This window comes from Scleropages formosus, chromosome 24, assembly GCF_900964775.1.
Source record: "Scleropages formosus chromosome 24, fSclFor1.1, whole genome shotgun sequence".
NCBI lineage: Eukaryota > Metazoa > Chordata > Actinopteri > Osteoglossiformes > Osteoglossidae > Scleropages > Scleropages formosus.
Window position 1 is genome coordinate 10,225,094 of NC_041829.1, and position 237,676 is coordinate 10,462,769.

The window sequence follows — 237,676 nt, forward strand, 5'->3', positions numbered from 1 at the left end:
AGTTCCCAAATCTGATTAAATGAGAAACATGAGTCAAGATGCCAAAAACACCCATTTACCTCTTCTCCTTGACTGAGTAAAAACAAACATGACTCTAAGACCTGCATCAGATAATTCATACTTCAAAAAAACAAGCATCATTAAGAATGTGATCCCAGCTTTGCAATAATTTTTAGCAATTACAATAGCACTTTAAAATGGTAAATACTGGCCTATGTACACACACGTCATCTTTTTCGTCTTCCATTTTTAAATTATTTTGGCAATTAACCTTCCATTTGCTGATAGGTGGTACAAAAGAAAGGTATGTAACGATTTCATCACAATCGGAGCCAAAAAATACTTCCATAACTGAACTAACTCTTCTGCTCCTCTTCAAGACAAAGGGCAATCATCATTTTGACATTCTTAAAAAAAGTATCCTAAAATAAGACATTGTGTGTCATAACCTTTGGAAATGCATCCAACATATTCCTAAACCGAGTAATACCTTTTAGAATTAAGTGTAGTTTGCAGGTACTCTATTCAAATACTTTCTCCAAATTAAAGAAAAATAAACGTAAATCAAGACAGTTCTCATTCATTTGCTCACAGACTACGCATGTTCATACCTGACCTGTTCACTTATTCCATCCAAATGATACCACTAATTGCAATTACTGGCGCAAAACTTGTCATAACCTTGGTATATACCTGAAATAAACTTAACTCAGATATCTACAAACCCAGTGCTACATGTCCAAGTAAAACAGACTACAAAGAAATATTCTGTGTTTTATTTGCTTGTTTTGTTACAGACAAAAGCTTTTTTTTTTTTTTTTTTTAACTTTGTTCTTTCTAAAAACAAGCAACTACTCCTCAATTCCTTGTAATGTGTGTCCCGAACATAGGAGACACATATTACAAGAACCAGAGTAAACATAAAGGCATCAACACTGATTTACTTTTTACAAGTATATCTAGATTCCATGATGTACCAGATTCATTGCTCAGTAATGGCTTCTTCTTAGCCTTTCGGCATTTTTCTTTTTTCTTCCTTCAGTCTGGTTTTTTTTTTTAAAGGAGCATTGTTTAACCACCTCCACAGAGATGCACTCAGCTCTGACAACAGTTTACAGAGAAGCATCCTACAGCATCTTTCCCCACCAAGGACATTTAAAATCCATGCAACAGGTTAGGTTCTGGCCCATCTGAGGAAATCCAGTTTTGGAGATACATGTAGGTTCATGTTGTTTCAGAAGAGGCTTTACTCTTCTCTTGATAAAGTGCCACCTTATTAACCAAGATGTCCAAGAACAAATTAAAGGGCGTGCTATACTGTCAGGCTCTTGTCTGCTTGAGGAAGGGAAGAGAGTATCCGGACTGCGCTTTTGGAAATATGAGTTTACCAGAGGCCCATAAGGCCAAGACAATGCACCGCAAGCCCAGTCGTGTCACCATGGTATCTAGAGCAGGGAACAAAGGTGTATCTCAGCTGGGGGTGTAGGTCCGGCAGGGGGAGGGAGAGGAGTCAGGCCGGTAGTCATATTTGTTGAGAGTAGTGGGGTAGTAAGTGGTGGTGTAAACGTTGGTCTGCTGGAGTGGGGAAGGAAAGAAGTTGGTCCTCTCATCTGGAAGCAGGTTGTTCTTATTTAGCGTCTGCAAGGGACAGAAGATGGGATGCACCACGTTATGTTTTGGATCAGAGTGTTGAACTCTGAGGAAGAACATACATGATGGACAATAGTGCGAGGACCGGTAAACACAGAATGTCAACTGCATCGTCATATTCCCATTTGTTACGCAGGTTAGCCAAGGTAATTTTTAAACTTTACATAAATTATGACAAAGGTGCCTACTTCCTAATAAAAAACACAACACCACAGCATCTTGTGTGTTTTTTTTATAGTGTATCAGACATACATTAATCTTGATGCTAAATATATAGTACATTTTAGATTTGGTCACATTTAGTAACCATCTGCATTTCATTCAAGTTTAATGTATTTTAATTGGAAAAAAAATGACTTATTTGTATTACAATAAATCAGCTGTGTTTTGTGGAAAAACTGTTTTAATGAAGATATTTGCAAAATATGTGTACCAGGATAATTCAATTAAAACCACACCAAGTTTTACTCCAACTCAGAGCCCTGGAACTCTGAGACAATAGGACTACCTGCTGCCACTGAGTGAAAAAATGTTCCACTTTATTTGAATTAAGTCTCTCTTGATGTTCTCATTACAGCTGGGCTTCCCTGTGTTCCAATACTTCATGAGATGTGACCATTGGTGAATAATGTTCTTTATAGCATCCTTCAAACAGCCTCATTCTCCCCAAAGACAAGTACATGGATTACTGTTGTTTGGCTACGGTGAGGTTATTTACACCTCAGTGAACTAGAGAACTAGCTGCCCATGTCTCAGAGACTAATTGGCTAGCACTCCATGATGGTCTCTATGAAAGATACAGAGATGAAATAAGAAGGATAGCCTAAAATGGAAGCAACTCAATGTGAGCTAATTGGATGGGTATCACATCAGTCATAAGTAGGTGACAGATTTCTGCAACCTTTCGACATTACAGTATAGGGTCTTGCAGAAATAATATTCAAGCCCCTTGAAAGTTAGCACCATTTTCTGGATTTCAAAAGACACATACAAATATTCTCCCAATCATTAGTTTTACTAAAGTCTACTTCATGCTAACATTCTATTTCTAAGCATGAAATTTGTTGTTTGTTCTCAGATATTAAAAATAAAAGGTAAAACTGAAATGTGCTGCTTGCAAAAGTATTAAAACCCCTGTGCTTCAAAAGCTTGAAATGGCAAATTTTTCTCAAACAAGAAACATTTGCCTCTCTGTTGGACATAAGTGAATTACTAGTTTTTACCAGTGAGCAATTAAAGTAACAGTCATATTTTCTGAATATCAAAATCACTCTGTGTGGCATTCATCAGCAGTACACCCAATGTGAAAATGAAGACTAAACAGCATACCACAGAAGTAAGAGGTTAAGTGATCCAAATACATCAGGAAAAGGGTACAAAAACATCAAAGTGCTTGGATGTCCCAATGAGCACTACTGGATCCATCATCAGGAAGTAGAGGGTGTATCACACCACACAGTTTCTATGTAAAGAAGGCCATCCATTAAAACTTAACACCCAAGCAAGATGTAAACTGGTAATGGAAGTGACCTAGACATCAGCCATCACTTTTAAGGAACAACAGAGGTCAGTTGCTGAAACTTGGGTACATGTGCATGAGTCCACAACATGATCCACAAAACAGGAACTCTCCATGACACTGGGCTATTTGGAAGGGTGCCAAAAAAGAAGTCATTACTTGAGAATATCCATAAAAATGTACATCTGGAGTTTGCTACAATGCATGAGAACCAGCTAGGATGTAGGGAAAAATGCTGTTTTCAGATGAAACCAAGACAGAGCTATTCAACCAAAATTGAAAGTGCTATGTATGGCAAAAGCCTAACACTGTCAATACCTCAAAAAACACCATTCCTGTGGTGAAGTATGGTGGTGGCAGCAAAATGCTGTGGGGATGCTTTTTATTTGCAGGGACTCTGAATCTTATCAAGACTGATGGAAGAATGGATGGAGCTAAACAGAGTGAAAATGAATAATAACCTGTTCCAGTTGGCTCAGAAACTGAGGCTTCAGAGAAGGTTTATCTTTAAGCAAGACAACAAGGCCAAGGCAACACTGGAATGGCTCCATAACAAAAGTGTAGCCCTGATCTCAACCCCACTGAGAATCTGTGGCACTTCCTGAAAATTTCAGTTCAGAAATACCATCCAACCAACCTGAATGATCTGCAGAAAATCTGTCAGGAAGAATGGAATAAAATCACTCCTGAGCAGTGTGCAAAGTGTGGTTCAGACCTATCCCAATATATGTAAGGCTGTTATTGTGGCAAAAGGAGGCTCTACTAATGATTCATGTTTGGGGGTTACTTCTGCAAGCAGCATTTTTCCAGTTTTGATTTTTTAAAAAACTTTTTGACAAACTATTTACTTTGGTTTTGAAAATATACTGTAAGAACACTTTGGTTTACAATAAAAATACATATTGGAAGAAAATATATATCATTTGAAATCCAGACAATAGTGCGAACTTTCAAGGGGCTTGAATACTTTTGCAAGACACTGTAAAGCAGCGTATCATTAAAGAATAAAGAAACTGGGAGGACAAGAGAGTGTAAGCTATTTCAAAACCAGCTAAACAGAAAATAAATTGCCTGGATAAAGAAATGTATTAGGGGACCACATACACACAGTGCTGCAAATTAGGAAACATGGAAAAGCAGCACTTTGCTTGCAAATACACAGTGTACGTTTTGACATTGTTTTCAACTTGTGATGTTTTGACCTGTGACTGTTGCTAAATTAATGATGAGGTACTTTTAACGTGAATATAAATTATTTCCCTTAACCGAAGACCAAGATGCGAGGGGTACCTTGAATTCCATCGGAGTGTACTTCTCATTCTTTGGTGTGGAGTTTCCTTTGTAGGTGAGGTGGTTGGGCGTAGTGGGGTGGATCACAGCAGACTCTTGTGATGGTTTGTGAAACCGCTGGCAGTAGATGTAGAGCAGGAAGCTCAGTAAGCCAGTGCCGAGAAAGCAGGAGACCCCAGTGGCAATCAGATGAGGCAGAGTGAATGCTGCGGAGGGACAAGACAAAGACAGACAGCCCAAAACGGCTGCTCACAGGGCACTCATGCTGGAATAAAGCCTTTCTGTACTCTCTCTGTGAGTCTTGTGGCATTAAAATACCCCTTCATTGTAGTAATGACCCTTAACTGTCACTTAGCATTATAAATGGACAGGTTTGTTAGATAATTGAACAACGCAGGAATGGGCCTTCAGAATAATGCAGAACAAAATAAACCACCCTTGCAGTGCTGCTCCTAGGTTGGTAGGTATAATTATGAGGTAGAGGGATAATGAGTTTAAACTGAGACAGGACTAGAAGAAGTCCACATTGAAGTAAGCGAGGTCAGAGCTGGTCTTAGTGTGCATTGGCGAAGTAGCCAGAGCTTTCATAGGACTGTGGTTATTCCAGGATTTCTAGCTACACTTGGCACAGTGTCATGGCAAGTAGCACTGCTGTCTCACAGCTCTTGGGTGGTGTGAGAGGACGTGGGTTTGCATGTTCTCTCCGTTTCTGCATGGGTTTCCTCCCACAGTCCAAAGACATGCTGGTCAGGTTCACCCAAGTGTGTGCGTGACAGAGAGAGAGTGTGTTCCACTGATGTATGGATGAGTGACCCAGTGTAAGTAATGTATCTAGCAGTGTAAGTTACCTTGGTGAATAAAGTGTGTGGGCTGCTAACATTACATAGTATCCATTGGAAGTCGCTTTGGAGAAAAGAGTCTGCTAAATAAGTAAATGTACACTTCTGGCACTACATTTTACCATAGCTTGAACACTCAATTAAGTTTCAGAACAAGGTAATCACCTGGGCCTCCATTTCGTACAAAAGTGACTGGAACCGCGCAGACCTTGAAGGCTTTCTTCTGCAGATTGTGCCTTAAAGGTTAACCAATGCTATGTGTTTTCAGTCTTCAGCTTGGAGTTGGGAGACACAGGAAAATATACATACCTCCACAGTTGAGGTTCTTGTCAAAACCAGATGCCGGAAGGATGACTGCGAAAGAAAAAGTATGTTACTATCGCGCTCAAGAGCAACACCTTTTTCATTTTTTCTTCAACTGAAGACATAAAAAACAATGACTATAGGCAGAATTATACTGGAAGACTAAGTAAGTCTAAAGTAAAAAGCCCAGTGCAAGCATCAAGTAGAAAGCTCTAATGATTATAGAGCACTTCAGAGGAAAAAAATATATGAAGAACTACAGGTGTTAGTGTCCCGCATATCATAAAGTCGGTATCTCCATAGCGGAATATACTACCCTCAACAACAAGGTAATTAATTTACCTAATTCTTAACTGCGTATCACCTGTGCTTCCTTGTACCAGCTACACAGCTCCACTACGATCCAGATTCCCTCTTCACAAGTGCAAGGTACGGGAAATACTTCAATTAAGCTGTTCTTGACTTTCCTCAGTGACACTTTCTTCACATTACAATCTAAATTACATCTCCAAAACTGAAACAACCTGAATATAATTGAATGTTGAAATGTAACATCCGTATTTAAAAAAAAAAACTAAGGCTCACTTGGTATTCACTGGTTGTGGCACTTACGTTGTAGGAAAACTGCCTTCCTTCTTATACAAGGAGTTAATACTTCTTTGGTCATATAAAAAGAAAAAAAAACTCCATGCATATAGAGCATCAATCCCTTAAATATAGTCTACCATTAAATCAGTTGTATAGTGTTAAAGGTAAGTATATGTTCAACACAAATAGGCTAAATTAAATTTTACAGCAATAATAAAGAATGAAACTTTTGGATTTCTCTACATTTATTTTTATAACTAAGAAAATTTTGCTGTATATATTTTTAGTCTTGAGTTTCTTTCTACAAAATATACAAATAAAATACAAAAAAGCTTTCTTTACATTCTTTAGTGTGGCCTGTTCTTTACCTGTCTTTCAGGGACCTAGAAAAAGGAGTTAAATTTCATCAGCCATAAATAATTGGACTGCATTCTGAATTCCCTTCCCAACTGCATTTGCTTTTTGTATTTCCTAGGAAATTATTTTCTGCAATACAGATGTAAAATGGTACAGTCATCCACCAAAATAAACATATTCAGGTTACAAGAATTGACTTTTTGACTTTTGTTTAAGACCATTACTTCTGTTTACAAGGCATCGTTTGGATTTACGAAGAGCAAATCTGGATTTTACACATCTCCCAACTTTCGACGGCAGAGCAGTGCAAAATCACAGCTATAGTTTGGCTTGTGTTGCATCAAGTTCTCATCCTGCATTATGTCTTGTTTGCAAGTTTCACCTGTTTTAATCTCAGTAATTTATGAAGGGAAACTGCCTTGTTGTGCTAAAATGTGAAAACAAGTGTCAATTTTAAAAGCATTTGTTGACATAAATTTCAGTGCTCAGGAACGCATAAATATTTTTACCATTAAAACTAAATGTAATTTAGTCTGATTTATAACAATTCACTTTACAAAGGGGTTTTTAGGAATGCTCTAAGGTAAGGGAATACTATTTATAAAACTGTATCACTGAAAACATTGCTAATTCCATCTACACTTTGTAGTTTGATAAATTATTATTTCAGGATGAAATAAAAGAGAAAGTAATCGAAACAGTAACTGTCATGGAATTTGTTGTAACATTTTACCAAAGAACACACATAACTAAAATTTTACAACTATTTTCACAAAAATTTCAACCATGAGTCAGTGTTTATGGACAATTTGATGGTTAGATTCACCTGGGACCTCACTGGATAGACAATCCCGACGCTCGGTGCCGTTACCCGGGCAGAAACCGGTGCCAGGGTCCTGGCAGGTACGGCTGCGCAGCTGCAGACCCGTGTCCTCGCAGGGGCCCCAGCCCGACCAGGCTGTCCAGCCTCCTGCAGAAGAAACAGAGGCATAGCATGCATTCCACACAGCTGTTCTCCCTTTTGAGCTAGACTGAGATACTCTTATAAGAACAAAGCTAAGCCTGCTGCATTTTACATCTTGTCCCTCCCTCACTCTCATGATATACCCATGTCTTGTCTTTCTTCTGTCCTCATACAGATGCTCTTTGAAACTATTAAATCTATTCAGTAACTGAGCCATGTTGGGCAAACATATGGACCGATGAGAAGTTGTTAGTAGCCTACACACACTCCAAATGTATTTAAGGAGTGTATTTTGGCATAAACCAGCAAACCAATTTTCTTAAACTTACATATTCCCAAATTGATGATGAAGCTTCTAAAAGCTCAGGGACATGAAACCATATGGAAACAGATGTTTCATATGTAAAACATATATTGTGAGAGTAATCAGGAGGAGGTAATCTGCATGTGAAGCAGCTCGTAAGAAGACTAAGGAGAGAGAATTCAAGAGAGTTCTAAGGGGAACCTTAATTCTTTACCACATTACACCGTGACCCTGGAAGGACTAAGCGCTCAAGAAAAAATATGGATGGATAAAATTGCAGAGATTATTTTGCATTGTGGTTTTGTTTGACAATCACAACCTTTTCAGTTCTGTTCCTTATAGGTTCAAGTTCCAGTTTTCTAGTCCCCTTTTGCTACATAAAACCCTTTTACCTGGAATCAGTACTGGGCTATAGTGCTGTATAACCTTTCTGTCTGATGCTTTCACTAGGTTTTTAGTTAGTTTCTTCCAGTTTGCTAATAGACATTTACTCTTTTAGCTGATGCATTTTTCCAAAGCAAAATTTATGGGGTTAAGCTACCTACAATTAGTTACCGATTTATGCATTTGGGCAATTTTACTGGAGCAATTTATAGTAAGTACTTCGCACAGCAGTACTAGAGCTGGAAGTACAATTCAAAACTGTGACCTTGGGATCCAAAGGCAGCAGCACTAACCACTTTTCTACCAGCTGTCTCAACTGAATAAGCAAACGCAATCATCTCTTCTCCTGCACCAAGAAGAATCAATAATATTTGTCAAAATGTTATTGCTGTAATTTTTATTGTTCTATAAGTTGTAAAATGACTCGAAGTAGTATACAGGTCAATTCCATTTATAGACCTTACACAGTTATTAAAAATGTTAACTCCCTGGAATTTTAGTTTATTAACTGAATATCTATGATATATTTATACATACTGTGTGTGTATATATATATATATCTATAAATATTTATGTGGCAATCTTTTGATGTGCTTTGCTGTCAAAATGGAATTTGGGGCACACAGTGTATACATTTTCTACTTTGTTCCATGCTTTGTGTTATTCTGTGCTATGTAATTATTCATTTATAATATTAAAGCACTTGTGTGCTTATTGACACTATAAAGCAGCTCAGTTAATTGCCGCATAAATTTAAATGTATTATTTAGTGTTCTCCAGTCAATGGAGCAAATTGTTTTCTCAGTAAAAATCTGACCCTGAGGAGCATGTGGTATTGATGGAATTCAACATGCTCCTCTTTATGTGTGCCCTGCAGTTGTCTTCTGGTCCAAGCATTTTGTGCGGCACCCTTCATCAAATGATTCCTGCAGACCTCCAGGACATTGGCCGATTGAGCATTTGCAGTCGGACCGAGGTGAATGATAGACCACAAATCCCTCTAATTACTACGCACCCTACTAGACGACACATTACTAATGTTCCAGCTAGCAATGCCGAAGGCACTGGGAGGCCGAAGGGACCACTGGCCATTAGCGTGGTGCCTAACTGACTGCACTCATAGAAAGAACAGCTAACAAGTGCATCAGAAGTGAAAACGAGGTGGTAGAAGAAAGTCTTAATGTAGTTTTATCACTGTGGCACATTATTGCGAATATTTTAGCTATTTGGTTGCTGGAAAATATATTTCTAAAATGAAAGTATGGGATATGAATAAAATACATTGTTATTTTGTCGGGAAAAATAATTGTATTCAATTCTCTACCTTAAGAAGGTGATGTTTTAACAGAATCTCTAGTATTACCTTGTTATGCATATTGCTTGAAACTTGGTGCAAGTATACAGCCTGGCACACTTTCAATTTAATGCCATGTATAACTGTAAATAATACCGTCATGGCCATCATTTCCTGCTTATGTTCTGATTCTCAGTCTTTGGTCCAAAAAGCAACACATCCTTTAAGCTTCACTCCGAGAATGTGGCTGTGACAAAAGCTCCTTTCTTAATTAAAAAAGCCAAATTAATTGAAGGCTATAAGAAATTCTAACACTAAACTTGCTCAATGGAGCATTGTTAAACTGTTTTTTGTCCTGTTTTAAGAACTTGGGTTGGATTTCCTGCTATACAGTATCAGCCATCTGTGACAAGCAGGTCCAGGAAAGATGGTTAGATGATTAAATGGGTAGTAGGTAGCATAGTGGTTAGACGTGCAGTCCTGCACTCAAAGGACACAGATTTTAATGCCATATCCGCTGTAGTACGTTTTGTCAAGATACTTACCCTCAGTTGCTCAAATGAAAATTACCCTGCTGTAAAAATGGGTAAATCATTGTAAGTACTTTAACACTATAAGTCACTTTGGGGAAAAGCATCAGGTAAATAGGTAAATGTAAATAGCAGAATCTGTATCACTCTGTTCAAACACATTGACACTTCTTCCAAGCAGGTTACATAAAGTTTACAAACTACAGGGTAAAAAGAAATGGCAGGATCACAACTGACACATCTCAGAAGATGTGTGCCTGTAATCCCTCCTCCCAAACTGCCATGGGCATTGTGCTTCAGAAGCAATAATAACATATATTTAGATATTAAAACAGGGAGAAGAATACTTAAATCCAAATAAAACACTTAATGTACATTTATTTTCACTTTATCTTTCTCAATAACAAGACTTAATTAGACCTAATTCATTATTGTAACTCTTGGTCATTCATATTACTGTTTCCTTTCAAAATTCTGATTATGAATTATCATGGTACAGTACATTTAAAAAACATTTTAGAATGTGTATTTTTTGTTCTAATGAGACAAGCCAGATAAATGAATGGATTTGGCAGATTTTTACATTTTCAAGCTTTTCACAGATTACTGGATGGCAATACTTAGCTATAACTCTTAGATGTAACTGCAGGCAAAGTCATAACACTGAAGCACATCTTAAAAAAAGGTCACCACCTCGTGAAACAACTAAAAATTGTTCCTCCACACTCCATCAATGGCCTCACAGTTGACTTAGGGTACTGTAACTAATGAATATTCAACAACATCAACAGCACTGTAGCTTAACCAGACATAAGACCAGGAAATTCATCTAATTCAACCTCCAGTGTTTTATCATTTATTAAGATCTATAATTAGTTCATCTCTGGGGCATGCCCATACTAAAATACACCAGCATGTGGACTGGAGTCCATGCTGTCCCCTGGGCTTACCTTTGCATGGGTTTGTGTTGCACAGAGCCTCCTCCGTGTGAAGGCCGATGCAGATGTCCCCTCCACCAGTCGGAGCAGGATTGGTACAGCTGCGTGTACGCTGATAGTGCCCCCCATCGCAAGTGACCGAGCACTGGGACCAGGAGGACCAACACGACCAGCCACCCTTCACTAAACACACACAGAAATGATGTCTTTCAAAGCTGCAAAATAATGCAGCCCATTACATCCTGCACTACATCCATGTGCAACAAGCTGTCAAGGAGGTCGTAGGTGGCAGAGTGATTAGAGTTCCTCTCTTTCACTCTAAGGACACAGGTTTGAACCCCAACTCCTGTTTTAGTGCCCTTGGTCAAAGTACTTACCCTGAACTGAAAGAGTAAAAATGACCAGGTTGTGTGAATATGAAAATCACTGTAAGCTGCTTAACACTGTAAGTGAATTTGGAGGAAAGTATCCACTAAAGAAATAAAGTTATCGAAAGCTGGCTTTTCAGCAGCCACATGGAGGAAATACACACACACATTTTCAGAACCGCTTGTCCCATACGGGGTCACGGAGCCTACCCAGCAACACAGGGCGTAAGGCCGGAGGGGGAGGGGACACACCCAGGATGGGACGCCAGTCCGTCACAAGGCACCCCAAGCGGGACTTGAACCCCAGACCCACCGGAGAGCAGGACTGCGGTCCAACCTACTGTGCCACTGCACCCCATGGAGGAAATATTCTATTTTAATTTCAAGGCTCCTTTGAGCAGAAGGTCATATTATTCTGGTAACTGATTTTCCAACACAAGACACTTTTTTGTCATGGACAGTTTCATCTCAGCATCTGAGTTCTGGTTCTGCGACACCGCCTAATCTTAACATCACAGCAAAGCATTCGCAGATGGTCATCTCTGGTTGATGGTAGCCAAAGAGAACACAGCAGCAGAACTACACAGTGGCCTCTGGGAGTTTAGCTGCAACCTTTGAGCAGTGGAAGCTGTCGAAGGAAGACTCGGAGGAGCTCTAAGCCAGTGGACATGCAAGGAGGCAGCATTTGATGTCTCTGGTGAATTAAATCCCAACACTGCTCCTGAGGTTGCTATGGAGGTGCAAAGTCTCCATAGTGGCAGGGCTGGATGACATTTGTTCTGAGATGTTAAAAGCACTGGACAGTGTTGAGGTACTGTGGCTCATACAACTCTTTGATGTTGTATGGAAGGTGGGTAAAGTACCTCTGGACTGGAATGATGGTCAATGTATTTAAAAAAGGGGACCAGGGGGTGTATTTCAATTACAGGGGATCACACTGCTCAACCCACACACACACACACACACACTGTCTGAACCACTTGTCCTATTTGGGGTCGCGGGGAGCCGGAGCCTAACCTGGCAACACAGGGCATAAGGCTGGAGGGGGGAGGGGACACACCCAGGACAGGACACCAGTCTGTCGCAAGGCATCCCTAGCGGGACATGAACCCCAGACCCACCGGAGAGCAGGACCCGGTCCAACACACTGCGCCACCGCGCCCCCCTCACTCCTCAACCTCCCATGCAAAATTTATGCCAGGGTACTGCAAAAGAGACTCTGTCCAGTAGTTTCTTCCTGGTCATGAAAGAGCGAACCAGCTCTTATCTTTGTCGCCGTACTCTGAGGACCAGCAACGTGCTTGCCTGTGCTCAAGGAATCCCGTCAATCTAATATGGGATTGAATCATATGATACCAAAGTCTAGTTTTGAAATCAAGGTAGGCATCAGCAGGGGGAAAAAAAACGTGTCTTTGTTTGCAGTAAATGACAACATACTCGAAGGTTACAGGTAATAAATGAAACTGCAAAAAGCAGTGGATTCACCTTTAAAGTTATCTGTCTTATTATAGCTCATGTCAACAAGCCAAATCCCGATGAACAGTGCATTCCCTGTTGAATCATGACACTTTTCTCTATTTGTTCATCACAAATCATCAGAAATCCAGCTGAAAAGGTAGGTGAACCTCCAGTGTAGTACAGTTAATTACCAAGTTTTGTCTCGAGGTTTCAGTTGTTTGATTTTTTTATGTCAGATTTGATGTACCCTGCTTTGTAGTCTTTAGAGGAATAAGTTTGTAAGCAACGACAGTTAAGTGCACATGATCATGGGGGTAACAGGAGCAGGGTGAGGTTTTCATGGTGTTTCTGGGTGTAGGTGTCATTCTGTTGGGGGGCAAGAAAGGTGGTTTTCACAGCTGGGGGTGGGCCGGGGGCACTTACCTGAACAAGCCTGAGGGTTACATTCTTGGTATTCCACAGGAGAGCCACTGCAGGCCACAAGGACAGTCTTGCCCTCGGGGGTGGCACAGGTGCGTTTCCGGGTACGGAAACCCATTGCACATTCTTGTGAGCAGGTGGACCATGTCTCCCATGGCGACCACGTGGCTCCTACTCCTCTCATCATTGGCCGACCAGTTTTCAGCAGGTCTTCCACAAGGCCTACAGCAGGGAACACAGATGAACACAGCTATTACACAAGAGCATAAATAAGAGGGCAGCTGGTAGTATAGCGATCAGCGGTGTTGCCTTTGGATCTGAAGGTCTCAGGTTTGAATGCCACCTCTAGCAGAAGTACCCTTGAGCAAGGTACTTGTATTAAATCGCTCCAGTAAAATTAACCAGCTGTATAAATGGATAAATAGTTGTAAGTAACCAAACATTAAATAACTTCTTTGGAGGAAAGTGTCAGCTAAATGAATAAATGTAAATACCACAACAGCCAAGGAAGCAGATTTGTAACCGCAGCTCTTCTGTTTACGTCTCTGGAGGAGCTGTTGTAAATTTATGTGAGGGACATAAACTGAATTTCTTTGACAGAGTATTTATAAATACACAGTATAGAAATTCTAAGTCAGTGTTGATCAACCTTTTGTTTTCCACTGGTTTCCCTGCCACTGAGGGGCAGTGAGACAGCGCAAAAATTTTGACCTAGGAGACCCAGAACCCACAAAACATACTTTGTCATATTACACACTGCATTCAGAAAGTATTCAGACACATTCACTTTTTTCATATTTTTTATGTTGCAGCTATATTAAAATTGTGTAAATGAATTTTCCTACTACACTCAATACCCCATAATGACAACGTGAAAACAGCATTTTAATTTTTTTTTTCCAAACTGTGCAAAACACAGCATTTTAAAGTAAGTAATTAATAAAAATAAATGAAACACTATGGACAGATACAGTGCCTAAAGTCTTTGGATGTTACTGAATGAAAAATAAGTTACAAATGGGAACAGTTTGCAAATGGGATTAACTACAGGGAAGGAAAATGGGATCTGTTACCGATATGCAAAATACTTTTCGCTTTCACTGAGGGGAAATTCACTGTTATGACTCAATTCATTACAATAGCTCCAGAGGTTTAATTACTTTGACCTTAGAATTTTAATTTCTCCTTACACATTACTTATTACACCACTGTAATAAGAGGAAAAAAACTCTACTACTTATTTATTTTACTACCTTAAAGGTAATGTGAAAATACAGTACATGATTGAACTTGTAGTGCCATTTGGTTGTAAATCTTCTGGGTGACCCATACAGGATAAATGATGAGAAAAAAACCAACCCAAGGCATATGCCACCATTGCTGGTTTTTCAGTGAATACAGTCAATCTCCATGTAATGGTTTCACTATCTGTAACACTACAGAGGCTAGTTGGAGTGTATTCAATCACCACATGACAGGTTATTCCTTCAGCCCCTGGGTGCTGGCCATGCCAGTGTACTTGCTTACTCTGTACACCATTCAATGTACCTCCTTTCACCATAGCATGTCTCCAGAGTGATGTGGTAATGTCTTTGATGGTCTCAGGATTGACGAGTGTGAAAGAGCAGTTGTGGCCATGACAACGCTTACATCTATGCATTTAACTGACACTTTTCTCCAAAGCAACATACAATGTTAAGCTGCTTAGAACTCCATCACTGGAATTTTACTTAAGGGTACTACAGCTGGAGGTGGGATTTGAACCTGCAACCCCTGGGTCCAAAGACAGGAGCACTGGTCACGGCATCATCAGCTTCCCATTGACACACCGGACACGCCAATACATGCCCGTGGAAAAGAAAGAATGTTCCAGCATACCATTCATAAAGGAATCATGAATCCAGCAGTTTAGTCCTTTATAAAGCGCTGTTATTTATGCATTTACATGAATGGCCCATGGGACCTTTAACTCTGCCTGGAAATTTCTTAGAGGTTAAAGATAAATTCTCGCAAATTTCTCAGTGATGAAAATCCTATTAATAGGCATCACACTGTTTACTAGCTGGTTTTGGAATAACGAATATAGTCAGACTTCAAAATAGCTTGAAAATTTCTGTACATTAATGGAACCTTTTTTTCCCCCAAAAAATATCTATTAGCTGTATTTCAGAAGGAGCTCAACCTCACACAGGCTGGGACTTACTGTCAGTTTCACAGGCGGAAGAGCCGTCGTTGGGGCAAAAGCGCGTCTCCACTTTGCGCTTGCCAAATTGCAGCTCGTGGGGGTCGGCCAGCTGGGCACGGCATGTGTAGCGCATCCTCTGCTCCTGACGGGCCCCACCCTGTGTCACATTGACAGGCATCCAGGGGGTCCAGGGCGTGTTGCGTCGCACCTCTGGACACGCTTCCAGGTTGCAGGTCTTGTACTCCTACGAGAAAATGATAGGTGGTGAGTTTTCAGGTGAGGAAAGGGGCATGGGGCATGCTCAGGTTCAGGCTTCACTTCACATATTTTCACTCACACGTCAAATTATTCATGTTATGCAATGACACATAGTACCTATTATATGACTCCTCAGGATATCTTACTTCATTGATCTGTCACTTACAAACATCAGTAGAGTCATAGACAGAAATACATGTATACACCCCTATTTCAAGTCTTTTGAGGACACAAAGAGAGGACAGAGTATTCTGTAAGTGCCAAGAATCATTATTCCTTATTGAATTTGCAACAACAACATGATCACTTATTTTGTAAATGAACACATATACTTTCTTTCTCAGTCATGGGTGATGACCTCGATTTACTCTTCCATTCATTCAACACAGCAACACTTCAACTCAATTCTGTTTCCCCACACTCCTTCAAGGGCTATCCCCACCCCTCTATTCATTTTCAGATACCGTACTTGAATTCTTAACCAGTTTAACGAAATTTTAATCAGTCTTAGCTGTTAAGTGCCAATGATCATGGTGGTATTAAGACAGCGTGCTACGTGCTGCTCAAGGTTGCCAGAGGTCATTGCACTGAAGGAACTAAATGATTGTACTTTTAGAATGCTGCACTTCACTCCTAGTATCATTCACACACACACACACACACACATTTTCAGAACCGCTCATCCCTTACGGGGTCACGGGGAACCGGAGCCTACCCGGCAACACAGGGCGTAAGGCCGGAGGGGGAAGGGGACACACCCAGGACGGGACGCCAGTCCGTCACAAGGCACCCCAAGCAGGACTTGAACCCCAGGCCCACCGGAGAGTAGGACTGCGGTCCAACCCACTGCGCCACCGCACCCCCTAGTATCATTCATTTAAAAAAATTTAAAAAAGAAAGATTTTCAAATTAACAGTGTTTTTGGAATATCAACTATACGGTGAACACACACGTACATGACACTCCTTGTTATTACGTACCGCTTATCTTCTTTTCTGTGTTCTTTTTAATTCACCTGTCATTCCTTGACACTTTAACTGATTCTTCTAATATTGTGTTTACATGAACTTCTCAAGATGTCTTTTTTTCTGTAGATTTGTGCTTTTTAATCATCTGTGCGCTAGGAAAGACGCAAGGAAACATTTGTACTCAGTGCTCCTTAGCACTAATTCTGACAGATGGTGTCTACCTTTACACTGACATCTTTGTGCGACTTCCTTTCCCCAAGCCTCGAAACAAGTGAGCGTCACACAGAACTACCATACACCACATACCACAACTGGAAAGCATGATGACCAGGAGTACGTACCAGTGCACAGCCTGGGCAGCTGTTTCCGTTCTCACAGCTTCTGATGCGTGAGTGAACCCCCCCTCCGCACTCTGAACTGCACTTGGTCCAGGACCCCCATATGGACCACAGGACAGGTAATGGGCAGGACACCTTCTCATTGCATAGCCTGCAGGTACCCAAACGCATATTGCTAAATTATCCATTACTTAATTTATCCCAGTTCATAAGAATGCATTTTCTGTGGGCAACTTACATTTATTCATGCTTTTCTCCAAAGCAACTTGCAATTATTTATCCAGATGGGTAATTTTACTGTTTACTGGCACAATTTAGGGTAAGTACCTTGCTCAAGGGTACTACAGCTGAGATTGGAACTTGCAACCTTTAGAGCCAAAGGTAGCAGCAGCTCTAACTACTATGCTACCAGCTGTTCCCAACTTCTTACCCATCCATCCATCCATCCATCCATCCATCCATCCATCCATCCACACAAGTCAATCACAGGGCAATGACACACACTCATTCCCTCACACATACAGACACTATGAAAAGTAAAGTCCTTAATTTACTTGAAACACATGACTACTGGAGGAAACTCACACAAACACATAAAATACAAACTCCATACAGACTGAGCTGGAAAACCCACTCCTGAACACATAGCCCAGGTAGAGTGCTGTGAATGAAAGTGCCGACAGTGAAGAACATACATAAAGCCTGACTGACTGAAAAGATTTCCCCAATATGCCACTGTAGTACCGAGTAGCTGTAACAGTCAATATAAAATCAGTCATAATACAAGATTTTATAATAAGGGCATAATGTACAATGCCGGTAAAAAGTAATCACACCCCTTGGATTTCACAAGACTCACTATAACTAGACACAGGTGATCTTCATGAAACTTAAGTAACTTCTGAAAACATTTAATTGCACCCCAGTTTATGTAGGTGTTGCATAGCAAGGGGTGAATACTTATAAACTTGGTTATTTTGTGTATTATATTTGTAATTAATTCAAAACTCACTTGTAGAAATATGTTTTCACTTTGACATTAAAAGGAATTTTTTTGTTGGCCAGTGTCAAAAAGGCAAATTAAATCCACTGTGATTCAATGCCATAAAACATTTAAAAGTCCAAGAAGAATGAACGCTTTTCTGAGGCACCATATAGACTCCATGGAGACGACACCTCCTTCCTCTCACCTCTCCTCTCGACTTTGTCCCACACAAACTCGTCCTCCATGCCTGGGTGAGGGGTTATTACAAGAACGCTGGCGAACCTCGAACCCGATCCCACAGCTGGTACTGCACTGAGCCCAGGATGACCAAGGTGTCCAGCCTCCATTCCTAAAGCACACAGTTACACTGTTATAGCCCCTACCTCTGGAGAAGAAGCATTCGTCAAAGGCTTGTTAAATGATGAATGCAACATTCTTCTGCAACTCTACATGCTCATATTATTTTTTCCAGTTTCAGACTGATTACTTAATCATCCTGAGAAATTGCTGGGAAATGCATTTCATTGAAAATATTTATAAAGCCTAATGCAGTTGAACTAATACAAAACAACAAGGCTACACAGCAAGTTCAGTCAAATGTTACCAGATCTTAACATTTTATAGCAAAACTCTTAAAGGTCAATCATAACCTGACTCCACATATAACACATTAAGACACGGACATAATAATTTGGTATTGCAAATTTTAATGGTCTTTTCTTAATGTCCTCCCAAAACTGTTTTTTCTTTCATATTGAAAAATGAAGCAGTAAAATCTTTGTGGGAAAGCTACAGGTACAACGAAAAATTGTTTTAAGTGCTCTGTTATGGCAGAGACCTAAATTTCAGCTCCCACTGTAAGCTGTAATTGTTCATTGTTGGATGAGACATAAAAAGAAAGGGTTTCGGTGAGCTGTATCCGCTGAGCATTCTCAATCTTTATGACTGGGTGAAGTCTAGAAACACATAAGGCAACGTAACACAAAGCCTTTTGGAAACAGACTTTAATGTGGCTTGGCATCTTCATTTATATAAATCTTATTTATCGGATCTCATGAGTAAATACTCTTGATTCCCCTTTTGGTGAGGAGAGAAGTGCTTTTCGGTTATCCCTGGACTACACTGTGTGCAAGGGTTCCTACGTCTCTGATAGTTTTGCTTCTAGAAGTAGCAAATAATATCAGTTTGGCAATTAACTTCAGTTTGTCTTGTATTATTTTCAATACTAAATCTATAGACTTTTGTGTTCTCTTTTCTGAACTGCGAGTACATTCATGTTTTCACTTGCTAGGCATTCTAAATAAAAAGTAACGAACTGAATTAGAAATGAATTATTCTGTAAATTGAGGTATGTTTTTGTAAATAAAACAACTGCTGATAGACACACTGAATCGATAAAAAAAGATGGTGCCTTGTGGCAGCACAGCCTGTTGATGCTGTTGTGCAGCAGATGCAGCAGTCATCGTTAGCGATTACAAATAAAATTGACTCAAAAATTATATAATAAGGTTGATGCAAGGTAAATAAGGTAAATGTGGGTTGTTGTAAGTCACATATGTTATAAATCAAGGACCACCTGTATTACCCTTTAATTTTATTGTACAGGTGGTCCCCGATTTACAATGGTTCGACTTACGATTTTTTCAACTTTACCATGGTAAGCTGGTGATAGACATTTAGTAGAAACCATACTTCAAATTTTGAAATTTGATTTTTTTCCCAGGAAAGCCATATGCGGAGCAATACTCTCTCGCGATGCTGGGCTGTGGCAGCGATCCGCATCTCCCAGTCTGTCACGTAGAGGTGTATGTTAGATGTATTAAATGCATTTTCGACTTATGATGGGTTTTACAGAACATAAACCTATCATAAATCGGGGACCACCTGTAAATACTTTTATCCAAATTACCTTATAGATCAGTGAAAATAAGCACAATACAATGTAGCACCCACAGCAGTGCAACCTGAAACAGGATTTGGAGATGACATTCTGAAAAAGTGATCTTTAATAAGTATATATGTGTCTTTGGCTACATCCTTGATAAAAGTGCAAGAAACAGTACAACAAAACTGGCCCAAATACATGTTCTTCTGCCCTAGGCCTCTCTGAGCCTCAAAATTCCCTGCAATCATTGGGGACCCCTCACTCAGCACAGGCAGTGAAATAGCCAATCCTGGCAAAACACACAGGACTATGTAGACGCATGTACAAACTAACACCAGGTATTTACACTTATTTGCATGAATCCCCCTCAGCACCATTACAATAATATAATAATGGTCAAAATGCTCAGATGTAGTCAATATTCATTTTAGGTTTGGGTGCAGAAATCTCTACAGGTACAGATACAGATAATTTTGGCAGACAGCCTTCTAGATGGTCACAAGTGCATCTGACTACAACATTTCAGTAAGACAAACTGAAGCAGTGGGTTTAGGAAAAAATTTGTGTAGGGCTGAGGAATTGGGGCAGCAAGGTTTCCTCCATACCTGGAGCAGTTAGACACCTGCATGGTGGGGCCTTCGCAGTTTCGGCCCCCACACCGAGGGGTGGGGCTGTTGCACGGTCGCAAGCGACACATGCAGGCACTGGTGCTGTCCCCGTCCTCGTGGTTGCAGGGCTGCCATTGAGCCCAGGGCCCAAAACCACCATCTACGGTCAAATTCCTCAACTGCAGTGATGAAATCACAGTTAACGGGGTGTCAGTGGATTACTGCACATTACAAAGAAATCAGATGCAATGTACCTGAAAACCGCCAGAGTAAAAAAAGGTTCAGGAAAGTGTTACTGTCAGACCCGCTGACTGAAGACCATCCCACTTAATTTTCTAATAACTCCTTTGCAACATGAAATTAAAAAAAAACTGTTGCTTGTTAGAACTACTTATGGGGAAATTTCATGGAGAGAAGGGTTGCAAAGTCATTGGCAAGGGGGTAATTTCCTGGCTCTCACTGGGCACACTGTGATGTTCTGGCTCCACTGGCTCATGTTGGAGCTGTCCTCAATGGTGGTGCAGCGTTTCTGCTTCCGGTCCCACCCACAGTAAGGGTCCCGCGCATCCAGGCAGACCCTTCAAGGCAGCCGAGAGAGAGTGTAAGAGGCAATCGTCAGTACGAACACTGTGCAACGATAGCCGGTGATCCTCCTCCACAGTACAGCCTTTGTACCTTTAGGACAGCAAAGCAGACAGGTGAACAAATCCACACAACCCTACAAAAGCCAAGAAAGCCCCATAGCAATTAGTTGTTTGTATACTGTGCATAAACAAGAGCTAATTGGGGAGTAATTAAATCTGGAAGCCTGTTAACGAAATGAAGCTGTCAGAGCTCAAACCCAGATGTGGGCCTTTCTAGGGCAAGGTGTGTGATAACAAACATGTTCACTCAGGCTTGCCCAAGAAAGAAAGCAAGCTGTTTGAGGCAAAGCACTGTTTAATTAAGCAGGGCTGTTTGCTTTCCACATATTGGAACAGGCACAGAAGAAACAACCTGATGGTGCTGCACACTAAGATAAACCACAATGTAACGGGGCAATTTGCTGCTCTGGGAAGATGAAGCAGAGTGAGGTGCTCAGGTGCTCCAGAACAAACCCCACCTTCTCCAGCACAGCACGTCAGTGAATTGACATCATCCATTAGACAACTTAAGGAAAAAATGAACTTTAAAACTTAAAACAGCTACATAGTCCGACTGGAGTTTCCAGCCATAAAACTCTTAGACAGTCTCCGTTTTCTATGACGACCTGCTTGGTTCTCGGACAAAGATCGGTAAAACGTAAACAACAGCATTAACTAGTAACAGGGTGAGTATCGGTAACCCAAGGGCAACTGGAACTGTTGATTAATATTCATAGGACTGATGATAACAAGGCAAGGTAATTCTTACAATGTGTGTGGAAGATAGACAAGGCCCTGTCCATTTACGGTCATCTCCCTTTGGTTATCGTGTACATTTACAGTGCCTATTAAAAAATATTCTGCATTAGGACTTTTTCATGTGTTACAACATTGAATCACAATGGAATTAGCTTTTTTTACACTGATCAACAGATATACAAACTGTCTGAAGCTACTTGTCCCAGGCGGGGTCACGGCAAACTGGAGCCTAAGCCGGCAACACAGGGCCCAAGGCTGGAGCGGGACGGGACACGCCCAGGACGGGACGCCAGGCCACTGCAAGGCACCCCAAGCGGGGCTCGAACCCCAGACCCACCAGAGAGGGGGACCCAGCCAAGCCCGCTGCGCCACCGTGCCCCCCGATCAACAGATAAATAAGTTAAAATATTCTTTAATGTCAACATAAAAACACATTTTTACAAGTGAGTATTGGATTAGATACTGTAGATACTTTATTGATCCCCTGGGAGAAATTCCGTTGCATACAACAACCAATAGAGAGACGCAGAAACACCATAGAAAGACAGAGAACAAAGACTTGCGACAAAATGCAAAGACAATACAATACAAATAGTTGTAATATTAGTTAAATTACATTTAATTATAAACGCACAAAATAATCAATTGCACAAGTATTACCCCTCTTTACCGGGATACACAAATCATCTATGGCACAACTAAATGTTCTTAGAAGTTCCTTAAATCAAATGGAATATTCATTACAGGCATTTTCATAAGAGTGAAGTGAGCAAGAGTGATGGTGACACACCGCTGGACTAAACAGTGCATCACTACCTTGAACCTTAGAGACCCATCACAGGTGGATGGGCCAATGGTTTCAATCAGCCATCTCCATGTATGCCAATGAAACGGGTCATATATAATGACCTTGAAGACAAATAATGTAAACATAACCATCACAGGGTCCATTTCTTTATATATCTTCAGAAGCTTTTGAGCAAGGAGTTACAAGAGGATATCTGATGAAGTTAAAGTAGCAATGCTACGGGCACGGGGGTAGGATAGGTGACACATGCTGGAGCATGACATTGTGCAGTTACACAGGTCAACTGCTGAGCTTAACTGCTTTGGTAGCAGCAGGCTGCCTGTAGCACAGCAGCACTAGCATCTTAGTACTACATTACAGGTGATTACATCCTACTTGAGGGATTTTCTCCTTACCTAATCTCCTTGCTCTGGGGTTTTCCCTCAGCTCTCATACAGCCTTCATCTCAAGAAATTTAAGTCATAAGTCATAAGAGGGGTGAGCTAGTGAAGTGCTGCTGTTATGACCTTTATAGTTCTGGCCAATGTCAAGGCTTTATTTATGATACTAAATTATGTATTTAGTCAGTTATGTGAAATTTATTGACAGGGAAATTTCTTCTGAAACAGCATTGCAGGACATGAGCAAAATGTTTGTATTTTTTTTCTTGGTCAGTTTTTGCTCATGTCTTGCAGGGGAAGTCACCTGGTCATAAAATTCACAATAACTGACAATACAAAATATAATGATAACGGAAAACAGAAGATAACCGACATAGATAGAGGAAGTTCTGGGTGTAAGCACAAATGATAGTTTTTTTCTCAATACACGTAAAAGGTTATTTAAAGTCATATCAGTACTGCTGATTCAAGGATAAATAAACAATGACATCAACAGAGAATTCTTGGTGTAGGCCAGAAGCTAAACAATTACTCTCTATTTTTCAGAGTAAAAGACTATCGGGGTCTCAGGTTAGTAAGTTCCAGGCTGATCCATTTACCCAGGCATTTGTGTAAAGCCCTTAAGACTATGAGAGGGCAGATGTGACAGAGGGTGGCTTTAGGAAAGGCTGAGTTGACAGTTCACACAGTACATGCGCCACAGATATTGTGTTTCCTGCCAAAGCTGTGTAAACACAATGGCTGCATGTGCTAGCATCAACTTTTTTGTATGCCTTTTAAAATCGCAGAGTTTTCGTGAAGCCATCTGCTACGAGAATGCGTGAACATTTCAGCTCTTCCAGCAGTTTAAACGATGGCAGAAATTTCAGTGAGCGCTGTCTCTGCCCTTAGTCTAAAAGGTTACTGCGGTGCAAACTTGTTTCTAAAATGTTTCTAAAGTGCTTTGACTCTACACTTATTGCTCCACGAGCTTTTAGTGTTGCAGCAGAAAGATCACTGTTTCATAATTTAAACTGAATGCTCAAAGAAGTCAATATCTGGGGCTGAGCATATGAAGTCATCTGTTGGAACTATACGTGAAGTGAATAGGTATCATGTAAGTCACCAGCATCCTAAATTGTAATTGCTATGTCATAGTCAAAGCACCTCCAAGCAGTACAGACAGCAGAAAGAGATTTAGGGAACCATATGCTTAGACAAGACAACCAATGACAAGGGCCACTTTATTTGTACTGACAATAAATGACATTTTAAAATGATTTAAAAGCATCCTTTAAAGGGCTTTAAAGGTGTCCTTCATACAGACCTATAAATTTCAGCATAAAATTAACAAAAAACTTAGTGATTTTCTTTTCACTGTTCATTTGTGATGGAGGGTATGGTGGTGCAGCGGTCTTGGCTGGGCCCTGGTCTCTCGGGGGTCAGGGGTTCAAGTCCTGCTTAGAGTGCCATGCGATGGACTGGCATCCTGTCCTGGGTGTGTCCCCTCCCCCTCCAGCCTAGCGCCCTATGTTACTGGGTTAGGCTCCGGTTGAATTCCACCTCCAGTCATAGCACCCTTGAGCAATGTACTTACACTAAAAATTGCTGCAGTAAATTACGCAGTTGTAAAAATGAGGAAATAGTTGTAAGCATCTTTACTTTGTAAATTGCTTCGAATAAATGTAATAACTCTAATATCACAAGAGTGCTTGAAAATTTCTTTTGTAAGTATATGAATATGTAATCCCAGTGGTTGGAAGGAATACTGCAATGACAATAATTTTTTTCAACTGTTTTTGTTGAACTACAACAATTACCTGCTAGAAATGCTCCTGAAAATGAAAGGGTTTTCAAACTGGAACTATAGACAACCACACTAGTTTAAACATTATAGTAGAAACCTTAAATGACAATAAACAGTTGTACCACATATATTGTATGTAACATCCTGCCTTAACCATTCTATTAGCAAATTTAATGAGTGATAGTTTGGGAGACAGAACAGCTTTACTGTATCTCAGCATATTTTAACACCAGCACTCTACATTAGAATGAACACTGCACTCAGAAGAAAATTCATGGTTAACGAGCTCTACAGCACGGAGACTATTACAAAACACGCCAGCACTCTCAGAGTTCACCTGCAAACCCCCAAAGCTGTTTCATTACAGCGTACAGCCTGGGGATCAGTAATTCCCCCATAACTCCCCACTAAGGTTGCAACACTGAATTACATATGTACAATACAAATCGCCAGCAATGAACCATGGGAGACACACAGCTCCCATATAGCAGCTACATCATACATACATTTTCATTCACTAACTTAGCTCTTTTCTGTAAAGAAACTCACAATGCAACCTACAATTATTTAACCATATACAGCTGGGTAATTTTACTGGAGCAATTTAGGATAAGTAAACAGTAGTACTAAAACAGGTGTAGAGGGGATCCAAATTTGTGACTGTCCACTGTGCCATCAGAGGTCCCTATATATAGAAATTGGATTAAAGTTTGTTCTGTTTTAACACACTGAAGCTGACTAACAAAAAAATTCTAGAGTTTGACCTGTAAGGCAGTAACTGGCATAGCTCCGGCTTACTTTTGTGAGATTCTTGATTCTCAAATTTCAAGATGTTATTTTCATTTATTGGATGTGGGTCACCTTAAAGTATCTGTGCTCAATAAGATCTCAGTAGGAGGGCATGCCTGAAGTTATAGAGTGCCTAAACTCAACCTGCCTGTTATCAGGAATGCCCCGTCTGTCTCAGCCTTTAAATCCAGACTTAAGATGTCCATTTTCACTCTGGCATATTAATGACCAGCGTAATTCCAGTTTGGTGTTTTTTTCCTTCTGTATAAAATTCTATAATTCTCATTAAATCATCTGTTACTAGCTGTTTCACTATTGTTGAGCATTGTTTCCATATGATGAGACCTGAGGAGGCTGGCTGTGATACCAACACCTCATGTTGACTGAAGCTGATGACTGCCTGCCATGGTGGACTTGATGTGCCTACGTGAACTGGGACATCAAGTTATTAGCACTCAGCTACAATGTTGGTGGACAGCCACTGGCACTTGGACCCCCAAAGGTCATTTTCTCCTTTCCCTTCTGGTTGGGAGTTTTTTTGTTCTTTTCGTCTGTGGCCAGTAGGCTTCCTTAGAACTTTATTAGTTTTCTTCATATTATTTTTTTACAGCAATATATAGCCAACTATCCACTTGACTTATGCCTTTGTTCAGCGCTCTGTGTCATTGTGTGAAAAGAACACTCTATAAAAATGAACTGAATTGAATTGAATTGAATTTGTCTTGTAGGGAGCTGCCCACGCCTATTTTTCATTCTCGTTCATAAACTTACCAAAATATACGTTTGGCTTCCCTCAGCATCATGGCTGTAATTGTATATTTACAGCCCTTCTCTCTAACTTCTGATTTATCTTGTGATTAGCCTAAGAGAACTGGATTACATCCAGGCTTGTTTGATTTTCCCTAAGTACCCCTGAGCGATCCTTTACATTTTGACATCCAAATTTCATTCCTACTTCCTTTCCATCCTTTCATTCCTATTTATCTTGAATTTCTGAATTTGAATTTCAGAGATTTGAATTCATAGTTTTTTCCAGTTCGGATTTGGTTGACTCTTATCCATGCAAACACCACAATGAGAATCGATCCCACACCCAATCACACCTCCCAAGCACTGTTAGACACCGCATGTGAATTAAAAGCACAATATTCTGTATCCACTAATAAACATGCTCTTGACCAGATTGTTTCCCTTCCCTCTGGCCCCCTCTGCAGTACAGCAGCACTGGGTCTGGGAGTGTGTTCCTCTAACTGCTGTCTGTGTTAGCACCCATAGATGGGCTGGCAGGATCACTGAGCTGTAAAATGTGTCTGAAAAGCAGGGGGCCTCTGAGCAGTCCTCCGGCAGGGAATAAAGCTCCACCGGCTTTGCCCGTCTTCAAAACCTTGTTTGATCCATTGGACAGATGAAATCACAGGGACTCTGAGTTCAACCAAGAAGAAAGCGGGGCAGCTAGTAGTGTAGTGGTTAGAAGTGCTGCCTATAGATTAAAAGGTTGAGGGTTCCAGTCTCACCTACTGCTGTAGTACCCTTGAGCAATGTATTGACCTTAAATTGCTCCAGTAAAATTACTCAGCTGTATGAATAGTTGTAAGATGCTTTGCAGAAAAGTTTTAGTAAATGAAGTAATGTAAGTTGAGGCCATTGCTCTGATTGGCATTATACTGGAAGCATATGTTCCCCAAAAGTCTCCTGATAAACAAGAGTACAAAGTTACAAGTTTACAAAAAAATGTCAAACTATCATAAGGACAAAGTTTCATATTCAATTCAGCATCTTTGATTTCATGCAATTGTCATGATCCCTGAGAATCAGACTCGGGATAAATGTAGGTGGCATGTCCTCGCAGCCAGCCGGCCACACCAGCACACCTAAACTCAATGAACACTGGATCCATAGTACTATCAAAGGAGACGAGGACGTTGCAGATTCTTGATCAGCTCTTTACCGCTCTTCCCATAGCAATTCTCATTCTGTGTTTATTCATCTGCTTCCAAAGTTCCATTCATAGTGTGTTTGTGTTCTAGTCCAGAGCTCCAGTCCTGTCTGTGTAATTTCTCCATGCTCCTGCCCCAGTCCTGTGTTCCAGCCCTGTCTAAGTCACATTTCTGTACACTAATTTAGTTTAGTTTCCTTTACAAGAACACTCAGCGTTCCTTGTATCAACACGTGACTTCAGTTCTTGCTTTGCATGGTGCACTTATATGTATATTCACTATGTATCTGAGTAAATCACTCTTTTTGTCTGCATTTGGGTGTACAGTAACACATGTTCGTGTCTACGTTACCACGGTACATGACAGCAGTATTTCATTTTGGCAAAATAATCTGAGTAACAGTTTAAATACTAGTCATTACAGTTTTGTCTACAACTGCAGTTCCAACTGCAAAAAAAAACTAGATTGAATGTATTTTCAATGTATTTGCAATTAAAATATGCATTAAATGTGCAAATTTGTAATTATCTTCACAGAAGCTTTACTGCAAATGCAAATAATTGTAAGATCCCGCAGAGAGGGGGCAATTGTCGAGGTGCTTTCTATCAACTTCAAAAAAGTTTTTTAGGAAAGAAACAGTAAAGGATTTCTAGTTTGTACAAGATTATTTTAAGGAATGTATGTGTGTGTGAAGCAGGGCCGTAGCTAGGGAGTTCTGGGCCCCCTGAAAAAATATTGATATGGGCCTCCACTGCTCTCCACCCATCATCCGGTCAGTGTGCGTCAGTACAGTAATGAGAAAATGATGTGACAGTACCGGTAGGGGGGCGCGGGCAAGCAGCAGCTCTTATTAGGCGTTCTATTCCCCCGAAAGTATATCGGGCGGTGAAATGATCAGGGCACAGCATCCCATCACACTGACATCCCTACAGTGCATTAACCTGTCTTGTTAAAGAAGGTCTTGATACACTGGAATCTAGCAGTTCTCCTGGCCTCCCTCTCATTCTTTTCATTACATTTATGGTGCCCAGATTTTATGTTTTTTTCCTTGACATTTTCAATCAGTCAGATCCTTGTTCTTCCACTGTAACTTCACTTCTAACTTCAACTGTTCTCAGAGCAGCATCAACTCTGATTGGTGATGTTCACTGGCTGGGGGGGACTTACCATTTTATTGGGTCCCTCTGCTGTTTGTCATTGACTGAGCTGAAATAATTAATAATCAACGTACTAAACCATTTGTAGGGAGGGGAGAGGAGATATTTGGAAAACTTCTTTCACAAAATTGCATGTTTTTGTAGTTTTCATTAAACTCTCAGGCATACAAGCTGAACCTGCAATATATATCCTAGAATTATTCATAGAGTAGGGGCCTGTATAGCATAACTACTGGATTTAGTGGGGCCCCCTGGGCAGTGGGAGCCCCACTAGTGATGGCCCTGGTTTGAAGACTCCTTGCATTTAATAGCATGATTAAGGAATATTCCAGTTTGCATGGATGTGGAAAAGACACCTTGTACTAAACAGGATGTATAGTACTTCTGTATAGTGACTTGTGTGTGAGAGTATAAATTCCATAGGGGGATGAACAAGGCTGGATTAACTGCTGCACTAATACAGAGCAGGATATGTTATGCATGTATATCTTCTTTTTTAAGTACAATTATTCACACACATTAGTATATGCACAAAGAGGCTGCATGCACAAACCACAGGGTTCCTGGTGTGCTCTATAGCTCGGTGGGCCACCATGCTAAGAATCTGAATTCACAGTAAGATAAAGCAGCATGTTGCTGTTAAATTAAACACAGTGCAGGGCTACACAAAAAAGACAGCTGACAAGGCATACTTTGCTGCCCTCAGCTGAAATGAACTCGACTTTCAAAGACCATCAGTGCAACTTCACGCAGAGAGCTACTGATTAGACGTATTGATGAAGTTTCTTGGGCCTTACAAACAGTTGGAAGCACTGCTCTTGCCATTAGCAAGCCTCACAAATGCATTACTGCACTTGTAGGCAGCGAAAAAGATTTCTGATGGGAACGTTAAAGCAATCAAAAATATGAAATAATAATCCTACTTGAAATCAATGGATGAAAACCAAAAAAAGAAAACACGTTCAAACCTGAAAAGCACTTGTTTGGTAAAGAGAAGTGAGGAGCACTGCTTTGTTGAACAAGATTAAATACTTTGTTCCATAGTTTCTGCATTGTTTTCTTCTGTTAAGTGTAGCCAGGCCTTCCTAAGGGTTTGCATACTCACTGCTCGGTCCTGTAGCTAGAGCATCTCTCCAGGGGGATCTTCAGCACTCTGTTATTCAAGCCAACAAAGAGAGAGCGGTCACTGTGGAGTATCTGCAGGCTCAAGATGGGTTCCCATATATCGGTGGGGAGGAGCTGTATCTCCTCCAGATAGCAGCCTTGCAGGCTCTTATTCGCTGTTGAGAGCGCCTTCAGGATAGTGCCATACTCTGGTTGGAGAAGAAAGGTTATTGGGTCAGTGTCTACTGGGAACTACAACGAGATCTGTGTGCCTTGGCATTGGGGACCTACCCACCTGTGCCAATGTACATGACATGGTAGAGTGTATCACGGCCCTGGACAATGTCCACTACCAATTTGGAGAAGCGCATGTTGTCCTGCATGACCAGGGGGTCGATGGAGACAGGCTGCACCACGTCGTTCATCAGAAAGAGACGCTGAGCATCCTGCAAGCTGCGCTCTGTCAGGTTCACGTTGGGACCGCTGTCATTGACGGTGCCACACTTGGGAGTTAAGACAGGGACAATGCAGAAAGGTGCAGGTTGAAGAATGTGTTTGGGGCATGATCACTTTAAGATAAATACTTGTGACCAGTTTTAACAGCATGGCTACGCTCCCCTTTGTGTAAGATAAGGAAAATAAATTTATTAATGAACATTCTAATATGGTCTTTGAGTGCTCACTACCAGTTGCCTCATCTACTGGTCTTTAAATCACAGAGGGACACACCTGGAAGTTTGGGATAGGGTTAGGCGTTGGTAGCCATGTGGAGCGCGGGTTTTCCTGGGAGCGGAAGGGCCCGTTGAAGGCCTGAGTTATAGCGCTGAGGTTGAAAGCACAAACTGCTGAAGCAGCAATGCTGTTTCTACATCCGGAAAAAAAGAGAAATACATTATTATTGTAAATAAAATAAAATACAATATGTAATGTACAAGTTGTATTTTAAAATACATTATTTATTAATTATCTGTTTAATGGTAAGTCTGTGTTGCATCCCAAAGCAGCTTGTGAGAGCTCACAACAACAGTTTCTTTATTCATTTATACAGCCGGATTTTTACTTAAGTTCATTAAGGGCAGCCTGATTCTTTGGGCTTCCTTGTGCAACCTCTTGAGCACCAGTCCAGTCTTTTAACACACTCATTCCACCCCTTGTTGGCCAACTACAGACAAGCTACAAAGCTGAAAGAAAGATGCCCATAATCCAGCAAAAAGTGGGGGAGGCACTGGCCTACGGCTTCCTGCACACATTGATTTGCTTCGGAACCCGAGGCAGCCACCTTTCCGCGTTGACGTCGTTATTCCAGGGATCAGATGCTCCCTGGCTTTGTAATGCCTTTCAGCACATGCGCCACTACTTCCTCCAACCTAAAGTAAACTATCAGCATATCATAGTAACCAATCCTTTGACAATTCACAATTCATTTCTTTCCCTAATGAAGAGTGAAAAAAAGATCAAGTTAATATTGTTGTAACTGTGCTGATGTTTTATGTGATACCCCTCTTGGTCTGCCTCCCAGAGCTGCATAATTGTTGTGCCATGTGGTGCGGTGCCCATAGTATTAATGACTCAGCTAATTAGAGCTGAAAATGACCGTCCATTGTAAAAGGAGGGTGCACACACACATTCCACTTCTTTACACTGTGCCTTGTCCCTCATTGCCCTGCTGGGTCTTTTTCAGGACTTTTGTAAACATCTGGACATGAACCCATTTGGCATAAGAGGAAACAAAGTTTCTGGGGCAGCAGAGGCCAGGGACAAATGTGGCTCTTTTCCCAGAGTGTTGGACTGTGACCACAGCCTCATTATTTGCCAGGTCCTGAAGGCCCTCCTTGAAGGATTGTCCAGAGAGCAGTGCTCTACACCATAGTTGCCCAGCCAAGGCAAGGCAAAGCAAACCCTCAAAGGTGCTGGGGACAAGACGGGTCTGGAGAAGAAGAGTCATTCCACTGAACTGGTTATACTTTATAAGTAATCTTTTCATAAAACTGCTGGTTGCACCTTCAATAAATATTGCCCTTTAATCTGTGTTCATAGATGTACATGAATCTGTGTGAATGTATGTGGTGAAAATGTTACAGCAAAAAGAAAGCTCATCAAAATGTTTCTGCCATTTGGCTCTAGCACCTAATTTCTTCATCTAGCAAAAATGTACTCTCATAGCAACAACCATGTATCTGACAGCCCACTGCAACCCATCAGAATTTGCATGGCTTCCTGAGAAATGCTTCTTTACTTATCTGCAGAGGCCCAGATTAAGACGATCTCTGCCTTTCAGATCCCCATGAGATCTGGATTCCACTTTTGTAAGACTAGGAGCTTTTCATTGCTGGTCTACATGTGCTCTGTGCTGAGGAGGGTCATGAGGAAGCGGATGCAGTGCCTTTGGCTCACTGCTCAGTCTTGTAGCTGGAGCATCTCTCGATTTGATCCAGCAAGGGAGAAGAGTGATTAGCCACTATGTAGTAGCAGGAAATTTTTCATTTTGCAAGGGACAGGATTTAAAATTCCTGGCAAAGCTCTTCTGTTGGTGTAGAATAGTCTCAATGTTCTGCAGCCCCCCATAGCATTAAATACTATGGCCAAAGTTGAGAGCCTTAAACCTGTGTTTGGATCTGTCTGATATGATCATTTCACTGAGCAGCACAAAACAATGACACACATTTAAATTTTAATTTTTCCCTAGTAAGTCAGCGTTTACATTAATTGAAGTTTTGCTCTGATTGGAAAGCACTAACTGCTTTTTATTCAGAATCCATCCTTAACGGAAATGCCTTCTCATTAAAAGTATTTATTGCAATGAACTGTGAAAAAGCCCTAGTGAAAGAGAGGATTAAGCAAAACTTTTTAATTACGCAACTCATCTTATTAACAAAACACAATGTAGGGTGTTTTGCAGAAATTTTACATTGATCTTCAGACAGGTGGACATGCTGATCTGTAACACTGACATTAAGCACACTGTCATTAGCTGACTGAAGAAATGTACAGGACACCTTCATAATGACAACATTAATAACTTTATAACAGATAACTGACAGTTGTGAAGTTTGTATGTAATTCCAGCTAAAGATCAAAAACCCACAAGACACAGAAGATTTTAAAAAAAAAAAGAGTGTAAATAATACATAAATAAATTCACACACACACACACACACACACACACACACACACACACACACACACACACACACACACACACAGTTTGAAACCGCTTGTCCCAAGCGGGGTCGTGGTGAACCGAAGCCTAACCCAGCAACACAGGGTGCAAGGGTGGAGGGGGAGGGGACGCACCCAGGACGGAATGCCAGTTCGTTGCGGGGGACCCCAAGCGGGAATTGAATCCCAGACACACCGGAGAGCAGGACCCAGTCAAACCCGCTGCGCCACTGCACCCCCCGTAAATAAATTGAACAGTATAAATAATTAGCAAAACAGTTTCACTGATTATACCAAAAATGACTATGCTGCTATTGAATGACTGTAAAAAATAGTCACAGTGTGCAGGAGTGATTTGTGTACCAGTCACAGCATTGTAATTGTTCATTCACATTGTGCGGTTACGCTCATAAAAGCATTATAGGTATGAAGGTGGAGACACCCCTAGACACCCATAGCCCTGCAACCTCCCTGTGAACACAAAAAAGGTGTGATGACAAACAGCAAATACCTAGTTTGTGCCCTTTGCTGGGCTTAAAGAGCACTGGGTTCCAGGGAAGCCCGGCACCATTCCCTCCTCTAGTGAAGGGGAAAACATACAAGCTCCAGCTAAGACCCAAAACACTGAATGATTAGAGCCTGAAATTACTATGTGCCTGCCTGAATACTTAATAAATGCTTTCAAGATTTTTAAAATTACATACACTAAATATTCAGAATTTTTTTTTTCTTTAGATACATAAAAAATGATCAAAGTACAGTTTATAAGTATGTACACTACAGCAGGAACAGAAGATTTGGGAATCCCTTAGAATTACCTAGCTTTCTCCATTAACTACACAGTATAGTGTATGAGTGAGTACTAATCTGTGATAGATTAGTTGTGCCTGACTGGGTGTGAAGGGTGTTATCGACTGAGTGGTCTGGTGTGGATTGATATACATGGCGGGAATAGAAGTGATAAATGTGTGTATCAGCTGAAATGTGGGAGTTCAGTAAAGGTTGAAAAACGTGCACCTGATTTGTTGAGTCACTTTGTTGTGTGAATATGGCCACAAAGACACAACAGCAAGCACTGTCACAGGATGTATGATCTTATCTGTACGCAGATGTTTTTCACACATTCAGAAATAAAGGCTTGACTAACTTTAGTTTCCCAGGAAAAATAAAGATTTAAAGACCCACACTTGACGACAAAAAAAAGCATCTGTAGGCTTAGCATTGTTGCCATTCATTTTGTGAAAGGACTGGTCAAGACAAAATTACTTAAAGGCTGCGCTAGAACCAGCATATATTTAGGTAAGAGAACTTGTCAACTGTGCCAAGATGGGTTCTGCTTTCGTACACTTAAAAAAAAAAAAAAATTCTTTACCAGGGTGAAATAAAAATAAACCACTTATAAATAGGCAATCATCAACATTCTATGCTACACAACTAAATGAATACCAAAAATAGCTGTGGGAGGAAAAGGAGAACACGGCAGTGCAGACTTACACATTGGTGGTGAATATGCCATATATGAGGTCTTGCTCAGGAAGGTAGAAAGTGCTCTGCAGCTCATGGTAGTAAAAGGGGATTTCTCCAGAGCGGGAGCAGTTGAGACGCGCCTTCATGAACGTGGTCCACGTGTCCTCCAGTAGGAAACGGCCACCAACATCATTCTTGCACACTCGGGCTACTCGTGAGTACACTGTCTTGCTGCAGTCGTGCTCCACCGCATTCTCCCGCAGAAAGAAATAGGTGAAAAGGCCCACATCATAGGCCGAGATGAAGTGGGGCTCTGTGTTACAATGGAATGGGAAGTGACAGGGACTGAGCGACAGGAAAATTGTGACATTAATGTTAATGTGACATCCCTGCCTCTCCAAACTATTTTACAAGAGCAAAGTGAACATTTTCACACCTTCCTATATAACTAAAAAGCTGCTAGGTATGTCGCACGTAAATACTGTAATTCTGTGGTGATGATGCAGAGACTACTGTGTGCGAGCAGCATGGGTGCATGTTGCTCCTTCAAGTAAATTCAAGCACGACAAAGTATTTTACAATATGTAAAAGATCTTTAAATGTGTAAAAGATGGTTTGTAGAGAGGAACACAAATATTACAGGCCTGCTAAAAGGCTACACCACGCAGAGCTAAGATGTTAATATACTCAGAATCGTAATGGTCTCTCCATTCAACTTGGTTCTTCCTCCTAAAAGGGTATAATAAAGTGGGAGAACAATACTGCAGAAAGCCATTAAATACAACATTTCGGAAGCTAAACATCTTTAAACATGAGAAACTGCTTAAAAAAAATGGAAAAAAAAGGTTAGTAGTAATACAGGCAAATGTGTGATTTAGTTTTACATCATTATCAAAAAAGCACAATAAATACAATCCACATTAGTCCATAATTTATAAAATCCATATCCAGTCTGAGGGTTTTTTCTAGCTTAATTCAGACAGGCAATTCTACTCTATTCTAAAAAGTCGTGCAGTCTTCTACGGGGGACTTCATTTACACAATGTGGACATAGAGTATATTACAAAAGACTGTGGACAGGACTTTGGTCAATTAAGTCTATAGACAATAGAGGACTAATTTTTGCAGGGGGGATGAAAATACATTTTAAATGACCAAACTAAAGTGTATGCGCACACTGAATTTGCTCATGTAGCCTCAGATATACTGCACAAAGCAGTATAAAAGATGCACTGAATCAAAAATCATTGTGTGAATCAAAAACACATCATTAGGAAAGGCACTCTGATATTCCTGAATCATCATCTATCCTATAACTGGGGTCTGAGGAAACAACGCAGACTGTTTTGCCCACTTGCCTTTGCTTACTGGATCTTCCTGCCCTGTATGATCCTGGCACTTCACTATCACCACCCGCTGGGGCAACATGAGGGCTGATGACAAATTTTCAACCTACCTGTGATACTGTATGAACTAGAATAATTCTGGTCCATTCTGAACCTTTGCTAGGCTAGCACCCTACTACAATACTGGTTTTATCTAATACAAGAAAATCGTCTGACTTGAGTCGCCCACCTCTGGTACAATCCTTGAGACAATAGAGTGGCAAAATAGTATAAGCGTGAATAGTAACATGACTGCACACATATTTACCATACTTTCAGAAGGTATTCAGACCCTCACTTTTTACACACTTTGTGTTGTTGACTTATTTCAGAATGGACTGAATAGATTTTTTTACATCAATTGACACAGTGCATCATCTCCAGCTCTGTTACATTGGATGGGGGGTGTTGGTGAAATGCAGTCTGAGAGTTAAAGCTAGGGTTAGATCTCTACACAGATTTTCTATGAGGTTCAACTCCATTCTTTAGCTGGGCCACTCAAGAACATTCAGAGACTTGTTCTGAAGCCACTCCAGAATAATCTTAGCAGAGTCGTTCTGATTTGTATCCTCCTGATAGGTGATTCTTTGCCCTAGTCCAAGGTTCTGTGCACTCTGGAGCAGGTATTCTTCAAGGACCTCTCTATATTTGGTCAGGGAAGTGACTAAAAACTCAGTGGCCACTGTAACACAGCTTTCAGAATTCTTGTGTACAGATGGGAGAACCTGCCAGAAGGACAGACATCTCTGCACCACTCAATCAGTTAGGTCTCTATTATACAGTGGCCATACCAAAGCCACATGTAACGGTTTGTATGGGGTCTGAAAAGGGCACTTAAAGAACTTACAAAGCATGAGGAGAAGAGATCCTGTGGCCTGATGAGACAAAATATAAACTAGTTTGGCTTGAATACCAAACGCTATGTCTGGTGAAAACCAGGTACTGCTTATCACCTGGCTAACACTATCCCCTACCATAAAGGATGGCAAAGAGACTCCAAAGATTAACAAAGTCAAAGCCCTTACTGCCCAAATACTCAATTGGTTGGATGGCCAAACTCTAAGAGTCTTTATGGCTGTAAACTTCTTCCATTTGACAATAATGGAGGCTACTGTGCTTCTGGGAATCTCTAATGAATTAGCAATTTTGTAATACACTTTTCCAGATCTATGTGTTGACACAGTTCTGTCTTTGAGGTCTGAGAAGAGTTCCATGGACTTCCTGGCTTGTTTTATTACTCTGCCATGCGCTGTGAACTGTGGGACTTTATAAAGACAGATGTGTGCCTTCATACATCCTATCCACTCAAGTAAGTTTGTCACAGGCAGAGTACAATCAGGACAAAAAAGGTCTGAGCATCATTGCCATGAAGCTCAAGTCTGATGTGAGAAAAGCTGCTAAATGGCACTAACTGAGCTGCCACTAACCACTGACAAGGGACAATTTAATCCAAATTCAGTTTTATGTGGAGTGCATTAGTGCCTGAAATTTTATTTTAATCCAAACACAAACTCAAGCCTGTACCTTTGATTTGTACGGATATTCACCTGGGGTGTCTGGGAGATTAGTAAATGCTCAGTTTAAGAAGAGCTTTCATGAATGTCAGGAGCTGCTGAAATCACACAGGTTTAATTTACCCCAGAGGGACAGGAAATGCTCTGTTCAGAGAAGCACTGGAGATTCTTTACACATGCCAAAGATTATCTTGTTAATCATTACTGATATCTACCTGGCATATTTTTATTAATTATTTCTCATGACAGCCTAAAACCTTTCTGTGTAGCTAAGGTCAAACAGATCACCTTGGAAGGGGGTGTCACTTCTTTCACAGCAGGTTAATTTCCATGTGTAGTGTGCCTGCGGGGGGGCACGGTGGCGCAGTGGGTTTGACCGGATCCTGCCCTCTGGTGGGTCTGGGGTTTGTGTCCCACTTGGGGTACCCTGCGATGGACTGGCTTCCTGTCCTGGGTGTGTCCTCTCCCCCTCCAGCCTTACACCCTGTGTTGCCGGGTTAGGCTCTGGCTCCCCGCGACCCCGCATGAGAGAAGCGGTTTCAAATAATGTGCATGTGTGTGCGTGTGTGTCCCTGTGGAGGGTGGGGTGGGATGATGGATTTACATGTCCTGTGATCATGGCAATGAGAATCTCCCCGCCCCAATCTAATGTGCTGGTTACACAAGCAATGTGCCTCTGAAATATTTGCCTTGCCCATGGAATGAAATTATACCCCTTGTTCTTGAATAAGGAGTCTCTCAAACACACCGGGAAAACAATGGACAGAAGCACAATCACAGTTAGTTGTAGAATGGTGTTAGGCAAAGACACTTATAATATACTCCAACTATTCTATACCACCCATTCAGGAATTAGAGCTCGGTCCAAAATCATTTAACTGCAGGAAACTTCTATAAAGTGCAGGCGTGAACAACAAGAATTCTCTACAGTGTGTGTGTGACAGTGTTTGTCGACCACTATAACGTACCATTGAGCCACTTGGAGTTGTACTGCGCTGTGCGCAGTGGCGGCATGTTGCCAAGGCTGCGGTAGATGACAGGGTCCCGTCCTGAAAAGTCAATCACAGTAGCGGCATACAGCTCTCCTTTCTCCGTCATCACGGCTGTAGAGTTGTGGCGTGGATCATATGGGCAGCGCGCCACGCCATTTACCTTGTCCAACACACGACTCATGTTGCCTACCTGGAAGATACAGGGTAAAGAGGAACAGGTCAGTGCCAGCTTTCTTGAGTACTAGGGTCTAGTCCTGATCCTGAAAGACAGCTACAGATTTTTGCTCCTAAACACTGTAAACACCTCACAGATCTCACGGCTCCTATACCATTACCTACCTGTACTCATTGAGCCTCTATGATAAGTTCTAGGCCTGTTAGTGTTAAGCAGCTCTAAAACCTGTACCCAAGACCATGGCTTCACACCCCCGCATGTCACAATCAGGGTAGCACCAACTGCACCGAACCAACCAGCCATTCTAAGAATCTAAATCAAAAAATTGAAAGTGCAAAAAGTTATTAACCCTTGTGCTGTGCTCAAATCAGCTTTCTAGGCAGTCCTTTGTTAAGAAAGCAATAATGAAGCATTGATCCTACGCACCTGCCACCCACCCGCTTGACAGTCAAACCAGTCTCACCTGTCGTGTTGTACAGATGGGCATGAAAGCATTGGTGCCACAGGTGAAGAGCTGCTTGCCGTTGATGAGCAGCACCCTGATGTAGTTCTGGCACTCCACCTGTGGGGGCAGCCGGATAGGCTTTTGGCATTATGATTTACAAGCTAGATTCATGCTGCTCTGTTAAAGAGCAGTAAACGCAGTGGGGGGTACCAGTCATTCCACCAGGAACCATGACACCCATGTGGATGGGGCACATGCCTGAGGTGAAGGAAGGACCGAGGCATAATTATGCAGGTAATAAATAAAAACTGGAGTTAAAGTTCTGATTTCCAAACGGCACTGCGCCGTAAACACACGCAGTAAGCTGTGTGTGACCAGCCAACAGATGTACTTTGACAGTAACACAAAGCTGGATCTGTTTAGAATTTTTTCATATAAATACACATGATTATGTTTCGGCAGATAAGTGAAACCAAAGTGAGATTCACAACACGGAGTTTTTTTTCTTTTTCTCCTATAGACACAGTGGCACAGCTTTCTTTTTACGGTAAAAAGTACAAAATTTTTTTGCTGTGATCACTGTAGTTGGAATCCGCTTCTTTCCCTCAGCCTGGCTGTCGAAGGGGCAACATTAAAGGTTACCTCTGTCTTCCCTTTACTCTGGCAGGACCTCCTGGTGTCTTCGTCTGGGCCCCACTCTGTTGCCTAGGAAACCAAAATAAAGAGACAGAATGCATTCCTGGTTCAGTGCTAGCCTCTGCAGATGATGACCGATGGCATATGCAAATTATGAGCCCAATTCATAGCCGCCATCAAGCTTTCTGTCATAATATTGCACTTTGTGAAGCATAATGAACACACTGCCTTACTGCAGATTGCTTGCTGCAGATGGGCCACTGGATCCAAGACAACAGCAACTAGACAGTAAGGGAACCAAAGGTAATCTGCATATAAATGCAATCTCTTCTTATCATTCAAGTGGAGCAACACAGCAACCCAACACCCCCACCCTTGGCCCTCAGTCACATTCCTTTATAGCATTTAATGTTTAATTTTGAATACAACAACGGGGCTAATACCTTCCTCTCCCACTCAGTGGCTGCTAGTGTGCTAAGAACAGCTCTTCATAAGGCACGTCTCAAGCATTTGACTCTTACACACACACGCTGTCCTTCTTATCGACTTTGCTTGCTGTTTCGGCCTACATCTCTTCCATAGCAGCTCATCTAAGGCTTGATCCACCAGCACTCTGAGTGGAGTGCAACTCTCAAGGATTGTGGGGTAAAGCATCTGGAATTTATCACATAAGCAATGTAAGAGCTGCCATTCCTGATGTCTAGAACAAGGAGGGCACACTGCACTAACCAGCCCGAGGGGTGGACTAGAGGATGGAGTCACTCTGCCTTTTTTAATGTTAATGATAAGCGAGCTACATTCAGCGCTCGGGTGCCACTGGCAGGCTCTTGGACTAGGGGACCCAATTCAATTAACCTCCTGCACTGGAACACAAACACAGAGGGAAAACAAGTTCAGGCAATTATGGCCCATGCAGGAGTCATATTTGCACAGGATCTAATCAGCACACAGACAGGATTTACACTGAATCCAAAGGAAAGGAACTCAACGGAACAGGCAACGGGGAAAAAACTGCCCATTTCCTCCTAACAAGAATAATGGTGCAACAGTGTTATAGTAGTGGACTGGCAGTGACACTGTGTATGATATTACAAACTAAAGATAAATACATACCCTCCATACCACACAGAACCTTTTCAAACAAATTCTTAAACAACCAAGGATGAAAACTATGATGGCTATGCTCTTCCGTCATGTGAGCTCTGGCCCTTGAACAGGGCCACAAAGCAACATTGGAGATGGGACGTTTTTACAGATGTTCCACAATTTACGGCAGGGCTCTTTTCCAACCCTGCTGTAGGTTGACTTTGTTGTCAGTCACAAATCTCCTTTTACTATATTATATGAATCATACTGCCACACCGTATAATAGGGCTTTGTTATATTTTTTTCACTAATTTCACACCTTATTCATGCTAAAAAAAATACTAATGTAGGATAATAATTGTATAAGTACAGTACAGTATTATAATTACTTTTACACATCACACTATTATTTTCACTTTCACTGCAAAACAGTCTTCCGTTTTAATCTCATCTCATTTGCCACCTGCATGGTAGTGTATGTATGATGAGGACAGTGTGGGGAGACACGGAGTTATTCTCTGGAGCATGATCAACTGCCTGACGTTTGTTACAGAGGAGCATTCCTCATGGCTCTCTTACGATGAAATCACAGGACTTGCCCCTTGAGCTTTATGGATTTTCCCAATCACTCATGACACTTAATAATCCAGAAGAAAAGGAGGGGATCAATTTGCATAATTTTACTGTGCTCCATCACAGAACCCGAATAACGTGCAATAGGTCTGCCTCCAAGGGAGAGTTTTTCACTGTGATGTTTTTAAAAGGCCCCTAAGCATCCCACTCCACCCTCTTCCACCCCTTAACAGAGTCCCTCTATTCACACAGCCTGTGATCGATGTGACTAGACTCCCAAAGGGAATTGGCATTGTCTCAGAACTGTGATCCCATTAGAGAAGGGAGAATCCCCCTCCCGATGGCAATGGACTGGCTGAGTTTCAAAAGGAATAATTTTAGCATGGGCCCACCTTCTTTCTCCTGTGCTGCAGAGCTGAATGTCGACATATGACCTCATGCGTGCATTTGAGGGGTCTGTCCCACAGCTGCACTCATCCACACTTACATGAACAGTGAAGGTAAACAAGCAGGGAAACATAGCCCTAAATACATGCATAAACTCAACCTATGCACAAGACAAAGCCACACATCAAACCTAAAAAATACCGAAAAATCCAAAACCTGCAGTCTTGTGCCCCCATGTTAGCTGTTAAGTAAGAGGTGATTCAGTGTTTTCACATTTTAACAAAACACCTGTGTTTGCTGAAAACAACTGACTGAAAGAAAAGTTTGAATGTGAAATAATTATTTTACTCTTGCTGTGTGGAAAAAAACCTGAAAACCTGGAATCTTAGAAGAGCGGGAATCTGTGAAGTGTCTATGTGTCAGGACTCCACCACTCCACAATGGCAATGAGTTGGGCTGACAAGGTCACATGAAACCATCTCACCTCCACATCCTGAAGTACAAAGCTGTCGAAGCAAAGCATGTGAAAATCTGTCAGGGAACACACCCTTCAGGAGCTAAATGTTAAAAAAGGAGGGTTGTGTGGCTGCTGAAAGACCTCAGCCTACAAGTAGACAACAGCAAAGTAGTCAAATGGTTAGCAGTGGAGTAAGCAGGTCACAAAGGCATTTCAGTTTCAAAGGCCCATTCACTCCTGGTCAGTTCCCTTTGAACCATTTACTGCAAAGCACTGACAGTTGGAACAAGTTGCCACTGGAATGACAACGGTTTAAAAAAAAAGGCCTCTGAAAAGATGTGGCAAAGACAGAATAAATCTAACAAAACTATAAACATCCAACAGCTACTTTCAAATTGAACCTGGTTATAAAGAGCAGTTATTTCTGCATGTTTATATTCTTACAGTCCACTAGGAACGGTCCAAGAAATGTGTCTAAACAAGAGCACTGCTACACTTACAGCCACAATGTGCTGGAAATCCTGGAAAGATAGCCCATATCCCTATGGTCACATCTATTGTAGTGCCTGCAAAAACACTGAACATCTAAGAAGATCTATTTGGAACAGTTGTGGAAAGGACTGGTCTGTCTTCCCATTGTGAACTCTCTATCAAACTGGACAATTCACTGATTTTGTCTACCTCCTCGGCTGAGAGTCTAGGAGTGATGATTGACTCAAGTCTTTCTTTCTCTCAGCACATCGAAGCCACAACTTGGACCTGCGGATACATCCTACATAACATCCACAGGATCTATCCTTACCTCGCAATAGACTCTGCGCAACTGCTTGTCCAGGTCATGGTGACATCCTGTCTGGACTACTGCAGCTCCCTACTGTCTGGCCTTCCAGCTCTTGCCATCAAACCTCTTACAGATGATACAGATCGCTGCTGCCTGAGCCGTGTTTGACTGGCCGAAGCGTTTGCGCGTATCTCCTCTACTCGTTTCTGTTCACTGGCTTCCTATAGCTGCCCGGAACTAATCCCGGATGCTGGTTATGGTCTACAAAAGCATCAATGGAACTGCTCCCAGACATCTACAAGACTTGATCATCTGCTACACCCCAACCAGACTGCTACGCTCCTGCGCTCCTTCACGTCTGCCTGCTTGGTGGTCCCAAGCACGAAAGGTAAAGCATGAAGATTCTTGGTTCTGGCTCCGTTGTGGTGGAATAACCTCCCCCTTATGCTCAGAACTGCAGAATCTCTGTCCACATTCAAAAAGGGTCTTAAAACTCACCTCTTCCAGACTCACTTCTCCCATGATCACTTAAGTTCATGTAAGGTGTAAATGTTCATGCACTATTACTTTGAGATCATGCCTGCTAAACAATGGATAAACCTTCATGCAGCTACTCCTGTAATTTAATGTAAATGTTTATACACATATTAAAAAAGGAGAAAAACTATTACTAGGAAGGTGATCAGGAATCGTTGCTATTCGGATAAAGTTTTATGCAGCTACTCGTGAACACTAATTCATACGGTGGAAAGAAACAAAGAGCACTTTAGAATCACTCATCTGCAACTATGTCTCTCTTTCTCCTAATCTAATGTACACATTGTATTTTCTATGAGATGTACGTTGCTTTGGAGAAAAGCGTCTAAATTAATAAATGTAAGCTTAAATGTAAGTTGGATGAACAAGTCCTTTGCAATACAGAGAAGAGCTACACTTTACATGTTAGTAATCTTCACTTCCCTCAGCCAAAAAGAAAAGCAATTCATAACAATGAGAGCCCTTAATAAATTTTGTAGCAGGACAGGAACAAATGGTAGTCCATTTTAAGTTTTCAGTGTGAGCAGAACACTGAGTATCCATGGTCTCTCATGCTTTAAAATTATGGATGAGGATAGCCCCTATACTACAATGAATACACACACACACACACACATTTTCAGAACCGCTTGTCCCATACGGGGTCACGGGGAACCGGAGCCTACCCGGCAACACAGGGCGTAAGGCCGGAGGGGGAAGGGGACACACCCAGGACGGGACGCCAGTCCGCCGCAAGGCACCCCAAGCGGGACTTGAACCCCAGACCCACCGAAGAGCAGGACTGCGGTCCAACCCACTGCGCCACCGCACCCCCTACTACAATGAATATGAACTAAAAAATCAACTGAAAAGTAATATTAAACATAGCTAATTCATGAGTAATTACACACTCAAGAATACTCAAAATTATTTAAGCTGTTAACATTTTTGATCTCTACATTTCAATGACATATGCGCCAACTTCATCTTCATAATTCTGAAGGTAACACCAGCAGGAGAACAAATCCATCTGGCATCTTGACTATCATGGGTATGCTTAAACTAACACCAAAATGCTCCTCACAAAATATTATTTTGTGAGGGGAGAAAGTCATTTTGTTTAGAGTTTCTGGAGAAGTTGATCAGGGAGTCTCCATTAGTCAACAGGTGATATTTAGTGGTTCAAGTGCAGGACTGGTACCCTAAGGCAAGAATCAGTCTGGCACCTGTTAGCTTTATAAAGCTCTAAATTAATAAAGGTATGTGTGCATATGCACTGCATATATGTGATAATTCTTATTGATACATACAAATCAAGAAAAAAGGGAAAATAACGTTAAAATTTATGTTTTTAATGTCATTATTTAAATTGTATGCAAATGTTATTCATGCACACACAGAAATTTATACATTAATGACTGAAAATGGACTAAAAAGTTATTTTCAAGATTGAAGTTTGTTTAGAGAACAGAGGTATGTGCTGTTTATTACATAAACCAAGAGTTTATTTTATATAGAAAGTTGCAACATTTCAAAGACACAGATTAATGATGTGTCATACAATTTTTATGTAACATATAAGCTGGAGGATCTTCTGTTTTCTAATACAACAGTTTCTTATTATGGAAGGTTATAAAATATTTCCAAGACTACACATTTTTCTTCATTTTAGTAACACATTTTGGCACTTCTATTTGATTAAACCACAGAATCGCTGTGGTTTTAAGATGGGTGCTTTAAAACATCTTCACAGTGAATTTGTGATTTTTTTATTGCTTGCTGTGCCCATCAAAAATGGCACATATAACCAAGCAATAGCTGTTTCTCCTCACTAGCCTTCCGAATCATTGGTGCGTAAGAGATGCGTCACCCTGGACCCATCTATGCAGGCTAAGTGAAGTGTATCTGGTATGGATCCAAACCATGGACCTTACTTTCCAAGTCCAATGTACGACACTAATGGATAAAGAGCACGTATCATCCTTCCAGCTCTCCTCAATCCTGCAGAAAAGAACTTTTAAAAACTTGGTTGACCCACTAAAGCAGAGAACCTTAAATATTTCTACAAACATCCCAGTTCTTAATCTAGTACCCTCCAGCAAGACATTTTCCCTGATTTGCTCCTTTGAAAACTATACCATCAGATATATGCTGGTAGTACAGTGGTTAAAGCTACTGCCTTTGTATCCAAAGGCCTCGGTTCTGATCCCCCCTCTGGCTGTGGTAGCCTTGAGCAAGGTACTTACCCTCCAGTTGCTCTAGAAAAATTACCCAGCCGTATAAAGGTGAATAATTGTAAGCTTGTCATAGTTGTAACCTTAACATTGTAAGTCACTTTGGAGAACAAGCATCACCTACATGAATAAATGCCAATGTGCAAATTCATTAGTAAATAATTGCAAGTACCTTACACAGGATTTAAATGTTCAGAGCTTTTCAATGAGCAAAAGTTACTGCATCTACAGCAAAACTGCTGAACGTAGCTTGAATGACTCAGTCCATTATTGACTCACATGTGATGAGAACAAGTTTGGTAATTGAAAATCCTGCAAACTATTATTCAGCTTTCTGTAGTGCCAAAAGAAAGAGTGGCTCAGGTTAACATCAAAACATTCACTGCACCATTGCAACAGCGTTCCAGCCAAACAAGCTTGTCTAATATTTGGAGTGTACTGTCAAAAAGTAAATTTCATTTTCACTCCATTACTCTCCAATACAGGGGGACGTTTCCACGATGTCTTCACACACAGAATGAAGTCCAAGAAGACCAAAATCTTTCTGACTAACACAAAAGTACCAGCCATGGTTGCCACGGTTACTGGAACAGCTTGTGGCACTGGATGGTCATTAATCGTGTACATTGCTCCTTGCAAACCCTTGAAGTAGAACCCAGGTGGTCTTTCTACTGACGTTCGATGTGTCACCTCTCATACCAAACCTCTACCTGTATACATTCCACCTGTAACCATGTATGAACTTCTAACTCAGTAACAAGCAAAAGTGATACTGAAAAACATTAACACAATCACATCTAAGCTAAGGGTGTGTTGCAATAAGTCATTGAATGAAAGAGCAGATTGTGATAGATGCTTCTCTGAATGATTTGACATATCTCCCTCACTGAGAGGTGGTTTAAGCATGCAAACAGGCACTACTTCTCCCCATCCAGGAATGATCATTGATCTCCTCTCATCTTCATTTCTTGATGTTCTAGTTAGCTCAGATGAAGAAAGATCTGTCTCACTTGCTCCAAGTCATGCACAGAGGTAAACTAGTGGTTCACAGAGTGGCATGGTGGCACAGCGGGTAGCTTTGTTGTTTTGCAGCTCAGGGCATCTGCACTGTGCGATTGGATGCAGGTTTGATCCCTTCTCATTATGAGGAGTTTGCATGTTCTCTACATGTTGTGTAGGCTTTCTCCTGTTTCCTCCTGCAGTCCAAAGATGTGTTTCAGGTGAACTGGTGACTCTAAAATTGCATGTAGTGTGTCAGTGTGCAGTATACTACATTGCTCTGTTGTGTGCATGGGTAGACACTTGTAAGGTGCTTTGTGAAGTAGCTTAGCACTGTAAACTGCATTATACAGAAGGGTCAGCAAAATTAATAATACATTTATACAGTCAAAATTTATCTCATCTTAAAGCTCAAATGAGCAAGCTGATGATGCGCACACAGTTTGGAGGTCTGTCACATTGTGCCCCAGAATGAACATCAGGTGGGAAAAACACAATTGCTTACAGAGTAAATGCTGTTTGCTTCTTGCATTCCTTTAATCAAATAGTAAAGAAAAGCCCCATGTATATAAATGAATTTTCACTCACTTATATATATATATATATATTTTTTATAAATCCCTACACTTTGCTTTCAGTTAAGATTTCCACTGCATTTCCACTGTTCCCACCATACTCCTGGTCTAGGCTAAGGTGATATCTTGTTATACTACTGCAATTCCCTCCTGTCCGGTCATTCTCTGCATCACAACTTTATAACAGATGTGCTTCAGTCTAAGTTGTGTTCAACCTGCCCAACTTCGCCCTCTACGTTTTTCTCCATTCCAGTCTCCCAGTGATTGCCTGCATCAAGCTCAATACTCTGGTCATGGCCAATACAACATACAAAGTACCTGCACCTTAATGCCTGCAAGACCTGCATCCCACCAAGAGAGCTTTGTTCCTCCATTTCTGGCTGCTTGCTTGTCTCACTCAAAAGGCTATCAAAATCAAAAACCTGCTGCCTCCTGGTTTTAGCTCTGAGGTAGTGAAACAAACTCCCCCTTTCACTAGGAACTGCTGGAACCCATTCTGCACTTACTCACGACATTGCAGGATGTGTGATGGTGCTCTGAAGAACCGCAGTAAAAGCACACTCCACGAGGCATTCTACTCTGCAAGACATTTCCGTATGCTTATCACATTACACCTTGTAGTAAGTGGCATGAGTAACCATGCCTTAAGTAACTTTTTCCAGTTAAGTCAGTGAGGCCAGGGAAAATAATATAAACAAATGTGTTTACTGATGCTAACATATTAGGGAATTTTATAAATATTTATATAGCAAAATGTTGGGGAGTGCCCTTTGTACCCTGTATACAGTGTTTGTGTTAGCTTCATTGGCTGGGAACTGATAGCTTCAGGGGTAGTAGAATTGTGAACCGTACCTCTAACTGTCCAGGTAGGATGTTTCACAAAGAAAACATCCAGTTTTATGTGTTAACCTCCCCTTTAGATTGCATTATTTTAGGGTCCCCGCAACTGGCTCCTTATGACCCTATGATTTCTTTCAGTAAAGGAGAATTGGTTGGTCAGAGGGTAATCAGTATGCATAGTGGTGTCTCACCACTCCCTGTAGGGCTACCTCTATCAACAGCCCTTGGGCAGACTTTCCTTTTCATGTTCCCAGGGAATATAAAGATTTAGCAGATGTTTTTAGTAAGGTGCAGACCTCAGAAAATCCTCTGCATCATCCATGGCATCACATCATTGATTGCCTCTCTGGTATTGGCCCCTCTTAAGGAAAGGGGATACATAACAAGAAGCTTTGGGGGTGTATCTATCCGAAGCTTTACAATCAGGCATCATTTGGCTGTCTACCTCTGCAGCCACAACTGGATTCTTTTTCATAGAAAAAAAGACAGTGTTTACAGCTCTGCATAGATGTCTTGCGCATTCAAAAAATATTCAGAACCCTTCACTTTTTTATGTTGCAGCCTTATGCTAAAATTGTTTACATTCATTTTCCCCATTACTCTACACTCAATACCCATAATGAAAAATCAAAAAGAAGATTTTTGAAATTTTTGCTAACTTATTAAACATAAAAAAACTGAAAAATCACAGACACGCAGCAAGTATTTACGTCTTTACATGATACCTAGTTGAAACACCTTTGGCAGCAATTACAAGCCTGAGTCTTCTTGGGTATGACATGACAAACTGTACCCCTGGATTTAGGAATTTTCTGCCATTCTTCTCTGCAGGTCTCCTCAAGGTCTGTCAGGTTGGATGGGGACCATTGTTAGCTGTTGTCAGGTCTTTCCAGAGATGTTCAACTGGGCTAATCCAGTCAAGGCTCTGGTTGGGTCACTCAAGGACATTCACAGAGTTGTCCCTAACCCACTTCTGTGTTGTCTTTGCTTTGTGTTTAGGGTCATTGTCCTGTTAGAACTTAAAACTTTGGAGCTCTAGAGCAGGTTTTCATAAAGGGTATCGCTGTACTTTGCTCCATTCAGCTTTCCCTCAACCCTGTCCAATCCCTACAGCTGAAAAACAACCTCAAAGTATGATGCTGCCACCACCATGCTTCACTACTGGGTTCGTATTGAACAGTGGTGTACAAACTTATAAGGATAAGGGAAGGAAGGGAGTGGAGTGGAAGATCTCCTTTAGCGAGGTCCCTGGGGAATTATGACTCTTTGGTTGGATGTCCAGTTACCACCCCCAGTCAAATGGCTAGGTGGAGCATGTCAACCAAGAGATTTGGTGGTACTTCCAGAGCTACATGGCATCAAAGTTTCATCTTTCACTCCTTACATTTATAAATAAACTATGTACTTGGGCTCATATTAAATTTACTAACTAACTGACAATATCTGAAAATAAAAATTATGCTTTCTCCACAAACTTCTATATGATGTTAATTGCTTATTTACCTCATAACCACAACTAAACTGAGATTCCTACTAATTTCTTTCAGTTATCTTACATAATTTAGAATGATATTATCTCAGTTTAATTCAGAATCATACTTTTTTTTTGCTACACCTACTCTTCCCAAGCAGGGTTAGGGTAAGCCACAGCCTACCCGACAACACTGAGTGTAAGGCCGAAGAGGGAAGGGACACACATCCTGGATAGGACACCAGTCTCCTACAAGGCACCCCAGGTGGGGCACAAGCTCCAGACCCACTGCTTAGCAGGTACACGCCAAACCACACCAAGCCAAGCCACACCATCATGCCCTCCCAGCATTATACTTATTCAATATAGATTCCTACTCATGCTGATCCATTCCGAGCCCTACATGTGCTATTCAATTCAGATTCGTACTGATCTCCTTCACTGAAATTTTTACTCATCTCTTGATTTATATCAGACCAACAGGAAAGTTGGAAGAACTATGACATGCATAGATAAGGATCTACTAAGGTACTGCAATCATTTTTAACGGTGAGTACGTATACTTTCACCAGTGTTGGTAACAAACAGCTGCTGCACTAACCCCAAAGTGTCTCTTGCATTCAAAATTCTGGTCACCATGGAAACCTGTGCATTCTGTACACCTTTACCACTCAGAGCAAGCACAAAGCAGCCACTGTCCATCTCTATACTGGTTTTCCAAGAGCTGTCAACAAGACCAGTTCTAGTTTTCAATCAAGGTCTTGAACTTACATGCCAATTCCTGTCAACCAGCGAGTTTTGGAAAAATGCAGCACATACACACAAATTTTAGATACAATATCAATATGTGATGGAGACCTCATGACTGTGAATAAGTTTTCATATTTCTGCGAAGAGTCTCTTTTGTACTTACTTGTATCAGGGACACATTGCTTAGACTTAGTCTGAAAAGATAGTTTCTGTGGGGGAAAGCGAAAGCAATATAATTAGCATGAATAGGAACATGTCTTTTGTGTGTTTTAAAACTTGCAAGTGGCACAGAGCCAGCTACAAAAATACTATGTGTTCATCACCTTGCCCCCACTATCACTTGGTTCCTGGTGAGATCCAGGGCCAGCTGGGAAAAGTCCCTCACTCCAGGGTAGGAGAAATTGAAGACCCAGGGGCTGAGCACTGAAGGAGCAGAGACAGAGAACCACATTATAAATGGTTTGACATTTAAATGTATTAAGTTGGCAAACTTTTTTTTTTTTTTTTTTTGCATAGCAACATGCAATGATTACTATGTATTATTTAGCTAGCACTTTTATCCAAGAAGATTTACAGTGTTAACAATGTTAGATACACTAGACTGGATGTCATTCACTCGTTTACACCCCACAGCACTCTCATTCACTCATATATAGACACACGATGGGCAGTTTAGTGCTCCAACTTATCTGAAGTACATGTCTTGTGGGAAGAAATCCAAGTGAATTTGGGGAGAACATTCAAGAACATTCAAGTTTTACACAGACTGAGCAGGGATCAATCCTACATCTGGTCATATTGCTCAGGCACTGCGAGGTGCTACCCATTATGCCACCTTGCTGGTGCTACAGTGGAGAAGGAAGCTGGCACTTAAAAAAAAATTGCCAGGCTAGAATACTCAAATTAAATAATTTTAATTGTACACAGGAGCAAAAGTAAATGAATACAAATATTTCAATATTAACCACAACAATAACAATATGAATAATCTTTGCATTGTTGAAGATCCAACAGAGATTCAGCTATGGGGGAAGCTTGGGAATTTGGATGAGAAAGGGTGGCGGGGTGGACAGGAAATGATGTGGAGCCCAAACAATGCTGGCAGAACTACAATTTCACAGTGATCCTAATGTGACATGACACCCAGCCAAAACACAGCCTTCAGAAAATGCTGAACAGATTGGCAGTTTCTTTCACAAATAACTTAGCTATGAGGCAGAAAAAAAACTGTACACACTTTGAAAGGACATATCGGATGGCTAAATCTTTCTTACCATAACAGTGTATGATTAGATAGATTAGATTTTTTTTGTATTAACTTCTAATAATACCTTATTGCTTGATGAAGTGATTGAATTTTGTTTTATATTCTGACCAACACATTCTCAAAATAATTTCAACATTATTCCAACAGCAATAGAACACAGTCATTTCATGAATAGTTTAAAGTGCAACAATGTTTTTACCTAATCAAATTGTAGTTGCTGTGTCAAAGATGTAGAAATAAATGTGTCAGATGTGTTGAAATGGAAATGCACAGTGGGAATATACGTACCACCTGGGAAAACTGCAGGACTGCCTCTGCATCAGTCTGAAGAATGGCGGGGAACAGAATTCGGGGTTTTATCTGACTGTGACTTTGTGTTTGTAGTATAATTGGACCCAGCAAGACGCTTGGCTGAAAATGACTAATTGGAAACAGAATTGTGAAATCTTAGCGAAAATCTCGTGAGACAGAATTAAAAGCAATCCCTTAGTGTGCCATGAACTACGGGAGAAAGCAATTAGGGACTGACTGGCACCAAATGATATTCTTGATAAGGCACAATTAATCAAGAACCAGTTTTAGTGGGAAAAGAAAATCACATCGAAAATGAAGCTATGGTTTTCCTCAGGTTTAAATGTAACAGGCTATTCTGAAGGGTTAGCTGACACCATATTCAATGAACTGTACATTTGGTGCTTCTGCCAGAAAGAAGACATTACACAAACCTGGATGAAACAAAATCAACAGGATGTTCTACTAAAGGACACAGTGTAATATACCTCTGAGCAGAAATGTACTAAAGAATGCAATTAAAATGCAATTTCACTCCAAGAATGTAATTACAATCTACATGAGCTTCATAATTCTAACCTATCAAATCCATACCAAAAGTATCATTTCTGGAGGTTCCTAAATTATGTTCATTGTGGGCAAAGGCTGCAGAACACCAGGAAAGCATCTTGCTCCAACTGACCCCAGAAACAAGCTTAACCACCTCTTCACCTCCTGACTGGGAGGGACAACTTCAAGCATGTAGTGTGGATGATTGATGATACGGGTAGAAGGTGCCGATTAATACTACTGAAAAAGTTCCATACAGGAAAGAACCAGAGGATGTCAGAAAAAATCAAACGTTCATACTCAGGAAATATTGGCTATGATTCCATTTTGAGATGAATTGACTCTGAGAATGTAGCTCAAATGATCCAATAAGGTGTCCTGTCCTTCCTCATAACTCTTTCATAGTTTATTTAACTCCACTGCATTTACCCTGTAAAGCATCAGTAAGTAACACAAAGCCACCTTCAATAGGTCAAGAAAACACAGATCACAGCCATACATAAGCATCCAGCATCCATCCATTCCACTGAGTTCTGCAACATGGAGGTTGATCATTTTTTCCTATGTTCTTCAACCTCTTGTATTGTAAAGAAGTTTTCTTCGATCCCACAGTCTGTCCACTGTGAGACATTGTCCAAGCATTGTAACTGTTCAAATTTCTACTCAACCACTGCATTCAGTTGGTTTTCCATGATTCTCCACCACACAAACTCTTGATGGTGGTTGACAAGTCATGCACCATAAATAGGCATCAATTTGAACACCTTAGTTTTAAGGTTGATATTTAAGATAATGAAAGACTATGAATTTCTCATCATGGTAGGCATGGCAGGTTTAATACACCATCCAATGCAACTTCATGAAAAAGAGAGCTTCTGGTCAAAAATGTAACAATAATCCCAATACTAGTGATCTCTAATTTAGATTGTCCAAAGGGAGCATCATCCTGGCACAGTGTATATAGGAAAAGCTTACACCAACTACCACTGCTGTGACTGCATTTCAGACAGCCAAACCTGATAAAAACCTGGAGAAAAGCTCACAACTACATACACGGCAGTGTGACAGAAACAACAAAAAGTGGACAGGATGGCAGGTGGACCCTGACCTTAGAAAATGTAGACTGGCTATGGCTCAGTCACATGGGAGAATCAAGAATCGGGATGCTACTCATATTGGCTTAGTGTTAATCAGACATCAAGCACAACTGTCTAAAAGTTTTCTGTTGATCAAAAAGCAGAATGCAAAGCTAAATGTTTACTGTTGGATTATACACATAGAGTCTAGATCAACACAAATGGGCTTGTTGTCACAGGTTATATTAAATTTGCACATTTTAAAATGTTTACCTACAAGCTTTTTCTAATTACAATTATAATTGCATCTCTTCTTTGCGGCAACACACTTTGAAGCAAAATTTAATGAAGGATGAATATTTATTTGTTGACATACTGGCAAGGTCAGTGGGGCCACCTCTTGTGCGGCATCACACTTCACTGCTTTTTGAGACAAATCTCACAACACAGACACAGTAAAGCACTGTTAACCAGAAAACATTTAAAACGGTTTAAAAAAATGGACATTTGGGTAATCAATCTGAAGGCATTGTTCAGAGAAGGACAAATAAAAAACGATGCCATGATCTATCTGAGCAGGGTGGGAGGTCTGATGTCCCAAAAACCAACTTTCCAAATCTTGTGGTGAGAGTTTACAACCAAAACAAAATGAAAAGTATGTTTTAGGCATGCTTTCACAAAACTGCAGTTCATATTCCACAGATGTCCAGATGGCTTAGTCTGGACCTGTAATAACACCCAAGAATGATGTCACATTTTCAAAATCAGCTTTGTTTTCGTGCACTCCCTTTCCTTGGTGTAGAACACTTCTGTGGCAGGCTTGTGATGGGAGTGGGTCAACGATTGTCTTGTCAAGGGGCCGCAGCAGAGTGCCGGACAAACGGTAGTTGCAGTGACGCGGCAAATCCAATTTCTCCTCTAGAGTGATCACCGACAATGGAGAAGACAGACAATGGATCAGCTGAAAGCAGCAGTGTTAGGAGGGCAACAGAACGATAGTATCTGGCCGCTGGGAGTGCAAGCTCAGGGGAAAGTATATTCTCAGAGGCAAATACTAGAAAAAAAAAGTCTTGTGACTCTCTGCATGAATGAATCCAACCTGCTACTAACGCAGCAGTGATGGTAAATGGATTAAGAAGCACAATAGCAACCTAGCTGTGAGATTCTTTTTGCACCCTGAATCCTAATAACATGATCCGGGTGTCCTGTATTCTCTGTTACTCCGCTGCATGTGTTTGATCATTTCTTCATCTCCTTCCAGCACTGCATCACCAACTATTAAACCCTTTCGTGCTTTTGCACCCTCTGTAACTCCCTGCCACAACCTAAAATTTGTCTCACCCTCCAACCTCTACTCTGCCACACCACCTTCTTTCCTTTCTTCTGCACAATTCTCTGAGCTTTCCACAGACAATGCTACTAATATCAGCCTCTCTACACTATATCTAACACTCTAACATACACACCAGCACGCTCCAGTTCCCCCCAATGGCTATTATATGTATTATGAGCCAACAAGACCAAACTCCAGAGTGTAGAGTGATGATGGGGGAAATCAAAGCCTCTCATGGACCTGGATGTCTACAAGGGTCTTCTAGCAACCTTCCACTCCGCTGTCTCTTCAGCTAAAACCATTATCTTCAACAACAAACTGCAGTCTACAATCAACAAACCACACAGACTCTTCACCACCTTCTCATTCCTACTCAGCCCTCTTCCTTCTCCGTCATCTCTTACTGCTGACAATTTTGACTTGTTTTTCAAAGACAAAGTTAACTCAATCTTAAGTTCTCAGCATTCACCTGCCCCGATCATGCTGGATCTCCCTGCAAAGTCAAGTTCTCTGCATTTAATCCCCTGTCAGAAACTGAAATCTCCAACCTCCTGCTGTCACACAGAGCCACCACCTGCTAACTTGATCCAATCTTTTGCCACTCCTACAGGACGTTTCCCTGCAACTTACCTCTTTTATCTCCAAAATCATCAACTCCTCTCCTCTGCCTGCTTCCCATCTGCCTTCAAAACTGCCCTCATTTCACTGCTGTTAAAGAGACTCTCACTGGATCCCGACAGTTCAGAACCACAGGCCAGTCTCTCTTCTCCCTTTTCTGTCAAAAAAGGAACGGGTAACAAGTGACCAGCTATCTGCATTCCTCATCCAGAATGATCTTCTTGGCGGGCATTAGCCTGGATTCAAAGCTGGAAGTTCCACTGAGACAGCTCTACTGGTAGTGTCCGATGCTCTCCAGTTGACTTGAACAGCCTCCCTCACCTCGGTCCTCATTCCCCTTGACCAGATGGGAGAGATCTAGGAAGTTTCCTACCCTAAGAGTTTTAGCTGCTGTGCTAACAAAGATGCTGACAATGATAATTAATGTCACAGAGCTCAGCAGAACCTACAAAGAATCCTATCTGTTGGTTCTCTGTTCTTCTAAAATATTTATTCATGCTGAACACTTTTCCTAGAGGTGTCACTTTCCAGTAAGCCATGGCTAGACATGATTTATTTCTTCTGCAGAGACTCGGCAGCATGTCAGAGAATGTCAGTCCTTCACAGTGAAAGGGATGACCTCCAGTCTCCTCTGATAGCTACAAAGGTTTATGCGCTTATGTTCACTTTTTTGTAGTCAAAGCAATGGCAATAGCCTGTATGGCAAAAATGTAATGAACTCAGCAAGAATAGATTACACTGGCAACACAAAATCAGATCCATTCTCATTAAATAACATTGGCAATTAGCCATTAGTGCTGCCTAATTAATGTGGGCAGAATTCCTCAGCTTGCTGGAGAACAGAGGCAGGAGAGGGATGAGGAAAGGTATACGAATGGAATGAAGAAGTAGGCCATTTAGGGTAAGTCAGTGGAGGATTTGGACTGTAAGAAGGAGGGAAGGAGGACAGTGGCCTATAAGTTAAGGGAGTTGGGAGGGTTCATGGCTGAAATGAAGGAGAGGGTCCAAAAGTAGCTGAAGGCAGGCTCCTCGATTCATGGAAAGTTCATTAATTAAGAGAAAGGGAAGACTGTCCACAGGTAGAAGGAAGGAATGAGACCATATATGGAAAGTAGAAGAAAGAGAGTATTAGATCTGTGCTCATGTGCTGGAGTTACAGCTACAGATGATAACACCACTACATGTACATGTCATGAACATGTGTTAGTATTTGGAAAAAGAGCAATGACAAGTTTGAACTCAGTGTTCCTTCCTTCCTAATGGGGAGCTGAAGTGACCCAAGTACATATAAAGTCTGCAAGCTTAGCTCTGCCTAATGCCAACTCTTCCTTGGGAATTCTCAAATTGCACTTCAATAATTGTATTAAAACATGCAGTACGCATCATACCATTTATACAAATCCTAAAAAACCTAATTTGTATAAGTGATGGTTAGGCTGCATTGCAATAAAGCAGGAGACAGTCGGGTCCAGACGTGAGACCGACACAGACGCGCATTGCTATAACGTCCGGACATGGACATAAAGTGTAATGACCCCTTGTGCAGAGTGTATTTATAAGTGGGCAAACTGGAAAATACAGTGTAGATGTGTTATAATGAGCAAAGAAACACACGTAATATTTGCACAAGGTAAATGAAACGGGAATATGTAATTAAAATGAAGAGGCGTCACGAAGTACAGGACTGGAACTTGGAAACCGGACAGGTGTACAGAATGGCGCGGACAACACAGGACTTGTGACTCCAAAACAAACACCCACAGAACAGGACTTGGGAAACCAGTGAGTAAAGAAGGATTGCTAGGCTATTGCGTGAAAGGTAGTAGGGCGCTGATTAAGAATCAACAACCTTGAGCATGTTCTTTGTTACTTTTATAACTGTTGTCGCTAATGGTGTGTGGGTTTGGGCTGATGAGACAGTTACGCCTCCTATTGTCGCTGGAGTTATTACTGGTCTGGGATGTGACAGAGACCTCAGGACAACTCCATATGAGGAATTTCCATATACCATACAAGTACTTTACCGGTAAAAAAAGACTACCTGAGGCAGCCCTTTACACTACACTTTGAACTTAAGTCTACATCAGATTTGAAAGAAATACTTCCAATGGGAGAAAACCTGCAAATCTGGAAAGAACATGTTTCTCTTTAGTTTTTTTATAAGAGATTACGAAAGAAGGGTTCAAAACAGATTTATAACGAACAAAACGTCTCAGTCCCGCCATCAGCCTCCTGAATCCCCAAGACTGGGACATGTGGAATTTTGTTACCTGCATTCTGTTATTGTCTTCTGTAGTTCTGTTACCTCCATATAAAAATATGCTGGTTTTGTCTTGAAGTAGATCAATAGCAATAGAATTTCTTCCCATGGAACATTCTTAAAAATAATAAAAACTAGTTGGAAAATATTTTGTAAAGGGAACAGATGTCTTTATATGTTAGCAATGAAAAATTCAACTGATTTTTTTTGTACCTTTACAGAGCATAACACACAAAAAAAAAGTTTCACACAAAGCATGAACATGGGTCAAGCTGGATTTGCACGGTAATTGTGCAATTTTTTAAAAAAATCTACCATTTTCCCTTTGAATACTTTGCTATAAAACACATTTCCAAGAGTTTTAGAGACTTTTTTAATGCAATGTGAGTTTTGTAGACAGTCACTGAAGCAATTTTGTTAAAAGAGCTTGCTGAAGACTACAGCTGCCAATTTTGAACTTTCTGTACATTCTCTTCATTTCCTCTAAAACACCGCTTATTTTTTGGCAACTAAACTTGGCGATTTGTATGAAGGACGTCTCCTGCTTAAGCACTAAGCAAGGCCGACTTTCTGGAAAATAATTTTTTCATAAGGAATTTGGTTATCTTTCAGCAGGAAATCACCTGACATCTCATCCAGGCTGCTTTACAGCAACTCCCAATGATGCAAGGGTAATACAAAACAATGCAGGTATAGGGGTAGTGGTGCACTAAAGATGGCAACGTGCACAGATGCAACGGCCTCTCACAAACCTGGTGTAAAACCAATAACCTTTCCCTAAACATAGGAAAGACAAAGTAGATCATTCTCGACTTCAGAAAGGCTCACACTGCCCACCCACTACTTACCATCAATGACACCCCTGTGGAGAGAGCGAGCAGCTTGAAGTTCTTGGAGGTGCACAGTGTTGAGGATCTCATCTGGTTCTCACACACGTCAGCTCTCTCTAAAACAGCCCAGCAGTGCCTCCACTTCCTGTGGCGACTGTAGAAGACAAGTCTCCCCCTACCCATCCTCACTACATTGTACAGAGGAATCACCGAGAGGGTATTAACCAACTGCATCACTGCCTGGTACGGGAACTGCAAGGTTTCTCATTGCAAGTCTACACAACAGATAGTGTTCATTGCAGGAAGGCTCATCAGTGGTCCTCTCCCCTCCATACAGGAAGTCTACCATATATGGTGCAACAGTGAAGTGCTCAGCTTCACATCTAACCCCATCCACAGTCTCTTCGTCCCGTGCCGTCCGGTAGAAGATACCAAAGTGTCCGTACCACCTCCTCCAGACAGTGCAACAGCTTCTTCCCTCAGGTTATAGGAATGCTTAACAGTGCAAACCCCTAGACCATCTGCACACTACATGTCAAGTCAAGTTTATTTCTATAGCACTTTTTCAAACACAACGGTCATTCAAAGTGCTTTACAGAAAAAGAAGTGCATAATAATAAAAGGAAAATGATAAATTAGTAAAATAAGAAAAATGATAAATTAGGAATAAATATGAAAATTAAAAGGATACAGTATAAAATACTAGGACATTTAAGAACAGACATATACGAAAGAAAAGTCTGCACAAGTCAGTTTTACATGGCACGTGCCACTTTGTACGAAAAGAACATATCTCTGCGAAGCAAAATACCACGCTACACAATAATTGAATCGTCCGCACCAAAATTGGGCTGAACCCTTCAAAAACCTACTTAAACCTTGTGTATACTAAAGTGTGAATTATGTCCTGTATAGTTTTCTTGTGCTGTTGCCAAGTCCACGCCCACATCTCAAACGACAACACCTGACTCTGCTCCAGCACCAGATTAACCACTGACCCTTTAAAAGACCCTCCTCAGCTCCCATACCTTTGCGGAATCTCGTCAGAGACAACTGCCCTTCCTTGTGACTCCTCGCTCATCTCCAGTTCTCAGTTCACGTTCTCCGGTTGTTGACCCTTTGCTTTGTTTCTCGACCACATCCACGGATCTTCATTTCAACTCCGATCGCCGTTCGACTGACTCTTCACTTCGTCTCCTGACCTTGCCGATGGATTCCCACTCTGACCCCGATTGCCCGACCCTCCGCCTGTCCCCGATTCCAAGAACAACTTGCCTGATCCTCTGAATCCAGACGAACGACCCCGCACTTGGGTCCTTCCGCCCCGTTTCATCGTGACAGCTGTATATTATATGTAAATACACACACACATTTTCAGAACCGCGTGTCCCATACGGGGTCGCGGGGGAACCAGAGCCTACCCGGGCAACACAGGGCGTAAGGCCGGAGGGGGAGGGGACACACCCAGGACGGGACGCCGGTCCGTCGCAAAGCACCCCAAGCGGGACTCGAACCCCAGACCCACCGGAGAGCAGGACTGTGGTCCAACCCACTGCGCCACCACACCCCCATATGTAAATATTTTAGTATTATTTATATTGTCTGTCTATATTGTATATTATGTATATTGTCGCTAGACTCTGGCCTGTGTACTGTACTGTCCTGTCTTTGCACTGTCTTGCACTATATGTCCTACGTGGCTCAGAGGTCCAAGAAAAATGACATTTCGTCCCCCTGTATGTGTAACTCACCTATAGTGGAATGACCATAAAGTTGACTTTGACTATTTACAGCGATAAGTAAGCAAAAACTGAGGTAGTAACAGGAAAACGTGTACTAAAACATATGTGGGTATAAGTGAAGCTACCTTGAATGGATCAAAAGAGATCTGGTGGGCACATTCATACTAAGCAAGAATGGAAAAGAGCAGACAGGACCAGCTCCTTTTTCTAAAGTGGTGTGACCAGTGTAGTCAGGAATTGGTGGAGGTAGAGTCCTGCTTTGCTCTGACTCATCTGTTCAGTTTCCCTCGTACAAGTGCTGCCCAGGGCGCCCATGTGTGCCTGCACTTTACGCTGGTTTTGTCAGCATGGGAGTCCATGATTCATAGAAGTTACCAGTAACTGCAGCTCCAGAGTCACAAGGCACTATGAATTTTCAAGAATAACATCTAGGGTTAAACTTTGAGTTGAAAGAGCGAGTCTATTTCAAGAAAAAAATGTGTATCTTGAGCAAAGGAAGCTCTCTGAAAGAGCAGATTGCTAACACTATATCTCTTGGTCACATCTTACCTTGGAAAGAGATGACTGGGTGCTCTCTGCGCGCACACTCTGGTGTGGCCTGGGTGGCCGGCATGAGGGAGGGCGGTGAGGCAAGTGCCAAGAGGAGGGAGAGGAGCAGCAGCAGCAATGCTGACAATGACTTGGGGGAGGCTTCCTGCCACGACGTAGTCATAGCGGCACCGACTGCTCCTCTGACTGCCAAGGAGGGCCTCAGGGGAAGGACCTACAGGGGGTAACAATAAGACAGGCAGGTTTTGAGGAACAGGGACAGGGATTTAACGCCAACAACAAATCCCCATCCTGGACCCCTCTCCAGAAACACACACACTGAAATGACTTGTCCCAAGCAGGGTCACAGTGAGCCGGAACCTAACCCGGCAACACAGGGTGCAAGGCTGGAGGGGGAGGGGACACACTTACAATAGACTTCCCACCTGTAGCTGCAATACCCTTGAGCAAAGTTCTTACTCTAAATTGCTTCAGTAAAACTGCCCAGCTGCGTAAATGGGCAAATAATTGTAGGTACTTTAATGCTGTAAATTGCTTGGGAGAAAAGTGCCAGCTAAATGAATAAATATAAAATTTTAAGTCATTTCAAATATGTGGGGAAAAAAAAAATCTTTATATTAAGTCCCAATTGCGGACTGATTCATCACATCCACTGGTCGTCTTCTAGCCGCTTTCAGTTTTATTGTCTTCACATACACCCAGGCTGAGACTGCATATCGTGGCAAACTGGAGCCTAACCCAGCAACACAGGGAGCAGGGCTGGAGGGGGAAGGGGGACACACCCCGCACGGGATGCGAGTCTGTCGGAAAACACCCCCAGCAGAGAGTAGGACCCAGCCAAACCTGCTCCACCACCACACCCCACAACTGTTTAGCTTCAGATTAATCTAATTTTGAAAATGTGATTTTGTTGTACTTGTTTTATTTGACAAATTGGTGTTTGCCATTGGGCCTGCTTAACTGAGTGCAGTAAGCAGGTGATCTTGTCACTGTAATTTGAATCATACCCCTGACTGCTTGATCCTAAATAATAATGCATATAAAATTCAGACAGAAAAAAAAAGGGATTCCTCAATCAAGTGTTTGGACACCTATCATTATAAATCTGTTGAAACGAGAGGTTAGCTGGCAGTAGTGCTTACAGCTGCTGTTTTTGGACCCAGAGACTGCAGGTTCATGGCTCAGCAGTAGTATCCTTGATGTACTAACCCTAAAATGCACAAATAAAATTTGCTCAACTGTACAAACATATAAATAATTGCAATCAGCTTGAGAAAAGTGTCAGGGTAATGTAAATAAAAACTACAGATTTATTTAAATACAGATTACTTTAAGTAATGCTTTGCTTTTTATTTATCTAGGGAATAGTGTTTCCAGCTTCCTGCCCCAATTTAGCCAAATAGAAGTTGCAGTTCATTTTAAAATGTTATTTTTAAGGACAGAAGTCCAAGTCCTGGGATACGGTTTTTAGAGTGGAATGCATTGTGTGTGGCATCAGTCCCTGATGGTCTGAAAAGGAATTTAATCAGCATCTAATGGATTCAGATTTGATTCAGATGAGGAGCTTTCCACTGAATCGTAATTAACATTTCCCCATGTGAGGTAAAAGCAGAGACCCAGCTGAATCGGATGCACCCATCTGAAGCACACGGAGGTCGTGTTTAGTGTATGAAACGGAGTCACTTTTGCTGAGGTGGTGCTGTCCAGATTTTCTGATTTATATCAAGAGGAATCAGCAAACATACAAGTTTAATGGCTTGTGGAAAATGATGTATTTGGCCATTAAAACAGTTTGGATGGCGTTTATGTCTCACTTCTCTTGCATCCACTATTTAAAAGCAGCGGTTGGACTGCGATGGTTTGCAGTAAAAAACAGAGCGTGCTTCTTTCCTGTCGTCATTACAACTTATTGGGCTAATCATAACGGGCAATGTCCATTTTAGAGGTGCGAAACCTGGGCATCATTCTTTAGGATGGCCACCTTGTGTCTTATGCTCACACTTGCCATGGTGTAATATTTGAAGGTTGAAGTTCCACATCTTCTGCAACTTCATCTTTGCAGTTTGGCTGTCTTGTCCACTTTAATTCCCTCTACACAGCTTTTTTTCTGCTTTAGTTAATCAGTTTGGATATATCTATACATTATGTCATTGATCATTAGCACCTGTTGTTTAAACATGTATTGGGTTATACAGTATGCTTCCAAAGACCTCAAGTTTTTTTTTTTTTTTTTTTTAAATCTGGAAAGTGGTCTATTATTATGTTATGTGTGTGTGTGTGTGTGTGTGTATACGTAACAGCGAAAAAAGTTAGAGAACCCTTGGAACTATCTGGATATCTGCTTGAATGGCTCCTACACAGCACTCACATTTTACATTGCCATATTTTTTTTTTGAACAAATGGTTGAAACAGTCAAGGTCATTGATGGAAAAAAGTATCTGAACCCTTAAATTTAGTAACTAGTGGGAAACTTTTTCAAACAACTGCACAGACACACACAGAGGAGAGTAAGTCAAAAGGTATCTGGAATGATGTTTATTTGGCCAGATTATTAATGTTGGAGATACTTTTTGACTTACCTTTGTATCTGTACACACATACATACACACACACACATTTATAGCTTTTGACATCTTGACTACAATATTTCAATCATTAGTATTAAAAAAAAGTATGTTAGAAAACCAACCAACCTATTTTTAAACAAATTGTTATTTAATATTCATTCTAATCATTCCTTGCTTCTTTCTTCAGCGCTGTGACTGTAGATACTTTCCCACTGGGAACTTTTCAAAATTTCAGATGTATTCAAGGAGAATGACACAAGAAACCTTATTTATAATGGTAGGGTGAGAATTCAAAACAGGTGCAACTACACAAGGTGCTGCTGAGTAAAACAGTCAGTAGGGGCAATAAGAAAGCAACCCAGGTTGAAAGTGTGATTAACACCACACTTTACCAGTGTTGCCATAGCAACAGTCCATGAGGGGCCTGTGGTAGGGAAGCAGGCAGAGCATGGAATCCCCCGGGAGATGCACTAAGGATGTTGTCTGCTTGTTTATCCCATGTCCAAAGTTTGTCCTAAAAGAGTTTATGAAGAGAAGTATGACAGTTTATGACATCTAACATACCTTTGAAAATTTCTTTCAAAGGTTTCACTACTCAAGTAAAAAAACAATTATGCAAAATAAGAATAATTATTTCAAATTGGGTGGGGGTGCGGTGGCGCAGTGGGTTGGACCGCAGTCCTGCTCTCCGGTGGGTCTGGGGTTCAAGTCCTGCTTGGGGTGCCTTGCGGCGGACTGGCGTCCTGTCCTGGGTGTGTCCCCTTCCCCCTCCGGCCTTACGCCCTGTGTTACCGGGTAGGCTCCGGTTCCCCGTGACCCCGTAAGGGACAAGCGGTTCTGAAAATGTGTGTGTGTGTGTGTATTTCAAATTGGTCCTCCCGTTCATATTTAATCAGTAACATTAAGGACAGGGTCTTGTGGCTATATTTTCTACACTAAACATTTGAAGAGTATATGATAATTGACTTAATTAAGTATTAAACAGTGGATCCGATGTGATGATCAAGAGTCCTTGTTTTGCTTTTGTACTAAATAAGATTTAATTTCCTTCCTCGGTAAAATTTGCATACAATGATAGTGGTAAAAGGTACTCTTAGTCGAAAGGTGATGCAGCTCAGAACACCTTACGCTTCTACATCCAGCAGCCTGGACACAGAGGCATCGTGCTTGCTCACCACGATTAATTTTCTTAATTTTCTTTCAACAGAAAGGTTTCTGAATGTCAGAGGGAGCCAGTGACTCCTCCTGTCAGCTGTGGATGCTTTTCTAATGGGCTGCTTTGCATTCACAGGAAAACAAATATCGATTCCTTTAAAAAGAGTGAGCCTGGGTTTGATGGGATTCGGCCAAAGGCCCCCTACATTAAAATGATAAATCAAAGCAGAAAAAAATAAGGGTGTTGGAGCCAAAGATGCTGTGCAACCCACATCTGCAAGGTAACACCCGTGGGCTGCATAATTAGCCTGAGTGAGCTAATAGCAGCAGGGGCACAATGGTTGCATTGAGGCCCCGTCCTGGTGGCTGTCGTTCCCCCATCCTGTTCATTAGCCATGGATATTGTGTCGCTTCCAGCTTGTTCACCCTGGCAGTGTGACTCAACTTGGGCGGGGGGGAGTGGAGGGGATATAGAGGGAAACCAAGTCTTTAAATCACACTGGTTCTCAGGATAGGAAATTACAATGCTACACAAAAATGGCTTCTCTCATAAACAACGAAATAGCAAAGAGTAACAGAAGCAGGGTACCAGGAATACATCATGCTTAAGCTGTCACAACTAAGCAGGGCTGCCTTCAACACGGCTATAACTTCTGTTATAGGGTAGCTGAGAAGGGAACATGTAGGACTGAGCTCAGCCTGGGAAAAAGGAGCTCTCCAGTCAAGACCTTTGTCCTTCTAGTTCCTCTGAAGTGCACCTAGGCTGTCTTCCAGACTGCAGTTCTTTGGCTGAAACCAAATTAGTGCACAGGGTACAATTTGGAACTAGTTTCTGCTGTCCCATCACCCAGACCTGGAGCTTAGAGGGGATGCATGGCATGTGATAGTGGCAAAGTCCAATTAAACATCTGTAGACCCTTTATCAGAAGATTTTTTTCAATTGACTTGTAGTTTTTTTTTTTAACCTTGTCAATTTAGTCATTTATTTGTCTTTATTTTTGGAGGGAAATTGTATGGGTCTGGGGGTCATTTACTTATGACCTTGGTGCCACCCACAGAGACTCCGTACAGCAGTGAATCTCTGTTCAAAGGTACCCCATTGCTGGGAAGCAGGCAGATGAGAGGTGCTTTGACAATGCACAGCAATTTTGCCTTCCATTTGTCACAGCCCATTAGGTGGCCAGGAACAGCAGACAAGCAATTTAGACACTGGCGGTGCCTACAATGACGCAATATAGCCCGCCTGCAGGATGCCCTTATTGAGTTTTGGTCTAAAACATTCATCACCCCACAGTATTGTGCAGCAAAGAGACTGGACACACTACTTTAATAAAATCCCGCTGCTGGGCTTCACAAGGCTTTTGAGAGAACTTTTGTGCTGTAAATTGTGATTTTTGAAAATATTAATTTGTTGTTGTCAGCCACAGAAACATAATTTATCACATATGAACTGGCTAAAATCCACTTAAACACAGATAAGGGCACTGTGAAAGAACTGGTACAATGTTGAGCTCTGGAGATGTACACAGAGCTAATCCAGGCTTGACTCACATAGATACTATTTCTCTGCAGTACTTTTGAAATTGAATACTGACCCAAAAAACAGCTACCTGTTGAACTGTGGGGTAGGATAGCAGACAGGGAATTTTTTGAAGTTTATGGGTTCTATTAGACCCTGGGAATTCCACATGGACAAGAGACTATGTAGTTGTTGATTTGAACCGGATGCCTGGGAAGAGCTCCTTTTAGCTCCCTCTTTAGTGAAAAGTGGTTACTTGGCTAACCCAGATTATCTAGTGAAAGGCCCCAGTTTTGTAACCTATGTCACACTTCAGACAGGTTGCTTTCCTCCAGCAAGGCCCTGTTTTAATTATTTCACAGAACAGTCAGCTCTCTGTCTTCTCATTTCCTTTCTTCCTCTACAAAGCTATCTGTTCTCCCACACCCAGACTACATCAGGTGTTGCTTGGCCTTCTCCTACAAAACAGGCACGATTCTTTCTATCCTTCTGTGGAATTGGTTGTTAGTGACACTTGCTGGTTCGTAGGACAAGAGGACACTAATACCAAATGTCTGCATTCAACAGTGTTTATTCCTGAACTCTTAGACTGGGCAAGGCGTCAGAGAGACATTGCTTCTGTCAAGCAGGGGCTTTAATAGGGAAGTTATCATAACTGAACATACTGTTTGTTAAAAGTAACTAGGTGTATGTGTTAGGGTGGCATGGATACCAGCATGGCAAGCAGGTTTAGGTCTTGAATATGTGATGTTCCATATATAGTAGTGTATTATGCTTCGTAATAGAATTATCATGTGTCCTGTATATCTTCCCAAATGCCACATTGTCACTGCGCTCATTTCATTCGTTAACGTTAGTTTGTACCACACCAAATACCACCAAAAAGCAGAACTCACCAGCAAAGGTGCATCTACTCATACAAGTATCAATGGACTTTAAAATAACATCCACTGTGCTTAGCGGTTACTGGATTCCCCAACTCTTATCTCTAATATCTGGTATTATTGTTATTACTGTTACCATTATTTATTGCTATTGCTGTTGCACTACTCACTGTCATTGTTTTGTTTGTGCAGTATTTCTATTGTCTCTGTTTTTGTCCATAGTCTGTGGAGAAGCATTCAGGAAGAATTTCATGATACTTGTACACGGTACTTGTACCTATGATAATAAACTTGAACTTGTAATATGATCACAAGTATTTCCGTGATGGGCAGTTTGACATATCATCAAATCTCCGACTCAGAATCTCAAACCTCTAGAGAGATTTTGTTAATGTGATTCAGTTTTATGCAATCTGTTTTGGGAAATTTTAACAGCAGAAGAGTTGGTACTTGCATTTATTTCCTCTATTGCAAAGTGATAGCACTCACCAGGACACAAACACCTGACTTTCCAGAAGGGTTACATAAGGAAATGTCAGATTCTGATATGAGTCAGACTGCTAAAAGAAGAGGCCTCATTGAATCAATCAGACATGTTTCTTCTCACAGTGGTTGAGGGGAAACCACATTTTGACCATACAGGATCCATCAGTGCTGTTGTGTACGTGTGTACAACATGGTGCTCTGTTTCACAGCATCAGAGCTGCACCACCCAGAAATGATTCCACAAGTGCAGTGTTCCAAGGTGCTCTGCAGCCTCAGAGATGGTCTTCATTGTGCTTTTAAATGAGATGCTGTATAGTATGTGGTCTTTTACCGTAGTAAGCAAAGTATAAGTACACAGTGTAAGACAGATAAAAGGGAGATGCATGACAAAAAGTCTGAAGAGTGAACACATTGCTGTACTGGAATGCATGACACCTTGCACGAGATGTAGGTTATAAGGTCTGTGAAAGCCTTTGGGACAGAGCTTTACTAAATTTAACTGAACACGATCTGAAGAAGACTAATATCTAAAAACGAATGCACTGTACAGAGCATAAATGTTTTCCTATGAAATTTAGAAATAGGACTCTCAGGTCATGAAAAGCTGTTTGCAAGTAAACCCATTCCTCACATGTTAATTAATTTAATTATATTCATCATATTAATATATATGTTTTAATGTTATATTTTCATACCTTCATTATGGACATCGTAAGAATCGCTTCTCATAAGTTGCATACGTTTGAACTCGAGAACAACCTATAATTAGATGTAACAACCACTGTATACTGTTAAGGTTGTGTAGTTCAGTGAAACTAATTAATTGTATGTAGTGACAGAGCCGATAAGACCTAAATTAGGTTGTCAAATTCTGTCAGTGATAAAATCATAATTTTTCAAGAGAAAAATCTGTCCTAATTGAGGCTTAATCCTTTTTTGTGGCCACTAATGGAGGCCTTTAAAATTATTGTGAGTTAGAAAGCCTGTGAGGTTACAGCCTGTGCAGTGTAACCGTGTGCCATTTTTGGGTGTGATATCAAAGTAAGCAAAGCTAATAAACTTTTTTTTTCATACAGAATACATGGGAAAAGATGAACAGCCACGCAGGTTAAAGGCGTTCAAGAAATATGTTTGCATATCAAATCCCTGTTTAATTCAGATGGATATGAACCTTCCAGAGATGAAAACTGGAAATGATCAAAGTACAAGAAGACTGCAGAGAGCTTATAGGTCTGAGTTATAATTCCTCCAGTTAAATCAAGCTCTCTGTAGTTTTGTCATATACTCCACATACAGTAAGTCACAAAGAGGAAGTCCATGTACTCCACAGTCCATACGGCAGGAGACCAAGTTGCTAAACCATATTCCATTTACTCCTCATCTATACAGGAGAAGACCAAACACCCACTGTGTGGGTGTCCTATATTCCACTGAGAGACATCAATCACTACATATTCTACATTATGTGTTTTACATGTACTCTTCGACTCATTATGTCATTTATATGTTCTTTTTAAATCATTTTACAGACACAACTAGAAATCTTCAAGTCTTTACACAAAAAGCTTAACAATACAGTAGTGTAATGATTAGAGCTGCTGCCTTTAGATCCACAGGTTCAAATCCCACCTCCAGCTTTAGTACCCTTGTACAAACTTATGGCTTTTTTGGAGATTTTGAAAAAGACTTTAAGTATGCGACCTTAACTAGTCCCATTGACTGAGTCAGACTTTTTTTTAATCCCTCAGTTAAGTCCTGTTATCTTTTTCTATCTTAAAGGTGATTAACACAGTAAACAATTCATAACATTATTTCTTTTTGCAATCATTGCACAGTAATGTAATTTCTGCCATGAAAAAAAAAATTTAAAAAACTCACTTCAGAAAGTAATATAATTAGGTGAACGTCAATACTGTTAATCACAGCCAATTTACTTGGTTATAACAAATACTAGAGGGGGCAAATTACTACAATATTTTTTAATTCCTCCAGTACCACAAATCTCAAGTCATTATTTTAAAACAGAAATTATGCTCCCTGTGACTTCCATTTGCCTTGTTACAGGAGAGAGAGAAAAAAAATTTATTCACGGTGATATATGTTCCTTTAAAGACAGGCCAGTAATACAAAGTGGTTAGAACGGCTATCAATCTTTTATGTAAATTATGTAGAACTGCTGCGACCAGTGCTGTAAATCCATTGGTTACAAAACCTAAATGAAACAATGTGGCAAGGGTAATAGTATCAAGAAATATGACTGCATAAGCGAAACTATTGCAAAGTGCCACAGAAAAGGTCACGAGATAAAGCTCATCATCAGGGATAAATTGAAAAATCAACAGGAGAGTTGCTAAAAACTGATGAACGATGGCAATAAAAATAAATTACTGCAGGGGTTGAATCAATACCCTAGTGACCCAATGTCGCTGAAAGCTCTGTGCCTTGGAGCTTCACAAACCTGGTCTTTCCTGGAGGACAATAGCTCTTAGTCAAGGATAATATGCAAAAATATATTATACTTAATAATATAAGATAGCGAAACTATCCAATGTCAGAAAAATGTAAGTCAAATAACCTGGGGTAATAAACACAAAAGGCAACATGGAGATGCAGCAGGTAACATTCACTGTGCTGTGGTTTTCAATCTCAGGTTCAGCCCCTGCTCAGACTATGCGGTGTTTGCGTATTCTTACCGCATTCATGTGGGTTTTCTCATGCAGTTCAAAGACGCATGCAGAAGAAAGCAATGGGAAGCCACGCTCCCTTTCCATGAAAGCATGAAACAGCGCCTACCCTGATACAGCACAGCACCGAGACCACTGAGAATCACAACAATGGAACATGTGATGTTTCAGTTATTTCCAACATCAGTATGGGTTTGTGCTTACAGGAAGCTGAAGGATGACTCCAGCTCACATTGCATGCAGTGTCACAGTGACGAATCTATAATAACTCTCGTAATCACCTCATAAAACCCAATAGGTTTTATTATTCTTATTCATGGACACATAAAGTCATAAATACCTCCTTATCATGAGCCTATATTTAAAAAGGACGCCTACATTGACATTATTAATGAATCAGTGCTTTATTGAATACCAGAATGAACTCTAATGTCTTCCATGGCCTCCCCATTCAATGGATCTAAACATCCCTTAAATTTTAATAAAATTTTAAACTGAAATCCAAAGTTTGAAGTTCTACCTACTTTATGAAGGCTTTCCTTATTGAAGAATAGTGCAGTATCCTATTACACATGGTTCTAGATTTGTATGACAACATTTAGAACAAACTTGAAGCAGTTCTGAAGGAAAAGGGTGGTTCTCATTTTTATTGGTTATTTGATAATTTTACAGTAAAGTTTGGTATTATATTATTTTGACCACATCTTCAAGGTTTGATCAATTTATTGGGAGATAAACATATGTAAATGTAACATAAAATGGGTCTTTCAATTCAAAATTTTCACCATAAATGTTTTCGAAAAGCACACACACACACACATCTTCAGAACCGCTTGTCCCATACGGGGTCACGGGGAACCGGAGCCTACCCAGCAACACAGGGCGTAAGGCCGGAGGGGGAGGGGACACACCCAGGACGGGACGCCAGTCCGTCACAAGGCACCCCAAGCGGGACTCGAACCCCAGACCCACCGGAGAGCAGGACCGTGGTCCAACCCACTGTGCCACCGCACCCCCCATTTTCGAAAAGCATTTAGAATTTATTTTTTCATAAACAGAGCTGGAATATGAATTGAGATTGTGAAGAATAAGTGCTGCCTTGTGTTTTTCAAAAGAACGGAGATGATCCCACACCTTCTAAACCTACCAGTTCTGAGCCGTCAGTGGAATGCCATCTCTCCATCATCTTTCTTGTAATATTTCTGTCTCTGAGTTGATGCACAGTTGTCTGCACTTCAATGTACACAACATACGACTTACACACACACACACACACACACACACATTTTCAGAACCGCTTGTCCCATACGGGGTCACGGGGAACCGGAGCCAACCCGGTAACACAGGGCGTAAGGCCGGAGGGGGAGGGGACACACCCAGGACGGGACGCCAGCCCGTCGCAGGGCACCCCAAGCGGGACTCGAACCCCAGACCCAACGGAGAGCAGGACTGTGGTCCAACCCACTGCGCCACCGCACCCCCCACATACGACTTACACTTTTTTAAAATTTCTTGTAGTTCTACTTTTTTTTTTTCTTATTATTACACTTGAACTGGGTGATGAAAAGCCCCTTGTCCACTCTGTTAAATTCGACAAATTTTTGAGTAACAAACCAACTCCTGGTTTCAGTTAAATTTTTAAGTAGGGGACGAAATGAAATTGATGAGGTTTATTCAGTTACACTGTGTGCATTTTCAGTCGAGAGAAATAGATTGAGGCGAAGCCATTTCACCTCAAAAAGCTTAAAATATAAACTTAATTTCCCAGCCTAATTCCACAGATTATTTACAACTTTTCCCATTCAAAACATTCTTATAGAAAGATTAATACACCCGACAAGACATGTCTCCATAGCCTTAGAACCAATACACAGAAGCTGAAGATGGCTCCAGATGAGCCAATGCTGTGCATATTGTGGATTTCTTGGCTACTATATAAAACACATTTCCAGTTGTAATTTACCGTGATCTATCTCAAGGCAGTCAGTAACAAAGAAATTAAATATGAAGGCTCTCTGTTGCTGCAGAGATCTGAGCTCACAGAAATCCTCTGTGATGCAAGCCTGTTGGTGTGTGATAACGAAGCTCACTACTCACCCAGACACACACACACACACACACACACACACACACACACACACACGTCTACAACCGCTTGTCCTGAGTGGGGTCACGGTGAGCCAGAGCCTAATCCGACAGCACAGGGAACAAGCCTGGAGGGCATACACCCTAGGCAGGATGCCATTCCATCTGAGAGCACCCCAAGCAGGACTCGAACCCCAGACTCACTATAGAGCAGAACCCAGCCAAACCTGCTGCACTACCATGCTCCCCCCCACTAGTCACCCTTTGGAGCTCACCTGTAAGACAGAACTGTCTTATTCTTCCACCAGAAGTAAAACCAGAGCAATTATGATGCTACTGGGTCACTAGTGTGTTTTGCCATCCATCTAGCTGCAGAATCAAGAACAGAGTACAGAGAGCAATGAAAAGAGAAGCCCATCAGTGCCTCCAAAGCACATCTACAATTAACTACATTATGGAAATCGTAAACACAATAAGATTCTGGCCCACCAAAGGGTTTTGCAAGTGGGGGACAGCAATGTACAAGTGAACCATGATTTTAGAAAGTATGTTATACACTATGCACCAAAATGACCGCTATGCTTCTCCACCACTGGTTGACTGGAAGTTCAAAACAAAGAGGCCAGAGGTTTTCGGTTTGGCTCCACTGTGGTTCGGTGATCACCCCCGATTACCCTCAACACTGCTGAATCACCTTCAAAACTTTAAAAAAAAAAAAAGTTTCAAAACATCTGTTTTGCTGACTGATCTCCAATCTACTCCCTAAACTTTTAGAACTTAAAAAAAAAAAAAGAAAAGAAAAACTTGCTTCATACCCATTTGTGTAATGTATACTGACAAAAATGGTGGTATTGGATTAAGTGACTCACTCAATAACTCCAGTGTTGCCTTGGCCTTGTGCATGGAATTGCTGTCTAGCTGGAACGTGAACCTACTCTGAAGCCTCAGTTTATGAGCTGACCGGAACAGGTTCTTTTTCATTATTTCACTCCATTTAGCTCCATCCATTCTTCCATCAGTCTTAACAAGATTTTTAGTCCCTGCAGATAAAAAACAGCCCCACAGCATTTTTCTGCCACCACCACACTTCATTACAGAAATAGTGTTTGAGGTATAGACAGTGTTAGATTTCTGCTATACACAGCACTTTGAATTTTGGCTGAAGAGCTCTGTATTGGTTTCATCTGACCACAACACCTTTCCCCATATCCTAGCTGGATCCTTCTGATGAATTGTGGGAAACTAGTCATACCTTTTAATATATATTCTTGATTAATGGTTTCTTTCTTGCCACCCTCTCAAATAGGCCAGTATTATGGAGAGCTTCTGACATTGTGGACTAATGCACATGTGCCAGAGTTTCAGCAACTGACTTGCGTAGTATCTTCAAAATGATAGCTGATGTCTTTGTTACTTTTCACACCAGTTTTCGTCTTGCTTGGGTACTAAGTTTTCACGGACAGCCTTCTTTATATGGCACTTGGGTGGCGTGATGTACCTTCCATCTCCTGATGAGGGGTATAATGCTCACTGAGACATCCAAACACTTTGATACCCAGTTTTTGTACCCATTTTCTGACTGGTGTATTTGGATCACATTATGACTTAATTCCACAGTATACTGGTTATGCTTCATTTTCAAACTAGGTTCCCAGCCTGGCTAATAAGCCCTACACAGAGTGACTTTTATATGTAGAAAATTTAACCTATACTTTAATTGTTCCCTGGTAGAAACCAGTTATTCAATTATGTCCATATAACAATTAGGCAAATGTGTCTTGATTGGGAACAATTTGCTACTTTAAGCTTTTGGAGCACAGGGGTTTATGCAAGCAGCACATTTGAGATTTGCCTTTTATTTTTAATATCTGACAACAAAGAACTCATTTCAACTTTTGATACAGACTGTTAGCGTGAAATAGATCACCTCTGGTGGGCTTGAATACTTTTGCAAGGCGTTGAATGTCAGCTTTAGCAACCTGAAAAATTTGAATGTAAGGAACATGTCTTAGAAGGCAATTCCTTGATGATTGCTGGGAGAAAAAAGCTTTCCTAACTATTTAGCATCAAACTAAGGCTGCTCATCACATTTACGAGGATAAATTGGGCTGCAAAATATGTAAGTTAAGGTAATAAAACCAACTCCAAACAGACCCATGACCCACACAAAAACAAGACACAACTGGCTCACCAGCAGGTGGCCCACATTGGTGAGACAGTTTCTTCTGCATAGATAGACCACGCTTTGGGCCAAAATGACATAAACTGGCAGATATAAACCCCTAATTCCAACTTTTAAAAAGGCCAAACAAGAGCCCTGTTCCCAATCTCCTCAGATTACACCTCTAGGAAAAGATGGTAGGTTCTGACAGCCTGTGCTGCACTTACTTACACATCATGTTGCCTGCACAGTGGTATCCTCCTTGTGTGACAGGTGAAGGAGACGTGTCTCAGTAATGACTTGCTAGCTACACTAGGGGTAATGAAAAATCTAGCGGAAGTATTCACCCCATCTCTGCACTGCTATTTTCCAGGCCCATCCCCCTGGTCTCAATGGTCCCTCTATGTGACTCGCCAAGTATGTGCCAATGGCCCCTCTCTTTCACAGATGAATAGGCACAGTTTAGCCACATTTAAAGGCACACTAATGTACCATGGCTGGACCACAATGACAGCACAGTGATTTGCCAGAGCTAATGATGCTACTTTAGTGAGTCCAGGGAAAACAGAATCTTAAATAGGCACACAGCTGCAGTGTCCTCTTTATATTTGTTCTTTTCATATTTTAACAAGGCTGTTCCTGTAATGTATTGTCAGTGAGAAAAAAATATCAGTAAATAGAAAAATGAAGCACCACCTTTCATCTCAGAACCACACTTCTGGAAGTCTAGAGGAATCAAAAGACCTTCTCAGGGAGCAAAGTGTGGATGTGTAACTAAGCTGCTGTGGCAGTGATGCGAACCAGGATGCAATTTAGGTCAGATCGAAGCCATTCCAGGGAAGTGTGGAGACCAAGGGGGGTAAGTGCAAATCTAGGAATAGCTTTGTTATGAAAGGAAGGTGTCAGACTGCTATTTAGGCAGGAACTGGGCAGGAAAAGTTGAGAAAACCTGGGGGAGGGGGTGTGAATGCTGAAATTTAGCACATATTTCTCATGCCTGACAGAAAACATCTACAAACATCAAATAATCATGAACTTCATTTGGGCTGGGATCCACTGTCCTGAGCTCTTGTTCTGCATATTCTGGATTCAGAGACATCACTTTAGTTATATAAAGCTTTCGTTCTCCCACTAGTGGTAAATTACTGAAGCAGCATGAAAAATGACTGAAAAGTCCACAACCTCCTGTCACGACAGTCGGAAGCTGAGCCACTAATCTGCTTTTATCAGCTGGGGTCACGTTTTAACTAGACTCCCCCACTGTGAATCAACTTGTTCTTAAAAGCTTGATCTTAAAGCAAAGAGGGGATTTTGTAGGAAAGGCACCGTGACTTTGCTCAGGGATGATTTCTGAGTAAGAAAATTGAAAGGGAGCTTCCAAGCCGCCACCCCCACCCCCGTGTGGATGCAGGACGAACACAATGGTTCCATGTACAAGCAGAACAAAGAAAGTGCACACACAATGACCTACCCCGCTGATGGTCTTATCATGTTAATCACTAGGTCCTGCTCAGGCCAAAATGTGTAGGGCTCTGTGTGCGTGTGGGGGGGCTTTATTTCATTGGGTCTGCAAAACACATAAGAGGTCAGGATTTGGGAAGGAAAGTGTGCACCGACGGAAGTGGGACATCCAATGCAGGGAAAAATAATGAGTAAAAAAGTAAAAAACTCACCTTGCAACTCTCACCCTTTCCCAGCCAAGTGAGGAGAAGTTTTGTAGGCCGCAACAGAAACAGAATCAGACCACTAGTTATGCCATATAGCATGGAGGTGCTAAGAAGTGTGGAGCACCAAGGACAGCTCATAGACTAATTTCCTCAATGGTAAGTGAACATTGCGGATGAGCAAGTGAATAGCCAGGAGGCGGGGACTGTGGGGAGGAGCTATCGTTCCCCTGTTCTTTCAAAACAATGGTCAGGAGCACTACCTTCCCTTCCCACATCTGTCAAATGCAGAGACATAGACTTTCCTTTTGAGAATGTTTACACTGTAGGATGAAGGGGTGTTGACTCTCAGACCCTTGTAGATACAGTACAAATGGACTGCTCTGTATAGTTCTATGTAGTGGGGGGGAGGGGGGGTGACTTAGGAGGACAGACAGATAGCAATGTGAGTAACAGCTGCAATCACTGCACATCCTTGTCCTCCGTTTTCAATTTATTACAAGCGCTCCTCAATTTACGCCCCGTCTTCATCCAAAATTTTGGCTTGGGTTTTAATACGCAATTTTCGAGCGTGTCCAAAAAAATGTGACATTTGCACTTTAGATGAGTGAAGCAGAACTGCTGTACCATAGCTGGTGCATCTGCATCCAGATCTCTCAGTCTGTTAGTGTTTTAAGAACCGTGAGAGTGTTCTGGTATGATTTTTCCAAATCACTGAGAAAGAAGAGATTGAGAAATCTGCAGCGAATAAACATTGTCTGAGGGGGGGCTTCACTGTCTTTATTCTATCAACGGTGAGTCTTGGAGGGGGCAGTGTAGCCAACAATTCTAGTTAGGAGTTAGGAGAGGTGTCATCTCTTTCTGACATCCGTAAATATAGTTGCCGGCCGACAGGTTCTCTAAAGGAGGGACGTTGCTGTTTATTAAAGTTTTTGTTATTGTTTGTTTTTGTTTCTCATTTTTTGACTGCACTTCTTGGGTAAATATTGTACAGTAAAACTGAATTTCCACTTAAAATAGGCATGTTAATATAATTATACACTTGGGATGTTAATAGGTCGGAGGTTTTTAACATGCTGAAGTATGGAAAATGAAAATCCAGTCTGTTCATTCATTCATTCATAATAGCGCACCATGAGTAACAACTCATGGGGTTCATAGTTTTTTGGATCACAGACTTGGGTAATGATAGTTGATCAGTTCTGAGAATTTATTTACTGTAATTTATTTTTCTTGATTTATACAAAGTACTAGGAACTAAGAAGAGAAGAAGGAAGGGATTTTGTGTCAATAAGATTCCGTAATCAGTTCTTTTTGGCGAGACCTCACTTTTCTAAAGAGTGCTCAATGAGGTACAATGTATGAAATGTACTTTTAGACTTAACTAGAATGGCATCCCCTGTGGTCATCTGGAGTATTGTCCCCAGAGGTCGTGACAGGGTTGGAGGTTGTGGATGGGTTTTCGCTTTATTATTTTTTCCAAATAAAATAATAGAAAGTGGGCTTTTGGTATCTGAAATTTCAGTATTTGCACCGTTTTCAGGAACACTTTAATTTCATAAATCAAGTAATTCCTGTATGTAGTTCATATCTGGAAGAAGATGTGGGTTCGATCCCCACTCAGTCTGTGTGAAGTTTGCATGTTCTCCCTGTGTCTGTGTGGGTTTCCTCCCACAGTCCAAACACATGCTGTTCAGGTTCACTCATAGTGTGTGGGTGACAGAGAGAGTGTGTTCCACTGATGTATGGATGAGTGACTCAGTGTAAGCAGTGTATCTAGCAGTGTAAGTCACCTTGGTGAATAAGGTGTGTGGGCTCATAACACTACATAGTATCTATTGGAAGTTGCTTTGGAGAAAATAAGTAAATGTAAAACCACTGAATAGGATGGTGTTCATAGACACAACAGCTCAACCGTTATGTTTTTCTGTTGTCATAATAAGCAGCCCAGCATCAAATTTAATAGATTCCAAACTTTTTGACACTGCTGCCAAAACACCTTAAAACACCTTTACAAAAAAAGCCAAACTCCCATCTTAATTTTACAGAGATGTGGCCAGCAAGAAGGTGTGGGACAGCTATGTAGAAACAGTGCATGGCGGTGTGTATGGATTTAATTGTATCGAGGTTGTTTTCCTGTAGAGTTTGACTGTACTTTGATTCATGCTTGGCTGTGAGGGTTGTGCACGCTCTCAGCTGCCTGGTGTACCCTTCTCCAGTTTTGTGCATGCATGTGAAACACTGTGTTGCTACACATGTAAATGGGCTGTTACCAGGCATGCAAGTGATGTGAATGTGTCGAAACTGGAGATGGGGATGGAGCACTACTTGATTTTTAACATCACACTGCCAGCCCCTGTCCTCTCAGGAATCAATTCGAGGGCATGGAAGCAAGTGAGTTATGTGATGTACTCTGAACACCCAAAGCACTTGCCAAGTGCTCAGCCTGCATCACATAGCTCATTGCAGGTTGGGTCCTTGACATGCCACATTTGAGGAGCAGAACTCTTTACATCCATGCATTCTTAACCACAGTCACAATGCTTAAAGGAAAAAATGCAAACTATTTTTATGTGCTTCGGTGATTTTGCAGTTTTTGAGAAAAGGCCAGCTAGAAGGATCGAAAAACTAATAACCAACATCCACAAGTGCCTGTCACGGTAAGCTGGACCTACCCAGCAACACAGGGTGCAAAGCCAAGGGGGGGAGAGGACAAGACACCAATCTGCTACAAGGCACCCCAAGAAGGGCTCAAACCCCAGCCTCACCACACAGCAGGCACCAGCCAAGCCTGTGGCACTGCCACATCCCTCTACCACAAAACCAAACAATTTAAAAAACAAAAGCAATCCCAAATCCTCATTTATACACACACACACACTTTCTGAACCGCTTGTCCCATATGGGGTCACGGGGAACCAGAGCCTAACCCGGCAACACAGGGCATAAGGCCAGAGGGGGAGGGGACACACCCAGGATGGGACGCCAGTCCATCACAAGGCACCCCAAGCAGGATTCGAACCCCAGACCCACTGAAGAGCAGGACCCGCTCCAATCCACTGCACCACCGTGCCCCCCTTTTCCTCATTTATAATAAACAAGATATATAAGTTAGAACTCTCAGGCAAATTTACTATAAATATAAACTTAAAAATTATGAAAGAACAACTTAACGAAAAAACAAAATTAAAAAAAATTAAAAATTCCAAGGAGAAAAGAACGATAGAATCCATCCATCATTAATAACCACTTTCAAGTGCATGGTTACAGTAGTCCAGAGCTTGTCTCACAAATGTCAAGAGGTAGGGTACACCATGAACAGGAGGCCACTGCATTGCAGGGCAATCATACACACCCAATTCACCTGAAAGATGTGTTTTTGATCTCTGGAAGGAAACCAGAACAGCCAAGAGGAAACCCATCCAGCCATGGAAAGAAGTTAATAGTTAAGAAAATAATGTGATTTTTTGACACTCTTCTCCCTGCCATTTTAAATAATTTTTTGTGACTAGTGCACAAACAATTCAGCCTCCAACTACTTGGCCTTTTTTCAAATTCAGTGAGATTTAGTGTTGCTTTATAAACCCACATATTAAAATTCTGGTTTAAAAACCTTTAAAAATGTGTGATTGTTTTTCAACCTAATATGACATGTGGAGCTGAGTTTGTATTTGTGATTCTTGTTTCTAAATCCTTTGACATGTGGTATTTCCATTATTTTGTAGAAACGTCTACTGGAGGAAAATTTGGAGGTACGGTAGCCGTTTTTGTGGGTTAAAAATTATCATTGCCTTGTCTTTATTTTCCATCCAAGGCACAGTTTGTAGCATAGTGGGTAGAGCTGCTGCTGTTGCACCTAAAATTGCAGGTTCAAATCTTACTGCCAGCTGTAGTACCCCTGAACCAGGTGTTTATCATAAAGTTGGTTCAGTGGAATTACTTAGCTATAGAAATTGGCAAATACTTGTAGATAGCTTAACACTGTAAGTCCAAAGACATGCTGTTCAGGTTCCCCCATAGCGTGTGAGTGACAGAGAGAGTGGGTTCCACTGATGTATGGATGAGTGACCCAGTGTAAGTAGTGTATCTAGCAGTGTAAGTCACTGTGGTGAATAAGGTGTGTGGGCTCATAACACTAGAGTTCCCTGGAAGTCGCTTTGGAGAAAAGCGTCTGCTAAGTAAATGTAATAGAAGCTACTTTGAAGAAAAGCATAGGTGTATTAATATATATGAATATTCAAATTAGTCTTAGGGTTCATTTAACCCTAGTCTGAGTCACTTGGATGACTGGTGGCAGAGGGGAGACTGGAGGCTAATAGCACTAAATACGTGGTAATCTTATACAGATTAAAGCAAATACCCTCCGTGCTTGGCTTTCCACAGACTTTAAGACATTAAAAGTATCGCTCCTCCACTTCTCTTAGGCTGCATTGCACCGCATCTAATTGCTAAAGAAGCCCTTGTGCCCCCGTCTGGGGCACAACTAACAGCCTCACAGGGATTAAGAGGGACGGAGGAAAAACATCAGTCTGCATATTCCTGGAGCAAGGAAGTGGTGGCTTGCCATCCTCCAGTAGCATCTAAGGAGCCAAGAGTACATAAAATAAGCTTCAGAAGCTGTTGGGCCTGAAGAGGCCCTAGAATTGGAGAGCCTTAGCCTACAGAACCACTCTGGCCAAAATGAGGATTAGTCACGGAGTGTTAACTCACGTTTCATCCCTTCTTTACTATCAATGACAGTGTTTCCACCATTAAATTTGCATTGATTTTTCCATGCCATGGCTCTTTTTCAGCCCTTTAATAAAAACTGTAGACACCTATGATGTATATATTTTCCCACAAAATGGCAGTAATCAACTCATTTACATAGGGAAGAGAAGTCAGATACAGTATGCAATTATGTACCCGGTCATATCAAAGCAGTCTGAACCACACACTGCTTAACCTCATGTGACACAATAGGTGGGATGTGTAAACGTGTACGCTATCAAGGGTTTCAGGTCCTTTATGGCAGAGTGCTTTAGTCAGTAACCTGGTCCTAAACTGGTATAAACTCAGTTTTATTACTAAATAGTTGATGTAACCAGAGACCAGTTCTACATAACCAAGGATGTTCCTCTACTGCATCTGCTGTAAAGTTTCTATAATCTCAAACCCTGTATCTCATATTCTCAAAGGCCCAGTTATTTAATGGAAATGTCAGTATGCTCTGAGCTAAGCCGGAAGGGTGCTGTACTAAATGACTTCCCTCAGCCCTAATGTACCACCTCAGCAGGTTGCAGCAGATGACTTCATCTGGCAGAAGATGAGCTGTGGCCTTGCTCTGGAATGAATGCTTACACAGAAAATTAGGGGAAACTGAGTAAATATTTTAACTGCCATTTCAGATGGGGTGGAGTTTCCTGGGTACCAATTTCTATTTTTACCTCCAGCTGTAATTGGACATCAGGAGGTGAAGGTCTTTTTACTATGTGTGAGGTCTTTACTGTTAGGTGGTATCTGTACCTTTCTAAATGTGGTGCCCGATCTTTCACATAAATCAAAGTGATGATGTAATAATATTCCAAAAAGTGGCAGTAATTCAAAAAAGTGGTGTAATTCATTTAGCAGAGTTTTATCCAAACTGATGTACAACTCAGAGAAAACAGGAGAGTTGGATGCAGACATGTGACTCTAAACTACAGTTCATTTGTCACTTTCCACCATATGAACCAGTATACAAAGTAGCTGCATGAAGGTTTATCCATTATTCAACAATTTCTAAACACAAAATGATTAAATATAAACATTTACATGTCTATCAAGCTCTTAAGAGATCAGTAGAGAAGTGGGTCTAAAACAGGTGAGTTTTGAGACCCTTCTTAAAAGTAGAGAGAGATTCAGAAGTTCTGAGTGAGAGGGGAAGGTCATCCCACCATACTGGAGCCAGAACTGAAAACCTTTATACTTTTGGACTTTTTTGTGCATTGGACCACCAAGTGGGCGGATGTGGAGAAGCGTAGCAGTCCTGTTGGGGTGTAGCGAATTATCAGGTCTTGTAGACGTCGGGGAGCAGATCCATTGATGGTTTTGTAAGCCGTAACCAGAGTTTTGAAATAGATCTGGTAGGAAACCAACGTGGAGAAACGAGGAGTGGTGATACATGCCAACGCAGGTCAAAAACAACTTGTGCAGCAGCGTTCTGTATCAGCTGGAGATGTTTTATGGCAGAGGCCGGAAGGCCACACGAGAGAGTTGCAGTAGTCCAGGTGGGATATCACCATGGCCTGGACAAGGAGAGATGGGATGGTTCCTGCATTTGTTATAGTCAAAATCAACATGGCTTTATTTTCATTTCAACATATACAGCTGGTACAGCACACAGTGAAACGAAACAATGTTCCTCCAGGACTATGGTGTTACATAGAAACAATTCAGAGCTACCTACACAATAAACAATAAATATATATTTATTTAAGCGCAGTGGCGCAGTGGGTTGGACCGGGTCCTCCTCTGGGGTGGCTCTGGTGTTCAAGTCCCACTTGGGGTGCCTTGCGACGGACTGGCGTCCCGTCCTGGGTGTGTCCCCTCCCCCTCCGGCCTTACGCCCTGAGTTGCTGGGTAGGCTCCGGTTCCCCGCGACCCCGTATGGGGCAAGCGGTTCTGAAAATGTGTATATATTTATTTATTTATATATATAAACATAATAATAAATATAAACAATAAATATACAATAAATGCTATAAATGTAAACATACTAGTTAGGTTTTAGCAGCAATTTAAGAAAGAAGAGTGTAAAAAAAATTGCCAAGGGAGTGGAATGGTGTTCAGTTAACTGTGTGTGTGGGTTGGTGTGGGTTGGTGTCAGTCCAGTCCCTGGGTATTGAGGAGTCTGATGGCTTGGGGGAAGAAACTGTTACACAGTCTGGCAGTGAGGGCCTGAATGCTTTGCTATCTTTTGCCAGATTGCAAGAGGGTGAAGAGTTTGTGTGAGGGGTGTGTGTGGTTATTCACAATGCTGGTGGTTTTGCGGATGCAGCGTGCAGCGTAAATGTCCGTGATGGAGGGGAAAGAGACCCCGATGATCTTCTCAGCTGTCCTCACTATCTGCTGCAGGGTCTTGTGATTTGCAATTTCCAAACCAGGCAGTGATGCAGCTGCTCATAATGCTCTCGATAGTCCTTCTGTAGATTGTGGTGAGGATGGGAGTGGGAAATTGGCTTTCCTCAATCTTTGCAGACAGTAGAGATGCTGCTGGGCTTTCTTGGCTATGGAGCTGGTGTTGAGGGGCCAGGTGAGGTTCTCCACCAGGTGAACACCAAGGAACTTGGTGCTCTTGATCTCCACAGAGGATCTATCGATGTTCAGCGGAAAGTAGTCACTCCGTGCTCTCCTGAAGTCAACAACCATCTCTTTTGTTTTGTCCACGTTCAGGGACAGGTTGTTGGCTCTACACGAGTCTGTTAGCTGCTGCACCTTCTCTCTGTATGCAGGATGTATCTGCAGGTCCCGGTTGTGGCTTTGATGTGTTGAGCGAAAGACTCACTTGTGTCAATCATTACTTCCAAGCTCTTATCCAGGGGAGGTAGGCAAAATCAGTGAGTTATCCAGCTTCATAGAGAGTTCTGGACAGGAAGACAGACCAGCAGGATCTCTGTTTTGGAGAGGCTGAGTTATAGGTGGTGATCAGACATCCAGGCAGAGACGTTCAAAAGGCAGATGGCAATGCGCGAGGAAATGTCTGTAGCTCCAGGTGGAAAGAGGAGGAAGATCATTCTGCATGAGCAATGCAGACAGCTGATCACGGTTGCCCGTTCCAGAGTTTTTGACAGAAAAATGAGGAGGGAGACTGGTCTGTAGTTCTTGACTAAGTTAGGATCCAGAGAGATTTCTCTCACTGTGTTGAAAAGAGGGCAGCTTTCAAGGGCGATGGGAAGGAGCCAGAGGAGACCGAGGATCAGCACTCTGGACTTGGACCCTGACTGTTGTCTACATAAACTCGAGCTCTGTGTTGCCCTTTGCACTGGTGTTTTGGCTATAGACACATTTTGAACGTCCAGGAGATGTAGGCAGGCGCTGGGATCTTGACAAATTATTTTTCTCCCCTTCCCCAGCTGCCTGTTACTTTTCCAACCATAGACTATCACCGTATTTGCCACTATTCTGATTATACATATTTATGAGTAACCTGCATGACTCTCTGGAAATGGGTGTACCATAAAAATAAACTAAAATTGAAACCGAAAATGAGCGCTGCATCTGCGATGTTGCCTTATAAGCAGTCAGTTACAAAGAGCTGTCTGTTAGCCTCAAAAATTAAACACCCACAGCTACCCCAGAGACGAACGCTTTCTCGAGGGGAAGCGCACAAAGACAAGGAGAACCTACAAACTGTGCACAGACGTGAAGCCGGATTCAAACATAGATTCACAATTTCCTCGTAATCCAGGAGTTGTGAGATGCCAGTGCCACACGCTGCAACACTTCTCCATCCAGAGAAAAACACGCTGCCCAAAATGATCAGATTGAACTATAAAACGGACATGCTTTTGCAGGTATAATTCAAGCAATAAGGTCAAGTCAGCAATGCAAAGAGAAGAGACAGATGTCCACCCAAGAAAGCAACGGCAGCTTAGTGCTTAAGCAACAAACACACACATACGCACACAAACACACCAGTGCAGGAAAAGTGAACTGTAGTGAAAAGGTATTTAGCAGACAGACTTGTTTTTTTTTTTTTTAAACTGGATTTTTGAAGCAGTTCTTTTCTTTCTTGTTGTATTATTGATTTGTATAGCACTGGTCTGTTTTATTAATCTGTTTCTTTCGAATTCGGCGTCTGCCTCAAATTTATTAAAGCAATTCTATTCAAATTTCTACTCCCTTCGTCTCCACGGAAGCCAGAGATCAGAGTGGAAACGTCTTCTTTAATAAATGCACGGCTGTTTATTTATCGTGTTCAAACGCCCTATGTGTCTGTTTAAATAGTCCGAAACATGGTTTGGTTTAATATGAAAGCCCATTTAAGCCCAGCAGTGTCACAATAATTAGAGTGTAAAAGCTGTGACAGTTTCTATACTTTTCTATACGAAGAGAGTGGCTGCCGTTCATGATTGTGTCTGTGCGCTGACATTACTGTAGATTCAGTTTCAAGCAATAGGCATCAGTTACCCAGTTCCTCCTTGACAAGTGGGAGCCACTGACAGATCAGGGGCCACTGACAGGTGACAGTCACTGGTTGCATACTCCGTGCACAGCATCATAGAGATGCACACTGGCTGAAGCCGCTTGTCCCAAGTGGGGTCGAGCGAGCCAGACCTTAACCCGGCAACACAGGGCGCAGGGCTAGAGGGGGGAGGGGACACACCCAGGACGGGACACCAGTCCATCTCAAGGCACCCCAAGCGACCCAACCAAACCTGCTGCACCACCGAGAGGCAAACAAAGGAACTTGGGCCAACAGCAGCACCGGTCCGTAACCTACACTGTGAATTTCGCAGAGCCATCGACAAACATAAATCCAAACTTGTATTCAGCATTTATATTAGATTATATTATTTACCAGCATCAACCAGTAAAACACAAAAACTGAATTTTGTACATATCCCTGTCCCACACTGTGCCATCTGGGGAGCTCTGATTAATTTTTTCTTAAACCCATCATATGCAGAAGGGAATGAATATAATTATCACACACACATTTTCAGAACCGCTTGTCCCATACGGGGTCGCGGGAAACAGGAGCTTAACCCGGCAACTCAAGGCGGAAGGCTGGAGGGGGAGGGGACGCACCCAGGACGGGACGCCAGTCCGTCGCAAGGCACCCCAAGCGGGACTCGAACCCCAGACCCGCCAGAGAGCAGGACCCGGTCCAACCCACTGCGCCACCACACCCCCCTGAATATAATTATAAGTATAATAAATATTATCTATCATCTATACAGCTACAATTTATCTATTATATCTATAACATCTCCAGTAATGATAACTACTCTGTGTTTGTATATAATCTAATCTCTCATCTATAAGAAGTACAGATCCATACATCAAAAAAGATCTGGATTTACCTAGAAAACTCAGTATTGTTTCTCTTCAAAAGAGACTGGAAGGGGCAAAGTTGCCAAATTTTCCCTGACGAACGCAGGGCCACCTGCTGTCATGGAGGTAATATTGTGTGCGAGCCACATTCCAGAAAGTGTAAATATCAAGAAGTCATACCCAAGGAGTTCCAGGGAGGAAGCGCCTACAGTGCCCAACACACACAAACACATACACTGGGAGGTGGCCTGAAAGGCCTCTTGTGTCCTGCACAGCGCTCTACAGCGATGATGGGCAGGTTTCACCAGCACGCACACACACACCGGCTTTAGAACACAACCAGTAAGTGAAGTCTGTGTAAACAAGTGTGCCAGTGTGATGCAGGCCTTCTCCTGGGTGCGGTCATGGGTTCAACAACCTCCTCAAGACCCCCATCCTCTCCCCAGTGGCTCCACAGAGCTGGCCCTGATGGCGGTGAAACCATAAATGGAAAACCATACACACGCACACACACTACTCTTTCACTGTCACACCCCCAGCTGGAAAACATACTCCGGCAGATGGAGATTGGCCAGGGGTGAGCCCCTGTCCCACCCCCAGAAAGACGAACTTTCAGGGCATCACACCCAGACACTTTACGAGCAGTGATCTGTAGGCGGCGCAGAGCCGCAGGACCTTGTATAAAGGGCTGCCCTGAGGGACGCATTCACACACTCAGCACTCGCACCCCGTGCAGCTTCATGCGGAAGCAGACCGGTTACAGGACGCTGAGGGCAGATCATAGAATCATGGTTAATTAACGCAGAAGAAGAAACAAATGGAACCCGTCACAGGGCGAGTGTCGAGCCCAAAGTGAGCAGCAAACATTAATCTTGCCACACTCGCAAAGCGCAGAATTCCACTTGCCAGCAAATGCTAGTCGTTACAGCATTTTCAGGAAATCAGACTCCTATCACACATGGAAATGTTATGTTGGGACAGGAGACAGAGGTCAGCTTCTATCTTTGACATGCAGATGGAGTGCCTCATGGCTTTTATAGGAGCGTTTTGCTCATTAAGTACTGCCGGCTTTGCGCCTCTGCATACCAACTACGGAATAAATCAGTGCAGCGCAGCCAAGAACAGTCACGTTCTGGGAAGCTCCCTGCCTGTCATGTGCACAGGGATGCTTCACTGAGAGGGAATAACAGCAACATCCCTGTAGTCAAAGAAAGATGGAGAGAAAAATCTGCCATTTCTGGAGCATTAACCTCAACTCACCCTAAAGTGCCCACCTAGTCCACGGCAATGTCAATACTTGGTTACATATGATAACAGGTCCACGTTGATTTTTGAATATTTAGCAGATGCTTCTCTCCAAAGCAATGAACAATTATCACAATGCAGTATGTTGCTGATTCCTTTAGCAGAACACACACACACACACACACACACACACACACACACACACACACACACACACACACACACACAGCGGCTGAAGCCACTTGTCCCAAGCAGGGTCGCGGCAAGCCGGAACCCAACCCAGCAGCACAGGGCGCAAGGCTGGAGAGGGAGGGGACACACCCCGGGCAGGACACCAGTCCATCACAAGGCACCCCATGCAGAACTCGAGCCCCAGATCCACCACAGAGCACGACCCGCCCAAACTCACTGTGCCACCCTGCCCCCGCGCCCCCCCTGCTCTTTAGCAGAAGTGACTCACAATTTTAGACACACTCCAGGAAACTACCTGCAGTCATTCACTTAGCTATACAGCATATCAACATAAAAGTTGCGCACGTGCGCACACACACGCGCACACACACACACACACACACACACACACACTACAGGCAATTTAGAATTTCCAGCCCACCTTGGACACATATCTCTGGACTGTAGGAGGAAACGAGAGAAAAGAAAAGGAGAGCATCCAGAACTTCGCCAATCGAGACAGAGTTACACCCGAGTCTGAATGCGGCCCAGGAGCTGAAAGAAAACATGCACAATAATTAAAATATTTGCAGAAATTTTGCATGGCATATTACAGAAGTTAAAAAAATCCCTTAATCATACCTCCAGATAAAAAAAAAGCAAACAAGAAACTTGCACTAGCAGTCAGGAGTCTGAAATAGTCACACATCAGTGTGCTGCACTGCACAGTCTTATTCCCCAGGGAGGACAGCTGTGCAGAGGCTCAGTTCTACTGAGGGACACCACATCTGTAAATCCGGTTGGCAGCAAGGTGCCATAGCAGCATGCACACATTCACACTGACAGCACCTGTACCCAAGCAGCCAACACTGATAGCTGTAGAGTACCATTTAATGAGAAAGAGCCTGGCTCCGCCCACAGGGCATTAATCACTATCACACCGGGATCTGCGTGTCTCACGGACATTAGCGGCCCCTCAAAAGGTTACTCATCGCCACCCACCTCGCCAGGCATGACCCCTGACAGAAAGGTAAACTGGGAGAGAAACTCTTGAATTGTTTAAGTAATTTTAGTGTTTCAGTAGAGATCCACTCATTGAGCTGGATTTACCAACCATGAACGGATGCACTGTAGAATCAATGTGCCCCCAGGCTAAAAAAGTCAGTTATTGTCACTACAATCAGGACTTGTTCAGAAATTGTACATCTTTACTAGGATGGGAACATGAGGACATTTTATTTCTAAGCAGCCTATGATCCTGTAGTGCCAGTGCTCTCTTGGTTTTACCATATGCGTTTTAAGAACTTTTGGTTACAATATAAAATATTGTGAGCATTGCTGGCCACAGGGCCACATCCTGCCCTTCCAACGGCTTCAGCGGATGCACTTAGTAATGTAAGTAGTGTGACTGCCACATGGTTACCCAAAGGATGCACCCTCAGAGGAGTGATGTTGGATATCACTGCCAGTAGCTGAGAAAGAAATATGCTGTTTCGTTCTGCTGCAGGTTCCTGTTCATCTGTTGCTGAAATTACTCATGGGCCTCAACCTGACTCCAGAGATTACTGCAGGGTTCAACAGCACATTACATTTGAAATGAAAGTCTTTATTAGATTAAATGGAGCTACACTCATGTTGTAGTTCTGACGAAAATTGCTTAGCATAGTGTTAAGAACTGTTGCTGCTAGATCCAAAGGTTTGCAGGTTTAAACCTGCCGACTCTTGTAGAACCCTTGAGCAAGGTACCTTCTCCAAATTGCACCACTTAATAATTGAAGGTAGACTTTATGATGGATTAACGTCCCATCCCTGGAGTATCCCAAACCTTGCACCCAGGGACTCTGAGATAGGCTTCAGAGCACCATGACGCTGACCAGGAAAAGGTGTGAGTGAAAATAAGTGAAATGAGGGTACCACAGGTTCAGCTAAATTAATAAAAGTATTAATCAAATGGTGATGCATGGCAGTTGTATTATTTATCTGATGGTTGTGATGATGATGAAGAGGAGGAGGAAAAAAGGACCTGAGTTTTTTTTATCCTTCCAATGGGCTTTCTGAATTGGTTCTCAGTTGATATTGTCCACAAGTTCCCGTCTCAGTAGTGGGCGAACAAACAAGTGAAGCACTGTGGCGAATCACAGGAGGCTAATTGCCAGCCCAGCTATGAATAGCTGTCCATTCCATTCGTTAATTAGAGCCAGAGCTCAATTTTCTGGGTGAAAGCCGACATGGAAGCACACAGCGCCAGTGTCATGTCCTCCTCAAAGTCAGTGTCATGATCCCTGAAAATCAGACTCGGGATGAAAGTAGCAGGCATCTCCCCCGGCGCCATTCAGCCACATCAGGCATATCTGAATCCAAAAAAATGCCAAATCCCCAGCACCATCAAAGGACTGATGGACATGCATCTAGTTGTCGATTCTTTTTGGTTCTGAACTGCATTTCCCAGCGATCTCATAGCAGTTCTCGTCCCGTGTCTACTCGCACGCTTCCAAAGTCCTGTTCACAATGTGTTTATGTTCCACTCCAGAACTCCAGTCCTGTCTTCTTCAGACAGCTCCTATCTTGTCCCAGTCCTGAGTCCCTGCCCAGTCTAAGTCATGTTTCTGTGTACTCAGTCAGTTTCCCTTACTACAACACTCAGCGCCCCTCTTCGCTCTGTATTCCTCGTCTTACCTTGGTACCTTCTTTCTTTGCATAGTCCACATATGTATATTCACTCTGTTTTAGAGAATATCACTCTTTTCGTCCGCATTTGGACACGCAGCACCACATGTGCTTGTGTTTCCATGGTTGGAGCTCACTTGAAACAGAAACAGGACCTCCTGTGCAATACAACCTGTATGCAGGAAGCAGCATCAGGGAATGTCCTTAAATATCATGCTCAAAGATACCTTTACATTACAATAATGACACTTATGATGTACATCAGATAAGAGTTTCACTTAAGATGCAGTCAAAGATTATTATTTAAAAAGTTCCACAACTGTTTGAATAGAAATTTGATGATAAAGTGGTGTCTGGTGAAGAAACAAGATTTGGTTGGGTGTTGTCAAGCATGATCCCTGGACTGTAGACCTTGCCCTGCTGTAGGAAGACACTCCGTTTGCTCTGTCAAGGAAGCCAAGCTTTAAGGACCCAAGATAAATTCGGTTCATACGTGATTAGAAAGGTTTAAAAAGTCAGAAGTACATCTATCACAATATGTGGAGATCAACCATGTTGGGAGCAAGGCAATGTTTGAAATCAAGTGCATTGACCTGGGTCTGACTCTGAAATTAGGGAACAAAGGATTGATCTGGAACACCATGGTGGGCACAGCCTGAATCCCACTGAAATGCATCTGTCTGTCAAGTGAGATCGATTACAGCATTGTCCACTCCCACCAGGTTCTAGTTGGTGAAGACCAAGGGTTTGACATGTACCAAGACCAGCCTTTCTTGTACATGTAGGATCTTCATGATGTGTGAAGTCATTTAAAGCTTAAGGTTGCCCTTTTTTAAGATCTGCAACCAAGCAAGATGTTTTTCTGCATTGTTTAGATCCTTTCCACGGTCAGGTTCAGCACAACCTGGAAGACTCTGAAGACAACAATGAATGCATTCAGAAGGGTCATGGTTAATGGGCTTTCCTGGATGCCAAGCTGCTGATGAAGGCAGATGAGATTTGTGGAATCCTACTCTCCATCAGGTCCTTCTGCACAAATGTTTTGAGGTATCCTTCGACATCTCAGAACATGAGACCCATTACTGGACCAGCCAACTGGAATGCCTCAACGCTACATAATGAATACCCATTGCAAGATGAAGTCCAAGGAGGCGGGCCTCAGCTGCCTCCCAGTGTTCTATAGAGGACCATTACAGTGCTGTGTATGACTGTAAAAATAAATAAATAAATACATTTGATGTCAATAATACACTTAAGAGAATAATTAACAAAATTATAAATAAATGTGCTACTCAGATCCTGCCATCTTCATCCACACCTATATTTAGCAAAAACATTAAACTCAAACAGGAATTCCTGATCCATGTGTCTCAAACTGCAAGCCCCTTGGCACAATCACATGGGCACCAAAAACCTGTGGAGAATCAGCAAGCAAGGCTTTGCACCGCAGACCGCTTTCTCCCAGCCTTCACCAAACCCAAACTGCTCGGCACACTCAGAACAAACGCTGCGCACTTTTTGCCAACCCTCCAACCACTTTCTCAACCAATCTTATAGTCTGTTTGAATATTTGCCACATTTTGCTAATAATTAGCCCAACCAAAGCCCTTCCTTTCATGGCGGGCTAAATAAAGCCACAAGTGCCTTTTAACAAACAACAGAACTGGAAAAAACCTTAAAGAAATTCAACATACATGGACTTCTCACACTATAACCAATGAACCAAGACTATGAGTTCTGATGATGGTGTTACAACCAGGTGCTCTATTGGAAACACATACTGAACACATGGGCAATGGACACACAGAGGCCCCAATCTGCCAACTGGGTTGTGATCACCTGAGCTCAACTGACCATGCAGGAAGGAATCACGTGCCTACACACACAGTATTTTGCGACAAATGGTAGTGTGTAACGCGACACAATAAACTATAGCACCATTGAGCCATGCATCTACGAAAGATTCTTTTTTAAATGCTCCCAACATCGAAACACGTTCCTTATACCTTTGCTCTTCAGCAAAGTCACAGTGCACTTAGAAATCAACGGTAAAGTGAAACACTAATGGCAAATTGTTGATATTTACCCTGTGAGGATTTACCGAAGCATTAAAGCTCCCAGTGGCTGCTGCAAAGTGGCTATTCATGTAGCAGGTGGCATGGCGGTCGGTGCTGTTTCCTTCTAAAGAATGGCTTAGAGCTGATAGTTTCCAGTTCTACAGGAATTTCTAGCTTCCTGTAGCCATAAACAAGGTACTTACCCTGAGCTGGTCCACCATACACCACATTCCTCCTTAAAATCTTGAACAGTTGTTAGTGGGTTAATATACAAAACTAACATTGTAAGGTACCTTGTACAGAGGCATCAGCTAAATATTGATAAATAATAACAAATTGCCTTCACTTTTTTTGCTGTGAATACTTTAATCCAAAGCTATAGATCAGTACTATAGTAAGAAAATATAACAAATAAGGATTATTGATAAGTAAAGCACCGGGAGAGAGAATTTATGACTGCAGCATGGTTCGAATGTGGAGCACTTGGAAATCGGTCGATTACGCTGTTGGGTATTTGCTGAGTCCACGTCCCTGGCACCCAAAGACACAATGTTAAATCTCTTTCAGGGCTAGTATATTAGGAAGTACGCAAGAGAATGCTGAATAAACACCTCAAACATGTCCCCATTCTCAGCAGCGTGGCTAGAGAGGTGTGGCGAATTGTCTTTGGCTTACTGCACAACCCTGTTAAAGCATCACTTGCCATCATGGAAATGCCGGGGCCCGCAGCTACCCTCAAGAAAATTTTATTACCATCTGTGTAGAAAGGACTTTTTGTGATTCAAGGGTGCTCAGCAGGATCACACGAAACCAGAATTTGAACAACAAATTCATAAGGCAGCTTCCACTCACAGTCACAGTCTGTTAACAGTATGACCAGTGACCCCTTCACTGCATTATTGACATCGGAGGATCCCGTTACAACTGAGATCATTAGAAAACGGGTGCAAACGGAAGCAGATGGCAGACCAGCAGCATGCATAAAATAAAAATCTCAGCAACTTTATGTTTTGAAAGCATCGCCCATATTACCATGGGGCAGTTGGTAATGTAGTGGTTAGAGCTACTGCCTTTGGCTCCAGCAGTTACAGGTTCAATCTCCAGCTGTAGTACCCTGGAGCAAGGTACTTACTGTAAACTACTCCAGTAGAACTACCCAGCTGTAAAAATGGGTGAATAATTGTAACCTTAACAGTGTAAGTTACTCTGGAGAAAAGTGTCAGCTAGATGAATAAATACATCATGTTGTCTTGCAAAAATTTTATGCTAACCATTTCGGGTGATGTAGGCCTTCTGCCTCAAGCCTGTGCGATGTGTAATATGTAGAGGAGCAAAGCATGGAAATAAATGAATCAAAGCTTCATAAGAGCACTGCAGAGGAGGCCCACCCTCATACAGACCATGATGCTGAAAAGCTAGGCTTGTAAGAGCAAGAGAAGACAAAGCTGCCACCATCTAGACAACAGACGTCAAACAATTTCTAACTTCTTCAAGACTTTGCCTTCAGCTGTCCTGCTAAAAACTCCGGACTCCACTGAGGAAGAAACATTATATATACTTGTGGCATGCCCATGCGGCAGGAGGGAGGGGATTTGAGGAGGAAGGAATGACACCCTCCTGTTCCTAATCATTGACCTTATTTAACTCCTCTTCTAACAGTAGCAGGATCGGCACCCCAGGACCAGAGAGAGACAGCAGCCACAAGAGAGCGAGAGAGAGTAGGAGAGACACCAACATAACCCCACCCCAATCACATATGCAGCCCCGACACCAAACCGCCCCCTCCCTCAACCAAGGACCAAGCACAGCAATAAACCCTCACATTTGAACATTTACCCCTCGTTGCCTAGTGGTCGCTGGTACAATACTGTATGAACATACTGTATATACATCCAGTCATCCATTTTCAACAACCGCTTGTCTTGTTTAGGGTCACAGGGGTCAGCAGCCTGTTCCAGAACCATGGAGAGTAAGACTCGAGGGTACATCCTGTGTGGGATGCCAGTCCATCGCAGAACAAATATACAGTACCAGTGGATAAAATATAACCAAACTATGTGAGTCAGGGTAGCTGGTTAGAATGAATGAAACCACTAAAAGATTTAGTGATGGAGCTGGATAACCCTAATCTCAGCCATTACCACCATCAATGTCCTTGGAATGGTAAAACTATGAGAGTTCATCAACATGCATCAATATTTAGGTTAAATAATTATTTGTAAAAGAAACAATGGTAAACTTGACCACAAAATGAACCATCAGACACAAAGACTAGCAGTATTTCTCATCATAATTATTTTTTCCTTGTTTGTAAAAAGTTACTGACACATAGAAAAATTCCGGATCATGTATAAAAATGTGTAATGAAGGAACATCAGAGTGATAGCTTAACAAAAAACAATTTGCAATATGTGCAGAATCATGACTCCAACCTCTCTGCATTACATTACATACAATTATACGTGAGGTTGACGTTCACAATTAATTTCTAGGGTTATTTAACGTGACCTACTCATATTTTTATTTGCTTTCAAAAGGACTCTTGTATGGCCACTACTCCTTTGCAGAAATGACACATACAGTTTTTTCCATTTATTATGCATCAAAGGTATGGACAGGTTAGGGGCCCCCCACTAGCATGAAACGTGCCATTATCACGCGGAACACAGGGAGCCGAGATGGCTGAACCCAAGTGCAGCACTACTCGTTAGACGTTGAGGGAAGGGGCAAGGTCTCAAAACCAGGGACAGGCGAAGGGTCGGTTGATCGGCGAACAGGACAGGAACGAGGATCCATGGACGTGGTCGGAGAACGAAGCAAGGAGTCAAAAAACCGGAGATCGTGGACAGAGCAAGAGTGTAGTAACACGAGGAAGGGCGGTTGTCCCAAACGAGATTCCCCAACGGTACGGGAGCTGAAGAGAGTCTTTATAGGGCGAGCGATTACTCATGAGCTAGTGCGGAGTCAGGTGTTGTTGCTTGTGTTGTGGGCGTGGACGTGACAGCCATCTGATTAGAGTGTGAAATTATTTGTTGAATACAGCTTTGCAATGCATCATGAAACTATGATGAGGAGGACCAGCTCATTATTTCATTCATTATCACATGCATTCATAGAGTGAAATTATTTCGGCTCATAATCACACAGGCCCTGACTTTGCAGCTCCCTCACCTCCTCCGTTACTATGGATGCGACAGAAAAAAACGACAGGTTTCCTGAGTAAGCTTTTGTTGCTTTTAAAGAGCCTTGGCAATGGGGGTTCATGGTCCTGGAGCGAACGAGAGCACTCCTAAGTTCATTAAAGACCTGAACTAGGAAGACTGCTTAACATCTCCAACCACGAAAACACTTAAACTGAACATACTGTGAATCAGGACATTTGAATATTAATGCAATAGAAGACATTCGTTGTAACAATTTAGCAACTAATCAACACACAAGTGGATGGTTTCATCCAGGCTTCATTTAAAGTGTTACTCTGGAGAGGTAGTGATCCCACACCTGTGATGGATACTGCAGCTGCTCCAGGGACTGTGGTAAATGAACCAGACAACACTGAACAGCGGCACAGAGGTGCCATAATATCACCTCCAAAACACATTTTACCCCCATGGTGCACAAGCAGCTCTATCTGTGCAAGTGCTGTCCCAGCTGGATAGAAACCCCGTGTCTCAATTAGTCACCCAGAGAACGACGAGCAAGATGCATCGATTCCTCTTCATTGCTATCCAACTAAACACAGCAAAAACAAAAACAAACTTGCTGCTTTTCAAAAAGCAGATGCCACTGACATTTCTTTATATTTCCTTTGGGGCAAAATAAAAAACTGATTAACAATTTACCTGCTGTCAATCAAAAGCATTAGCTTTAAACAGACAGACGAGACACTGAGTGCTACAAATGGTAAATCAATAATGCATATGTACAAATAAATGAACAGTCTCTGTGCATTTAATTTATTACAGATGAAATTAATGTCTGTGGTTAATAAAATTTTTCCATGTATGGCTTCAGGGAAACAGGAGACACAAAGCATATAGCAGAGGTGAGTCATACTAGAGACATCATCCAAGTGTCATCGGTCACAAATGCAAGTTCATTTAGGGTGTAACCTTGACTGGCCTTGCGCACTGGGCCTCCGGTATCGACCCTGTTTTTCCTCCAGCATGAAACACAAAGCATAAAGCGCCTTCAAAAATGTTTGCAGAATGCAAGAAAATGAATTTTCAGGTGAGTTACTTTCCAGTTCTGAAGTGCTTTCTCTGATGGACATCCATCCAATTCCAATAATGACTTGTCCTGAGGGGGGCCACGGTGAACAAGAGCCTATCCCGGAAACACAAGCCTCGACGCTGAGGGGGGTCACACCCTGGATGGAACGCCAATCACTGCAGCGTATACTATTATTAATTTTTAATTCATTATACTATTTATTAATTTGTCTAATAAAATTGCATTTATATTATTAAAAGTAACTGATTAATGAAATTTGTGAGAAAAACATACCAAAGCCCTAATCTAGCATTCATGCAAGTTATTTTTTTATATTTCCTTAGGGATACAATACAGCACAAGGGGATTTTTCATTAATGACAAGGCTGTTGCGATGGAACTCCACTGAAAAAGGAGGACCACCTGTACACGTAGGGTTACATCAAGAGCTCACTGCTCAGCGGCAGTGCTGGGAAGCAGCTGGTTTTTGCTTCTACAGCAGGTATGTTGCCATGCACTCAAGACCAGGCAGTTTGGGTTTGAGGGCCTGATGTCTGTATGGAAGTCATAAAAGAAAAAGATGGACTTGTTGAGGACAGTATGGTTAATCTCGCCTTATATGATGTGACAAAATATCACCCTTTACCGAAAAATTAATCCAATGTATAATACACACACACACACACACACACACACACACACACACACACACACTTTCAGAACCACTTGTCCCATACGGGGTTGCGGGGAACCAGAGCCTACCCGGTAACTCAGGGCGTAAGGCCGGAGGGGGAGGGGACACACCCAGGACAGGACGCCAGTCTGTCGCAAGGCACCCCAAGCGGGACTCAAACCCCAGACCCACTGGAGAGCAGGACTGCAGTCCAACCCACTGCGCCACCGCACCCCCACATATATAATATAATATAATATAATATAATATTAAGTTACCTTCCAGTGTTAAACTATTTGCAATTATTTACCCATTTATACAGCTGGGTAATTTTATTGGAGCAATTTAAGGTAAGTACCTTGCTCAAGGGTACCACAGCTGTAGGTGGGATTCAAATCACTAACTATCAGCTGCCCCTGGCAGACATTTACATGTATTCATTTAGCAGATGCTTTTCTCCAAAGCGACTTCCAACGAACTCTACGTAGTGTTACCATGACATGACTACAGATATGAATAACAATAAGCCACATACACAAGCAGAAACAGAAAAATATTACATTTTAAAAGTTCCAGAAGCATCTTAAAAATAGACTTCTGCAGTTGATAATAAATGTCCAGTGTGCTTTATTTCCAAATCATTCGTAGTAGCCTCACTGATTGCTGTTTTACACAAACTGTGTACGAAGAACAAAAACACCACTAAGAGATACAGTAATAACCAGAGTAACAGGGGAAATCACTGATGCTGGACGTGTCACCGGGAGCTGGGACTGCGCGCTGCTCCACACTGCCCCCTATGGGCGGCCGCAGTCGAGCCCAGAAACGGCCGCGTGCAACACGTAACACTGTTTTTTGCAAGTTGTCTACAGCACCGCTCGAGTGAAACATTATTTCATTGATGTACGCGAGTCTTCATAACTGTTTAATTAAAGCGTGGATTTACAATTATAAAATGTCCAATTCTTGAAGAGACGTCGCGGGTTCTGGCCGACCCTTCAATGAACGCATTTATATAACAAAGAGCCTGCGTGTTCAAAAGCGCGAAAAACAAAATAAATCTCTTAGAACAACATCTCTCAGCGAACAATATATTCAGGTGCGCACATTTTTTTTCTGGAGCACTTAGCATCCTTCCAAAACATCACAATGCAACCTCAAGTGACTTGATGAAGTGTTCAGCACGATGAACATCAGTAATTTTCACGCTCTGAGATACTGTTGTGTTGAAATGATCTAACGCGAACCTCTCCCAGGCGCCTGACCCCTTGTTGTCCTGCATCATATGGTATTTTTTTTCTTTTTTTTTTTAAATGCGACACATTTCCCAATAAAAATTAAAGGAGCAGCTCTCAGCGTGTTAATACAGGTAAGATGTAAAACGCGCTCTCCTCCCAACGCCGCTCCACATGGAGACGACGCGCAAAAACACAAGAAGAGCAACAAATGATGCGAACGGGAAACAGATGTGACTGTAAAGTGCGCGCGCGCGCACACTCTCATTCCGTCGGAGCGATAATTTTATGGGGCGATCAACAACTTTTTGTCCCACGGTGGACGTGTGCTCGAGTCGTGGGACACAGCAGGAGCATACGGTGTAAATGGATGCTCTATGGACCTGACACCCCCGTTATTTACACACACTTTTTGCCCCGACGAAGTCGTGCCCGTTTTTACGCACACTTTTTACCCCGACGTGTCCGTTTTGTGCACACACTTATTGCCCTAACTAACGTGCCCGTTATTTACACACACACACAGTGCCGGTCCATCCCCCCAAACTGCCGCTCCTTCTTCTGTCCTCCTTCCACCTGCGAGTCACCTTCACAGCCGCCGACAGTCCGCACTAAGACGCATATTACACTGTGTCGAATTAAAAAATAGAAAGTTTTCATCATTGCAAGCGATGTCTGTAACCTGGCATCATCGAGAGCTCAAGAAGAAGCAGTACCAGAGTAAAAAGAGGGGAGTTTACCTTCTCTTAGCACCTGGGCATCGAGTCCTCGCACGGTGCGTCCCAGTGTATGTGCCGGTGTGTGACGGGCTCCTCCGCCTCTCACACTCACTGCGCTCCGCGCCGATCCACTTTGACACAGTTGTGAGCTGGGGCGGACGCGCGCTTATTCGCTCGTTGCGCGATCCCGAGCCCCTACATGACCGCTCACACCTCCTCGCGTACGGGGATGGGCCAAAGAGCAGAAGAGCGAGAAAGAGCCGCGGGAAACGGACTTTCCGCGAACGCTCGTCCATAAATGAGTTGAAACGCAGGCTGTGATCGCGAGCGGTTAGTAGAGTTCACGAGCGGACGGGTGACGCACCGTTATGTTCGCGATGTCTGCCACCGTGGAGCGGGCGGTGCCGCCGCTCGTGTCTTAGACACACAGCGCTTATTCACTCTGATTGTCCCACATCGGACCCCAATCAGTCATTACGCGTAAAGAAATATATAGACTCGCTCTGCGGCTATTTATATAAACATGATTTAGAGCGCGCGGCAGGTTTCTCCGCTTAAGTTCTGTGGAAACTGGAGACTGAGGTTTGAGAACAATGTAGGAACTGAAAAAAAAAAATCATGTCTGAGCAAAATCGACTGCTTATTTGTTTTATTTTATTTTTTATTTTCTGCCGCACGCCGCACAACTGCTAGAAAGATTATTTGCCTTTGAAGACTGCGATTGTAGCCTGCTTTTTAATTGACAGTTTAATAATACACTCGCAAATCTGATTTTCAACAGAAAAATTCTTTGAAACCTATTCTTTTAGTACTTTTGATATTCAGCTAAGATCTCGAAAGCTGGGTAACAAATACACGTTAATTGGAGTTGTAATCATACTAGTATTAAAAAGATGAGTAATATTTTATTCATAACGCATTTCTGTTAAATCCGCAGCATACAAACCAGAAACATTATAAAAAGCAGACTATAACAAGCTGCCTGACTTCACCACGAAACTCAACGGAGTTTTTTGCTAGTAAATTCAATTGCCTTTAAATATGATGCTTCCCAGTACAACACATAGATTAATAAAACAGTATTGTTAATCTCTCTGCCCACCGATGTCATGAAAACCAAGCAGTACAGGTTAGAGTAATAAAGAAAATACATTTACAAATCTATATTGGCGTTACCAATCACGCCGTACGTATACTCAATATTGGCGCCCGCTGTGGCCGTGCACGTTTTGCTGTGCGCGAGCTGGACACGCACCGTAATCTGTCAGTGAGTGTACCGTAAAGTGTATAAGAACCTATAATAACGACACGTTTATTTTGCTGCAGACAGGACAGCCTGAGTTGAGGTGCACGAGACGAATAGCCTGGCACAGGACACCAAGTCCAGTACCGCCGGCAACAGCACAGCAGCAGTGAAACGGCAATTGGTCCAATTATTCGAACTTCTGGGAAACGAATCACCTCCGTGTTCCGCTACTTACTTTTCTCCATCATCACTCAAGTCTGTTTATTACATATTGACATTAAATACGATTGTCGGCAAAATACACAAATCTTTGTTGATAGTAATATTTATTGATTTTAAAGTTTATATTTTGCTGAGTTCAACGTGGTTTTATCTGTCGAAACGAGGTCTTTAATGCAGTACTTAAATTAAGTATTCTGATAAGCGGGTTTGCCGGGCAATTCCACAGGACTACATTTCCCACAAAGCCTTGCAGCTGGCTTGAGCGCTCCGGTCTCCATGGTGTGCGCATGCGCAGCCAGACCTGAAAGGAGCATCATGTCTATAAGGAGTTGCTGCAGGTCTGGGATGCGTGGAGCCGCGATGTACCTGTTCGTACTGGCAGTGGTAAGTCACCTGAAACTGTAGTGTGTGTTCACGGAGAAGCGGCTGTCCCACTGGAACTTGTGTTTGTTCAATGTGCACTTTTCATCTTTTTCTCAGTGGATGAAGATACCACCCTCTAATTGAAGAGTTAATAAGTAAAACTGGCAGTTCTGGGAATAGTGATACAATGAGAGCTGGAGAAGGACATGAACGTGTCAATAGTTACAAGTTTGTGTTTTGGCATCATACCATGTCCATCGACCACTTTTACTACTCTTCACACCTGTGCCCCAACATGTCCAGGGATCGGGCAATGAATGGGCCTGGTGAACCTGGACATGTCAACTGGTGATGGGGGGGGGGGAAAAGTTATAACTCAAAAGTGCGTTCAGAAAAATAAGCAGGAGGTCCGCAGCATGAACCATCAAGTCATAGTGTGACACCACTCATCAACTGTTGTCCAACTTGTGTCCCAACTGACCTGTATCTCATTCCCATTCTACTGACAGGGGACAGTGGTGAAAGACCGTGTCCTGCAAGGGACTGATAAATTTGTTAAAGAGATCTGACAGGTTGTTTAAATAGGTATACTGCTGTGTTGAGAGTGTTGATTAATAGCTGGTCCACCTGTTTGCTTTTGGAGGTATGGAGGAATGTTCCGGCTCGGCATCCTGCGTGTCCCACCCAGAGTAAACAGAGGTGCTTTTACCACAGTCTCGCAGTGTAGGCTGTGCCCCCCTGCCACTCACAGTCTGAGGGGAAAAATCAGAGGTGCCCAAATTCTGGTGCTTCGTCTATGCAGTAGCAGGAGATACACTGGTTGAGAGTGTGAACTTGCACTATGTAGGCTCCTGGTTCGAATCCCACTTCCTGCTGTAGTACCCATGGGCAAAGTACTTACCACTGCAACAAATAAACTTACCCGAAACACAACGAACTGCAGCGACAGACCTCCAACGCAGAATATACTACAACATAATTTAAATGTTGCATGAAAGCTAAAGCACGGAGGTTCTCGATTCTGGCTCCGTTGTAGTGGAACGACCCCCCCCACCACTCAGAACTGCTGAATCTCTGGCCACATTTAAAAAGGGTCTGAAAACTCACCTCTTCCACACTCACTTCGCCCATGAATGATCCCTTAAGTTCATGTAAAGTGTAAATGTTCATGCATAATAACTTTAACATCATGCACGGATAAGCTTTCACTCACTTACTCACTGTCAGAGTCACATTGGCCTGGAGCCTCTCCTGGAAGCACAAGGCTAAGTAGGGTACATACACCTGCACTGTGGGTGATGTGAAGTGACCAGCTCAGCTGAAACACATATCTTTGGACTGTGGGAGGAAACCAGAGCACCTGGAGGAAACTCACGTAAACTGTACCCAGTCTAGGCTCGATTTGAACCTACACCCAAACAGCCCAGGAGCTGAGAGGTATGATTGCTACCTGCTGCACCTTCTCGCTACGCCATCAAAGTACATACAGCCACAGAATCAGATATTTAAAACACTTTGCTTTAATTTATGCGGCCTCTTCATTTTAACTAAGTTCATTTCTTTTTTAAGTTTGTTAGCCTGATAGAATAAAAGAGGCTCTGGAGCACCTAGAAATGAAGTTGTGGTTGTTTAGAACAACTTTGAATGGCACCTTGTAGGCTAAAAGCATCGCTAAATAAGATCCCTGTTAAGAGTGCTGCACTACCTTTTAATTTAGGGCTAAGTCTGAATGCATTATGTATGTATGTCCCAGAATATATATATTTTCTTTTTCTCTTTGTTATATTCAGATGTAATGGGAGTTATTAAATTAACATGTTTTGAAAATTTTTTTTTTGGAGATTTTTTTAATACACAGCAAAACTTTTGTTTCTTCTATATTTGAGACTTGTAAATTATTTTAAAAAAAGCCTCCGGCAGCTGCTACATGTAATTAATGGTTGATGAGGAACTTGTGCTTTTCCACAGTTTAGCTGCTCATTTGCTGCTGGATGGTCTGGATGGTCTGGATGAGGGAGGTGCAGTGGGTTGGACCAGGTCCTGGTCTCCGGTGGGTCTGGGGTTCGAGTCCCACCGGGGGTGCCCTGTGGCAGACTGGTGTCCCACCCTGGGTGTGTCCCCTCCAGCCCCCCACCCTGCAGTTCTGGGCTAGGCTCTGGCTCCCCACGACCCCATATGGGACAAGCGGTCGAGACTGTGTGTGTGGGTGGGTGGGTGTGGGTGAATGAACGCAGAACCTCGGTACTGTACAGCTAACCCTGGTTAAAGCTCATATATTTAACCCTGTTTATAAGTCAGTGCCACTCTACAGCACAAATTGCTGGGCTTCCACGCATGGAACGGAGCCTGCCAGCGCTAAGTAACTAATATTTTATGTCATATTACTGTGGAGAAAGAGGCAGAGAATGCAGCACATTTGGGTTCCACTGACGTACAACTCGGCATAAATAAAAGTGATTATAAGTGATATATGTTGTACGCTGCCGAATAAACAGTAGCTCAACAACAGGCAATTTAATGCAGAATTTCTGAAAACATGTGCATCCTTCTCCCACGCCAGGTATGGGCTGTATCAGCACTTGAGGCAGCACAGTTTTCGCCCCTCACAGAAAGAATCACTGACCACAAAGACTTCCGGAAGCTTCTAAGGACAAGAACCAACGTGCTCGTCATCTACACTAAGACAGGTGAGTTTCTGTCCTCTACTAAATTAACAGTTGGCTTGCTTATTGCTTTAATAGTTCGTATAGTTGCTGTTGTACTTTAATGTATGGCCTTTTATTTGCATATAAACTTTTATTTACATTATGTCCCTGATCCTTTGCTTGGCGCCCTGTGTCATTGTGTGAGAGAAACGTTCCAGAAAAATAAATTGAATTGAATTGAATTACCCAGCCTTTCACTAGACAGTGGTTCTGCAGTGAGACCCGGGGTTGATGAGGCTTTAAACGGAAGCAGCTAATGGGGAAGCAACACAAAGCAGTGAGGCAGACACGTGTCTGAGTGGCCATCAGGAATTCAACGTTTGAGGGTCGTGAGAGAGAACCTGACGTCAATGCACTACGGCATCTGTTGAAATGTTTTAGAAATTATGAGAAGATACCTGTGCGAAAAATGATTTTGTAAAAGTGCTTAATGCAGCTGCATAAAAAAGCACAGTGGCACAGCAAATAGTGCTGCTGCCTCGCGGCACCTGGGTTGTTAGGGTGTAGGTTTGACTCTGGTTCAGACCATGTGGAGTTTTGCATGTTCTCCCTATGTCTGTGTGTGTTTCTTCCAGGTGCTCCAGTTTATTCCCGTAATCCAAACACATGCGGTTAGGGAACTGGAAATGATAAATTGCCTGTACTGTGTGTGTGTGTGTGACTACCCTGCAGTGGACTAACATCCTGTCCAGGTTGTACCACCCCCTCAGCCTTGCGCCTAGTGATTCTGGGATAGGCTCTGGACTGCTGTGACCCTGATCAGGACAAGTGATTACTGAAAAGGGATGAAGGGAACTCAAAACAACTTCTGGATGTGTGATTATAGTCTTTATGGAAGTGAAATGTCTTCAGTCAGCTGATTTTGCCCAAGGGGCCAATGTAGTTCAGCCAAGCGCCATGAGTGACGTGCAGCATGTGTGTTTTCCGAAAAGAAGGCACAGCACCTACAGGCACTCTTCAGTCGTTCTGCAGATCCGCAATGGAAGCTTCACTCACTTTAGCACTCTGCAAACTTAATATTACGCGCTGTCTTTCAAACAAATTGTCTCTATGCACGTAAAAAAAAAGGCTGTCTGAGGGATTTGCTCTCAACTGGTTCCATAATTCATACCGTAACTTAGTGATCATGGGACTTGAGGGTGGAATTGCACCATTAGATTGTCTGCAGGCTTCTCTATGTGCAGCTGCTTGGTATCAGAATCCAGCTCTGACCAGTGCGTGTTCCTCAGACTTTATTAAATTTCATAAAATAATTGAAACACTCCAAATTAATCAAGTCACAACTCAAAAACATCAAACTCAACGAACTATCCGTAAAATAGACTTAAAAATAATTATAATAATTTAAAAAGGATCAAAGCACATTTTCATATACTCACTAAAAGGACGCAGATACCGATTTTACGTTTCCAAGTATAACATGACCTCAATAAAACCGTCATGACCTCTGGGGGAAAACACCCCAAAAGACCACAGGGGAAGGTTATCAGTTAATCCCAGACACATGACACCTACACCTACTGAAAGCACTCTTTAAAAAAAGAACCCACAGTGATTGTGGGATGTTATTGAGAAACCTTGCTCCTTGCTCCTACGACCTTCTCATTGGGACTGCGACGATGACCCTTTGGACTCCGATCCTTCACCTTTCTGTTTCAAACAGTTGTGCAAAAGGTCTCTGCACTCACATTCCACGTTTTCGGAATAGCAAATTGTATTAAACGGTATGTAACATTCATTGTAAATCGTTTTGAGGAAAGGTATCTTCGAAAAGTTAAAAGTAAGTAAATTTAAACAACCATTTTTGGACAATGTAGTGTTATCTTGGTGTTATCAAAATTTTTAGTTTGATAAAAATATTCATTTTTTTTAATTGCAGCACCAGCAACGTTGGGTCACAGTAACATAAAAGCGAAAGCAACATTACAGTAAAATAATGGGAACACACACAGATACAAAGGGTAACAAATCTTTTCAGAAGTGATCAAGTACCCAAGTCAGTTCTCCAAAAAAGTATGCAGAGTTTCTGTGAGCTGTCATACAGAAGAAATAATTATTCTATCTTGCAGAGAAGAATTCATCATTAGGATCATCCATATATAAAGAAAAACACAAGTACAGACCTATCTATATTTATTCTTAATTTGTTCCTCTTTATACAGTATGTATAGGACACCAATTCATATTATATACTCACTCAGTCACATACTTTCATTAACCGCCTTTCTTCGTCCGGGTGGCACCAGTCCTGAGTCTGTCGGGAAACCCTGGTGACAAGGCTCAGGGGGTACACCCTGAACAGGATGCCAGTACACAGTCAGGCTATATACAGTGTATGTTCTTGAGATAAGTAAATGCATAATATACTGTATATACGATATACAACCTTATAGCATATTATGAAATGCTACACGTGTCAATAAATGCCATAGTGAAGGCTGTAAACACAGAAAATACCCTTTGTATTACTTAAAACATTATTTCACTTGCTACAATGATGGAATATACAATTGGTGTATGCTATCATATATTATAAATACAATTATACTATGCTAAATATATTATTATACTATTATATATTATATATATATATATATATATACAATTGGAATATACAGTTTGACATGTAGTGTTGGTGTTTAAATGCTGAACAAGTGAGATGCTGTCTGGGAAAAGTATGACCATTGGACTTCAGTGTGTGAGTCCTTGTGGTTGGAACGTGAAGGTTGTTTGGTTGAGTTTGGGACCTTTGGCACTTCTCCGATGCATTTTAAGGGAGTGGTATGTTTTCCCACATCTAGATCACTGTGGTCACAACGGATACAGTCTTTAGGCTTCATCGGGTGTAGTGGCAGTGCAGGAGTAGTTGCACACATCCCCAGGTTCCTGGCTCTCAGCATGTGGTGTGTGTGTGTGTGTGTGTGTGTGTGTGTGTGTGTGTGTGTGTGTGTGTGTAACAGACAAATGTGGGGAGGCACAGCTGAAGCTTCTGTCGGAGGTGGCACTGGCAATGAAAGGCCTGGGGACCATCGCTTGGGTCAACTGTGGGCAAGTATCCTGGCTTGTGTGCGTGTCTGTGTTTGCACATCCATCTGTTTCACTGTCTGCTTGTCTGTCCATCTGCTATTTCTACCAATGATACTGATGATGCTGAAGGAGCCCTTGATGCATATCCAGCAGCACTGAAGGATTGGATAGTGCATTTATGTGAATATTGCAAGTTGATAGCTGTTGACAATGGTGACGAAGGTACCACAGTGTGCGTGTGTGTGTGCGCGCTGCTGTGTAATGTATGCGTAGTTTCCTGTTTATAGATTTTACTTCTTACAATATTCCAGGTGAATTCCATGTTCTCGTATGTATTTTTAAATAGCTAGCTGTACTACTTTTTTACTTCTTTATTTGTGTCTGCTCCATCATGGTGGACACACACACACACACACACACATTGTCCGAAACCACTTGTCCCAAGTGGGGTTGCGGCGAGCTGGAGCCTAACCCGGGAACACAGGGCGCAAGGCCAGAGGGGGAGGGGACACACCCAGGACGGGACTCCACTCCATCACAAGGCACCCCAAGCAGGACATTATTTTTGGAAGCATTCTTACTTTACAGCTTTTTTTCCCCAATCAAGTGCCTTAAACTTTTGCACAGTACTGTACATATGTACAGGTGGTCCCCGATTTACGATGAGGTTACGTTCCCCAAAACCCATAATAAATTGAAAATATCGTAAGTCGAAAATGCATTTAATACACTTAATACACACCTCTGCATGGCAGAGTGGGAGATGCGGATCGCTGCTGCTGCCCAGCATCGCGAGACAGTATCGCTCCGCATATGGCTTGCCCGGGAAAAAAATCGAAATACAAAATTTGAAGTACGGCTTCTACTGAATGTCTATTGCCAGCTCACCATCGTAGAGTTGAAAAAATCATAAGTCAAACCATCGTAAGTCAGGGACCACCTGTATAAAAATTACCAGGAAGGAATCTTCGATATTAGGATAAAGTTTTATGCAGCTACTCGTGTGATGAACATTGGTTCATCATATGGTGGAAAGAAAAAACTAACTGCACTTAAGTTATCGTGCATCTACATCTAAGTCTCTCTTCCTGCTAATGTAATGTACACATTGTATTTCCTATGAGATGTACGTTGCTTTTGAGAAAGGTGTCCGCTAAATGAATAAATGTAAATGGAAATGTGTTTACTTTTTGCAGTCTTCATTATCGGTGCGTGCTTTATTGGTTCATTCCTGTGGTGCTCCTGTGTGCTGTTGTCACTTGCATGTGCGCTTGTTGTTTGTAGCCTCTTCCAGTTTCCTTTGGGATCGATAAAATTTCTTTGTATAAATGTATGGTCCCTTCCATGCATCCATCTGTCCGTCAGCAAAACTTTAAAATGCGCGTAGGTGGGGCTCCAGCTTCCGTGGTTGAATTGCAGAAGAAGACAACGTCACTCATTGTTCCTACACCCAGCCTTGGGCGGGCTAAAGATGCCGAGTAGCCTTGGACAGGGTTCAAGCACGCTGCGAATTTATCTCGTATTACCTCATGGTAGATTTTCTCTCTATTAGTTTATTGCTCTTGTGATCTGTCCTGGTGCATGATCTCTACCGTTTCTCCACCGAATCATTTATTCAGTGTCTAAAGACTTTCCTTGCCGTTGGGTATGGGTAGCGCTCGGCGTGATGGACACCTTCTTGATTAGGTGTCTTGTTTTATTTCTCTCGTTCCCTTTCCAGGGACTCTGATGGACGAAAGCTGTGCAAGAAAATGAAGGTGGAGCCCAGCTCCGAGAGCACCGGAGTCAAGATGCTCCATTACAAGTGAGTAGAGGCTTTGTGGCTCAGACTGGTAACACAGCAAGACTCCTACGTTCCCAAGTCAGCACACGCTCTGCCCTGAGCACCTCCAGCACTGTGTAGAGCAGACAGAGAAATAAAGAACAAAAATGTTTTCGTAATATACCAAAAACACATTTGTGCATCTCTTGACGCTTCCCTGATAAACTGACTGTTGAGTTGCGCTGAAGGGCTCTGTCAGTAACACTGTGGTGTCTTTACAAAGGGATGGGACGTTTCACATCGAGTACACCAGACCTGTCACATTTAAGGTAACGTCAAGAGCACCTCCTCTTGCTTTTTCGCCATTGGTTCGTCGCATACGTTTTAGCTATTCACTGATAAATGTCAGATTTATTATAAGAAACAGCAAAATTTATGAATTTGAGCCAAATACTTCATGATAGTGTTACATAAATTCTGTTTAGGATATTTATTCAGGACGTAGATTATTAGAAACAGAGTCTATTTGTGAGAAATTTCTTTTATGCTGCAAGTAATTTTGTCTGGTTATGGCAGTAAAAATTTGAATATAGTTAGTGCTGAAAAACAGAAGTGTTATGACTTCTTGAGAAGCTTACAATGTAAGTCACTTTGCTAAATTAATAAATCTATGTATATAAATAGGGGTGCGGTGGCGCAGTGGGTTGGACCGCAGTCCTCCTCTTCTGTGGGTCTGGGGTTCGAGTCCCGCTTGGGGTGCCTTGCGACGGACTGGCGTCCCGTCCTGGGTGTGTCCCCTCCCCCTCCGGCCTTACGCCCTGTGTTGCCGGGTAGGCTCCGGTTCCCCGTGACCCCGTATGGGACAAGCGGTTCTGAAAATGTGTGTGTGTGTGTGTATATAAATATACCTATATATATATATTCCTCATCATCAGAAGAAATTTTAAAACTGTGTATAATCAGTGCTGCCATTGATTTTTCCCTCATATTACACATACATATGTATAATTTATGCTTTTATATATCTGCATATTATTATATAGTAGCACCAAATTCCACAGGGTGTGCAAAGTGAATAGATTAGAAAATACATGAATGAATCACAAGGTTACCTTTCAACTACAGCACTCTCGGTTGGTGCATCCCTGGCAAGTTTGCATTTGTCTGAGAAGCTCCACATCCTGGAGGTTGTTGGGTCATAGTTTAAGGTTAGGGGATTTATACATTTCACTTTAGCCATTTCAATAGGAAAACTAAGGTTAAGAAATGAGCATTTCCCTTACCCACTAAGTACTGTAGATAAACTCACACACACATTGTCTGAAACCGCTTGTCCCACGTGGGGTCGCGGTGAGCCAGAGCCTAATCCGGCAACACAGGGCGTAAGGCTGGAGGGGGAGGGGACACACCCAGGACAAGACGCCAGTCCATCACAAGGCACCCCAAGTGGAAATCGAACCCCAGACCTGCCAGAGAGCAGGACCCGGCCAAGCCCACTGCACCACCGCACTCCCCACTGTAGATAAACTTTTGATGCAAAAATAACTCCTGACTCGGCTTTATGTTGGCATTTTTAAACAACGCAAACTATATCCTGAGATTTGGCTGACCTTGTAGTGAGGAACTGACTGGGCAACTGCATGGTTCTGTTTTTAATCAGTGGTGTTTTTGTGCTCTCAGTCTTTGGTGGCATTCCTCATGGACCCAACCGGGGATCCTCTATGGGAGGAGAATCCTGAAGCCAAAGACATCACGCACATAGGGACGGAAGAAGTAAGCACACTGAAGCTCTCATTGTGATAGGCCAGTGCAGGTGTTTCGAAGAGGACGGAGGATGACCACAGAGGCCAGACACCGATCACTGGAGTACTGTAGCATAGTACTGTCCCTCAGGTGGACTCATTGAATTGAGCCCACGTCAGAGCTAGAACAGAGCGCTGATAAACTTAACGCAATACTTTCTGCGATCATTATGTGCCAACAGATCTCATGAAGTCTTGGGCATGTGTTTGGTATGCTAACACTTCTTGTAAAAGTCCATAATAACTCAGAAGTCGGGAACCAACTGTACTGGCCCTTCAGCTCTTTGTGGCTTCCTGTTATCCCAACCTTGATGTCACTGGGGTAAATATTGCTTTGGAATCATTCCTGCTTCTAACACTGTAAAAAAGATAAAAAAAAATAATTTTGGAGTATGAATGATTATATAATCATGGAGTGCTTGCTTAACACAGGGCCAGGATGGCTCTTCAGTCCTTTTATGAACCGACCTGATTCAGTATTTAATCTGCTTAGTGATGTGTTTGGCACATACTTGGTGCATAGGCTGAATTTCAGTTTGCACAAATAATAAGCTGTGATTATAGCAGTGATGGGCTGAGAAAGTAAGAATAAGAGGTGTATCCCCCTTCCAGCCACTGACACACGGGAAGTTCAATACCTCTGAGACACAAGCGTACAGAGGAGCTTGTGAACCTTGGAGGCTGGGACTGTTTGGAATGGTGTCGCTCGCTGTTTCCCTCAACCTTTCTTAGTTCTTACATCTTTGTGTGACGCGTGAACTCTAGTCATTATAAGTGTCATTTTTCATTGTCTTGCACACTCCTTTAACAGACCGGCAGGAATAATTATTATTTTGATTCTATATATACTGTATATATATTTGATCATGAGGACATAATGATAACTACAGCCAGGTAAGGTTTCAGAAGGTTCTGAAACTTTACCTGGCTGTAGTTATTCTTATGTCCTCATCTCACAGTAATGGGTTTTTTTGAGGAATGTTAGATCATCAGTGTTGGGCACTGTGAGTGATGGTGTCTTTGTTGGGGTGGAGTAGGGGTAGGAGAGTGAGAGGAAAATAATAACGAAAGTGTAGCAGGTGCTAGGAAGTACAGTGGGTTCTGGGCCGTGGTGTCCATCATCTTAGCTGTCTCCCAGATGCCAGGTGTCCAGTGGACCGGCCAGGGCCGCCTCTCACTGGGCTCTCACTCTGCTCTACATAGGACCTGAGGCAGCTTCTGAAGAAGGAGGAACGACCCATTTTTATCATGTTTTACGCCCCGTGTAAGTCCTCGTGCCGTCATTGCCCCTGTGACCTTTTCTACCTGTGACATGCGACCAGGACTTTTTTAGCATCGCATTTAAAAATCGTTTACACACAGGGCTTGACTAGGATGTGAAGCCTTTCTGCGAGCTAGATTGGGCAGAGTAAACCCTTGTTTCATATTTTTCAATGGAACAGATTAGGTGAGCAATATTTGGAACAGTCCTGTGATGAGAGGAGATCGGGACTCCTCGGCAGGAGAACACACGCAAGCGCCCAAGCCGGATTCAAGGGCACTCTGGAACCTGAAACCGTTGCTTCCGAATTCCAGCAAAGTCAGACAGTTAATCAAGGGGTCCCTCGTAGAAAATCACAAGTTCTTTCAATTTTCATGCACGCTCCAAAGAATTTTTCTCTCTATTAAATATGGAAATATGGAAACACTCAGCATGGGCAGCAGGTGGCTTAGTGTTTAGAGCTGCCACCTGAGCAGAAGGTTACACATTTAAATCCCACCTCCTGTCACCCAGGATTCCGTGAAAATGATTCTGCCGTGTTAATCGGTAAAACAGTATAGTATAAGTAGCTTTGGAAAAAAGCATCAGATAAATGAATATGTGAAAGTTTTTAATTTATTATATTCTAAACTAGGGGGAGAGGGGGCACGGTGGCGGGGTCCTGCTCTCTGGTGGGTTTGGGGTTCGAGTCTTGCTTGGGGTGCCTTGCGATGGACTGGCGTCCCCTCCTGGGTTCGTCCCCTCCCCCCCCGGCCTTTCGCCCTGTGTTGCCGGGTCAGGCTCCGGCTCCCCGCGACCCTGTATGGGACAAGTGGTTTCAGATGATGTGTGATATTATTCTAGTTCATATGAGGTTGCTGTGCAGGCAGTGGGAGCATGAGGAGAACTACTACATCCTGCTGAGGGTCCTGCCCTGAACATTCATTAAGCCCCCTTGCAGTGGGCCTGTTGAATATAATTAGAAAATTTAGCATCGTGCCCTCATTCTAAAACTGAGGTTATTTTGTAACCCTGTTCCCTTTGCTTAGAAGAAGGAGCTTCTGTCCAGGAGCCCTTCAGAGCATAGCTTATATCCATGAGGTCTTCCCTCTCCTCCTCCTTCCTCCTCTCTCACCCCTGACGATTTTGTCTTGTTCTTCAGAGACAAAGACAGCTTCATCACAGACAAGTTCTCGGTATCCTGATCGTTCTGCGTACCTGAAAAATATCCTTCTCCACATTTAATCCGCTGCCTCTCGGAAATATCTGCCCAGATACAGTATCTGATCACCACCTACAGCCCAATCTCTCCAAAACTCGGAACCTTCACCTCCCAGCTGATCCGCCCTGCTGTAGAGAACTCGCTATCAAACTGGACAACTCACCTACTTCATTAGCTAAGAGCCTGGGAGTAATCATTAAGTCAAGTCTGTCCTTCTCTCAACATATCAAAGCCACAACTCAGTCCTGCAGATACATCTTGGATCTTTGTGATGTTCGAACTGACTGCTCTTTCGCTTTCCCTCAGGGTGCCCGGTGTGTAAGCAGATGCAGCCCGTGTTCCAGCAGGCTGCCACAAACACCAGAGGGACATATGTGAGTAATTTGCACCAGACACTGTCAGCCATGCGAATACATTTAATTTACACATTTACATTTATTTAGCTGACACGTCTCTCTAAACTGACTTACTGTACAATGGGCTGCTTACAGTGCTTTATTCATTTGTATAGCATGATACCTTTTGTTGTATCAGCTCAATGTATGTACATTGATCAGTTGTACTACACCAGGAGGTGGGATTTAAATCTCGATCCTTGAAACACAAAGCAGCAGCTCTAACCACTATGCCGCCGTTACCTTGACAAGTCATTTACCCATTTATACAGAAGGGAACGAAGCAATTTTTGCTACGTACAGCAGGAGCCAGATTGACCCAGGCCCTACCCATTATATGGCACCTCCTCTATGTTACCTGCCTGTTCACACACTTTCTCATTTATTTGGAAGAAATTCTGGTCGAAAGTCAGAAATTCAAATCGAACCCCTGTACATTTTTTAAAAAATATTTTGACACATTATTTGCTTTGGCTTTGGAAATAAACTGTTAGAATGTTTAGGTTTACAATAAAAATACTTACTGGAAGAAATATGTGTACTATGTACGCTTTGGAGATTTGTCTGTTTTTGTCAAACCAGGAAAGTAATGCAGGATGGAGCGGCGATGAGGTAGGGGATGATGAATGACAGGTTACTGGTGTGGAGACCAGGCGTCTGTGCAGGGGTGAAGAATGTGTGGGTTTTGTGTTCGTCAACGGGGTTAAGGTCCAGAGTTGAGTCGAGGGTGGTCAAGCTGAATTGTGGTCGGGGTCGGAAGCGAGGGTATATTTCGTGGTCCAACAAAGAGCTGGGGTCGGGTCCAAATCGCACTTCAAATCGATGGTCCACGTATATGGTTTGTTCAGAAGTCGTTGTCGTGGAAAGATCGCAAGGAAGGCATGTGGTCTCTTAGACATTCTGCAGTCTTTCTGTACTTCTTGGGCTTCTTTTATTCCTCCTTCTTGATTGCGTCCAAGTGAGGTGAGTGGATCTTTTATGTTTGGAGTCTGGGGGCATGGCAACAATAAAAATTACTTTTATTAATTTGGACTTTGGTCGTTCTAATTGGACCTGTATGAATGTGTTGCTGTATTTTCTCATGGCCGAACTGAACTGAATCCCAATGAAGAGGCCAGTGCCCTCTGGTTCAATCTCTTAATGGATGGGCCTGAACTCAATGGGCTTCCAGTGCTTCACAGACACCAGTCCCACAAACTCCACGGAAGCTGGTGTGCAGTTCTTCAAGCCTTTAAGTTGTCAGGCGGTAACTTTTTGACAAGGCAGCAGACGGAGGAGGTGCTAGCATCCCCTTCTGATCCACATGAGCTCGATTTAGACGCAAGCTGATGGGGCTCATGCTCTGTTGGCAGACAATATGAGCACTGAAGAACAGCAGAAAGGAATAAACCCCTCATTGGGGGATTTACATAATTACTGAGTGTTGCACAAGTGTGGACATGTGGACAGATTTATTGTATTTCGCATTTTTTGTCACATTTCTGTTCTCAGCTACAGGCGGTGGGGTCAATGGGGATTAGGAAATGCGGCACATTTTCAAACACCATGGGCTGTTTCAGGAAGACATGGAAATGCTTTAGGTTCAACAGAGTTGATTTATGTGCAGGTCATTGGAACGGAACCCCATAAATCAGGGACCGCCTGAACATTTGCTCTCTATTTTTGAAGAGCTGTTTCCTGTCCTCTGTTTCTCATAATCTTTTGCTGTGAGTTTTCCAGACTTGTTTTCCTCTCAAACCTGAGTCCTTCCCCTTCCTCCAGGTGCTGGCTGGCATGAACGTGCACCCTGCTGAGTTTGACGGACTGAAACAGGAGTACAATATCAAGGCGTACCCCACCTTCTGCTACTTTGAGTAAGTTTTTTTTTTTTTGTCGAACATATTCCACAGCCTCCCTCATTATCAATATTTGAGAAAAACAGGAGATGCGGTGCTGCTAGAGCTGCCCACTGCTCTACTCCGCCTCTGTGAGTGCTTCACTGTCTTTTTGTGGGTATGTTTTCATGGCCTGCATGTGTCAGACTGAGGATTTTTAAAATTTAGCTTGAAGTGGGTTTCTGTGCTGCTGGCTAGTAGGGCAGGAGGGTTGTGACACTGGCTCCTCAACACAACTGGGGCCACAAGTCCATGCATAAATCAGTTTGTTTGTAAATTAAACTAAAGGCCCTTTACTCACGATGCCACAGTCATTGAAATTAACATCATGTAATAACATTACAGTACTTGATTCATTTAGGTGTTACATTCTGCAGTCTCGAATAAAACGATAATACATTACATTTGCATTTATTCATTTTGCTAGCACTTTTCTCCAAAGCTGTTAGGGGATCAGGAATGAAGTGGTTCTGAACTCAGAACTCAGCTCTCGGAGCGCTTTATTGCCACTATATCACACACTGGAATTAGCTGTGGTTAGGCACTAAACATGAAGAACAATATAACAATATACAAGACATATGAAACAATAATTATACAAAACACCATATATGAATAAACAACAACAGGATTGCAAACACGAGCAGTAGTGTAAACACTATACAACAATGAAGTTGACAGCAGCATGGAAATGATGGCAAGAGTTCAGTTAAGAGATATAGTGCAAATATAGAGAGGATTTAGAGCATGGCCAGAAGTGGTTAGAGAAGGGGTGCACCTAGTTGATTTTATTCAGGAGAGCGATGACTGCAGGAAAGAACCTACGGTGAAGTACGAGTGGTGGTGGACTTGTACCACTACTGAGGTGGTTTGATGAAGAAGTGATTGCTAGGATGAGTGGAATCCACAGCAATCTTGGCAGCTCTCTTTTTTACCCTGCTGGTGAAAAGATCTTTTCTTGATGGTAGCTGACAATGTAGTGGTTAGAGCGATTGCCTTTGGACCCAAAAGTCGCAGGTTCCATTCCCACTTCTAAGCAAGGAACAGTGAAGGGGTTAGGGTTATGACCCACACTCATATGGAGTCCTCAGTCTGCAAACACAGCATGCTTACTGAGCTTTGGTGATCATGTCAGTGTTTTACAGTTTGTGTCTCGCTATGACTTTAAGAAAGGGCAAGTTCCTGTACAACTACGAGAACTATGACGCCACTGCGAAGGATATCGTCGACTGGATGAAGAGGTGAGCAAAGTATTTATCTGCACCCAATGTAACCACCTGGACGGGACAAGTTGAGTTGTGGCAGCCTTTGCCCTAATAAACTGAATTATTCAAAAGCTGTCATTAGGCTGACTGCTCTCAAACACTATCCAAGGTCACAGTCCTGGTGACAGGCTGAAATTACTGCTTTATACCATATTTAACATGCCACTGGAGAATTTAATTGTGGCCAAGGCACATGACACCCCCTGGCCTGACAGCCATTCCTGGTGAGGCTGGTTGCCCATAATTCAGCTTTCTCTTCAGATAAACCAGAGCCTTTGGAGATTTGTCTGTTTTAAGATTTTCTTTTTTACTTTCATATGGGTAATTGTTTTGTTTCAATTTTTGCTTGTTGCCATCTGATAGGGCTTTTTTAACAGATTAGTGACAGCTTCACTGGGTCATAGCAACATAGAGATAGCGGTAGGAACACAGATTTTGGATTCCAGGGGTGTCTAGGAATTCTGCACCCTCTCAAAGAATATTGGTTTTGCCTGCTCACCTCTTAAATAAAATAAATTACTACTGGAATTTTTGTGGGCCTCTCCAGGTGTGGGCCATGGCCCTGATGAATACATCTTTATATATAGAGCAAGGAAAAAAGTGGCAATGTTTCAAAATGTGGCAAAGTACCAATATACAAGAAGTTCACTGTCCAAAAAGATGTCCAGTTTGTATGAGTTATAGAGATCAAAGAAAAGTCAGGAGAGGGAACTTGAGGTATGGACCACAGCAATAGGTTTTCTCTATTTTGCCTTGTTCTTTGCAGTTTTGTTTAATTAATATTGTATACTGTAATATGATTTGCTGTAAATCACATAATAGTAATGTAAATCCTCTTGTTGGAAGCTTATGTCTGGTCACTTAGCCCATAGCAGCCATGTCCTGGTGTGCGACATTATTGTATGCTGTAATGTGCAAGGATGTGTCTATGTCACTATGAAAGGATTTTAAAATGTTCTTTTTATTTCAGTTTTATCTGAATAGCAATTAAGCATAAACTACCTTCAGAGGAATTTTCTTAATTTTGTGTAATTTTGCATAACCCTCAAGATGAAACTTAAGGTGAAAAAAACACATGTGGTCCCATGATAAGTATTCCTTAAGGCACAGGGATGAGTACTGACTTTGGTGGCTTAATCTTAAACTGAATCTTCGTGTTTCTTTATCAGCTGCCATGTGGTCTCCCTTTGTAAAGTACGGGAGGATGTCAGGCTTGGGAGCGTAAATTTAGGCGCAGAACCCGAGGGCCCTCAGTGGCTCTAACAGGTGGTGTTTCCCACTATTTGGTCTGCCAGCTATATGTCTTTCCTTTCTCAAATTGACAGCCCCCTGCCACCACAACCCGAAGTTCCCGAGGTGCCCTGGCCGGAAACAGACTCCGCTGTTCATCATCTTACAAACGACACCTTCGACACCTTCCTGGACGAGCACCCCTTTGCTCTGGTTATGTTCTACGCGCCGTGTGAGTAACTCACTCTCTGGGTTAGCAACACTGGATTGAAGAATTCATATATTATTCACAGTGTGTTGAAAGAAAATCAAATACATTATTCGTGATGCTAATGAAAGTTAATGGTGATGCAGGAAATGCAGAACCTTTTCACGATGGAAGGTTCTTGGTAGGTTTGTGAAACGTAGATTAAACTCTCTTAATCTGGTTTAATCTAGAGAGTTTAATCTCTTGAGAGACTGAAGCACTGAGTGCTTTAGTTCTTTCTAATAAAACTGTTTTTATAAAGCATTTCTCACTTGTTAAGCAAGAAGGGATTTCTGTATTGATTATTTGTAATGACACAGCAGCTTTTGCCCCCAGTGTGGACCTCCTCTGTTTGTCCTGTGACCTACACAGGATCTACACAATGACCCGGTTCCAGGTGTGAGGCATTTTTGTCCCCAGATGTGCGGTGGTTACCAACGATCCCACAAATGAATGGGAATGGACCCCTGTCCGAGCAGACCATGCTTTGCGGCACACCATGGGCTTTCTCTTTGTCATCCGAGACTCAGGTGCAGCCACTGGCTTTTTTAGACACCAAAAGCCTTCTGTGCTGCCCCTCTGCCCCTTTCTCAGCACCCACATGCCCTGATCATCCCTGATCTCCCTGTGAAGTGTCATTCTCCTCATTTCAACTGCTGTCCAAAAGTGAAATCTTGGACCCCTTGCTGTCACACAGAGCCACCACCTATGCCCTCAATCTTATCCCCCTCACTTCTCCTACAAGACATTTTCACATAACTTAAGTCTTTTATCTCCATGAGCATTAACCTCTGACTGCTTCTCATCTGCCTTCAAAGCTGGCCTCATCTCTTATCGCTGTTAAAGAAACACTCTGGATTAGACTCAGTCCACAGCTACAACTAGTTATCACTCTAGATACCAAAACAGCTCTCCTTCCAGTATCAGATACTTTCTAGTCAGCTAAAGTGGCCTCCTTCTCCTTGATTCTCATCCTTTCGACTTGTCTGCAGGTAAACCTGTCTTGATATCAAAGGAATAACACTGAAATGGTCTGAGTCCTATCTATCAGGTATATCTTACCAATGGGTCTGGCATGGCTCCCAGTCATCCCATCAGCCTCTCTAAACTGGTGTTCCACAAGGCTTGGTGCTGTGCCCCCTTCTCTTCTCCATCTACTCCTCTTCCCTCGGTCCTGTCATCGTCTCCCACAGATTCTCCAACCACTGCTTCGCTGATGATACCCAGCTTTTCCTTTCTTTTCCCACGGAACTAAAGACGTTTCCTCGCGCATCACCGGTTGCCTCATGGACGTCTGCGCCTCACTACCTGATTACCACAAACAACTGAACCTCTCCAAAACAGAGATCCATGACCTAACAGCTGGTCTGTCATCCAGCTGACAACTTTCTAACAAACTGAACACCTTGCTCATTTCTACTACTTTGCTTAATAGCCTGGGAGTAATGATCAACCCAAGTCTGTCTTTCTCTCAACAAATCAAAGCCACAACCCAGTCCTTCAGATACTGTTTGCATAACATCCACAGGATCCGTCCTTATCTCTAAACACACTCAATGCAGCTTCTGGTCCAGGCCATGGTGATATCCTGTCTGGACTACTGCATCTCTCTCCTGTTTGGCCTTCTGGCTTCTGCCATCAGATTTCTCCAGGTGATACGGAATGCTGCTGCAAGAAGTTGTTTTTAATCTACCAAAGTGTTCCTATGTATCCCCCCTCCTCATCTCTATCCATTGGCTTCCTGTTGCTGCCAGCCTCAAAATTCAACACCCTGGTTACAGCCTACAAAACCAGCAACGGATCTGTTCCCCGATATCTAAAAGGCTTAATTACATGGGACACAAGCAGACTACTACATTCCTCCATCTCTGCCTGCTTGGGGGTCCCACACAAAAGAGGTCCAAAAGCACAAAGGTTTTCAGTTCTGGCTCCAGTGTGATGGAATGTCCGCCCCCTCTCACTCAGAACTGCTGAATCTCTCTCTACATTCAGAAAGGGTGTCAAAACTCACCTCTTTCAGGCTCACTTCTCCTCTGAACTCAATGTGCTTGATAAACTTAGAGGTGTATGTTATCTGCTCAATAATTTAAAAACCCTGTATGCAGCTACTTGTGTATTCGGGTTTATACTGTGGTATAACGGTATTCAAGAATCATGTGTTTGCATCCCAATCTCTTGCTCTGTTGATATAATGTAATTTTTTTGTATTATTCTTGGAAATGTACATTGCTTTGCAGATAAGTGTTTGCCAAATGAATAAATGTAAATCTAAATGTAAACAACAGTGAACGGTGTGCAATGGAGAATTGTGCCACATATGAAAGTGAAGCAGCTGAGAAACGAGGTCACTCTTCATCTCCACTAAATGCTTTCATAAATGTCCACAGCGTTAACCTCTGGGCAGTGATATATATATTCATTTTGAAGGAAGAAATTTCTTTGAGACATGGAAATCGTGAATTTTTTTTAGCTGTTCGCTGCTCCACAATTTGTGCTTTTTACTACTGCTGAATATGACAGAGAGAACCAAGTACCGACACTTGTTACAAATATTTATATTAAATATTGCGGTAGATTTCACATGTACGGCAATAAAAACAGAGGAATATAGTTTAAACGTTCAGTATTATAACAAAACATAATTTGACCAGGTAACCAGCATTTTAATATTGGTTCGAATGGGACAAAGAAGGACGCACAGACACCGTTCACTGTGAACGTTTATTGGAACACCGACGCGCAGCGAGAGGTATCGGCGTGTAACAATGGAAATAACGCTTACGGTCCGAGGACCTCTTTTACTCAAGGATCTACATCTCAAGCCAGCCTTTTTAGCCTTTTCACACTTCCCAACAGGCATCCACCTGCTTATAATCCTTGTTAGCCCCTACTGCAGTTGATCAACTGTTTCACATCTATTCCACAGTTCCCATTACCCCCAGCTGTTTACAGTGAGCATCTGTTCCCGCTCGAACGTGATGCTCTTCAATAATGCGGATTGTTACAATATTCTGTTTGGACACAGAGGAGCAAGTACACAAAGTTATATAGGTCCGTGCCTGCATAACGGTGGTATGCTCTACAGCAGGAATTTGGTGCTTAATGAGCTTCTATTTTTGGATCATCTGTTATTATCCGTTTAATTACAATTGCAATTGAGTGGAGAGCGAAGAATGAATGAGCCTGAAATTCATTATGAGAGCAGTGTGACCCTCTGAACCTGCACACGTGGCTGTCTGTTTGCCTACGACACTGAGGTGGCTTTGCTTCTTGTTTTCCAACAGTCCTCTCCAACTGAACTCCTTTTTTTTTTCAAGGGTTGCTTTTATGCCAAATGTCAAAGACAGAGGGTTTTGTAGAATACCCCGAAACGGTAGTCCTTTCCAGAAGCCTGGGTGAAAAAAATGTGTTATCACAGAGTTTTACTATCAGCGATTCTTAATTATCTTCTTCATAAATATATATTTATTTTGAGATACATATAAACATTTACATTACATTGCAGGAGTGGCTCTGTAAAGGACTGATCCGAGCATGATCATGAACATGTACACCTTACGGGCATGAACATTTATACTTTACATGATCTTAAGAGATCATGGGCAAAATGAGTCTGGAAGAGATGAGATTCAAAACCCTTTTTAAAAGTGGACAAGGATTCAGCAGCTCTGAGTGAGAGGGGGGAGGCTGTTCCACTACAATGGAGCAAGAACTGATAACCTCCGTGCTCTACCTTTTGCGCGAGGGACCGCCAGGCGGGCAGATGTGGAACAGCGTAGCAGTCTGGTTGGCGTGTAGGGAATTATCAAGTCCTGTAGATATCGAGGAGCAGTTCGACTGATGCTTTTGGAGGCCATAACCAGGGTCTTGAATTTGATCCAGGCAGCTATGGGCTGCCAGTGCAGAGAAACGAGTAGAGAAGATACAGAGGAACACTTCGGCAAGTCAAACACAACTCAGGTAGCAGCGTTCTTTATCAGCTGTAGAGGTTTGATGGCAGTAGCTGGAAGGCCAGACAAGAGAGAGCTGCAGTAGTCCAGACGGGATGTCACCATGGCCTGGACAAGTAGTAGCGCAGTTGCTTATACTGCAGATCTTGCTTTCTCTAGATCCTCCTACATCAGCAACAGGTGCTCTCACAGTTTTTCTGTGCCATAACTACTAAAATCTGAAAAAGACTAAGTAACACCACAGAACTGCAAAAATAGGACTATTGTCTTGAATACGTAAGAAAATGAAAAGGAAAAAAACCCATTGGAACACAAAATTTGAAAATTTTAATTAAAAAGACTAACAGAAAAAACATTCAACCGGATAACAATCTGAGAACCAGTCTCACTTCTCACTTCTCATCTCTCTCACTGGAATCCTGGATAAGGTTTAAATGGTCACACCTGGTGCTTGTTTCTTCATAAAAAGCTTGACCCAGGAGCGGTCATAGCTCTGAGAAATGGGGAAAGGAAAGATAAAGATGCCGTAACATTTTATCAGGCGAAGAAAGTGGTTCAGATTAAAACTGTAGAAAATGAGAGATTTAGAGTAATGCTGGAAGCTTTTTTATTTAACTTTTTACATAAACTGTTTCAAATGTGCTGCTGTTGCTCACCAACTTCCTAACTAACTTTGGAAATCTGATGATTTAAAAATTCAAGGTAACTGAAATCACTGGAAATTCAGTGATGTGTGTTACACCACCTGTTGCAGTTTTTGGGACATGGATGACATGTTCTGTACTATATTATTTTTAAAACTGTAAACTCAGCCCTTATATAACAATGCAATGGACTGACATCCCATCCAGGGTGTACCATAACTTGCCAAATGCCCCATTCTTCAAGGATAGGCTCTGAACCACTGTGACCTTGACTTGGAAAAGGGGGTCATGATAGTGAATGAGTGAGAAGAAATTATGGTAATTTGACTCCCTCACAATAGAAATATGTGATTTCACTGAAGGAATTAACCCTGTTGTGTGAGGAGTGGGTGTACTTCATTCCTACTATAGCTCTCATCGCAAAAGCATTTGTCAGTCTGAGCTTTTAGTCTCTCTTGCCTTATACAGCTTTAATTCAGTATATTGTGCCATGTCTACAATTTCAGCACAACTTGTTTACAGTAAATGTTAGACTGGATTATTGGGAATAGCCTTCAGATGGCATGCTTTGGTACTACTAATCACAAATACAATACATTCTGTCTCAGATGACATAACATACCGTAGTGGGAACAAGTTGGATATCAGCCTACAGGCAGCATATCACTCCATTGGGAAATGCGTAACTTTTGCGCTACAGAGGGGGCAATGGCTCTCCAGTTGCAGACCCTACTACTTGCTGGGGTGGGGAGCCTCTGCTAGTCATGAGCCCTGTGTGCTTCTGACTCAGTCCTCATCCGTAGTTCTGGCAGAATTGACCTGACAGCACTTACATCTTGTTTCATGGTCATTTCATGTCCCCCAGAAAAGTGTTGAAATGGAGCTGGATTTAGGTAATAATTATCTGCAGTTACAGTTCTAAAGAAATAATACATTGCTATGGAAAAATGTCTGTTTCATATTAGTTTTGTGTTTATTTGCCATAGCATTTATGGTATTTAGTCAGTGTCACTTTTATATGTAATTAGTTAGTTGATATTCATACATACAACTGGGATTTTTGTGTCTTTTAACTGGGGAAATTCAGGGAAAGCAAAACGCTCAAGGGTACTACGGCAGAAGGTGGGATTCAAACCTGCAATCTCGAAATACAAAGAGGGGGGAGCTGTAAACACTACACAGCCTGCTGTTTTTACCGTGGGATGAGCTCAGACAAGCATTTCTCATTGTTGTGTTCAACCTGTCATTGTCTCCGACACAGGGTGTGGTCACTGTAAGAAGATGAAACCAGAATACGATGAAGCAGCCAAACTTCTCAACAAAGATAATGACGTGAGTTTTTGTGAGAGAGCGGCACAGGGACAGGGACCGAGAGTTATAGTGAAAGCGCCCGCGGGCCAAACTCACAGTGCAAAGTACTTCGGCAAGCAGAAGATGGTCTCGGCTCAGTTTTGCTCTGTTTGATTCTCATTACCTTGGTGTGTCACTTCCATAGCCATGCTGTACTCCCAAGCCAGGAACAGGCCAATAAAAGGAGTGGAGATCTATGAATGTATTAGCTGTTAACTCATTCTTCTGCAGTCCTTGCAGTGCTGAATGTGGACAAGCTGTGCAGTTCTTTGACCGGTTCTGCAGTCCGCTGAGAACGTTTCTGCATTATTTGATGTGGATGCCCACTGGAGCTCCCACAGCACTCTCCTCTCAGCTCTCTGAAGTCATTTGTTTGTCACTCTGCCTCTTTCCTAAAATGACGTTATGGGGCTTTCTGTCTGTTGCTCTTATTTCTAGTTCTGTTGAAGGTCAGGGAAATTGATGGAATGTGAATATGTATATTTAACACAATAAACAGCAGGCTGTGTAGCTGAACACCACAGGAGAAACACCTTTGCCCTTTTAGCTGTATTCAGAAAGCATGTTTTTTTTTTTGATTTTTCTGCCGCGTCGTGTTTTGGCAATAAAAATACCTGTAGTACCCTCAGTGCGGAAGCTTTGACAAGATGTCATCATCTGCTCATGTATGAAAACACTTGTTCAGATGCTTCGGGGTTTTTTTTTTTTTTTTGTTTGGGAATGTAGTTAAAAGGGAAAATTAAGCTCCATAGCTGAATCCCCCCACCACTGTGCCTCCAGTGTTCTATCACAGCATTCTAGTCCAAGTAGATTTCTTGTAGAACAAATGTTGTTCACCTTGTTCTGCCTATTTTCATGTCATCATCATTCCAAATGAAACCACTAGGCAAGAAGACCACACTCAGAATTTGAGTCCTTTAGATGATATTTGATATGGCCCACATGTTCTGACACTTAAGGTCACCTGTGAGGTATCTGTCCCAGGACTGGAGGGCTTGGTTTTTCCCATCTACCAGGTTCTCAAACCTGAGACTCTGTCAGAGCAACTTCCACCATCTAGAGTCAATTTGTTACAGGTAGTGTATGTCCACAATGTTTGATGTGTCCTTTTCAATTTGTCATTTCAACTTCTGACCCTCACTCTTGCCATCATAACCCAAGTGTGTCTGTCTGGATGGGATGTTCTTGTTCTTCTTCAGTCCTTGCCTGTGAACTTGCAGGAACCAAAAGCTATTGAATAATTACAACATGTGCCAAGTTGGTTCTTTCCCTTCTTTCAGCATCTCTCACCTGTGTGTTCCTCCCAGAGCCCAGGAGTCCTGGCAGCAGTGGATGCCACCGTCCACAGGGCCCTCGGTGAGCGATACAATATTCCGGGCTTCCCCACACTAAAATACTTCGAGAATGGTGAAGACAAGTACACACTCGCTGACCTGAGGACCAAGGATGAGATCACTGAGTGGCTGGACAAGTAAGACTGGTCTTCCTCTCTTCTTCCTCTCAGTTGTTCTTGAGTTTTATTAATTTATTTTATTTTTTAGATTGCAGCTCAGTGTTGAACAATTGATGGGTATGTTTTGGCTTAGCTGAAGGATTTCCAGGACCCTGCTGTAGTGAGGGTCTGCATATATGAATCGTGATGTGGTGGTTGAGGGAAGGAAAAAACGTGTGCAGACACATCAGGCACTCTCACATCAGCCACTTCCTCTTCTGTACTCCAGCTGGGTCATCATGGTACAAAAGCACTATTGCAATATTAATACTAAGCAACTTTAAAGTGCTGCTATGGTGCTGGGCTCTTGATGTCTGAATACTTGTGACCTTGTTTTGAGCATGAAGACGAATCCTTTTCAAGGAAACGTCACTGAAGTGATGGATGTAACCCATTTTTCTTGGTTAATATTAATATGCAGGCTTGAAACACTAATACTGTTGCTCTCAGGATGGAGAGCAGGCCTGAACAAAGTGTTCATGCAGCGTTTCTTTTCACCTTATTACACTCAATTGTGTGTAACTCCAGTAAAGCTCCTGTCTCGAACAAATGCTTTTCACCCATTAACTCCTGAGCAGTGCTTCTCTTTAATGTAGTAAAGGTCTTGTGTAGATGCTTGGTTTTCATTCTGAGGCCAAACTCAGGGACAGCAAGGTCCACTGTGCACCACTTCGCTCTACCTATTTAATTTGAGTCCGATCTATCCCAGCCCCCAGGCCCCGCCTCCTCCCGAGCCATCATGGGAGGACAAGCCTTCCAGCGTCATCCACCTCAGAGCAGAGAACTTCCACGAGGCACTGAAGAAGAAGAAACATACCCTTGTCATGTTCTACGCCCCTTGTAAGCAAACCATTTGTGCTCATTTCCATGACTGGAAGATCTTTAAGTCCATAAACTGCAATTACTGGGTAGACTCCCTACAGTCTTACAGTGCTAAAACTGTGCCTGACCCTGGATTTGGGGACTGAATGATTCATAGTGGATCTAGTCAGTCAGGTGATGTCAGGCCCAGGTTCATACACTGCTGGGTTGTGACCAAGCCCACCTACAGCTGGACAGTGTGCACTGTGCCTTGGTGATGAATTTCCTTGCTGTAGGCCAATGCCGCTACTAAAATCACCGAGCCTTGTTTTTATGGCAGGATAGGGGAAACAGGTTATTTGTTCCCCAAACATATTAAAGGTTTTGTCAAGGGTAACAAGGGGATAATGAGTGTGACCACCACCTGTTCTTATTACACCAACTGACATTTTCACATTAATGAGGATCCATAATAACCCACATAAAATTAAATCACTTTGACTATGTTTTTAAAGAAAAAAATGACCCCGTTTTATGGGGAAAAACATCTTGAAACCCCTTCTCTCCCTCCTGAAAGTTTTTAATCCTTTAAGAGCCATTTGCTTGTTTGAGGATTAGCATGATCAAACTGTTTCCTAACGTATTATGACTTGTGCCCCAAGATAATATGTTAATTCTTACAAAGGAGCTATCTGAACTTCAGAATCAGCTCCTGACATTGTCAGGCCCTTGGCTTCTAAAATAAATTACAGCGTGTTTTGTAGTCCTTGGGAATTTTGTGGTAATTATGCATCCTCCTTTTTTAATGACTGATCATTAACTTTTTGTCCATAATTTGTAACTAGCTGAAATAACTAACCAAGAATGTCGCTAACTGGGGAAAATGTGCGGGCTGACTTTCTGTAGTGTTTTACTCAACAATGTCCATCAGGCTACTTTATAAAAATATTCACTCTGTTACTTCTTTAACAGTCTGTTGTGTCTGTGGTGCCTTGTGATGGAGGCTTTGAACCTGTGACCTTCTTGTAATTTATCCAATACATTTTGGGCTCGCTATGTTGTGAGCAGCGGGTTTGGCCAGGTCCCACTCCCCGGTTAGACTGGGGTTCAAGTCCTGCTTGGGCTGCCTTGCGATGGACTGGCGTCCCGTCCTGGGTGTGTCTCCTCCCCCTCCAGCCCTGCGCCCTGTGTTGCCGGGTTCGGCTCCGGCTCGCCGCGACCCTGCTCAGGGCAAACGGTTTCAGACTGCGTGTGTGTGTGTGTGTGTGTTGTGAGCCACTTTGTTCAATATGTCTTCTATGAGTAGCAGCACCTAGGACACCATAGCTGGACTTCTGTGCAGAAATATACTAAATGCCTGTTGATGTAGTCTATGAGTCTTTTCTCCACAGGTGGGATATTGTATGTAGCATGAGTCCCCAAGTTGCTAGTTGGAGTGGTTAATGATTTGGAAGTTCATAAAATGCTGTGGCAATGGTATACAGTAGATAAGCCCAAGCAATAATTTCATTCCAATAAAGCAGAAATTCAGTCTTCTGGTGATGGGTATGATCTAGAACACTGACAACAGCACAAACAGCACATTTTGTTAGGGAGTGAGAATGGAAGAGCAAGGTACCCATCTTCCAAGATACTCTAAATCCCAAAACTCCTGTTATGAATTAGTATCAGTCAAAGGAAGAGGTTTTAGGAGTGTATGTTTTGCTTTAACAAGTGCCAATGTGGAACAGTCAAACATTGTCTCCAAAATACCCTTTCTTCATGCTATCCAGCAAACTTATTTTCATGGTCGATTGGTTGTTCAGCAACAATATTCTCTGGTTACAAGTCAGGTTCTTTTGCGAAAACTCAACACTGTGATAAATCTGCTCATTGCTCAGGTGGCAATGAAACTGGACATAAACTGGCACATATACATCATGGATAGCTTCACTATCTTTTGATAACCCTTGTCTTCCGGTTAATGTGTGGAGACGGAGGGGGAGAGTAGCTTCAGCTTATCAGTGAACCTTTGTTTTTTAGTTCTGAGTAGCAGCCAATGAAGCAGAGCCAAACTGACCTGACAAGTGCAATGGAATTTAGTCTGAATCTTTTAAGTCCAGTAATAAATGTGGAGAAACAGTCCCCACAGTCAATTATTCATCATGTCACTCAGTGAAATGAGGTACCACACGTAGCGTCACAGTCATGGCTTTATTCAAAATCAAAATGTTGTAAACCAGCCACGAAATTCACAAAACTTGCCAGATACCCAAAATTGATATCCTGCTGTTGTTTTGACTTAATATGTTCAATGGCTTAACAATACCCATGTACCTAGATTTTCTTGGCACTGGAGAGATTATTTCATCAACATCGTTTTTTTTTATCCCCTTTTAGGTGATTATTGGATTCGTGTAAATATGGCTAATTAAAAAACTGGATGTGTGAACCAAGAGAAGTGTAGCAAAGGCTGCATCATGCTAGACAGTATGCCAACTGAATGAACTTGTATTGATCACATTCTGCTGACAGTTTACTATTGGTCCTGAAGTAAACATGCAGTGATTGAAGGAATATATTTGTACATGTGAAAAGTACACTCAGGTTGTAGTATTTAAGCTTGAAGTGTCCACTTATTCAATGAAGTACTTTGAGGCTTCCTTATTGCACTGTAGTAATGTTGGTTGGCTGCACCAAAGAAACCACAAAAAGCATAAAGTTTAAAGTGGTTTTATCTGAGAGAAACCAAGCAAAGTGTATAACAGTTTGCACACTCTGTGTCTCCATTCTTTGGTACTGGGATATGTTTGCCTTTCCAGATTCTTTGGTATAAATTGGTGAGCAACTTACGTTGATAATAAAACTGTGAGAATCACATTGGTTACACTGTCATTTCTTCTTGATGGTGACTTCAGTGCGATTCTCATTTCATTCTCCCTTATCAAATGTCCTTGTGTTCTGTAATGAGGCTCAGATGTTGATATCTCTGCTGTACAGATCTTCTATGTATTCTTTCCATTCCAGTTAGAGGTTGGAGCTTCTTTTTGATTTCTTACATGTTTGGAAGACCTTCCTTGTTCTGTTTCCATCCTTGGTTTCAGTTCAGTTAATCTTCTGGACTATATCTATGTCCATTCTTCTTTGTCTATTCATGTGATATTTATAGTGGAGTACAAAGATAGTTTACCATTGTTGTCTTCCACACAGTCTCAGCAGATGTTTTTGCTGTTGTAACTGAAAGTGATTGTATGACTCCAACAAGATCCCATACATATCGCTGCTGCCATATGTGGATAGGGTGGAACAATACTCTGTCCACACAGTCAGTATAATTACTCTGCGATCTCAGTGTTGGCCTTTCTGCTAAGTTTAATAGATGCGCAAAAGCTTCTTTGCAAACACCATGGTATGATACAATAAGGAAGAAGGTGGGTCGGGGGTTCGAATCCTGCTTGGGGTGCTTTGCGGAGGATTGGCGTCCCATCTGGGGTGTGTCCCTTCTCCCTTCAGCCCTGCACCCTGTGTTGCCAGGTTAGGCTCCAGCTCACCGCAGCCTTGCTAGGGACTAATGATTGTAGACATTGTGTGTGTATGTGATAAAAGTACTGGTGAGTTTATCAAAATAAACAGCCTCATTGTGTTGAAAATCCTAAGCTTAACAAGGTGTGTTGACTCTAGTATGAGTAAAGCACTTATGTTTTCCACACCATTAATTTAATATAATTTATCTTCAAGGAGCTTTTCTGGCAGCAGTTCAAATGAGGTGACCGTGGTGACCGTAGCACAACAATGTTTGAGTGCTGTACTTGTGTACTGCCAGTGAGGTACTTCCCATGGCTTCAAAATGCTATGATATTTGGGTTTTCAACAGGCCTTCATAGGAGCAATTCAGCAAATTCTTCATGTTGTGGTTTCACTGGTTTTTGAAGGGAAGGTTCATTCACACAGTCATTGTAAATAAGAATAAGGTGAGTAGTTTAACACTGAAAAGTTGAGAAAAAGATGTGAAATTTAGGAAAATACTGCAAATTCATTGGCAGCTTTACAGAATACAAAATACTTTTAAGTCCAGCACTCTAAGGGGAGTTTTTTCACTTTCCTGTAGACACAATGTTTTCTGATATCTTATAACATGTGGTACTTTGCCTGGAAAAAAGTATCGTGGCTGCTTTTTATAATTGACTTTTTTCAATTTATAAAAAATGTTCAGGTTGTAGCATATAATATAAAAATTACAATATGCTTATTTGTCAGCTGACATGTTGTTTTGAATATCATCTATTGTTGAAAACAAGTTTTTAAACTTTTTATTTTATGGGTTCCTATGCTGCCTTTTTTAGAGGTCAAAATGAAATCTTTGAAAGACTTTTCAAATAATTCAGACACAACTTTTCTAGTCCCCCTGGTATTGAGGAGATCAGTATAGGATTTTTATTAAAACTTGCAGGGAAATTCATACACAGGAGCTCAGTCTGTGGTCTGAAAGCAATCCACTGTGTTGTTAATATGGACCTCCAGGTACCTGTAGGACTCAACAACTGCCAGGGCTCTTTCATCAATGGCAACCAGGCACAACAGATGTCTTAACACGATGAAAGTCGACCACCAGCTGTTTCATTTTGATGTTGAGCTGGAGATGGTTTACTTCGTTCCATGAAACAAAGTCCTCAATTATACGCCCGTACACACTTTGCTCTATACACCCAAAAACTGCAGAGTTATCAGACAATTTCTGCAAGTGATGGTGCCCAAATTTGTTGCTGAAATCGTAAGCGTAGAAGGTGAACAGGAAGGAAAAATCTACTGTTCCCTGTGGCACACCTGTGTTGTTCACCACCACATCAGAGACACAGTCCTGAAGCCTAACAGATTGCAGTCTGCCTCTTAGATATATGTAAGTGTATATGTCAACTTTCCAAGCTCTGAGGGAAATGGTCTGATGGGGCTTGACATTCAGAGTTTCAACTGCACACCTTCATCATGTGACTGCTGGACCAAAATTTGTGAGCTGCTCTGATTTTGCCAACAGAGTATGAAAATTGAGAAGAGATATCTAAGAATGATTGCTTGTTCAGTTCAGCCCAAAAAACAAGCTGCAGAGGCCAGAAACACTGTGTGTGTCTTGACCAGTTGTGATATTTCAACACCTACAGTGAACATGTTTTAATGTACATCTTTATATCCTGCATCCAAGGGTGCCCCCACAGTAAGGAGGCCATCCCACACTTTACAGCAGCAGCTGAGGTCTTGAAAGAGGACCGCAAGGTGAGCCCCTGTCTTCCACAACCATGGTACATTTTATATATTCATTTTTTTTCTTTCCATGGAGGTTCCAGTAATTCTGGAGCTGACTATATATCCTGTGGGTTCTCATTTACCCACCCAGGATAAAGTCATTTTCACATGTACTGCTAATATAGCTTTTCAAGGAATGTGAATACTGTGTTATTTTCCTAATGCCTTTTGTTGGTGTGGAATATACGTTTTGGTCATTGTGTATGTATATCTTTCTGAATAAGAACTTTAGCTGGACGATTAAAATGTTAAATGTAAATATAAATGTCCTTATTATGAATTCCTTACATGTTCAAAGAGAAAAATGACCAATCTATGTCAAGTCTCTTTGACAATTTTGAATAAGGTATGGTGAAGATACTATCAGTTCTACCTTTATTTTTATGCTACTTTCTTGTTTCCATAGTTTGTTTCTTGATACCAGTATACATACGAGAAGATGTCTATGTAGACCTGTGTCTAGTTTTAGTTTAATCTGCAATGTGGAAGTTATCGTTTACTTAACTTAAGTTATCGTTATTGCTATTGCATCACTCACTGTCATTGTCATTGTTTTCTTTTGTGCAATATTGTATTGTCTCTGTCTTGTCCGTAGTCTGTGGAGAAGCATTCAAGAAGAATTTCATGATACTTGTACACCGTACTTGTACCTATGACAATAAACTTGAAACTGGAAACTTGAACTTGAACTTGAAACTTGAAGTGTTTGTCAGATGCTGAACACTGCAGATATGGGAGAGCAGGGGAGGGCCTTACTCTGCAGGTGACCACTAATGATCATCCATTGTCTCCACTGTCACTATCCCAGGTCTCTTTTGCAGCAGTGGACTGCACTGAAGGGCACAACAGTGACATGTGTGGGCAGGAGGGAGTTGAGGCCTACCCCACTTTCAACTGCTACAACTATGGCAAGTTTGCTGAGAAGTACAGTGGGGAAAGAAGGGTGAGTGGCAAGTAAATTGTCAAGGTCCTTGATGTTGCATCTACAAGAGGAACAGTAAGAACTTAATGCAAAGTAAATATGCTGGACTCTTTACAGAGTTATGTTTTGATGTAGTCAGTTCAAGACTCAAGAGAGTCTTTATTGTCATTTCAACCATATACAGCTGGTACAGTACACACCAAAACGTAAAGAAACTTCTAGAAACTTCTTATGGGTCTGATGAATAAGAAGAGCAATTTGTGAGTCAAACTGTGGAGAAGGTGGATGGGTTGGTGAAATGGACTGAAAGTAGGGTAAAATAAAAAATTAATGTCCAGCTTGGCCCGTTCTTAAGAGCACAACAAATTGGAAATAGCCCTGTAAACAACATGGTCGAGCAACATTGTGTAGGAGAAGCAAATAACCTCGAAAGAGTATCAGCGACTTCCACTTTAAGTGCCTTAGTGTAACAGGCCTGAAATAAACCATGAATTATGCAGCATAGTCACTTTTAACTTTTCATCACAGAATGGGTAAAAAAAGAAAAAAGACACATGTTCAGTTTGTAAATCTGTTTGTGGCCAGACGAAAGACATCCATACAATAACCTCCCATGAAAGCTCAAAATAGAAATACGAGTAGCTCACCTGAATTGGGCTTCCAAGAACCCAGCCCTGGAGCACAGCCTGGGGGTGGTGTTTACTGGAAAGCTCCTTGTGGCTAGGTGATGCTCATAGCCTGGCCAGACACTGTCCAACAAAGAATACATGGAGCTGCCTTTTAGACTCGCTATCTTCGAGGTCGAATATGACAGTTGGGTGCAGTATCTTTCATGCAATGGTAGGATACAGGAAAGATTTATATGGCAAAGACATACAATGGAAACTGGCTATTGAGTTATGGAAATTTGGTCTTCTCTGCGATTGGCTGGTCATTCCACAGGCCCATGGAAAAACTGAAACAGGATGGAGTGACAGAAAGAGGAAGATGCATCAGGTTTATATTTATTCATTTAGTTGATGCTTTTATTCAAATCACCTTACGGTGTGAAGCTACTTGCAATTATTTAGATTTATTGAGCTGGGAAATTTTAAAGGAGTAATGTTAGGGTAAGTACGTTACTCAGGGGTACTACAACTGGAGGTGGGATTCAAATCTGTGACCTTTGGGTACAAAGACAGTAGCCCTCACAACTACCCTACCAACTGCCCCAGGTTCCTGTTGCAGCATAAATATCTGAATGTGGACACAGTGATAGGGATTAGTCCAGTTACTACAGACAGCTCCAGTGTCAAACCTTTCTGGGATATGTTACAATGCAGAAAATGATTGGATACTGGTACTCAAGCAGTAGCCATGGACTCCTGTAAGTAGACTCTCTTGTCTTTGCACTTTGATTCTTAGCACCATGATGTAGGCACTAACAGTGCAGCTATACATCAGTTGCCACACTAAGAAACTGATTAACTCACTTAAGTCGAGAACTGATGCTATTTCCTGAGTAACAAACAAATGGACACTACGATTGTATTAAAATCAGTTTCAAATGCACTGGTGCAGGTGTTGGACTCCAGTAAAGATGTATCTTCTCACCTGTTTGTGATATTCAAGAATCAAGGATATCGAGGCTAAGTCAGGGTTTGGAGTGTATGCTGGTTGCAGATGATGTGGTCCCATCGGCCTCAGAGGAGTGTGATCCTCAACAGCACTTGAGTGTAGCACAGTCAGGATGAAGGTCAGCACCTCCAAATCTGAGGTTATGGTCCTCACCAGGGATGAAGCAGGTTGTTCTCTTCAGCTGACTGGGAGAACAGCTTCCGCAGTTGGAAGAATTTAACTGCTTTTGGGTCCTTTTTCCCAAGTGACACCAGGGGGGAATGGTGAAGTTGATGCAGCAGCCCTAATATTGCAAAGACTGTACAGAACTGTAATGTTGAAGAGTTATCTGAGTTCATGGAAAAGTTTGCAATTTACCATTCATTTACATCCTCATCCTGTGGTCACAAGCTTCAGGCATTTACATTTACATTTGCATCTATTTAGCAGATGCTTTTCTCCAAAGCGATGTACATTCCAGAGAAAAATACAATGAGTGCATTACATCAACAGAAGGAAGGCAATGACCAAAGTAGAAGAATTGTGGGTAAAAGCAGCAGAACTGAAGTTCCTCTACAGGGTGTTGGGGTTCACACTTATGGACAGGGTGAAGAGCTATTGCAGATCAAGAGAAGCCAGTTGATGGCACCTCGTGCGAGAGGTCTAATATACACAGCCAAGGGCACACCAACACACACTCGAGTATCCTCCAGGAGGAATTAAAGGCTTTCTGTCAAAAGAGAAATGTGGTCTGTCCTTCTCAGCAGGATGGATGTTAAACGTTGTAATGTAAAGATTCATAGAATTGCTCCTCTGTCATCCTGAACTCCTCATAACTGAACACTGCCCTGTAGAACAGCTACAGTGAGATCAGCTAGCTAAGCTAGTAGAATGACTTCCTGTAGCTTTTCTTCCCAGTTAGGAGACTAACACTCTTGCATTTACATGTTTAGGAGGAGGACTTCACTGGCTTAGTGCGAAGGCTACGAGAAAAGGACCAGCACAAGGTTGCCAAGCGGAAGGAGGAGCTTTAAAATGCGTGCAGCCAAAATGGGGAGGAGCCTATCTGTGCATTGATTATTGCAGGTCACACTCCCCTCAAGCACTGGATCCAGCGCGGTGTCGTTTGCAATTTGATTCAGAAATCATCTGACTGCTTAAGGCTTTCTGCTTTCTTTTATGCATTTTATCAAAAAAAAAAATCCAAAATACTGTCCCTGGATTTATAAAATGGTTACCTATGCAATACCAGACCCATCCTGCTCCTCCAGGGCTAGACATTGTACATGCAAGGCCATCCACAATGACCAAAGGATGGGGGTCGTTTTACATATGGAATCGCCCTGCCATCTGAAGATCCCTTGATTGCTGCAGAAAAGGGAACACAAAATGTAAATTATTTTGTATTTAGATGCTAAGATATTTTTGTACTGGAGAAGTTGCCTTATGTCTTGGTTTTAGCAAATTAGCAGAGCATTTTGGTAATGCAAGAATTTAAACTAAGGCCTTAAGTGTGTGGAGTCTCTTTTTGTTCTAAGGACTGCACAAATGTCTCTAAGTAACAGATATGAAACAGGTCTGTATCAAAACATTTTATTTCTGGCAGTGATTCCTTGTAGTACAACTTTTAGAATTCCTAAATTTTCGTTTTTTTTTTCTAAAAAATCCATATACATACACACACACACCTACATACACACACACTGTCTGAAACCACTTGTCCCAAGCAGGGTCGAGGCAAACTGGAGCCTAACCCGGCAACACGGGGGGCAAGGCTAGAGGGGGAGGGGACACACTCAGGATGAGACACCAGTCCATCACAAGACACCCCAAGCAGGACTCAAACCCAAAATCTGCCAGAGAGCGGGACTTGGCCAAACCGGCTGCGCCACCGCGCCCCCAGAAATCCATATGTAAATTATTAAAGAAAATTCTACAAATAATGCCAAAAAATTAAAGATTGAAAGCCGGTGCTATATGGTTAAAACCATTTTTATATTCCTTTTCAAAATCCTTTATCCCTAGTGACAGAAAAACTGGCTTGGAAGGTTCCTGGGTAATTTTGTATCGTTTGGTTGATTTAAAAATGCTGGTTATTGAAGGCTTAATTTTAATTCAGGTCAGCGATGTAAAGTGGAAGATCAATGAGTTATACATTCTAATATAACAGGCTGTAAATATTTAATGAGATTCTCTGATCACATATTTTCACCATTTCATTTTGGGTAAGAGATTCCAAATTGTCAACCATTACTGGGCTGCAATTTCAGTTGTCAGTAGTGACAACCTAAGCACGGCTTATACTTCATTACTTCCTGTTCTAAGTTAAAAAGACTTCTGTCCACTATATCTTTAGATGGATTAGCTGTATTAACGAAACCAAGATGAAAATCTGTGCAGGCGTTGAAACTATGAAACAAAGTGTTTTCAGGCACCACACTTGTTTTTTTGTCCACGAAAAAAGTGGCAATCAACATATCGCTCAAGGTCGGTTTCTATGACTTGCTTTTTATGTAGGGAAACTTTTGTCTTTCTTTTGCTCAGCCTGTGCATTCTACAAAGTTTTTCTGATCTCGAGGTGAATTTTTTTTGTTATAGTAGCTCAGTGACTGAGCATGAGCACAAGTCATGTGGGTTGCAGTAGACAAAATAATGAGAATTGCAAGAAAAGTAAGAATTATTTTGCTCAGTTTGTACTTACAGTACCCATCTCAAGGGGAAAGTACCTTAAGGAATTTTGGAAACAGTGCTAAATGAATAAAAATTTTTGGGGACACTGTTGAGAGTATAGCATAATCTTTGTGTTCATTACACTTCTGAACATTTTCCAGTGTTAAAATTACTGGTGAATAATGATCTAATGTGTTGTCATAACGCTTGGACTTCAAATAGCAGGTGAAGTACTCAGTTTCACGCTTAGTGACATCTGAATTGAATTGCTTCAGTACACATTCGGTTCCGTAAATGGATAAAAGTGATTGTTATGGACGCTTGTAAAGTTCATGAAAACATGTTTCCAGTCTCTCTATTTCTACAGCACTTTAGAGGTACTGTGAAATGCTCTGCCTGGTCTAAAGTAATTCTAGAAATAAGCTGGTCACTAGGTCACTCCAAAGACATGCTTTTCAGGTTCAGCCATAGTGTGTGAGTGACAGAGTGTGTGTTCCACTGATGTATGGATGAGTGACCCAGTGTAAGTAGTGTATCTAGCAGTGTAAGTCACCACGGTGAATAAGGTGTGTGGGCTGATAATATTACATGGAGTTCATTGGAAGTTGCTTCTGCTAAATAAATAAATGTAAATGTATGGTAGCGAGCTCATGTTTTTGGCTCCACCGGGGCACAGAAGCTCTCCGTAATGAATCCATATTGGATCACCGGCACACAGCAGGAGGTATCAGGAAGTATGGAAGGAAATAATGCTCTTGGCCCGAGGATTTGATTTTTAATCAAACTGTAAAGTTATTTAAACAACCAAGAACACATCACAATGTACATAACATTTCCCTTGTTTGAACAGTGCCCTCTACAGATTATCCAGTACATTTCATACTGTAAAAGGATCCCGACATAATACTCCATAAAACATAACACCGTAATTTCCTATAATTACAATAAAAAAATCCCTATAAAATAACAAAACAATGCAAAATTGCAAAAATACAACACTGAAACCTGTAACAACCAATGTAGTATTCTCCTAAGGACCAAGCCGCATAACGAGGGCAGAACGTCCACAGCGGTCATGAAGGGACAGCCTTCCAAAAGGCAGTAAAACATTTGGACAATTTTTCAGCATATTTTAAAACATAAAGTACAAAATAACAACCCAGTAAAACAATACCACACAATAAAAACACAAAAATAACAATACCCTGTAAAAGTGTACGTGATAGCCAAAATACAATATATACACACACACACACACACACACACACAGCAGGGGTTGCAGCAAGCCAGAGCCTAATCCAGTAAGGCTGGAGGGGGAGGGGACACACTCAGGATGGGATGCCAGTCTATTGCAAGGCACCTCAAGTAGGGCTCGTACCCCAGACCCACTAGAGAGCAGGCCCTGGCCAAACCCGCTGCGCCACCACACCCTCCTAGTATAGCTATAAGAAATAGGCAATTTAGTGATAAAACCTAAGCAAGATTTTGAAAAAGTACAGTTACATTACTTGCAGACACTTTTCTTCAAAGTGACTTCCAATGAACTCACACACACACAGACACACATACACACACACACACTATTCACCGAGGTGACTTACACTGCTAGATACACTACTTACAATGGGTCACATGGTGGCGGGTGTGAGTAGCGAGTCTGTCTCTCTTACGTTTTAAAGATCCCTGTAAAATCTTATAGGTACCACCAGCATCCGGGCCCTTTCCGTAAAGGTCTCTTGTTGATTTCTCAGACAGGTAAAACCTCTCTTCAGGCAAGGCTCTCTAACCTTATTGAAGAAAAGGAAGGAACACTTCTCATTGTCCTCCAATTCCCTTACTCTCTTGGTCCAAGGAACATTCTTTCCTCAAGGACCTGTACCTCAAGCCAGCATTTCTTTAGTCACACTACAGGTGCTCACCCCCTTCCCCTACATTACAGAGCCATTTATGGTTGCACAACTATTAATATTTAATAATCATTCCCATTCCAAGTGGGTGCCCATCACTTGAGTGGGTCACTACATTACCAACCAACCGATGTCAACCACCACTTGTCCCAAGCAGGGTTGCGGTGAGCCAGAGCCTACCCGGCAACACAGGGTGAAAGGCCGAAGGGGGAGGAGACACACTTACGACAGGACTCCAGTCCAACGGAAGGCACCCCAAGCAGGGCTCAAACCCCAGACCCACCCCACAGTGGGCACCAGCCAAACCCATCATGCCACCACACCATCACACCCTTCTCCCTACATTACCCCCCTGAAAAAGAACGGCAACATCCTTGCTTCATATCTGCCCCAGGAATGTCCCAGGGTCTGGCATTAACCTCGGGAGCGCCTCCAGCTGGAAGCAACTTCGAGTGAGACTTGCAGATACACTGTGCAGAGTACATTAAAAAACTACAGAAGCACTAAAGACGCTGATGGGTCTCCAGAGTCATAGGCAGAAAGGTGGATTGTCCTATTGTAACCATTATGCAGAGCACATTAAAACACTAAAGAAGCTGATGGGCCTCTGGGATCATAACCACAAAGGTAGATTGTGCTGCTGGAGCCATTATCATTATCTTCTGTGACAATGTTCATGCAGTGGTATGGCTTTGAATGGTTTGAAATACACTACTCTTCCATTATCCAATATCTTTTTTTTTAATTTTACCTATCCAGTTGGAGACTGTTAATACCACTTTTTGTTAATCAGTCTGGATTTTGATTTATCCAGTCTGTGACATTTAGTCCAGGTCCGTTACATTCAGTCCGGCGTAATAAACTGCGATCGTATTTGGAAATTGTGCCAAGCTGCGGTGAGAAAGAGTGTGAGATGCACTGCGTTACAGGAACTGCATACCCACGCTCTCAGATGCTGACTGGCTCAGTGGAGTCCTACTTGTGTACTCGTGTTTGTGCACGCATCCTGTTTTGCACCAATGTGCTTTAATTTTCTAATTATTCATTTAATGAAATGTGATATATAGCCCTTATATTTCCCAACCCAGTACACGCACACGATCACTGTAATTTTACTTAATGAAATCATTATTTTACAAACACAGCACCCTTCGTGTTTGCAGGGGTTGCGTACACACTTAATACAGGTACCCGTATTTTTGCAGATAGCTTGGGTGTACCCTATATACTCTATATACTAAAAAAACAGGATCTATAAAATAACCAATTTTTTTACTTTTTGCTTTTGTTTATAATTTAGAATAGAGGGGAAAAAAGTGCAACCTAATGTATAAAGTAAAAAGAAAATTCACTGTTCTTACTTCTATGCAGACTACCAAATGCAGATTTTGAATAATTCTGATGTACAATGTTTTTTATGTATGTAGACCTAGTTTGTTGCTAAAAGTATATGTGCAATTCAGCAAAGGTTTGCAGATATCCATGCATTTTGTATAAGCTCTCTAGACTCAGTCAAATAAAGAATTACATTTTTTTTTTATTATTTAAATGAATGCAAGTAAGTGAAGCTGCATAAAAATGTGAACATCAAGGACTGAGTGTATGTTATTGTTATTCATTCTGTTTTTTATTATTATTATTGTTATTCATTCTGGGGAATGGAACAAAGTAGAATTTTTCCCCCTAAGAAATAATTAAAAAAAAATTCCTTTATACAATTTTTTTCCTGTTTTCAGGAAACAATTAAGACCAGATAACAGGGGATAAGTATATTTTCAATATTTAATTTAGCAGACAATTTTCTTCAAAGCAACTTCCAATGAACACTATATAGTGTGATCAGCCCACACCTTATTCACCCAAGGTGACTTACACTGCTAGATACACTACTTACAATGGGTCACTCGTCAATACATCAGTGAAATACACTCTCACACTATAGGTTGACAGAGTCACCAATATACATGTCTTTGGAAAGGGGGGGAGAACATGCAAACTCCACAAGGAATCAAACCAACATCTTTTCACACCACCCAGCTGCTGTGAGACAGCAGCACTACTTGCTGTGCCACCATGCCACCCAGTGGTTTGCTATATATTATAATAGGTTTCTCATGGGCTGAAAGGTTCAATTAAATTAATGTTCTATTAAAAACATTGCAATGATTAAGGGGTAACAAAATGATGTTCATTTTAAAGATTTAGTTCTCTTGTAAAGACATGACACAGCTGGGGAAAATACGTTTAATTAAAACTACAGAATGTGCTTTCAATAGATTATTTAGTAGAAGATGGATGAAATCAATTTTCTCTGTTTTACTCATAGTGCTCATGATATAGACTTGTCCAAAGAAGGTTATTCTTAAGGCAGATATCTCTTTCATGTGATGGTGAATGGTTTGTGTCTTCATTGTAGGCAATATCCACTCCTTGGAATGGTAAATATCAAAATTAAAACAGATTACTTACACACACACACACACACACACACACACACACACACACACACACACACACACACACACACACAACCAGAGCCTAAGGGGATACACCCAGGACAGGACACCAGTCTATCACAAGGCACCCCAAGCAGGACTCAAACCCCAGACCCACCAGAAAGCAGGACTGCAGTCTAACCCACTGCACCACCACACCCCTAAAACAGATTATTTATTCCTAAATTGAAATGTCTTTTCCTCCCTTATGTTTAGCAAACTGTTTTTTATTTTTTTCAGTGCTTGTAGCGGTTGTCAGTTATTTTGATTTATTATCTATAAATCTGTGCTTAGTAGGGAAACTAGTTACAACATTAATTTGTTACACAATGCAAATTCATTTGAAAACATCGCTCTCCAGGGGGTTCGAGTCACACTTGGGGTGCCTTGCGATGGACTGGCGTTCTGTCCTGGGTGTGTCCCCTCCCCCTCCAGCCTTACGCCTTGAGTTGCCGGGTTAGGCTCCGGTTCCCCGCGACCCCGTATGGGACAAGCGGTTCAGACAATGTGTGTGTGTGTGTGTGTGTGTGTGTGCTTCCTTCACTACACTGCACTTTGAATAGTCTCTGTACTACTACAACGGAGAGACAACAAATCTTGGTAAAGACGTTGGCTTTATGTAAAAGTAAATAGTGCAAACCCAGCCCCAACCACACTAATATCCTCTTTGCTTCACTGTTTATTTTCTGCAGCCTGAGACACGTAAGAGTCTCAGTTAATGCTAATCACTTCCTTCCATATCTGAAGTCTGTCTGGTGGGTAAAGAGCTGTTGTCTCTGCATCCTCCTGATTGCTTTCGTTGTCTTTTCATATCAGCTATAGGCTCTTATCAGTGATGTAAGCGTATAGCAGTGCTTAGTATGTCCTGGTTGCTCTGCCCTACTGGGAAAACGTTCTTGTTCAAAGGGAATTGTCTCCTGGGAAGAGCAAAATCAAATCTTTCAGTTTTCCCTTTTGTCCCTGCATGACAGTTTAAAACAATCATGAGCAGAAGTCTGCAGTTTTCAGGAGTTTTCCCCACTTGTCTTGTATACAGAAATTATTTTGGAGTTGTTATGACCTGCCCTGCAATGGATTGGTGTCCCGTCCATTCCCCTTCAGCCTTGCGCCCAGTGCCTCTGGGATAGGCTCCGGCTCGCCACGACCCTGTTCTTGAAAATGGTTTGTTGGTTGGTTGGTCAGTCAGTCATTATAACCTGCAGCTTTATCTGTGTATGTTTATGTGCAGAAGAAATATGAATTTTGGAAATTTGTTTATTGTATAGATGAGGTCACTTTATAACCTTTTAGAGATTCAAAGATATATATAATTAACATTTTGTTTTGTAGTATGTACAGTACATTGAATATCTGAGTTCTGAATTTACACTACAGACACTTCACAAGGTGAATTTAGAACTTAATAATGCTTTTATTAATATCCAAACAGTTCAAATTCACTTTTATCTATTGCCGAAAATGTCAGTTTCTAATGCATAATTATTTCATATAATTACATAAATTTTGGTTTGTGACTTACAAAATTTTGAGTAACAAATTTTTTTGATAAATATTTAGAATTTATTTTTCATGAAGTGCTAGCATACAATTTAAATTGCATGTCTGACTTTCACCCAGAGATAGCAATTTAAAAATAGTAAATGTAGTTAAAAAAAAATTTCTTGAACACCCTGCTCTGGCTGTGAAATGAGGCAAATGTGAGGCTAGTGTGGAATCATGGAAGGTTTATCTTCTTAGAAAATGTCCCAGTGCTCTATTTACAGGTGCAAGTTTCCCAACCATGGCTATTTACAAACTGAACACCTTTGCTTTGCTAATAAACAACAACAGCCTTAGCAGTACTCCACTCTTTCATCTCTTACTTGCTTTTTGCCCTGACTCAGCTATGTATACAATAGGCTCCGCCCTCAGCCATTTCATTGACAAGTTAAATAAAAATATCCATCTTTCATTTAAAGTGCATCAAAATAAATGTTGTACTTTACATCATAATATTTTACAATAGAGCTCCTACTCATTTTCTTCAACCTAATTCCTCCTAAGTTCCAATCATCAAGTAGATTCTTCCTGACGGTACATAAAGACACACACTGGCTGAAGCCACTTGTCCCACACAGGGTCACAGTGAGCTGGAGCCTAATCCAGCAACGCAGGGCGTACAGCCACAGGACACACCCAGGACAGGACGCCAGTCCATTGCAAGGCACCCCCAGCAGGACTCGAACCCCAGATCCACCAGAGAGAATGACCCACCCAAACCTATTGCGCCACCACATCCCCCCAGTACATAAACATCTGTGTTTATTCATTTAGCTTATGCTTTTCTCCAAAGAAACTTACAACGTTAAGCTTCTTACAATTACCAATGCCAAGAATCCTCCTCCCCAGAAGGAGGATGCGCTTCGAATGGAACTAGGAAGATTTGAGAAACTTTCTGTGGGGCCCACTGGGAGTGTGAGTCAAGGCTGCTCCTACAGATACAAGGCAAGCGGCACTCAGTGATACCAGCTTGCCGATAAATAGCGTTCGCAACGTGACCGTCATTATCCACCTCATCCACGTGACGCTGGGTGTTCCAGCTGCTGAAGGAGTTTTCAGAAACAAACCATAAAAAACATGGACAAGAATATCTGAAGGATGGTTGGCCAATTGAAATCACTGATTTAAATCATGAATCAAGTTTACAGATCGTTTTCGATATAATCATATTTCATCAAATGTTAGGTTTATTTGGAAACATATCTAGAAGCACTTGAAAATAGTGAGTTATGACTGACTCTACTCAATGGCCTCGAACTGACATAATATTTAACACAGTGGGTATTTTTTGCAAAAAAACACTATAGAAACCCCTTTTCACAGCACCCTGCAGTCCCACATATAAGATACAAGCTTCCAGTGTCAGGCCTGTAGATGAAAAATTGAAATAGATGTCTTTTATTCTTAATTATTTGGTTTTCAGAAGATTTTCAATTTGAAAACTCATTGTTTTGATTGTTCGAAGCATGGTGGTGTGGAGACTATCCCAGAGAGTAAACTGAGGTGATTAAATCTTGGGTCAGACACTTCGTCTGTAAGGCACTTTTTTTTTTTTTGAAAAAACAAGCTTTATTGACAAAAAGCAGTAATTACAAAAGTTAGGATCATCGAGAAAAAACGGAACCAGATCCAAATATTACAACAAACAACGTCAGAGGGAATACACAAACAAAGAATAGAATATTTAAAAATAAACACACTAAATAATTTTAAAAAAATTATAATTGAAATGAAATATAAAAGCAAAAATGTACAGAAAAAGTAAATACTTATTCATTACTGGGGGGTAAGACGTCAGCTGAAGCACAGACAGACAGTGTTCACGGCTTTGGGGGTTTTTTATGTTAAATTTCTTTTACAAACGGGAAGGAACGGCTCAGAGTTACTAAATCTACACTTATGTATATTATTATATAATATCTGGCTAATAAAAAAACAAGGTTAACTATGGTACCTATATTGTCATCTCTGTCACATTTGTGAAATCCAAGCAAAACATGGTTAAAAGTAAAGGAGAAATCAGGGGAAAACCATGTTTCCACTACACTGAGAAGGTCCGACTCGAATCGTCTGCGAAGCACATATGATACCCGACTCCCCGCGCGCCGTTTTACGAAACTCGAAGCTGTGTATGCGCGCGCGCTGACGGGCGAGTACCCAGAATCCCTCGCTCCGAGCCACGCAGATACGCGCAGCGTCTCAGCAGGGTCGACATGGTCAGTGACTAAGCTTAGCGAAATAAGACGCAGTTTGCGCAGATGATTTTCCCCGTGGCTTCCTGGCAGCCTCGCACATGCTAGCGCACGCTTTGGTTCAGGTCAGCATCCTGCAGCTGCCGACCGAGCGCTACCAGGGGCCCCTGCGGCCTGCACTCACTGCCACTGAAGCCGCGGACTCGAGTGGGCTATTCGTACCGGCGGTGGTGAGGGAGCAGCGCGTGCGCTGTGTCAGTGAGTGCGGGACGGACGGACGCGGCTTTGCTGGGAACTACACGTCGAACAGCGCCGCGGAGCTTATTAAGTTATTTTAACAGCTTCAGTGTCGACGTCGATGACTGTTTAAATACCTCAGCGGAATGTTTACCGACTTGGCTTTGATTAACTTTTTTAACACGCATAACATTACGCTTAAGCGAACGCCTCAGCTGTGTATGTGCGAAGAGCGGGTGTGTCGCAGGAATAAAGCGACATGCCAAAAGGAAAATGCAGTGGAGTTGTTCATGCAGAGCCTGTTCGTGAATATGAGTTAAATTTGTCTGCTGTGCATCGCGCACTGTTGACGTAACTGCGGCCACGTGATGCGCGCGTTCGAGTTGCCGCCGTGACGCAGTGCTCGCGTTGGCGGCGCGTGGCGGAGGCGTGCCGCTGGAGTGCTAGCCAGGGTGCTGATCCCCACAAGGCTTCCGCAACATACTGTGACGTGTCAGTCTGTAGTGCCTCTGATCTCTTTCCTTTCTGGGTAACTGCTATAGAGGGCTTCCAGAAAGTTCTGTCCTGCACTTTGACTGTGTGTGTGTGTGGTATTGACAGAGCTGTGTCCACTGTCTCCCTGATTGAGTTCATCCATCGTCGTTGCTGCTTGCCCCCTCTTCTTTTTCCTCCAACTGTTCCTATCCTCATCGCCATCTGTTTGAGAGAATCCAGTCTTGACAGAATATGTCCAAAGTGTAATATCCTCCACTCCATCATTTGTGCTTCCAGTTCAGAATACTGTGTGATTTGGTCCAGGATGCATTCATTTGTGAGGACAGCAGGTGGCATAATGATTAGAGCTTTCGCCTTGAAACTGCATGACCGATTTGAATCCTACCTCCTGCTCTGGTACTGTTGAGCATGGTACTTTCTCGTGATAATAGCATTAGTTAAGTAAATAAATGTGATTTTAATTTGTTTTCCTGTCTGTCTGTGTTGTCTGTGATAGTGTACTGCAGTTGTGAAGTGCATTTTTCTTTTGCTCAGAAGTGCGCTGTCCAGATTTCATATGCATGTACTGTTGCTCAAAGTGTCAGTGATTGAACAATTCTGATTTTTGTTCTTGTTGATACATCGGCACATTTGAGTAGCTTTTCCAGATTTTTTTACAGTTCCTTTATTGCACTTGTATCTGCAAATGAAAAATGTTGCATTAAGATGTTGTTGATTATACACGGTCTGTATTTCCTTTTTTGTGAAACACTTTTTAAGCACAGTTATAATGACAGTGGTTATACAGAAGCTAATCCTGCAACTGTGTTCCATAGGAGACAAAGCTTTAAAACCAGACAAATTAAATCGTGGCTTGTTTTTTTTGATGCCACCTCTTTACTGATACACATTCCTCATGAAGTTGCTCATAGAAGTGACATTAGGGTCTTGACACCTTATTCAATGCTGGGATTGATTAAGCAGTCCTGAGGGACAAAGAAAATCCTTTACAACATTGACTACCTAAACTGTGAACTTGGGGGCTTTTGACATTGAACAATGAGTTGGATACAAAGGCAGCCATGTCTGCTGGGACATAGTGAGTGATCAGATCCTGTAGGTTTCAGGAAGCAGATCCACTGATCCATCACACATTGACATTTATTCATTTGGTCAATGTTTTTCTCCAAATGGTTCACAGTTCAGAATATATTATTTACAGTAGCTCCACAAGGTGACCCGTATTAGATCTTTCGGCACGGTGGCACAGCGAGTAGCGCTGCTCTCACACAGCACCTGGGTGGTGCGAGAGAATGTGGGTTTGATCCCCGCTCAGTCTGTGTGGAGTTTCCATGTTCTCCCCGTGTCTGCGTGGGTTTCCTCCCACAGTCCAAAGACATGCTGTTCAGGTGTGCGAGTGACACAGAGAGTGTGTTTCACTGATGTATGGATGTGTGAGCCATTGTAAGTAGTGTATCTAGCAGTGTAAGTCACCTTGGTGAATAAGGGGTGTGGGCTCATAACACTACATAGTATCCATTGTACGTTGCTTGGGAGAAAAGCATCTGCTAAGTGAATAAATGTAAATTGTGACCAGTATTAGATATATTATTGACTGCACCATATATGTTTACTGCCAAAGTGGCACGGTAGAACAGTAGTCATTATACATTTTTGAAAAGATTCCATCTGTTTTCCAGGTCCCCAGTGAGCGTGAAAGATGTCCATGGTGCTGTTTGCCTCAGTGGTTCGGGTCAGGGATGGGCTGCCCCTCTCGGCCTCCACAGATTACGAGCAGGACAGGGAGCTTCAGGAGACGAAGAGGCACCTCAAAGGGCTCTCCAAAAAACTGAGCCAGTTCCCTGACCGCTGCACTCTGAAAACTGGAAAGCACACAGTCAAGTAAGCATGTGGCCAGGTGTCGAGGACTTGTCTTCTCAATGTGCACTTGCTCCACATTGGGAAATAATGTGAAATAATAACAATACCCCAAATCTAAACAAAGAGCCTTATTTTGTCTGTAGTAAATGATGGCTGCTTCAATTGGATTTTAGTCTGCCACTCTTTTTCTTTGTATTTGACACGTTTTGAAACCAGATGAGTAAACCAATATTAATGCCAGCAGGTTTAAGGAGGAGAAAATGGGCCTCTGATAAAAGTTGAGAGTTGGGGCGATGTACAGTTCCGTTCTGGGACGCTCCACTCACGTGTGCTTAATGTGAGATAGGACAGGTTTTTGCTGCCTGCTTTCTGTTCCAAACTATTTGTCACTTGAGAGGTGGACCCCATGAGTGTTTGCTTTCACTCCTGGGTAGTGAGTGAGTCACCCATGGACCTCATCTCTCTGAGGAGACGTTAACCAGAGGACGCTAGCAGAGCAATGCAACTCTCACCAATCTTATCTTGTACTCTGGTCCAGTGTCCTTGTAACATTGGACAGTTGTTAGCAGCAGTTGATGAATGTAGAAGCCTCACATGCCTTTGGTTCATGGATGCAAATGCTGACATAAATTGAGTAACGTTAGTCTTACCAAAGCTGTCCAAGCCACGCTTGCCCCAGTCTCAAACTCGGAGTGGCAGCAGACGATGTTCATAGACATAATCATACAGAGGAAGACCCGGAAATGAGCGAGGAACTGTGTGTAGTGGGTTGGACAAAATGGAGAAGTTGGGAGTAGGTTGAGTTGATGCACTGGGAAAATTTTCCGTATGTTACAGGGTAAATCACTTTAAGTTCTGTCTCCATGTTCTGGATGAGTTTGGCTTACTGAGTGCTCACTGTTGGAATGCTTCTGTGTATCCCAGTTTCACCAGCTCCCTGGGAGTGGGCTACTTGATGGTGTGTTCGGAGAGCTACCCCAGTGTCCTGGCCTTCTGCTTCCTGGACGAGCTGCAGAGGGAATTCATTGTCACATATGACACCAAGCGTATAAATGGCGCGGTGCGGCCCTACTCTTTCATCGAGTTCGGTGAGCTGAGTGTTGGGTGCAGAACAGCTGAGCACATTTTCGCAGGTGTTCTCTGACAAAGTACAGTCTGCCTGTTGTCCCAGAAAGACTGGGCTTTACCCCCTCATACATATTCACACGCATATCCCTGGTGAAGTTCAGCCTCTTTACCATCGGTAACTGCAGCACTACATTTACGTGTAAGAATTCAGCAGATGCTTGTTTCCAAAGTGAAGTATACTGACTGCTGTGTAGTATATACCTGACACCTTTAACCAAGGTAATATACAGTGCTATATATTCTCTATGCTTTCTAGAGTCATTGACTCCTCTATAAAGCAGAGCAACATAACAGATGAACACACTATGGGCAGTTTAGAGTCACCAAATTACCTGAAAGACAGCTTTGGACTGAGGGGGGGAACCAGAGCACCTCAAGGAAACTTGCACAAACATGGGAAGAGCATGCGAACTCCAGACACACTGAGCAGGAATCAAACCGACATCTCTAAGCACTGTAAAGCAGCAGCGTGATCCACTGCACCACTCTGTCACTAAAAAAGTAAAAAAAAAAAAAATAAAAATGACATTCACACATCACATTCCTAGGTCCTTTGCTGGTAGCTCAGTGTGGTTGAATGTTTTAGAGGTAATGATGCAGTGCTCAGAAATTAGTTGTATGGTACTACAGGGGCTCATCTCACCACCTTTCTGTTGCGACACAGACAACTTCATCCAGAAGACCAAACAGCGGTACAACAGCCCACGCTCACTCTCCACCAGGGTCAACCTTTCTGACATGCAGACTGAAATTAAGCTGCGTCCGCCCTACCAGGTGTCCCCTGAGGACCTGGGTACGCTCAACGGCTTCTCTCAGCCATCTCCCTCTAAATACAAGGGCATAGGTATGATATCACATGTTCTTACCTGTGGAAAATTGTACACCGTGAACAAAGATGTTTTGGTAACTTACCTCACAGATGTTTATGATAAAAAGAAATAGTCTCCAAGGATACTGCCTACATCTTGCACTGTGCAAAACACATGAACGCTGTGCCCTTAGAGGTACTGCATAGCCTTACTGAGAAGTGTTTGACTCTAGATGGTCTTCAGTTGATTGTGAGGTTAAGGCTTTGTTGGCATTCGTGTAATGCTCTTGTTGTTATGAAAACTGCTGTATGTTAGAAGTAATTCAGTTAAGTTACATGTGTATTTAAAAAAAATAGTATTAAAGGATAGCAGGTAGTGTGTTGGTTAGAGCATTATATCGCACATCCTGCTGTAGTGCCCTTAGTCAAGGTACTTAACCCTGTTTTAATACAGTAATAATTACCCAGCTGTATAGATGGGTAAACAATTGTAAGTAACTTAACATTGATCTGCTTCAGAGGAAAGTGTCAGCTGAAGGAATTAATTGTAATAGAATTGAATGTGCTATTTCTGTTATTTATATACTCAGCACTCATGTATAATGGGCTCCTGTGCAGAAAAAGAAAACTATTTTTTTCCAAAGAATTTTTGCCTGTTATGTGGACATTCTATTTCCGCAATGGGTATCTTATTCTGTGCAATGGCTTCTATCAGGCATTGAAACGCAGATATACACCTGGTGTCTCATTCTTGGAAGGTTTTCAGTATATTATTTTGTTACCATAGAAACAGTGACTACTAGTGTTTAGAAGGTTCCATAAATTGCTTTGGACTGAAATTTGCCTTTCCTAAACAAAGGATTTTCCACCCAGACTTGTCTTTGAGAGGCACCTCACTGCGTTGCCCAGTGGCAAATTTAACAGAACTTTGTGTTTGTGCCACGAGTGCCTTATCATCAAACATGGATTCAAGGCACTACTGTAGGAGTGTGGAGTTAGGAGCCATTGCTGTGGTGGCCCAGAAAAGAAAGCCCTCCTCTTCATTTTATTAGATGACTTTCTTATACAAGCTAAGCCTGCATCTTTCAGAGTGTCCCCCAACTCATCTCCTCCTTGAGGAGTCACTTAGAGACAACTTTTCCTTCTACTGCACCAGTACCTCTCAGCATCCCCACCTGCTCTGAAGTCCTACCCTCAGCTCCTGGAGTGCTACAGTTCACTCAGTCCTGCATATACTGAAGCTGTTTACAGCTACTTGAACAAACAGCCTGTGCGTCCCCAATCCCCTGAGGCCTTGGACATTTTTCTTCCATTTTACTTCTCCAGCCTCTGTGTGTCAGAAAGCTATTTGGACAGCATGTGTTTTCACAATGAATCCCAAGTGGGTGAGGGATTGGAAAGGTTGATTTTAATACATTTGCGTTTATTTGTTTAGCAGGTGCTTAACTGTAACGCGGCATTCATCTGAGCAAACAAGACAAATATTATAGAAAGTCAAGTATATTGTTAGATATCATATACAGTGGAACCTCGGTTGGCAAACGTCTCTTTTTACGAATAATTCGGCGTACGAAGTGCAAATACGAAAAAAATGTTTCTGCATACGAATGGTGGCTCAGAATACGAACAGCACGCGAACAGCCAAGGCCGTCGAATTCGGTATTCGAACATTCAGTACGTATGATTCTGTTTATGAATAAATGTATTCGTAAACTTCTTCGGGTTTCGAAAGATTGCCTCCGAGCGCGAACATTCTGTTTGAACCTGTACGCGTGGGTACGGAAGCATTGGGCGAGTAGGGAGACGACAAATACCCTCCGCCAAGCATCAGTTGTATACGTAGCCTCACGTTGTGAACGTCTCGTATCCAAAGCTCTTGCGCACACGTTCGAGAAATTCTTTGTGATTTTCTTTAGCGTACGTATGTATTGTGCATACCCTAAGCAAAGGAGTGACAGTGTTAACAAAGCAACGGTCTCGGGCCATCGAGGACGTAGATAAGTTCTTGCTTATCTGGATAAACGAGAGACAGTTAGCGGGTGATAGTGTGTCCAAAGCTATCATTTGCGAGAAGGCAAGGCAGTTGTACACCGATCTCATAAAGTAAAGTGCAGTCAAATGTTCATTTTATTCTATTGTATTCTTCATTCATTGCATTGATTTGTCTTTTATATTATTTAACATTGTGTTAGGTAGGTTAAACTGTGGTTATTTTGTGTGATTTGGTTAGGAAAGTGATTTTTTTTAGTAATATTTTTGGGGGCGTAGTACCAATTATACATTATTTCTTATGGGGAAATTCGTTTCCGTGTATGAAAATTTCAGAGGACGAATGAATACATGGAACGAATTAAATTTGTAAACCGAGTTTCCACTGTATATACAATATATAACATTTATATATTATAAAATATGTTTTTGTAACAGAAACAGTAATATAGAGAACAATAGAACATCATGAGGGGTATATGTCACAAGACAAATATACAAAATATATTACAGTAAACACAAGTAAGGTATGCATCACTTTCATATTTTTAAAATTAAAGTGTTATAGGTAGGACTCTTCCCTAACCATTTTGCTTTGTGTATGTAATCCTTTGCCAATATAATAAATAAACTTTTGCTATTGATTTTATCATGACATCCATTTCTTTAAAAATTAGTGTATTGCCTTTGTTTTAGTAAGATGGCAGTACAATTTAAAGAATGATCAAAGACATAAATAAATGTTGGAATATTTTCAGGATTGCTTTCACAAAAGGCACATATATCACCTATATTCATCTTAAATTGTTGCACAATTAGGGTCTTTTCTGGGTAAATTCAATTGAATAATTTATACGAAATCTTAACGTTATTAGTTATACGTTATTTATTGAGGATGAGCCATACTTTTTTTTGGATCTTTGTTTCCCAAATGAGGAATTCTGATATACTTTAACTCCAAGGATATTGTCAACTTGCAGTATGGGCCTTACAGATTTATTTCATTCATGGCTCAAAATATCCTTTCCTTGTGGTCTAATACGAGCTATAAATTCCTTCTTCACTTCTTTGGCAGAGTCAGTATTTCCTTAGGAATCATTTTAATTACAGTGAAGTATTGTTGGCAATGTGTTATAGCTACTAACTAGTAAGTTTTAACTAATAAAGTTTATTTCTAGCTCTTATATACCTGTTCCAGATGTATCTGTGTGGGGAAAAGTTGTTTATACATTATTTGTTTATAACAACTATCAAGTTTCAAGGGGATTTTTCCAATGTCACAATTTCCCTTAAGTTTAAATTCTGTACCACCTGCTTTTAAAAATATTAAGTTGGGGATTATGTACCCTAATTGTATTATAATAAAGTTATGGTGTAATTTTAGTAGTTGACACTCTATTGGTTGTTGGCACTTTCTGTGACTTATAATGTAGTAATTTTGTGACAGGACATCTTAAAAGTGAGCATCCTGAGTATGCAGTGTGCAGTATTTGGTGGCCACAGTTAAAGAGTGATGATCACTGGAATGTGTTTTCACTTGGCTTGTTGCTGTCTGATGTTTCCTCCTGTGCTGATGTGTGTTCAGCTCCCAACCAGATGCTGGAGCCTGTGACACTGGCAGGGCTCGTCTCCTGTGTGCTCAGTCTCCTCTGTGGAGGTCTGAACCTACTCCGCGGAGTCCATGCCATAGAGAGCATCCTGCAGGTGAGTCCTTGACCTGCATTCTCACGGACGTGTGTGTGTGTGTGTGTGTGTGTGTGTGTGTGTGTCCGTGTCCATCTCTGGAAGACTCGCAGTTTCACATTGTATCATTTAAAAGCTGCTCTTTCTGAAAACATGTTGCTCTCCTTATCCTCATCCCTCTTTAGAATGAAGAAGAAAACTTCAATTATGTGATTGCCTTCTTCCTGGGGACAGTGGCATGTCTGTACCAGGTCAGTGCTGCATTGAACCTATACTCAGCTGTTAAACAGCCAGGTCTTCATTCCACTGTTCCAACCACACATTTTCTGTGGAAACTTACTGCACTTTGGAATTGCACACACAGTTGTTCTTTAGTTCTGAATCAGATGTATATTATTGCATGATGATGTCACATCATAACTTTACATTATTCCTAAAATACAGTGCAAGCCTGGAAATTATTCTCTAGCAGAATTTACACACTCAAATTATTTGAAAGAGCCTAAGCAGTGCGATGATGGTATTCTGGTGCACCTGTCCATTCTGCATGCTGTAGTATGAACACACTGCAAGATGTTCTGTTTTCGGTAGTGTAGCAGGAACAGCTGGGTGCTCACACTGGGGTTTGCTGGGGTGCTCAATGGCATCTCCTCCTGGCAGTGTTACCTGTTTGCCTACTGCACGCTGTGGAGGAACAGCAAGTCCTTCCTGGCCTTCGCCCTCATCTGCCTCTGCAACATGTACTTGTACGAGCTGCGCAACCTGTGGCAGGTGCTCTTCCACGTGACGGTGGGTGCCTTCACTACGCTGCAGATCCGCCTCCGACAGCCACAGGGCAAGGCCCCCGACTACAACGTGTGATGCAGCACTGGAACGACAGGCTGCAACAGGAGCACAGGCCACGCCAGAACCACGTCGGAACGACAGACGACATACCCGAGCCACTCGTGTGCGTACCTCACCACAGTGCACTCGGGAGCACGATGACCCCATACTCGTTTGAATGGAGCTGATCTCAGACACGGCAACATACAGATGGAGTTCTGCCAGTTATTTATTCATTTTCATCAGCATTGTTCCTGTGGCACATGCTGGCTGTTTGAGTTCCTGCTTTTCTGCTGTGCAGTTAAGAGTTGTGGTGCAGACTCAACAATATGCAATGAAAGCTTTCATAGAAATATTATGTACCGTACTGTTCTCATGTCGGAAGCTTCTCTTTCGCCCTCGCATTAAAAATGTTTAAAAAAAAAAAAAAATCTGTGTGGTACCATGGTCTGATGCTGAAGGGAGTTTTAGGTCCTCAGCTGTATTTTGAGATTAGAGAAACAGAACAAAAACAGATGAATGAGAGGATTTGTCATTAAACAATAACTATTAAGTAGAAATAATGGCCATATGAGTTGTGTGTCTTTCCTGAACAGCACCTCCTCCATCTGGAAAGCCAAATCTACCCCCACTGGTGTTGTGGTCATTCAGACCAAGTCGCATGGACACACTGAGCACGTGGGGGGCAAGTGGCTGAGCATGACTGAAGTCCTGCAATCTTTGAGATCCCACTCAAGGTGGCTAAGGGGCTGAAAAATTCCCCAACTTCGAGTTACTTGAATGAGTTCTACTTCTCTTTCAGAGACACTTTTTTAAACTCCCTTTTACTGATTGCTTAACATGGTGTCATGGAAATAGAAATGTGTTAACTGGGAAAAAAAAAAAAAATAGCTACAGTGCTGGAGGATTTAATCAGGCTCTTGGTTTGAAGAGGCAAATGACTTAAGAGTGGGTTTGTGGGTGTGAAGTTAGTTTCTTGTTAGAATTTATGTTTGAATCACCTATGTCTTTAGAGCTTCACTTTAATTTGCATTTTGGGTGGAAGAATTCTCTATCCTCCCCGTGCCCCTGTTTTCAGTAAACTCCTGCAAAGTTAGCATTTCAATTTGCATTCCATTAACATTTGACAATGAGCAAATTGTTGAGCAGCATTCCCTGTGATCATTCCCCATACCGCGGTTGTCTTTAAGCCAGGTACCCAGCTTTCCAGCAAGAAATGCAGTTTTCTAAGATTGTTGTGTGTTGTCTTCGCTGATATACTGTATGCTTATCCTGTCCAACAGCTTTGGCGGCATAGCGGTTAAAGATTTTCTGGCCCCACTCTGATGCACTACTGTGGTACCCTTGAGTGCTGTACTTCCTTGCTGTACTTCTGTTAAAGTCCTTGAGCAGCTTTTAATGAATGGAGCAAATTTATATACTGTACATATACTGTAAAAGTGCATGAGAGCATTGTTATATGAGTGTTCTGCCGTTGCTTTTATTTACAGATACATTTCTACCTATTTGTACAACTTTTACTGCTATTGTTCAGGTTTCTTTTTCTCTACTTTTAAAGCAAGGCTGTATATATTAACTGCAGCACCACCTTCTGACCTGGGACATGGTAACAATGGGAACATGTTGATACCCTGTGCTCTGCCTGTGTGTGTGTGTGTGTGTGTGTGTGTGTGTGTGTGTGTGTGTGTGTGTGTGTGTGTGTGTGTGTGTAATGAAACACTTTGAAGCTGGTACTTCCTATCACAGATTGAGGGAACTAAACAGGTGCTTTGGGGCATGCTGTGTGTCTCAGAGACTCTTATCATTCTTCATGGCTTACTGCAGTTGTAAGTTAATAGATCTGTTTTATTAGGGTTAATTTTTAATTTATTTAATTTTCGGTTTCTTCACACCTGTCCTACAAAGGGTCATGATTTACTGAACTGTGTTTGTACAGTTAAACTGCAGTGCAATGAAGTGACAGATGAAACTAACTGGGGAAAGTTGCATGTGAATCTTTGCATATTTCATGCATGGATTAACCCACAATATTCTAATATTGTAATATTAAGCATTATTAGTATTCTTCAACGAAGATGCTGGATACTAAATTTGACCTATAATTTCCAAAATGAGAAAAATGGTAGAGCACACATAGACTTACTGGTTTTATTTTCATAACGGATGAGTTTCAGATAGGTTCCTTCATCAGTCTACGTGTGTATTGCACAAGCTGTGACTTAAATTCTAGAATTAAAGCAAAAATGGTATGCCTCGTCAAAAATATCAGTTCACAAAGGACTATAAACAGAACCTGTACCAACAGCATTGTTAGGACCCCAGGTTGTTCTGGGGTTCGGGGGAGTAATGTTAGAACTATTTGGACAACAGTGTAAATATGGAAAGGGACAGGAGAGTGAAAGAACAAATGAATACAGGTAAGTTGTGTGTGGGATTTACTATACACAAGTGAATATGTGGAAATTATACAAAGTCACATGAACGGTGCCAAAGAAAAAAAAATGTCAAAACTGAACAAGTGTAGCTTACAGAGCACGGTCTGATCTAATCAATAAAAACAAAACAGAGAGAAAGAAAAGGTCTCTGGCATCTTCACGTGCCCTAACTACCCAAACTGAAATACAAGGGTGGCGCTTGCCACTAACCTAGTGTGCCTGCGCAAAGGGAAACGCGCCTGCATGTGTGTAAGGTGTGTTTGAGGTGAAGCTCTTGCCTCATTTGTCATGCAAGACGCACAAAATCACAGGGAATACAAAAGGCACTGAAGCTGCAAAACAAGTGACTTATTTACAGTGAGCACACTACACAGATTAAGGGCAATGGAGATGAACCAAACTGAATGTCAACCCAGGCACCAAGTTGCCAGTGAGTTTTGACATCCAGTTTATAAACTTATCACAGTAGATCTAATTGGCTGGAAGGAGAGCCGTGCCATCATTAATAAGGAGTGACAGGACAATGGACTAGTGAGGAGATGAGGGTATCTGTACGGAGAGTGAAATGGGCAGAAGAGATGGAACAAAAATCATACGCACCCACACACGGACGTAACAGCATGAAGGGAGTGCGCAAAAGTCGAAAGGGACACCCAACTCTCCAGACTTTAATGTAAATGTACTTTTCTTTGTACACATACTTGTGTTAAGTGGGTGGTCCAGAAAGATGTGGAAAGATTAGTTATGCAGTAAACCTCTGTACTGTTTCAAAATGCACAACATTTTGGCTAATTTTACCTCAAAGCAGTGTGGTATTACAATAGCGGCCAAAGAGCCGGAGTGTAAGGCTGCACATGAAAAACTCACTGAGCTGCTATCAGTAACCGCTTGTCCCAGTGCAGGGTCCCAGTGGTCGGGGCCTATTGTGGAAGCACAGGGTGCTGGACTGGACAGGGTAGACCAGGGACGGAGTTTCCGGTCATCACAGGCATAAGCGTTTCTGTCTCATCAGTGAAAACGTTTGCAGTTTCTTCCTTCTCAGACTCCCTTTTTCACACCATAATTGTTCTCTCATGTTCATGTGTTAATGCTTTTTTTTTTTTTTTTTTTTTTTTAAAAATTCTTTTTCTGTCATTCTTCAGTGGTGTTGATTTAATTTAATTGAAATGTCTTTTCCTCCAAAAATTGCTAAATGGCCTCATAATGAATTATTTGAAAATGATAAAAAATATGTAACAAAAATAAAAAAGCACCGGTCAATAAATCTCAAGAAATTGCACCAGGTTTTCCGTTTACATTTGTTTAGATTTTTAAAAAAAGAAAAAAAAAATGGGCCAAATTTGCATTGTTTTAGTGCTGGCATCAGGATGTTGCCGTTAAGGCTAATCGCCGTTCTTGTACAGCTCGAGCACCACGGGGTGTCCTTCCAATGCTCACCGTAGGGGGTCCGGGAGGAGTGCAGGAGCCACTCCCTGTGCACAGCGCTTTCACATACGGTACATTCCTATTGGAATCTTGACGGCGGAGCTCAGTGAAAACCCTGATTTGTGTCTGCGTTGTTTCTGTCCACCTTTGCCACTGAGCGCACCTGCTGCGAGTGTAAGAGCTGTGCAACCCTCTGCTGGAGACAAAAACGTATGGTTGAAGTAGTCTGATGCACAGTTCCACTCGATATACAAGCAGCAAAACATTTCTTGCATGACACACGTAGAACTTGCTTCCATCCAGGGATGCCGTGCTGCTGCGTGTTCCTGACTCAGCCGATACAAGAGCAGATCAATAAGTACGATTAGTTTTGGTGACTGTACGTAGAATCAGGTGTCGTGCTAAGGCCGAGGAAATTTAAGTACCATTACAAAAGTATAAAAATATATATTAAAAACAAATTCACATGATTTAAAGGGACGGGAATTGTAACCTGTATAATTACTTCGAAAAATTGTAAAAAATTTTTGAGAAAAAATGTTATTTTCTAAACATACATTACTGAAAGCTGATATCCTTCCTCAGTTACTGTGGTGGGCAACCTTAGCATACAGCCTGGACATCTCAGGGCAGTAACACGCACACACACACGGGGCTGTATTGATTCACTGCTTCACATGTCTTTGCACTGTGGTAGGAAGCCTGTGTGAAAGCAGAAATTCATTCTCAGGAATGAATCGAGAATCAGGTATCACTCTCAAAAATCTCAGAAAATCAAGAGTTCCTTTTTTTACACATTCAGTGTCCAAAGTGATGATGATGGTGATGATGCCCAGTTACTTGATATCAGATGCAGATAATGTTTATGGATCCATAATGCTAGATAAACCCTTTTGTCCCTCATACTGTAAAACTAGTGCTATATTAACCTGTTTGACTACAAAATACCAATCCTTGCTCATGTGCTCAAAATTAGCGATTACTTCTGCTAAGAATTAAATAAAGGGTCTGAATACTTATGTCAGTGTGATTTTTAAGTTTTTCATTTTTTAAGAAATTTGCAAACATTTCTAAAATCCTGTTTTCGATTTGTCATGGGGTGTTGAGTGTAGACTGATGAGGGGAAAAAAAAGGATTTTAGCATAAGGCTGCAACATGAAAAATGTGGAAAAAGCGAAGGGGTCTGAATACTTTTTGAATGCATTGCAACACTCCTTTTGTACCATCAGAAGGACTTGGAAAGAAACAAGCAGAGATGTGGCTCTAACACAGATGGTCTCACCAAGAACCATGCCCTCGTCCTAGCAAAGCTCTCGTAAACATTGGGTTTCATTCAGATAACGTCTCCCTAGGTGAACTCATCAGATTATGGATTAATTATGTACGCATGTTTATTCCTATGCCTTTGCCCAGAATTGAAAGTACAGGCAGTTCCCGGGTTACGAACGTCACGTAAAACCCGTACTTATGAACCACCCCCGAAAAGCCTACTATATTAAAAATTTGAGTTACGTACAATGGTTTGTAATAACAAACGGGAGCTACTTTGTGACGTGCATCAAAACATTGCATGTCTACGGCGGTTTGCCCTCTCGTATGTGGGGCCAGTGAGCCCGAGGTAGGACAAACACTTTGCTCTTTTTAGTCGGATTGTCACACCCATGACCTCGCCCTGAACGTCCACACCTGCCCGAAATCAGAGCAGCGTACACCAAAGGCACCAAAGCGTAAATGTGATGCAAATGATGATGATGCATCAAAGAAAAGGAAAGTGATCATGACAGAAACTAAAGTGGAAATAATAAAGCGATCAGAAAAAAGTGAAACGCCAATGAACATTTGAAAAGCAAACATTAAAGTTTCTTTAATGTTTTCATACCTACACTCTCTCTCCTCCTCCTCTCTCTCTAGCTCTCTCTCTATTATAAATACTGTAGTTACATTTATTATCATTATTATTGTTGTTGTTGTTATCATTACATTGTATTGTTGTTATTATTGTATTGTTATATTAAGGATGTTTTAGTGTATCTGGAAGTGTTTAATGTTTTTATGCATAGAAAGGTACACGATATACTATATACTAAGACTAACATTTGACAAACTGACGTTAGATATGAACCTTTCCTAACCGTTCCGATTTACATGGAAATCCGACTTAAAGACAGACTTAGGAACGGAACTCGTTCATAATCTGGGGACTGCCTGGAAATATCATGATATAACAGGTATCCAGCACCAAGAACTGCAGTAACCAGAAGTAATTTTTATGAAAAAAAACTAATAATAAATAAAACCAAAGCATTTTTGTGACTTGAGTACTTGGGAAAAGTGACTAGAGCAGAAACTTGCATACACATGGGCAGTAGTACATGTGTGGCAGCTATATAGATCCAAATACATTCTGAGTCTTTTATGCTTCCATCTAATATATTAATATACAAAATAGAGATTCTGAAATATCTGAAAGATTTTAGGAATTAAAATATAAAAATGACATATATAAAACAAAGCTTTTTTTTTCCTGTTTATACAAATTATCTTCATCAAACATGTCAGCAGCGTGCCAGTTTAACCCTGGTGAATCTTTTGGGGTCCATTCATGAAAATTCCTTCACTAAAATGTGTCCTTCATAGATCCATTGAAGAATATGTTCACAAAAGCACTTTCCTGTGAGGTTTCTAAGCTCTTTGGTACCTCAGATCAATACACTATGGCTGTTTTTATCTCCATTGCACCTATTTTAAAGAAATTATTTTGAGGAATTTATTCAGTGTTCATGTTCTCTCATTAGTCTCGAGGTATACCCATCCATCCAAGCAGCCTCTGAATGTTTCCAGTCTCTTCAGTCGACCAGAACCCCAGAGGTGCTTCCCATGTCTTAATCAGCGTCTTCCAGGAAAAAGAGCGAGGCAGGGTCCTCAGTGAAAGGGAAGTCCCTGGATGTCTTCATAGGCTGTGTACAAGGCAGTCTTCCTGCTCCTAGTAGGCCTGCTCTCGCTGAAAACCACACCCTAGCAGGTGTTAACTGTTGGCTGGTCCTCCGTTGAGGAAGTAAGTCATCATCTCCCCTTTTCCCTTCACCTTCACCAGTCCTCGACACTCCAGCGTGTAGCTGTATCTGTTCAGTACCTGATACAAATCTGTGGTTACCTGTCAGGAAAGGAGATGCATTCATGTTAAGACCCAACATGGAGAATGTGTTACTGTTGCATTTTTCAGCATCATTCCATTATTGTAGACATTGATTTGTATTTGATTCTGAAATTGTGTTGTAAGGTTCTACAGATCCCCTAAGTCAGCAAGACAACATGCAGTCCTCCTGGTATCCATCAGTTACGATAATATAACCACCTCTGCTATGTGGCAAAGTCTAAACTGTAGCATAACTGGCTATTAAAGTAGAAATGAAAGATCTTGATTTTATATATGGTTGTAAAAGCATTTCAAGTGCTTTGGCCAGCTATTGAAGGATTGAAATGAGTTTCCATGATTTCCAGTTCAAACACAGTAGCTCATCAAAACCATGTAGTGGTCCTCCTCATCATCCCTGGTGTGTGTTACCTGGATTCTCTCCGGCACACCGGTGCTGTCCATACGGCTGGCCACATTTACCGTGTTGCCCCAGATATCGTACTGTGGCTTGCGGGCACCTATGACTCCCGCCACTACTGGCCCAATGTTGAGACCTGCGGAGAGCAGGATAGATGGTGACTGAGGACAAGGAAGCAATGGGACACAGCCTGACCAATGAGTTTTCACCAAGTGCATGCGTCATCTACTTACCGATCTTCATCTTGAAATTATTGAAAGAGTGCTCGTTGATGTACTTCATCTGGTCCATGATCCGCATGGCATAGTCTGCCAGCGCCCGGATGTGAGAGCGGCCAACTTTGTCGTATGTAGAGTCATTGAGGCCTGAGGCAACCATGTAGGTGCTGCCAATAGTCTTGATCTTTTCCAGTTGACGGAACTGCTCTTCACTCATGATCTGGGAGTGGGGGGGTGTGGAGTGAAGAGAGTCAGATATGGAAGGATGTTGTGGGGAAAAAGCAGGACAAAGAGGAGCAAAGGGGAGAAGGTGAAGTGAACCATTTCAGTGAAAGAGAAGCAAAGAATGAAGGACACAGAGAAAGATTCATACAATCTTATGAAACAGTCAAGATTACTGCATTATTGTCACATCCTCAACTGTTCACCTGTTCACAGTTCTAATGGATCACTGTAAGTTAGGGTATGTAGACAGTGCTAAATGAACCTTCGACAGGCATAGTGGATACAGTACTTCACATATTTTGGGTTCGTGGTGACCTAAAATGGGAAAGCTAATACTTTTTCAAGGCTCTATCAGGCTCCCTACATTGTGTCTTCACTAGGACCCATTCTTACGTCATACCGATTCTTACATTTTACATCAGAGATTGTGTAGTAGCTGTAGTCTGACGGACGATAATGGACAGCATTGTAGCTGTCTAGATACAACAAACAACAAACAATCAAAACAATCGAATAAGGACAAGATTTCTGCTCTTGAATCCTTGGCACTGCAGCACCTACAGTGGCTACACAATTCTCCTGATAACAGTGGTAAACTGGACATTAGCACAGTATCAGAAAAAAAATTGGTAGTCCTCCTTCAAAAGAAATGTGCCTTGTCTTTTCCCACCTGTACTCCATCAACATCAACCACAACACTCCCAGCTATTTTACTAGAGCCCCTATCTTGTCTTCTCATACCCTGCTAAATATACCAGTTCAACTTCCTCCTCTCCCCAGGTTCACTGCCATCTTCACTGTCAATGATGGGTTTTAGAAATCTTGTTGTGTAACCCTCCCATGGGGTCTTCCCTCAGCTGTGGAGGTGGTTGAGTCTTTTCCACAGTATGTTTAGGTTCTTCAGGATCCCAGAGGACATGCATTAAACTGTGGCCCTCAATTGAAATCCAGAGTTTGGAGGTTATTTCATGATAACTTTGGAGTTACCACCAGCCTCAAAATACGATATGACACCACCTTCAGTAAAACGACGACAGAGATCCTTAACCAGGAGTTAAACAGGCTCTTAAGGAGCTACAGCGACCAGCAAGAAGAGGACTTGAGCTAGTTCTCCCGCATGTACCATTCTATACATTTAACATGATTTCATGTCCTAGGATACCACCCACCACTTTTCCTATGGTCCTCGGGTCCAATGAGCTACTCCTTTTGAAACAGTAGCGCCAAGTACTGCTCCAAGGGTAGTAAAATGTATTAAACTCGCTCGATACCCGGTTATTTAACCGAAGAAGGAGTTAAGGAAACAAAGTAACTGGGGGTCCCGAATCCATCCTGAATCCATCACATCAAAACAACGTAATTAAGCTGGTGCACTTGGTAGACCTGGTGCCTCAGTGTCTGACCTGCATGTGTGGGTGTAGGTTCAAATGCTGCTCAGGGTGTGGTGTTTGTAATTCAAAGATAAGTATTAGATGACCGTGGTAAGCCATTTCCGTACCCTCCCTTACCATGAAAGCCAAGTGATTAGTTGCGATGAGTCAAATCTGGTGTGCTGACCCTGCCCTAAATCTTTCGTTTGAAGGAGAGCAGTGAGTGTAATTTCCACTCAGAGGGAAACATGCTGCAGTTTCCATGTTTGAATTTGACCGACATTTTGCTTCTCAGCTCCTGCACTAAAACAATGTTCTAAGTCATTATGAGTTTTGATTTTGCACACATCGTTGAGCTGTTGCACATATTTTCATATCTTCAATAAAAATTCAATACCCTGGAGTATGAATATGTTCATCAGTTGATTTTTCATTTGAGACTCATTAATGAAAAACAGAGCTTCTTGTACATCTGGTACACCAGTATAGAAACCCAGTTGCCACACACACACAAAAATACCCTAAAAAGACACACATGGACACTGACACCCAACACACAAGCATAGACACAGAAGAAGACTAACCTCGTCAAAATCGGCGATGATCTCGTTGAGCAGCCGCAGGCACTCCACTCCTTCATTGTTGGCCTCCAGCTCCACGTAGAATTCTGAGAAGTTGCTGATGGAGGCGAACATGACGGCCACACACTCGCAGGACTGGTAGTAGAGCTCGTCGTTGCGGCGCTCGCGGGCCAGGAAGTGAGCAGCCACATCCTTGGGTAAGATGTTGTGAAGGAGCCGCCTATTGTAGGCCTGCAGCTCCTCCATCTCCTCCTTCTCCTCAGTGGCCTGTGGGAGGAAGAAACCATGAAAGAGGTTCACACCGGTGACGGTTGCGTCCACAACATTAGACTGAGGCCTTCTATACGAGATGTTTTTGACCAATGACGAATTAAAGTGAAGGTGTCTTCTGATTAGGGTGCGGTGGCGCAGTGGGTTTGGCTGGGTTCTGCTCTCTGGTGGGTCTGGGGTTTGAGTCCTGCTTGGGGTGCCTTGTGATGGACTGGCGTCCCATCCTGGGTGTGTCCCCTCCCCCTCCAGCCTTATGCCCTGTGTTGCTGGTTAGGCTCTGGCTCCCCGCGACCCCACATGGGACAAGTGGTTTCAGACAGAGTGTGTGTGTGTCTTCTGATTAGTTGAAATCAGTTGATGTCGGATGACATGATGGACTATCCAGCTATCCTGCATACACACCCTTAGAGAAATTCCAGTCAAGGTCCTGGAACACTAAAAATGCTGTTTTATGGCTCTGTTTTCAGCATTAGGAGCTCAGAGAAGCAACTAAGGGGCTTAAATGCAGGTTGAATTGGGTGATTTGCTGTTTGACTCAAAATAAGTGAAAAAAAATTAAATATTTAGTTGATGCTTTTCTCCAAAACAACTTACATATGTTTAACCATTTATAGAGCTGGGCAATTTAGGGTAAGTGCCTTGCTTGAAGGTGTGACAGCTGAAGGTGTGACCCGAACCTTCAACCTTTTGGTACAAAGACAGCAGCTCTAGCTACTACGCCAGTGACTATTCCCAGTCCAGAGTAATTAACTGCGCTTACAGTTGGTCCTGTAGGAGAGTGGCTTCTATAAACCCTCCCTGTACTTTTCAAAAACAGCTACTAGGAAACTTGAGTATGCTAGCATCCTAATCTGGCACAAGTTTAAATTTGTCTGCTCTGCCCAGACTAGTTTTGCACACACAGACACACACACACACCTGCAGCTTCCAGAGGAAGTCCAGGCGAGCTGTGGATTCCACCTGCTGGGCATGCAGATAGAGAGCCAGGACGAAGACTGTGATGACCACGGGTGTCGTGATCTTCAGGGGTACTTTGGTGTCCGTTACATTGCTGCTGTTCAGACAGAGAATCGCATCCACGTGAGAGACGTGACGGGTGACACAGTGAAAAGAGCACCATCACCGTGCGCAGAAGGAGGTCATTAAGATGTAACTTACCACGTTCCATTAATAGTTTCCCTGCAAATAAGGAAGAGAAAGCTTTAGTGACACAGAAGGAATGGCAGCTTTGGCCTTCCACTGCACTTCACACACTACAGTGTGAGCCAAGGCAGTGAAGCCCTGACAAAAGACATCTGCTACCTAGATCCTACCTACATCTGCTACCACAGACGATTGCGTCAAAGACACCAAAGGTGTGTAAGGAAGGAGTCTTTCTAACTCACTAACAATGGGCTATGAAACCCTTTAGCAGTCCTGTGAGTCGTCTCAATAAACATGCTGTGGGGCAAAATAAGACCCACAGAATGGTGACTATTGTAAGGGGCCTCTTCACAGATAAAAGTAAAAGGAGAACTGTTCACATTATTATCATATTATACACACACACACTGTCTGAACCGCTTGTCCCATGCGGGGTCGCGGGGAGCCGGTGCCAAACTCGGCAACAGAGGGCGTAAGACTGGAGGGGGAGGGGACACACCCGGGATGGGACGCCAGTCCGTCGTAAGGCACCCCAAGCGGGACTCGAACCCCAGACCCACCGGAGAGCAGGACTCGGTCAAACCCGCTGCGCCCCTACGCGCCCCTATATTATATAACATCAGAAATATTTAAAACATAGTGAAGCCCTCAAAACATCGCGCCGCTTGCTTGCTGCATTTCGTGCAGGTCTCCTGCACCGACAGTATGAGACGGTGAGATCAAGCAGTGGCGTCCTGACGAAAGATGGAGTGTAAGCGCGGTGCTTTTTATAGGGTGGCGTAAAAACTGCACCTCCTCTCTTCCAACCCATCTTACTGAACTGTGCCGTGTCCCATTCGATGCCGTCTTTGGTGTAAAGATGGACTGGCGTGGCACTCACAGGGCATTGGCTGCCACCAGCAGGTCCGTGTTGTCGAACAGGCTGACCCGTGGCAGCTCAAGCACCAGCACGTAGGTGAGCTCCATGGACAGCATGAGGAAGAGCTTCCCAATGCTGCTGATGTGCAAGAAGACGGAGCAGGACAACAGGCTGAGCATCACGCAGGACGAGAAGTACTGCCAGTGGGTAAGACAAGGAGAGAGACACCGAGTCACCGAGGGGGGACTCTGACTGGCAAACACAGCGCTGTTTTTACAACAACATGATGCTCTGAAGTACAAGGAGCACAACGCTCTGAATAGCGAGGCTTTCATGGAAAAAGGTTTTGGAGCCTCTTCTGGGCTATCATTTCCATTGTGGCTGGGATAACCACAGGGCAGCGAGTGCCCACCTCTGGGAAGTTGCAGGTGAGCAGCGGGTCTCCGCAGAAACCCTCGGTCATGCACAGGCTGTAGTTTATGGCAGATGAGCGCACGTGACACGCAGTCACACTTGTGCGGCTGATGTTGAACTCGTGGCTCAGGCAGGTAAGCAGGTCGCTAGTGCTGCAGGTGAACTGGGGAACACAGCGAGCCGAGTGAGCCACACAGAGACACAGGACCGCAAGCCAACAACGCACAGCAAGGCACTAGTGGTGTAAGTCAGAGAGGACACGAGTTCCTAAATCACAGCTATTCATTCAGCAGACGCTTATCTTCACAGAAATGTACAATTAACTGTTATTTAGCTGACGCCTTTTTCCAAGGTGACTTACACTGTTAGATACACTCCAGTAAATCCCCTACAGTGATTCACACACCTACACAGTACAACATTTTAACACACACACACACACACGAAGGGAACATGTCTCTCTGTTGTGGGAGGAAATCCAGCCGAACATACTGAAAACATGCAGACTCCACGCAGACTGAGCGATCGAACCCATGGCTCATTGCATGATGCAGGCCCTATGAGACACCCAGCAATTTCAAAACACAACAACAGAATATCACATGTAGCCACTGACCTGAGGTATGCAATAACAACAATAATAACAACAGAGAATGGCACGGGAAATGTGAGCAAAGGTGTCGTTGCTGTGCAACTCACAATGTTGACAAACGCTGAGAGAAACACCAGAATGATGGTAAAGACCCCAAGCAGTGTGCTCTTTATCCTGGACTGAACAATCTTCTTGCTCAGGGTCTTCAGGGGCTCTGGGAAACACTGGAAACAAATGGAGAGGTGCCCTTTGTTCATTTCGTCCACGTGGCACACAGCTGAAAGGAGTCCATACACACTGCCACGCAAAACTACACAGAATCCAGTAAAGACTCCTGTTCCTCTTGTTACTGAACACTTGAGTTACGAATTTTCAAAGATCTCAACATCTCATCTACAGTTGTGTTTATGCATTTTAATTGAATTTTATTCACCATATGTTGTAGAGATACAATTACCTGCGTTTCTGAGTCCTACCACTAGGTGGCACTAAAACGCACCCAGAAAGAATAGAAATACCACCTTGTTTTAATTTGCTTCCATTGATCATTAAAAGGGAGGCTGTGTTAATGATGCATTTTTATTTTCAGTAAGTTAAAACAAATTTTAATTTCAATGTATTTTGAAATTAATTTTAAAAATAACGAAAGTGTTACGCTGTAATGTAGTGCTGCCACATTCAAGGTACACACTGCCCCCATGCCCTATACAGCAGACCATCACAAAGCTGCACTGCATAAGCAGTTATTGATATTATATGGATGGAAGTGTTGGAGTAATTTATTCTAGCTCGGCCTGATCATTTTACAGAATGTAATCCTTTCATAAGTGCAGGAATTAATGTATTATTCAACTTTTACTGACTTGGTAAAAGTGACTGTCACATTATAAATCGAATTACACTTTTGGTCCCAGGTGTGTTAACAATTTGAGGACCCAGTTTATGTACAAGCTTACAACTAGAGACAAAGTCTTTGCAGTGTTCTGGACTCTTCTGTATGACAAAAATCTTTCCCAAGCCCTCATCCGACTTTCAGCTTGACAGCCCTACACGTTATTCGCTGCCTGCCATCTCCTCCCTGCAGCCCTTGGATTCACAACACATAACTACTATAGCATCAAAGACAACGACAACAGCACAACTGTCACAGCCTCAGGGGGTGAAATCCCCCATGTACACCAGAGGCAGACTGTGTTAACTCACTTGATCTCTATTGACAACCAGTGTGTTGTCCAAGTCCTGTGTATCAACCCTGTCTATGCCACGCCACCTTTGTATTAGCTCATGCACTTTATTGCCAGGTTTGCGCTGTGCACTTGTATATACACTCTGCCCTCGGGATCATTGCACTTTGCGTCCACGTCCGGATGTTACAGTAAAATACGTCCGTGTTCGTTTCCTCTCGGGATTTCATAACAACAAAGTGACAGAATCCCCAAAATCACGGTTCATTTGATCTAGTGCCGAAACACATTCATGCTCCAGGTTGTGAGCCACGCATGCAGAACTAACGTGCCGTTCTTTCCGGTTGCTCCGTGACCAGTGCAGAACACGCAGCCCTAGAGAGTGATCCAGCACCTCAGCCATATCCTATGACCCATTATAATGGCAAAGGTCTTGGTAAATCAGAGACAGTAAAGCTGCGAATAAACAGTCTCCCTCTCTAACCAATCTACTGAAAAGGATTTCACTGTTCACCGCACTGGAAGACAATGGTCGTCTGAATTTCTGGAAAGAATCTAGAGGAATTTAAAGGAAGCAATCACTCTTCCGGCCCAGCTGAAGAATTTTGAATTAAACCCAGAAGAAAGAAAATGTGCGTGGAAGAGAAGTACTAAAAGCAGTAACACGGATATTGAGTTTGCCTGTTATTTTCACGGCCAAAGGCAGCCAGGATGCAAACAAACCGAAGCGTGCTCATTAAGACAAACGCACTACACGCAGGTTTAATTTCATCATGTCAGCACTGTAAGAAAGTGTAGTGATCAGATGAAGAAGCGGGACGTGTGGTTAGCCATGCGATCCGGTCCAGTTGGGGGCACCGCTCTTTGTCACGTGAAGCTCGGCTGCGGGCAACACGTGAAGAGCAACGTGTCATTTTCTGTTTCTCCAACAGTAAGACTCCGTGGCCTCTGTGGGGGTTTGGTGGTAAGAAGACCCACCTTGTAGCAGGAGTAGATTCCTGAGATGAACATGACAGCCAGAAGAACCAGTCCGCAGGTCGCATAGAAGCCGATCATCTGAGAGGTGCTGTTTAGCCGGAGCCCGGAGAGACGTGAGAGGAGGACGGAGGCAGAAAGAGTGGAAGAGAAAGAGACAACATTTCAAAATATTGTAAATACTGAAACTTACAGGCAACATTAATTTGATCTATTAGACATCACAAAGATCTGATGTAATCATTATAATGTCTTATTATTTACCTCTTAACTGTTATGCCCTTACCTGTATTCTGCTAAATAAATATACTAGATAACTGAGAACCTTTGTTAATAAAAATATAATAAAAAATACCATAGCTATTTCTGATCAAAAGTTTCCTTTGAAGTAACACCATATTGCGTCACCATCTGACTTGTGCTGTACTTACTGTGGTACAGTGGTCATCTGAATGAGGCAGATGAAAAGAAACACAACGGTGGTACATGCCACATATGCCCCTAATCTGGAGTCCACCTGTTTAGAATACTGGGAAAAACGGAGGAGCAGAAATTAACATTTTATATACATGATGGCAGCGGGTAGCACCTCACAACACCTGGGTGACGTGAGAGAAGGTGGGTTCAATTCCCACTCAGTCTGTGTGGAGTTTGCACGCTGTCTCTCTGTCTGTGTGGGTTTCCTCAGGGTGCTCTGGTTTCCTCCCACAGTCCAAAGGCAGCATGTGGTTCGGGTGAATTGGTGACGTTAAATTGCCCGAACTGTGCGAGTGTGTGCGTGCATGTTTGACTTTCACGTGATCAGCTGGCACGCCATCCAGGGTGTGCTCCTTCAGCCCTGTCTCCAGCATTTCCGCGATAGACTCCGGTTCACAGGGACTCTGCTCAGAATAAGTGGTTATTTAAATTGGATGGATTGATCCGCATGATTGCTCATCCAAACGGGACACCTTTTCGGATAGTGGACCTCCTGCATAAAGGTACTTGATCACACCTTTAAAATGCAGGCTTTTATCTTCGATTTACATGCGTGGATGTATTGACAATTGTTTCTACGTGTGCCCTGTGTGTGTCTTTGTGCTCCTGCTGTTGTTCATCTGCAGAACAACATTTCATCCACAGTGCTGTGAGGCTCATGGTAGGAAGCAAAGACAGACTTGCATCCCTTCATGACGTCTTGTACATATATTGTTGTAATGAATGAAAAGAGCTCCTGCGGGTGTTGCAATGTTTGTCTTTCCCTTCGCACTGTCCTACCGCACATTTTTGAACCTTCCTTTAACTTGCTTTTATGCTCTCTCAGTAATTTTTCATTGCGCCACTCCTTCATGCCCTTGAATTACTGTGACTTGCCCAGAATGTGCATATTACACTTTTTTCCCCCGACAAGTTCCTCTGGAACACTGCTGAACAAAGTTAAAAAAAAGGGGGAAAAAAAGGCAGCACGAACACATAGACCAAGTCAGTTTCACACACTGCACACGTCTGACAAAAGAAACTCCAAAATCAAAAGTCTGAAGGTTTTCATTTCTGTGGTGGACTGAGCTCCCTCTCTCACTCAGAACTGCTGAATCTCTCTCTACATCCAGAACAGGTCTCAAAACATGTACTGTGTTATCTTTTAATTATTAAAAAACCTATATGTTGAGACTCATTTAATGCTCACTGGTTTATATGGCGGTATGTGACAAATCTACTGCTCTCAATAATCATGTGTCTGCATCCAAATCTCTCCATCTGTTGGTGTAACGCACTGTTACGTGTTTTTTTTTTTTTTTTGTACTTCACTTTGGAGAAAAGCATCTGCTGAACGAATAAATGTAAACGTAAAATGTAAATGAAACAAACTCCTAGGTTTACATTTTATTGTCAATAAAAGTAAATACTAAGTAATTTCATGCTGTCAGTTCTGTTGCAAAATATGTTTTAAAAACATGATTCGAATAAATAGAGTAGGGCAATTTCAATAGCACAGATTTGGGCAAGGACCATCTGGGATGAACGTGATGGGTGCTACAGGCATGAAACTGTCAGACGCACAGACTCGCTTTATTTAGTGCTTGTCTGGGACCTGAGACATTGTTTCTTTGCATTTTACATTTAATTTTAGTTACTCTGTGAAACATGGTAAGAATGTAAGGAAGCTCTGCACTGACCAAATCAATGGCCCTTTGGAGACCATCAATGGAAAGTTTCATTGCTTGAACAGAACTTGGAACCTATGAAGCACTTTGAAAGAATGTGTCACAGACTGCACGTTCCTTCATTACTTTCATGTGTTTCATCACTAAATTAATTCATTATTAATTCATTAATAGGTTATATTCTCGGTAGGTTTTGGATGTGCTGTCAGTTTCCAGTACCTAATGATCAATGTGGTTTATTTGCTCTGCACCAGCTCCGTTTTTCGTGTTGTAACCCTTATTTTTATTAAATGATCTGAAGTAATGTGATCATTTCTAGGAACACAACTGTCGTACAACAGCAGAACTGACTGTATAGGCAACAGGTGCAGTAACAGTAAATAGGAAAGGGGAATGGGGAATGGAGAATGGGGGTGGGGCGCAAGCGAATGAACCTTGACTTTCATACCGCCGGAGGCCACCAAACCCACGGCAAACCCAGCCATCGTCCAAAGGATACGAAGGTTAACGCTGTAAGTTGTAGGAGCCCCAAAACCAGATGGCTTGGAGAGACACGCCGCTACATTCAAGAAGCTGCTAACGAACAATGGAATCAACGAATCGTGTGTGGTACGAAATGAAATGAAGGAATGCGACCCGGGATCTCCTGCGTTCAGTTTCAGCACACAGGGACGTTTACTACCTTCTTCTCCAGGTCGGCCTCGCGGAACGTTAGGAGGAACTTCTTGACGTGTTCAGAGCGCAGCCGGTCGATGCTCCTGGCATCAATGGCCCGGCCCAGAAACTCATCCACCTCGTCCTCAGGGTTCAAGCTCTCCTGTGTGTTTCTGAAAATGAAATGCCTAGATAACACAAGACAAGATGCTTTTGTCTGCTAATAACAGATGCTAATTTCCTTAATTACTCTGTTCGTGACCCTTAATCAACACTTCTTTTAAACTGCTTGATGGAAATGTATTACAAGATTTCTTTTTCATTCTGGATTTGTTTAATTGGAGGAATTACGAAAGTGGTTTATTAGTTAATGGGGGGGCGCAGTGGTGCAGTGGCGTGGTGGGTTTGGCTGGAGCCTGCTCTCTGGTGGGTCTGGCGTTCAAGTCCTGCTTGGGGTGCCTTGCGACGGACTGGCGTCCCGTCCGGGGTGTGTCCCCTCCCCCCAGCCTTGTGCCCTGTGTTTCCGGGTTAGGCTCCGGTTTGCCGCGAGCCCGCTCGGGACCAGCGGTTTCAGACGATGTGTTGGACAAGCTCTGCAGCACGCAGCGGTTTCTCTTTAAAAACGTAAATGTCGCGAAGGTGCTTAAAGCAGTATGAGCTCTGTGCAGCAGGACGTGTCCGAGACTCACGACACCATCAATCAAACGATCTTTTTCTGCCCTGACTGACAGATGGCAAGGGAGCAAACAGTGCTGGCCACGCTTTACTTCGGGACCTCGCCGGATAGGAAAAAACTAGATTTAGTTTCTACTCACTTGTCCTTGGGATCTTCAAAGCCCTGCAGAAAAAAGAGAAATACTGTGAGCATTAGAAATGCCCCCCATGTGGCACTTGTACAGACCACAGGTTCTGGGTCTGTGGAATGAATTATGGATTATGAGTTATGTTCCAGCCATCCTCCTAATTCATGAGGTTTAGCGAGGCTCTGCATTGTATTCTGACCATGAACGAGTACAGCTGGAACTTCTGAACTGTTTCAGAGAGATTTTTTTTTGGGGAACTACTTGCACCAAAACTGAGAAAGTTAATTTGATCCTTTTCATTCTTGAAACAGAAACAACAGTAGTAATTTCAATGCTTAAAACATGACTTGGAATGACTTTGTAGCTGTTTTACAGTGAAGTATGGTGCTCAGGGAAATCCAGAATGTGAGCACGCTAAAAACGATGGCGGAAACTAAAACGCAAATGCTACAAAGTCAAAACAGACCAAATTAAAAGTCAAAGCAAAAAAAAAAAAAAAAAACAGGACAAGAAAAAATCTATACTTTTGGTTAAGAAATACAAACATACTTTCTCGAACAGTTGTAATAAAGTTGGTAAAATGTCTTTTCTTTATGAATAGAGACTGCAGATGTCTATGCGAGTGCCATTGTTATCAACCAGCTGTATTCATTACAGAAGGATTTTATCCTGTAAAATTATACCATATATGATTCATACTCAAGGACAGACAATCCAGGACTTACAAGATCTCAGCTGAACTCTAAATCAAAATAAACAGTGAGCAATAAAAGAATAAGTAAAGGGCATCCTCATGGTGCTTCTCGGTGCAACACTGGTGTAACATTTCCATCTGCTGGTGAGAATTAAAAAGTCAACAAAGATTTAAAATAATTGAGCAAATGGGGTTCAGGAGGTCAAATACAAAAAAAAATCTAGTTATCTGGTGAAAAACTAGAGGAACGGTAGTTTGTCCAATTCTGACAGTATTTTCAAGGTAAAACATGAGAAACAGAACAGGAGATGAAACCCAGATTAGGGGGGATGAATTATGGTGGTGGGATGTGACAAATTAACTGTACTTCAGAACCACGTGTTTGAGTCCAAGGCTCCTGCTGTTGATGTAATGGACTCATTGCACATTTACATTTACATATATTCATTCTGCTAAATGAATAAATGTAAATATAAATGTGAATAGCAGAATTCGGTTAAAATGTAGGTGTAGCACGGGGGTGTGCCGGGTTCGAGGAGCAACCATGCAGGGAGAGATGCTGGGAGGATTTACAGCTGTTTTCATTGTTCTTTCCCCTGATAACCAATTGCAGCACCACAAACAAAGTGATTCAACAACCAAAAATGAAAAAGCCTGCAACCATAATAAAAGGGACCGAAAAAACTAAGAAGAATTAACAAATGAAAGCAAAGCAACATCAAATCTCTTGGAATTGACCTTTTTCCAGACAGTTCAAGGCTCTCTGGAGTCTCAGTGATGAGTCACAATAAAGTGTGTATGTCCTGCGCGCTTGGACCTTGCGCCCTTCAGCATGTCCCCGTAACATCTTTTACACACACACACACACACACACACACACACACACTGTCTGAAACCGCTTGTCCCAAGTAGGGTCACAGCAAACCAGAGCCTAACCCGGCAACACAGGGCATAAGGCTGGAGGGGGAGGGGACACACTTAGGACGGGACGTCAGTCCATCGCAAGGCACCCCAAGCGGGACTCAAACCTCAGACCTGCCAGAGAGCAGGACCTGGCCAAACCCGCTGCACCACCATACCCCCTAGCATATAATATATATATATATATATAAAAAATAATATCAACTTTAACCTCAGTATCACTGCAGAATACCTGCAGGCATCACTTTTTTTCATGGGCAGCTCTTGCACTCATACAGTATCATTAATATTATTAAGAGAAATGACCATACTCCACAGGTCAGGATTACACCCCTATATATCAGTCACAGTGGTCTAGTTCATCTCATAAAGCCCAGCTCCCACTGGGAGAGGCTACTGATGCTGCCACTGAAGGTCACTGATGTTGCCATGAGTTTCGCCGTGGGTTCAGATCCAGCTCAGACTCTGTGCAATTTGCATACCCTCCGTCTCTGGTTTCCTTCTACAGTCCAGAGAACCTGAACTGCCACTCGTGTGTGACTCTGTGAGTGAGCGAGCGAGTGTGCACATGTTTCAGTGAAACACTAGACAACCGACACTAGAAAATCACTAGATAATAGATACAAGATCTATTTGCACACATCTAATTACGTGTACAAGTAATTTATAGTTGTGAATCAACTAACACATTGAGATAGAAGCCTTATTGAAAGTGGACACTGATGGGAAAACAGCTAATCCAGTAAGGATGACATGAGACGGCACACATGGGTACTTGCTTACCATTCTCTTCATTTCTTTGGAGATCTGGTTGCTGCCCAAGTGGTTGTAGAAGGGCCGGTCAGAACACCAGTGGGAGGTGTTGTGGGTGACAGAGTTTGTGCGCTGACGGCTAATCTTGGCCATCACGGCCTTCTCTTCTTTCTGTGTAGAGACAAGGGGGTGGGGGCTGGCATAAGAAAGACGAACTAACTTACCAATTTTACCAGACAAGAAGTGATGTATGTTTGCCGCTCATCTTGCATTTCCTAAGCAGCACTGTGTGTGGAGAGGGGGAGAAGGTTACCCGCTTCTGGCTGCAGCTCACGATGAGGTAAGTCTCAATGTTGTGTTTCTTCAGGTAAACGTTCCTCTCACCACCAAATCCAGGCTCCACATCATAATCCCCATTGAGGTAGTTGAGAGTGGACTTGGTGATGTGGATACGCCTGGGGGAGCATGGCCATATGAACACCAGTTGGGGAGCACATTTCCTGGCTTGGAAGACCTGACGTTCAAACATCCAAACATTTCCTCTCATCTACTCAATTTAGAAGCCATATTCATGGACTGGGAGATGAACAATATTAAGGAGTGGGGCGCTGTATTTAAGTGGGACTATGAATGCTAATACAAAGTTTGACACATTGTTGTACTGGGTGTAGGACAAGTCTTAACCTGGAGGGAAACACACCCTGCTTTGCCCCCAGCCTCCATATGGTTGGCCAGCGTTACGTCATTGGACCAGACATCAAACTGCCACTTGCGAAGGCCCAGCACTCCACAATGGACCCGGCCGCTGTGGATGCCCACACGCATGTTGACATTGACTCCAGTCACCTCCCGCACGAGCCTAAGGAGGAGATACAATGGGTCTCACTGACAGTCAGTAACTAGTCCTCTCCAACTTCCATCTGCATGTAAAAAATGCTTTTGGCATAGTATTTTACTGCCTTTCTCCCTCTTCCATGTCCAATGAAACAATGTGGCTTTCGCACCATAAATTTCACTCTTTGACCCAGTTAAACAAAGAATCTCTTTCTCAAAGTACAACAACAAGGTCCCTCCTGGAATCCTATTGTTTCACATCTTAAACAACTGCACTTGCTAATCGTCTAATCGGTTAGTCAATAGATTAACAGTTCACAAAATCATCTCAGTACAGTGCTGTTCTACTCTCTCTGTGGAAAAGTTCCTGCATCACGATATTTTATTCCCTTCATTGTGTTGGACTCATTACTGTGTATTCACGCTTTTGAGGAGGAAGCGAAGAGTTAGTGCTGTGCACATATAGCCCAGCAAGGGCTCTGCCAGGACTTAGGTGACTGAAGAGTCATGGCAGTGAGGCTACTTGCCTTTATGAGTGAGAGCATGTGCATAAGAAAGTAAAGCAGAATGTTATGAATACCAGAGTCGCAGAGTCCTTACACGCACTCTAAGTACCGCATAGCCAAACAAGGCAGAACCATCAACATTATTCTTCTGGTAGACACTCTTCCCCAAACAACACACAGCTCAGAGTAAACAAGACCTGCACAGATAACAAATCTCGAATTGCAGCTTCTCTGTTCAATATACCTGTTGTTAAAGTGCACTCTTTTAATGATATATGAATATGAAAACAGGTGGATAAAAAGCAGCAGGTGTGAAGGACTCACTTACAAAGATTGCACAAACTCAGGAGGGAAATGGGTCTGAGAGAGCTGAGTTCTGAGATCCTTCTTGGATATGGGAAGGAGTTCACCTGTTCTGGGGGACAGTTGAGTTCAGGCCAACACAGCAAGACGAAGACTAAGAACCAAAGGGCTTTTGATGTTGAGCCTGTTGTGAGGGGGATGAACAGGTGGCCCAAAATCTGGGGGCATCTGCTGGGGTGTAGAGACACGTCAAGGTCTGCAGGTATTGGGGAGCAAATCTGTTGATGGTCTTGATACGGGCAGCTACATGAAGTGAGTGGAGAGAGATGAGGAGGAGAGATACAGTAAATGGGAGTTCTTCGGGAGGTCGAACACAATTCGTGCAACGGCATTCTGTATCAACTGAAAAGGTTTGATGGAGGATCCCAGGATGCCAGACGTAGGAGAATTGCTGTAGTCCAGGCAGGATATCACCGTGGTCTGGACCAGGAGTTGTATAGAGTGTGGTGGGGGGCACTGGCAGATTCAATGGCTGCAACGTGTTGAGAGAAGCAAAGACAATTCAGCCGTCAGTTGTTTCTCCAAGGCTTTTACCTGTCTGTGAGGATACCAGCTTCGAGTCTTAATACCAGCCATTTGCTGTGTTTACTTCTGTATTTCAGGCGTCCAGCAAGGGCACCTGATTTGTTTTTTGCAGCGTGGCTTTCAACTCAATCCACTTCCCAAGAAGATTCTCAAAATGAGCGGAATCACTCCTTTCTGTTTGCAGCTCGCAGACATGCGTGGAAGAAAGGCACTGGCAAACCGCTTCTGCTCCTCCGCTGCCGAGAAAACCGCACGGGTGGTTGTCAAGAGTTGGACTCGATCGACCAGCACTTACACACACATGCGCAGACACACACACACAAGTAGGACCACAGGCATGTAAGGACTCTGCAGGTCTGATATTAATCCTGCTAGATTTGCTACCTATAATGCTGCAAAGTGCATTAACCCTCTCCAGGGAACTGAACTGGTAACACCATTATCTTTTTTCTTGGGTCTTTCTTTTTCAAATAACTCTTATTTTAGTCAGTGCTATTGTAAATTCAGTTTTAGAACTGTGACGGTGAAAATATTTTTAAAGTCAACATACTTTCAGAAAAAGAAAGAAAGAAAATATTAATAGTTCACAGACCTTGTCCACGAATTGGTCCCTGTGAAGCAGAGCATTTATTTTGCAGTGATGCACTAATTGGAAGCACAGCAGGTGGAGGGTCACAGTCACAAGAGCTTGTCATCTGGTTTAATCTCGTTATAGCCATTTGGGAGATGAATGCCGACAAGAACTGGAAAGTGCATTTTAGTATGCTTTGCCCTAAGGAACGTCTCGTTGTCACACGAAAGCTCACGTTGAATTAAATCCTGCTCCCTTCCTTCCTCAGATCTCTGCTTCCCTGATAATCAATTTCTCAGATAATCAACTGTTCCGATAAGCTTGTTGACCACCACTGACTAGGTCTGAACAAGACCAGTGTGTGTGACTGATACACCACAGCGCTTCAGTGGTGACGTAGGGCTTGGCTCAGGATACGCTTGGTAGCACGTTCACATGAAGCCCATCTGAAGATGCTTCACGCGTTATCAGACATGGATGAGAGTGACATTTACATATAAGTGTTGGTGATCACCAGGATTACAAGAACACAGCGATACTTGTATCGAAGAACATCACCGATTGCGAGGGCATTTTGGGACAACTCTGGCTGGCATGGGTTCAGCGGCCGCCCCACACACACTCACGAGATGGCCTCTATCATGTCCATGCCCATCTCCACGCAGCAGTGGGCATGGTCACCCCGTGCCTCCGGCAGGCCCGACACGCAGTAGTAGCAGTCACCCAGGATCTTGATCCGCAGACAGTGGTTCTCCTGCACACATAGGAGGGGTGTGGTTGGGGAGAGCCAAAGTAGGGCAACAGGAAGACAGCATCTCAGCAGGTTGCACAACGTGCCTTTATGAATTTACACGAACTACATACTGACTAGAGCAAGAAGACGCACAGCAGTCTCACAATTGTCTCCACCCTGTGATTGCTGCCAAGAAACTGTGTGTAAGTTACCATACAATTAATGATTTTTAAAAATCATTAAAGTGGGTAACAACCTAGAAGGTATCCCAGTCCATCGCAGAGTGTAAATTTGCGCAATGAATCAATTCAATGAATCGATTGTTGTGATGTCATGCAAAGATGGGGAGAACATATACACTCCAGAAGGAGTCAGCATTGGAACCGACGATGATGTGAGGGAGCAACACTGCCTAGAGAAGAGCCAAGGCTTTCTGAGCAGCAGGAGAGGGAGCAGCAGTTTAGCCTCCAGCCTGTAGAAGGCGCACTGCTGTCAGTCATTCAGCTTTTGTACTGACTATTTTGTACAGTGCTTTATCGACCTAATTATTATTCAAATTTTGCTAATGACAACTGAAAGATGAGTAACATAACGCATACATTTTTATGCTAATTTATATTAGAACGAGTTTTCCTCGTTCATCCTCGTAAGTGTTTACATTCCACCGCAAGCGTGCGTGAACGCAGCGCTGCAACAGCTGGGCGACCAGATCACTGACACAGAGCAACAACACCCGGACTCTGTATAATCATTCTCGGGGACTTTAATAAAGCAAATCTCTCCCGTGAACTGCCAAAATACAGACAGCATACTACATGTCCCACCAGAGACAGTAATATTTTGGACCACTGCTACACCACAGTAAAGGATGCATATCACTCTGTTCCACGGGCAGCTTTGGGGCTCTCTGATCACTGTCTGGTTCATCTTATACCGACCTACAGGCAGAAACTGAAATCAGCTAAACCTGTAATAAGGACTGTTAAAAGATGGACTGAGGAAGCAGAGCAGGACTTACAAGCCTGCTTCGAGTGCACTGATTGGAGTGTTTTTGAGGCTGCTGCTAGCGATCTAGATGAGCTCACAGACTCTGTAACATCATTTGTCAGTTTCTGTGAGGATATGTGCATCCCTACCAGGACTCGTTTAACATACAACAATGACAAACCATGGTTCACTGCAAAACTCAGACAGCTTCGTCAGGCCAAAGAAGACGCCTACAAGAACGGGGACGGAGTCTTGTATAAACAGGCCAAAAACACACTGGCAAAAGAGATCAGAGTGGCTAAGAGAAACTACTCTGAAAAGCTGAAGAAACAGTTTTCAGCCAACGATCCTGCATCAGTGTGGAAAGGCCTGAAAGACATCACAAATTACAAGACACCACCCCCCGGCACCGTGTCAACTCAACAACTAGCCGACGATTTGAATGAGTTTTATTGCAGGTTTGATAAACCCTGTCTCACACCCTACACCCATTCAGACCCTCTCTCCACCAATCAATTAACACCTCCAGTAACCCCCACCTTCCCCCCTCCTGCACCTTTGATCTGTGAAGAGGAGGTGCGTCGGGTCTTCATCAAACAGAAGACAAGGAAAGCACCAGGCCCAGACGGTGTCTCACCGGCCTGCCTAAAAACCTGTGCTGACCAGCTGGCCCCTATCTTCACAAAGATCTTCAACAGATCACTGGAGATGTGCGAAGTTCCTTCCTGCTTCAAACGCTCCACCATCATCCCCATCCCAAAGAAACCCAAAATCACAGGACTTAATGACTACAGACCTGTCACCTTAACGTCTGTGGTCATGAAGTCATTTGAAAGACTGGTGTTGGCCAACCTGAAGGACATCACTGGACCCTTGCTGGACCCCCTGCAGTTTGCTTATCGAGCAAACAGGTCTGTGGATGATGCAGTCAACATGGGACTGCACTACATCCTGCAACATCTGGACAAACCAGGGACTTATGTGAGGATCCTGTTCGTGGACTTCAGTTTGGCCTTCAACACCATCATCCCACACCTCCTCCTGTCCAAATTAACCCAAATCTCTGTGCCCACCTCCATCTGTCAGTGGATCACCAACTTTCGGACAGACAGGCAGCAGATAGTGAGGCTAGGAAAATTCTCATCCAAAACTCGCACAATCAGTACTGGAGCCCCCCAGGGATGTGTGCTCTCCCCACTGCTCTTCTCCCTGTACACCAACGACCGCACCGCAAAAGACCCCTCTGTCAAACTCCTGAAGTTTGCAGACGACACCACACTCATCGGCCTCATCCGGAATGGCGACGAGTCTGCTTACAGACAGGAGGTCCAAGAGCTGGCTGTCTGGTGCAGTCATAACAACCTGGAGCTGAACACACTCAAAACAGTGGAGATGATCGTAGACTTCAGGAGAAACACCTCAGCATTATCCCCACTCACCATCATGAACAACACTGTGGCAACAGTGGAGTCATTCAGGTTCCTGGGCACCACCATCTCACAGGACCTGAAGTGGGAGCCCCACATAGACTCCATTGTGAAGAAGGCCCAGCAGAGGTTGTACTTCCTTCGCCAGCTGAGGAAGTTCAACCTGCCACAGGAGCTACTGATGCAATTCTACTCTGCAGTCATCGAGTCTGTCCTCTGCACTTCTATAACTGTCTGGTTCGGCTCAGCTACGAAATCAGACATCAGAAGGTTACAGCGGATAGTTCGGACTGCTGGAAGAATCATCGGCACATCCCCCCCAGCTCTCCAAGAACTGCACTCGTCCAGAGTCAGTAAAAGAGCTAGCAAAATCATTCTAGACCCCTCGCATCCAGGCCACTTCCTCTTCGAACCCTTGCCATCTGGCCGGCGCTACAGAGCACTGAGCACCAGGACAGCCAGGCATAAGAAAAGTTTCTTTCCTTAGGCCATCTACCGAATGAACAGCTAAATCTCTCCCCTAGAGAGTAAACCAGTGCAATACATAATGCTATTTATATTTATATTTATAACCATTTATCACATATCTCTTACTCACACTCCCTTGCATTTGTATCTAGTGACTATTTTTGTATATCGGGTACTTTATATTTTTAAATTTTTTTTATCCCTTGCTCACATACTCTATCTTCTCACCTGTCTTGTCACTGTCATTCTGTCTGTGCTGTGGTAGTTCCTGTCACCAAGACAAATTCCTTGTATGTGCGAACATACTTGGCAATAAAGCTCGTTCTGATAATTTCATTATTTGTATATTCAAATAACTGTGATTTTTTCTTATTTTTACATTTGAAAGAGGTTGGTTATGGCAATGACATTGTAGGTTCTTCCTCCAAGTGGGAAATGAAAGAGTATATAGGAGATAATGGGTGTGTTGTTCCTGCTACACTGAATAACACACACACACTGATGTAAACCGCTCGTCCTAAGCGGAGTCGCAGTGAACCGGAGCTGAACCCAGCAATACAGGGCGCAAGGCTGGAGGGGGAGTGGACACACCTAGGACAGGACACCAGTCTGTCGCAAGGCACCCCAAGCAGGACTCGAACCTCAGACCCACCAGAGAGCAGGACCTGGCCAAACCTGCTGCACCACCATGCCCCCCTACGCTGAGTAGCATAATTATAATATATACTAGAGTGAAATTACTCAGAAGAAAATTATGCAATTCTCAAACAACTATCTCAGTGGTAGGGGACTGCCTATACTTAAGGAAGCTGGCATCTTTATTTGATTATATCTGCTGTTTATCACATTCTATGGCAAAAAAAAAGACTTTGCATGCAGGCTGAGGTCCCAGAATTTCCCAAGGCTGGACTTGAGCTCTCACAAAGAGACACTTTTAACTCTCTATTATAGATCTATTTTAGTGAAAGATCTCATCTTCTCTCAGCTGTTTTGTACCGCACTGTTCATATCCTTAAAAAACTTTAAGAATGTCACATTTGAAAAGTCCAACTGTGCTGCTCTGTGTTTAAGAAGAGGGTTCAGTCAAAGTCACAGAGTGCCCATAGCCGACAGGATGGAGTCGTGACCTCTGGGGCTGTTGGGGATTTGCGCGACAGCCCATGTTCTACAGCAACAGCGGACGGGGTTGGGAGGGGAGGTTACGAGTCGTGCATCTCCCTCAGGGACCAGGAGCGTACGACAGAGTTGGGGCGAATCCCATGACAGCCACCTGAGCATCAGCACAACCCCCTGGCTCTATGTGAAACGGATGCCACACAATGGGCTCCATTGTCATAGATATGCAAGAGTGAGCGTGTGTGTGCATGTATATACAGTATATGTGCACATGCTCACATCTGTTGCCGTGGGGTGAAGCAACGGCAGCTGGTGAGGAATGGAGTAGAGCTCTAGGTAGACTGCAGACCAGGACATCAGGTTATACAGCAGGAGGCAGCATAATGACTCGTACCAAGCACTTCCAAAAGAGCCAAGCTGCTGAGCACTTTAAGAAGCCATCCAACTGTTTAAATGTATAATGGATAAATTAGAATGTACATAAGCTGTTTATGAGAAAAGCATCCATTAATGCTATAGCGCAATACAATGTCGGAACAAACACCGGAGGGAGGTTGGTTTATATAGGCGAATGGCTTGTTGGTTTATGGCTTTATGGGTGAAGTGGATCTGCAGTGTCAGTCAGCTGCGAAGAACAGTAATGAGGGGGAGGAGGGAGGCAGGAGCGTGTCTCTTCTGGGATGCTCCCCTACTAGTACTCACCGCAGCCAGCTTGTCGAAGCGTGCAAAGAGCTCGTTGAGCGTCATGACCAGCTCCTGGGCCGTGCACTGGGAGGCCAAGCTGGTAAAACCCTCAATGTCTGCAAAGAGGATGCTGTGAAAGAAGATAAGAGCACAGGCAATCTGCACATTACTTCTAGGCTTGTCCTCTGCACCATTTCCAATAGTGTAAATACCGTAAAGTCTTGGACACAATTTGCATCTAAAAATCTGAACACTTGTATATAATGTACTGGTTCACTTAAGGGTAGAAACCTTCACTACAGAATAGGTGGACAAAACAAAGGAAACACCACATGAATAAGGGAGTTTAACTTTGAAATATTTAGTGACAAACATAGCCGCAAATCACGTTGACTGCCGATTGACCATATGTCTCAGCTATAAGATGTCTGACACAGAGCTCCAAAGAGGACAAAGAGTCAGTATCAAACTGCAGATGAATCAGTCGCAAAAACTGCAAAATTATTTATTGTAGCAAAGGCAAGAGTCTCAAAAAGAATGACATATGGCAAAAATGGACAAACTGCATCAGCAAAGAGAATCAGAATCAGAATCAGAATCAGAACGAGCTTTATTGCCAAGTATGTTCGCACATACAAGGAATTTGTCTTGGTGACAGGAACTACCACAGCACAGACAGAATGACAATGACAAGACACAGATGAGAAGATAGAGTATGTGAGCAAGGGATAAAAAATATTTAAAAATATAAAGTACCGAATATACAGAAAATAGTACAAAAATAGTCGCTAGATACAAATGCAAGGGAGTGTAAGAGAAATGTGATAAATAGTTATAAATATAAATAGCATTATGTATTGCACGGTTTACTCTCTAGGGGAGAGATTTAGGTGTTCATGAGGTAGATGGCCTGAGGAAAGAAACTTTTCTTATGCCTGGCTGTCCTGGTGCACAGTGCTCTGTAGCGCCGGCCAGATGGCAAGGGTTCGAAGAGGAAGTGGCCTGGATGTGAGGGGTCTAGAATGATTTTGCTCGCCCTTTTACTGACTCTGGACGAGTGCAGTTCTTGGAGAGCTGGGGGGGATGTGCCGATGATTCTTCCAGCAGTCCGAACTATCCGCTGCAGTCTTCTGATGTCTGACTTCGTAGCTGAGCCGAACCAGACAGTTATAGAGGTGCAGAGGATGGACTCGATGACTGCGGAGTAGAACTGCATCAGTAGCTCCTGTGGCATGTTGAACTTCCTCAGCTGGCGAAGGAAGTACAACCTCTGCTGGGCCTTCTTCACAATGGAGTCTATGTGGGGCTCCCACTTCAGGTCCTGTGAGATGGTGGTGCCTAGGAACCTGAATGACTCCACTGTTGCCACAGTGCTGTTCATGATGGTGAGTGGGGATAATGCTGAGGTGTTTCTCCTGAAGTCTACGATCATCTCCACTGTTTTGAGCGTGTTCAGCTCCAGGTTGTTATGACTGCACCAGACAGCCAGCTCTTGGACCTCCTGTCTATAGGCAGACTCGTCGCCATTCCGGATGAGGCCGATGAGTGTGGTGTCGTCTGCAAACTTCAGGAGTTTGACAGAGGGGTCTTTTGCGGTGCGGTCGTTGGTGTACAGGGAGAAGAGCAGTGGGGAGAGCACACATCCCTGGGGGGCTCCAGTACTGATTGTGCGAGTTTCGGATGAGAATTTTCCCAGCCTCACTATCTGCTGCCTGTCTGTCAGAAAGTTGGTGATCCACTGACAGATGGAGGTGGGCACGGAGAGTTGGGTTAATTTGGACAGGAGGAGGTGTGGGATGATGGTGTTGAAGGCTGAGCTGAAGTCCACGAACAGGATTCTCGCATAAGTCCCATAAGTCTCGCATAAGAGGAGCAGTGGTCACAAGTCAAAGCTCATTGGCAGGGTTAGATGGAAACTTCACAAGATAGTTGCTAAATACCACACAAGTACAGCATCAAACTTTACCAAAGAATTGAATCAGCACCGCTGTTACGCAGGCTCAATAAAAACCATACGTCATGAGAGTCACAAAGCTGGAATTTATGGAAGGGCAGCTATTTGGAAACTACTTATATTCAAGGCCAACGCAGAAAAACACACAAGCTGGTGTGAGGAACACAAAACCTGCACCCCAAAGCAATGGATTGAATCCTCCATCCAGATGGATTTATGTTAAGAGAAAGCTAAGGGATGCCTTCAACCCACAATTTCTGTTGCCAGCTGGTGATGGTATGGGCAGCCATCTCATGGGAGTCATTAGGTCTGATTTGTCTGCATGGTCATGTGATGGTCAAGGAGTATGAGACCAGTTTACATGACCAGGTAAACCCGTGTAAACACTGTTCCTCCATGATGTTCCCCTATTCAAGCATGAAAATGCTCCTACGAACACCAGGATGAAGTCACATGCCTTCTATGGCCACCACAATCACCAGATCTGAACATCGGTGAACCTTCATGGGAAGCTCTTGAGAGCAGAGTGTGAAGTAGATCTCCATTTCCTTCATCCCTAGAATTAGGGACTTTTCTTCTTGAACAACGGTACAACATCCCACTACACACAGTTCAAGACTTGTATGGCAGCATTATAATGAGGACTGAAGCTCCTCTGAAGGAAAAAAGGTGGTTGTACTCTTTATTAGATCCTTAACATTAAGATATCATTAGGTGTTTCAACTATTTTGCTCATCCCCTATATAAAAGACTGTATCTCCCATAGCTGCGTGCACACTTTTTGTATAAGTAAACAGTAGGTGCAACAGTTCCACCCTGGCAACCCCAACATTTACAAGCATAATGCTACTACCACAGATGCTGGCATATCCACCAAATTATTTTATTGTCCAGCTGATGGATTTCAATTTTTTTGTAATCACTGTGAATAAAAACTAGTAAACTGTATTTTCTAAAGCACCCTGCTATAAATTTCAACGCTGAAGATCACCCGAGTCAACGCTGCAATGGCTGTCCCACAGTTCCTTTTCGAAAATATGCAGCTAATTTTAAAACGATTATTTCATCAAGGATGAGGTGAAGAGTGTGCCGTGGCGAATGGGCCTGGTCCATCCTCCTATGACATTTAATAGCTACACACACTGAGCAGTTTGAGCAGATGAGATGTGCAGTGAACAAAGGCAGGTTGGCAGCAGAGACCTTTCGTGTGGAGGTATTTTTAGAAGCTGGTTACTGCCGTCACAGATCAGATAGGTGGAAATGATATGGAGCAAGAGCCCATACCCAGCATCCCAGTCTGCCAAGCTTCTCTGAACCTTTCTTCACCCTCCTCCTGTGGGCTCCAGGATCCTTCCTGGAGCCAGAGAGCAATATATGGCAACCCAGCTTTCTGAATATTGAGCTAAGCATCACCTTGTCGAGGACCTTTGGGGCAAGTTGTTTCACGGCAACCCCGCAGCCCTGGAAGTAGTTCATGCGGCACGGTGTTATGATGACATCCCACCAACTTCTTCAACAGCAAAGTTCCGTTCAGTAAATTCTGGAAAAATCAACACCTTAGAGCCCATAGCACAGGACACTGCAGAAAGTAGCCGCGCTCAGTTGACGCCGGGCCGCACGCTGCTGTTAATGATCACCGAGGTGCATTCGGCTTCTTCCTTGGCTTGAATCCACTGTCCAAGAACCTGACTAGTGATCCATGGGGTAACACTGTCCACTGATTAACAGAAACTAAGGCAACATCCAGGTCATATGCAAATGAGCTGTATATCACACCTGCCATTTACACGTTGATTAAATAACTTGCTGCTATAATTCATCTTGATTCCCTGTCTTGTGTTAATCTTGTTTTAATTTTAATTTTTCAGTGTTTATGTACCATATAGTCACTGTTTACTATAATACAGACATCTTCATTAAAAAAAATATACACGCACACGTATACAGTGCTGCTTGAAAGTATGTGAACCCTATAGGGATGGTCATTATTCTTGTATAAAATATTAAAATAAACATTAAATCTTACATCTTAGGGGGGTGTGGTGGCGCAGTGGGTTGGACCGGGTCCTGCTCTCTAGCGGGTCTGGGGTTCAAGTCCCGCTTGGGGTGCCTTGAGGTGGACTGGCGTCCCGTCCTGGATGTGTCCCCTCCCCCTCCGGCCTTACGCCCTGTGTTACTGGGTAGGCTCCAGTTCCCCGTGACCCCGTATGGGACAAGCGGTTCCGAAAACGTGTGTGTGTGTCTTACATCTTAAAATAAACTTGACCTGCAAATCAATAAATGACTACGATTTATACAGCTGACTCAGGTTACCTACTGGTTTAACCAATGCAACTTGGGGTTCACTTATTTCTGCACCTGCACTACACACTAGGGTACAAACTAGCACCTGCACTAGTTGTCCTACTACACACATGACCTCCTCTAAACCAACATGTGGAATTGGTAATTACATACCTACTATGTCAGACGAGAAAGAGTGGTCCTGATTAAATAACAATTTCATGGTAAAACCGGGGGGGGGGGGGGGGGGGGGGGGGCACATGGGGTTCAAATAGTTTCAAGCAGCACTGTATATATAAAAATATACCTACCACTAATACACTGTTTCTTATGGAATATATTTCCAGGAGAAGCCAGGTTTAGATGTTTTACCTTCAAGTGCCACAGCCCTTGGAGGTATGCTTGGAGAAGAGATTTTTAACATCCAGTTGCCTTCTTGACATAACACCCCCTCCACATCTCACCTGAGCCTTGGACCGGCAGTGATTAGAGCTATGGCCAGTTTAGCGTCTGAACTGAACTAAATCTTTTTGGACTGTCGGAGGAAACCTAAGCAGACACGGGGCGAACATGCAAACTCCACACAGATGAGTGGGGATCGAACCCATGTCCTCTTGCACTACCCAGGGAAACTGAACCAGAGCTACTCACTGTGCCTCGTGACATTTAAAGTCGACAGCTTTCTCAGAACCTCGGAGATCTTCTTCATGGATTATGTCTATGCAAACAGGGAGGCTGAAAATAGCGCAGGCTATTTATGATACAGAACAGAGTTCCGTGGCCTCCTACAGTCTATATCCCAGGGGCTGGGGGCCGGCGTGTGCTGTTTACATTGGTGCTGATGAGTGCTTCCTCAGTGACTCACTGGGAGACGGTAGCAAACTCTCCGATTAAGCAGCCCGTCATACAGATCCGATGTGACGTCTCTGCCACTTAACCTTAAGCGCCGAGGGAATTGCTAAGACAAGCGCTGAACGGTGAACCATACACCAGTGAGTTTCACGTATAAAACACGTGTCCATGGACACCACGACGAGCCAGGGATCGACTGGTGAGAACGTCTACGGCTTTTCATTTATGGTTACAACAGGAGCAAATGTGGAGGGTCAACGATGCGACTGTGGAAATTGCTGCTCTGTGAAAACACATGAAGTGGTAGAACAGAGGCTGAATTTAGCCCTCAAGCCAGTGTGTGGCCATCAAGTTCAATTTTAAGCTCCAATGGAAGTACGTCATGTCCAGCTCCTCACACACATCCCCCTTATCCAAGAGTCAAGTCTTCACATTTACATTTATAGCAGACGTCTTTCTCCGAAGCGACTTCCAACGAACTCTATGTAGTGTTATCAGACCACACACCGCCCATTCATACAATGAAAAACTCTGAGACTCATAAAGGAGAACTGAAAATAACACTGTCTAGCGAATCGAGCACTACAGTTGGAAAGAGCGAGAACATCAATGTTTCTTTTTACAAAAAGCGAAGGACCTTCATTTAAAAAGGTGGCACGGAGGCACAGCAAGTAGCGCTGCTCTCTCACAGCTCCTGGGTGGTGCGAGAAGACATGGGTTCGATCCCTGCTCAGTCTGGGTGGGTTTCCTCCCACAGTCCAAAGACATGTGTTCAGATTCCCCCACAGTGTGTGAGCGACAGAGGGAGCGTGTGTTCCACTGATGTATGGATGAGTGACCCAGTGTAAGTAGTGTATCTAGCAGTGTAAGTCACCACAGTGAATAAGATGTGTGGGCTTATAACTACATAGATTTCATCGGAAGTTGCTTTGGAGAAAAGCGTCTGCTAAATGAATAAATGTAAAAAGGTTTCATTACAGTTATTGTCTGCTTGTTGTCTAGTCGATGGAATATGCCACACGCATTTCAAATTACATAACAATCCGTAGATCTGAATATCTCATTCTGATTATAGGAGTTGAATCTCTGTAGGGTTTCCAAAACATGCCTCACTGGGTTGCAGCTCCATTCTACACAGGGTTGTGCCAAGGCTTTGGGGTCAGAGGTGTGATGACCCCAGAGCAGGTTATACAACAACGCCTGAGTCTTTCAGGTCCATGGGCAAGTGAGAAATCAGTTAACCACTATTCACAGAAAAGAGGTTCTAACACTCTTACACGCATGCACACACACACACACAGCCCCAAGCACAGGATGTTCCAGCCTAGCGGGTGAAATCTGTTTGGGCACTACGGAGTGTGTGGAGCGGAGGTCTCCTGACAGGCTGCTGAGTGGAAAACGGACCATGGCGCGAGGTGGGGTGGATTGCCCCAAAGCTCAACAACATCACGAGATGCACTTTCCACTGGCAGACGTGAAGTGTTACACAAGCACAGCGGGAGGAGGGGAGGTCCACACTCCCTGCCACCCGCCTACCTAGGGTATACAGTAGGTGGCGCAGTACTTACGGTTGGGTCCTCTAGACTTTGAAGCTGTGAAATATCACCTCCTGTTGCTGTACAGTTTGGGTACAGAACTTCCAGCAGAGCCTTATCAGGTCACGAATAACATAACAATGCAAGACAGTGTATTGTCAACTTTTTCTGAGGTCAGTAGATGCAGAAGGGTCATTCTATGAGTGAGCTGCCCAGGTATCAGCGGTGAGACTTCCGCTGGGAAACCGGTGAGCTGCTCTCTCTGTGGGGGGTACACAAATCTGGTAGAGGTATGGGCTGCATAGACTCTGGAGATGTTCATCTACTTTAATCCAGCTTTGAGGCCACCTTATACATGTGCTACTTTATTTCTGTCTATCCCTATATCATGAAAGTTGGAAAAAAATGCAAAAAATATTGTTTTAGCACATATATTAGGAAAACTTCTCACAATTTTGTATCTCTTGACTATATATACAGTATACATTGTATGTATATTATGTTTAAATACATTTATAAATAATTTATTTATACACACAGATAAATGTATTAGTTAAATAATCATTAGAAATAAAAAGTGATCATTTCATGATTTGTGAACTGAATTTTTCAAATGCTTTGAACGTTTTTTTCCTTCTAAAAAGGCTGTAACAGTTTGTAAAAGGTGGGAACTTGCTATCATTATTTCGGCATACTGTAAGCACAGTGTGATTTTTTTTTTCTTGCTTCAGTGGAAAGATACATAATTTGATAACAAAACCTATACTGTGAATCCCAAAGTAGGCTCCAGTGTAAGATAAAGTATAGTAAATAACTCATCCGATTAATAAACTGACCCAGCGCAGACAACATTTAGAGGTTGTGCGTCTCGGGACGAACCTACAGAGAGGAACTCCGGTGCCGCTGAGAGGTATAGTGTATAATAAGCTAAATAAAGACACATTCCATCTGAAAGGCCATCCCTGTTGCATAGACTGTGTTAAAGCTCTTCTCAAGTGATCTGCACAGTCTACATCAGCGCTTTCCCTGCCCTCCAACACCTATTCAAAACTTTCTTTAGCATGGCGTCACCCTCACCTCACATTGTCATGTTTTTGGATGTAAATCTTGTGGAACATCATATCCTCCTGCTTGGCATTAATGTCAGCTTTCATCTCCATGGCGACATGGCGAGGCAGCACGGAAAGCAGGAGGCGTTCCTACAAAGGGAGAAGGTGAAAGAGAATGAGTGATGCAAGAGACCTTGAAGAGGCACTTCCACTTCAAACTACCTTCCCAGCCCACTACACCAAACACACACGTAGGATAACACACCACCCATCAGCTGAGAGGACACATAAATCACTGATGTAGGATTCGGCTTCGGCCAATCTAGTCTTCTTTTCACGCATTCACTGCCTTTTTTGAGGTGAGGTCATAGAGACTACGATTGTGAGCATCCCTTTCATTTTCTTCCAGTTGTCATGTCGGAGCAAGGGACGCCGGAGTGAAGGTGAGCGGGATCCAATCGCAGGTATATGAGGTATATTTAATGAGCAACAAGTCCAAAGCATGAGACAAGAGCAGTAGTCGGGGAGAGGCGTGGGTTGGGCGATGTGCGTTTGGGGTTTCGGGGACAGTCAAAGAAGATAGTTGATGAAACGAAGCAAGGTCAGAAGCCAGGAGAACAGGACGTAGAACGGACGGGAATTCGCAGTTGGTCGTGAGAGGTTCCACAATTAGGCATGGGCTCCAAGTCCTTCAAACCCCTGCCGTCTTGATGAGGGGCAGGTGAGGGCTGGGTGCATGTGACACCAGTGTGTTTGCTCAAATTTAAAGACACTTTCTGCATGGTAACAGTACTCATTAAAAAGGGGACAAGCTGAAAATTATGATCAGCTCTTAAATGTACATAATAGTAGATAGAGGTTATGGTGATGGGAATGACTTTTGCTAGTCAACGCCGTCTAGCAGCCCAACACAGCCTCAGGATCTGTTTGAAAACTGTAGGTGCCACAGTATTTCAGTACAGAGCCTCTAAACTGTGGAATGAACTGTCAAACAAAATTAAAGATGTTCATTCGGCCGCACACTGACGACTCACTACGTGAACATTTCACGTAATGCAATAATCCACTCTCTACCTTCTCTTCAAATCCCAGATGAGTCACAATGTCCTCTGTGTCTTTTTCTTCCATCCTTCTACTTCTTCCTGGAGCATCACAAAGTCTTAGCGACTGTCTTATGAATCGCTCGGAAAACCTCCGGCAGCAACAAGACACTGATGCTCACAGGTTCGATTGACTGACCACTGGTTTATGCCTTATGCCTTTACTGAGTCTGACTCAGCATCACGTAAATGAACCAGAATTCTGTGTTATAGATATTCTCTGCATAGATCCATTAGAATGCATGAGAATACCCAGGAGCGCTAGGGCATCAGTGGTTCATGGAGCCCGAGAGGCTTATTATTCTCCTGTGTCTTTGGTTTGGGAATATTTTGTTTTCCTTTCCTCAACTGCCACCTGTTATCAATGTTTGCTTGTTGTCACCGTTCTTTGGTTACTATGGTGTTGCTAGGCTGTATGTGCCCAATTGTTTAGCTCTCTGTGTCATTTTCCTGAGAAGAGACCTTTATAAAAATGGTTTTAATAAAATTTTAGGGAAAAAAAAAAGATTTGGAGTTGAAATGTCAGCATCTTTCAGTCAGACTTTTACTTACACTGGATTTTGACACCAATAATCTAATTTCCTTTCAATATCTTTTCATTTCAGTTATTATACGTAAATATCACAGTTACATAAAATGTAATCTTTTTGTTTGTAATTGCTTTTTAAGCAATATTTCCAAGTGGTCAAACATTCCATGAGCCACACTGCACAGCACAATAAGAAGACAGATGCCTGTGGGAGGGGGGGGGTCAGATGTCACCTGCTGCTGATTCTCCCTCTGTGAGTGGAGCCTGGCCTGGATGCACTCTCTTGTCTCCTGGAAAGCCTGGCGCTGTGAGCCCTCAGCAGGGTAATGGGTGCACATGCCCACCATGTTGGTGCAGGAGAAGATCAGCACATTGCACACCAGCTGGAACACAGAGGAGGCAGGCTTTTATCAGGACGGGGCCATCGAGCGGTTGCTCTATAAGGAGAAGCACGCATGGCATTGCAGGATCTTCTAGCCCTGAGGCATGCTTCCATTACTGTCCACCCACGCTGTTATGATTTCCTCACAAACAGCATTAACCACAAGCCATCCACATGACACTCCCCAGGTCCCAGTAGTGGTATAAGCTGTTTTCATAACATCTCTTGCAGCTTGCGCTTATATGTACAGGGTGCCCCTGATTTAAAATCTGTAGAAAGATTTGGAAATAAGACACCTCATATTTCTACCCTACACCAACATTGCTACCCTCAAGGTCTTTTTTCTGATCATATAAGCTGGGTACACCTAGAATGGGGCTCATGCCCATTGTAGAATGCATTTACATTTACATTTATTCATTTAGCAGATGCGTTTGTCCAAAGCAACGTATGTCTCAGGAAAAGTACAATTTATGCATTACATTAAGAGAAGTTATGCATTACATTAAGAATAGTAAACCCCAGCGCAATACCATACATTTAAAGGTCATAAAATTATTTGTTTGGAGTCCACACAGCAACATTCATCAACATCTGAGTTTTTGTCACATTGCCTTAAGTTCAGGTTTCGGTGTAGGAAAACACAGCTTTTTTTATCCACCATATTAATTTTAAGAGGTCACATCTGGAATCTCTTCATACGTCTCACTTCAAGGGCATCAATGAGTATTGAACTCACTATCAGAAAAGTACATTTCCTGAAGAAGGAGCAAATGAGGTAAAGCCATGTCGGGGTTCACAGTCCAGGGAAGTTGGTGTGGACCGACTGGAAGAAATGGTTTTTTCTGCCTCAAGTCATACCGGCCCTCTTTTGCATGAAAAACCATGAATGAAAGAGATGTATGACTGAAGGAGAACGACTTGGCTGTTCCTTTTGATGCAGAACAGGTATTTGTTGGGATAGAAAAGGGTTTTTCATTTGCTGTCTTGGAAATGTTTAAGGGTAATAAGGCTGTGTTCTTCCTCAGGTATTATTATTATTATTATTATTATTATCATCACTGAAACGTTGGTAGTAACTACAGATGTTGCTGAAAGTATTGGCACCCTTGCATTTTATTCAAATCATGGACTACTTTTGAAAAGTGTTGAAATTAAAAGATCTTTTGACATCCACAAATGTATGTCTTTGATTTGCAGTGGAACAAAACAAGGAGGCTGTGACAAGAACTGAATTTGTGCCTTTTCTACAATCAAAAATTGCCTGGACAATATTACTGAAACCCTTTACAAGTTATACGAAACAATTGTATTGTAGTGCTACTTTAAGCAGACTGTTGTCTTTTAATTAATATCATTGGTGTCTTCCAATTACTCGTTTATTTCATAAATCAGTGGTAAATCAAGGTTTAATTTCCAGTAATGGCATATTGATTCTTGTTTGTGGTCTAGTGAGTTCAATAGACACACACACACACACACACACACACACACACACACACACACACACACACACACACACACACTGAATCCGCTTGTCCCGAGCAGGATCATGGCGAGCCAAAGCCTAACCCGGCAACACAGAGCACAAGGCTGGAGGGGGAGGGGGCACACCCAGGACGGGACGCCAGTCCGTTGCAGGGCACCCCAAGCAGGAGTCGAACCCAAAGCCCACCAGAGAGCAGGCACAGGCCAAACCCACTGCACCACCACGCCCCCCTACAGTTAAATACAGCTCAGTGAAAAAATTGCACTCAGAAGAACTTACATGGTCTGTGGGTTTTTAATGCGGCACTATTTTAAATTTAATGACGTGTGCTCACTTAAAAAAAAAAACCTAACCTTTACAATAACGTACGCATAAATGCGCATAAATGTTTATGTAAATGTTGTAAATGCTATGTTTAAATAACAGGTAAATGTTTCTGTTTGAGAATTTTGTGTTTGTAACTGTTGAATAATGGATAAACTTTTATACAACTACTAACGTGATGTAAATGTTTATTACAATTGTGTAATTTTCTGATTATCAAATAATGGATATACCTTTATTCAGCTACTCATGTGATGTATATTGCTTCATATGGTGGAATGTAACGAATTAACTGTACTTCAGAATCACGCATCTGCATCTATATCTCTCTTTCTGTTCGTGGAATGCACTCATTGTATTTCCTACGCGATGTATGTCGTTTTGGAGAAAAGCGTCTGCTAAATAAATATAAATATCAACGTAAATGTAAATAAGCTCACATTAAACGGAGCATCTTTTGCTCACATAAAAAGTTTTGTTCTGACACTCCATTGTTCCACTCATCAACTGAAGTAGCCAATTTATCAATAACCTTTACTTGCTGGATTGTTTACATGAAATAATGCAGCAGCAGAATTTTAAAGGTGTTTTCCTGTACATTCGGTAAGTAACAAACATTAATATTCATTATAGGAACATTGTGCTTCAGTCCTAGGCCATAAATGTCACAATGAAACCCATACCTTTGAAGAACAAGGTGGATCCACTGCTGAATGGCAGAAGGCACTTCCCATTTCATCTCCTACTTCAAAAACTGACTCCAAATATAACCTTCATAAAAACATCAGCCACATGTCTCACTGTAACCAGAGTGGCTTTGATGTTAACAGCCGGCACACAGAATTCACTCCCTCCTTAATCCGAGATCCCTTCCTCCTCGTAAGGAAATCCTCAAAATCACTTTTTGTCACAGCTTCGTCCACAGTCTTTCCCTACAGTTCTTTTGCTGCGCAGCCTTTCACTTCTAACTTAATACAAGCAGCTACAGGAAACCACTGGAGAGATATTTTAAGGGGAGATAGATGGAAATGCTTTGGTAGGTCAAAAATAACTCATTCAGCAGCATTCTGTATCAGCTAAGGTGGTTTGATGGAGGAGGCTGGGAGGTTGGACAGGAGAGGAATATCATAATGGCCAGGATCTGAAGGTGAGTACAGTTTGTTGTGTGATTGTTTATTTGTCTGATCCCTTTGTTCAGCTGTCTGTGTCACTACGTGAGAAGAGCACCCAATACAAATGAATGAAACTGAATAAATTGAATAAGGGAGGCTCCAAGGACAGCTGATAGTGTAGTTGTTAAAGCTGTTCCCTGTGGATACAAAGGTCACAGGTTTAAATCCCACTTCTGCCTCTAGTAAAAATTACACAATTCTGCAAATAGGTAAATAATAATAAGTAGCATAAGACTGTAAATTGATCTGGGGAAAAGCATCAGGTAAATGTGACAAAGGATCAATCTGCTATGCTGGATTACGGCAGCAGCGATGCTTAGATGTGAGCTGATTCTCTTAACAGACGAAGCAGGTGAGATGAGTAAGTTGTCCTGTCCGACAGGGATCTCAACAGGTGGGCAGACTAACTGAGTGGTGAAAGATCCTCATTTTGGATGATTTTCAGCTGTAGTTGGTCATCAGTCATCCAGGCAGAGATGTCTAAGAGGCAGGCAGACTAATACACCATACTGTGCTATAATGAGTCTGATCTCCCCTGTTTAGCAGTCACGTGACTGGGTTCCGTTCAGAAGTCTGTCTTCCCTTTCTGTAATTCAATTACGAATACCCAACAGATGAGGAGACAGCCGGGCCCCGTGAGGTGCCTGTAACCCGCACGCCGGCTAGCAGGCAAGAAATCCAACAACCAGGAGACTCTCTAGCCCAAGGGATTTCAGTGTTGAACCTGGGCCCTCCATGTGCTGCTGTATGCAGTCACTAACAGCCAGTATGAACTGCTGGAGGACACGTACATGCTTGCATATTTACATTTTTGCAGGGTATCAGCAGGCCTTAAAACCCGTCATGTACGTAAGTCATGCTTACAGACCTGCAACAAGTGACAGGTGAGTCTGCGAGTTCAGTGCAACAGCAGGCCAACAAGTCAAGATCATCTGCATCATGAACGCATCCTTACACAACTTACACAGTCCGCAGCGAGTCTGTGCGCAGCCACTCCCTGACCATTCTGCATCCACCCATGATCTCTTAAGTTCATGTAAGGTGTAAATGTTCATGCACCATAACTTTAAGGTCATGCCCAGATAAACCTTTAGAAAGCTACTCCTGTAATGTAATGTAAATGCTTATATCTATCTCAAAAAAATTACTAGGAAGGGGATCAGGAATTGTGGACTTTCGTATAAAGTTTCATGCAATAAGATGTGTGACCGGAGGCTGGTGGCGCAGCGGGTTTGGCCGGGCCCTGCTTCTTGGTGGGTCTGGGGTTCAAGCCCTGTGTGGGGTGCCCTGCAACGGAGTGGCCTCCCATCTTGGGTGTGTTCCCCATGCCCTGTGTTGCTGGGTTGGACTCCTGCTCAGGACAAGCAGCTTCAGCTTGTGTGTGTGTACATGTGTAATGAACATTGGTTCATTCAGTGGAACAAAATAAACTAACTGTACTTGAGAGTCACACATCTGCTACTATGTCTCTCTTTCTCCTAATGTAATGCACAAATTCTATCTTCTATGAGATGTATGTTGCTTTGAAGAAAAGCACCTGTTAAATGAATACATGTAAATGTAAATCAGTAGGATCCAGTAATGCTGATCTGGTATTTTAAAAAAGGTATGATGCAGGGCAATTTCTTAAAATTTTTCTGAAGTCAAAAGAAATAAAAAAGAATGGAAACCTTTGGACATATTGGGATATTATCTGCAAGGACTGTTTATTTAAAGGGTTTATTTGCACTTAGAGATGGGGTTAGCAAGTCCTGAAGATATATTTTCAGTTAAAACATCGCTAGGTGAGTACAAACCTGTGCGCTGCACATGACTGTGGGCCAGTGCTGTGGGAAATAAGCTCAATTCCAATTTACTCCCAATTGCTGAGAGGGGGAAGCAAGGGCATCACTAGGCTATTTGTATCTGGTCTTGTTCGTAAACTTCGACAAGCTGAAGAGTCTCATTTGCTGCACCCAGAGCATCAAAAGCAAAACAGAAGGCCTTCTCCTGCAGTTTGGTCTTTTTGACCCCTGTTTTGCCATAAAAGATGGCAGTGAGCATGCCATACACGGATGGGAAGTTTCTTCCATAAGAGGACACTCCTGTCACGCTGACACGTTTGTGTCCATGTAAGTGAGAGGAAGAGAAATGGGTTTGAGCCACTGGGGAGATCAGTTGGGGGAAGAGAGTAGGAGGATCTGAGAGACTGTTCCAACTGATCACAGCAGGACCTGTTTACTCAAGACGCATCGGATAGCGTCCTCTGGGGAGGGAACAGACATGATGACGATGATGATGATGGTATGAAAATGAGGCAGAAAACAGGGTGTTCATGAGGCTGAATTGGATGTTGTTGGAGGAACTTTCATCACTGGGGCTTTTTTTACTTCCTATAGTGAAATCACAGATTCTGGGGTAAATGCAGCCTTCATCGTGCAAGATCCAAGGTTCTTCTGACTGGTGAACAAGTTTCCACAAATGCCGAAATAGACTTTAGCCTCCTCCTACAGACAGACTGAACCGCAAGCCGGATGACACTGTTGTGCAGTAGCGCTGGTGGATCACAGCTCCTAGGGTCTGGGTTGGATGTAGGGTTTGAATCCTGTGCCATCTGTGTAGAGATTGCATGTTCTCCCTATGTTTATGTAGGTTTCCTTTGGGCACTCTGGTTTTCTCCCACAGGCCAGGGATGTATTTCAGATGGAGTGTGTGTGTGATTGCCCTGTGATTGACTAGCGTCCCATCCGGGGTGCACTCTGCCTTGTGCACCATCCTTCCCTCAAAAGCTTACTTTTGTACAAAAACCAACAGCATACTGTAAACCATATTTGGCAAAATCTGTGTGGGAATCGTGGGCACAGAAAATCTGTCATTCTCTCACCTACTACACATGATGTGTTCTCTTGCCTTTTACAGTTTATATTAAAAAAGCAAAAATACCCTGTAGAAGCAGCTATCATATTCTTTTTCGAGAGCTTCTTACAAAATGATACATTTCATATTCATAGAACTTCGCCACCATGAAAACTCTAACACCTATATATAAACATCTGCCTGATGTTATTATGTTATATCTACTTCAAATTCTTCAATACACAAGATTGTTTAATGCTCCATATTACTTCACTTAGTTCCCTGCAAAGGACTGGAGTCCCATCCAGAGTATGTCCTCCCCTGTCCCCAATATTTCCAAGATAGCTTCTAGACCAAACAGTGAAATGATTCATGACAAGCAATGGAACGAACGAACGAACGAACGAATGAATGAACGAACAAACAACATTCTGCTTTCCACACTTGTGTCAGGACAGCTGGTAACATACTGCTTAGAGCTGCTGTCTTTGGATCCAAAAATTGTAGTAGTATCCTTGAGGAAGGTGCTTATTCTAAATCGCTCCAGTAACATTATCCAGCTTTATAAACAGGTAAATAACTGTAAGGTATTGGTAGACAGGTTGTCAGAACATCCTAAATTCTTTTTTCATAGCAGCTTCTTGTTGCACTGGCACTACCTTCACTAATTTGACTAACACTTTTCTCTAAAGCAGCTTACACTGTGAAGCAACTTGCAGTGATTTACCCCTTTCTACAGATAGGAAAGTGTGCTATAACACATTAGGGTAAACACCATCCTCTACAATACTTCAGAGAGGGGGATTTGAACCTATAACCTTTGGGTCTAAATGCAGCAGCTCTAACCATTATGCTACCATGTCCCTTAATAAACTTCCTACAAAGCTCAGTAACCATCCATCGTTAACAAGAGCTTGTCCCAAGAATGACCACCTTGTGTCTTGTTGCTATACTCACTCTTGCCATGGTGTAAGATCTGAGAGTTAAACTGCCACATGTGACAAAACCTCACATTTTCAGTATTGTTGTCCCTCACCCTGTTTTATTGCCTCTATATCGCTGTTTCTGCTTCAGTTAATGGGTTCGCCGTACAAAAACCTCAAGTTCTCTGTTTGGAAAGTGGTTTATTACTATTTTAATTTCTTTCTTTAACGACATACAAAGCCCTTACTGTAATACTGTAACTTAGAAATTCTTGGAAATCTAAAATATGCTCTTTCCCATTGATACGAATGCAGAAGACATTAAATAACCGTCTAAAACAAATATTTTTGTGAAATATCTAAATGCCTAAGACTGCACAGTACTGTATACTGTGCATGTTTTTGACTTACCTCATAAAAAGTCAATTATATCAACCTTTGGTATTGTAAGTATACTTATGCTAAGTACACTTGTGACCTCAAAACATGACTAGTTATGGCCAGTCCACAAACAACATTAAGTCCAATACCAAGTCCCTGCTTGTTGAAGATCACACAGGCCATTCTTCCTAACTACACCTCTCCCGGCGTTTCCATGGTTATTCTGGTGTTCGTTGCATTATATATGCCAACACAACTACAGGGTCCAGAAGCTGTACCCTCTCAAGCATTGACTTGGAAGAATAAGCACATGCAAACAAGATTAGTGAGTGAGCTAGTATGTATCTCCACATCCACCCATAGCCACTTTTGTAGGACAACTACAGAGACGAAGAAAGACCACCCGAATCAGGAATTCTGGTTATAACCTCAACATTAAGCATGGCGGTACAATCTACTCATCCCAGTCTGTACTCTTCTACCTGGAGCACAAGCACCTTACATTTACATTTATTCACTTAGCAGACACTTTTCTCCAAAGCGACTTACAATGGATACTATGTAGTGTTATTAGCCCACACACCTTATTCACCAAGGTGACTTACACTGCTAGATACACTACTTACAACAGGTCACTCATCCCTACATCATCATACTCATCCTTACCTGGCCACACTCCATGTCAGTGGCCAGTGAGGAACTTACTTACCACTATTTTGAGCTGTCATGGGGCACACACACACACCGAAACCACTTGTCTTGAATGGGGTTGCAATGAACCCGAGCCTAACCCGGCAACGCAGGGTGCCAGGGTGGAAGGGGAGGGGACACACCCAGGACAGGACACCAGTCCATCACAAGGCACCCCAAGCAGAACTGGAACCCCAGACCCACCATAGAGCAGGCACTGGCCAAACCTGCCAGGCCACCGCGTCACTGCGCCCCCCCGCCCCCATTTCCAACCATTTTGCCAAAACGGACGCCACCAGAAGGACAATGCTGAAGACAACGTACAGTAGCTCTCAAAATCCCATTGGTCCTTAAGCTCTCCGCTGCAGCAAGACATTATTTGCAGAACGGTACAATAGAGCCCTTAACACACATTGTACAGTTTTAACTAATAAAGTTAAACTAGTAAAGTTTAAGTAGCGCTAAACTAGGAGGAAAAAAACTCCCAAGATACTACAGCTTTGTTTAGCATACGGGGGCATGGTGGCATGGCATGTCTGGGGTTCGAGCCCTGCTTGGGGTGCCTAGTGATGGACTGGATCCCCATCCTGGGTGTGTCCCCTCACCCTTCGGACTTGCGTCCTGTGCTGTCAAGTAAGGCTCTGGCTTGCCGTAACCCTGCTTGTGACAAGCGATTGTTGACGATGGATGGATGGACGGCTGTTTAACATACAGTAGTTATTGCTAGCCCTATGGCAGGTGCAATTAAATATTACATAATTAAACACGTCTAAGGTTAAAGTTATTGCTATTCTTACATTCAGCTATCGGTAAACGTAATTTGAACACATTTCATTGAATGCTATGCTACACTCTTACATGTGAGCTTAGTGTGTGTTAATGTCTTCACAAGAAAACACACGTTATAGGTGAAGACAAATTTCCGGCAGAAGCCTGTTTCGAATGACAGGTTCATTTACGCGGAATTTTGCGAGTTCCGTTGATTTCGATGACGCACCAGCTTCGAAACTAATCGCATGAATGTGGTGAACCCGCTCACCTACGGCTCTCGCGCCGAGCTTATGCCCACGCTGTTGTGCTGCTCAGCTACTGTGATCCCCGTTAAGCAGATGACTCTTATCAGCTTGCTATCGAACCCAGATGGGGTCATTAACAGTCCATTCGCTAGACGTGTTGCAGATTGTTCTGTTTCTATGGAAATATTTTTTAGTGGAGCTGCACCACACCAGTGCTAAAGGAACCGAGTTTGTGACCTCGGGTTACTTATATGCCGATATTAACTTCCATATAAAACCATAGAAACACTAAATTCTTTTACGATTTGAGTAACTTTTTAGAAAGTTTAATAGAAACATTTTTTTTTTTGTTTTAAAGCAGAAGCAGCCATAGTTAAGGCAGGGGTAAATAACAGAACTGATGTGTTTTTACCACAATGGCCTGAGAGCCACTTCAGGGATATTTTTGGACTCACACACACACACATTTTCTGAACCGCTTGTCCCATACGGGGTTACGGGGAACCGGAGCCTACCCGGCAACACAGGGCGTAAGGCCGGAGGGGGAGGGGACACACCCAGGACGGGACACCAGTCCGTTGCAAGGCACCCCGAGCGGGACTCGAACCACAGACCCACTTGAGAGCAGGACCCGGTCCAACCCACTGCACCACCGCGCCCCCTATTTTTGGACTCATTATATTTTATGTTTCTACATAACGCACAGGTTTCACCTTCAAATCACTACTGGGTTACAGCTGGAAAGAGAAGAAAATCACTGTGTTGTTGCAGTGTTCACTCTTGGTGGACACACATATACCAAACTGTGTTCTAATTATACACACATTGACTGAAGCCACTTCTTCTGAGTGGGGTCACGGTGAGCTGGAGCCTAACCTGGCGACACAGGGTATAGGGTATAGGGCTGGAAGGGGAGGGGACAGTCCATCACAAGGCACCCCAGGGGGGACCCAAACCAAAGACCCACCAGAAAGCAGGGCCTGGACAAACTCGCTGCACCACCGCACCCCATCTGTTCTAATTCCAGATATACCAGTTTCCTACATATTCTATATACTGGTGTCAGTTAGTGGGACTGTGGCTGGTCTCAGTAGTGTGTGACTGGAGATCAAATGTTCTGTTTTAGGAAAATGTGTGTGTGTGTATGTATTTGAGCTTCTGAAAGAGGTTCCTGCCTCACAGTAAGACGTACGGTATGAGACACATAAATGTATGTAAGAGCATTAAAAGGCAACCTGCGAAGCCCCAGCAAACATCTGTGCTTGGTACTTCAGTGGCAGACAGTAAGAGGAGCCATGAAGCGAGAACAGCGAAAAGTCCCTTATGGTGTCAATTAGAGACTCGTGCTCTTAATACAAGTACAGTCCCAGAATCTTGAATGTGCACTTTCGTTTACATAAAAAGACGGCTCCGGAGAGCAGCCTGGATTCTATCGTAAGAACTATGTCCTACAGTATAAGGTGAGCGTGTGCCTGGACATGAGGGAGAACATCAGGCGCGTTCACACACTTGACAAGGGAAGTTCACCAAACAAGTGGATGTCATAAACACACACATTGTCAGAAACCGCTTGTCCCAAGTGGGGTCATGGGGAGCCGGAGCTTAACCCGTCGACGCAGGGCTGGGGGGACGACACACACCCCAGGCAGGACGCCAGTCCACTGCAGGGCACCCAAGGTGGGACTTGAACCCCAGACCCACCAGAAAGCAGGACCCAGCCAAGCCCGCTGTGCCACCACAACCCCCCCATGTAATAAACAGAGACTGCTAATGTCCTTTCGTTTGGTTGGCAGCCCACCGTTAGCTCAGCGCACCCTTGTAATGTCATGCAGGACATAACGGTATGAACGGTATATAACGGTAATGAAGGTACCTTTGAGAATTTCAGAAAATTTAAAAGCACTTTCCTTTAGCGTAAAGCCTCCTACAACAAAGTCGAGATTAGGTGACCAAAAGCAGTGTTAAAAAATAACTTGGGGTTTACTGAAAACATAAGCATTTTGAAAGCAAACTAAATGAGCAAGCGCCGAGTTGGCTTTCCTGTCCTTCCGTTGTGTATTTGGCAGTTGCAGTTGCTCCTTTCTTATCTCTATTCAAAGTGGATGTGCTCAAGCTTTATCAAACCGAGTCCTATGGGTCTCCAGCCCAACTGACTGTGTAAACTCCTACGTGACAGCAGTGGCCCTCACTACCCTTTGCCCAAACTGTTACTCGGTCGCCATGGCAACACTTCCTCACTCACTACTGGTTGACTCATGCAGAAAGCTTGTTCGGCAAATATCAATCAAATCAAATTTCAGTTTTTCAGTTTTTCAAGAGGCAGAAATTTAAACAATTCAGTTATCCACATGTTAACAGAGGGAACTTTAGGTGTAGACCACCATATTAGCAGACATTTCTTTATCAAATATGTAAGAGTAGTTAGTCAAGAAAGGAGTTTGGGTTGTGATTTAACAAGAGAATAGTGGGGAGAAAATCAATTTTTTTGTCTTATTTTAAAATTAAAAAAAAATGTCAAAGAATCCTTTGCAAAAAAAAATTACATTTCTTATTAAGAATCCTATTAAGGTCATAAATTGAAATGGCTGTATTTCGGAAGTGGCTTTCCTTCATCATTCGTTTTTCATTCTTTATCGAATTTTTAACAATTCCTTAGTTTTTATCTGAACCTTTTTTTATGATTTTGCTGTATTTCTTAAGAAGGTTCTTAAGTTTGTATGCTATCTTTTTTTTGTAAGATTTTTACCTAATATTGTTAAATCTTTCCATAATGTACAGTATTGCAATGACCCGTGTTACTGTTTCGAGCAGGAAATGTGTTTATTGTACTTGGTTAGCGTTTGGTGACGCACGGGGAATATAACGGGGTGTTTGCGTCTGCCAGGGGGGAGAAAGAGCAGACAGCCTGGGGGCGCTAAGCGGACCGGGAAGGCCGGCCAGACGCACAGGTCCTGCAAAAAAAAGGGGGTCCTCGGACCGAGAGCGTTATTTCCCTGTGTTCGAACAAAACGTTCGAAATGAACGCTGCCTCTGCGTCCTTCTTCTCCCCATCCAAACCCACGGCGCTACGTACCACAGTATTTTAAGCAGAAATAAATAAAAAAAGGAAAAAGGTTTCATTCCAACACTATCTGATATTACAGCCGGTTTACTGTGATGAATCATACATACAGCACATGAATACAAAAATGCACTACAAAATTTATAGAAAAATACAAACGAAAATAGTTTTAATATTACATACAACACAAAAATACATGTGAGGTGTAATGCTGAAGGAAAGGTGAACATCGGTAAATATAGACACACTCGATGGAAAAGAAATCCGAGTCTTTAAGCGGGTGCAAATCCTTCAAAGCTTTCAGCTTCGTTGGGACCTGCCGAACTTTCTGTTCTTGTTGGTCACCTGATAAGTTTTTGTTTTTGATGTTTCATCCATATCATAAACAGCTTTTTTTATTATTTTGCCAAGTTACAGGATATATTTTGGAATAGGTATGACAACCGAGGTAAAACCTTCATTCAGACAGCATTACTTCTACTAAAAATTGAAACGGGGAAAGACGTCCGAGAGGCTAGGTGCTCTTTAATCTTCTTAATTAGCGGTCAGATGTTCATATCTAGAAGGCGATTGAGATCGGGAGTCACAAAGACACCTGGGTATCTAAAACCAGATTTTGCCAAAGGGGAAACACCAGGCAGAGTTAAGAGTGATCATGAATTTTATGGCCAGAGATTTTGAGACCTTAAATTTATAACCTGAAAGTCTACTATAGTAGGATATCACATTTAATACTGCTGTGACTGATGTTTCGGGGTTACTCAGGTATAACAGTACATCATCAGCATATGGAGAAATACGATGGTCCTCTGCATCTGTATGCTTTGATTGCTCCTAATAGCTTATGTCATCATTAAGTGTGAACAGTAATAAGGAGAGAGAGCAGCCTTGCTGGCACCCTCTTCCAGAACCTTCTTAAGAAACACTGTCTGACAGAAAGCCGTTTGTGTTAACTTGTGCCAAATGATTTGAAAGAAAAAAGGCTTAATTAGGCTGGGAAGGTTATTACCCATTTTAAGTCAAGTCCCATTTAAGTAATCCAAGACAGCAAATAAGAAACACCCTTCTATTCTTTCAGAAGATGCTTTTTTTGACTTAGAATGTTGAGGTTACAATTATTTACCCATTTATAGAGCCAGGTAATTTTACTAGAACAGTTTTAGGATAAGGACCTTGCTCAAGGGTACTACAGCCAGAGGTGAGGCTTAAACCTGCAACCTTCAGGTCTAAAGGCAGTAGCACTACTCCTGTGCTACCAGCTGTCTAATAGACATTGAGAGAGACTACTAGAGCTGGTTCTTGATTTCCTAAAATGAAGTTCATAATATTCGAGGCACGATGTACGTTATCGGAGCTTGTCCTGGCTTTAACAAATCCCGTTTGATCACATTTTGTGATGTATTCAATGTACCATTTAAACCTGTCCTCAAAAAGATGAGAGCTGTCAAAGAAAATCAAAGTATTTTGTACTGCAAGTAGCTTTTATTCAGACTGTATAGTCTAGCATAAAACACATACACACAAATGAATAATACATATCTGATAAAGAGTTTGAGTCACCCTTACGATAAAGTTAACTGTCCTGTTGTCTGTAAAGATGCTATTGTGCCACTGTATGTAACACATACAGAAACGGTACGCTGTTCTTTGTTTTAAATATATGAATGTTGCTTCAGAAGTGTCTCAGCCCTCCACTACTATCACATACAAGAGTCTTCAGAAATGACTGATTTTTCCAGGCAAAAAGCTGTAAATACAGACATTGCAATGAATGAGTTTCAACCTTGAGCTAAGCAGCAATGCCACAAGGATCCTTGAAGTCCTCTTAGTTGTACTGGCATCATCTAGGATGCTGAAGAACATTTTCTGAATACATCCAGAGGTCACTGGTGCCCCTACAGCCAAGTGTACATGCACAGAAAAGTGCACAGGCAAGAATATTCACCAGGGGCTGTGAGTGAGTTTAAATGTGTTCTCCAGTATATTCAGGATTTTCATAAACAAGCAAAGACACACAGTTTTGGCATAATACAGGTATAAGGATATGGGAAAGACACATGTTCTTGCTGTGACCAGGTTCATCCACCGCTGCACTGGCACAGTCTCTTTAGCCTATAATTTGTGGCTCCAGGAAGAACGTGCTATGGGATGAGCCACTGCCACACATTAAGCACTATTTTGTTACTACTTTCAAAAGAGCAAAATTTAAAAAGCATTTCTTAGAACATTGTTAGTAGGAAGATACTGTGAAATCCTGCAACAGGACCTTTAAATACATTTCCAGGAATTTTAAATACCATGCTGCCTCATTGCTGGTTTCACTTGTTAATGATCCCCACCCAGGACCCAAACACAATAATTGCCTCCTGGTTCAGCTCTGACTGAGTTTCCAGAGATGTCCGTGAGAGGAAGGGAACTTAAGTGTGTTGCGAACCGGTGAAAAAAATGTACTGTGTTGAAAGGCCAAAAGCCTGACTATAACAGAGATACCTGGTGTCAATTAGTTATTTATTATTTCATAGATTTTTTTTCTTCACAGCAGCTTACAGTGTCTAGTTGCTTACACTGATTTACTCATTCATACACCAGGGTCATTTTTATTGTGCCAATTCAGGGAAACTACACTGATAAAGGTACTAAGGGTGGCCCAATGAGTAGCGCTGCTGTCTCACCGCATCTGGGTGACGTGAGAGGACGTGGGTTCAATCTCTGCTCAATCTGTGTGGAGTTTGCATGTTCTCTTCATAGGTTTCTTCTGGATGCTCTGGTTTCCTCCCACAGTCCAAAGACATGCTGTTCAGATTCCCCCATAGTGTGTGAATGACAGAGAGAGAGTGTGTGTTACACTGATGTATGGATGAGTGACCCCTTGTAAGTAGTGTATTTAGCAGTGTAAGTCACTGTGGTGAATAAGGTGTGTGGGCTTGTAACACTACATAGTATCCCTTGGAAGTTGCCGTGGAGAAAAGTGTCTGCTAAAAAATATAAATGTAAATGTACTACAGCAGGAAATTAGATTTGAACCTTGGCCTTTCAAGTGCAAAGTAAGGGCACTAATGACTATAGCACCTGCTGCCCAGTTCTGCCACTCATACAAGCAAGACAAAAACATAGAGTGCTTAAATGCAGAAAGGATTAACTAAGGTCATTAATTCTCAGGCATTACTATTTGTTGGCAAGTTACTTGGCTGCCTGTTCCAGATCAGCCTCCCTGAGGGTGGTGTGTCAACCATCAGTCTGGGCGGCTCCATATTATTATCCTCTCTAATGTGGCTTAAAACACCTACTGTACCATTCACTTGAGAGGATGTATTTTACTCCACCTAACTCTGCTTTCCCTTATCGAAATTAATGTGTGCACTCCAACACAGAAATGAACCTTGCTTGCGTGTACACAGCCTTACACACCTTCACTCTCTTCCTCATTGGGCACACACGGCATTCCCATGTAGTCACTGTGCACCATAATCGTCATTATCCTTATCAGGAAATAACAGAATATAAAATAAAAATACTGTATAATTCTCCGTATAGATCTACATCATCTGTTTTTGTATGTTGCATAGTTATTTAATTTTTTTTACCTACTCATTTACAATATTGTACAGTCTGCTCCATAATCCAACAGCCATTTGCGGTAGACTAGGGTTTAGAATAATCATACTGAGCCTTTCTTTATTTGTTTGTCTCATAAGAGCAATGCCAGAGTGGCTATCAGGGGAAGTGGGACTTCTGCTGGTGGACCAGTGAGGTTTTGACAGAGTAGACAGAACATTACAGGTGGCAACTACCAGCAAACCTGAGCAATGGAGTTGCCAATTTTCATATTCAGCCTCTGTATCACATACACAAAGATACATGGAGACACACACACACACACACACACACACACACACACACACACAAGTAATTCGCAGCCAAAATTCATTGTATAGCCAGGTTCTCATTATAAATTTAGGGGCATAATAACCACCCCCCCTCCCATACTGGTACAGCCAAAGATGAATCCTCATTGGTCAACTTCTGCTGACATGGTGCATTACAATATGACATTTTCATTTTTTTGAGGACATATTTCACAGTCAGCAACTAAATTAAAGATTGAGAGGTATAAGCCATGGGGGTCGCATGTCCTGTTTGAACCTTTGAATCCGTATTAAACAGTTTGTCTAAAACTTCTAGATGTTACTGTAATCCAAAAAGGCACTATAAAATGTAACTAGAAACAATAACTAAAGCATATAAAATCAGAAAAAAAAATATTGACAACGGCATGCAGAGAATGAACTGTCTGCCCTGTCACGGTGCGCAGGCTTGCGGAGGCCTTAGTCCACCCCTCCAGGCATGACGCGCTGGTACTGGAGAACATGTCTGCATGGATAACAGAGCCCACCAAGCCGGTGCCAACCATCGCTCTGCAAACTAATCTCTCCACCAAGCATGGTAGGTGCATGCTCCCTAGGGAGACCAGGCATCCTACAAGAAAAGACGACTCTGACCGATTGAATGCACTGATGCAGGGCAGGACCCCGCTGTTGGCCTCCCGCCGGAAGATGTTCCACGTTCGACCTCAGCCGAGGCCTCCTCCAGGCTCTCAGGAGTAGTGAGGCTCACATGCTGCTGGAGCTGCTCCAGTGCAAAGGCTGTGAGGGAACTGGATGCCTGCCACCAGCGTTCCCAAGCGCTCCCCTCTTTCACTGGAGCTCACCAGAAGACAGCTGCGATTAAAGTATAGTTCTTCCCATCACCCAAAAAAATGCTTCAGGGTGGCCATCAGTGCAGACAGCTGACAGCCCGGTTCGTGTCTGATGTCCAACAGGACACTTAGTACCTTGCCCTCCTGCGCGAGTCCCAGCTGCCACTGTGGTTGATGCACTCCAGCCGCTGCTCTGCACTGCCAGCTAGAGTTGTCCTTCATACATTTCCCATGGCTTGGGTCTGGAACTGGAATACAGCGGCTGTGGAACTGGCCAAGACGGGAGCTCTGCTACTGCTGACATTTTCTGCACTGAGGAAGGCAAACCGGCACAATAGCAGCAGTGATCTGTCCGTTTTCTCATGGCTGTCAGTTCTCAGGAGAACTTTGCTTGCTTCTGCCACCTCCTCAATGTGCTCCTCCAGTCCTGGTGACTCTTCTTCCAGTCATCCCAGAGGACTCCAAGCTTTGGCCCTCCTTTTCCATACATGATGGATCAAAACTCTATATTTGTTCAGGTGGTCCATCAAGTTGCTATTGCCATCACCTCAACTCTGACACACATGTAACAACCTTCCTTGACCATGCTCTGGGCAGCATTACTAAAAGAGAGGTCAGGAGACACAACTGAAGGAACACATGTTATTTCACCTCAGCATGATCTGACACAGACATATACAGAGAACACACAAACACCCAACCATATTCTATTGAACACAGAGGACAACCCAAGCATCAATAATCGCCCCATAACTCCCCTCAACGGTTACGCAACAAACTATGTCTACAGACCTGGAAACCAATGCATTATGGGACAGCCACAGCTGAACCAACTGGAGCTATAACATGGTAGGCGATATAAAATAATTTTACAAATATTGTATGCTGGTTACCCAGGGGCTGCGGTGGTGCAGTGGGTTGGACCACAGTCCTGCTCTCCGGTGGGTCTGGGGTTCGGGTCCCGCTTGGGGTGCCTTGCGACGGACTGGCGTCCCATCCTGGGTGTGTCCCTTCCCCTTACGCCCTGTGTTACCGGGTTGGCTCTGCGACCCCGTGTGGGACAAGCGGTTCTGAAAATGTGTGTGTGTGTGTGTGTGTGTATGTTGGTTGTCAACTATGCAACATGCTAGCTAATTGTTTTCGTGCTAAAAAAATTCCACCTGCCATTTTTATTTGAATAAACCGCAGCACAGCAGTCTTCAGATGCATGTCTGAATCCAGCTCAGGCATCGTGGGCTTTGAATATTCTCCTCGTTGGCACACCAGAAAAACATTTTTTTACGTATGTCATTTTGGAGAAAGCGGCTGCCAAATGAATGTAAAAGAGTGGTCGCTATGAGTCATCCCACCCCAGCTCTGCGGAATCGTTTCGATTTCTCCGCTTTGCTGATGTAACTTAGTCAGCAGGCAGGGCCATAGGAGGACCCGCTTTCAGCTCAGGCGTTACACACTGCAGAAATTACACAGCGATTAATAAAAAGACAACAAAGTAGCAAAAATATAATTTTCCATCAGTAAAAACTAAGCCAAAACATACAGTAAGTACAGTAGTCTCCACAGTTGGCAACTGGGCTTTTCCTCCTACTTGGTCACCTCATCGTTGTACGAAGATAAAAGATAAAGAATCTCTGTTGACATGAGCGTGGACACTCCTAAATTTGAGAAAGTACCACATAAGAGAAAAAAAGCGGCTTATTTGAGCACAGCTGAAGGCAATTATTGAAGTTGTGAAATAAGATGCTTTAACGTGTCTCTGCATATTTCCATTTGCAATTTTGATAAGACTGTGCCCACCTAAAGCAGTCATTTTCTTCGGTCATTTTATAATTCTCTGGTTCTCAAGCAGCAGTGTACAAAGGAATTGCATCTGACACCTGCGTCAAGTTGGGGTCCTTAGCTTTGGCGAGCAAACACTTTACAGTCTCCACGTGGCCATCTGCTTCACCACTGCGTCGAGCACGATCCAGGCTGTTGGTGATACGACAGAGCCCGTAGTCGCCTGCAAAGTGTGAAAACTGTTGGCTAGAAAACCGAGGTCCGTTATCAGAAAAGAAGATTTCTGGTATGCAATGACGTGAAAACACAGATTCAGGCTGGATCGGTAGCTGAATCGAATCTGTGCCGATCTCGCTCGGGCCGACTAATTTACCCCCTGCTGTTTCTGAATCGCCTGTACACTTTTGACGGCTGCCAACTTCTCTCCTTACTGCAACAGCACACAAGAATCCGCAGTGGAAGTAAGTTGTTTGAACACTTTTATTTAAACACCCACTCTGAAAAGTCCATACGTCTGCAATACCATAGACATTCGACCCCCGTAATTATGACCTCCGACCCCCATAACGTGCTTGCGTCATAGTAAATCGGTGCATGTACATTTCACAGAAACAAGTACCATTTACACTACATCCATTTATGTGAGTCTCTTCTTTTGGGCTGTGCTTCCCCGCTAATATTTGCTGCTTTGTACAGCTGCGGTGCAAACCAACCTGCTCGTTTCAATTTATTCACCATGCGACCAGAAATATCAAGGCACATGCCGACGATCCGATACACTGTATTATTTAATAAGTGAAATATTGTGATTGCACTTACTGCTTTCTTATCAACCATCATTTCTGCCAAAATTACGACTGCAAGGAAGATGAGTTCCTTGGCTATGAGGCTCCACAGGTAGTAGCACAGCAGGAGCTTCCAGTGCTTCGGCTGACACGCTTCTGGCCATCTTCAATTTGCTTCGACTTGAATTCAGACGCTTTTGTTGGAAAAACAACAGTCTTACAATCCCTGGGGCAGGGGCAGTTGTGCCCCGATTCTCAGAAATAAGTCGAACCTGTTTGTTGTGGGTGTCGGACTCTGTCAAGGCTGTGTTTTGTCTCCACTCCTGATTATAATTTTCACGGACGGGACATCAAGACACAACCGAGGCTCAGAGGGGGTCTAATTGGAGGGACTCAAGGTTGCATTTCTGCTACTCGTAGACGACGTTGTACTTTTGACCTCGCCTGTCTGTGACCTTTGACGCACACTTGAATGGTTCACTGCTCAGTGTGGAAAGGCTCATTCTAAATCAGCACCTCCAAGTCTGAGGGAACAACTTTCCCTAGTGTAGGAGTAGAGAATGTAGGTTCACGTAGACAAGAGAATGCAGTTAAGTTGTTAGTTCTTAGTTGTTAGTTGTTCTTAACTGCAGTTAAGTTGCAGTTAAGTTGACTGCTGCTTGACATCAGTTTCAGTTTATTAAAATTATAATCCTCTAGAATCCATGAGATTCACAACCATGGAGCCATATTATGACAGGACTGAGGCTTCAGACAGAGCTCAAGGACTACTGGAAAGTCTACATACTTATCTTCACTTGTGGTCATGAGCTTTGGGGTAATGCAAGAAAGAATGAGATTGCAGATACATACAAGTGGCCAAAATGAGGTTTATCTAACAACTGCTGGGCTCACTATCTGTGACAGAATGAGGAGCTTGGCAATCTGGGACAGCCGTGGAGTAGAGTCACTGCTCCCTCCCTTGAAAAGAGTCAACTGATGGGCTTGTGGACTGTCGTAAGAATGCCCTCATTTGGCGCCGCTGAAGTCATTCCAGGGACATCCGGGGCAGACCCAGGACATGCTGGAGAGATTACATGTCTTGGCTGACTTTGGAATGCCTGGGGCTTCTACAAGAGGAGCTGGAGATCATTGCTGGGGAAAGGAAGACTTGGGCCTGTCTGCTCAACCTGGAATCACTAAGACCCTCAGCAGGACAAGAAGAAGATAACTGAGTGACAAGTGGCAGAAAGAAGGGTGACACACAATACCCTTGTGTGGTGCACACAACAATACACAATACACCCACAGGTTACTTTTGCATTTGTGTTGCATCACTGATTTGATTTTGAGATTTTTATACATAGACATAGACCTGTACCACTTGTATCACATCTTGCAACAATGTATAAAATTATAACCACAGCTTCAGCAACATACTTCTGCCAGTTGATACACTGTCCAGAGTAATAAGTAATATAATCAGTTTCGTTTCAGAGAAAAGCTGCGTTTTAAACCCTTAAAAGATGAAAAACAATAAAAATAAAACATTCAAAATTTCTTAACCATGGCACAGTTTTTGACAGATAAGTGAAAATCCAGATCACGTGAGGTATATAGCTGCATTTCTTTTCACATATTTTTTAAGGTTGTTGCAGATCCATGCTGTAATAATTATATTGTAAGTTCAGAGACAGTCTCGACCAATCGCAAGCTTCAATTAAGATCAATATAGATCACAAGTAGCACATTGAGTACTTTGACTAATATCTCTTCAGTACTATAATTAATTTACTTACAATTTACTTTTTTCTTTAAAGCATTTCTATGTTAAACAAATGAAAAATTATATACTCATTTACACCGCATTGTAATTTTTACTGCCATTTTCAATAAGTAGTTTGATCAAAGGCACTACAGCAGCTGATGGGACTTGATGCTGGGTCTTATTTATATATTTTTTTCAGCTGATGCTTTTTCCCAAAGCAGCTTACAATGTTGAGACACCTGCAGTTACTTTCCCATTTGTGGGACTTTTCACTTGAGCAACTGGGGGTAAGTACCACAGCCAAACGTGAGGGTCAAACCCGTGACCTTTGCGCCTAAAAGTAGCAGCTCTAACCACTATGCTACCAGCCGCCCCTACTTAACACCTCTTTTTCTTCAAAGTGATGTATAACTCAGTAAACAAAAGCACATTTCACCAACAGACAAAGTGCTTTAGTTACAGACACGGTTTTCAAACACAGCGAGTTTGTCCAATACCACTGTTTCTGCCACAGTACACGAAATGAGCAGCTGCATACAGATCTGAGTCTGGCGAAATGCAAAAGTGATCAGATTACGTGATTAATTTATGGAGGCGTTTATTTTGATTTACGGAGCTGTTAGGAGAGAAGTGGGTCTGAGAGAGATGCAATGTGATGGCTTTAACGAGTACACTGCTTGCTACCAATTAATACTAAATATTATAAATACAATATAACCATGTAACTATTAGCTCAGTTGTTAATATCATATAAACAGCTTTAGTAACATTAACCCTTACATTAGTGTAATGAAGCCTTAATCTTTCGATCAAATGAAGATCATTTACCATCAACCATTAGGCACAGACACTAATCATGGGAAAATGCATTTCTTTACATCATAACCATTAGTGAGCTAAAGTATCAAAATGTCTCCATCCAGTGTACCGGGTACCGTGTTTTACTCCCCCTTGCTTCCTGGACAGACCCCGGTGCTCTGCAACCCTGCACTGGACAAGTGGTTTCTGACAATGAACGAAACCGTTGAAGAAAATATAACCTTAAAAAGGAAGCTACAAGCAATCTTTATGCCACAAATATTATGAAGTATGTTAGCGTTATTGCTGTCAATCACATTCATTCACATTTGTGTTTACGTGGATTTGTTTAAAAATTTCTTCTAGTATCCAGGGAATTGTTTTGGATCTTTTAAGATAGTTCATCAATCATTTGCCAGTGACGTAAAACTCTGCTAGCAAAGTAATCATGTTAAACCTCATCATGCACATAGTCACTTTCCTGTCCATACCCTATAGTGTAGAGTACAGCAATTTAAGTACCTAAAAGCCCTTTCGTGTAGTAGAAAAATTCTTACATGGCAAATACAGCATATCAGCTTGTTAAAGCATTTAAATATTTTCAGGCCTGTCCAGATTTCCTCACTGAGAATGCATGGCCTGTGAAGGGGGCAGAGGAAATACAGAACACTTGTGCCAGTCAGCAGAACACCACCCTACTTCAGTCTGGATGTGTATCATAGGCACATTCCTGGGTAAGACAGACAGACAGACAGACAGACACACACACTGTCTGAAACCACTGATCCCAAGCAAGGGTCATGGTGAGCCAGAGCCTAACCTGGCAGCACAGGACACAAGGCTGGAGGGGGAGGGGACACACCCAGGACAGGATGCCAGTCCATCACAAGGCACACCAAGCAGGACTTGAACCCCAGACCCACCAGAGAGCAGGCGCAGGCCAAACCCACTGCATCCCCCTTCCTGGGTAGGAGTATAATGCAATTCAGTATCATTTAGACAGCGCTCCAGTACATGTTAGACTTGAACAGGCACAATTTATTCACTGCTTTTTAACCTGCTTGAAACAAAGAAGGCAGACGAGTCAAAACAGAGGACTGTAACAACAGCTGTCTGCGTTGGTGTTGGCTTCGTATCGGTTTGAAACCAGCCCTTTGTCTTCTGTCCGCAGATTGCCGGACTTGTGGAAACAGAGAAAGCTCGGGCCGTGGGAAGCATGTGGGGCAGAGAGGGAAGAGCAGCGGGAACCTGCGGACCACATGGCTGTGCCCACTGGCACAGTAAACATTCTCATGAACAGTATTAGGGAGGAACTAAGGGACAGCTGGTAGTGTTGTGGTTAGTGATACTACCCTTGGCTCAAAGGTTGCAGGTTCAATCCCCATTTCCAGCTGTACTACCCTTGAGTAAGGTACTTACCCTAAAATTGCTCCAATAAAAACTACTCACCTGTAAAAATGGGTAAATAATTGTAAGCTGCCTTGGTGAAAAGTGTCAGCTAAATGAATAAACGCACATAAGGTGCCATGGAAGACAGTGAAACATTAGCACAGGGATCCAATGTACCTGTCCACTGACAGCTTTGGGTATGTGAACATCCTGGGCCACTCACATCTCAGCACCATGGAGCTCAATAAGGCTGAAACAAGTGGGTGGTCACAAAGGACAGGTATATTACAACTGGGTGACAAACTAGTTTTTTTTCTAATGGATAATGCAGCTAAATGTGTGAAAAAACAGTAATACAGAACCCTTGAGTCTTTTCATTTACATTACCTGTTTAATTTAAATCAAGTGCAGCATGTCCTCCACTTGCAATAGAGTTGCGCTCCAAGGGCCCCATCGTAAGTCGACTTTGTTATCCAAAATCCCCCCATATTCTATTATACGGGGATGGAGTGGGACTCACTGTCAGCCCAGGAGCTGCACTCTGCAGATGGGCCCTTAGTGGTAATGAAGAGTGAAACACTATAATTGATATGTAACTGTACCTATACCTAATACGGTATTCCATGGGACAAGTTGCACAGTGATATATAAAAAGGAAAAACACACATTGTCTGAAACCACTTGTGCCAAGCAGGGTCACAGCAAACCAGAGCCTAACCCGGCAACACAGGGTGTAAGGCTGGAGGGGGAGGGGACACACCCAGGACAGGATGCCAGTCCATCACAAGGCATCCCAAGAGGGACTGAAACCCCAGACCCACCAGAGAGCAGGACCCGGCCAAACCCACTGCACCACCGCACCCCCTAAAAAGGAAAAAGATTAACACATTCTAATATCTGAAGATAGTAACCTGAAATTAAACATTTATATGACATTTTTTTCTAGACTGACTAACAGTGTTAAACTACTTACATTTATATAGCTGGGTAATTTTAAGAGACCAATTTTAGGGTAAGCACCTTGCTCAAGGGTACTACCAGTGGAGGTGGGATTTGAACCTATATGCCTAAAGGCAGCAGCTGTAACCACTACGCTACACTGCCACACTACTCTGCCTTGTCACTTTCTCAGGAAACTTTTGACACAGGCTGTCCCACATTAAAAGATACATACAGTGGTTGTCTCAGTAGGTGACTGGTCTTTGCCATCTTGTTGGTCAAATAATTTCCCAAAGACATAATGGTCTCTTCGTCCGTTTACAGGAGCATGAATGTGCCCAAGTGCTCCTGGGTGTGAAAGCTCCCTAGTTTGTTCTTCACAAACTCAACAGTGGAGAAACAGTACAAGTACTGCTACACAATGCAAATATACTGGAACATTCATGAAAAAAAAAGGCTTACCTGAGAACAACTGACTTCACTTGTCCTGTGACCCTGAGAAGGAAACTGACTGATTGACCAGAAATCTTCTTGAAATTATGAAAAAGACATCCATATCTCATTTCCAATAACACTGTACACATCTACATTTAGTTGAGACTTTTCCTCAAAAGCAACTTACACTGTTAAGGCTACAATTATTTACCCATTTATACAGCAGGGTAATTTTAGGTAAGTACCATGCTCAAGAGCTCTAGAGCCAGAGTAGGGGATCAAACCAGTGACTTTTGGATCCAAAGGCAGTAGCGCTAATCACTACACTACCAGCTGTCCTGGAAGCCAACCACTTAGGTCAAGATCTAATGTTGCCCTGTTATGTTCAGCAATCATTCTCAAACACTATAATACTCCAGCTTTCAACCAGTGCAGTATGGACTCAGCAACCACTCACATGGTTTTCATAGTAAAGGAGGGTACAACGCTTGTTTACCATTGCCTTATTCAGTTTTGCATTGCAAACATTCAAAGTGTACACATCCAGAGTAGGATCTGAACTTGAGGCAAGCAGCAGAGCCTGGAGGTACTGGTGTTACCCGCTGCACCATCACATTGGGAGTTATGAAGAGAGAAATGACAGGTGGATTTTTTCCTGCAAAACAACAAACTGGTATATTGCACAGGTTCTCGACAGTAATCTGCTTGATTCTGTGAACCTCTTCATTCTCGTCCGATCCAGTTGCGTTTACACCGTCAGTTCTGATGCGGATCTTCGTGTACGGCTGGTTCTCGACTCACAACAGACGTGACTTACGAGCGCTGAGAATTACAGCAGCCGTCTCCATGCATCCATCCAGTTTCAATGGGTGGCAAAAGACAGGGAAGGGTGAGGTACAACCTGGACAGGATCCCAGTAACACCCATCTCATTAAGATTATTACATTATTTTCAAGAAACAATATTTGGATGTAATTTACAACGAGGGCTGCTCTATCTGCTGAAAAACAGATCTGGTAAGATCCCTGGGCCCATAAGTAGATTCCTTCCTGAAACCATGAGAGAGCTCATGTGGAGAAGCCACTGAGAAAAGGACCATGCTGAACTTCGCTGTTGGGTGTATCTCCTTCAGGTGCAAGGGGAAGCAGGAGGGTACAAGTATGAGCTCTCACCTTGTATAAGAAGGGTCCAGTCTGAATCCCACCTCCTGCTGATCAAGGTACATACCCTGAACTGACACAGTAAAAATTACCTGGCTGTACAAATGGGTAAATCACTGTAAATCGCTTCCACGAAAAGTGTTAAACAAACAACATAAATGGATGAACACGAGAAGCTCTGCAAACAGGTGAAGATCTTGTACGCTGATGTAAAGGCCTCCATTTCCAAAGGTGACAAAGTCCCACTGAACACTGTGTTGCTTCAGGAAATATATTTCAGCGGGAGTCTCCACTGCGCCTTCGTAACAACTCCAGTGTTAGTGTGAGAACACGGAAACGTCACCAACGCAGATGGCCGACTCCTTTCAACAAGCACAACAGGTGTGGAGGCCTATATGTGTTAAACTGCTTAATTATTTATTTGAGCGTCACAATTTTGCCATGTGACATCGGCGAGGGACCGACACACCGCTTCTTTTCTATTCTCGAGGCTCATAGGAGTTTCTCTGGAAGGGGGGTATTGACATCTAGACCTACTGGTTGGTCAACTGGGCCTGGGGTAAAAAATGCTGTACCTTCGCTATTCACTGTTTAATCACATGTAGTACTTTATTCTCGGTCAATCACTTTTTCCCTCGAAGAGGCCATCTTACACATATCTCAAGCACATTCCCTTTGTTTCACAAATTCCTTTATAATGACATCCCACCAGTAGCATGGTGGCACAGCAGTAGTGCTGCTGTCTCGCAGTGCCTGGGTGGTGCGAGAGAACATGAGTTTGATCCCTGCTCAGTCTGTGTGGAGTTTGCATGTTCTCTGCATAGGTTTCTTCTGGGTGCTCTGGTTTCCTCCCACAGTCCAAAGACATGCTGTTCAGGTTCACCAATTGTGTGTGAGTAATAGAGAGAGTGTGTTCCACTGATGGATGAGTGACCCTTTATAAGCACTGTATCTAGCAGTGTAAGTCACCTTGGTGAATAAGGTGTGGGATGATAGCACTACGTAGTATCCATTGTAAGTTGCTTTGGAGAAAAGCTTCTGCTAAGTGAATAAATGTAATGAGTTGCAGGACCCTCATTATAGGCCTCAGCTAAGGGTTTTGACTCAAAATATGGCCCCGGGAAATGGCCAGTGTTTGTGTAGTGCCGAGACACACCCGATGTCCCCATCAGTGCTCCATGTTCCCAAGGACCACACTAAATCAAGAGCCCGAACTCCCACACTTATGGCACATGGAAATATTAAGGAAGGACTGTGAATTGTTGACGTCCAACATTTCCGCTTCGGATCAGGGGCGTCTCCTTTACATAAATCGGTCATTAATGCCTGGCACATTTGTATTGCACACAAAAAGGCACACCCTGGAGCCTTGTGATTCACCACTGATGATCCACACGGGGCCTTTTATTCAGAAAAAAACTGTCCCAGTCCATATGAACTAGCGACAAACTGCCGAGCACATATTACTGATCCCTTTCACACAGCCTTCCAACAGAGTGCAACACAAAGGTGCCACATGGTCCGGGTGACAGGATCATTAAATACCCATATAAATTTTTAATAGGTAACACGGAACATGGTGTATAAGCCAGCTCTGCGAGAAAAGCAGGGTGTAATGGAAGAGGTACACAACTGATACGAAAAATATTGAATTAGGTTCCAAAATATCCAAAAAACATGTCAGAGGCAACACAAGTCATGCATGCAGACAATATGTCATGAAAATACACTGCAAAATGATTGTTGTTTGCCACACAAGACCTTAAACTGTTCTTCTTCAAAATTATTGTAATTAGTTGCAAAACTACAAAACTATTTTTACTGTAACAAGTGTATATTCTCACTACTTTTTTCATCCCAAAAGCAACTTTAAGAAGCCAGATGACGAATAACGACCAAACAAGGTGCACCGTTGCTGTAGCAATAAGCAGGGTCACCAGATGCTCAGCGCAACAATTCTTTAAAGAAATTATAATCATGTGTCGGCCACTCTTGATTTAGCAAACAATATCCATAGCAGCAGTGGTGCTTGAACGTTTGTGATCTATTTTCTCTATTTCTGCATAAATATGACCTAAAATGCGATCAGATTTCCGCTCAAGTCCTAAGCTACATAAGGAGAATCCAACTAAACAAATGAGACAAGAACATTATACTTGTACGTTTATTTATTGAGGAAAATGATTCAATGTCACATATCTGTGTGGGGCAAAAGTATGTGAACCTTTGCTTTCAATAACTGGTGTGACCCCCCCTGGTGCAGCAATAACTGCAACTAAACATTTCCAGTAACTGTTGATGGATCCTGCAAATTGCTCTGGAAGAATTTCAGCCCGTTCCTTCTTACGGAACAGTTTCAACTCAGGGATGTTGGTGGGCTTCCTAGCATGAACTGCCCGCTTCAGGTCCTTCCACAACATTTCTATAGGGTTAAGGTCAGGACTGACTCGGCCGTTCCAAAACACTAACTGTCTCCTGTTCTTTCGTTTTAGAACTTGCGGGAAAACCTAATCACGTTTTAGGTCATATTCATGCAGAAACAGAGAAAATTCTAAAGGGTTCACTAACTTTCAAGCACCACTATGCATGAAAAACATGACACTACACACACAGTCTGAAGCTGCTTCTTCTGAAGTGAAGTGGAGCCTAACCCAGAAACACAGGGGACACACCCAGGAGGGGACACCAGTCCATCACAAGGCACCCTGAGCAGGACTTGAACCCCAGACCCACCAGAAAGCAGGACCTTGCCAAACCTGTTGTGCCACCCCCCCCCCCCGACAAACCCTTTTGGATTAAAGCATCATTCGATTGTTTTCCAGATGTCAGTCAAACAACAGTATTTCACCCAAATATTAATGTTTGTAATGGCAGAATGAAAGGGAAGATAATACATAAAACACTTCTGCAACACACGTTTATGAGTAATATTATTGTGTCTTTTCTGAGCTCCGTGGATTGAGTAGATAAATATCCAACCAAGGCGGAGCCGGCAAGAACTTTATTGATTATGATTAAAATGTAACACTGCAGCTATCGAAATATATAATTACTAAACATTTGGTTGAATCAGATAATAACAGTTATACAATAATTTTCAAACGATAAATTTAAGGTTGATACCAGTGGAAACCATGTAATACCGGCGTGTAGTCCAATCAATGAGTCTTTGATTACAGTAACAAACAAGTTGTTTTCATTCCTTTGACTATTTCAAATGCAAACTTTAGTAGGAGAAGTTTTGCGATTTATGAAAATCCGACCCGCGCGCGTACTGCTCAGTACTGCTAATATTAAACGAACTGCTCACTTGCGCACATCATCGGTGCGGTTGCTTACCTGTCTCCATAGGAACGGATCCGCCTCGTTGCGCTTCCACGAGATGGCCACGTGCACGGCCGCGAGCAGCAGCCCGCCGGTGACGGCGGCCCTCATTCGCACCGGCAGCAGCGTGTACACGCTGTGGGTGAAGAACACGGTCCACCAGATGCCCTCGGAGGCGCTGCGCGGCTCCGCCAGCAGCAGCCCGGTGACATGCAGCAGCAGCACGAGCGCGATGAGCGCGTAGCACACGAGCCACAGGTGCTCCTGCTGGAAGCCGCTCCTGTTGCACGCGACCATGAGCGCGAGGACAAGCGCGATGGCGAGCGCGAACGCGACCACGTAGGGCAGTCGGTACCGTCCGCCCGCGCAGTGGAAACCCAGCATGACGGCGCAGACGAGCGCGAGGACGCCCATGAGCATGGTCAGGCTGCTCTGGTTCAGGCGGAAGAAGTATCGCTGGTACAGTCTCTCCAGCTTCTCCGAGTGGAACTTCTTGGAGCGGAACACGCGCGCGGCGCTCCTGCAGCACGAGCCCGCGGAGAAGTGCCGCGGTGACGCCGCGAGCTCCTCGCCCGCGCGACCCGGCGTGCACCTCCTGTCCTTGAGGCCCAGCTCCACTGAGCGGGCTCCCACCTCCCCGTGGTCCTGCCACGCGGACTTGGACCTGAAGCTGACCCGAGTGGCAACTGTGGAGGCTCGTGCGCGTTCCGGCTCCGCGTCGCCGTCGACGTCTCTCCACCTGCTGCTGGAGCGCGCCAGTTTGGTACCCAGTGGCTGGCTCGGGAACGCGCACCCATTGGCGACAGCCTCGGACTCCCCCCAGGCTGACCTGTGTTCGTCACCTTTTCTCGGACCCGAGGCACCGGCCACGGGGGGGCTCGCGCTCTTCGATCTGGACATGATGATCTGATGATGTTCGCGCGTATAGCGAAAACTTCTAGCAGGAAAGAAAAGTCACGCACACAGCGAGACGCCGCTGGACACTCTTCACCATATAATCACGCGAAAGCATCCCGTTCAACTCTCCGCATCTTTCCCGGTTTTGCTGCAAATTATAATAATCTTTCCATTTGAAATAAGTCGCTAAAACTGCTTCCATTTTACATCGCCGCTTCAATCAGACGTCTGTTTGCGAGCAGCACCGGCGGTGACACAAAAAACAAAGTCATGAGCGCAAGTGGAAAAAATATATAATTTATAGGCGTATGATGCCACTTTACTTTGATGGGGAACCCTTAAAAACTGAATTCATACAAATATATAATACTTTGTGATGCTGTATTGCTCCCGCTGTCAGCACGCGAATTCCACGTGTCATGCTGCCGCGATGCCTCCTCGCCGCGCGAGGGGCCCCTGCTACGCTCCTGTCCGCCGCACGGCCCCCGCGCGCGCTTCCGCACACGCGCCTTTGGCAATGCTGCACAGGGAGCCTCCGCGCAGGGTCAGCCGACTCCGGTCAATCAATGGAGTACAGCGCTCCTCTCCGCCGGTCTTGTGGCGCCGCAGCTGTAGAACATCTGCCGTGTCACGCTGTCCAGATGTTTTAATCCATGTCAGATCTCGGAGCACTAACCACTTGGCAGCACGCAGGGTGGATTTTCTTTCTCCTCCTTTTTTCTCATTTGACGGCGGTTTCTCCAAAGGCAGGTGATTATGATAGAAAGCTTTGGCTCGCGAAGCCCACTCCGTTCACCGACGAAGCATCACCTCTGCTCCGCTCTGCCGTCGCGCTCCTACCATTCAACCAAGGTGATTCCCAAGACCCGCCTTCCTCTATTCCCATTGGATACGCGGCTGTCATGGTGAAGATTTCATTGGTTGCAGCGAAAGTCACTTACAACAGGATCCCCTCCCCGCACAGCGAGCCTTTCCCCTCAAAACCAGACGGCGGTGTTTCTGCATCCACCGCGTGACCTCAATCTGGTTCTTATTTGACAGATTGTCGATAGATACAAGAAGGAAATCACTTTGCCTCACTGTTGCATTGCACAGGAGTGGCTGGAAACGGCACGGCTGTGGTAACTGCAGATGATTCCCGTTTGCTTTTGTGCTGGAGTAGACATCTGTTCACCTTGACATGTTTCCCTGCAGCCACTGGCCCCTTCTCACCTGGAGCCGTCAAACTAGCAGTGGGTTCTGTGGCCACAGTCCAGTAGCCTACACTTTGCCTGCACGTATACATATTTTTTTACACGGAGCTGGTGTCATATACAACATTGTAGTGTGTGGCGCTTTGAGTTGGGATAAAGCGAAGAAGGCCACATAGACAGGGTTCATTACAAATGTTTACTGGAACACCGATACACAGCGAGAGGTATAGCTGCCAACACAAGGAAATAATACTCTCAATCCAAGGACAAGGCCCTGCACTTCAAGCCAGCCTGCTTAGCACCCCCACACTCACCCCCTTATATTCCCTTTGAGTCCCCATAATGGTTGAACATAATTCAATTTTACCCATAATTCAACTATTCAAACGTAACACTCTCGGGTTGTTACAATATTACTGACTGCTGCTCTGCAATCTTTCACTGGCCCTTCTTTTTAACTGAGAAATAATTACAATCAGGTCCACAGAACAGCTTTTATTGGTTCAGCTCATGGCCACCGGCATGAGGACACAGACCATGGATTCGGGCTTTTTCGAATGTCAGTTAAACGCATGAGATCTTACATATGGAGAATAAAACAGAGTATATGGTGTGAAGCCCACATCCTTGTCATTGTTATCACCCTTATCAATGACCATAATATATGACCACATTAATATTAAAATTTTTAATTTTCAGAAATATAATTTTTATGATCTTATATAAAACCATTTGATAGCTACATGCTTTTCATTAAGGATGTGGGTTTTATCTGATATATATTTTTCTTAAGTTTTTGAAAATTCCAAATTTTCTAATTTTCCTCTTAAGAACGTGTCTAAACAGAATCTAAATAGACATATGGAGGCAATCAATTGATCAACTGTCACAAAGTACAGTTATGGATATTTGTTCATGACCTCAAATGGAAATCTGCTACCCGCTGATGTATCACATCATGTTATGCAGCATTAGAGTATTTATCAATGTCATAATCTTGTATTCCAATTTTCTAATCCCTCATCACACAACTCAAGAACAACAATTATGTTGAATTAAAGCAGTTTTTAAAAGTGTCCTCCTGATTTCAAAGGTGTCAATAAGCATCTTAATAATTTAATATATTAACCTTTAAGTCATTGAACATTGTTTTGTTTTACCAAAGTCTGCTGTGCGTAATATTTACCACTTTGTGGGAAAAAGAAATTAACGTGTAGAAATTACACTGAAAACATAAATTTTACGTCCAGAATGCCAGTATTTAAAATTTTTATATACATTATATAAAAATTTTGTTTTACTAAAATTAAACCTGAGCAAACAGGGATGAAGCCAAACAAATGACGTGTGACAGGTCTAGTTCGTCAGTGACCCGGAACATTCCGTCAAAACATGGCTTGTGTGCTTCCCATATTACGTAGGACGGTCACAACGCCAGCTGCGTGATGCTAGAACAACTCTAAAATGTCCTTAACGTTTAAAAATAGCCCTAACACAATCAAAAGAAGAGTTGCGTAAAGGGCTCTAAACTAAGACACACTACAATGTGCCCGTTCAACGTGCGTCACAAGCCAAGCAATCACACTGATGCAAAATACACTCAAGTCTTTGTCTCACAACTTTCCAGTTGCCAAACATCCAAATATAGGTTTCACAAAGTTTCCTAAAGTTTTTTTCTTCTTTTCTCGGAAGCATGTCGACTCTTGGAAAGACATTTTAGTATTTTTACGATGTCCTCTTTGGGTAGACAGCAGTACGTCTTAAAACTCACCTCTTCCAGACTCGCTTGTCCCATGATCTCTTAAGTTCATGTAAGGTGTAAATTTTCATGCACTATAACTTTGAGATCATAACTGTTGAACAACGGATAAACCCAGCTGTACAAATGGGTGCATAATCGCAGGTAACTGAACATTAAGTTGCTTGAAGAAAACCATCAGCTATATGAATAAATATAACATCTAGGGCATTGTACCCCCCCACCCCCCCATCAGCCACAATCTATTCAGCTACATCTTGCCCATAAATTTGGTGACATTATGTTAAGTGGTACAAGTTGAACATGTTTGCTCGAAGTTTCATGTCTAAGAATCACATGAGATAAATGGAATAAATGGAATAAAACGCTGACATAACAGCTGTCACCGAGTAAGGACATTTACATTTAGCAGTTGCTTTTGTCCAAAGCGTCTTACAATGAACTTTATGTAGTGTTATCAGCCCACACACCTTATTCACTGTGGTGACTTACACTGCTAGATACACTACTTACACTGGGTCACTCATCCATACATCAGTGGAACACACTTTCTCTGTCACTCACACACTAAGGGTGAACCTGAACAAAACCACATGATTAATGAGTTTCAAGGCTTGCAAATGAGTGCATAGGCTGTGAATGATTTCCAGGCAATCCAACATTTGTACTTTATGTGTAACTTTAAGTAGATTGTGCTCCATTACTACTTAACTCGCATAACTCGATGCAATGAGGGGGGAAAAAAAAAAAAAAGCCTTCTCTGCTCTGAGCCTTGCTACTGCTTCAGTAGAACATTAAGCTACATGAATAAAGGGGTAAAAGCAAACTATGTTTGGCAGCCTGGGTGTAAGAGCTTATAAATCAATAATACACACAGTAACAACATAATTTAATGACTCCAGAGCCAAAGGTACTAAGAAAAAGCAATATGTCCACAGAAGAAAACAGCAAAAAGTGATGCTTTTCTTATTAAATATAGCTCAGGATTCAGGGAAGATGTTCAAAGAGTCAGCTCTGAGCACGCATCAGTTATGGCAGGTGAGTGTCAGGAGTCAGGATACTGTTGAACAGCGTACAGCAGAGTGTGGCTGCCACCATCTGCCCGTAAATGGAAGCTCTTCCACAGTTCTTAGAAATGTTTGCGGGTTTCAAGATATTTATATGGCAACTCCCCCCAGTCCGCGCCGCAGCCCTCCCACACAACCAGCTCACTGCAGCTGCCTGGTAGAGACTATTGCAATAAACACACAGTTTTGTTTCTGAGAGTCCAGGGACAGTCATGTCGCCCCCCCCCCCCCCAAAAAAAAAAAAAAAAAAACTACAAATCGGAACAAAAACCAGGGTTCAAAGACAAGTTGTTTTTTCTTCCCACATTCAGCATTTATTGGAAATATATACTTGTCATATCGGTTGCTATATTGTACAAAGTCGTGTCACACACACCGTCAAGGAAATGATCCCATGCACAAGTGTTACAAGGCTGACACTGGGGAGCCAAGGGCTCCATTCACTGTTTGCATGCAACGTCACACTTTAAACACATTCCGATTCCAGTCGCTGTCCATGCCGACGTTTCTGGACAAACTCCCAAAGACAAATGTCAAAATTCTGGTGTGAACTACAGCAGGCAGCTCTGTATTCTGAGTAAAATGTACATGGAGTTTGCTAAACACAACAAAAACTCAACTTTCCATTTAAAAAAAAAAAATTGTATGGATAAACTACTCCATAAAAACTGGTAGACTTTACCAGGTCAACTCTATACTAGTACTGTGAACAACCGCAGTGTTTCAAAAGGTAGCCCTTCCCAAGGAGTAATGGCAGTACATACACAAAATACCCAGTACACACAGTGTGATTTCCAGTCAATGGAAATAATCCCATAACTGTAGGCTAGAAATCCAGTTCAGATGGAACTGTGTGCAGTGCTTCCTGGCCATGCAGGGCCAACATTTTATTAACTGAACTTCAGAGAAAACTAGCATGTTACAAAAATTATGAATGTTTTGAAAAACTGTTGCATTATTTTTTGCACTTGGGGGGCTGCCTTATGTAATGCCACCAGTACAATAGGTATAGAGATGGTAAAATGGTCAAACAGATCAGCCAGATATACAGGACAGACAATTCAAACTGTACACAAATTACTGAGACCCTAATCTGAGATGGAGCTACACACTGGAAAAATGTGGCTACGGTAATTACAAAAATTAAGACACTATTTGAAGGAAAAAAGTACTTATCCCTAAAATGAATTTCTTGTGGAGAAGCAAAAAGAGGTAGCCCAGTTTTATTCATATTCGTGCAGAGTGATGAGAAATATTAAAATAATTGTTGGAATGCTCCGAGATGCCGATACTGTAATGGGCATGATTAGCTTTCTCCCCTCATAACACCAAGAGCATGAAATTTAACCGTTTACCTCTCAGTACTGAATGTTTTTAAATTACATACCATAAAAACCAACAACTCAACCCCTATCAAATTGACTCAGTGCAACAGTATTAGTGTAATACAAATTTAATACGGTAAACATTCTGATAGCATCTGCCATTTCTGGATAACAAGTTACATCATTTCTATCACAAATTTAGCACAAAGGGAAGAGAGCTTACTGTCTTGACAGAATTCATATACAGTAGTGCATTTGGCAATGATTCCAGTTAAAAGTTGGGCTCTTTTAGAGAGAATGCATTTGGTCAGGTTACGCTGATATCGTGAGATCTGTTCCTGCTCTGGATCGGGCCCTTTCCCATGCTTCTACTCGTTTTTGCTGTGCTCCTCCAGGTGTCCAAGCACTTTCTTCCTCTGACGCATCATGTGGAAGTACAGCTGGGGAAACACTGGGACAACCAACCCCACAGAGCAGCAGATTAACAAGGAGGTGAATTTATGAAGGCCAAGCTACCAATGGCTTGACAAGCTGCCCTTTGCACTATTTACTACTTGCTTCAGGAATCCCAATAAAGAATCACTGTTTGCACAACAGAGACAATACCATCAGTAGTGGACAAAATAAAAGTATTACTCAGTGGTACATTAATATAGCTCAGAGTCAAAGGATTACTGCACTTTAAAAACTTGTTTAAAAGAACATATTTGACAACTCTGACACACTGCACATCTAATCTCAAATGTATAAACTGAGTTCTGGTGTTCCTGTGCGGCACTGCTTCCCGTTAGATACAGTGACTAACGGGATATTCCTGCCCGTTTGTGCCGAGGAACATAAGCACATTCATAGCGACCATGGTAACGCAGAAGTGAAGATGGACTTACAAGGGATGTAGGAGATCATGGTGAGGATGAGGAAGGTGTGGTAGTCAAAAGAGAAGTTATACTTGTTGGGCAGGGTGATGGAATAAAGGCCAGTCTTCTGAACATAAGGCAGAGCTGAGTAGATTGTGAGAAGCTCCCCTGTAACGCCCATGGGATAGAGCACGATGAAGAGGGTGTACCTGAGACAAGGAGACAGTCACATTTGCGCTCAGCTCTCCGCACAGTCTTGGAACTAACATTGTCATTTATTCAAGGTGGACATGTGTTAATGGCACTTTTGTACTCTCCACTGATACTGCAGCGCATTTGGAAAAAATAAAAGAGTGGTGACACATTGCTTAGGCACCCAGCACTGTTCTCTTTTCATAAAAAGAAAAACTTCATGCAGTTATTGTACATATACAAACACCCACCTACAGATATAAATGGACATGTCTCATACAGTACCCAAAGTGACACATTTTGTGGGTACAGTTTAAAATGTTAACTTGGAATTTCACACTAAAATACAGCATCTGAGTGATAAGTGAAGCTCATATTTTCAGTAAGAAATGTTATTTAGAACAGCCAGTTGGATAAGAACACAACTGTCAACATTTACATCGTTTTTTTTTTTTTCTTCCAAAGTGACTTACAAATTTAACATACCTACAACCATTTACTCATCTCAACAGTATAATCCTTTTCACTGTATTAATTCAAGACAAGTACCTTGATCACAAACACTACAGCAAAAGGCGGGTTGTGAACTCAGGCTACAGCAGCAACAGTAAATTTAGCTACACTGAGTATAAGCAACTGCACTAAACAATTAGCCAGACACTCAATTGGCCAATACATAAGCACAGGTATCTACACATGTATTAATAGTCAAGTAACAATTATACAACATTTCCTTATATTAGTCGCTGACAATGCTTGAGTGTACATTTTACAGTAAATCACACAGGGCTGTGGAGCAGTCCGGCTGCAACCCCCGAGAGACATGACCAATGATACTGAAGCAGGCAGGAGGAACAGATCCCAGCCTTGAGGAAAATTATACCTCCAAGTTCTTACTCTCATGAAGTTAGATTTTTGAGTTGCATAAAATTTTACACTGCAATGCTTTAATAGCCCATAGCAGTGCACCAAAGGGTGAGGGGGGAAGAAAAAAAAAGTCACAATTCTCAAGACAAAGGACAGCAGTGAACATTATAGTGCGGGGGGGGGAAGAAATTTTACGTACACATATTTAGGTTACATTTATAAGCATTTACAACATCTGAACAGACTGAAGCATGCCTTAAACAGATTAAGGTCAGGAAAGTATGCCGAAATCTTCCAAGAAGTGCACAGTGACGCTGCCAGCAATTAAAGAGCAAATGGCCGAAAATACAGCTTTACTTACAACGATGCCAGTTCACACAATTTCATTTAGTCTCTTGCATAAGAGGGAGGAGGTGGTGGTGGTGAAGGGAGCAAAAGGTACTGAAATCATAAGCAAGTGCAATGCCTGATATAACCCTCTAAATTCTGTTTACTGGTTAATCTCCACTTTATTTTCGTTATCCTACAGGTTATATTCTCCAAACATTTAGCTTCCCTCCCCGCCCCGGGAATGCTGTTAACGTCTGCACCGAAACTAACAACCCATTCCTGAGAGCGTGACCACCCACACAGCATGTTACCTGGCCCATTTAATGAGGTATGGCAGGTGGTTCAAGAGGCTGAATGTGTAGAAGGAGTAACGGATAATCTCTGTTATGGTCCAGGCCACCACGAAGAGCAGGACGCTGTCTTCGTTCTGAACCTGGATCACAGAATCATGGTAGGGAAAGAGGGGAGGGAGAGGAACCACTCAGACTTCCAGTAGCATCCATTGAATCCCAAGAGACATTACAGGCAATGCAGAGCAGCTGGAAACCACTGCATGCGGCACACAAAACTGTCCTGGCCTCTGTCGAAAAGCAAGAACACACACTCCTAGTCAAAAAGGGCAATTAAAAACCACTTTCTAATATTATTCAAAAACAAGAGCGCAAGGCACCGAGATTAGAGAGGTGAGAAGAAACGTTCCAGTTAAAGATTACAGTATGAGAAGGTCAATGGTGCAGCACAAACTTACAGGTGGCACTACTGCACTGATGCCGTCTTTTCTGGGACAAACAATAACACATGTAGGGATCAGCTCCAGCAATGCTCATCAGCTGTCCACATTGTCAAATAGAGAAAATATCATGAGTGAAAACTCTTCATTCCACCCAAATGAGAGCAATGACTGAAGCGGAGCAGTGTGGGACTCACCTCTCTGACGCTGTGGGTCACTGCCCAGGTGAGAAACACTCGAGACATAACCTGGAACCCTGTGAGCACCACGGACGAGGGCACGATTCCTGCCACACAAGACAGTGATCACAGACACAACCAAGAAGATGTACACAGTGTTTTACAGTCACGTGGGCCAGTAAAACATGAAGCAATACTTAAAGCATCATACCATTACAAACACTGCTATTACCATTACACTGCAGGTATGGCGTATGACCTGGCTAAGCATACTTCAGCATTAATCAACATTTGGTACAATACTGAGAAACACACAATTTACTTAAACTAAACTGCAAGCCAACTGTCTTGATTTGGTAAAAGCCGGTGAACAAGTTGCACACACCAGCCGTTATGGCCGCATTGCTACAGCAACCCTTTCTGGGTGTTCAATTACAACGCAGGCCTTCATGTTTGAAGCTGGAAAGTCGCTGATGTGGCGATATCTTTGTAGTCCCCAGGACAGAAAGGGCAGATGAATTGGCCACTGAATCAGAACAATTCCCCAGCCACACTGCAATCCAGTGGTGCTCTGGACAATTTATCTATAGCAGCATTCTCATGAAGCTGTTCAGGACGAATGTTTTACAACATGATTAACACCCATTTCTGATTTAACCTCCATCTACAAAAAAAAAGCCCATTATGACATCATCAGTGGGCTATATAAAGGTAGTCTTTAGAGGGTAACAGACATTCCTTACTGCTCTTAAACATGACCTGCACTGTCGGTAGTGTGCGCACACGTGCCTTTTAAGAACATGCATCTCTGTCTGCGTTGTGAAAGACACGTTTCAGTAAACTGTGCTCAAAGTGTAGAGTACACTGAGACGAAGGGTCACATTCTCAAAGAGGAGAGACGAGGGAGGGGAAGGAGTAAGATCCAACGATTCGCTGTTGGCTCCACTGTGACGCCACTGCAGTGAACCATCAAGCAATCAGACTGAAGTCTTGGCCGTACCCAATTCCCCACACTATGCACTGTAGTAAAAAGGAGACATCTCACTGTGATTTTCACATGGTGCCCTATTATACTACGTTTGGGGGGGGACCACAGCACAACACCGCCGCAAGGTGACTACTGTTCAGGCAGGATGTGCTTTTGCGTGCAGGTTCTTTTCGGACCTTTACGATCCCCCTACACTGTTAAAATTCTGTAATCCAATTTTTATAAAATCGAAACATTTTAAAAAAAATTTGTACACTCAATGCCCTGTTAACGTCACAGGCAGCCAAGGTCAGCCTGCTTTTACGATCGTACCTTTTTTTGGAGCATGGGCACTACTGCTCACTTTAGGGACTGCACACATTTTCCTCTTTGACCAAACCTGCATGACCTACCAATAATATTGATCCCTGCACAGGCAGCGCAGCTCACTCATGTTTCTTACTTACAGGCATAGGCTGAATAAATGCTGACAGTGCCTGTTCCATTGTTTACTCTCTGCATCTGTTGTACGAGTCTATATTTATTGCTGCTTGTTATTCATTACCTTTTCAGTCTGCGAACATATAACAAACTTGAAATACTAATCATTTGCAAAAAAATAGCCTAAAACATGCATTATGATGTATACCTAACTGATTAAAATTAAGGAATTCCAGATTTGTTTTTTTTTGGGAGGGGTAAAATACAGTGAAATTAATGGCAAAGTTAATTTTATTGTAAAATATTTTATACCCCAGCAAAGTGTGCCCATCCTGTTACAAAGAGTATATTTTGGTAAGCTCATGTGTGCTCTCCCATCTTTGCTTAAGTTTTATTTCAGCTGTGGACTATACACATGTGTGGGGGGGGGGGGGGGGGGGGGGGGGGGTGTCATAAGGCTTAACTGAAAAAGTCAAAATTAGCCCAAGGTCGTGAGTGTGTGGACTTTGCATGTTCCATGCCACATTCACGTCAGGCCACTCTCCAATCTCACCCCATATGGAGCACTAGAGCAAGATCCTGGCTGCGCTCTTCACACTAACTAGGGTTGGCAAAACGGCTATTTATGGTTATAACACACTGGAGAACTTACCCACAGCACAGTGCAATATCTGCAAAAAGAAAGTTAAAGATATCGATGTAGGGACAAGAAATATTTCCATATATACATACATGAAACCTGTACATCTGCATCTTGTCTGAAAATGACTAAACTAAGAATTGGCATTAATATACAAAAAGCACAAGTACCAATATAAAGCTACAAAATTCACACTAAATAAAACAAAAACAGTGACACAAAATTAATTACACTTGCTAGGAAAACAAGTAGCAGTACACATTTCGCCAACAGAAATAGGACTGCTCAGCACTATGGCATGTCATATGTGCATCTGGGGGTAAAACTAACTCAGATTCAACACAACTGCCCTCTAGGCCATTCATTTGTTTTGGACACATTGAAAGATAGAACTGAACTCAAAGAATTGGAGGAGTCACAGGTCAGAAAGTGCAGCGAAGAGCAGGTTAGATAACATCGCTAAGCGATGTGCCACTGACTGCCATGTCAGGTCTAAAGTCTCACTAGTGTCCCCTGAGGACCTACCTCCAACACCGCACCAGTCTGGAAGAACTTCAGAGGCTTCTCTATTGAGTAGTAAAGCCCATGGTAGCTACCTTTGGCCAAATATGAACGAACCAGCCCCACAGCTATGACCAGCCACCTGAAAGGTTGAAGTCCAGGTTAAAATACATGCACACATGTGTCACAATTCATAACTTCAGTACTGCAAACATGCATTGCTTTGACAATTCTCAAATATTAGAAGTGTTAAAATGAAAAGATAACATCTGAGATAGCTAGTAGCATAGTGGTTAGAGCCACTGCCTTCGGGCCCCAAAGGTTCCAGGTTCGAATCTCTCCTCCGGCTGTAGTACCCTTAAGCAAGGTACTTACCCTAAATTACCTGGCTGTATAAATGGGTAACCAACTCTAGATAGATTAACATTGTAAGCTGCTTTACAGTAAAGTGGTAGATAGAAGCACCAACAATATTTTATGGAAACAAGGTAATACACTACTTGCATAGGTCTTGATTTATAACATTCTCCCTAAGCTTTTACACATAGGTATCAATATACCTATCACCCATCAAATGATTGTAATTCATTTGTGAAAATGGCCAAAAACTACTTCTGAAATTACTTACATTATTTCTTGCAGGGGGGGGGATTCCAATTTCTACCAACCCTATCCTGATTTTACCCCAAAAGCCTAATACTGAGGAAAAGTAGTGAATTGCATTATATACCAAATAGTCCTTTGGGTATTTTTTGTACATAGTTTTACTTTATTGCAGTTTGTTCCCATAAAATTATTTTAAATCTGCAAAGCCTTTTTTTTTTTTTTTTTTTTTAAAAAAAGAGAACTGCACATATGAATGTAACCGCAAACATAAGCCTGCATATTAAAAGCTTCCAGACTGTTCTACATCCTTTAAGTTTACATTTCAATAAATGTAAATATTCATCATTCCATTTAGCTGATGCTAAATGAAAGTTGTTTACAATGTTAAGCTACTACCTATAAATATTTACCCCCTTTTTACAGCTGGGTAATTTTACTATAGCAGTTTAAGGTAAATACCTTCCTCAAGAGTACTAAAGCAATAGGTGAGATTCAAACCATGTAAATGTAAAATGTAACAAACCAGCAATCTTTGGCTTTTGGATCCAAAGCCAAGGCAGCAGCTCTAACCACTATACTATCATCTGCCCAACATATTTTTAAAACATTTTACTAATGCCAACTTCTTTCCCCGCTATGCTGAATTATAAATGCAGATAAAGATTTGCTGTCTTACAGTTTGAGTCAATAGAGTAACAATGCATTATTAATCTGTTCATAGAAGTTTCATTTTAATAAAAGGTTTAATGTAAAGACAATTTCACATTAGTGATAATGGGTGGAATAGCCTGAAGACAAGGGCTATATTCTAAACAATTTGAACGGCAAACTGCAGCTGAGAGCATGGGTACACACTTCCCACAATGCAGTGCGTCGCACACTGTCCCCCAGCACACCTCGCTCGCACCACTCAGTTAATCGCAACACGCAGTATAAATTACATCGAAAAAACTTGGACCAGAAAAATTAAAATCGGGATATTAATTAGGGGAGACAACAGGAGATGAGTAACACACACACACACACACACACACACACACACACACACACACGTGAATGTATGACAGTAAACATGAAAAAAAGATTATGCTATTTTTGGATTATTTATCGCCGAGGCGTTTCAACAAGTTTCGACCAATCTTATTTCACCATGTTCACAGATTAACTTGGGTTTAGAGCAAATTCAAGATCGCTCTACGTCATAAGTTATGAACGTCGGCTCTTTTTTCATACTAGAAATAATAAAAAGAACCGACGCGCTGCAGAAGCCTCCGACCCGCACACCTAGACTACGTCAACGTGCATTCGCGCCTGCCTGGAGAAATTAGTAGAAACCACGCGCACACTCGGCCCTCAGTCACTCCAAACCGACCTGTTCCTCGGCTTTCGGCTTCACAACTGTTTGGTCTTTGTAGGCTACAATTCAGTTAGAGCGAAGTAACACACCAACAGACGGGCTGCGCAAACACACAGCGGCGGATTCGGCCCGTGCCGTGAGCGCGCATGAGCGGAGCAACTGACTCCGTCACAGCAGTTGCAGTTACTGGCACGCGGGCGCTCGCGACGCACGCCGGCAACCGCGTGCAACTCTGTCTCTACCTCAGGCGTAAACGGTTCTGCGCTTTGGAGCGCGCGCGCGTGTGCGTGTGTCTGAGTAGAAGCTGGCAGGAGCGCTGCGCAGAGTCCCCGTGTGAGCAGCGGTCAAAACTGGCAAGGCTCCGCGGACCGAGCGAGCCGCTCTGCGCGCACACGCTGAGCGCAAGACATAACGCATACATACGATTAGCACCAACTCCCGCCGACGGCAGTACGCACCCAGCCGTCATAACCACGTTGTAAATGACAAGGTAGACGGTGGCGAGCGCACCGGGGCCCTTCCTCCGCTTGTGGCTCACATCGTTGGTAGCCGTTTTCGCGCCGGTCGCCGCGTGCGCCGCCATCACTGAAGGACTCGGACGGGCTTGAAGCGGCTCCTACTTCCGCTGGGGGAACAGCGCCATTGCTGGAGAACTGGAGAAGAACAGCGAGGGAAACGAAGTCGGCAGCGCTTTAGGGCGCGTTTTTTTTTTTTTTTTTTTTTTTTTTTTTTTTTGTATTTAAGTATTATTAGCGGGAAAGAAATTTAACTTCGAAGGCACTAAATCACAATACAACCGCAGTCGCAAAGGAGAGTCACATTAGATTAGGTCGACTTCCAGTTCACCCAATCTGTCAGCTATAAAAGAGCTCTGACAGCCAACACGTGCGAGTTTTCAAGGCACAACGAGGCAACTAACAAACTTCCAAAGCGGCTAAATACGCGGTGCCTAAATTGCAGGTGCTTGGTCTCTGCAAAATTATGTAACGCGTCCAGGGGAAGAGTCTCGCCAACAATGACGTCATACGGCGAGCGCTGACAAACTACATCAGTAAATTGGAACAGTGGTTCCAAGTCAAAGATCACGGAGAGGGACAGTTGGGACACTTCGCAGACTAGTTACTAAATGCCACAAAGGTGTACCTTCAATAATTACTACGGCATGAAGCAGCACCTCTGGCCCACTCTCAACAAAAACTGTACATCATGGACTTGGGCATGGCAAACCGGAGCCTAACATAGCAACGCAGGGCACGGACACACCCAGGATGGGACGGCAGTCCATTGCAAGGCACCCCAGGACTCGAACCCACCAGGGAGCAGGACCTGGTCAAACTCACTGCGCCCCTGTTCTTACTCTGCTGAGCAATGGAAAAAAGTAATATGGCCTGTTGAATCATCTTTCACCCTGTTTCCTACATCTGCAAGGGTTTATGTTATGAGGAAGCCAAAGTATACCTTCATCCCACAGTATCTGTGGGCAACTGTATGGCTGGGAATCTGTCATGTTATGGGTAACCATTAGATCCAACGATTGCTCTGCATGATTGCGTAATGGTCGTATAAACAGGCCATTTTACAGGACCAGGTGCACCCTATGGTACAAACACTGTTCCCTCGTTAAGTCCCCATATTCCAGGATGAGAACGCCCTATACACACTGCAAAACAAAATTCGAGAGTGTTTTCATGGCCTAAAGAACAATTTGTTGTATTATCGTTCTCATGTTTTTCCCTAAACGTTTCAGAGGTTTAAAAGTAAATTTTGAGACTGCCCTGCATGTATTTATCTCGCAGAACGAGCACTGGGCTGTATTTCTTACAACGTACAGTAGGTGAGACAGCCTTCGCCGCGCTACACCGCTGCGAAGTTCCACTTGTATCCTCCGTGTGGCGCGCTCGCGGCAACCTCGCATTTATAACAGACCGTAATTTAGGCTGCCTTGTGCAGTGCCGTTTTGTGGCAACAAGCCCCAAAGTATAAATAGTCGTGCTCCAAATTGAACGTATGCATGAAAAGAAAATGTAATTTGCTGAGCTGAAGTAATTCAGTTTTTCACAACAACAACAACAATAATAATAATAATAATAAGGATTTCAGGCATTGATTTAGCCAGCTAAATTTACAGAAAAGCAAGCGGCCCAGGGAAGCTGCTGTTGCTCAGAGTAAAAATGTTGAATTTGCAGCCTGAACTTCTCTATATTTTCTTTTCGTGTAATAGTATGTGAACAACAGAGACAATATAAATCGTACAGTGTGTGTGAGTAGTAAAATGAATAGTCGGTGTTAGAATATGAGCGGCCGGTGTGTGTCGGCAGTCC

At 42.7% G+C, this 237,676-nt stretch overlaps 5 protein-coding genes across 7 annotated transcripts; 2 read left to right on the plus strand and 3 right to left on the minus strand.

Annotated features, from left to right (window-relative positions):
• Nucleotides 1-1,005: 1,005 nt before the first annotated feature.
• Nucleotides 1,006-99,220, minus strand: LOC108936421 (semaphorin-5B-like). The gene is made up of 22 exons (XM_018755764.2): nucleotides 98,957-99,220; nucleotides 60,734-60,947; nucleotides 50,542-50,641; nucleotides 50,382-50,427; nucleotides 39,556-39,618; nucleotides 38,932-39,030; nucleotides 38,270-38,483; nucleotides 34,430-34,715; nucleotides 30,506-30,641; nucleotides 30,072-30,279; nucleotides 29,778-29,985; nucleotides 20,894-21,011; nucleotides 20,431-20,612; nucleotides 18,146-18,289; nucleotides 16,959-17,106; nucleotides 15,410-15,635; nucleotides 13,210-13,428; nucleotides 10,973-11,143; nucleotides 7,373-7,516; nucleotides 5,608-5,652; nucleotides 4,460-4,665; nucleotides 1,006-1,638 (listed from the first exon to the last, which is right to left on the minus strand). The coding sequence occupies exons 2-22, from the start codon at nucleotides 60,894-60,896 to the stop codon at nucleotides 1,471-1,473; spliced, it is 3,294 nt and encodes a 1,097-aa protein (XP_018611280.1). The 5' UTR covers nucleotides 60,897-60,947; nucleotides 98,957-99,220; the 3' UTR covers nucleotides 1,006-1,470.
• A 1,543-nt stretch (nucleotides 99,221-100,763) lies between these two features.
• On the plus strand, nucleotides 100,764-134,932 carry LOC108936405 (protein disulfide-isomerase A5-like). The gene is made up of 17 exons (XM_029248569.1): nucleotides 100,764-100,787; nucleotides 103,327-103,453; nucleotides 105,718-105,787; nucleotides 108,219-108,302; nucleotides 108,544-108,589; nucleotides 109,941-110,033; nucleotides 111,266-111,326; nucleotides 112,831-112,898; nucleotides 114,681-114,772; nucleotides 115,963-116,034; nucleotides 117,384-117,520; nucleotides 123,391-123,461; nucleotides 124,787-124,950; nucleotides 125,681-125,811; nucleotides 130,949-131,019; nucleotides 131,858-131,992; nucleotides 134,521-134,932. Exons 1-17 carry the CDS (start codon nucleotides 100,764-100,766, stop codon nucleotides 134,599-134,601), a joined length of 1,527 nt encoding a protein of 508 aa, XP_029104402.1. The 3' UTR covers nucleotides 134,602-134,932.
• Nucleotides 134,933-144,321: 9,389 nt separating this feature from the next.
• On the plus strand, nucleotides 144,322-155,031 carry sec22a (SEC22 homolog A, vesicle trafficking protein). 3 transcript variants are annotated; one of them, XM_018756077.2, is made up of 7 exons: nucleotides 144,322-144,394; nucleotides 146,782-146,983; nucleotides 147,887-148,050; nucleotides 148,755-148,934; nucleotides 152,473-152,591; nucleotides 152,756-152,821; nucleotides 153,231-155,031. In XM_018756077.2, exons 2-7 carry the CDS (start codon nucleotides 146,802-146,804, stop codon nucleotides 153,429-153,431), a joined length of 912 nt encoding a protein of 303 aa, XP_018611593.1. In that variant the 5' UTR covers nucleotides 144,322-144,394; nucleotides 146,782-146,801; the 3' UTR covers nucleotides 153,432-155,031. The 3 variants fall into 3 exon arrangements, with proteins under 3 accessions (XP_018611593.1, XP_018611592.1, XP_018611590.1); XM_018756076.2 differs by having other exon boundaries at nucleotides 144,344-144,628; XM_018756074.2 differs by having other exon boundaries at nucleotides 144,344-144,495.
• A 5,169-nt stretch (nucleotides 155,032-160,200) lies between these two features.
• Nucleotides 160,201-223,143, minus strand: LOC108936601 (adenylate cyclase type 5-like). Its single transcript, XM_029248870.1, has 21 exons — nucleotides 221,463-223,143; nucleotides 192,359-192,508; nucleotides 190,525-190,646; nucleotides 182,842-182,953; nucleotides 178,035-178,162; nucleotides 175,310-175,468; nucleotides 174,923-175,064; nucleotides 174,640-174,780; nucleotides 172,254-172,276; nucleotides 171,467-171,611; nucleotides 169,072-169,169; nucleotides 168,644-168,731; nucleotides 166,589-166,705; nucleotides 165,888-166,052; nucleotides 165,497-165,672; nucleotides 164,632-164,652; nucleotides 164,392-164,524; nucleotides 163,207-163,470; nucleotides 161,043-161,247; nucleotides 160,821-160,945; nucleotides 160,201-160,409 (listed from the first exon to the last, which is right to left on the minus strand). Exons 1-21 carry the CDS (start codon nucleotides 222,345-222,347, stop codon nucleotides 160,281-160,283), a joined length of 3,528 nt encoding a protein of 1,175 aa, XP_029104703.1. The 5' UTR covers nucleotides 222,348-223,143; the 3' UTR covers nucleotides 160,201-160,280.
• Nucleotides 223,144-226,651: 3,508 nt separating this feature from the next.
• On the minus strand, nucleotides 226,652-236,058 carry LOC108936301 (very-long-chain (3R)-3-hydroxyacyl-CoA dehydratase 2-like). The gene is made up of 7 exons (XM_018755613.2): nucleotides 235,814-236,058; nucleotides 233,417-233,534; nucleotides 232,904-232,922; nucleotides 230,862-230,950; nucleotides 230,246-230,367; nucleotides 228,576-228,754; nucleotides 226,652-228,139 (listed from the first exon to the last, which is right to left on the minus strand). The coding sequence occupies exons 1-7, from the start codon at nucleotides 235,936-235,938 to the stop codon at nucleotides 228,057-228,059; spliced, it is 735 nt and encodes a 244-aa protein (XP_018611129.1). The 5' UTR covers nucleotides 235,939-236,058; the 3' UTR covers nucleotides 226,652-228,056.
• Nucleotides 236,059-237,676: the final 1,618 nt, after the last annotated feature.

Excerpts from the sequence above, each read along its gene's own strand:
- LOC108936421 (XM_018755764.2), bottom strand. The coding sequence starts at position 60,896 with ATGACTACGTCGTGGCAGGAAGCCTCCCCCAAGTCATTGTCAGCATTG. Across the intron at positions 50,428-50,541 it reads CAAGTGATAGTGGGGGCAAG|AAACTATCTTTTCAGACTAA; the intron begins GTGATGAACACA and ends TTTCCCCCACAG. Across the intron at positions 30,280-30,505 it reads ACCCTATCCCAAACTTCCAG|TGTGGCACCGTCAATGACAG; the intron begins GTGTGTCCCTCT and ends TTAACTCCCAAG.
- LOC108936405 (XM_029248569.1), top strand. The coding sequence starts at position 100,764 with ATGTACCTGTTCGTACTGGCAGTG. Across the intron at positions 110,034-111,265 it reads CGCACATAGGGACGGAAGAA|GACCTGAGGCAGCTTCTGAA; the intron begins GTAAGCACACTG and ends TGCTCTACATAG. Across the intron at positions 124,951-125,680 it reads ATCACTGAGTGGCTGGACAA|CCCCCAGGCCCCGCCTCCTC; the intron begins GTAAGACTGGTC and ends GATCTATCCCAG.
- sec22a (XM_018756077.2), top strand. The coding sequence starts at position 146,802 with ATGTCCATGGTGCTGTTTGCCTCAGTGGTTCGGGTCAGGGATGGGCTG. Across the intron at positions 148,935-152,472 it reads CTCTAAATACAAGGGCATAG|CTCCCAACCAGATGCTGGAG; the intron begins GTATGATATCAC and ends ATGTGTGTTCAG. Across the intron at positions 152,822-153,230 it reads CAGTGGCATGTCTGTACCAG|TGTTACCTGTTTGCCTACTG; the intron begins GTCAGTGCTGCA and ends TCCTCCTGGCAG.
- LOC108936601 (XM_029248870.1), bottom strand. The coding sequence starts at position 222,347 with ATGTCCAGATCGAAGAGCGCGAGCCCCCCCGTGGCCGGTGCCTCGGGT. Across the intron at positions 192,509-221,462 it reads ATCCGTTCCTATGGAGACAG|CTGGTGTGCAATGTGCTGAT; the intron begins GTAAGCAACCGC and ends TCTGTGTTCCAG. Across the intron at positions 172,277-174,639 it reads CCAAAGAAATGAAGAGAATG|GGCTTTGAAGATCCCAAGGA; the intron begins GTAAGCAAGTAC and ends TTTTTTCTGCAG.
- LOC108936301 (XM_018755613.2), bottom strand. The coding sequence starts at position 235,938 with ATGGCGGCGCACGCGGCGACCGGCGCGAAAACGGCTACCAACGATGTG. Across the intron at positions 233,535-235,813 it reads AACGTGGTTATGACGGCTGG|GTGGCTGGTCATAGCTGTGG; the intron begins GTGCGTACTGCC and ends TCAACCTTTCAG. Across the intron at positions 230,368-230,861 it reads TGACCCACAGCGTCAGAGAG|GTTCAGAACGAAGACAGCGT; the intron begins GTGAGTCCCACA and ends TCTGTGATCCAG.